Source organism: Moschus berezovskii, chromosome 9 (assembly GCF_049115385.1).
Source record: "Moschus berezovskii isolate FMDL1 chromosome 9, NW_MosBer_1.0, whole genome shotgun sequence".
Lineage (NCBI taxonomy): Eukaryota > Metazoa > Chordata > Mammalia > Artiodactyla > Moschidae > Moschus > Moschus berezovskii.
In genome coordinates, this window is record NC_142468.1 from 16705 (window position 1) to 239593 (window position 222889).

The 222889-nt window shown below is 46.8% G+C and overlaps 1 protein-coding gene and 2 long non-coding RNA genes across 7 annotated transcripts; 1 reads left to right on the plus strand and 2 right to left on the minus strand.

The window, feature by feature from the left end:
• Positions 1–56775: 56775 nt before the first annotated feature.
• Positions 56776–86677, minus strand: LOC129552323 (cilia- and flagella-associated protein 100-like). 4 transcript variants are annotated; one of them, XM_088839341.1, is made up of 17 exons: positions 86587–86677; positions 86375–86483; positions 80556–80630; positions 75834–75934; positions 73477–73663; positions 71401–71468; positions 71166–71329; positions 70908–70988; positions 70431–70609; positions 70118–70150; positions 69909–70035; positions 67834–67885; positions 67610–67761; positions 64601–64811; positions 63435–63640; positions 62573–62666; positions 56776–61758 (listed from the first exon to the last, which is right to left on the minus strand). In XM_088839341.1, the coding sequence occupies exons 2-17, from the start codon at positions 86460–86462 to the stop codon at positions 61645–61647; spliced, it is 1932 nt and encodes a 643-aa protein (XP_088695467.1). In that variant the 5' UTR covers positions 86463–86483; positions 86587–86677; the 3' UTR covers positions 56776–61644. The 4 variants fall into 4 exon arrangements, with proteins under 4 accessions (XP_088695467.1, XP_088695469.1, XP_088695471.1 ...); XM_088839343.1 differs by having other exon boundaries at positions 56778–61758; positions 64601–64736; XM_088839345.1 differs by lacking the exons at positions 56776–61758; positions 62573–62666 and having other exon boundaries at positions 63480–63723.
• A 952-nt stretch (positions 86678–87629) lies between these two features.
• Positions 87630–95261, plus strand: LOC148776386 (uncharacterized). Its single transcript, XR_016038145.1, has 3 exons — positions 87630–87840; positions 92336–92652; positions 95100–95261. It is a non-coding gene; the product is annotated as an uncharacterized LOC148776386 (long non-coding RNA).
• An 18325-nt stretch (positions 95262–113586) lies between these two features.
• Positions 113587–185839, minus strand: LOC129562993 (uncharacterized). 2 transcript variants are annotated; one of them, XR_016038144.1, is made up of 4 exons: positions 185040–185529; positions 184427–184544; positions 115602–116612; positions 113587–113849 (listed from the first exon to the last, which is right to left on the minus strand). It is a non-coding gene; the product is annotated as an uncharacterized LOC129562993 (long non-coding RNA). The 2 variants fall into 2 exon arrangements; XR_016038143.1 differs by lacking the exons at positions 113587–113849; positions 185040–185529 and adding an exon at positions 185662–185839 and having other exon boundaries at positions 115987–116612.
• Between the last annotated feature and the right edge of the window lie 37050 nt (positions 185840–222889).

The following is a 222889-nucleotide window of genomic DNA, read 5'->3' on the forward strand; positions in this document are numbered from 1 at the left end:
CCCCTCGCAAGACCTACTGTCTTATTTGGGTTTCTCTTACCTTGGTCGTGGGATATCTCTTCACAGCTGCTCCAGCAAAGTGCATACTTATATGCAGAGTACATCATGAGGAACACTGGGCTGGAGGAAGCACAAGCTGGAATCAAGATTGCTGGGAGAAATATCAATAACCTCAGATATGCAGATGACACCACCCTTATGGCAGAAAGTGAAAAGGAACTAAAAAGCCTCTTGATGAAAGTGAAAGAGGAGAGTGAAAAGGTTGGCTTGAAGCTCAACATTCAGAAAACTAAGATCATGGCATCTGGTCCCATCACTTCATGGGAAATGGATGGAGAAGCGGTGGAAACAGTGTCAGACTTTATTTTGGGGGGCTCCAAAATCACTGCGGATGTTGATTGCAGCCATGAAATTCAAAGACGCTTACTCCTTGGAAGGAAAGTTATGACCAATCTAGATAGCATATTAAAAAGCAGAGACAATACTTTGCCAACAAAGGTCCGTCTAGTGAAGGCTATAGTTTTTCCAGTGGTCATGTATGGATGTGAGAGTTGGATTGCGAAGAAAGCTGAGCACCGAAGAATTGATGCTTTTGAACTGTGGTGCTGGAGAAGACTCTTGAGAGTCCCTTGGACTGCAAAGAGATCCAACCAGTCCATTCTAAAGGAGATCAATTCTGGGTGTTCATTGGAAGGACTGATGCTAAAGCTGAAACCCCAATACTTTGGCCACCTCATGCGACGAGTTGACTCACTGGAAAAGACTCATGCTGAGAGGGATTGGGGGCGGGAGGAGAAGGGGACGACAGAGAATGAGATGGCTGGATGGCATCACTGACTCGATGGACATGAGTTTGAGTGAACTCCGGGAGTTGGTGATGGACAGGGAGGCTTGGCATGCTGTGATTCATGGGGTTGCAAAGAGTCGGACACGACTGAGCGACTGAACTGAACAGAACCACAGAGTGCATGCCAGCGAGTTATCACACACTGTCTGAGTTCTTGCAACACCCCACGTGCTACTTTCCTGGTTTCCCAGATTAATTCCTTGGAGTAGGACATTTGGAACAGTCCAGGCAGGATGAAGAGAGGATCTTCCTCAAGGCAGAGTTGGCCTTGGCAAAGGCTAGGCCAGTCCCTCTTCACTGTCTGCTCCTGCCCTGGAGTTCCAGTTGCCAGATGGGGTATGACTTGGTCTCAGCCTTTCCAGGCAAGAATTCCAGGTGATTTGCCCTCTCATGGCATTCTCCAACCCTCCACTCTCTTGAAAGAGGCTGGCATGGAGAAAATCTTGGAGCATCTGATCAAGTCAGAGGACCCACAGGGGCCAACCCCAAGTCAGCCCCACACTGAGCACAAAATCCGATCCCAAAACACCACCTCTGTACACCTGTGCTAAACCGAATTTCAGAGATAGAGTTTCAGGTGAAGTAGAAAAGCATAGCTTTACTGCTTTGCTAGCAAAGACGGACACACAAAACTCATGCCCTCAAAAACTGCCCCAAAGCAGGAGGATTTGTTTAGGAGTTTTATAGCTATGGGTTTCCCTGGTAGCTCAGCTGGTAAATAATCTGCATGTAATACAGGAGACCCTGGTTCAATTCTTGGGTTGGGAAGGCTCCATGGAGAAGGGATAGGCTACCCACTTTAGTATTCTTGGGCTTCCCTGGTGGCTCAGCTGGTACAGAATCCACTTGCAATAGGGAGACCTGGGTTTGATCTCTGGGCTAGGAAGATCCCCTGGAGAAGGGAATGGCTACCCACTCCAGTATTCTGGTCTGGAGAATTCCATGAACTGTACAGTCCATGGGATCACAAAGAGTCGGACTGAGCAACTTTCACTTTATAGCAATTGTTAAAGGGCAGAGTTGTTGTAAGGATTAGGGTGTGTACCGGGACTGAACTCCCTTCATCTGACCTCAGGTGGTCTCTTGGTGAGCTTCTTTGGAATGAAGAATGCTACAATTTTCCATTTTTCTGGAAAGGATGTTTAGTTGGGTAAAAAATTTAGAGATATTTTTATGTGTATCCCTTTGGACAGAAACAGGACCCTGACCCAAGACAAAATACTCTTCCTTGAGTGTTCTTTCCTTCTCTCTGCATCCCCTCCTTTCCCTGATTAGCACCGCTTCCAATCTGCCCTTTGGAGCTCAGGGTAGGTCATGGAGCCGGAAGTCTATTCCCAACAAAGAAACAGGGGACATGGGAAAGGCTTCTGGGCCCTGGAGCCTCACAGGGACCTGCTCGATTTCACTACCAGGCCCTGACCCTACACTAACTATGGCCCTGAGCTGTCCATGATGGCCTGAGCTTTCCCAGTCTGTCCTCTTAACTCTCTCCCTAACTAAGGCCCTGATGCTGGTTGTAACGAACACCCTGACAATACCCCTGGGATAAATTATCTAAAATGTTTTTTACTAAGATCTTCAAGTTTTCTCTGAGGCCCTGACACTCTCCCTAATTAAGCCCTTAACTCTGTATTTAAGTGATGGCCTGATGCACTCCCTCACTCAGGCACTGAAGATGCACTCCTGATGCACTCCCTCACTTCAAGGCACTATGGCCTTGAAGAAGTCTCTACCTGAGGGGCTGATACTCTCTGTAAACAATTTTCTGACTCTTTCCCTAACTAACATCCTCATTTTGCCTCTAAATAACACCCTTGGACTCATCCTAATAGCCCTCAATAGCCTTACTTTTGCCATGATCCTATCCATAACTAAGGCCCTGAATATGTACTGAAGTAGGTCTCTGACGTGGTACCTAACTAACACCCTGACACTGGTCACAACTATGAACCTGACGCTAGCCTTATTAAGGTCCTGAGATGCTGCTAAGTAACAGCCTGAACTTCTTTAAGGCCCTCGAGTTATCTCTAACTGAAGCCTTGAAACTGTCTTTAGCTAAGCCCCAGGCACTGTCCCTAGCTAAGGCCTGAACTATAGTTCAGGAAGGCCCTAAATCTGACACTGCCCCTAATTGAGGCCATGATACTGCCCCTTATAGCCTAAGCTGTCACAAAATAACACCCTGATCCTATTACTAAGGCCCTGACTATGTCCCTAAGAAAGTCACTGAAGTGCATCTAACTAAAAGCCTGAACTATCTCTTACTCAGGCCATGAAGTTATCTCTGAGTTTCTAACACTGTCCCTAAATAAGGCCCTGTTGTTGGCCTTAACTAATGTCCTGCTGCTGAATCTGAGTCCCTGATGCTCTTCCTGTTATCCTTTGCCCTGCCAACAGAGTTTTGCCAAAAGAACATACTGGTCATAGCAAACACCCTCTCCCAACAACACAAGAGAAGACTCTACATAGGGACATTACCAGACAGTCAACACCAAAATCAGATGGATTATATCCTTTGCAGCCAAAGATGGAGAAACTCTATACAGTCAGCAAAAACAAGAATGGGAGTTGACTGTGGTTCAGATCATAAACTCCTTATTGCCAAATTCAGACTTAAATTTAAGAAAGTAGGGAAAACCACTAGACCATTCAGGTATAACCTACATCAAATCCCTTATGATTATCCAGTGGAAGTGAGAAATAGATTCAAGGAATTAGATCTGATAGACAGAGTACCTGAAGAACTATGGGCAGGGGCTCATGACGTTACACAGAAGGCAGTGATCAAGACCATTCCCAAGAAAAAGAAATACAAAAAGGCAAAACGGTTGTCTGAGGAAGCCTTACAAGTAGCTGAGAAAAGAAGAGAAGCTAAAGGCAAAGGAGAAAGGAAAGATATACCCATTTAAGTGCAAAGAATAGCAAGAAGAGATAAGAAAGAATTCCTTGGTGATGAATGCAAAGAAGTAGAGGAAAACAAAACAATGGGAAAGACTAGAGATCTCTTTAAGAAAATTAGAGATATCAAAGGAATAAGTCATGTAAAAATGAGCACAATAAAGGGCAGAAATGGTATGGACCTAACAGAAGCAGAAGACATTAAGAAGAGGTGGCAAATGCCAAAGAATGTGAAGCTCAGTTCAATTCAGTCGCTCAGTCGTGTCCGACTCTTTGTGGTAGTTTGAGCATTCTTTGGCATTGCCTTTCTTTGGGACTGGAATGAAGACTGACCTTTTCCAGTCCTGTGGCCACTGCTGAGTTTTCCAAATTTGCTGGCATATTGAGTGAATCACTTTCACAGCATCATCTTTCAAGATTTGAAATATCTCAGCTGGAATTCCATCACAACTGCACTCATCTCACATGCTAGCAAAATAATGCTCAAAATTCTCGAAGCCAGGCTTCAACAGTACGTGAACCATGAATGTCTAGATGTTCAAGCTGAATTTGGAAAAGGTAGAGGAACCAGAGATCAAATTGCCAACATCTGTTGGATCATCAAAAAAGAGAGTTCCAGAAAAATATCTACTTCTGCTTTATTGACTACACCAAAGCCTTTGACTGTGTAGATCACAACAAACTGTGTAAAATTCTTAAACAGATGGGAATACCAGACCACCTGACCTGCCTCCTGAGAAATCTGTATGCAGGTCAAGAATCAACAGTTAGAACTGGACATGGAACAACAGACTGGTTCCAAATCAGGAAAGGAGTATGTCAAGGCTGTATATCATCACCTGGCTTATTTAACTTATATGCAGAGTACATCATGCAAAATGCTTGGCTGGATGAAGCACAAGCTGGAATCAAGATTGCTGGGAAAAATATCAATAACCTCAGATATACAATGACACCAGCCCTATGGCAGAAAGCAAAGAAGAACTAAAGAGCTTCTTGATGAATGTGAAAGAGGAGTGTGAAAAAGTTGGCTTAAAATTCAACATTCAGAAAAATAAGATCATGGCATCCGGTACCATCACTTCATGGCAAATAGATGGGGAAACAATGGAAACAGTGAGAGACTTTATATTGGGGGGTTCCAAAATTACTGCACATGGTGACTGCAGCCATGAAATTCAAAGACGTTTGTTCCTTGGAAGAAAAGCTATGACCAAACTAGACAGCATATTAAAAAGCAGAGACGTTACTTTGCTGACCAAGATCCATCTAGTCAAAGCTATGGTTTTTCCAGTAGTCATGTATGGATGTGAGAGTTGGACTATAAAGAAAACTGAGTGCCGAAGAATTGATGTTTTTGAACTGTGGTGTTGGAGAAGACTCTTGAGAGTCCCTTGGACTGCAAGGAGATCCAACCAGTCCATCCTAAAGGAAATCAGTCCTGAATAGTCGTTGGAAGGACAGGTGCTGAAGCTGAAGCTCCAATACTTTGGCCACCTGTTGCAAAAAAAAACTGACTCATTTGAAAAGACCCTGATGCTGGGAATGATTGAAGGCAGGAGGAGAAGGGATGAGATGGTTGGATGGCATCATTGACTCGATGGACATGAGTTTGAGCAAGCTCTGGGAGCTGGTGATGGACAGGGAAGCCTGGCCTGCTGCAGTCCATGGGGTCACAAACTGGTGGACACGACCGAGCGACTGAACTGACTGAAGCTCTTCCTAACTAAGGTCTTGATGATGACCCTACCTAAGGCCCAGACACTGTCATTCAGAACCTAATTCTTGCCCTATGTAACACCCTAATTGTGGCCCTAACTCTAACCTGAGAATGGTCCTATTTCTCTGATCCTATTCCTTCGTAAGGTCAAGAACCTCCTCCTCACAAAGGCCCTGACACTGTCAGTAACAATGACCTGACTTTTCCCCTAAGTAACACCCTGATTTTGTCACTAACTAATGCCCTGACACTGGTTCTAACCACAGCCCTGATGCTGGTCCTGTTGAAAGCCCTGAGATATCCCTAAGGAACAACCTTACCTGAAGCCTTGACACTGTCTCTAGCTTAGGTCCTGGTCCCTTATAGTCTATGCTGTCACCTAATATCCCTCTGATTCTGTCCATAACCAAGGCTGTGAATATGTCCCTGATAAAGTCTGTGAAGTGTCCCTAATAAACAGCCTTAACTGACTCTTGCTAAGGCCATCAAGTTATCTCTGACACGGTCTCTAAGGCCCTGACGCTGGCTCTAACTAATGGCCTGACGCGGACCCTTACTAAGTCCTTGCCCAGGAGTCGTCCCAGGCTGCTGGGCAGCTTTCTGTTTTCCTCATCTCTCGCCAGCTGCCTGCCATTGGCCAGTCTAAGATTCTGTGATGCAGTGGTCCCATATAGGATGCGCCTGAGGAGGCTTACCTACTGGAGGACGGTCATGGCCATTCCACCCTCCAAGGTACAGTGGCTCAGGGTGGGAATCTGTCAGCCAACGTCTGACCTCAGGTTCTGTGTCCTTATTTGTTGTAAAACCCTTGGAGTTACTTCAGTAACATTTTTTAATGGATCTCCCCCTTGGCATATTTATAAGATAAATTTTATTGAATTAAAGTTCAGGAAGAACATTATTAGAATGAGCAGGAAGACAAAGGATGCCCTCAATGATCTATTACTTGGAGGGTTTTACAGTTCTCATGAGAAAACACTCACTCTCGTCACCCTCGCGGCATCAGCACGAGGTAGGAATCATCTGCATTCTCTATTTATCCCTATGAATCTTTCAGAACCTGTCCTTCAGAAGAAATCTCTGGGCTCTTCAGAAACTGTGAGTGGCGATGTCAGGTAACTCTGAGACTGAAAAGCAAGAGGAAAACAGAAGGTGAGGAGTTGAGACTTCTTGATGGATAAGGAGGGGCGTCCACGTTCACAGTCAACCTGTGAGTCTGAGTTAGTATCCAGTGAAAGCAAGGACCACCGGGACCTGGCCCCACTGGCCTCGTCACCTGGTGCGGGGACTGGAGACACTCGACCTGCCCTGGCCACTTTCAGAGAGATGGAGAAGGTGGGAGAACACCATGGGGCCACACTGGAAAAGCTCACTGCTATGAAGTAAGATGTACTTTTCAAGAAAGTGAAGGATGATCCCTTGGTTCTCAAAGACTTGCAAAGATTCTGTGTTCTTCTGGAGACATGTTGAAGCCTCCAGTCTGAGGGCAGTGATGAGAAGGAGCTGAGAGGGTAACAGGCAGGAAGGCCAGGGGTCTCCAAACGGAGGAAATAGCCTGCAAATGTCAGATATTTTTATCTCTCTTAAGCGGCAGGAGGAAACAACTAGCGATATTTTTTTCTTCTCTATACAAATTTAAAAGGAAGTTTCTCTTAAAAATGCTGTGTTGCCATAATGACACCTGGTTTCACCTGAAGCTAACTTCTCAAATCTTGAGTCAACCAATGCATTTTTTCTTATGGAAGTGTTGGTCTTAAGCTATGTTAATGTACTACGCATTTACCCCAGACTCTGTCTTCAAGTCGGTTCCGCCAAATGGCTCAGAATCTACTTGACAAACCTCTATGTTATACTCAGATATTGTTCCCTTAATCTATGTAAAACGAAACTATTTATATGGTAATCTGTCCTTCTACAAGATTCAAGTTAATCATTTTATGGCCCGGGATGAATCGCAGGTGTCAAAATTATCCCAAAATGCATCTTGTGGGTGAAGGGCCTGGTGCCATTCTGAGCCTTAAGACATTCTTTCTTTCATTAACAGACTGCTAGTGACTATATAACACCCAGCTAAAGACTAGCAGGGGGGTACCCTTTCTGCCCCTTTCTGATGTCTATGTCAGTAGCTTTCTCTATCTCCTTTATACTTTAATAAAACTTTATTATACAAAAGCTCTGAGGAATCAAGCCTCATCTCTGGCCCTGGATTGAATTCTTCTCTTCCGGAAGCCAAGATCCCGGTGTCTTTGTGTCATTCTGCAACAACCTTTCATCTTGGGGGCTCGTCTGGGATCCTCAGGACAAGGTAAGGATGCTTGGAGCCCTAGATCTTTGCTCTCCTAGCGGACACGTTTTCTGCTGTATTGTACTAACTCTACGGTGTGCTTGCGTGAAGCAAGTGAGGAGCCCTGCTCTGCGGTTCCACGGTGATCTTATGGCAGAAACCTGTCGGGGGTTTATACCGACCTGCCCATGCCAAGAGGCACCCAATGTCTCCTTTGGGGAACCAACCAGAAATGGGCAAAGCATGTGGACTGAACTCTCCTTTCTCGGTCAAACTTTTCGGTCTCTTTGACCATTTCATAACTCCTTGGGAATTAGAAGTACTAACCTAATCTATTGAATGATGGACTTTCAAGGAACTTGTGATCTATGCTGTTACTCTGTACTGTGACCTAGGTCCCAAACTTGGATTGGTAGTCAGGAAAGCGCCTAGCCTCGCTAGGAATCAAAAGTTCAGAAGGTAGATGGAGCTCTAGCTACAAGAACATCTCTGAGGTTAAAGGTTACTCAGATTGGGACTGCAATGGGTTTTTTCCTTTGGTAGCTCTGGCTCTTTGCGGACCAGAGGAGGTTCTTATACTGGTGTGGTGACGCTTGGAAGGAATATCTCAATTTAATGTTCATATCAGTCTTATTGTGGTCAGGAATATACTCAGGGTCGTACACAGCACTCAGGTGACGAATGTTTCCCCCAGCGGTCTTAGCTCCGGAGGCATTCCGGAAGGTTACTCTGATTGCACCCCCGGTGGCATCAGAGGCAAAGAAGGTTAATGGTAAAGAGCTGGACGTCAGTCAGGGATGCCATCAGGTCTACCCCTGGTACATCCGCACCCCGTCTCGGTGGTAGAACCGGGAGGGACGAGTGCGGCACCTGCGTCGGTAAGGGACAGATTAAGTCCGACCAGGGAAGAAAAACTTTGGTGTAAAATCTGTCTACACCCCCATCTAGAGCAGGGAGGGACGCCTCCGGTAGAAAGAGGGCGCTGGTCGCTTTTTTTCTCTCTTACAGATGGGAGCTAACAATTCCAGCCTCACTCCTTTGAACTGTATCCTGAAAAACTGGGATAGATTTGATCCCCAGGGCTTAAAGAAGACACACCTGGTCTTCCTATGTGATACTGCGTGGCCACGGTATCCACTGGAGGATGGCGAACGGTGGCCAGTTGGAGGTTCTCTTAAGTATAATACTGTTTTACAATTAGACCGGTTCTGTAAAGCCCAAGGGAAAAGTGATCTTAAAGGACAGATTTCTCACTCAGTCAGCTCCAGAGATCCGCCATAAGCTATTAAAACGGGCGTATGGACCAAACCAGTCTTTAGATACTCTGTTACAACTGGCTCAGACAGTCTATTATGGTAGGGAATATGAGGAAAAGAAAGAAAGGCAGAAAAAGACAAAGGAAAAGGCGGAAGCCTTCGCAATGGCTATGAAAAACGTTCTTAAACAGCCTGAGAAAAACGCCCAGAGGGACCCAGGTGAGAAGGGGTGGACCTGCTATTACTGTGGAAAGGAGGGGCACCTCAAGCGGGATTGCCCTCAGGCATCTAAGCAGCCCCCGGCACCGTGTCCAGTCTGCAAAGGACCACACTGGAAGAGAGACTGCCCCCAGATGCATAGGTCTCCGGGGTCAGACTCTCAAGACAATCAGGACTGAAAGTGCCCGGGGAGGGGGGGGGGTCCCCACACAAGCTCCCGTCCTAATTACACCTGAGGAACCCCGGGTATTAATAACTGTGCGGGGACAATCCGTCGATTTCCTTTTAGACACTGGGGCAACTTGCTTCGAGCTTACTGAAGCCCCTGGCCCACTTTTTTCCCGATCCGCTTCCACAATGGGACTGTCTGGACGAGCCAGAAGGTATCGCTTCAGTGTTCCTGTCGGTTGTGACTGGGATTCGGTGCTATTTTCACACGAGTTTCTGATTGTGCCAGAGTCCCCCTCACCCCTTTTGGGGAGGGATATATTGAGCAAGGTCCATGCCTCTGTTTTCATGAATATGGAGCCTTCCCTTTCTCTCCCTTTAATTGAACAAAATGTAAATCCTAGGGTATGGGCTGATGGGAAATCTGTGGGTCGAGCACAAAATGCTATTCCTGTAGTTGTCAAGCTCAAAGACCGCACTTATTTCCACATAAAAAACAGCACCCACTGAAACCTGAGGTTCAGGAAGGGTTAAAACCCATCATTGAAAATTTAAAGGAGCAGGGACTATTAATTCCCTGTAACAGTCTATGCAACACTCCTATTCTGGGTATAAAGAAATCAATGGTAAATGGAGACTAGTTCAAGATTTACGAATAAATAATGAGGCTATAGTTCCTTTACACCCCGTGGTGCCTAATCCTTATACTCTATTGTCTGAAATTCCTGAACGAGCCAAATATTTCTCAGTAATTGATTTGAAAGATGCCTTCTATTCAGTGCCTTTGGCAGAGGAAAGTCAATTTCTATTTGCCTTTGAAGACCCTACGCAACCAGCTTCTCAGTTAACCTGGACAGTTTTGCCCCAGGGATTTCGTGACAGTCCGCACTTGTTTGGACAAAGTTTGTCATGGAATCTACAAAACTTTAATGGCTCTAAAGCGGTGGTGTTACAATACGTAGATGACATTTTGCTCTGTGCTGAGACAGAGGAAGCTTGTTCACGAGCCTCAGAAGATTTCTTAAACTTTCTGGCAGGCTGCAGCTACAAGGCATCAAGAGAAAAGGCTCAGCTTTGTCAACAATCTGTTAGCTATCTGGGCCTAATCATATCAGAAGGGACTAGGGCCACAGGCCCTGAGAGAATTAAACCTATACTAAATGATCCCCTACCTATGACTTTAAGACAATTGAGAGGATTTTTGGGAATCACAGGTTACTGTTGCATTTGGATTCCGGGTTATGGGGAACTTGCCTGGCCTTTATATAAACTTATAGCTGAAACTCAGCAGGCCCAAATCGACAAACTGGTTTGGTCTCCAGATACTCAAAAGGCTTTTAAGGTTCTTCAGACTGCTCTCCTGCAAGCTCCCTCTCTGAGCTTGCCCACAGGATCACACTTTAATTTGTCACTGAAAGAAACGGTGTGGCCTTGGGAGTTTTGACACAACCCCGAGGGCCTCACCAGCAACCTATTGCTGTTTTCCTTGTGGCTCAGCTGGTAAAGAATCTGCCTGTAATGCGGGAGACCTGGGTTCGATCCCTGGATTGGGAAGATCCCCTGGAGAAGGGAAAGGCTACCCACTCCAGTATTCTGGCCAGGAGAATTCCATGGACTGTATAGTCTATGGGGTCGCAAAGAGTTGGACACTGCCTAAGAGTAATTGCGGCAGCGGCTTTATTAGCACCTGAAGCTTTAAAAATAATTAATGGACGAAACCTTACTGTACTGACTTCTCATGATGTGAGTGGAATCTTAAATTCTAAAGCTAATATTTGGATGACAGACAGTAGGCTTCTTAAATATCAGTCATTGTTGTTAGAAGGACCAGTAACTAAGCTTAAAGTCTGTGGAACTTTAAATCCCGCCACTTTCCTTCCTGAGAAGGAAAATGAAACGCCTCATCATGATTGTTCCCAGTTCCTAACTTTGAACTATGCAGCTCGGGAGGATCTAACGGATCCCCCATTAGACAACCCTGACATGGAAATATTTACTGATGGCAGTTCTTTCGTTCGGGATGGAAAGCGTAAAGCAGGTTACGCAGTGGTAACTGCTGAACAGGTTTTAGAGGCAAAATCTCTCCCTCAGGGAACCAGTGCTCAGTTAGCAGAGCTTGTGGCTCTGACCCGAGCTCTAGAGTTAAGCAAAGGGCAGCGAGTAAATATCTACACTGATTCTAAGTATGCTTATTTGACTTTACATGCTCATGCTGCAATATGGAAAGAAAGACAGTTTAAAACAGCAACAGGAGAACCTATTAAGCATTTCAGAGAGATCGAGAGACTTTTAACTGCTATATATTGTCCTAAAGAAGTAGCTGTTATGCATTGCAAAGGGCACAGCAGGGATGGGAGTAACGTAGCTGAAGGTAATCAGTTGGCTGACTGTCAAGCCAGAAAAGCAGCACTTTACAGCCCCCTCACTACAGACGCCTTTGATCTGGACAGGACCTGTGGAACAGGAAAAACCACAATATACTGGGGAAGAATTAGAAAGATATGAGAAAAGAGGAGCAACGATTACTGATACAGGATGGTTACAGTCCGAGGATGGACGATTAATAATTCCTGAAAGTGCTCAATGGAAAATTCTTAAAGGTTTACACCAGAGTTTTCATTTGGGTGCAGAGAGTACTTACCAGATGGCTTCTCGTTTGTTTGAAGGAAAAAATGTAATGAAAACTTTAAAGAACATTATCAAAAGGTGTGAAGTTTGTCAGAAAAATAACCCAAAGCCTGAAAAGCTAGCAAAATCTGGATTACAACGAAGTGGGAAGTATCCTGGAGAGGACTGGGAAATAGATTTTACTCACATGCCAAAAGCTAATGGATATTCTTGCTTACAAGTCTGGGTGGATACTTTTACTGGATGGATTGAAGCTTTTCCATGTCGTAGTGAACAAGCTAAGGAGGTTATAAAGATTTTAATCCATGAAATTATTCCCAGATTTGGACTGCCACGGAGGCTTCAGAGTGACGATGGCTCTGCCTTTAAAGCTGCTGTAACTCAGGGGGTATCTAAAGCTCTGGGAATAGAATATCACTTACACTGTTCCTGGAGACCACAATTCTCAGGAAAGGTTGAAAAAGCTAATGACATTATCAAAAGGCATCTGTGCAAATTAACTCAAGAAACACAGGACAATTGGATTAAAATCCTACCCATAGCTTTAATGAGGGCTCGAATTGCCCCCAAAAAGGAGGGACTATCCCCCTTTGAATGTATTTATGGAAGGCATAGACATTGTTATAGACCCTGAAATCTTAGAATTAACTAATTATGTAACTCAGCTCTCAACTTTTCAACAGGCATTAACAGAACTCCAGGAGATGAACAGAAATCCAGGAGACGACTCCTGACACAGCCTCTGAGTCAAGCAAGCCTCTATTTGAGCCTGGAACCGAGGTCCTCATAAAAACATTGGGATCTGGGGGCCCATTCCTCGAGCCCCTCTGGGAAGGCCCTTATCAGGTTATTCTTTCTTCTCCCACAGCTGTCAAAGTGCCAGGAATTGATTCGTGGGTACATCACACTCGAGTTAAGAGGTGGCACCCTGACCAGAACTAAGTGATGTCATTTTATGTCTTTACTTTCTATGCTCTGACTTTGTACTTTTCAGGTGGGCCTGATAACCTATGTGAGCCTATTTCTGCTGACTCCAAAAATCCTGAGTCTGCCATTCGATCCTCAAGACAATGCGTTCCTTTCCTGGGCTCACTCCTACGCTGCACTCCACAGTTGGTCTAACTGCTGGGTCTGCGGAGGGCTCCCCTCTTCATCGGTGGAAGGCTTCCAGTGGTGAACATGTCCACTTCAAAGAAAAGAGTTTCTGGAGTCTGCGAATACCTTCGACAACAATCGTATGGGATGCCTCTTCTTCATCTGATGACATCTAACAACCCTAACATGGACTGGTGCAACTCTTTGTACTTTAACTATGGACATAATGTGACTTTTAATTTTGATTTTAACTAGTTTTAATGACTATTTTGCCTTGCATCTGTAACTGTGTAACTGGATTTGTTTCCAGTCGCATGAAAGCTTTTAAGTTACAAATGGTTGCTCAAACTCCTGCTCTGCTGCAGATTCCTCAATTACTATTTGGGGCCCCTGGATCAGACATCCTCAGTATGAGGATTAGGAGAATATGTTGCCTCACCGATTTAGGGACAACGCCCCTTGTCAGCTTGGAAGCAGATATGGAACGAAAACGACGCCCCTTTTCCCTAGGCAACATAATTCTCCTAAAAGAAAAGGGGGGAATGAGAGGGTAACAGGCAGGAAGGCCAGGGGTCTCCAAATGGAGGAAATAGCCTGCAAGTGTCAGACGTTTTTATCTCTTAAGCGGCAGGAGGAAACAAACTAGCGATATTTTTTTCTTCTCTATACAAATTTGATTTTTTTTAACATTTTATTGGAGGCAAATTACCTTACATTAATATATTGGTTGGTTTTGCCATACATTGACATGAATCCGCACCGGGTGTACATGTGTTCCCTTTCTTGAACCCCCCTCCCACCTCCCTCTTCCCCATATAAGTTTCTCTTAAAATACTGTGTTGCCATAATGACACCTGGTTTCACCTGAAGTTAACTATTCTCAAATCTTGAGTTAACCAATGCATTTTTTCTTATGGAAATGTTGGTCTTAAGCTATGTTAATGTACTACGCATTTACCCCAGACACTATCTTCAAGTTGGTTCCGCCAAATGGCTCAGAACCTACTTGACAAACCTGTATATTACACTCAGATATCGTTCCCTTAATCTATGTAAAATGAAACTATTTATATGGTAATCTCTCCTTCTACAAGATTCAAGTTAATCATTTTACAGCCCAGGATGAATCGTCTGGTGTCAAAATTATCCCAAAATGCATCTTATGGGTGAAAGGCCTGGTGCCATTCTGAGCCTTAAGACATTCCTTTCTTTCATTAACAGACTGCTAGTGACTGTATAACATCCAGCTGAAGACTAGCAGGGGGGTACCCTTTCTGCCCCCTTCTGATGTCTATGTCAGTAGCTTTCTCTATCTCCTTTATACTTTCATAAAACTTTATTACACAAAAGCTCTGAGCGATCAAGCCTCGTCTCTAGCCCTAGATTGAATTCTTCTCTTCTGGAGGCCAAGATCCCGGTGTCTTTGTGTCATTCCGCAACAACCTTTCACCCTGACACTGTCAATAATAATGACCTGACTTTTCCCCTAAGTAACACCCTGATTTTGTCACTAACTAATGCCCTGACACTGGTTCTAACTACAGCCCTGACGCTGGTCCTATTGAAAGCCCTGAGATATCCCTAAGGAACAACCTTACCTGAAGCCTTGACACTGTCCCTAGCTTAGGTCCTGGTCCCTTATAGTCTATGCTGTCACCAAATATCCCTCTGATTCTGTCCATAACCAGGGCCCTGAATATGTCCCTAATAAAGTCTGTGAAGTGTCCCTAATGAACAGCCTTAACTGACTCTTGCTAAGGCCATCAAGTTATCTCTGACACGGTCTCTAAGGCCCTGATGCTGGCTCTAACTAATGGCCTGACGCAGACCCTTACTAAGTCCTTGCCCAGGAATTGTCCCAGGCTGCTGGGCAGCTTTCTGTTTTCCTCATCTCTCGCCAGCTGCCTGCCATTGGCCAATCTAAGATTCTGTGATGCAGTGGTCCCACATAGGATGCGCCTGAGGAGGCTTACCTACCGGAGGATGCTCATGGCCATTCCACCCTCCAAGAGACAGTGGCTCAGAGTGGGAATCTCTCAGCCAGAGTCTGACCTCAGGTTCTGTGTCCCTATTTGTTGTAAAAACCTTGGAGTTACTTCAGTAACATTTTTATTTTATTTTATTTTTTATTTATACAAAGCACAATGCCAAAAACATTAACAGTTAAAATTTCACGAAATGAAAAAATACTATAGAATACACAGTTGTAAAAAGCTACATTAAGTTATTTTACAACTGCCTCAAGCTGCAAAAAGAAGAAAAACCCAATGCCATACCTAAGTTATCCCTCTCTCAAAATAATGCCATTTATGTTATAAACCATGAGCACCCCATCAAAAGACGGGAACTGCTTTTGTTAATTCATATATATATATATGACTATCACTTTGCTATAGACTGGAAACAAACATAACACTGTAAATAAAATATAGTACAATATAAAATAAAAATTATTAACAGACCTTTGGGGCTTTACACTGAGTTAGAGTTCCTATCAGAGGGATAACAGCACCACAGCCATACTGAATCCTCATGAAGGAGGCACACGAATCACTCGATTACAAGAGTTACAGGAATGAGAGCTGCTCACTTCCCAGAAACTACAGCTCAAAGAAAACCAACAAAGGCACGAGATACAGACCATTCACTTATGAATGTGTAAAATTCAAGAAAATCCACATCATTCCTACAACATGTTGAAAGTGCTTCAGAATTCACACAATACTAATTTTATTTTGGTTCTGGTTAAATTATATATACCAGTTTATAACAAATGGTAAAATCTGTAACCGTTCAAAGTTTTAAAAGATTACTTAAGAATAGTTTCTTGTATTTCTATGCCACCTTTATAGTTCTGGTTTCTCATTTCTTGATTAGTAAATTCAGCGTGCAGGTTCTATCCAGGCTAATTTATACACTTCCGGAAGGAACGGCCTCTTAAATCCACAGAGTGTTGAGATGGGGAACCCCCAACCACGTCAGATTCATTTCACATATGATAATATACATGTTTCAATCCATTCTCCCAAATTATCCAACCCTCGCCCTCTCCCACAGAGTCCGAAAAACTGCTCCATACATCCGAGTCTCTGCTGTTGTCTCATATACAGGGTTATCGTTATCCTCTTGCTATATTCCATATATATGTGTTAATATACTGTATTGGTGTTTTTCTTTCTGGCTTATTTCACTATGTAGAATAGGCTCCAGTTTCATCCCCCTCATTAGAACTAATTCAAATGTATTCTTTTTAATTGCTGAGTAGTACTCCATTGTGTATATGTACCACAGCTTTCTTATCCATTCGTCTGCAGATGGACATCTAGGTTGCTTCCATGTCCTGGCTATTATAAACAGTGCTGCGATGAACATTGGGGTACATATGTCTCTTTCAATTCTGGTTTCCTCAGTGTGTATGCCCAGCAGTGGGATTTCTGGGTCGTATGGCAGTTCTATGTCCAGTTTTTTAAGGAATCTCCACACTGTTCTCCATAGTGGCTGTACTAGTTTGCATATCCACCAACAGGGCAAGAGGGTTCCCTTTTCTCCACACCCTCTCCAACATTTATTGCTTGTAGACTTTTGGATAGCAGCCATTCTGACTGGCGTGAAATGGTACCTCATTGTGGTATTAATTTGCATTTCTCTGATTATGAGGGATGTTGAGCATCTTTTCATATGTTTGTTAGCCATCTGTATGTCTTTTTTGGAGAAATGTCTGTTTAGTTCTTTGGTCCATTTTTTGATTGGGTCGTTTATTTTTCTGGAATTTAGCTGCAGGAGTTGCTTGTATATTTTTGAGATTAATCCTTTATCAGTTGCTTCATTTGCTATAATTTTCTCCCATTCTGAAGGCTGTCTTTTCACCTTGCTTATAGTTTCCTCTGCTGTGCAGAAGCTTTTAATTTTAATTAGGTCCCATTTGTTTCTTTTTGCTTTTATTTCCAATATTCTGGGAGGTGGGTCATGGAGGATCCTGCTGTGATTTATGTCAGAGAGGGTTTTGCTTATGTTCTCCTCTAGGAGTTTTATAGTTTCTAGTCTTACATTTAGATCTTTAATCCATTTTGAGTTTATTTTTGTGTATGGTGTGAGGAAGTGTTCTAGTTTCATTCTTTTACAAGTGGTTGACCAGTTTTCCCAGCACCACTTGTTAAAGAGATTTTCTTTTCTCCATTGAATATTCTTGCTTCCCTTGTCAAAGATAAGGTGTCCACAGGTGCATGGATTTGTCTCTGGGCTTTCTATTTTGTTCCATTGATTTATATTTCTGTCTTTATGCCAGTACCATACTGTCTTGATGACTGTGGCTTTGTAGTAGAGCCTGAAGTCCGGCAGGTTGATTCCCCAAGTTCCATTCTACTTTCTCAAGATTGCTTTGGCTTTGCAAGGTTTTCTTGTATTTCCATACAAATTGTGAAATTATTTGTTCTAGCTCTGTGAAAAACACCGTTGGTAGCTTGATAGGGATTGCATTGAACTTATAAATTACTTTGGGTAATATATTCATTTTCACAATATGTATTCTTCCAGTCCATGAACATGGTATATTTCTCCATCTAATAGTGTCCTCTCTGATTTCTTTCACCAAAGTTTTATAGTTTCATATACATAGGTCTTTTGTTTCTTTAGGTAGATATATTCCTAAGTATTTTATTCTTTTCGTTGCAATGGTGAATGGAATTATTTCCTTAATTTCTCTATTTTCTCATTATTAGTGTATAGGAATGCAAGGGATTTCTGTGTGTTGATTTTATATCCTGCAACTTTACTGTATTCATTGATTAGCTCTAGTAATTTTCTAGTAGAGTTTTTAGGGTTTTCTGTGTAGAGGATCATGTCATCTGCAAAAAGTGAGAGTTTTACTTCTTTTCCAATTTGGATTCCTTTTATGTCTTTTTCTGCTCTGATTGCTATGGCCAAAACTTCCAAAACTATGTTGAATAGTAGTGGTGAGAGTGGGTACCCTTGTCTTGTTCCTGACTTTAGGGGAAACGCTTTCAATTTTTCACCATTGAGGATAGTGTTTGCTGTGGGTTTGTCATATATAGCTTTTATTACGTTGAGGAATGTTCCTTCTATTCCCACCTTCTGGAGGGTTTTGATCATAAATGGATGTTGAATTTTGTCAAAGGCTTTCTCTGCATCTATTTAAATAATCATATGGTTTTTATTTTTCAATTTGTTAATGTGGTGTATTACATTGATTGATTTGCAGATATTGAAGAATCCTTGCATCCCTGGGATAAAGCCCACTTGGTCATGATGTATGATCTTTTTAATGTGTTGTTGGATTCTGATTGCTAGAATTTTGTTAAGTATTTCTGCATCTATGTTCATCAGTGATATTGGCCTGAAGTTCTCTTTTTATTGGCATCTTTGTCAGGTTTTGGGATTAGGTTGATGGTGGCCTCATAGAATGACTTAGGAAGTTTACCTTCCTCTTCAATTTTCTGGAAGAGTTTGAGTAGGATAGGTGTTAGCTCTTCTCTAAATTTTTGGTAGAATTCAGCTGTGAAGCCATCTGGACCTGGGCTTTTGTTTGCTGGAAGATTTCTGATTACAGTTTCAATTTCCATGCTTGTGATGGGTCTCTAAGATTTTCTATATCTTCCTGGTTCAGTTTTGGAAAGTTATACTTTTCTAAAAATTTGTGCATTTCTTTCAAGTTGTCCATTTTATTGGCATGCAATTGCTGATAATAGTCTCTTATGATCCTTTGTATTTCTGTGTTGTCTGTTGTGATCTCTCCCTTTTCATTTCTAATTTTATTGATTTGGTTTTTCTCCCTTTGTTTCTTGATGAGTCTGGCTAGTGGTTTGTCAATTTTATTTACCCTCTCAAAGAATCAGCTTTTGGCTTTGTTGATTTTTGCTATGGTCTCTTTTGTTTCTTTTGTATTTATTTCTGCCCGAATTTTTAAGATCTCTTTCCTTCTACTGACCCTAGGGTTCTTCATTTCTTCTATTTCTAGTTGCTTTAGCTTTAGAGTTAGGTTATTTAGTTGGCTTTTTTCTTGTTTATTGAGATGTGCCTGTATTGCTATGAACCTTCCCCTTAGCACTGCTTTTACAGTGTCCCACAGGTTTTGGGTTGTTTTGTTTTCATTTTCATTCATTTCTATGCATATTTTGATTTCTTTTTTTATTTCTTCAATTGAAAATTGAAGGAACAACATTATTAGAATAAGCAGGAAGACAAAGGATGCTGCCAGTGATCTATTACTTGGAGGATTTTACAGTTCTCATGAGAAAAGACTCACTTTCATCACCCTCAAGGCATCAGCACGAGGTAGGAATCATCTGCATTCTTTATTTACCCCTATGAACCAATCACTTCATGGGAAATAGATGGGGAAACAGTGGAAACAGTGTCAGACTTTATTTTTGGGGCTCCAAAATCACTGCAGATGCTGATTGCAGCCAGGAAATTAAAAGACGTTTGCTCCTTGGAAGGAAAGTTATGACCAACCTAGATAGTATATTAAAAAGCAGAGACATTACTTTGCCAACCAAGGTCCGTCTAGTCAAGGCGATGGTTTTTCCCGTGGTCACGTATGGATGTGAGAGTTGGACTGTGAGGAAGACTGATCGCCGAAGAATCGATGCTTTTGAACTGTGGTGTTGGAGAAGACTCTTGAGAGTCCCTTATACTGCAAGGAGATCCAACCAGTCCATTCTAAAGGAGATCAATCCTGGATGTTCATTGGAGGGACTGATGCTAAAACTGAAGCTGCAATACTTTGGCCACCTCATGCGTCGAGTTGACTCACTGGAAAAGACTCTGATGCTGGGAAAGGTTGGGGGCGGGAGGAGAAGGGGACGACGGAGAATGAGATGGCGGGATGGCATCACCGACTCTGTGGACATGAGTTTGAGTGTACTCCGGGAGTTGGTGATGGACAGGGAGGCCTGGCGTGCTGTGATTCATGGGGTCGCGGAGAGTCGGACACGACTGAGCGACTGAACTGAACTGAACTGAACTATTCCTTGGAAGGAAAGTTATGACCAACCTAGATAGCATATTAAAAAGCAGAGACATTACTTTGCCAACCAAGGTCCGTCTAGTCAAAGCTATGGTTTTTCCCGTGGTCACGTATGGATGTGAGAGTTGGACTGTGAGGAAGGCTGATCGCCGAAGAATCGATGCTTTTGAACTGTGGTGTTGGAGAAGACTCTTGAGAGTCCCTTATACTGCAAGGAGATCCAACCAGTCCATTCTAAAGGAGATCAATCCTGGATGTTCATTGGAGGGACTGATGCTAAAGCTGAAACTGCAATACTTTGGCCACCTCATGCGTCGAGTTGACTCACTGGAAAAGACTCTGATGCTGGGAAAGGTTGGGGGTGGGAGGAGACGGGGAAGACAGAGTATGAGATGGCTGGATGGCATCACCGGCTCTGTGGACATGAGTTTGAGTGAACTCCGGGAATTGGTGATGGACAGGGAGGCCTGGCGTGCTGTGATTCATGGGGTCGCAAACAGTCGGACACGACTGAGTGACTGAACTGAAATGAACTGATGAATCTTTCAGAAACCTGTCCTTCAGGAGGAATCTCTGGGCTCTTCAGAAACTGTGAGTGGCGATGTCAGGTAACTCTGAGACTGAAAAGCAAGAGGAAAAGAGAGGGTGAGGAGATGAGACTTCTTGATGGATAAGGAGGGGCGTCCACGTTCATAGTCAACCTGCGAGTCTGAGTTAGTATCCAGTGAAAGCAAGGACCACCGGGACCTGGCCCCACTGGCCTCGTCACCTGGTGTGGGGACTGGAGACACTCGACCTGCCTTGGCCACTTTCAGAGAGATGAAGCAGGGGGGAGAACACCACAGGGGTCACATTGGAAAAGGTCACTGCTATGAAGTAAGATGCACTTTTCAAGAAAATGAAGGATGATCCCTTGGTTCTCAAAGATTTGCAAAGATTCTGTGTTCTTCTGGAGACATGTTGAAGCCTCCAGTCTTTGAGGGCAGTGATGAGAAGGAGCGGGGCTCAAAACCATCCAGCACTCACTCCTTGAGTGCTGAGGATGACCAGTGTCCAGCCCAAGGGTGCCGTGGGGCCTGAAACCCCCTTATCACCTGGGATGGGACGGGCCCCACGGGCACCCCACTGGGCCAGCAGGGTCTCGGCTTGTAAGCTACTGACCTTTATCAGGTACAATATATCTGCAAACATCTTGTGCCATTTTGGTGGCGGATCTTTTCCCTGACTGCTTTTGTGCACAACTTTTGTTGTGAAGAAGTCTGATTTGTCTCTTTTGTCTTCTGTTGCTTGTGGTTTTGGTAGCAGATCTAAGAAATCATGACCAAATCCAAAGTCAAGAAGTTTTTCTCATGTTTTCTTCCATGGGGTGTATAATTTTGGTTCTTACATCTAGGCCTTTGAGCCATTTTGAGTTGATTTAGTACAGTGAGGGAAGTAGGGGTCCAACTTTGTTCTTTTGCATGTGAGATCTTGAGTACACTCAAGATGCTGGTGGAATGCATGTCCAGTCAACTTTGGAAGACAGTTTGGCACTTTCCTCCAAATCTAAACAGTCTCACCTCAGGATCCAAGAAGTGTGTCTCTTGTATTTAGACAAGTGCTTAGTAAAACTGTGAAATAAAAACTAGCATCAAGTAATGTACAAGAGCTCTATTCATGATAGCCAAACACTTAAAGATATCAGGATGTCCGTCCACAGATGCATTCATAAGTAAATCAGGTCACAGACATGTCAAGGGGAGCACAGTACAGCACACCCAAAACACGCGCCTCTGACAAAAGGGTTATTCTGGACAGATTAGTTTAAAAACAGCAGCACCAGTAGAATCCTGGAAAACCAAGGAGAAGTGACGTTTTATGAAGCAGATTTCCATTTATTAAGGATATCTCCATCAGTAAGGGTGTGTCCCTCTCTGGGACAGGATTGGATGATGACATCTCCAGACAGTCAACACCAAAATCAGACTGATTATATTCTTTGCAGCCAAAGATGGAGAAGCTCTATACAGTCAGCACAAACAAGAATGGGAGCTGACTGGAGTCCAGATCATGAACTCCTTACTGCAAAATTCAGACTTAAATGGAAGAATGTAGGGAAATCACTAGACCATTCAGGTATGACCTACATCAAATTCCTTATGACTATCCAGTGGAAGTGACAAATAGATTTAAGGCATTAGATCTGATAGAGTGCCTGAAGAACTATGAATGGAGGTTCATGACATTGTACAGGAGGCAGTGATTAAGACCACCCCCAAGAAGAAGAAGTGGAAAAAGGCAACGTCGTTGTCTGAGGAGGTCTTAGAAATAGCTGAGGAAGGCAGAGAAGCTAAAGGCAATGGAGAAAGGAAAGATATACCCACTTGAATGCAGAGTTCCAAAGAATAGCAAGGAAAGATCAGTGATCAATGCAAAGAAATAGAGGAAAACAATAGAATGGGGAAGACTAGAGACCTCTTCAAGAAAATAAGAGATACCAGGGGAACATTTTGTGCACAGATGGGCATGATAAAGGACAGAAATGGTATGGACCTAACAGAAGCTGAAGATATTAAGAATACACAGAAGAACTATATAAAAAAAGATCTTCATGACCCAGATATCCACAATGGTGTGATCACTCACCTAGAGTCAAACATCCTGGAATACGAAGTCAAGGAGGCCTTAGTATGCATAAGTACAAACAAAGCTAGTGGAGGTGATGCAATTCCGATTGAGCTATTTCAAATCCTAAAAGATGGTGCTGTGAAAGTGCTACACTCTATATGCCAGCAAATTTGGAAGACTCAGCAGTGGCCACGGGACTAGAAAAGGTCAGTTTTCATTCCAATCCCAAAGAAGGGCAATGCCAAAAAATGTTCAAACTACCGTACAATTGCGCTTATCGCACACACTAGCAAAGTAATGCTCAAAATTTCTACTCCAGGCTTGAACAGTACGTGAATCATGAACATCCAGATGTTCAAGCTGGATTTAGAAAAGAAGAGGAACCAGAGATCTAATTGCCAACATCTGCTGGATCATAGAAAAAATAACAGAATTCCAGAAAAACATCTACTTCTGCTTTATTGATTATGCCAAAGCCTTTGACTGTGTAGATCACAACAAACCATGGAAAATTCTTAAACAGATGGAAATACCAGACCACATGACCTGCCTCCTGAGAAATATCTATGGAGGTCAAGAAGCAACAGGTAGAATCGGACAAGGAACAAGGGACTGGTTCCAAATCGGGAAAGGAGTATAGCAAGACTGTATATTGCTACCCTGTTTATTTAACTTATATGCAGAGTACATTATGTGAAATGCTAGGCTGGATGAAAGACAAGCCGGAATCAAGATCGCTGGGAGAAATATCAATAACCTCAGATACATAGATGACACCACCCTTGTGGCAGAAGGAACTGAAGAGCTTCTTGATGAAAGTGAAAGAGGAGAGTGAAAAAGTAGGTTTAAAACTCAACATTCAGAAAACTAAGATCATGTCATCTGGTCCCATCACTTCATGTCAAATATGAAACAGAAATCAGTCCTGTATATTCATTGGAAGTACAGATGCTAAAGCTGAAACTCCAACACATTGACCACCTGATGCGAACAATTGACTCATCTGAAAAAATCCTGATGCTGGGAATGATTGAAGGCAGGAAAAGGGGACAACAGGGGATCAGATGGTTGGATGGCATCACTGACACGATGGACATGAGTTTGAGCAAGCTCTGGCAGTTGGTGCTGGACAGGGAAGCCTGGCGTGCTGCAGTCCAGGGGGTTGTAAACAGTTGGTTTCGACTGAGTGAACTCAACTGAACTTGCACCATTTCAGGAAGTGACTCAGCTTTCCCAGGTATCTTTCAAGTCTACACGAATGCGTGGCATATATTAAACCTTCCATTGTTTTTCTCCTGTTCATCTCCCTTTCATTATGAGGATCTCAATGAAGAACATCGAATGGTAGAGAGAAAATCATCTTTCCTCTCATATAATGCAACACAATAGTATTCAGAGATACACAGGAATGAACCACCAACCCATTTATTTATAAAGCATGAATCTAACACATTACTAAGTGAAGGAATCCAGCCTCAAGTACTACACACTATACAAACTTATAAGACATTCTAGAAAAGGCAAACCAGACATGATAAACAGTTTATGGAATGCGTGGTTGAAATATTTCATATGGTATTGCAGTGATGAATACCTGCCACTATGCATTTGTCTAAGCACATATATTTTTCTTTTTAGAACTCAACAAGTAAATTATTACCTATTCACATTTATTTATTGATGGTATGGGAGTGTCAAAGACTGAAAGGCAGAATTTAACAAAGAATCTAACTGATTGAGAAATGTATGAAAAACTTCAGGACTTCCCTGGTGGTCCAGTGATTAAGACTCCCCGTTGCCAGTGCAGGAAAGGGGGTTCAATTCCTGGTCAGGGACCTAAAATCCCACATGCCATATAACACAGCCAAGAGATGTTTTTAAATAGAAGAAAAAGAAAAACCCACTCTTAGTGGTAGGATAAAATGAGCTGACCTAAGTTCATTGTGGCAATGAATGGAATCTGCAGGCCAAAGGCAAAATGTACCATGCGTAAACAATGGGTTCTGTAAGTTCTTTCCTATGGGAGGTTGTAGCTAACAGGACTGAAACTACTGTTTTTATCAGTCATCGAATGGAACAAGCACTGAATTTGATAAATGACAAGTAGTGGAAGCCAGGTTTCTTACCACTGGAGTGGGAAGTTTCAGGCAGACAAAGGGAGAAGGTTACAATACCTGTGTCATAAGAGATCAGGTTGGAGACATAAGTATAAACTGTCTTTAAACACATAGCTCCCTGTGAAAATCTTCATAACTGTGTGTGTGCATAGTCTGGGACAGATGCATATGTATTTTCATGCATTGTCTACTGAGAATAGTAAGTTCCCACATGCAAGTTTTTATTACCATTCTCTAATAAAGAGGAACAAGGGTTCTTTAAATATGTGGCTGATACTAGGACTGAGACAGTAAATATGGAAAGCAAGACAATCTTAAAATATGAGAAAGAAGTACCAAAAAACCCAACAAAAGCTGAATTATGTAAAATAAAAACAGGAGAACATGGAAAAAGCTCTCAATAGCCAAAGCAAGAATAAACTAAGCAGTCTAAAAACGTAGTGCTGGATTATAACCAAAAGTTTAAAATAATTGTCATGTGTCCAAACTGGTTTTTAAAGAAAGTCACATATGTTTTATGAGTAGTGTTGAATAAAAATCTCCATGCAGAAAGACTCTAAACAATTGATACAGACACTCAGCTGTCCATCAAGTATGTGAAGCTAACTTCCCTCTCCTCAAATGTGGGTCCTGCATTATGACTTCCTCCTTAATAAGGCACACAGGATGGACATGGGGAAAATCAATAATAAAGACAAATAACAAATGTTGGCAAAAATGTACAGAAATTGGAACTCAAACTTTACTTGTGGAGATGTAAAATGGTGCAATCAATGTGTGTAAAACTTCAGCATTTTCTCAAAAATATAGAAATGTGATTATCATATGTTTTGGAAGCTCCAAACCTAGACATACATACAAAGAATTTAAAACAAGTGTTCAAATACAAAGTTGTACACCAAGATTCATAGCAGCACTGTTCTCAACAGCCCAAGGTAAAAACAATGAAAATGTCCACCAACAGGTGAATGAGAAAGGCATATAGTAATATACGCCATATAGTAAAATAGAGTCACAGCTGCAGAAAACAGTAGGGGGCTCCTCAAAATCAAACACAGAGTTAACATAGAATCCATCAATTTCAGTCTAGGGAATACACCCAAAATATTTAAAACCAAGAACAGGAACAGATATTCGTATCCCATATTCAAAGCAGTATTATTCACAGTAGCCAAAAGGTGGAAGCAACGCAGCATTCAACAGATGAATGGATAAGCACAGCGTAGTATAAATGATTCAACCTTTAAAAACAAGATAACTCTCACACATGCTCTAATGTGAATGAACCTTCAAGTCATTATGTGAAGTGAAACAAGGCCGACACAAAAGGAAAAATGTTCCATGATTCCACTAGTACGAGATATCCATATAAGACAAACTCCAAGTAGAAGAAGGTAGTCAGGAATTGAGGGTGGTGAGTGTTTAATGGTTACTTGTCCCTTCAGGAAAAGGAAAAGATTCTGGAGATAAATGGTGAGGATACTTTTACAACATGAGTGCAGTTAATGCTATAGAAGTGCATACTTAAGATGACTCAAATGATAAATATTATATGTTTGTAATCACAATTTAAAAATGATACAGGTTACAACATGGAAAAGCACTGAAAACATCCTCAATGAAAGAAGCCACACAGAAAAAGCCATGCAGATCATAGTCATCTTGTCACTTTAAATCCACGAAAGTTTATGACATGAGGAAAAGCCCCAGTGGTGGTCCCAGAAAAAGAAAAGTGCATTAGAATGCAGAAAGACATTTGCACAAAGTTTGGGCAGCTGATGCAAGTTGAAGTGGTCCTATGGATAGGATTGTAATGTGGACACCATAACTATCCCCCATTTGGGGGTTATGGGCTGGTTCCCTGGGAAAGTGACCCTGTTTTAGGTAAAACACATTGTATTTTTCAGTGTGAATATAGAAAACTTTGTACCACTATTTAAACTTGAAGCTTTTGAAATTTTACTAGAAAGTAAATTACTTTTCACTGCAACCATATAAGTCACATGCCAGAAAATCAGAGATGGCATCAAACATTGCAACAGAGTCCAAGACTTAACCAGACCAAATTCAACTAAATTAGTGATGCTAATTGCCTTGTAGTAGTCCACATGGTATTAAAAGTCACCGTAGAAAGAGTAGCCACCATGCCTTGAGTGCTGTGGATAGCCCTGATGGAACTAAAACTATGAGATGTCTATATAACACTACACCAAAGCAACTGTCAGAACATAAAGTGAATTCAGGGACTTCCCTGGCAGTCCAGTGGTGAAGATTCTGCACATCCACTGCAGGGGGTCCAGGTTTGATCCTTGATCAGGGAACTAAGATCAAACATGCTCAGTTGCATGGCCAAAAAATAAATCAGTAGAACTGCAAGATCATGTGTGATTTTCTACACTAATAATGAACTATCAGAAAGAGAAATTAAGAAAATAATACCCTGTACAATTGCATCCCTCCAAAACTAGAAATTTAACCAAGGACTTGAAAGAGCTGCAAGCTAAAAACTGAAAGACACAGTGCTCAATTAAACTGAACAGATATGAAAAGATATCCCATGCTCATGGGTGACAATACCGTTAAAGCCTCCATTCTAACCAAAGTAAGATACACATTCATGCAATCACTACCAACATCTCACTGACATTTTTCACAGAAACAAAAACAATGTTAACATCCGTGTGGAACCACAAAGGACCCAGAAGAGCCAAAGTGACCCTGAGAAAGGAGAACAGGCTGGCAGCAGCTCCATCCCTGACTTCAATCTACATTATGCACCTAAAGGCACCACAAGACGTGTGGAACTGTATCAGAAACAGGCACAGATACCAGAGACCCAGAAATAAACCTGCAGGTTCATGGTAATCAATTTACAAGAAAGGAGCTAAGAACACACACCCAGGAAAGGTCAGTCCCCTCAATAAGCCATGCAGGGGAAAATGGACACCACACACCAAGGAACGACACTGGACACCATTCTATATCACAGACAAAAACTGACTAAAAACCCACAACTTTCCACATCAAGCCCTAACTGTCCTGGGTCCTCTGAAGACAGACACTCAGCAACAGCCACACACAGAAACTTTCTTCCCAATTTTCCTCACCTTTTCTTTCTGCGGCACCACCTCCCTGCAGGACCTGAGGAAACCAGACTCCTGTCAGACTCGACTGAACCCCACAAGTACCAAAGATGAAGCCCCAGCAGGTCCTGAGGAAACCAGGCTGTCAACCTGAACTGAATTCCACAATGTCCCAAAGCCAAAGCCCTAATGGGTCCTGAGGGGCCAGACACCCATCACCCTGGATTGAACCCCAAAATGTATCAAAGCTGAAAACCCAGTGGGTCCCGAGAAGACCAGACTCCCATCAGCTTAAGCTGAACCCCACAACATCCCAAAGCCGAAGCCCCAGTGGGTCCTCCTCAGTGGCCAGACTCCTGTCTCCCTGAACTGAACCCCACGATGTCCAAAAGGTGAAATCCCAGTGGGTCCTGAAAAGACCAGACTCCTGTCAGCCTCAACTGAATGCCACAAAGTCCCAGAGCTGAAGCACCAGCAGGTCCTGAAGAGACCAGACGCCCATCAGCCTGAACTAACCCCACAATATCCCAAGCCAAAGCCATAATGGGTCCGGAGGGACCAGACTCCCATCACCCTGGATTGAACCCTAAATGTATCAAAGCTGAAACCCCAGTGGGTTCTGAGGAGACCAGACTCCCGTCAGCTTGAACTGAACACCACAATGTCCCAAAGCCGAAGCCCCAATGGGTCCTCAGTGGCCAGACTCCCTTCAGCCTGAACTGAACCCCACAACGTCCCGAAGCTGAAGCCCCAATGGGTGCTGAGGAGACCAGACTCCAATCAGCAGCCACACGCAGCCAGGCGCTCGGTCAGAGCCGGAACTCCGCTTGGGGTGGGGGCGGGGCGGGGAGGCGGGCTCCTGCCAGCCAATGAGAACTGCAGATCTAGCCTCCCTCACTTGCGCAGGTGCAGCCAAGCGGAGACTCCGCCCCTCAGGGCAGTCTTTAATATCTTGCCACCTCTTAATATCTTCTGCTTCTGTTAGGTCCACACCATTTCTGTCCTTTATCAAGCCCATCTTTGCATGAAATATTCCCTTGGTATCTCTAATTATCTTGAAGAGATCTCTTGTATTTCCTATTCTGTTGTTTTCCTCTATTTCTTTGCATTGATCGCTGAGGAAGGCTTTCTTGTCTCTCCTTGCTATTCTTTCAGTTCAGTTCAGTTCAGTTGCTCAGTCGTGTCCGACTCTTTGCAACCCCATGAATCACACCACGCCAGGCCTCCCTGTCCATCACCAACTCCCGGAGTTCACTCAAACTCACCTCCATCGAGTCGGTGATGCCATCCAGCCATCTCATTCTCTGTCGTCCCCGTCTCCTCCTGCCCCCAATCCCTCCCAGCATCAGACTCTTCCAGTGAGTCAACTCGTCGCATGAGGTGGCCAAAGTATTGGAGTTTCAGCTTCAGCATCAGTCCTTCCAATGAACACCCAGGACTGATCTCCTCTAGAATGGACTGGTTGGATCTCCTTGCAGTCCAAGGGACTCCCAAGAGTCTTCTCCAGCACCACAGTTCAAAAGCATCAATTCTTCGGCGATCAGCTTTCTTCGCAATCCAACTCTCACATCCATACGTGACCACTAGAAAAACCATAGCTTTGACAAGACGGACCTTTGTTGGCAAAGTAATGTCTCTGCTTTTTAATATGCTATCTAGGTTGGTTATAACTTTCCTTCCAAGGAGTTCCATTCCGTCACTCAGTCGTGTCCGACTCTTTGGGACCCCGTGGACTGTAGCCTACCAGGCTTCTCCGTCCATGGGATTCTCCAGGCAAGAATACTGGAGTGGGTTACCGTTTCCTTCTCCAGGGGATCTTCCCGACCCAGGGAGTAAGCGTCGTTTAATTTCATGGCTGCAATCAGCATCTGCAGTGATTTTGGAGCCCAAAAAAATAAAGTCTGACACTGTTTCCCCATCTATTTCCCATGAAGTGATGGGACCAGATGCCATGATCTTTGTTTTCTGAATGTTGAGCTTCAAGCCAACCTTTTCACTCTCCTCTTTCACTTTCATCAAGAGGCTTTTGAGTTCCTCTTCACTTTCTGCCAAGAGGGTGGTGTCATCTGCATACCTGAGGTTATTATATTTCTCCCGGCAATCTTGATTCCAGCTTGTGTTTCTTCCAGCCCAGCGTTCCTCATGATGTACTCTGCCACTAGACCATTCAGATATGACCTAAATCAAATCCCTTATGATTCTACAGTGGAAGTAAGAAATAGATTTAAGGCACTAGATCTGATAGATAGAGTGCCTGATGAACTATGGACGGAGGTTCATGACATTGTACAGGAGACAGGGACCAAGACCATCCCCTTGGAAAAGAAATGCAAAAAAGCAAACCGGTGTCTGAGGAAGCCTTACAAATAGCTCTGAAAAGAAGAGAAGTGAAAAGCAAAGGAGAAAAGGAAAGATATAAGCATCTGAATGTAGAGTTCCAAAGAATAGCAAGGAGAGATAAGAAAGCCTTCCTCAGGGATCAATGCAAAGAAATAGAGGAAAACAACAGAATAGGAAAAACAAGAGATCTCTTCAAGAAAATTAGAGATATGGACTCGATAAAGGACAGAAATGGTATGGACCTAACAGAACCAGAAGATGTTAAGAAGAGGTGGCAAGAATACACAGAAGAACTGTACAAAAAAGATCTTCATGACCCAGATAACCACGATGGTGTGATCACTCACCTGGAGCCAGACATCTTGGAATGTAAAGTCAAGTGGGCCTTAGAGAGCATCATATGATCAAAGCTAGTGGAGGTGATGGAATTCCAGTTGAGCTTTTCAAATCCTGAAAGATGATGCTGTGAAAGTGCTGTATTCAATATGCCAGCAAATTTGGAGAACTCAGCAGTGGCCACAGGACTGGAAAAGGTCAGTTTTCATTCCAATCCCAAAGAAAGGCAATGCTAAAGAATGCTCAAATGACCACACAATTGCACTAATCTCACACGCTAGTAAAGTCATGCTCAAAATTCTCCAAGCCAGGCTTCAGCAATACGTGAACTGTGAACTTCCAGATGTTCAAGTTGGTTTTAGAAAAGTCAGAGGAACCAGAGTTCAAATTGCCAACATCTGCTGGATCATGGAGAAAGCAAGAGAGTTCCAGAAAAACATCTATTTCTGCTTCATCGGCTATGCCAAAGCCTTTGACTGTGTGGATCACAATAAACTGTGGGAAATTCTGAAAGAGATGGGAATACCAGACCACCTGACCTGCCTCTTGAGAAACCTGCATGCAGGTCAGGAAGTAACAGAACTGGACATGGAACAACAGACTGGTTCCAAATAGGAAAAGGAGTATGCCAAGGTTGTATATTGTCACCCTGCTTTTCTTTGGAACTCTGCATTTAGATGCTTATATCTTTCCTTTTCTCCTTTACACATATTATCCTTTGATTATCCTTACAACACTCCCTTCCCCTTGGAGTTACATATCAGAAAGGCCACAGAGTCACTGAACTGCTAGACTCAATACTGGGCTACAGACACCAGCCTAGGACTGTTTCTGACAAGACCCTAACACCTCTGTTCCTCATCACTAAGTCCTGACTACAAGCCCTCGTCTTATATAAGCCCCTGGACTCCTCGAGGGAGGGGGCACAGTTCCCAAGGCATCACCCTATTGGGTTCCCCTCTCCACTGGCTGGAAATTTCTGTTAGGAAGTTCTATTCTGTAACTTCAGAGTTAAATTATTATGCCTTCAAAGTTTGTATAAGGCATTCAGCACAGACCTTTTTCAATGCATAAAACGAGCCAAAGCAAAATTCCTATTTTTAAGTAAGAGGTTCTGGGATCACCAGAGTCGGGTAGAGCTGAGGAAGTCAGGCTCTTTTTGGCTCAGTTCAGTTCAGTTCAGTCACTCAGTCGTGTCCGACTTTTTGCGACCCCATGGACTGCAGCACACCAGGCCTCCCTGTCCATCACCAACTCCCGGAGTTTATTCAAACTCATGTCCATTGAGTCAGTGATGCCGTCCAACCGTCTCATCCACTGTCATCCCCTTCTCCTTCCTTCAATCTTTCCCAGCATCAGGGTCTTTTCCAGTGAGTCAGTATTTGCATCAGATGGCCAAAGTATCAGAGCTTCAACTTCAGCATCAGTCCTTCCAATGAATATTCAGGACTGATTTCCTTTAGGATGGACTGGTTGGATCTCCTTGCAGTCCAAGGGACTCTCAAGAGTCTTCTCCAACACCACAGTTCAAAAGCATCATTTCCACGGCTCTCAGATTTTTATGGTCCAACTCTCACATCCATATATGATTACTGGAAAAACCATAGCTTTGACTAGTGTTGAGAAACTGTGGAAGAGGTGCCTGAGGAGAAGGTCCTCACCAGAGGCTTTGGCGGAGGGCCGGCCTCGCTTAGCACGTCTCCAACGTTTTCACAAACATCTTGCCCTTTGAAGCTGTTTCATTCGGCCCTTAACAACCCTTGGCATGCAGCGCAAGAAACACTCCCTAGCCTAAGAAACACTTCCTTTGTTCTTCTTTATTTAGCTTTAGGAATACTCCCTACGCACGTAGTCCTTGAGTTAATTGAAAGCCATGACAGTAACCTTGATTGATAGCTGACTTGAAGCTTCAGTTCAGTTCAGTCGCTCAGTTGTGTCCGACTCTTTGCGACCCCATGAATCACAGCATGCCAGGCCTCCCTCCCAACTCCCGGAGTTCACTCAAACTCATGTCCAGCGAGTCGGTGATGCCATCCAGCCATCTCATTCTCTGTCGTCCCCTTCTCCTTCTGCCCCCAATCCTTCCCAGCATCACAGTCTTTTTCAGTGAGTCAATTCATCGCATGAGGTGGCCAAAGTATTGGAGTTTCAGCTTTAGCATCAGTCCTTCCAATGAACACCCAGGACTGATCTCCTTTAGAATGGACTGGTTGGATCTCCTTGCAGTCCAAGGGACTCTCAAGAGTCTTCTCCAGCACCACAGTTCAAAAGCATCAATTCTTCGGCGATCAGTTTTCTTCACAGTCCAACTCTCACATCCATACATGACCACTGGAAAAACCATAGCCTTGACTAGACGGACCTTTGTTGGCAAAGTAATGTCTCTGCATTTTAATATACTATCTAGGTTGGTCATAACTTTCCTTCCAATCCCAAAGAAACGCAATGCCAAAGAATGCTCAAACTACCGCACAATTGCACTCATCTCACACGCTAGTAAACTCATGCTTAAAATTCTCTAAGCCAGGCTTCAGCAATATGTGAACCGTGAACTCCCAGATGTTCAAGCTGGTTTTAGAAAAGGCAGAGGAACCAGAGATCAAATTGCCAACATCCGCTGCATCATGGAGAAAGCAAGAGAGTTCCAGGAAAACATCTATTTCTGCTTCATCGACTATGCCAAAGCCTTTGACTCTGTGGATCACAATAAACTGTGGAACATTCTGAAAGAGATGGGAATACCAGACCATCTGACCTGCCTCTTGAGAAACCTGTATGCAGGTCAGGAAGCAACAGTCAGAACTGTACATGGAACAACAGACTGGTTCCAAATAGGAAAAAGAGTACGTCAAGGTTGTATATTGTCACCTGGCTTATTTAACTTATATGCAGAGTACATCATGAGGAACGCTGGGCTGGAAGAAGCACAAGCTGGAATCAAGATTGCTGGGAAAAATATCAATAACCTCAGATATGCAGATAACACCACCCTTATGGCAGAAAGTGAAGAGGAACTCAAAAGCCTCTTGAGGAAAGTGAAAGAGGAGAGTGCAAAGATTGGCTTGAAGCTCAACATTCAGAAAACAAAGATCATGGCATATGGTCCCATCATGTGAAATAGATGGGAAAACAGTGGAAACAGTGTCAGATTTATTTTGGGGGGCGCCAAAATCACTGCGGATGTTGATTGCAGCCATGAAATTAAAATCTTGAAGCTTAGGAAACTGATTACGCTTAGAAGTGGAGCCAGCATGTCTGGTAAAGCTACGTAAATCTAAGTTTATCAACACTCCACAGGTGTCATGGTTTTTGTCATGCTGATATAGCTGTTAAAGTCTTACTTCCTTGTTAAACTATATAATAGCGCTTGTAAAATAAAACAAATTGTCAGTCTCTGAGAAGGCTCTCCATGTCCCTTTTTCAGAGGCATCTCCGCCGAGCTCTACAAACGGCGCCCAACGTGGGGCTCGAAGAACACGCATTTCGAAAACGGAGACGTGCTTCCTGCAGAAAGACGTAAGCAGAACATGGGACACCAAGCGAGTAAGATTCCTTTCGTTTCTCTAGTGCATCATTTTTTAAAACAGTTTGGAGCGAATGTTTCTACAGAACAGCTAATAGAATATTATAAACTTGTTGTTGATTCCAACCCATGGTTTCCCGAGGAAGGGACTTTAGATGAGCAGGTTTGGCACAGAGTGTGAACTAATGTCTTGATGGCATACAGACGAGGAGCCCAGATTCCTCCCCGTTGGTGGGTAACAGGGGCTCTGATTCTGCCGTCATTGAACAATTGGATGGGAAAGAGGTGGATGTTGCGGTAGAAACAGTGCAATCACTGCATGAATATGAATTGGAAGAAAAAGATATGCAAGGGGCTCTTCATCACAGAAATGTCCTTTTTGGACAAAGGGGTGTATCTCATTTGCTGCCGCCGCCTCAGCCAGCAAAAACGGACACAAAAACGGCTGAGCTGTTGGAGAGCCAGTTTCCCCCTCCTCCGAGAGAATTCCTATCTTTCCCTACTGCTCCAACTTTAACTCTCCATCACTGACAACTAACGTTCCCCCTGCTCCTTTTCTGACCCCCGCTACCAGCTCCTTGACTCCTCGGGACTTGGTCAAGCAGGCTTTTCCTATATTCTTTGACCATCCCCAACAGGGGCAAGTGACCTGGAACACTCCTGATTTCAACATCATTTCGACCTTTAAAAAAGCATGTACACTCTACGGGCCCACTGCTCCTTACTGTCTTGAATTCCTTCGGAACTGGGCAAAAAACTGGATACCAACGGATTTTACTGCCATTGCGAAAATGGTCCTTCAGTTCAGTTCAGTCGCTCAGTTGGGTCCGACTCTTTGCGACCCCATGAATCACAGCACGCCAGGCCTCGCTGTTCATCACCAACTCCCAGAGTTCACTCAAACTCATGTCCATCGAGTCGGTGATGCCATCCAGCCATCTCATTCTCTGTCGTCCCCGTCTCCTCCCACCCCCAATCCGTCCCAACATCAGACTCTTTTCCAGTGAGTCAACTCGTCACATGAGGTGGCCAAAGTATTGCAGTTTCAGCTTTAGCATCAGTCCTTCCAATGAACACCCCCCCCCAACAATTGCTCCAGTGGCAGATGTGGGTGAATGATGAAGCGAAAGGGATGCTTCAAGAACAGGAAAGTCGGGGAAACCCCGCACAGCTTACTTTTGATATTTTAACAGACACAGGGACAATGGCAGAGATGGCCGCTCAAATACAGGGCGTGACTCCACCCATGATGCATGGAATTAAACAAGTAGCCCTAAATGCATGGTCTAAAGTGGATAGCTCTCTGTCTGATGGGTCCTTTGTAAAAATATTTCAAGGACCAAATGAGAAATATGCTCAATTCCTCAGAAAGTTAAAAGATGCAATGAAAAAATCTATTAGGGATGCAAATGTGCAACAAATTATTTTGAAGCAATTAGCATTTGAAAATGCAAATGAGGACTGTCAAAATGTTATCAGACCCATCAGAGAAAGAGTCTCTATTATGGATTACGTAAAAGTATGTAGAAACAGTGGCTCCACACGTCATAGGGCGAAGGTCGCCGCTATGAAAACATATGCTATACAAAAAAGTATGAATGTAAAATGTTTTAACTGTGGCAAGCCAGGTCACATAAAAAAACAATGCTGTCTGCTTGCAAATCCGTCTTTGACTGCTCCTACAAATAAAAAAGGGAAACCTCCCGGGCCTTGACCACGATGCAAAAAGGACAATCTGGTTCAGTTCAGTTCAGTTCAGTCGCTCAGTCGTGTCCGACTCTCCACGACCCCATGAATCACAGCACGCCAGGCCTCCCTGTCCATCACCAACTCCTGGAGTTCACTCAAGGTTAAATGAATACACATCTAAATTTGACAAAGATGACAATCCATTGCCCTTAAAGCTAAAACACAATCAGGGAGGTTCAAGAAACTAAAAATGGGGCTTCCCTTCAGCCCCGCACCAAAAGAAGGGGATAATACAAAACCTAGTATTATGACTCTTTCCTCAGCTATGCAGCGCAGTTCCTGTGTAGATATTCCTAGCCCAAGGGACATAAAACTGTTAGTAATTAATTCTCCATATAAAATCCGTTCCGTTCAGTCGCTCAGTCGTGTCCGACTCTTTGTGACCCCGTGGACTGTAGCCTACCAGGCTTCTCCGTCCATGGGATTCTCCAGGCAAGAAAACTGGAGTGGGTTACCATTTCCTTCTGCAGGGGATCTTCCCGACCCAGGGATTGAACCCAGGTCTCCCGCATTGGAGGCAGACGCTTTAACCTCTGAGCCACCAGGGAAGCCCCCATATAAAATAGACCATATAAAATAGATACTGGTTCAGTTCAGTTCAGTTCAGTCGCTCAGTCGTGTCCAACTCTCCGCGACCCCATGAATCACAGCACGCCAGGCCTCCCTGTCCATCACCAACTCCCAGAGTTCACTCAAACTCATGTCCACAGAGTCAGTGATGCCATCCAACCATCTCATTTATTATGGGCCTATTCCTGCTAACACTGTGGGACTTATATTGGGCAAAAGTAGTTGTACTATAAAAGGGTTGAATGTTATGACTGGGGTTATTGATAAAGATTATGACAGAGAGATTTCAATAATGGTACAAGTCACTCAAAATATGTATCTGCAAAAAGGGGATCGCTTTGCCCAGATGCTCCTGTTACCCTATGAGAAACCACAAAAATCGTCCCAAGCTGTTCGTGCTGGGGGCTTTGGCAACACTAACTTATCTGCAGGATTAACTGCTCTCTTACATGAGTTAGAAAAGCCCATTTTGACTTTGAACATTAGGGGAAAAAATTTTTTTTAAATGTTAGATACTGGGGCCGATATTTCCATTATCCGCTTGTCAGAGTGGCCCCCTAAATGGCCTCTCCAAACACCCGCAAACCGTATTATCGGCTTGAGAGAGGCCAGCCTTAATAAGACTTTTGAAAGTGTCTCTTACCTGCAGGCTCGAGGGCCCAAGCAGATTGTAGCCCACATTAAACCTTACATTACAGAGGTCTCTATAAATCTGTGGGGCCAAGATTTTTTGCAACAGACTCAAGCCCATTTGGTATCAAATAAACCTTTTTGTTAGGGGCCATTGAGATACAACCTCTAAAATTACAATGGAAGTCTAATGATCCAGTATAGATGGCTCAGTGGCCCCTGCCTTTTAAAAAATTAGTGGCCTTAACAAAAATGACAAAACAGCAACTTGATCAAGGGCGAATCGAGCCCTCTTTCTCGCCACAGAATTCTCCTGTGTTTGCAATTTAAAAAAAAATCAAGAAAATAGCAAATGTTAATAGATTTTAAAAATGTTAATGAGACTATGGTCACCATGGGAGCCTTACAGCCAGGACTTCCAAGTCCGAATATAATACCCAAAAGATGGCCAGTAATTATTATAGACCTTCAAGATTGTTTTTTTACCCTTCGTCTTCATCCAGATGACAGACAACGGTTTGCTTTTTCTATTCCCACAACAAATAACGAGCAACCCATTCAAAGGTATCATTAAAAAGTGCTTCCTCAGGGAATGAAAAATTCCCCCACTATTTGCCAATTTTTAGTAAGACAGATCCTACTACCCATAAGGGAGAGATTCCCAGACGCATATATAATTCATTACATGGATGATATCTTACTTGCTGCGTCAACAACAGCAACTGTGGAAGCCTTGTTAGCGGCTACCACACAACAACTGCAAATAAGAAATCTAATAGTATCTGAAAAAAAAATACAATTCCAGGAACCTTTTAATTATTTGGGATATGTAATGACTAAACAGACTGTAAAACCTCAAAAAAATGTCTGTGAGATTGGACAAAACTCAAACCTTAAATGATTTTCAAAAACTTCTTGGCAATATTAATTGGCTCCGGCCTTCTCTAGGTATACCCAATTATGCATTAAAAAACCTTTCAAAACGTTAGAGGGACCCTCTGATCTAAATAGTTCCCGAACTTTAACCCCCTCAGCCAAATAAGAACTAAAACTAATAGAAGAAAAAAATTCTAAAGCCTTTGCCTTGCGGCTACAATTCGGTGTTCCGATTTCTCTTTACGTTTTTGCTACAATAGATTCCCCTACCGTCATAACAGCACAGGAAAAAATGCCTTTAGAATGGGTTTATTTGCATACCAAGCAGACAAAAAAGATTGTTGCTTATATTAAATTAATTGGCAAACTTGTTCATTCGAAAAGGCAACGCATTCAAGCCCTTACGGGTTATGACCCTGCGAAAATTTATCTCCCAATTTCCAAAAAAAAATTTACTGCTGCTTTACAAGTGAATCTCATGTTCCAGATAGCTTTTTCTGATTACCAGGGACAACTTATTCCTAACCTCCCAAAAGACAAACTGTGGGATTTTTTACAAACCACCCCGTTCATTATTAACAACATAGTATCTTCCCAACCACTTTCTGCAGTGCCTACTTATTTCGTTGATGGCAATAAAGCAGGCTATTCTGGGGTAATAGGCCCAAAATGCATAAAACGACTCAAAAGTCCTTTCTCCTCAGTGCAACGTGCTAAATTACATGCTCTTTTTCTTCTCTTGCAAATGGAACCAAATGCCTTTAATGTGCTCACTGACTCTTTATACATTGCTAATATGTTTCCACAATTTGTTACTGCTGGATTCTCCTCTTCTAATGATAAATTATTACAGTTATTCTCTTCTACACAAACCCTTATTCAAGCCCAAACTAAACCTTTTTTCAAAGCTCATATTCGGGCATACACGGGCCTCCCTGACCCGCTATCCGAAGGGAATGCTAAAGTTGATAAATTACTAAAAATGATTTTCTCCTCAGCACAAAAAGAGCATGACCTTTTTCATACAAACACAAATAGGTTACATGCTCATTATCACATTCCTTTAAAGAAAACAAGACAGCTTGTCTGTACATTTTCAATATGTGCCCCTTTACATCAACGTTCAGTTGCTTCTAGGTCTAATCCTAGAAGACTAATCCCAAATAAACTTTGACAAGCTGACTTCACACATTTCTCTCTCCCTCACACTACTCTTCTTTTTGTGGTTATAGATACTTATTCTAGATTCATATGGGCAACTACTGCCACTTCAAAATCTGCCAAAGCAGCCATTCATGGCCTCCTTGCTGCATTGTCGGTAATGGGACTCCCTCTTGCACTCAAAACAGACAATGGCCCGGCTTTTACTTCGACCACATTCTTCTCATTCTTAAATGATTGGGACATTTGCCATATCCATGGCATCCCTTACAATCCACAGAGACAAGCTATCATAAAACGAGCGCATCGCACTCTCAAGCTTGCAACAACAAAATTAAAAGGGGGGACATTAGGCATGAAGTATCGTATTAAAAATTATTTACCTTTGATCTTATTTACTATTAATTTTTTAAATAAAAATGACGATCATGTAACAAGAGGACAACATCATTTTGAACAATCTAAAACTCTCCCTTCATCCTCACTGAATATTACTGTATGGGCGAAGCGTTTTGATAACTGGCAGCCAGGGGTATTAAAACTCCTAGGCAAAGCATATGGTCTTATCATTACAGATGGAGGAGAAGAAACTTGGATTCCGCAGCGGAATATACGTCCCCGATCCGACCGATCCCTCGGGAATGCCAAAGTGGGCGACAAGCATCACCAAGCGGATGGCTACGGTCTCGCTGGAGGAAAATCGCCAGCATGGGGCCAAACGACACTGGGGAAGCCCAGTTACCCGACCTGGGCTCAGATAAAGAATCTGACGCGGAAAGCCAAGAATGTCATCAAAGAAACGGGAACCCCCGAGACACCAGATAAGCTCCTCCTGAGTATGTTGGCCGTGTTGTCCTGTGCCTCCATGGTAAGTGCCAATTACACACACTGGGCACACGTCCCGACCCCTCCACTGCTGCAATTCGCTGAATGGGATGAGGCAAGTCCCCTTGTCTTTACCGACGACAGTGAACACTTCCCCCTGCCTTGGTCTAAGCGCGGGCCAAGCCACCCACAAGAAGAGGCGAAGACGATAAAGATATCCTTGGGGTATGGAGTTCTGCCTACATGCTTTGGGAAGGGGCCACTGTGCATGACTATATACCCTCAGTGGTGGGGGTATTCTTACTCCAATGGAACTGGTTTTCGTTTGGGATTTTTTGCCGCTGCATATTTTCTGCTAAACGACACCGAGAAATACCATCATGGACAAACTGGCAACAAAACCAGCTCCTTATTTCTTCCTGATGAGCCACCATGTGAAGTGGTATCCTGGAGAAAGAAGCATCAAGGACCACCGTTGCTATGGACAGACTGCAGGAGAATTTTTGGGAAAATATCAATTCATTCGAACATTACCTTTGTTGACTGGGGGCCTCATGGTATGTTTGTTAATTGTCCAGACTGGGAAAATACGGAATGTGATCTTACTGAGAGGTTCAATTCAATCGTTCTGTAACGGGTTTCTGGCATCAATGAGACGATGTTTTAATCTGGTATAATGGTGGCCTCTCTCCCCCTTGGCCTCGTGTAGTAACCCCTCATTTAGGACCAGAACAATGGCGCATCTGGAAAATACCTGCTTCTCTACATCCCTTTGCCACCGCCATAGGCCATGCTCGCGTTTTGGGGGAACAAAATTATACTATAGAATATAATTCTACGGGCTGTGTACAAGCTTGTGTGAGCCCTCCCTTTTTGTTTGCTGTAGGAAAATTTATTCATGATGGAAAACTAATCAATTGTACTAATTGTCAGCTTTATACTTGTTTGAATCATACTATTGTTTTCAAGCAGACGGGCTTTTCCTCATGAAACAGCGACAGGATTTATGGATACCTGTTTCTCTGGATGAGCCCTGGACTGATTCCATGTTTCTGTCCTTTTTGGTAAAACGATTGTCTAAGCGTTACAAAACATTTGTAGGGTGGATTATAGCAGGGATTATTAGTCTAATTGGTGTAATCTCCTAGGGACTATCTCCGGCATGGCTTTGTATAATTCCATACAAAATCATGAATTCATTACTACCTGGCACAAAGATTCTCAGGAGCTACGGTCCCAACAGGATAAAATAGATCAACAGATTCAGGCACGCCTAGATGAGTTCCAGGACGCATTATTGTATGTAGGGGATCAGATAACAAGAATACAAGCACAATTGAAGTTAAAATGTCTTTGGAACTTTACTAACTTTTGTGTTACTAATTTACGTTATAATGACACTAAATATCCTTGGGAAGTTATTAAGGCCCATTTACAAATGATTCATAATAGCTCTAACATAGCTTTAGACATAGACAGGCTTAAGCAACAAATTAGCCGTTATTATGCTCAATTGCCCCCCGAGATGTATATTTCGGCTTTCTATGATGCTTTGTCTAACGTCTTCTCTTCTTTTCACCCTCATAAGTGGTTTTCTTTGCTGCATTGGCCGCCCTATGTATTGATTGCTGTTGTTATTATTTTTGGGCTTCTAGGATTCCGATGCCTCTGGACCAGGCTCTCCTACGCCCACACCACAGGAGTAAAAACAATCGCAGCCGTCTTGGCATTAAAAAAGAAAGGGAGGAGATGTTGAGAAACTGAGGAAGAGGTGCCTGAGGAGAAGGTCCTCACCAGAGGCCTTGGCAGAGGGCCGGCCTCGCTCGCACGTCTCCAATGTTCTCACAAACATCTTGCCCTTTGAAGCTGTTTCATTCGGCCCTTAACAACCCTTGGCATGCAGCGCAAGAAACACTCCCTAGCCTAAGAAACACTTTCTCTGTTCTTCTTTATTTAGCTTTAAGAATACTCCCTACGCACGTAGTCTTTGAGTTAACTGAAAGCCGCGCCGGTAATCTTGATTGATAGCTGACTTGAAGCTTCAGTTCAGTTCAGTTCAGTTCAGTCGCTCAGTCGTGTCCAATTCTTCACGACCCCATGAATCACAGCACGCCAGGCCTCCCTCCCAACTCCCGGAGTTCACTCAAACTCATGTCCACCGAGTCGGTGATGCCATCCAGCCATCTCATTCTCTGTCGTCCCCGTCTCCTCCTGCCCCCAATCCTTCAGGCCCTGTCTTCTTTGCTCAGGCACATCCCACTCATTTATTGCACAATCCAGGAGGCCAGCTGGCCCTAAGGGTCCGCTTGCCCCCAGGATGGGAAAGTGCTGCCTCCTTGTGGAAATTTCCTGTAACTACAACATGACCACAGGCACCTCAGTTCAATCCTCAAGGCCTGGGCTTCTGAACCAGTTGCCCCCAGGGAATGGCAGTGGCTGTTCAGGAAGCCAACTGCCTAAGGAAAATTGTCCTCCACCCTTAAAGGATAAGAAAGAAAGAAAAAACCAAAAAAGCACAGATGCACCCAACCTTCCCCACCAAACAAGGCGCTCAGCATCCCTGATTATTGCAGGAATGCCAATCGAAAGGACAATGGGAAGTCACATTGCGATAACTCACAAATGCCAACATGGCAAGGCTATAGGCAATCAACGTGGAAGAGAGTCTAGAGGAAGAAGAATCGCCCTAGGCTGTGGGTGGAACACCCATTGACAGCAGCCACTAGAATGCAGATGGACAGTCTCTGAATGCCTGAAAGAAACACTCTCAAGTCAGGCCTTATGTCATTCCCGCACCTTGGCCTGTTTCCTGAGAGCTCCATCGATCAAAAGGCACATGCACCCCAACAAACCTCGAGCACTTCTTCCTCAGGAGCCTAGACGCGCACCCCGCAAAACCCCCAATGAGAGACTGAAGCGTAAACAAAATGTTGTACATAGATCCAATAGATGGTTTCTCACTCAGAAAGAGTAACACAGAAAGTAGGGAACTCTAACCCTTGGAGACACGGATGGGTGGCCCATGAAGTGTAGGAGGCCAAGAGTAGTCAGTCAGGCAAAGAAAGATCCGAGTATATGAGGTCTAGTCTAGGCCAAGTGAGGACAGACATAGAAGGCAATAAATTGACATCCCAGAAAGAGATGCTGAGAGTTCAAAGTCAAAGAAAGGGTTTCAGAAAGAAAGAAAAGAGCACAGCCTGGAACAAATTAGTGAGCAAGTACCCAAAAGCTGATCGCCGAAGAATTGATGCTTTTGAACTGTGGTGTTAGAGAAGACTCTTGAGAGTCCCTTGTACTGCAAGGAGATCCAACCAGTCCATTCCAAAGGAGATCAAGCCTGGGTGTTCATTGGAAGGACTGATGCTAAAGCTGAAACTGCCATACTTTGGCCACCTCATGCGACGAGTTGACTCACTGGAAAAGACTCTGATGCTGGGAAAGGTTGAGGGCGGGAGGAGAAGGGGACGACCGAGAATGAGATGGCTGGATGGCATCACCGACTCTGTGGACATGAGTTTGAGTGAACTCCGGGAGTTGGTGATGGACAGGGAGGCCTGGCGTGCTGTGATTCATGGGGTCGCGGAGAGTTGGACACGACTGAGCGACTGAACTGAACTGAACCCAAAACGAAAGCAGATCTGTCCCTGTAATGAATCACCCACGTGGACTGTACCCTTTCCTCCTCCCTTCCACCCACATAGACGTACAACTCTGTAGCTCTAAGAGACGATCCAGACCAGTTATCTGTTAACTTCCTGCTTTCCATTGGCAATAAAAAGGGTATCTGAGGTAGAAAAGGCATGAAGACCTGATGCTCATCACTCTGCTCGAACTCCTAAGGCAAATAGTCCCCTGAACACCATAGAGAAAACCCATAGATGACTTTATATCGAATCAGTACAGTGACAATTGTCGCAGCAGGTCAACTGGACTATGCTGCGGGTAGTATTGGCAAGATGGTAAAGAAAAGGGAAGGAAAGCAGTGCCTACTGTATGATGTCTGAACTCCCTGGCATGGGACGCTATTCCATCCCTGGAGGCCGAGCAGGCTTGAGTCCCACTGCTGAACTGGGGTGAGGTGGAAACAGTCTGGCAGGGTGCCCTTCACTGAATAATTTTTAAAGGTTTAATGTGTACTATGTTGGGCTAGGACAAGATTGCATTGTGGGATCAAGGCTGCTAGGAATTTCAAGGCAAAATTAAGCCAGTCTTCACCTCTGCTGGTCCTGGGGAATCTCAGTTCAAGCCTCCTTACTGTCAATGCTGCCTCCTGGCATATAAGCACCCTCAGCAGTGTACTGTGGACCCTGAAAAGATTAGTCTGGATTGGGTGTTTGTGTGATGCTTTATGGGGAAATAGTAGTGAGACTCAAGCCCTTTTGTGTTTGTTCAGGTAGAATCCAGACAGGTAGTTCAGGTAGAATCCACAAACACAGAAAACTAATCAAACTGGTCACATGGACCACAGCCTTGTCTAACTCAATGAAACTGAGCCATGCTGTGTAGGGCCACCCAAGGCGGACGGGTCATGGTGGAGAGTTCTGACAAAACGTGGTCCACTGGAGAAGGGAATGGCATACCACTTTAGTATTCTTGCCTTGATAATCCCATGAACAGTATGAAAAGGCAAAAATATGTGATACTGAAAGATAAACTCCCCAGGTCGGTAGGTGCCCCATATGCTACTGGAGATCAGTGGAGAAATAACTACAGGAAGAATGAAGAGACAGAGCCAAAGTGAAAACAACGCCCAGTTGTGGATGTGATTGGTGATGGAAACAAGGTATGCTGTAAAGAGCAATATAGCATAGGAACCTGGAATGTCCATGGTCCATGAATCAAGGTAAATTAGAAGTGGTCAAACAGGGGATGGCAAGGGTGAACACTGACATTTTAGCAATCAGTTAACCAGAATGAACTGGAATGGGTGAATTTAACTCAGATGACCATTATATCTACTACTGTGGGCAAGAATCCCTTAGAGAAATGCCTCCATAATGAAAAATCATATTAAGTTTTGAAAATTGTTAAATTAAGTTTCTAGAGGAAATGGCAACCCACTCCAGTGTTCTTGCCTGGAGAATCCCAGGGACAGGGCAGCCTGGTGGGCTGCCATCTATGGGATCACACAGAGTCGGACAAGACTGAAGTGACTTAGCAGCAGCAGCAGCAGCAGTGTTTACTAAGACTCACTGCTGAGACAGTTCAGATAAAGGTCAGATGCTCCATAATGTACAACCAGGAGATTAACACCAGACTATAGTCATTTAAGGGCTTCCCTGGTGGCTCAGAGGTTAACGCTTCTGCCTCCAATGTGGGAGACCCGGGTTTGATCCCTGGGTCGGGAAGATCCCCTGGAGAAGGAAATGGTAACCCACTCCAGTATTCTTGCCTGGAGAATCCCATGGATGGAGAAGCCTGGTAGGCTACAGTCCACGGGGTCGCAAAGAGTCAGACGCGACTGAACAGAACAGATAGTCTTTTAACAAATGAAGTCAGGTGACTTGGGGTATACCAGGCTTTATCTAATAAATGTTCTTGACTTATAATTCTTACTTTACTAATAACTGCTCAGTTCAGTTCAGTCACTCAGTCGTGTCCGACTCTCCGTGACCCCATGAATCACAGCACGCCAGGCCTCCATGTCCATCACCAACTCCCGGAGCTCACTCAAACTCATGTCCACAGAGTCAGTGATGCCATCCAGCCATCTCATTTTCGGTCGTCCCCTTCTCCTCCCGCCCCCAACCTTTCCCAGCATCAGTCTTTTCCAGTGAGTCAACTCGTCGCATGAGGTGGCCAAAGTATTGCAGTTTCAGTTTCAGCATCAGTCCCTCCAATGAACACCCAGGATCTAGCTATGGCTATATTATTTTCTATGTCACTTGTTTCACTGAGCCTGTGATATAATGCTGATATGCAGTTCCATATGAGATCAATAATTGTAATAATGTGACTCTGGGTATGAGAAAAAGCAACAAGAGGGAATATTTTCCTGGACCAGGAGGCTAGTAAGACAGTGGTTCAGAGACTTTTGCTACTTGCAAGGCCTGGTCCAATTTTAGCACACTGAATGGCCCATCGCTTCCCTAGACCTGGGAATGAGCCTTTCCAACACCGCGGGACACAATGGCCATGAAATGGTGTCACATGGTCAGATGTGTGGCTATGAAGGGACCCTGCTGGCTGGAATTTGGTATTTGCCAGCTGCCTATACAAAGATTACCTCATGACCATTGCAAGCTGCTGACCTTCAACACCCCCTGAAAGAAGTTCAGGGTGAAAATCAGGAATGAGGCACTCTGTGCTCTGAAAAAAACTGGCAGAACAGGCCTTCAGATAGTCAAATCTTTTCAGAAAAAGGTTTTATGAGTTCCAATTCTTGCATCTTCTCATACCTAGAAAAACACTGATGTCATTAATGGTGACATCTGCTTCGGCTATTAAAAAAATTTTTTTTACAATTAAAAGTCAAAATAGAGTAGCTATGGTTCAGACATCCTGGGAAATAACTATTTCCCAGATATCCTGAAAAATTATATTATGGGTGTGATTTCAGATTAGACACTGTGACCTAATGTAGAACTTAATGCTCCTGTAACGCATTTTTGCTTCTGTACTTTGCTTGCTGCTCATAAAACTAAAGTTACTCCATTTTAAGATAAGGTTGTTTTTAAGTAAAGATTCCTAAAATTGTTTTTGAGTAAGGCTGTATAATGATCCCTGGATCAAACTCTACCCACGGAGGAAAATTCCTCCATTTGAACAACAGAAAAGGGGGGAATGTAAGAATGGGTTAGCATAAGAACGGCCACCTTAGAGGCAGGAAAAAACATTTTTACTGAGTATGTGACTTGAGGGAAGAAGAATTAGATAAAACCTGGGAGACAAGTTAATCTTAAGTACCAAGAATGTGGGCGGCTGCGACACTGAAAGTTAGGTAAACAGGTCTGATAAGCTTATCTCGTTAAGACACCAGGATAGAGATATGCACTACTGTGTGTGTGTGTGGAAAATTACTGTGAGTTAGGTAATTTAGAAATATCGTGATTTGAAAATGCTATATAACCCCTTGGCTCTGAGTGCTCGGGGTCCTTGTTGAAACCCGCTGCATCGGGCAGACACTTGGACCCCAGCTAGCTGGAAATAAAGCTCACTGTGTGTCTTGCAAAAAAAAAAAAAAAGAGAGAGAGAGAGAAATGGAGTAGCCATCATAGTCAATAAGAGTCAAAAATGCAGTACTTGGGTGCAATCTCAAAAATGACAGAATGATTTCTGTTCATTACCAAGGCGAGCCATTCAATATCACAGTGATCCAAGTCTATGCCTCGGCCAATAATACTGAAGAAGCTGAAACTGAAAGATTCTATGAAGACCTATAAGATGTTCTAGAACTAACACCCCAAAAAGATGTCCTTTTCATTATAGGGGCTGGAATGCAAAAGTAGGAAGTCAAGAAACACCTGGTAACAGACAAATTTGGCCTGGAAGTACAAAATGAAACAGGGCAAAGGCTAACAGAGTTTTGCTAAGAGAACACACTGGTCACAGCAAACACCCTCTTCCAACAACACAAGCGAAGACTCTACACATGGACAACCAGATGGTCAATACCAAAATTAGATTGACCATATTCTTTGCAGCCAAAGATGGAGAAGCACTATACAGTCAGCAAAAAACAAGACCAGGAGCTGACTGTGGCTCAGATCATGAACTCCTTATTGCCAAAGTCATACTTAAAAGGAAGAAAGTAGGGAAAACCACTAGATCATTCAGGAATGACCTAAATCAAATTCCTTACGATTGTACAGTGGAAATGACAAATAGATTCAAGGGATTAGATCTGATAGACAGAGTGCCTGAAGAACTATGGACAGAGGTTCATGACATTGTTCAGGAGGCAGTGATCAAGACCTTCCCCAAGAAAAAGAAATGCAGAAAGGCAAAACGGGATTGTCTGAGGAGGCCTTACAAATACTGAGAAAAGAAGAGAAGTGAAAGGCAAAGGAGAAAGGAAAGCTATACCCATTTGAATGCAGAGTTTCAAAGAAGAGCAAGAAGAGATAAGAAAGCCTTCCTCAGTGATCAGTGCAAAGAAATAGAAGAGAACAATAGAATGGGAAAGACTAGAGATTTCTTCAAGAAAATTAGAGATACCAAGGGTACATTTCATGCAAAGATGGTCACAATAAAGGACAGAAATAGTATGGACCTAACAGAAGCAGAAGATATTAAGAAGAGGTGGCAAGAATACACAAAAGAACTACACAAAAAAGATCTTCATGACCCAAATAACCATGATGGTGTGATCACTCACCTAAAACCAGACATCCTGGAATGTGAAGTCAAGTGGGCTTTAGAAAGCATCACTACAAACAAAGCTAGTGGAGGTGATGGAATTCCAGTGGAGCTATTTCAAATCCTAAAAGATGATGCTGTGAAAGTGCTGCACTCAATATGCCAGCAAATTTAGGAAACTCAGCAGTGGCCGCGGGACTGGAAAAGATTAGTTTTCATTCCAACCCAAAATAAGGGCAATGCCAAAGAATGTTTAAACTACCACACAACTGCACTCATCTCTAGCTAGCAAAGTAATGCTCAAAAGTCTCCAAGCCAGGCTTCAACAGTACATGAAGAATGAACTTCCAGATGTTCAAGCTGGATTTAGAAAAGGCAGAGGAACCAGAGATGAAATTGCCAGCATCCATTGGATCATAGAAAAAGCAAGAGAATTCGAAAAAAACAACTACTTCTGCTTTATTGACTACACCAAAGCCTTTGACTGTGATGACAACAAAGTATGGAAACTTGTTCAAGAGATGGAAATACCAGACCACCCGAACTGACTCCTGAGAAATTGTATGCAGGTTAAGAAGCAACAGTTAGAACCCGACATGGAACAATGGACTGGCTCCAAATTGGGAAAAGAGCATGTCAAGGCTGTATATTATCACCCTGCTTATTTACCATATATGCAGAGTACATCATAAGAAATGCAGGCTGGATGAAGTACAAGCTGGAATCAAGATTGCTGGGAGAAATATCAATAACCTCAGATATGCAGATGACACCACCCTTATGGCAGAAAGCAAAGAAGAACTAAAGAGCCTCTTGATGAAAGTGAAAGAGGGGAGTGAAAAAGTTGGCTTAAAGCTCAACATTCAGAAAACAAAGATCATGGCATCTGGTTCCATCACTTCAGGGCAAATAGATGGGGAAACAATGGAAAAAGTAAGAGTTTACTTTCTTGGGCTCCAAAATCACTGCAGATGGTGACTGCAGCCATGAAATTAAAAGATGCTTAATTCTTGAAAGAAAAGTTATGACCAACCTAGACAGCATATTAAAAAGCAGAGACAATACTTTGCCAACAAAGATCCGTCTAGTCAAATCTATGGTTTTTCCAGTAGTCATGTATGGATGTGAGAGTTGGACCATAAAGAAAGCTGAACACCAAAGAATTCACTCTTTTGAACTGTGGTCTTGGAGAAGACTCTTGAGAGTCCCTTGGAATGCAAGACCAAACCAGTCCCTCCTAAAGGAAATCAGTCCTGAATATCCTTTGGAAGGACTGATACTGAAGCTGAAACTCCATACTTTGGTAATCTGATGCAAAGAGCTGACTCATTGGAAAAGACCCTGATGCTGGGAAAGATTGAGGGCAGGAGGGAAAGGGCATGACAGAGGATGAGACGGTTGGATGGCATCACCGACTCCATGGATATGAGTTTGAGCGAGCTCTGGGCATTGGTGATGGACAGGGAGGCCTGGCGTGCCGCCGTCCATGGGGTCACAGAGTGGACATGACTGAGCGACTGATCAACAAGAAGGCGTGCTGCACTCACATGGTGGACGATTTCTCACTCACATAAAACTGCCGCTGAAGTCAGGGAATTGTGACCCTGGTTCTTGCCTGGAGAATCCCAGGGACGGGGGAGCCTGGTGGGCTTCCATCTATGGGGTCACAGAGTGGACACGACTGAGCGACTGATCAGCAAGAAGGCGTGCTGCACTCACATGGTGGACGATTTCTCACTCACATAAAACTGCCGCTGAAGTCAGGGAATTATGACCCTGGTGGTCACAGGGACAGACCTTGAAGGATCATACACTAAGGGAAGTCAGTCAGGCAGAGGTAGAACATGATGTATGAGGCATTGTCCAGATAAACTAAAAAACGGTGTACAAGTCAACAAATTTACATTCAGACAGAGATTCTGAGAATGCAAAATCAAGCAAATGGTTCCAGAAAAAAAAAAAAAAAATGAAGTGAAGGGATGGAACAAATTAGGAGGCCCGTACCTAAATTGACAAGAAATCAATATATCTAACAAGTAATCCATGAGGATAATCCTCTTTCTGCCTGCCTTCCTTCCTTCCTTTGACATATGCACAGAAATCTTTCTCTCTAAGAGATAATTCATAAAATTTATCTCCTACTGAAAGGTTGTTGCTGAACCACGAAAGCTGGGATTCTTGGCCTCCAGAGGAGAAGAATTCAACCCGGGGCCAGAGATGAGGCTTGAGAGTTTTTGTGTAATAAAATTTTATTAAAGTATAAAAGAGATAGAGAAAGCTTCTGACACAGACAGCAGAAGAGGATAGAAAGAGTGCCCCCTTCTCTAGTGTTAGCAAGGGAGTTATATACTTTTTAATTAGTTACTACAATGAATCAAAAGAATGTCTGGAGGTTGTAAAGATCTACTAGACCCACTCTCATAATTTACATTTTAAGATAACAGGATTAGCCAGGTTTTCAGGAAGGAGAAACTGTTCTCAAGCAGGATCCATTGCTGTTATATAATCCTTAGTACAGAGTTTAAACTGAGTTTTTTGTTGTGTAATCATCAGTTTGAGGCTAAGGAACGTAAGAGGGGAAAAAGTTCGTCCTTTCCTCCTCCTCGAGAACCCCAGACCCCTCTCTCCTTGGGGACCCCTGGATTTCTTATCAACCTGCCCAGGAATTGACTCTCTCACCATCTTCCTGTTTATATTCACAGAAAAGTGTATCTGATATAAGTAACTCACAAGGACCCTATGCTCACCACTCTGCTCAACCTTCTAAGGTAAAAAGTCCAAGGAAAAAAGTAGAGATTTCCCATAGATAACTTGCATTTCAGTCCCCTATGATGAAAAGGACATCTCTTTTTGGTCTCGGTTCTAGGAGGTCTTGTAGGTCTTCATAGAATTGGAACTTCAGCTTCTTCAGCATTAGACGTTAGGGCATAGACTTGGATTACTTTGATATTGAATGATTTGCCTTGGAAACGAACAGAGATCATTCTCTTTTGAGACTGCAGCCAAGTACTGCATTTCACACTCTTTTGTTGACTATCAGGGCTACTCTGTTTCTTCTAAGGGATTCCTGCCCACAGTAGTGAATATAATGGTCATCTGAGTTAAATTCACTCATTCCAGTCCATTTTAGTTTGCTGATTCCGCAAATGCCAATGTTCACTCTTGCAATCTCCTTGACCACTTCTAATTTACCTGGATTCATAGACCTAACATTCCAGGTTCCTATGCAATATTGCTCTTTACAGCATCGGACTTTACTTCCACCCACAACTGTTTCCCTTTTGGCTTAGCCTTTTCATTCCCTCTGGATTTATTTCTTCACTCTTCTCCAGTAGCATACTGGGCACCTGCCAAACAAGGGAGTTCATCTTTCAGTGTCACATCTTTTTGTCTTTTCATACTGTGCAGATGAACATTAAATGCCAGCTGAATTGTGAAGCAGTTAATATTCAGGAGGATCCAGGGTTTTGTAGTTGTCCAGTTGCTAAGTCATGTCTGACTCTTTGTAACCCCATGGACTACAGCATGCCAGGCTTCCCTGTCCCTCACTGTCTCTAGAAGTTTGCACAAACTCATGTCTGTTGAGTGGGTGATGCCATCCAACTGTCTCATCCTCTGCTGCCCACTTCTCCTCCTGACCTCAATCTTTCCCAGCATTAGGGTCTTTTCCAATGAGTCGACTCTTCGCATCAGGTGGCCGAAAGATTAGAGCTTCAGCTTCAGTCCTTCCAGTGAATATTCAGGGTTGACTCCACAAGGAGTTTCTCTCCAACACATACAGATCATTAGTACAGCTCAATTAAAACAACAACAACAACAACAAAACTCAAAAAAAAAAAATCAACCAAAGATCTAAATGAGTGTTTAGATGCATTTAAAGAGGTCATAGAGACGGTCACAAAGCACATGAAAAGATGCTCAGCATCACTAGTTCTTTGAGAAAGGCAAACCAAACGTACCATGAGGTATCACCTCATACTGGTCAGAATGGCCACGTCAAAAACCTACAACAATAAATTCTGCAGATTATGTGGAGAGAAAGGAACCCTCCTATACTGTTGGTGGGAATGTAAATTAATACACCCATTAGGGAGAACATTATGGAGGTTCTTTTAAAAACTAAGCATACAAGTACCCAGTGACCCAGAGATCCAATACCTAGAAGTAGATCCAGAATAAAAAGCAAACTTTTAAAAGACACCTGCACTCCAAAGATCATGGCAGCCCTAGGTACAATAGCCAAGACAGAGGAGCAACTAAAGTGTCCGAGGACAGAGGAACGGATAGGTAAAATACGATCATGCGCACATTGCAGTATCGCTCAGACATAAAGAGGGTGAAGCGATGCCATTTCCAGTCACAGCGGAGAGACCTGAGGCCCTCAGAGCAGTGACGGAACCGAGGAAGGGAGAGGCGGGCAGCAGGGGGCGTCGCTTCCGGTGGGATAGAAACGCGGCGCGAACGAGCCTCACTGCGGAAGACGAGCAGGTCACAGACTCAGAGACTTATGATTACAGAAATGGAACGGCGGCGGGGCGGGGGACAGTCAGCGGGCGCAGATCAATACTCACAGGTTAAAACTGGTGCAGTTGTTGCTGTTTGGTTGCGCTGTCATGTCTCTGCGACCCCACGGGCTGTAGCCTGCCAGGCTCCTTTGTCCATGGGATTCTCTAGGCAAGAATACTGGAGTGGTTTGCCATTTCCTTCTCCAGGCGATCTTCCCAACCCAGGGATTGAGCCCAGGTCTCCTGAAAGTCCCTGCATTGCTGGTGGATTCTTTTACCACTGAGCAAGCAGGGAAGCCATAAAACAGGTGCTGAAGGGCTCTAAATAGTCACAAGTTTGACAGGGCTTTAAATGACATCTGCCCTCAAGAAATGTCCTGGGGTATTTCATCAGAAAAGAATTCCAAACAGGGCTGAGGTTCAGGAAGCCACTTTCAAGAGGTAAACTGTACACACAAAGTATAAAATAATAAAAACACACGGAAAGATACTACACAACAATAATTATTAAATCAGTGCCAATCAAAACTACCATAAGTTATCACCTCACGCTGGCCACAATGGCCATCATCACAACGATCTACAAAGAATAAAGATAAAATAAATAAACAAAAAGATCTGCAAAAAATATACAGAAAATGAAATCCTCCTACAATCTTTTTGAGAATGTAAATGGTGAAGCCACTATGGAAAGCAGCATGGAGCTTCCAAGAAACACAAGACATAGAGGTACCACGTGACCCTGCAATCCCATTCACGGGCTTAGGTCCAGGGAAAGTGAAGTGAAATTCGCTCAGTCATGTCTGACCCTTTGCAACCCCGTGGATTATCCACTTCATGGAATTCACTAGGCCAGAACACTGGAGTGGGTAGTCTTTCCCTTCTCCAGGGGATCTTCCCAACCCAGGGATCAAACCCAAGTCTCCCTCATTGCAGGCAGACTCTTTACCAGCTGAGCCACAAGGGAAGTGCAGGTCCACAGAAAATCACCATTCAAAATGACACGTGCCCCTTGATTTTCAGGGCAACACTATTTCAATAGGCGAGACATGGGATCCACCAGAAGGTCCACTGACAGACAATGAAGACCAGGTGGTACATCCGTGCACCGGAATCCTGCTCAGCCGTGAAACAGAATGGAGTAAGGGTGCAGTCAGCAGCATGGGTGGACTAAGAAATCATCACAGTAAGTGACGGAACGTGGAGAGAAAAGGACAATATCATGAGATCTCACTCACGGGTGCAATCTGTAAACTCATACCGATGACCTAGTGTACAAAACGGACCTCACAGCCTGAGAAAATCAAATTATGATTATCAAGAGAAAGTTAGAAAGAAGGGATAATTAAGAGTTTAGGATTAATATACACACTAATATGTAACAAATTAATAATCAAATAGGACCTAGTGAATAGAACAGGGAAACCTACTGAACAGACTGTAATAATCTATAGAGGAAAAAAATGGAGAAAGAATAAATACGCTTCTATGTAAAATGAAATTAAGTTCTGATACCACTGAAACTAGCAAAACAATAGAAATTAACTTGACTCCAATAGAAAATAAAAATTAAATTACCTGAAATCCATCTAGGGAACCCCAGACAGTGGCGACCCTATGGATTAGATATGTGATACGCTATGACATTAATATGACACCACCAAAGCTTTTCACTCAGCAGAAAACAGAGCAGCAACCCATTCAAAGGTGCCTCACCTCATGTGAAGAAAAAGGACCACAGGTTAATTAGGGCAACACCCTCAACTCAGATGCTGGGAATCTCCAAGGGGCAAGACACACTGAGGTGAAAAGCAGACACAGGGTGTCCGGGTACAGGATCTGGGCCCACGTGGAGGGGTGAGACCCACACAATCCCAGACCCTGCATCTGGGGTCGCATGACTCTTGGTTAGGACACCAGGTCTCTGATGGCTGGGCCCCTAAGGCGGAAACGAGTGGGTTCCTGGAACCTCCTGGGATGGTAAAAAGAAGCGTAGGGTGGGTTTCCTCTCCCCACACTTGTCCCAGAGAAGTCCTCCTCTCCTGCCCTTTGGTTCTGTCTGATACTGTTTTTACAGCCATCACAATAATGTTGAACACACTACCTTGGTTCCAGCAGGCTCCATCTTTTGTTTTCCCACTGAGGTGTTGAGAAAACACACCAGGCATGGGGCGGGAAGCTAAGGGGTAGGTCTGGTCTCTGCTGAGCAGGGACGGCCGACCGGAAGGCGATCACACAGCAACCTCACCTGCTGCCCGTTGGTTTTTTGCCTGATCCCTGCACCCTGGAATCAATTTACCAGGTGAAGCTGCCTCCCTACTCAAACTGAATGAGCTGGAAAGCTGGAATAATTACCAGGTAGCCCACCTGAGGCGTCTCCATGAGCCCCAGGGCAGATGAGCCTGGCAGGAAGAAAGACTAGGAGCCCTACTGCAGCACTGACCCCTGGGAGGGCCATGGAACCCCACTCAGAGGAGGGCACGTTACCCAGAGAAGCCCACCTCAGCTCCAGACCCCAGACATCTGAGCACTGGCATTCAGACACAGGCAGGCTGTTTTCCAGGACAGAGGACAGGCCCAGCTGCACCCAGGTCTCCACATGCTGGTGCACACAGGACGTGGTCAGGTGGAAATATTCTCATCGTAGAAAGCACACAGTCTTGTCTAAACATAATCAGGGCAGACAGGATTGAAAAGTCAAAGTGTTCATCGTTCAGACATGTCTGACTGTGACCCCGTGGACTGTAGCCCTCCAGGCTCCTCTGTCCATGGGATTCTCCAGGTAAGAATACTGGAGTCAGTTGCCATTCCCTTCTCCAGGGGATCTTCCCGATCCAGAGATCGAACCCAGGTCTCCTGCACTGCATGCGGATTCTCTACCATCTAAGCCACCAGAGAAGCCCTTAGATAAGACAGAGAGGTCTAAATCTACCATGTAGACAGAACTCGGTCAGGTTTAAACTAGCTTAAAGTTGCTCTCCCTGGAGGTACAGGTTACACCCAGGCAGGGTCTCTCATCGTTGGACAGGGGGCTCATCCTCGTGTAGGAGCTGGCACATAAGTCTCTTAAAGAAGAAATCATCACTGGGTTCCACATGTCGCCCATATCAGGAAACTGAAAGAATCTTTGTCATTAAACAGTTCAATCGCCAGAACAAAACGTTACCAGTATCTTTTGGCAAGCGGTGGCCAGGATCCAGGGGAGATCCAGGGATTCCTTAGAGTTGAGCCCAGGGTCCTGTACAGACAGACAGGAAGTGCCCTGATTCCATCATCCAAGGCTTCTAGCAGGAGGCAGCCACACTGTGGAAACCTTCTAGAAAAGGATATTCTTTATCAGAATAAAAATTGTTAAAATTTAAAGCATACTAGTTATTATTTGCCAACCTAAAATATTCTTAAAAGCCTGGCCCCCCGATCTTTGCGGTTCCCACTAGTTCCTTTGTGTTCAGATTGTCAGGGTAGAAACAATCCATCATTTCAAATTAGTTTCTTCTAATTCTGTTATTTGCTATTATATGAAGGAAAGGTCACACTTGAAAAAATACATAAGAAAATTCTTGCAAAAAAATTGAGTCAAGGAGCCCATAAGCTGCATGAACTCTGCCTTCTAACAGTTTCAATTTCAAAGACTGAGGGCAGGAGAAGGCGACAACAGAGGATGAGCTGGTTGGACGGCATCACCGACTCAATGGACATGTGTTTGAGCAAGCTCCGGGAGACGGTGAAGGACAGGGAAGCCCAGAGTGCTGCAATTGATGGGGTCACAGAGTTGGACACGACTGAGTGACTGAACAACATCAAGCTTCAATTTCCTGCCTGGAGGAACCTGATAAAATGGGCACCCTGACTTTTTCAAACTGTTCAAACTCTGTTCAAACTCTGCTAAAATGAAATTGATATTCATATCAACACGTAGGAGTTTCTGAGTTTTGAGATGTCACAACAAGGTAAGAGGTTCTGGTGAAAATAGAACACTACTGGTAGGCAAAACATTCTTAAAATAAAGCTTTGTTTCAAACTGGATTTAAATACAACACTACATGGTTACGTGAAGCATGAACTAAGAGTCTGAATACAGCAGGCGACGTGTGAAAGCAAGTCTGAGATCCCACCCGTGAGAACGAAAGCTACCGGCTCTGCGGCGGTCGTGTGCGGATGCGACAGTAGGGCCAGTAAGGAGGCGGAGCACCAAAGAACCGATGCTTGTGAGCTGTGGTGCTGGAGAAGACTCCTGAGAGCCCCTTGGTCTGAAAGGAGATCCAACCAGTCCATCCTAAAGGAAATCAGTCCTGAGTAGTCACAGGAAGGACTGATGCTGAAACCAAAGCTCCAATCCCTTGGCCGCCTGACGTGAAGAGCCAGCCCCCCGGAAAAGACCCTGATGCTGGGAGAGACTGAAGGCAAGTGGAGCCAGGGACGCAGAGGAAGAGGCGGTTGGGCGGCGTCACCGGCTCAGCGGACAGCGGTCTGAGCGTCTCCAGGGGACGGTGAAGGACGGGGGTTCCCGGCGGGCTGCAGTCCACGGGTCACAGAGAGTCAGACACAGCTCAGCAACCGAACAGCAGCAACGGGAGAGTGAGCGTTTCTCGTCAGATCTGCAGCTGGCACGCACAAGTTGGTTTAGAACACTCTCCAACACAGATGGTCTGTAAGTCTGATTAAGTGTGTCACAAGTGCACGAACCAAAAGGTAATGTATTCATTCCAGGATGGAATAGAATGTTACTTTGAACAGTCTGTAAAACTTACACAGAGTCTGTAATCCACTCAAGATTCTAATAATAAAACCTTTACCTGAGATTTAAAGCCTCTTGGAAAGCTGTGCTCTGTCTGTGAAAACACTTCATAGGTTTCTTTTCATGATCATTTTTCACAGTGATAACACTTTTAACTCCTCAGTTGCTGATGTTATTGCCAAGATAAACTTGCCCTCACGGGTGTGGGAGATGAAGCTGACCCACTGTGACTGCTCTCTGGTCAAATGACTCCTGCAATTTCTAACTATGTTCTACATCCATAATATTTCTTTTTATATCCATCAAAATCTACTTCTCAGATCTTCATGTACACCAAATAATAGACACACCTGGTGAGTTCAGATTATATTAAACACTCTTTTGATAGCTTTCCCCATGTCAATTGAATCTGAACAAAGTGAAGCAGGGAGAAGAGTTGAAATTTTAAATGATTTTTAAGGCCTCTAAAAAAAAACATTAGACAGAAATCCTTGCCTTTACTGGTCTATAAAAAAGAACCGCAAGGTGCCTTTTTCATGAAATTGCAACAATTGCAACTCTAGTTAGAGTTGCAACAAGTTGGAGTTATGTTTGGAATGATTTGAGTTGAAACAGTTTGGATGTGGGCATATGAGGATAGATAGGATGATATATACTTAAGGAGGAGCAACAAGTATGAGTCCGTAAATTGCAAAGGTATACTTTGTAAACAAAGATGAAACATTTAACTTGTTTTCACTCTCTGACCCTTCCAGAATTTGCCATCATGTACTGACTCCCCTTGTAGACTTCGTTTATCACCACCAGATTAAAACTAGGTACGTGAATCGTGGTTAGATTTGTTCTCTTTATTTTGAAATTGTTTATGTTTCTCTCTCCTAGTATGATCTGATAAATGCCACTATCTGTATCACTTAATTTGTCTATAAGATTGTCTCTTGCATTTTCCACTGTGTAGCCATCTTCCACGTATATATTTATATGTCTATGTATATACATATTTATGTCTCTATATATCAAAGTATTTATATATCTGTGCATACAGACATTTATATATCTATGTACCTAGACATTTATAATTATGTACATTTATGTATACACAAATAGATGTTTTACCAGTGTAACAGGGCCTGGCGAAAAGAGAACGCTCCTACAAAAAGAATCAGACATGACTTGGAGATTGAACAACAACAACAAAATAGAAAATACATTCGGTTCACCTGCCACCAACAACACACAGTATATCAATGTTACTACAATAAAAAATAAAGATTAATTTTAAAAAATAATGCTCAGGGGGACCTCCCTGCAGTCCAGTGATTAAGATTCTGTGTTTCCAAAGCAGGGGGTGAGGGTTCGATCCTTGGTCAGGGAATTAAGATCCCACAGCTGCATGGCACGGCCAATAAATAAATAAAATTATAAGAATGTTCAGGAAGAACACACAAGCTTTTGGGTGTTTTTTCAAGTACATTCCGTATTAAATTACAGTCCTGAGTTAAAACTCAAAAGCTTTCATTTCCAAGGTAATCACAACTGGGCATGAAGAAAGCCTGCTGCCTTGTGGCCATATCCTGCAATAGCAACCTTAAGAGTTTTGCTTGTGAATACCTCTTTGCTGTTCAGTCCCCAGGTCGTGTCCCACACTCTGCGACCCCACGGACTGCAGTGCACCAGGCCTCCCCATCCATCACCATCTCCCAGAGTTTGCTCAGACTCATGTCCACTGAGTCGGTGATGCCATTCAACCAGCTCGTCCTCTGTCGTCCCCTTCTCCTCTTCCCTTCGGTTCAGTTCAGTCGCTCCGTCGTGTCCGACTCTTCGCTTACCACACCTCAGTCCACAGTGGGGCTGAGGCTGACCGCACAGCTCACCCCGCGATGAGGTTGACCCTGACCTCACCCCATGGTGGAGCTGGAGCTGATCCCACTACTAACCCCACGGTGGGGCTGACCCGACACCTCACCCCACGGTGGTCCTGGGGCTAACCCCAAACCTCTCCTTACAGCGGGGCTGACCCGACACCTCAACCCATGGTGGGGCTGGGCTTGACCCCACACCTTACCCCACAGTGGGGTTGAACCAACACCTCACCCCACGGTGGAGCTGCAACTGACCCCAAACATCACCCCTCAGTGGAGCGGAGGCTGTCCGCACACCTCACCCCACGGTGGAGCTGGGGCTGACTAACACTTCACCCCACGAAGGAGTTGGTGTCTAACACAACACCTCATTCCACAGAGGAGTTGGGGACTGACCCGACACCTCACCCCACGGTGGATTTGGGGCTGACCGAAAACCTCGCCCCACAGTGGAGCTGGGGCTGACATCACAATTCACCCCACGGAGGTGTTGGGGGCGGATCCCACACCTCACCCCACAGTGGGGTTGGGACTGACCTCACACCTCATCCCACAGTAGAGCTGGGGCTGAACCCACACCTCAACCCATGGAGGAACTGAGGTTGGACCCCACACCTCACCCCACAGTGGGGTTGAACCAACACCTCAGACCATGGTGGAGCTGGGGCTGACCCCACACCTCATCACATGGAGGAGCTGGAGCAGGCCCCACACCTCACCCCACGGTGGAGCTTGGGCTGAACCTGCACCTCATCCCATGGTGGGGCTTACCCCATAGCTCAGCCCTTGGTGCAGCTGGGGCTGACACCACAGCTCACCCCACGGAAGAAGTGCAGATTGACCCCATACCTCACATTACAGTGGATCTGGGGCTGACCCCACACTTCACTCCATGGTGGGAATGACCCGACACCTCACCCCATGGAGCTGCTAGGGCTGACCCCAACCTCAGACCACAGTGGAGCTGGGGCTGAACCCGCACCGCACCCCTCGGTGAATTTGGTTCAGACCTGGCACCTAAGTCCACGGTAGAGCTTGGGTTGACACCACACTGCGCCCCAGAATGGGGTTGGGACTGACTCCACACCTCACCCCACGGTGGAGTTGGGGGAGGAACCCACACCTCACAACACGGAAGGGTTTGGGGTGGACTTCACACCTCAAACCACAGTGGAGCTGGAGGCTGACCCCAGAACTCACCCCACGGTGGAGCTGGGGAGGACACCACACTTCACCCCATGGAGATCTGAAGCTGACCCCACACCTCACCCCACGGTGGAGTTGGGTGGACCCCAGGCCTCAGCCCACTGCAGAGCTGGGGTTACCCCACACCTCACCCTGTGGTGGAGACGAGCTGACCCCGCACCTCCACTGTTTCCACCTAGAGATGATCCTCTGCATCCCTCAGGTGGAAAATGGATGGACTTCACGACGAGTCTCAGAGAGCCCGGCTTTGAGCCCACATCTCACCCCACGGTGGAGCTGGGTGCACCCCAGGCCTCAGCCCACTGCAGAGCTGGGGCTACCCCACACCTCACCCTGTGGTGGAGACGAGCTGACCCCGCACCTCCACTGTTTCCACCTAGAGATGATCCTCTGCATCCCTCAGGTGGAAAATGGATGGACTTCACGACGAGTCTCAGACAGCCCGGCTCTGAGCCCACGTCTCACCTCAAGAGTAACCGTGCTTGTTCCCACACTTGTTCTTTGGCCGCTGAGAGTCATCCTGCAGCCCATCAGCACTGGGTGGAGCTGAAGAAGATCCCAGGGTGGATCTGGGGGGAACCCCACACATCACCTCAGTTTACACTGGAGTTTTCACCCCGTCACCTCAGGTTAACGTGCAGCGGATCTCCCTTCTCACCCTGTGCAGAGCGGCAACTGATCCCACCCCAGTCACGTCTGTCTCAGCAGCTGACTGACAGGAAGTCCAAACGGGCTCACCCCTTAGCATTGCTGTTCAGCCACGAAGTCACGTCTGACTCTTTGGGACCCCATGGATTGCAGCGCATCAGGCTTGCCTGTCCTCCACTATCTCCCTGAGTTTGCTTAAACTCAAGTCCACTCGGTTGGTGATGCCATCTAACCATCTCTTCCTCTCACCCTTATCACTTCCTGGTTTGAGTGACAATGAGCGGAGACTGAGTTTGTTACTGTGTCCGCCTCCCGAGACAGGCCTGGAGGCGCCTGAGCGACACAGCTTTTATTTCAGGTGAGTCTGAAGGCACAGCGTGGGGGGTGAGGGGCCCGTGCGGACGTGCAGGCTCCGCCTCTGCTCCCCACGCCTCCGTCTGCTTCTGCTCAGCCAGCGGGAGGCCCGCGCGCTACGTGAAGAAGAACAGCGGCTCCTCCCTGTTCTTGTCCATCAGCTCGTGCTCGGACTGCTCCTTGGTCTTCAGGGCGGGTGGCCGGGATCGGCACACTAGCCTCCTGCCCCGCTGCAGGGAGAGGACGCCGTGAGCCTGCACCCCGGCCTCACTGCACCCGGGCTGAGGCTGGACACCTGCCCCGAGCACACGGGAGCCTGGGGCCCAGGCCCAGCCCAGCCTTTCCGGTGGCTGAGGTCATGTGTGGTCTGCGGACAGGCCAGGGCCTCCAAGAGGGCCGGGGTAGGGAAATCTATGTGGCCTGCTCGCCAGGGTGCTGGCCCTGGGTGAGTGGGGGCGGGGGAGGAAGGAGGCACCCGGAAACTCGGGAGACGCCAGGCTAAAGGGACATCTCTCTCGCCACGAGGATCAGGAGAGACTCCGTGGGGTCCACACTGGTCCTCGGGTCAGGGTCATGATCGGGACTCTTCAGGGACCACAAGTCCAGCAGGCCAGTGGCTACTCCGGCCCGTACGCTGTGGGTGGGGGACGCAGTGGCTGGGGGACCCTCAGTGAGTGAGGGGTGATGGCCTTGGCCTGGGGTCTGGCTGGAAAGTAGGTGGGACCCCAGGGAGGCACTGAGCTGTGGGCACAAGTGCTTCTAGGGAGGATTGGGAGGTTGCCCGGAGGAAGTAGGTCCTCAGGGGCAAGTGTGGGGGGGCAGGCCTGAGATGGGGACCCTTGCTCCACCCTGACATTGCTCTGGTGACCCGTCTCCCCACAGGACCCCAGCAAGTGTGTCTACAAAAGTGGGCGAGACCTGGCGGGTCTGCAGCCACGAGCCCTCCTGGCTACGCCCCCTCGACACCGCCACGCCCCCTCGACACCACCACGCCCCCTCGACACCGCCACGCCCCGGGCTACGCCTCCTCGGGGCCTCGCTTACCTTCTTCTTGACGTCGGCCTGGGCTCGCGCCTGTGCGCGCAGCAGTCGCTCCTCCTGCAGCTGTTTCTGCAGCTTCGCCTTCTCTTCCCGGAGTCTGGGTGCAGGAAGGGCGAGGTTACCGACCAGAGGTCCGGAGAAGGCCATCAGCTCCTCCCCACGCAGTCTCAGGCCTCGGCGCCACTCTGCCCCACCTCCTTGCTGGCTCTGGCCCTGGTTGCTTGGGAGGGCCTGGCTCGAGGCTCATCTACCCCCCGGAAGGCCCAGGTTCCTGGCTTCCCCTCCCTGGTTACTGATGCATCGCCACCTTGAAAGCCCAGGCCCCAGCAAGGTCAGCAGTCGTGAGTCCTCCTGTCTGTACTTGAGGCCACCAAACCTTGTCCAGTGCCTGCCTGAGCAGGGTCTGGGGACCCAGGGGGAGAGCCCTTGTGTGTGGGAAAGACATGGCTGATCGCAGATGGCCGTACCTCAGGACTCTGCTGGGACCGAATGACCCAGGTGGCCGGGAACTGGCCTGCACCCCATCAGGCCCACAGGGCACACCCTTCGTTGACTGCCCTTCGGCAGCTCTCAGGCCGGCCCTTTCCCTCCCCGGGCTCGGGCAGTATAGCTCTTTGCCCGCAAAGTGCCTCTCACTGTCCCTTCTCCTCGGTGGCTGGGTGCGGGAGGTGGGGGTTTGCCCATCACTTTGCTCCTGGGGTCCCTAAGGCCACCACATGCCTCTCCCAATGGAGGGACCTTTCCCACTGGGCCGAGCCTGTGGGGTGTGAGCCAGACACCCCCTCCCAGCAGGGAGCCCCAGGGCGTGCCCATCCTCAGGGCCAGTCCAGAGCTGGTGGGGATGTGCAGGGCCCCCCCCACGCACCGGAGGCGCCTCTCCTTCTCCTTGGCTTTCTCGGCCTGCTCGATGCGGGCTGGGGGCACGCGCTCCAGGTTCTCAAGCAGTTCGTCCAGCTGGTGCTCAATGGTGGCCAGCATCTGCACGGTGCCCAGGCTGGACTCCTGCTGGCCACCGACGCAGTGCTGGTAGACGTCCAGCACCTTGCAGTTCAGACTCTCCAGCAGCTTGTCCTGTGAGGTGGGTAGGCCTCCCTCCAGCGGGGTCGCGCGGGCCCAGGCTGCCCCCAGGCCTCAGCCAGCTGACCTCCCAGGCTCTGCCAAGCCGGCAAGGGGTGCTCAGGAAGTCAGGGGGCACAGAGCTGGACACTCGGGCTTCTCTTGGGCAGAGGGCCACGCCCTGGGCCTCTGTGGTCAGCCAGATCCCGGGTCCCAGTGCCTACTGGGGATCCTGCCTGGACACGGGGTGCCCACTGAAGCCCCGTGAGCTACTCTGCCCCTGCCTTGCCCTCAGCTCCCCCCAGGACCACGTTCTGTGGCCTGCTTTCTGTAGTGCTGGGCTAGACGACCCCCCTCTCTCAGCCTGTTCTGATGTTCAGAAGACACAACACCCCTGTCCCCTGGGGTGGCCAAGAGGGAGGGGGAGGGGCAGGGGGCACAGGGCACAGCTGGTGCCTGGTAGTCTGGGGGTAGATGCCCGGCCCGCTCTCGGGGCTCCGGGTACTTGGCCCGGAAGGCAGGAGGCTCTCAACAGCAATCAAATGAACTAGGAAGCTGGGTGCAGGCCCTGGGCCCCTGGGCTCCATGCTCTGAGTCCTCTCACCCTCCCGGCCTGGCTGGGGACGTGCCTGCCTGCCTCCCTGCAGGGTCACTTCCAGACGCACTGAGTGTTTAAGAAGCAGATGAGTTCACGGAAGGAAGGAGGGATGGAGGAGGGGTGTTGCGGAGCTGCCCATTCATGGGGCGTGAACACACGGCTGGTTCTGATTTGGGGCCAAGGGCCATGTCCAGTGGTGCCTGTGGGTCAAGCCCAGAGGCCTGGCGAGTGGCAAGGACCACGGCAGCCCCGGAGAACCACGTGCCTCCGGGCTGGCTCTCCCATGGCCTAGGCCCCTCTGGCGAGGATGACTCCACCCTCCACTGGGGCTATGGACACGTGCCCACAGCCGCCATCTGCCCATCCGGGGTCCCTACCTCCTGATCACCCTTGAACTCGCCAAAATGGAATACACGGGCTTTGAGCTCCAGCTCCGCAGCCATCTCCTCCTCCTTGGCAATGGACGTCATCAGCGTGGTGATCCACTGCTTCAGCTGGTTCACCTCCCGGTCCCTGAAGGGCAGCAGCACCTCTGAGCCTGCTGGCCCTGCCGCAAGCTGAGGGCCAAGAGCCCCAGCCTCAGAGGCCCTGGTGAGACGCAGGGGAAATCTAACATCTTTAACAATCCACGCTAAAAAAGGTAAAGGGAAAACCCAAACCTGCCTTATTGAGGTATAGAATTCACCATAAAATTCTTTCAAAATGTCCAATTTTTTTCATGACCATCATAATCTAATTTCAGGACAGTGTCATTAACTGGAGAGAAGCCCCCAGTCACTCTCGCCCACCCCCTCCACTCCGTCTCTCCTGGACATAAACACGGAGCCCCGTGGCATCTGTCCCTTTGTGTCCGGCTCTTTCACCTGGCACTGTGTTTTCAGGTTTGTCTCTCCTGTAACCTGCCTGGTCAGAGCCTCGTTTCTTCTTACAACCACTGTGGTCCACCACGTGGGAGACCAGGCTTTGCCAGAGTCATTCTTCAGTGGACATTAGGCAGTTTCTACCTTTAATCTCTTGGGAACAATTCTGCTGTGGATGTTCACTGGATAGGGTTTTCCGAGCCCAAGTTTTTAATCCTCTTAGGGGCTTCCCTGGTGGCTAAGCTGGTAAAGAGTCCACCTGCAATGCGGGAGACCTGGGTTCGATCCCTGGGTTGGGAAGATCCCCTGGAGAAGGGAAAGGCTACCCACTCCAGTATTCTGGCCTAGAGAATTCCATGGACTGTATAGTCTATGGGGTTGCAAAGAGTCAGACACAACTGAGTGACTTTCACTTTCACTAGGAATAGGATTGCAACAATCACCTTTTATATGAAACATATTAATTTTTTCTTAAGTCTTTCATGTTCATGGCAGACATGCATTGTCTGCTGGGGTTTCTAGAGCAGAAACCCTGGCTCTTATAGTTGGCATGGGTCTGGCCAGTGTGGGCAGCGGCATGCCAGTCCTGACCAGAATGAGCAGGACCCTAGTCACTCAGCCAGCTGTGCCTGTGGGGTCTAGAGGTGCCCCTTTCCCTACGGTGGTTCTGAGGCTCCGCCCAGGTGAACAGAACCACCGACATTTTCCTGTGTTTAGACAAAGTGCCACGGGAGCAGCTCCTTTGCCCTCTGTCATGAGCACGGGTGCCGGGGTACAGGCCTCCACCCCCTGGCAGCCCTCCAGGATGCAGCCCCATGGCTGTGGGGCTGAGGCCAGGAGCCTGAGTGCGAGGGGGGCGGAAATGGTCCAGCCAGCCCTCCCAGGCTTTCAGAGGCGGGTGGACAGGTGGACCACCTGCAGCTCACACACACCCTCCCTCAAGGCCTGGGCCCTTATGGGGGGCAAGCAGGGCACCCAGGATAAGAACAGAGGCCAGACCTCCCCTCAACCCTGAGTGTCCACTGCAGAGTCAGCGGTGCATCTCCCAGTGCTGCATGACTGCCAAGAGTCCAGCCTGATGCTTAGAGATTCCTCTGCGTCCAGTGCCTGGACACGAGTGACCCTGCAGCCAGCGCCCCTTTTACATGGACCAAATGTGTGGGGGGGCGGGTAATTTTGTTCTTCTATTTCTTTCCCAGGTGTTTGGGATAAAAAGATGCCTTTTCCCCACTGTGTGCGTGCTCAGTCACATCTGACTCTTTTCGACCCCAGTCCAGTCTTTTGGACTGGAGCCTGCAAGGCTGCTCTGTCCATGGGACTCTCCAGGCAAGAATACTGGAATGGGTACCTGATCCCTTCTCCAAGGGCTCTTCCCACTCAGAAATTGAACCCGAGCCTGTTGTACCTCCTACACTGGCAGGAAAAACAGTCTTTCCTGAGAGCTCGTGTTTCAGCATTATTCTGGAGACTCTTGGTAGGAAATTATCCAAGGCAGGATGTTAGTCAACAGGACGTGAGCACACAAGTGGTCAGAGCTGTGGGCTGGCTCCACCTCAGGACCTTTGCACGCGGTTCCCTCTTCCCCCAAGATTCCCTGTGGTGTCCCATCACTCAGGAAGTCCATGGCTGAAAGGACACCCTCCCTGGGAGCCTCCCCTGCCCTCTCCCATCTGCCGCCAACCTCCACTTCAACCTCCTCCTCATAGGACCCTTTATCCCTAGCATGTGTTACTACCCACAAGGCAAATCTGCACACCTCGAAGTTGGCTCCCCTGGGCTGCCAGCTCATGGGGCAGGGTTTACCTTATTTATGAAGGGCCCAGACCCCGGCCTGATCCAGAATGGGTGCTTACTCAAGGTTCGGGAGTAAAGCGGTGATCCCCTGCTCCCCGCTGGCCTCACCTGGAGCCAGACGCTGCCCAAACAGGCTAATAAAACTGACACCTCTTTCTGTTCCAGAAGACTTACTCTGAGCCAGCGCTGGGCAGGAAACACTACATGACGAAGGCTGGAGAGTCAAGTAGCTTGGATCACATTACTACTATTAAATAACAAATAACAGTGCTAATCATTATAATCATTAGTAAAATAAATGCGCGTGTGCTCAGTCGCTTAAGTCATGTTGGACTCTACAACCCCATGGATTGTAGCCCACCAGGCTCCTCTGTCCATGGGATTCTCCAGGTAAGAATACTGGAGTGGGTTGCCATTTCCTCCTCCAGGGGATCTTCCCAACCCAGGGATGGAACCCGCAGCTCCTGCATTGCAGGCAGATTCTTTACTGCTGAGCCAGTAAAATAATCATTACAGAACCACCTTGGGCGGTGTCCATGGAGATGCCCCCTTCCGACCGCAGGCTGCTCCAGGGTGGGGAGAGGTCAGCCCCTCAGGGCTCCACCGCCTGGCCCACTCTGAACCTCAGCTCTGGGCCCAAGAGGACACGTCCTCTCCCCAGAGCTGGCAGGGCCAGCACCATAGACAGGGCAGGGTGGGCTACCCGGCCGCGGAGCCGTGCCTGAGACCTACATGCGGGTTTGGGTGTTCTTCAGGGTGAAGTTCAGCTCCTCCAGGGCCTCCTCCATCTCCTGGGTGTTCTGGACCAGGGACAGGTTCTGCTCCTCCAGCTTTGTGAAGATGTCAAGGAGCTGCTGCGGGTCTGTGAAGTATAGCTCCAGCTCCTGCGAGCAGAGCCGGGTGAGGACCCGGGTCAGCGGGCCCCGCCCCGCAGCCCCGCGGGAGCAGGCACTCACCTCCCCATCGTCGCTGTCGAGGTCGTCCTCCACAGGGAGGGTGGAGCTGGACCTGCGGGGACACGGGGTCGGGGCCTGGGGCACCTCCCCAACCAGCCCTCGTCCCATCCTCTGTCCCCCTGGCAGCCAAGGCCGTGGCCCCAGCCTCCTCTTGGCCCCTCCTGTGGCCCCGGCCACAACACGCCCGGTCAGTCCCTCTCACTCTGGTTAGAATAAAGCGCGGCTCCCGCCTCGAGGCTGCCAGCCCCAGCAGCTCCTTCCTGAGATCCAGGAGCCAACCCGACCTCAGACCCACGGCTCCCACTGCCAGGCCCCTCCCTGGTCCCCGCTCTTTCCCTCCCACCTGGGCCTTCCCTGCCCCGCTCCCTCCTTAGCACGTGTCATCGCTGGCCCCTCTCACAGCTGCTGTGCCACACCACACGTCAGGGACCTTGCTGGACACGCACGGCCCAGTGGCCACAGGGAAGGCTGTGAGGGCTGCAAGCACTGGGGGGACCTGGCCAACCTCAGTCCTGCATCCGTCACCCCTCCCAGCCTGCACCCTGTATGGACACGCAGGCTCTGCCGCCCCCGGAGCTGGTGAGGTCTGTGCCTCACCCTGTGTGCACACTGATTTTATTGTCCGACTCTGCGACCCCGAGGACGACAGCCCGCCAGACTCCTCTGTCCGTGGGATTTCTCAGGCAAGCATACTGCAGTGGGTCGCCGTTTCCTCCTCCAGGGGATCTTCCCAGAACAGGCACTGAACCTGCATCTCCTGCACTGGCGGGCGGATTTCCCGTCTGAGCCACCAGGGGGCCCCACGCACACAGATGCCACCGAATCGGCACACGAGAGCCCTGCCGTCAGAAAGCCAGTCACCTGCCCAAGGTCACTCTTGGCCTGGAAGGCGCCCTTCTGAGACTCCTCCTTCCAAGAGGACACAGCCTGGGGGCAGGCTGGACTCTAGCTCCGACTCGCCCTCCCGGTCAAGTGCCTTGTGCAGCCCGCGACCTGCCCAGATGTCATGGTAGCCATGGTTACAGGGCTGGCAGGCGGAGGTCCCAGACCTCTGCTTCCAGGGACTTTCCCTGCTGCTGGGAGCTCCAATGCTGAGGGCACCTCTCCAGAGGAGGCACGCACATCCGATCCCGGAGCTGGAGACCACAGCCCGGCGCGGAGGGGTTACAGGGACCAAAGCTAACCTCTGCACGTGCCTGGCCTCTGCGCTTGGTGATCCGCCACGTGCACCACAAAATCAGAGAAAACGGTACAAGACCCAGGTCTGATTGTGTCGGCACCCTGCCGAAACTTCCTGGCCTCTGCAGCCCCGGACCCCAGGGCAGGGACTTGAGGCAAGGCCAGGGTGCAGCCCTGCCTGGCTGCCAGGCGCCCCCGCCCCTCTGCACCTTGTGGGGAGCCCGCCCGGAGAGGCTGGGGTGCACAGTGACTGTGCTGGAGGAGCAGGGGGCCCCGGAGGCGGCGGTGGGGCAGGCGTGTCCTGCGGTCAGTCATCACGGCGTGTGTGTGTTGGGGTGTCAGGGAATCACAGGAAGACATTCAGGACATTCAGGGCAGCTCGGTGGTCCCCGAGGGGTTTTGCAGGGGCTACAGGGTGAATCACCAGAGCTGGATCTGGTCGGTTGGTTTGTCCCTTACTGTGTTTTGCATAAGACTTGAAAATAACTGTCATAATTAAAGTTTGGGATATTTTATATGAAAATCCAGACTTCCTGCTTCCCTTTCAAGGTTCAGGGGCTCTGCCAACCCCCCGGCCAGCACTCTGGACTCTGAGGGTTCGGGCAGCCGGGTCCTCTCCCAAGCATCCCCCCAGCTGCCTCTACCATGCACCTTTGACTGTCCCAGCAGCACCCACATAGGCCATCCCAAGCTCAACTTCACCAAATCACATGAACGTAAGTGTCTGCTCAGGAAACACATCGATTTTCAGGCTTATGTTTAACTCTAGACCCTCCAGGCTGGACACGGCCCTTCCTCAGCCTCTTCCCTGTTCCAGGCACTCTAAGCTGGCACCACTGGGGGCCGCTCCCCAGCAGGCCAGTCTCCTCCATCACCCCCTCCCCATGCCCACTCACCTTTTGGACTCCACCCCACTGGGCACGCTGGGCAGGGTGTCCTGCTGCTGGCTGACAGTCGTGGACAGTGCCTGGCACAGCCGCATCACTTGCAGGAGCTTGGCAGGCTTCTTGGGGCTCTGCCCCTCTGGTGGAAGCAGAGGGGTCTGTCCACCTGCCCATCCCCACAGCCCAGAGTGGGGTCCCTCCATCCGGGGGCTGCCACATACCTCTGGAGCTCAGCTTCCCCTTGGTCTCCAGTCCTGTGGGAAGCCAGGAGAGGCTCAGGGTCCCAGGCACTTGCCCGTGGTCTCCCCAAGTGGCAGGACTGCTTGGAGAGCTGGCTGACGACCTCCCAGAGTGTGTGGGCTGAGCAGTGGGGGTTGGGGGGGCTCTGGGGGATGGAGAGGCCTGACCTGGGGGTGGGTACTCTGGGGGATGGGGAGGCCTGGGGGGCTCTGAGGGATGGAGAGGCCTGGGGGGGTTCTGGGAGATGGAGAGGCCGGGCTAGTGGACACGGGTGTACCCGCCCCTTCCTGCTACCTTTGTCCCCCACTGAGGACAGCGGCAGGCTCTCGAAGGCCTCTACCACCTCCGTGGCCTGTTTCAGAGCCGAGCGCTTCTTCTCCTGCTCCTCCAGCCACTCCCTGGGTGACAGCTTGTACAGGAAGTCTTTGTAGACCTTGTACTGATGCAGTGTGTCCTCAAATTTGGAGATTTCGCTGCACCCAGGAGGGGACAGGCGAGGTCAGGCTCCATCCCTGGGCCCCTCAGAGGGGAGGCAAGCCGGACCCTGCACGCAGGCAAGAGGGCCGGCCTGCGGGGCAGCACAGCTCAGTCCCCAGGTCACTGCCACTCCCGGGGCAGAAAGGCCTTGGGGTGAGCCCTGCCCCGTGTCCTGGCCTTGGTCACCCGCAGGGCCTGGGCTCCCGGACATGATAGGGATGCAGAGCGGTGTGCTACATGGAGCTCCCTGGGCTCTGGGAGACATGGCAGGGCCAGTGCGCCCCCTGAACTCACCTCTTGATGTTCATGATCTGGGTGGTCAGCTCACGAATCTCTAGGATCTTCTCCATCTTGGCTTTGGACTCCTTGTCAGCCCTGGGGGAGGGGGGCGGAGGGGAAGGGGCTCAGGGGAGTGTCCACACTGCCTTCGGTCAGGGCTGCAAGCGGGGGAGCTGCCAAGCAGGGGCCTGAACTGAGGGCAGGGGTCCATCCACGGCTGCTGCAGGCGGGCTGGGGGAGTGGTGGGCATGCAGGCCTGGGCGGGGCGCTCACGTTCTCAGTGCCTGCACAGAGCTGCGGTCGTTCTCCCTAAGAAACTCGTCGAACAGGGCTGCGTCCTTCTCCAGGAACTTCTCTGCCCGCTCCAGCTCAGCTTCCTCCTGGGCCGCCAGCCTCTCCAGTCGCTGGATCTCGCTCCGCTTCATATCCAGGGCGTACTGAGGGCAGGAGTGGCATGATGCAGGCCCCACGGGGACAGGGCGTGGGGCCCACAGGGCAGCTAGCCTACCTGGATGATAAACATCTGCCGGTTCTGGTCCACGTAGCTGTTGATGTTGTTGGGCTCCAGCTTCTTTTCTGCAGTGAAAGGCATGAGGCATCTGGGGGTGGGCGGGCAGTGGGAGCAACCCCCCAGGCAGTGGCCGGGGACCCACAAGCCAGGCAGTCCTGAGGCCTGGGTCACAACAGGGACCATGACGGAGCGAACTCTGCCTCAAGGCTGTGCAGATACAGAGCAGTCTCCATGGCTGGAGTCTGGCCAGGTGGGAAGTCCTTCCTTGCATCTGACTTGAGTTGCTCTTGCTTGTAGCACCCTTCTCCCTAGAATGAGGCTCTGGACAGCCCACCCTGGAAGTTTCACCTGGCTGGATGTCATGATGAAAGGTCTATTGGCCAGGACAGTAACAGGAGGGGGTGGTGAGAGAGAAAACAAGGCAGCAATATCTCTAGTTGGGGCGCCCTAAGCCTCCAGCAAGGCTTCCCAGGTGGCGCTAGTGGTAAAGACTCCACCTGCCAAGGCAGGAGATGCAAGAGACACAGGTTCGATCCCTGGGTCGGGAAGATCCCTGAAGAAGGAAACAGCACCCCACTCCAGTGTTCTTGCTGGGAAATCCCATGAACAGAGGACCTGGTGGGCCAGTCCATGGGGTCACAAAGAGTCGGACACAACCGAGCATCTGAGCACACGCACAAGCCTCCAGAGGCTAAGTCCATCCTGGCAGGGTTCGGCCGGCTGGGAAGAAGCTGGGGTGGGCATCAGGGCCGCCTTCTGGAGCACAAGCAGCGAGGCATCACAGTTGGGGTCAAGGTCCACGGGGCCTCTTTCCCGGCCTTTCTGAGAGCACAGGCTGGGGCACCCCCACTGTGGATGCAACTGTGGGCTCTTGGCCTTGTCCTTCAAACCTGCTCCTTTCCAGATGGACGTGCTGTGGTCCAGGAGGCCTGTTTTAAGTCGAGACGCCTGGCCTGGCCGTCCTGAGCTCAAGGAAGTCAGACCGGCTGGGTCCAGTCTTGCCCACTTAGATGCCCCCTGTGGCTCCCGGGTCTTGGCAATAACAGGCGGTGGAGGCAGAGATAAGACACAGGCAGAGCTCCACACTTGACATAACAAGCCTCGGTGTCAGGGGCGGAGGTTGGGGTCTCTCCATGTTCACATTCAGGGCCCCTGTAGTCCAAGGGGTCCAGGACCCTGACCTCAACTGGTTCTTTAAGCTTATTGGTTTATAGTTCATCGGTAGAACACTGATGCATATGTTTAGTACTCTAGACTTCCTTGTTTTGTCCCTCAGTCATGTCCGACTGTTTGTGACCCCATGGACTGTAGCCCACCCACTAGGCTCGTCTGTCCACAGGATGCTCCAGGCAAGACTACCGGAATGGGTTGCATGCCTTCCTCCAGGGGATCTTTCCAACCCAGGAATCAAACCCGGGTCTCCTGTGTTGCAGGCAAATTCTATACCATCTGAGCCACCAGGGAAACCCTTCAGACTTCTTACCAGGTGATGAAAATAACAACAGCTCACACACACAGCTCCCTCTCACTACACGCAGTGAGTGAAGACCTGAATCCCAGGACCCACAAGGCTAGTGATCAGCAGAAGCGGCAGCAGCAGGACACGCTGACTTGCCCGGACAGACGAGCCGAGTGAGACGCCTCATCTGACAACAGTCAAGCCTGCGCTCACGGTGAGTGAAGACCTGAATCCCAGGACCCACATGGCTAGTGATCAGCAGAAGCGGCAGCAGCAGGACACGCTGACTTGCCCGGACAGACGAGCCAAGTGAGACGCCTCATCTGACAACAGTCAAGCCTGCGCTCACGGTGCAGGTCAGCACTCTGACTGCACGCAGCACCAGGGTTCAAAGGCTGCTGGTCGGCAGTCCACCTGGAACTGATCTTTGCGGCCTGGGAGGCAGAGGTCGGGCATGAAGAGGACCCGTTGCCCCACCACCACACACACACACACACCGTACCACAACCCCGCATGGCTCAAGCCCTCTAAAAGTGCTGCTCGTACAGGAAGGGCGAAGGCGGGCCTGGGGACCAGGGCTGGGGACCACGGGGCGGGGGGGGGACGGGGTGCACCTCGGGTCATGGCGAGCTTCCAGGCCACCTGCTCGTGGAAGCTGCGAAGCTGCTCAGCCCGCCCCTCCTGGTCCTCCGTCTCGTCCTCCAGCTGCAGCTCGCGGCGCAGGCTGGTGTGCTTGGCGGACACCTTGGACGAGTAGGTCATCTTCTCATGCACCCGCAGCTTCTTCTTCTGCTCCCGGTCCTGCGGGAGGCGGGCGGGAGGGCAGGGTCGGGTGGGGACGGACGGACCGGGCCCGGCCCCTCTCCGCTGCCTGTCCCGTCAGGCGACAGGCACAGGCAGAGGCGCACACCTGGAGGGGTGTAGGGGCCTGTGCGTGTGCCCTATGCAGGGGGAAGCGCCCGGGGTGACGGGCATCTCCCTGTGGAGAATGGGGTGCAGGCAGGCATGGCACCAGAGGAACTGGGGAACCCTGGTCAGATGCGATTCCAGTCCAGGGGTGCAGGGACACGCTCACTGCCTCATCTGTCCTAAGGTCACACTAAAACCGCGTGTCTTGGGCTGTGATTTCTAAATCTGACAAACCAAGGCTCAGAGAAGCAGGATCTTCAGAGTTTCCAAGTTTGATAAGGAAGCTTGCTACTTACTGGGGGTGACCTGGGGCTGGGGGTCACTGGGGATCTGCAGCGCCCCAGCCCTTCACTTGGGGGGGTCTCAGGTTGGGGGGGGGCTTTCTTCCCAGTGGCCTAGTGCCCACCCCTCCTGCCACCCAGGCCCTGAGGATGTTGCTGGCTCGAGCCTGCATGTGGCTTCCCCTGGTCAAATCCAACATCCCACTGGTCCTGCCAGTAACAACGCCTGTTCCCCTCTAATGTGTGGTGGGCCCTGATTTGTGTGTCCTGGTACAATAAAACTGGGAAAGTGTCACCTGCGAGGATTCCAGTGGGAAAAAGTCTGCAGTTTGAAGGCACTGACTGGGAGGCTCTTCAGTGTGAGCAGGCTGGGGCTGTGCTGGGGGGGCGGGGTGGGAAGGGCAGGCAGGGGGCCCTGAAGGAAGGCAGAGGGTCCCTGAGGCCGGTCCAGGCTGGGAGAAGGAAGTCCAGGCTGCGCCGCTGCTGGATGAAGGGGAAGTGTGTCAGTGGGGGGGGGTTAGTGTGTGCATATATGAGTGTGTCTGTGCGTGAATGTGCACGTGTACACGTGTGTGTGCATGTGCGTGGGTGTGCGTGTATGGGTGTGTGTGCATGAATGTGTGTGAGTGTACACGTCTGTGTGCAGTGTGAGCATATATGAGTGTGTGTGCATGAGCGTACACGTGTGTGTGCATGTGCGTGGGTATGCGTGTATGGGTGTGTGTGCATGAATGTGTGTGAGTGTACACGTGTGTGTGCATGTGTGGGGATGTGCATGCGTGAGTGTGTGCATGTGTGTGGGTGAGGATGTGTGAGTGTGTGTGTGTGCTCATGTGTGGGGGTGTGCACACGTGTCCGTGTGTTTAAGAGTGTGTGAGCGTGACAGTGTGTGTTTGCGCGTGTGTGTGCATGCGTCTGCGGATGCACTGCCTGAAGCACCTCTCAGACTGGCTCAGGGTCTGTCGCCCCTCCATCCAGGCGGGAGGTGGGAGCATGACTGGCACCCGTGGAATCCTGATCAGGTCTGGGGTAGAGCCGGAGGACCTACCTGTCCCCGAGTGTCCTTGGTCCTGGTCAGGGTGGCAGAGGGAGTCTCTGCCTGAGGAATCTCAGAGGCTGAGCCCTGAGCTGGGGGTACACAGGCAGCCCCCGAAGGAGCCCAGGACACTGGCCACGCCTGTGCCTCTGACCAAGTGTCCCAGAAACATGGCCCACTGGGTGGGTCCCCTCAGCCTGGAGGGGTAAGGTCCGTTATGCTGCAGGGCAGTGGAGGGGTGGACTAGCTGGGCACATGGGGGTGCAAGAGACTCTGCTAGCGTGCAGACACAGCATGTGCTGGGGGACAGGGCTGATCCTGGGACTCCTAAGCACTGCAGAGACACAGCTGTGTGTGTGCACACGTAGTGTGTGCACGTGTGTGTGCATGTGTCTGGCCCCCAAGAAGTCCAGTGAGAGGGACTGTGCAAGGTTAGAGCATTCGGGGGGTCTCCTAGGGCCTGGGGGTCAGAGAGGGTGTCGGGAGGGGATGGCGTCTATTCCAGGTTCCGCAGAAGATAAGACACGCTGGCTAAGGCTCTGGGACAGACACTCGCTGGGGGCCCCCGTGACAAAAGCCCAGGAATGGTGGTGGTGAAACTGGTACGAGAGTAGGATGAGAGACCTGGGGCCAGGCAGAGTCGAGGAGGCTTCCCAGGCAGTGTGAGCCATCGGCTGTCCTAGAGCCAGAGTGCCGGGGGACCAGCGCTCTGGCCGAGGCGGGCAGGCTCCCCCCAGATACTCACCAAGAAAGACTTGTTCCGCTCCTGTTCTCTGAGCAAGAAGAAGTCCACGTCCCCAGACATGTGGAAAGGATTCACTGGCTGGTCAGGAACATTCTTGGACGCTGGGGAGGGAGAGGTCCCGTTGGAGAACCAGGGGCGATCTGTGCCTCCAGGGTCCCGGCGTCCCCACCGCCCAGCGAGGGAGCGCCGTGAAAGCAGGCGCGAACGGCAGACGCTCTCTCGGATCCAGCTGTGCCTGAAGTCCGAGCCTGGACCTCCCAGCTCTCTAAACTTCCCTGCCTGGTTTAGCCTGTTTAGCTTCTGTCCCTGGCATCTGAGAGACCGTGTGAACACAGACCTCCCTGTGTCTCAGATATTGCTACACTCCTGGCCCTCTGTCCTCGCGTTTAGTCTCAGGAACCCCGAGGCCATAAGGAAGAGAAGTTCCGCCTGCCCTTTGTAAGCGATGCAACCGGCTGACCCTGGCGGGTGCGGCACCCGCCTGCAGGAGCCAGAGGCCAGCACAGCGGCTGTGTCCTCAGGAGCCTCCGGGAGCAGCGAGGGCAGAGCGCCTGGGTGCTGGGGAGGCTGGGGCTGCCAAGGACCCCAGTCCTGTTGCCCCCACCCAGGCATAAGGGAGATGTTCCCATAGCCCAGCTCACCAGGTGTCAGAGAAAATGGAACCCAGAGGGCTCCAACCTAACGGCTTAAAAATATGGTTGCTTTCCTACTACCCTCGATTTAGAAGAAACAGGGTTCATCATTTTAAAAAAATCTTCAAATTAAAAGGAAATTTGTATGTGCTCATGTCTGACTCTTTGCTACGCCATGGACTCTGTCCATGGGAATTCCCAGGCAAGAATACAGGAATAGATTGGCTGTTTCCTTCTTCAGGAGACCTTCCTGACCTAGGAATCGAATTCACGTCTCTTGCATTAGCAGGCAGATGGTTTACCATTGAGCAGCCAGGGAAGCCCAGGAATCATTAAACTAAGGAGACAGACAACCAAGTAGAAAAGTGGGCCGAAGGCAGGTGTTTCATAGCAAAGAATCATCAATGCCTGTAAACACAGCTCGTCCCCCTCGCTGGTCACGGGGAACACAGGATGCTAACGCATGCCCAGCGGCATGCCAGAAAGGTAACCCAGAAAGGATGGGCCGGTGCCCAGGGCTGGAGGGGTGCGAAGTGACCGGAGCCCTCACACCTGGTGGTGGGCCGTGAGCTGGTACAGTCGCTCTGGTAGATGTTCAGTGACAACTTCTAAAGTTTAACATCCCAGCAGCAGTTCCAGTCCTCCTGGTACGCGCGGGGGAAACAGCCTCAGAACAGCAGATGGTGGACGAGCAGGAGGACGCGGAGCCCATCTCTCCCCACAAACGCATCGGCGATGCACGCACACACAGAAGGGTTGTCACAGAGCACCCGCTGAACCAGCCAGGCCCTCAGACACCTCAAAGGGTCCCACGCGGCCAGCAGGACGAAAGAAGGAAGGGAGGGGATGGGCGACAGGACCTGTGCTCAGGGGACTGAAGGGAGGGGAGCTCCTGCCGCCGGTGAAGCCCCGTCTCCGGTGGGGAGATGAACAAGGACAGAAGGGGAGCGTCAGGGGCTCCGAGGGCGCTCGGCAGCCGGCCAGTGGCAGGCAGGCTGTGGTTTTTCCAGTGGTCACGTGTGGATGTGAGAGCTGGACTATGAAGGTGCCCGGCAGCCGGCCGGTGGCAGGCAGGCTGTGGTGTTTCCAGTCGTCATGTGTGGATGTGAGAGCTGGACTATAAAGGAATCTGAGCATGGAAGAATGGATGGTTCTGAACTGTGGTGTTGGAGAAGACTCTTGAGAGTCCCTTGGACTGCAAGGAGATCCAACCAGTCCATCCTTAAGGAAATTAGTCCTGAATATTTATTGGAAGGACTGATGCTGAAGCTGAAACTCTAATACTTCGGCCACCTGCTGCAAAGAACTGACTCATTTGAAAAGACCCTGACGCTGGGAAAGATTGAAGGTGGGAGGAGAAGGCAACAACAGAGGATGAGATGGTTGGATGGCATCACCAATTCGATGGACATAAGTTTAAGTAAACTCCAGGAGTTGGTGATGGACAGGGAGGCCTGGTGTGCTGCAGTCCATGGGGTTGCGAAGAGTCGGACACGACTGAGTGACTGAACTGAACTGAACTGATGGGGACAGCAGACCATCATCCATCCTCGGGAGAAAGGAGGGAAACGTTCTAGATGGCAAACGGGGTGGAGGCTGTACACAGAGTTGTACACATTCATCAAAATGGATCAAAGTGTAACCTGGAGGTTTGTCATTGCACTGCATAGGAATGGTACCTCAGTGAAGACAGACAGACAAGCCACAAAGCAGACCCCTGGCCCTTAATGTCATGCTCAGCTCAGTGCAAGCATCATGGGTAGAAGAAACTGGTGGGTGAACAGCTGGGATCGGCAATGCGGGATCAGGCTGAACCCAGGGCTCACAGGTGGCTCCCAGGGAGGCAGCTGAAGGCACACAGCCCACTGGGAAGGGGTGTGTGCACACGCAGGCAGACACAGGTTCTCTCAGGCACCCTGGTTAACGCTGAGCCAGAGGAAATGCAGGACCCACAGACACAGCCTCAGTGACACCACCAGGAATGGAGCAGATATGCTCACCACAGGGACATGCTGTAGGGTTAGTAAGACCACGTCCCCACCAGGCAAGCGCAGAGGGCAAAAGGGCGCGGAGGCCGCTCTGCTCATGCTCACCATAGGGACATGCTGTAGGGTTAGAAAGACCACGTCCCCACCAGGCAAGCACAGAGAGCGAAAGGGCGTGGAGGCCGCTCTGCTCGGTTAGACAAGACTGAAGGTGCTCAGATCTCAACTGACTTTGGATGAGAACAAGTCTTCTGTGGGAAGACGTTCCTGAGACAACTGGGAAAGTCTGATGATGGCCTGGTTATCTGCTTCTGGGCATGTGAGAAAGATCCTGATATTTGAAAAATGCATACTGGAGGAGTGAAATAACGTCTGGAGTTTATCCTGGCAGCATCTGTAGCAACGTGGATGCAACCAGCGATTATCACAGAAGTGAAGTCAGAGAGAAAAAGACAGACAACTCACGCCGTCCCTCAGACGTGGATGCAACCAGCGATGATCCCAGGAAGTGAAGTCAGAAAGAAAAAGACAGACACCTCACGCTCTCCCTCAGACGTGGCGCCTCACATGTGCCACAGGGGCCTCCCTGGTGGTCCAGGGGCTAAGTCTCTGTGCTGCCAGTGGAGGGGGCCCAGGTCTGACCCCTGGTCAGGGAACCAGATCCCACATGCCGCAACTGAGGGTTCACACGCTGCCAACTAGAGACCCCGCACGCCACAATGAAGACAAAGCTCTCGTGTGCCCAGCTAAAACCCAGTGCAGCCAAAACAGGGCTTTCCAGGCGGCACGAGTGGTAAAGAACCCACCTTACAATGCAGGAGATATAAGAGACGCAGGTTCAATCCCTGGGTCAGGAAAATCCCCTGGAGGAGGCAATGGCAACCTACTCCAGTATTGTTGCCTGGAGAATCCCATGGACAGAGGAGCCTGGCGGGCTATAGTCCATGGGGTCGCAGAGTCAGATATGACTGAGTAACACTTTCACTGTACAGCACAGATAGTCAATATCCTGGGATAAACCATAATAGAAAAGAATATAAAAAAGAATGTATATATGTGTATAGCTGAGTCACTTTGCTATATAGCACAACAGTGTAAATCAACTACACTTCAACAGCAAATTTTGAAACAGTAAAATATTCTGCCAAGGACAAAAATAGAAAAAAGAGAAGAAGGACAGGTGAAGCAAACATGGCTAAATCTCATCTGCTTCCGATCTGGTGATGAGCACACGAGTTCACTGACCTCCAGTCTCTACTTCTAGGCAGGTTTGGGTTTTGATAACTAACAGGAGGAGGAAGTGGGCGTGGGCAGGGTGGATGGGGAAGCCCAGCCCCAGGGCGGGAGCTTGGCCAGAGAAGGACAGGCTCAGGCAACATGCTCAGAGCTGCACATCTCTGCAGGAGCAGCATACTGGCTTGTGGGGCCAGGCTGGGGGTGCGGACAGCCAGGGAACCAGGAGGGAGTCCAGGAAGCCAAGGCATGGAGGACACAGCAGGGCCCAGAGGACAAGGCATGTGCTGCCAGATGCATCCCTTTCTATCTCCTAACAGGCGGTGACCTTGAAACTCACTGAAAAACTACATTTCTCAGCTTCCCTTGCAGATACTGATGGCTCCATAACAGATGGAGTGTGGCAAGAAACTGTTGGGTGGGGCTTCTGGGGAAAATCTTTTCCCACGGATGGCTGAGTTAGCCCTTCCGTTTCCTCCTTCTCCCTGTCTGGAAGCAGATGTGATGGCTGGAGCTGCCACAGCCATTTTTTGACCAGGCAACAACCTTGTGGTTGAAAGACCCGAAAGTAAAGATAGTGGAGCAGAACGACTTAGAACCTGGTCACCTGGAAGATTTTGTAGGACTGCTTCTGGTAGAGCTCCACAGAGCCTTGGCCTGCCTCCCACACTCCTCATTACTGGAGGAAAACTAAATCCTACTTTGTTGCTTACGTTCCTGTTATTTCAGGTTTCAGTAATCCAATTTCTAATGAAAACAGAACATTTTCTCACTGTCCTTCCCACCAGAAGCTACATCTGAGGACATCTGGGGCCTGAGGGTGAGCGTTTGCCTCCCACTGATGGGACATGCACTCCCAGGTCCAGAATTACCTTTGCCTTTTTTCGCATGCTGCTTCTTTTCTTCAGTGACTGAAGAACTATTGTCCATGGATTCTGGGCCATGCTCTGGGGAGACACAAAAGTGACAGCCACAGCAAAAGACTCAGCAGCTTGTGAGAGCTGTGCACATGGCATCAGGCCAGGGAGACTTCAGAGCCTCCAGCCCTGGGGTCTCACCTGCCAGATGACACTTAGCTCCCATACCTGCGATGATTATACTGACTTTGCCAGGAAGTTTTGAGGACTGAGCAAAAAACGGGCCACAAAAGTTCCAGCACACGTGTCTGACCCATGACGGCAGCTTGTGACTCCCGCTGGGCACCCCTCCCCTTTGCTCCTATGGACAGAGCAGGATGCTTTTTCACAGAGGCCATAGGCTCTGAGCCTCTGACACCCGCCCAGCCAACCCTTCTGCTAGGAGCCTCCTCAGGCTTCCGGGGGCTGCAGTGGAAGACGCGGAGACCCCTTCCCTGACGTTCCCCTGTCAGCCGACACCACGGCGCCTCCTAAGGCAGGCAGGCAACAAAGCGAGAGCAGGTGGGTGGCTGCCGTCACCCGCCGGTCACTGGGTCTGTGGAGATGACCCCGCATCAGCGCTGAATTCCCCCAACGCTCCACAACTCACCACACATCCCCCGGAGGCCCTATAGGAGCCTGGAGCTCAGCCAAATCGGTGCCTCGCGCGTCCCCAGACGCGCGGCCAGGCCGTCCTCCTCCGGGCAGAGCCTGTCCGCAGCAGCCCCCACGGCCCCCGGCCCTGAGCCCTGAGCCCATCCCGCTGTGCAGGCTCTGGGTCCCTCCTCGAGGTGCGTTTCTCGCCGCCATGGCGCTTGTCCACACGCCCTTCCTTCATCTGGGTTCGTCCCAGCATCTCCCCCATACCCGCCTGTCCAGGACGGCGGGAGCTCACCCCACCCCGGGCCTCCCTGGGTCAGCTCTGGAGCGGTCCCCACAAGACTCGGGGGACGCTGCTGCTTCTCGATAACCGAGGAAACCGAGACATGGGAGGTGGGCTCAGACAGCACAGGCGCGACGCCCCCCTGCCCCAAGCCCCTGGGCACTCCTGCCCTCCAGAAACTCCCATGGCACAGGTGCCACACGAGAAAGGCGTGGGTCTGTGCTCCTTGGTGGGGCTGCGATGGGGGTTGGGTTTTCTCCAAAAATAAATCAATAAATAAAATTTGTAAGAAAAGATTTCCTAAGACTCTGGCTCCAAAGCAAGAGAAGGGGTCCCATTTCTAAACTCCCACCAGCAGACGTGGCAGGGAAGTGGCTCCAGCCTCTGTGTGGCCCTTCAGCAATCAGACAGCCCAACTTGGAGACGATCCTTGCTGTCCACCCTGGTGTTTCCAAGTGCAACTAGCTCTGCTCGCCGCACGAGAGCCCAGTGAAACTGAGAACGAGAGACTTGAATCAGGGAGCTGGCAGATCGAGGAGACGGTAGCTAGCGCCTCAAAATAACCATCTCGTGGGCTCTCGAGAAGACCCTGATGCTGGGAAGGCAGGAGGAGAAGGGGATGACAGAGGTTGAGATTGTTGGATGGCATCACCGACTCGATGGACGTGAGTTTGAGCGAACTCTGGGAACCAGTGATGGACAGGGAGGCCTGGCGTGCTGCAGTCCATGGGGTTGCAGACAGTCGGACACAACTGAGTGAATGAACAACACAGTGGGGTCTGGACACCGGTTCTCTCATAGATCAGAGACGGCAGGAGACGAGGAAGCAACGTGAACAGCACAATGGGGTCTGGACGCCGGTTCTCTCATAGATCAGAGACGGCAGGAGAGGAGGAAGCAACGTGAACAGGCCATTAATCTTGCAAACATCTCCTAGAATGGCAAGCCTCAGGCAGGGGGATGTGTCAGTTTCTCCTTTGCCATTCATAGGTGGACAGAGTTCTGGACAAAGGCACTTAACAGTCAGGCAGAGGGGCAGGATTCTCTGAGGCAGGCCGTTCTGTATGATTTTGATAGCAAAAGTGACGGAAAGCAAGTCAAACAAACAATTCCAACATGGAGTCAGAACTGATTTCTTCCTGCTACACTGGCACCAGCAAGCTACGCCAGGAACTCAGGCCGCCCTCCCTACTGCTGCTGGACCGGAGGCTGGAGGCTGGTAGCCACACCACAAAATGCCAGAATCCCCCGAAATCCCCCCACCTAGGCATTAACTTCTCCTGGAAACTGGGGAGGTCCTGTCCCAGGTTCTGACAGCACCTGCCTGCTGGAGAGTCATTCTGGTGGAGAGATTGACTCCCGGGTCTTCTTGCTTGGTCGTCTCCCACGACGTCACTCCTTTCCTGGATATCCATTCTATTCAGTGCCGTCGTGAATGGAACTGCCCCTTAACTCCCAAGTTGGACTGTCCATGGCTGTATCCATTCTATTCAGTGCCGTCGTGAATGGAACTGCCCCTTAGCTCCCAAGTTGGACTGTCCATGGCTGGAATATGGAAACACAACTCCCGTTTGAGTATTGACCTTGTGTTCTCCTGTGCTGCTGCATTCATTTATGAGCACAGAGCTTCCTCAGGGCTTCTCCACATACAGGATCACGTCATCTGTGAGCAAAGTCTTGCTCCTTCCATCCCCATCTAAATGCTCTAGCTGAACTCAGCATGGCATTGGAAAGCAGTGGCGGAAGGTCCTGACCCTTGGGGAAAGCTTGCAGCCTAATAGAATTTCATTGCGGGCTTTCTGTGCACCGGGTTTTGGAAAAGACAGCAGTCTTAGAGGCAAACAGAGAGCCCCCAGCCCTCAGGGAGATGACAGTCTACCGGCGGGGGGAGGGGGCCAGGGCTACTAGAAGATAAAGCTGGGGAAGGAGGGTGGGGAAGGTGTGGGCGCCCCAGGAAAGCCCTGGATGGTGGGGTGGGAAGGTGGCTCACTGAGTAAGCTCGTGCGGGGGTGGGGGGCACTCTGTGCAGGGACTGCCTGGTCTGTCCGAGAAGCAGAGAGGAGAGCAGCAGGTCACGCTGCCCCAAACCCTCTGACAGCAGGCCTGCCTCTTTGCCCTTGACCTCTGCACTCCAGCACAGTGCCAGGCACAGAGCAGACACGCCCACACGCGGCCGCCAGCCCGGGCTTCGGACAGCCCGATTCTGCAGCTCCCCAGACTAAGGCTGGGTCACTGAAAACCATGTTCCCTAAATCACCAAATTAAAGGACTGCATCCAGCCCCACCCTACAGTCGGCAGTGGATAGGGGAAGGGATGCCTACACGTGGGGCGGGGTCGTCCCCAGCGCAGGAGGTGCAGACATGGGGGTGCTGGAGGAACCCCCACCCCGACCAGCCTGCTCAGGTTAGACCCTGGCAGTGAGCTTCCTTCACCAGGAATGACCCCTCGCCCCGCCCAATCTCGCCTTCGGGAGATACCACCATCCACTCAGTGATCACTCCCCCCCAATCCACCCCTGGACCCAAGAGGCTCAGGCGGGTTCTGGCCTGGATGTCAGGAGCCCCCAGAGACAGGGGGACCAGCACGCATCTCCCAGAAGCAGGGGTGCTGCAGCCCTGCCCCCACCAGCCCTGCCTGGGAAGCCTGGGTTCCACTCTGGTGTGGCCAGCCCCTCTGCCAGGCCAAGCTCCCCACCGAGTTTCTCTGCCCTCAATGCCAGGGCATGGACTAGCCATGTCTCAATGGAGCTGTGACCATTTCTACCCTCGACCTCCGCTCAGGGTGGGAGGAATGGTGCCCCAGTCACACACTCTAGACCTGGGCTGTCTCCACCATCCCAGCAGAGCCAAACGGCCCTCCCCTTGCCCACAGGGCCCCACACACTGGCCCACAGTGGCCTCTGTCTCTTCCTCCAGCACCTCACCTCCTCCCCAGCTCAAGGCCTAGAACACCCTCCCCTCTGAGAAAGGAGTATTTTCCGCAACATCAATAAACAAGGAAGTCACAGTCTCAAGTGACTCCTGCCCTCCAGGGCACCCAGGAAGGAGAACAATACCCAGGGCGCCAGTGCCAATGGAAAAGGAAGGACACTGGCCCCAGGGAGGTGACAGGCACATGCAAGGAATGATTTCAGCGAGCCCAGACTCTTGCATTTTCCCACACTTGGAGAAGCACTAACTTCCTTAACCTGGGCTCTCTGGTTTTCTTTCATTAACACTAATCTTTGGTTGTTAGGGCTCCCTAACTTGCGCCCAACCTGCAGAACTTCTGCAGCCCGCCTCCTCCCTCCCCTGCTTGTCGCAGTTCTGTTTCTCCCAGGCGTGAAGTCCTACAAATTCACACTGAACAAAACACAACTCAAATTTTGTGTGTGCTCAGTCAGGTCTGACTCTTTGCGTCCTTGTGGACCATAGCTTGCCAGGCTCCTCTGTCCATGAGATTCCCCAGGCGGGACTATTGGAGTGAGCCGCCATTTCCTGCTCCAGGAGATCTTCCGAACTCAGGGCCTGAACCCGCATCTCCTGAGTCTCCTGCGTTAGCAGGCTGTTCTCTACCACGAGCACTGCCTAGGAAGCCTAATTATCCCCAGGGAATGAAACATAATTCTGAACTTGTAGGTTGTGAATATTTTTTCCGTCAACAGCACCATTATGTTGCATTGTTTTGTGTGAGTGCATTTAGAGTTATTTTGTTATCTGTAAACATTTCAAAGCTATCTTTTTTCTGGGAACCCCAGTTCAACCTTTCTTCATTTTTCAGTTTACTCCGGAGCAGAGCGGATGAGAAAGAGGGAGGGCGTAGAGCACACAGTGTAAGAGGGACAGCCATGGACAGCAGCCGCCAACAGAGACTGGTGCCCGCACACGTGGAAGCGCCTTTGCTGGAAGCACTGGGTTTACAGGAGCTCAAGGTTTGATAGGCAGCAGTCTGCACAGCATCTGGGTTGATGGGGAAGAAGGCACAGGGAGCGTTTCTGTTGTGTGGCCATTGGTGTGAGAAAAGGACAAGCTGTGGGTGCATTTGTGTGGGTGTGTGCAAGGTGTGAGCACGGCAGGCGTCAAGCTTGGAGGGAGAGAGAACACAGCGGAGCCTCCAAGAAGGTGGAGTTTCACAAGGGGGCTCTCAGCACCCTTTGGAATCGGAAGCTCAGGACCAGTAAACCAAAGCAGAGGGTGTGTGGCCAGTTCTGCCCCTCAGCCCCGCAGCCACGCCCGGGGCCACTCAGCGGGAGCCCGGGGAGGAGGTGCGGGCCTCCAGCGCGGGGGGCTGGCCAGCAGCTGAGGCTGCAGGAAGGCTGAGCGAGCCCCACCTCCACGGCGGCATCCACTGCGGCCTGTCTTGGGGTGAGCTGTGTTCCCCACTCGAATGCTTTTGAAGATCTGAAGTCCCAACGCCCGGCGCCATAGCGTGCAGCCCTGCTTGAAAAGAGAATGGCTGCAGATGTAACTCTGGTGAGGTCACGCTGGGCGAGTGTGCACAGCCTTAACAAGAAGGGGAAATAACCGACACACACGTCGAACTTGAGGATGGAGTGAAGATGGAGGCAGAGACCAAGGCGACGCTTCTGCCGATCACCACCAGAGGGCGCCAGCACACCACCGGAAGCTGCGCGCGCACAGGGCGCAGGGTCCCCTCCTGCCTCAGAATGGAAGCATCCCTGCCCCGGACTCGAGGTCCCGCCAGCTGTGAAACAAACTCTGGGGGTTAAGCCCCAGGCTGGGGTGGGGCTTGGCTACAGCAGCCCTAGGGATTACAGCATGGGGTTTCTAGGGGAGTTGGCAAAGCCTGTGATTTCCGGTCCGTCGCCTGGCTTAGAATCGCTGTCGCCTAGATTCCACCTTGAACCCGCCGTCCCAGGCCCCCCAGGGCTGCCTCTGACGCTGCGCAAGCCCTCCCCAGCCCAGCACTTACTGTTGAAAGTGACGCTCTTGGAGACCATAGGAGGCAGGATCTCCGACATCGGCGCCGAGGAGGAAGCGTGCACTGAGAAACCTGACATCGGCTCGAGGAGACTCCCAGGCTGGGGAGAGACAGGGTCTGAGCCGGGTGGGTCCAGCCTGCAGCCCGCAGCCCACCCTCCGCCGACGGCTGCTGAGAACAGCGGGCACCTGCCCAAAGCTCACCAGGAGGGGGACACTTGCAGCTCCGACCCGCAGCGGCTCCCTCCTCTGCCCTGCTTGCTTCCAGCAGCCCAGGGCTGATCCTGCCCGCAGAGCCGCCCACCCACCGCCAGCCCGAGCCTCGGCCCCTCCCACCCTCGCCCAGCGCTCAGGCCCGCCCCTCCCCAGAAGCATCTTCCCACCACCCCACCCTCTTCCCTTTAACCAGTTTCCAAGAGCTGATGTATCCCTTTAACAACGGTCGAGTACCTAATTCCCCCAGAATGTAAGCTCCCTGAGGACCAGGGGAGGCACTCATTGGTGGCTCATCAAGCTTTTCGCCCCACCATGGCGCTTGTTTTCACTATTTGTGGAGCTAGTCTGCATTCTGCAGAGGAGGAAACAAAGTGGCAAACTGTCCAAAGTCACACAGCCAGGAAGGGCCGAGGCTGGGACTCCCGCCCTAGATTCCTTGACTCCAAAGCTTGCACCCTTCCAGCCGCATGCTTGCTGCAGCCTCCACGAAAGGAATCGGGGTACTCCGCTTCTAGCAGGGCCGGGCCTCCCCACACCCACGTCTGGCCCGTCCGGGCCTGTGGCGAGGGTGCATGGGCCTGGAAGGAAGAGGGATTGCTAGACGGCTGGCTATGCGATGAGAAGGAACAGGGAGCCTTGCGACAGGGGCTTGGAAGGGCGCGCGAAGTGTCCGCCCCGACCCCGCCCGTGGCTCCCGCCCAGGTCCCGAGAGCACCCACCGGCTCCGCACGCCGGCGCTCGGTCCGTAGCCTCTGAGTTGCTGCCCCGGGGTTCCGCGAGCCCAGGCCTTCGGTTTACGTCGCCATGGCAACCATTCTCCCGGTGGGCGGGGCTGTGACATCACAAAGGCTCCGGCCTTCCCGCCGCGCCCGCGCCGCAGGGGGGCTGCGCTGTAAGCGGACTCGCCCCGCCCAACATGCGCGCGCTTCCTTCCTGGTCTGCACCCCTCTTGCCGTTTCCGTCATTCTCCTGATTGATTTTTTCACGTGCACCACCTACCTTCCTCTTCCTGCCGAGCGAACCTTACAGTATAGAGGGGCGGCTCTGACAATCGTGGTCCCCGGCCGCAGCATCCCACTAGTTACAGAAGCAAACATTCTGCAGGACCCGGGCGGCGGACCGGCGATCTGGGCGCCGACAAGCCGACCCGGCGAAGGTGACTTCAGTGCTGACTCGGATGGAGATCTCCCGCTCCACGGGCTGCATATGACTCATGATGAAGGCAGGGCGGCACACCTGTCAGTAAGCAGGGAGGGGTCCGCGCTAGATCGCCGAGACTCACCACCCCCCCACCCCAACCCCCCACTCCCCGCCAGGTCCACTATCCCCCAAAACAGCAGGAGACCCCTCCTTGAGATTTGACCGTGGCCACCAGTTCTGACCACACATCTCATCTCGGGGATGTATAGATTGACAAAGGTGGCTCAGACGTAGAGTCCGCCTGCAATGCAGGTAGACCTGGGTTCTAGCCCCTCGTTGGCGAGATCCGCTGGAGAAGGGAGTGGCTACCCACTGCAGTATTCTTGCCTAGAGAATCCCATGGACAGGGGAGTCTGGCAAGCTACAGTCCATGGGGCCGCAAAGAATAGGACTCGACTGAGTGACTAACACACGTAAGGCATTTAGGGGCCACTGGGGGTGGTGTTGGAGAAGACTCTTGAGAGTCCCTTATACTGCAAGGAGATCCAACCAGTCCATTCTAGAGGAGATCAATCCTGGATGTTCATTGGAGGGACTGATGCTAAAGCTGAAACTGCAATACTTTGGCCACCTCATGCGACGAGTTGACTCACTGGAAAAGACTCTGATGCTGGGAAAGGTTGGGGGCGGGAGGAGAAGGGGACGACGGAGAATGAGATGGCTGGATGGCATCACCGACTCTGTGGACATGAGTTTGAGTGAACTCCGGGAGTTGGTGATGGACAGGGAGGCCTGGCGTGCTGTGATTCCTGGGGTCGCGGAGAGTCGGACACGACTGAGCGACTGAACTGAACTGAACTGGGGGCCTCTGTCGGAGAAGGCAATGGCAAGCCACTCCAGTACTCATGCCTAGAAAATGCCATGGATGGAGGAGCCTGGTGGGCTGCAGTCCATGGGGTCGCTAAGGGTCGGACACGACTGAGCGACTTCACTTTCACACATTGGAGAAGGAAATGGCAACCCACTCCAGTGTTCTTGCCTGGAGAATCCCAGGGACTGGTGAGCCTGGTGGGCTTCCGTCTATGGGGTCGCACAGAGTCGGACACGACTGAAGTGACTTAGCAGCAGCAGCAGCAGGGGGCCTCTGTACAGTCTGCAGGCCAGTACTGCGGAGCCAGTGAGTCCCAGCAACTCCCGGCTCTTCCCGAGGCAGGAGCAGTTCTTTGGTCTGTTCTGGGTCTGCCCGAAGTGGGGAGACTCTTACAGTCCCAATGATCCAGCTGCCAGCCTGAGCCTGTAGGCCTCCCTGGGGTCCACAGTCTATAGTCCAAGCTGTGTGACCAGTGACTGAGTAGGAAAGAACACGGTTCTGAGAGGGTTCTTCTCAAGCACCATGAGTTCTCTAACTAGACTTTAGGAGTCTGGAAAATGTCCATCTCAAAAGGAGAAAAGCCAACCCCTTATTAACAACGTGTGAGCTGATTTCCTCCTGAAAGAAGCTGTGACAGAGTTCTTGAGAATAGATACAGAAATCAACAGTAGCCAATTAAAAACGGAAAGGGCAGGGGGGCTCCCTGAGTCTGCAGTGGGTGGGAGCCAGCCAACCCCAGATGGTGGTGTCAGGAATGAGCCCAAAGCGGGCAGCAGGTGTGACCGTGGCCATGAGGGGGTCCTGATGTGTGTTTCTGAACTGCAGAACCTGGGTCACCTGCCTGCCTCCTTGTCTGAGGGTCCCCCTTCCACCCTGACTGCAAGAGAGGCAGGAAGGAAGTGGGGGCTCCTAAGAAGGGATCCCCAGCCCGGGGTGGGGGGCGGGCGTTGTCAGAGGCACAGGTGGTCCAGCAGGACAGGAGCTGGTATGTTTCCATGGCAGCAGGTCTCAGGTCACTCCTACAAAACCGACTCTGTGTCTGGGCTTCTATTCATCCCGTTTTTGGAATGACCTTTATTCTGATGTCAAACTCCTACTGTCAGCAAACTCAGGTTCAGCTGCAGGTTGATCAAGAAATCAATACTGAGAGACAAGTGTTAGGTAACAGGAAAGATGGTTTTATTGGGGAAACTGCAGTCTTGGGTAGAAGGTGGACTTATGTCCAAAAGACAACTCCTCACTCCCTGGGTTTTGCTTGGAGATCACGTAGGAGAGGGCTATGCCAGGGCAGAGGGTTGCAGGGGCCATGATCAGCGCACGGACATTCTTCCGATTGTGAGGCAACCAGGGGTCAGCATCACCAACCTTCTGGTTCCATCCGGTCTGGGGTCCACATCTTGTGGGCAGCACACAGTTAAGTTCTCCCATCGGGCAGGGGTTTCGGTGTCTGCAAAACAGCTCAAGGGGTGGGGCTCACAATATTGTCTACAGTTCCTGAGGAAGATCTAAAGGTCCCTGACTTTGTGCTGCGCTTAGTTTAATGACTTCCGTTCCGTTCCGTCGCTCAGTCGTGTCCGACTCTTTGCGACCCCGTGGACTGTAGCCTACCAGGCTTCTCCATCCATGGGATTCTCCAGGCAAGAATACTGGAGTGGGTTACCATTTCCTTCTCCAGGGGATCTTCCCGACCCAGGGATCGAACCCGGGTCTCCCGCATTGGAGGCAGACGCTTTAACCTCTGAGCCACTAGGGAAGCCCAACTAACCTGTTATTATTTTGTCTCACTTGACTGCTTTCCTTTCTCTCTGTGTTTTCTCATTTCTCTGATCACATTTATTCTTTGGCTAACGGTTTTCTACAGACAAGAGGCAGGTGGATGACACGAGTGGGGAGGTCTGTCCCAGGAAGGCCCCAGAGGGTCCTGCTTGGTTTCACTACATTTCTCAAGACTCAGTTCGGGGCTGACCTCTTGGGAGACACCCCTGGAAGAGGGCATCCTGCTGCTCTGTCCCGTCACGGCCCACATCCTCCAGGTCCTTCCGCCAACACTGCCTCGCCCTGGCTCCTCTGGATGCCCGAGGGGTCTGGTGGGGGAGAGGCTGGAGGGCGGGGACACACTGGAGCCAGAGCATCTGTCCCCTCCCTCTGCTTTCAAGGGCTCCTCAGTTGTGGCCTCCTAGGCAGGCCTGCATGGTTCCAGCCTGGCCAGGAGCCCTGGCTAATTTCCCATGGCCCCACCATTCATCCCCATTTCGGCATCTAGTTACTTCCCTCACATGTGTAACAAATTTCCTATATTCAACTTCCTCTCCTGGAAACTCCCAGGGCTTCTGTTTTCCAAATGAGAGCCTGACCCCCACCCACTGCTCAGAGACAGGAGACCTTGGTGGCTGTAAGTTTGCAAAAATGGGCATCTCAAGCTGTAAGGAAATAACCCAGACACCAAGGGAAAGTAACAGGCTTTATTGGCAGTGTGCTCCTGGGCAGAACCCACTGACCACAAGAATGGCCACCAGGAGTTCTGCCCCGAACAAAGGCATAGTGCGATTTTTATGTCTTCGGGGCAGGAAGTGACATCATATAACCTGGACAGGCCTAAATAAGCAAAGCTTGGGAACGCGAGATTGTGAATGGTCAGCTAGTTGAGGTGGCGAGACAGGGTTGGTCGCTCTGGAGGTCAGGAAGGAGGGTAGATCTCGGCAGAGGGTTATTCGTCAGAGATTCCTCAGCGGTTTGGCGGGACATTTTACCTCCGGCGGGGGATGGAGTGGGGAAGAAGGAGCCAAGATGGCCACCGGGAAGGGGAAGCCAAGAAGGCCACCAGGGTCCGACCTTACAGTGGCCAAGGGGACAGGCTGTGGCATCAGGCCGGGTTGGGTCCATGCTGACCCTCTCTGGCTGTGTGACATCGGACAATTTACTTTAGTGCTCTGGGTTTCAGTTTCTCCACCTAAAAAGTGGGACATAAGGACACCTGGGAGAGATGCTGTGTGATAGCACAGAACCCAGTACCTAGCTCAGGATGCCAGTCTGCCTCTGTCATAGTGTGGCTGGAGGGGGTATCCTGTGTCATAGCGTGGCTGGAGGGGTGTCCTGGGTCACAGTGTGGCCGGGGCGGTGTCCTGCGTCATAGTGTGGTCGGAGGGGTGTCCTGACTGGAGGTCTGCAGGTCACCCCAGCAGGGTGGTCGTCATCTCCACAAGAAAGCTGACAGACAGGAAGGTGTTTGCCCACGACCACAGACCATAAGAGGCAGAACTGGGACTCAAACCTGGGCAGTCTGACTGCACAGCCCAGCGCATGACCACCCCTGTGCCTCCTCCACCCCAACCACCGCCCCTGCCTGGGGAGACACGGTGCCCAGGCGGCTGGGGAAAGCCAGGTTAGGGGGTCTGCAGCTGGGGATGGATGCTGTGCGCTCTCAGCCAGGCAGGGTCCCTCGCTGTGCTTCTTGGCCTCAGGGGCCCTATGTCTGGGCCCGTGTGAGTTTAGAACCCCACCCCCGGGTGCCGATCCTCTCCTGCAGAACGGACGTGGACCACGTGGGACGCCTCCGTGGCTGCCCCGGGAGCCTGGAGGCTGACAGTGGACGCGGGAAGGAGCGGCCCCGCCGCCGGCAGGGGGCGCTCTCGGAAACTCCCAGTGGGGCTGGACGGGCGCCGCGGCGCTCAGATGCCTGCCTGCCCCGGCCACTTGCATCTGGCTTTCCCTTTCTCCTTCTTTCAGGTTCAGAGGTTGCAGGACGAGGAGAAAGTCTGCCTAGCGGTGAGCCAGGGCTCTCGTGGGCCATACGGACCCTGTGCACGGCTTCCACCTCACTGGCCTGCCACACGGGACCACCTGGCTCCAGTCCTGCTGTGGTCCACACTACTGTGGGCCCATCCAGGGAGGCCACCAGGCCCTGGAAGGGAGTATGAAGCATTCCACCTGCCCTTCAGTCTCCTCCCACCCCAGGGTCCTCACCTGTCCTGGCAGTGCTTGGGCCTGGCCTGCTCTTTCCCTCACTGTCATCGGATTGCTTGCCTGACAGCGCCAATGGGCAGGTAATTTGATTGGGCCTGGGGAGAAAACAGGGCGGCTTTTGGCATCCGCATTTGGCTGCAGGAGAATGTGTTCAGAGAGCTATAGGCAAAGTGTCAGAGCCCAGGGTAGGAGTCTGGGCCGGGTTCTAGGATGCCTAGGGTCTAAACAGGGTCCTGGGAGGGCCCTGGGGGAGCAGGGACGCTGCGGAGCCTAGGGAAAGGGAGTGACGCTGCGCGGCTGCGGTGCAGAGTGCGCGGTGGTGAAGGCAGTGGGGGGTGGGTGGAGGCCCACGGGTTGGGGGTGGGTTGGGGGGCAGGTGGGAACTGCCCGCCAGGTCAGGGAGGGTTGGCATGTCGTTCCCGCTGTGATGGGGTGGTCTGTCATCGCTCCCGGGATCAGATTTGTTCCCGGGACTAGAGGACGCTGGGGCAGGCAGGCAGAGCGGCGGCTGCGCGCGGTCCGATCGGCCACCTGGCGAAGCCCTAAGGCGGTGTGCGCGCCGCCCCCGAACGCCCTCTGTCCCGCGGGATTCACCAGGGAAGAAACTTTTGTCCCTGGCGGCGGCGGACGTTTCCCGGTGACGCAGGACGGTAAACATACTACCCGGAGGGCCCACGATGTCAGGCGCAAACGGCGACCTTGTGGCCGGGCGAGCACGCGGCAGAGTCCAGGTCGCTGTTCTGCGCGCCCCCGGACGAGGCCGCAGCCACCTCCGGGCACTGAGTCCTGCTGGGGACCCCAGGGCCCCTTCCTGGACTGCTGCAGACCGCCGCGAGGGGCGGGGGTAGGGGGATGGGGGTGTGGACATCAAAATCTATTCGGCCCCTGTGCCCACAGGCAATCCACCCCCCCCCCCCCACCAACCTGCCCGATGATTTACACCTGGTCGGGAAACCCCCAGCCCTGCCCCAGCCCCGGTTCCACCGGAATCCTCATTTATTCAGAATCCTCTTTCAGAAACACAGTTTAAATAAACCCTTTCCTCCCCAAACTCTAACCCAAGGTGTTTTACCCAAACTCTGCTGGGCCCTTTAGTGAAAAGTGAGTGAAGTCACTTAGTCGTGTCAAACTCTGCCACCCCATGGACTTTAGCCTACCAGGCTCCTCCGTCCATGAGATTTTCCAGGCAAGAGTACTGGAGTAGGTCGCCATTTCCTTCTCCAGAGGCTCTTTGTGACCCAGGGATCGAACCCAGGTCTGCCACATTGTGGGCAGACGCTTTACCGTGTGAGCACTTCTGAAACCAACAGCATCAAACATTGGGCTTCCCAGGTGGCTCAGTGGTGAAGAATCCATCTGCCAATGCAGGAGACTCGGTTTCTAACCCTGGGTGGGGAAGATCCCCTGGAGGAGGGCATGGCAACCCACTCCAGTATTCTTGCCTGGAAAATCCCATGAACAGAGAAGCCTGGTGGGCTACAGTCCATGGGGTCCCAAAGAGTGCAACACGACTTAGCAATTAAAACACCACACGATCATCGCTGGTCAGTTATGTGTATGACAAATATCTCCATTTTCTAAAGACTTTACAGACACGCCTTCCACGTTTTTGTCTTTAATCCTCCTGGAAACTATTTGTGTGTGTCTGTGGTATGTCAGAGGCTCAGCTTCACTCTTCCCCTGTTTGGCTAATGGATTCCTGCCAAACACTAAGGTCTATTATTCCTCTATCTGCACTTTGATCATGGCCACGTATGAAGTATCTGTACATACCCTGTGTCCCGGCTCCGTTTTATTCAATCAGTCCCCTTGTCACCTGTTTCATTCTGTGTGTGATCACTCATCACTACAGTGGTTCTAAATATCACTTCCTAGTGACAGAAATGGCAACCCACTCCAGTGTTCTTGCCTGGAGAATCCCAGGGACGGGGGAGCCTGGTGGGCTTCCGTCTATGGGGTCACACAGAGTCGGACACGACTGAAGTGACTTAGCAGCAGCAGCAGCAGTGACAGACACACAGGCTGCTCAAGTCAGCGCCTTCTGAGTGCACGTTTTCCTGCACAGATGCCCCGGGACACCACGCCCTCCTGCCCTTACGTCGTCTGGCTGATCTCGTGGCCTCCCGGTTAGTCGTCACCTCAGGACTTGCCTTCCTTCTTCCCCGCAGGACAGTGTCTTCTGCACCCTCTCTCTCCTCCCCTGTTTTGGTGGAGTGTTCTTTTAGAGGCTTTCTGAGACCGTCCCAGGAGTGAACTTTCGAGAGCTCGCACTTTCAATCACCTGACTGATAGGTTGGCAGGGTACAGAATTCTGCTGCTACTACTACTAAGTCGCTTCAGTTTTGTCCAGCTCTGTGCGACCCCACAGACGGCAGCCCACCAGGCTCCTCTGTCCCTGGGATTTTCCAGGCAAGAGTACTGGAGTGGGTTGCCATGTCCTTCTCCCACAGAATTCTAGGTAGGAGTAATTTTTCTCCTAGGACATTGAAGGCATTTGCAGCCCCTTATGACAGATAGTATTTTCCAGAAATGGCCAGAGCAGCACGTCCAGTCCTGAGTGGTCTTCCAGAACCCCGCTGCTCTCCACCAGGACACCCCTCGGACCTCGGCGGGTGTTCGGGATGCCCTGACAAACAGCAGGCGTGGGGGTCAGGTGGAGTGACTCTCCAGACTAGGTCACGACAGACAGAGGGCTTCCTCCTGGCTCTCTTTCCTGGACTCTCTGCCCTGGAACCAGTTTCCTCGTTCTGAGGAAGCCCTGGCCACGTGGGGAGGCTGCACGTGGGTGTCCTGGCTGGTAACCCCAGCTGAAGCCTCAGCCTGGAGGCAGCATCCTTCCCAGGAGTGAGTCACCAAACTTTCAGATAATTTCAGGCCCCAGGCTGCAAATCATCAGCGGATTCCAAGTGGTGCGGAAGTAGACTGCCCCTCCACACCTGCTCAAATGAAAGATTTGTGGGCAAAATAATTGCCGGGATTTGCGATGTAGCTTGTGTGACAGAACGGCCCTCCTCACGCCAGTTACTAGCAAAGCAGAGCTGAGGACACGGCAGTGAGCCCTGCACCTGTGGAGACGCGGGTCCAGCCAGTCACTTCACATAAATGTGCAATTCAGTTCAGTCGCTCAGTCATGTCCGACTCTCTGCGACCCCAGGGACTGCAGCACGCCAGGCCTCCCTGTCCGTCATCAACACCTGGAGCTTGCTCAAACTCATGTACATCGAGTCAGTGATGCCATCCAACCATCTCATCCTGTCGTCCCCTTCTCTTGCCTTCAATCTTTCCCAGCATCAGGGTTGTTTCAAATGAGTCAGTTCTTCGCATCAGGTGGCCAAAGTATTGGAGCTTGAGCTTCTTTAAAAAATTATTTATATATTTATTTCTTGCTGTGCTGGGTCTTTGTTGCTGCATACGGGCTTGCTCTGTCTCCGGAGAGCAGGGGCTCCTCTCGAGTTGGGGTGCACAGGCCTCTCATGGCAGTGGCTCCTCTGGTTGTGGAGTACAGGCTCAGTAGGGGTGCACGAGTCTAGTTGCCCCGCGGCATGCGGGATCTTCCTGGATCAGGTATGGAGCCCGTGTCCCCTCCATTGGCAGGCAGATTCTTAACCATTGAGCCACCAGGGAAGCCGTAAATAACTTTTAAAGTAATGTGAAAGAAGGTGAACTGTGAAATTCCAGATGTTCAAGCTGGATTTAGAAAAGGCAGAGGAACCAGAGATCAAATGGCCAACATCCCTTGGATCATCAAAAAAGCAAAAGAGTTCCAGAAAAACATCTACTTCTGCTTTATTGACTACACCATAGGCTTTGACTGTGTGGACCACAACAAACTCTGGAAAATTCTTAAAGAGACGGGAATACCAGATCACCTGACCTGCCTCTTGAGAAATCTGTGTGCAGGTCAAGAAGCAACAGTTAGAACTGGACATGGAACAACAGACTGGTTCTAAATCAGGAAAGGAGTACATCAAGGCTGTATACTGTCACCCTGCTTATTTAACTTATATGCAGAGTACATTATGAGAAATGCTGGGCTGGAGGAAGCACAAGCTGGAATCAAGATTGCTGGGAGAAATGTCAATAACCTCAGATATGCAGATAGCACCACCCTTATGGCAGAAAGCAAAGAAAAATTAAAGAGCCTCTTGATGAAAGTAAAAGAGGAGAGTAAAAAGTTGGCCTAAAACTCAACATTCAGAAAACTAAGATCACGGCAGCTGGTCCCATCACTTCCTGGCAAATAGATAGGGAAATAGTGGAAACAGTGACAGACTTTATATTTTTGTGCTCTAAAATCACTGCAGATTGTGACTGCAGCCGTGAAATTAAAAGATGTTTACCCCTTGAATGAAAAGTTATGACCAACCTAGGCAGCATATTAAAAATCAGAGACATTACTTTTCCAACAAAGGTCCGTCTGGTCAAGGCTATGGTTTTCCCAGTAGTCATATATGGATGTGAGAGTTGGACTATAAAGAAAGCTGATCGCCGAAGAATTGATGCTTTTGAACTGTGGCGTTGGAGAAGACTGTTGAGAGTCCCTTGGACTGCAAGGAAATCCAACCAGTCCATCCTAAAGGAGATCAGTCCTGAATATTGTTTGGAAGGACTGATGCTGAAGCTGAAATTCCAATACTTTGGCCACCTGGTGCGAAGAACTGACTCATTGGAAAAGTCCTTGATGCTGGGAAAGATTGAAGGCAGGAGAAGGGGATGACAGAGGATGAGACGGTTGGATGGCATCACCGACTCTATGGACATGAGTTTGAGTAAACTCCGGGAGTTGGCAATGGACAGGGAGGCCTGGCATGCTACAGTCCATGGGGTCTCAAAGAGTCGGACACAACTTGTAGAACCTAATGTAGAACTTAATGCTCCTGTAATGCATTTTTGCTTCTGTACTTTGCTTGCTGCTTGTAGAACCAAAGTTACTCCATTTTAGATAAGGTTGCTTAAAGATTCCTAGAATTGTTTTTTTGAGTCAGGCTGTGTAAAGATCCCTGGAATTGTTTGCTGAGTAAGGATGAGTGAGGATTCCTAGGAAGACAACAACCTGAAAAACAAGTTAATCTTAAACACCAGAATGTGGGCGGTTGTGACACAGAGATCAGGCAAATAAGTCAAAGGGCCAGGGTGGGCTTATCTCGTTAAACCACCAGGAGGTGACGCAAGCCAGAGATATACAGCTGTGTGTAGAGTGTGGAAAATTACTGTGTGTAAAAAGATTACTATGTGTGGATGCTTTGAAATTAATATGGTTTGAAAATGCTATATAAACCCTTGGCTTAGAGTGCTCGGGGTCCTTGTTGAAACCCGCTGTGTCGGGCAGACACTTGGACCCCAGTTAGCTGGAAATAAACCTCGCTGTGTGTCTTGCATTATCGTGAGTGTCCTCTGTTCCTTTGAGGGAAGGGCGACTCCGGACCCTAATAGTCTGAGCGACTGAACTGAGCTGAACTGAAAAGAAGGTGAGCATCTCACAAGTTCCCAGCACCCGGTGCCCATTGCTGTTTATGGCAGCACGCTTGAGCCTTCCCAAAGGATGGGGGACCAGTGGAGCATCTGCTTCTCTGCAAGTTTGGCTGAATTTGCTGGTGACCTGGAGGTGATGGGAAAACAGACGGCAAAGCCCCGTGAGGCCTGTGCTGGTCGCTGTCTGTGCTGAGGCCGCCCTTCTGCCCGCCCCTGGTCTGGCGCCCCGGGAGCTGCTCTCGAAGGCAGCCTCTTTCCTCCCGAGTGTAGGTGGGCCCAGAGCTCAGGCAGCTGTCACCCAGCCGAGCTGGAGGACCACCCCTCGGACCTCAGGAGACGAGACTCGGGGTCAGGAGCCCCGCGGGGCCCATCACAGCTTAGGGAGGACCGCAGGTGCAGCCGGCAGGAAGAGGAGGCCCCCCAGGGAGGGTGTGGGGAGCTGGCCTGGGGGTGCAGGAAGCTCTGGCCCAGCCAGTCCTCACCCACCCCAGCCCCAGGTCTGAGCCAGTGCCGGAGCTGGAACCAGCCACGGGGCCTTGGAATATCCCCCGGGGGTGGACCCCAGCCTGGGCAGGTGTGCAGGGCGAGTGACGCCTTCCATCTCTTAAGAAAGAGTCATTACTGAGTGTTTACCACCACTAGGCATGCTGGGAGTGCAGCAAAGAGCAAAAGAAGCAAAAGTCGCTCCCCTCAAAGAGCTAACCTTCTGGGGAGAGACAGTGCCTACAGTCCCGTGGGCGCAGGCCGGGAGACAGGCAGTGGGCTCAGCCAGCCTGAGGTGGCTGGGAGGGCAGCGGGGTGCGGGAGGCTCTCTGAACAGTGCTCAGTGAGGGGAGGGCTTCCCTGGTAGGTCAGAAGTTAAAGAATTCACCCACCAAGCCAGAGACGCATGTCCAATCCCTGATTTGGAAAGACCCCCTGCAGGAGGAAACGGCAACCCACTCCAGTATTATTGCCTGGAGAATCCCATGGACAGAGGAACCTGGCGGGCTACAGTCCATGGTGTCGCAAAGAGTCGGACAAAACTTAGTGACTAAACAACAGCAATGGCGAGAGGCAGGTGTCCCGGGGCAGAGGCAGAAGGGTGAGGGCACAGGCGGTCTCCTGGAGGGGGCGGGGACCAAAGGCAGCGGGGATCCAAGGGGGAGCAGAGCAGGGGGCTCTGGGTGGGCCTGGGGAGAGGAGCTTGGAAGAAAACTCAGGGAGCCAGGCAGGAAGGGGCCTCGTGCATTGGAAAACACCCGCAATGCACCAATGAACAAGGAAGGAAAGTCAGCAGATCTGCGCACCAGGCTTTGTGTTTCAAGATAAAACGCCAATCCCCTGAAGGCTTCCTGGGAATTAGAAATTACTTTTAAACGCAAGAGTCTCAAATTTACCCATAAGCCACAGCCTGGGAGTGACAGACACCACCTGGGGGAAAAAAACACAGGACCACAGGATCCCACAGTCAGCCCAGCGGGCCCATCTGTGCCCAAGGCAGCCGGCCATGGAGGGGCGTCCAGAGGCCACGCGGCTCCCTGGAGAACCAGCGTGTCCTCCCCTGTTTCTCAGATGAGGAGACCAAGACCTGAACAGGTCAAGGCGTGTGAAGGCCACGCGGCTCCCCTGGGCCTGCCCCCACACCCGCAGTGCCCCCAGCGCACCCTGCCCACTCCTCTCATCTCGCCCAGCCTGTCTCCCTCCTGACCCACCTCCCGCCTCCTGCCGGAGCCTGCCCACTGTCTGTGACATCTTCCGCGGCAGAAAGCAGGCTCCCAAGGACCGAGGTCTTCCCCTGTGTGCTTGCTGCTGCGGCCCGAACATCCAGGCGGCACCTGGCACACGGCGGTGCCTCTGAGCAGTCCTGACCTGTTAGGTAGTTAGAATAGGGAAAAGGAGTCCAGAATGGTGGTGGCCAAAAGACAAAGAAGGGAAAAGCCCACGAACATAGGTCAGCGGACCGGAGAGAGGACCTCAGGTAAAACATACAGCCCTCCTGGCTAGTGCAATTTACACAGGGCAGGTTCAGGGGAAGGAGACGAATGTATAAAATGAGGAAGCCTGGAAGACTGGGAGCTTCTGTTCTCTCCGCATCTTTTGAGTCAGCCCTCCCCACGCATAGAGGGTGGTGTATTTTCCTTTGTTTGCCAAATAAATCTGAGGTGTATCACAGAGCTGTAACACTGGTCCATCCGTTGCTTCAAATTTTTGCTGCAGGGAGAGAGAACCGAGGAAATTACAAACTTCCCCAACACAAACGGTGCCATGACTCGGATTTAACCCGGCTGAAACAACCTCAGCTCGGCTCCCGCGAGGCAGAGGCCAAACAGAGCAGAGGCCCAACTCGGCAAAAACTCCCAAGGTGGAAGTTTAACGCGAGGAAAACCCAGCACAGGGGAAGGGACAAGAAGCCCAGGGTGCTGGAAACGGGGACAGCAAAAATGAACGCGCAGAAGCTGAGGTGACTCCGTCTCAGAGTCCAGAAGACCTCTGGTGGGGGTAGGAAGTTCTCGCTCCTATGGCTGGAAGGACATATGGCTAACAAAACCTTAATTCCTTTACAATCTCTCATTCCTTGTTTCCTTGAACCCCCGGCAAATGGGTGAGCGGCATTAGGTGCCCCAGGGTGTCCCGAGGGCTCTGCTATCTGCTGTGCCTTGGTAGCGGTTGCCCAAGTGGGTGGAGGTTCTTCTCTCCTTAACCTCCTTTATGCCAAGGATCAGGCCAATGAAAACTGTGAGCACAGGTCAGGCATTTAGCAGATTTTCCAGCAAGTTATGAAGGGGATTCCTAGGCACCTTTTTCCCATCTCTTCTTCCTCCCGTCCTTCAGCTCCTCTCTGCATTTATGCCACTGTTTACAAAGTATTGGGCAGGTCATCATCTTTCCATTTCCAAAAATTGTGTTTGAAACTGTTTACCTAAGATTGGCACTCAAACTCACATGTCAGGGACTCTGTGCTATGCTTAGTCACTCATTCGTGTCCGACCGGGACTTAAGCCAGGCCAAAATCCATGGTGCTTGGTTTCAGGACCTACTGAAGCTCAGGTTCTTGATGTCTCATTTCAAAAAAAATTCCATGAGAGACCCAGCAATAGGTAAGAGGTAAATTTGTTCAGATTCAGAGATAAACACACTCCAAGAGTGTGGGCCATCACATATGGTTAGTTTTAGTGAGTTGGGTGATTTCATATGTTAATGAGCGGAAGGATCATTCCAACAACAGGGGAACCACCCACTCGGTCTTTTCACAGTGCCTTGGAACTGTCCTGGCACCTCTGGGTGTGTCATTTAGCTTACAGATTGAGGATCAAGATTTAGCTGAAATTGATTTGTCTGTCATCTTAGACCCATTTGATTTTAATCCGTTTATGTTGTGCCCTTCAGTTCAATTCAGTTGCTCAGTCATGTCCGACTCTCTGCAACCCCATGGACTGCAGCACGCCAGGCCTCCCTGTCCATCACCAACTCCTGAAGTTTACTCAAACTCATATCCACTGAGTCAGTGATGCCATCCAACCATCTCATCCTCTGTCGTCCCCTTCTCCTCCCACTTTCAATCTTTCCAAGCATCAGGGTCTTTTCCAATGAGTTAGTTCTTCGCATCAGGAGGCCAAAGTATTGGAGTTTCAGCTTCAACATCAGTCCTTCCAATGAATATTCAGGACTGATTTCCTTTAGGATGGACTGGTTGGATCTCCTTGCAGTCCAAGGGACTCTCAAGAGTTTTCTCCAACACCACAGTTCAAAAGCATCCGTTTTTCAGCACTCAGTTTTCTTTATAGTCCAACTCTCACATCCATACATGACCACTGGAAAAACCATAGCCTTGACTAGATGGACCTTTGTTGGCAAAGTAAACATCTCTGCTTTTTAATATGCTGTCTAGGTTGGTCATAACTTTCCTTCCAAGGAGTAAGCGTCTTTTAATTTCATGGCTGCAATCACCATCTGCAGTGATTTTGGAGCCCAGAGCCCAGTCTGTCACTGTTTCCCCATCTATCTGACATGAAGTGATGGGACCGGATGCCATGATGTTCGTTTTTTGAATGCTGAGCTTTAAACCAACTTTTTCACTCTCCTCTTTCATCAAGAGCTCTTTAGTTTTTCTTTGCTTTCTGCTATAAGGGTAGTGTTATCTGTGTATCTGAAGTTATTGATATTTGAAATTTCTCCTGGCAATCTTGATTCCAGCTTGTGCTTCCTCCAGCCCAGCGTTCCTCATGATGTACCCTGCACATAGGTTAAATAAGCAGGGTGACAATATGCAGCCTTGACGTGCTCCTTTTCCTATTTGGAACCAGTCTGCTGTTCCGTGTCCTTTGTCATTACTTCTGTTATTACCTACAGTGGGTCTATGACAATGAAATGTTTACCATTGGAGACACCCTAAGCTATTCTTATGGAGGACTAGGGGAGGAAATCAGTAACTTACAATCCCTCAGAACAATAACAGGATAAGGCTGATGGCTGTTTCACCAAGTTCCCAACCAAGGGCACAGGCTTGGATTGCTTTACATCATGGTATCTATTCCCATCCATGGTGGACAAACCAGCAATGAGTTAAGGTTACAACCCCTTAATCCTACCCAGCACTGGTCACGCTGGAGACCTTGGGGACACTCAACTCCAGTCCAGGGGTCCCAGGAAGTCAACATGATTCGAACTGTCCTGGGACCCAATTTTCAGGAGGCCAACCTCCCTCGACCTGCCCGGGGATTCAGTCTCCAGGAGGCTGTCACACCTCAGCCTGCCTGGGGATCTGCACCCTGACCCAGGGACACCTGGCTCTCAGGTTGCAACAGTACTGTGTAGGATAAGCTTTAAAAAGACTCACCCCTAAGAAAGTCCACCCATGGAAATAGAAGTAAGCCTATTGGCTGTGGGACTGTGCCCAGTCTCAGCAATAACTCAGGAATCCAATGAGAACCCCATTGCCTTTCTGGAAAGTCTAAAAGAGTCTCTCCAAAAGTTTACCAATCTGGACTTAGACTCTTATGAGAGACAGGTGATTTTAAAGGACAAATTCTTGTCCTAATGTGCATCAGACATCAGGATAAAGTTCTAACTCTACCCATCAGTACTTCCATCTGGAGGCCTAGTGGGCCCGGCCAACTGGTCGACCCACCGATCACTGCACTGGGAGGCCGTCTGGCCCGGCTGGCTGGTCGAACCACCAGTCCCTCCACCCGGAGTCAGAGTGGGGCCTGGATGACTGGTCAAGCTGCCAGTCACTGCACTGGGAGGCTGTCTGGCCCGGCTGGCTGGTTGGCCCGCCATTCCCTGTACCTGGAGGCAGAGTGCAGCCAGGGCGGCTGGTCGACCCGCTGGTCCCTCCACCTGGAGGCCGAGTTGGGCCCGGGAGCACGAGCCGGTGGCCACGGGACGGACGTGGCTGGGGCGGCGGGCGGAGTCGGGTGCAGGGGGAGGATGGGGCTCGCACAGGCGCCCTGATCCTGATCCTGACCCTGACCCTAACCCTAACCCCATGAACAGTATGTAAAGGCAAAATAATAGGGTACTGAATGAGGAACTCCCCAGGTTGTTGGGTTCCCAATATGCTATTGGAGTTCAGTGGAGAAATAAATCCATAAAGAATGATGGGATGGAACCGAAGCAAAAATAATGCCCAGTTGTGGATGTGACGTGACAGAAGCAAGGTCCAATGTTGTAAAGAACAATATTGCATAGGAACCTGGAATGTTAGGTCCAAGAATCAAGGCAAATTGGAAGTGGTCAAACAGGAAATGCCAAGAGTAAACGTCGACATTATAGGAATCAGTGAACGAAAATGGACTGGAATGGGTGAATTTAACTCAGATGACCATTATATCTACTACTGTGGGCAGGAATCCCTTAGAAGAAATGGAGTAGCCATCATGGTCAACAAAAGAATCCGAAATGCAGTCCTTGGATGCAATCTCAAAAACGACAGAATGATCTCTGTTCGTTTCCAAGGCAAACCATTCACTATTACAGTAATCCAAGCCTATGCCCCAACCAGTAATACTGAAGAAGCCAAAGTTGAACGGTTCTATGAAGACCTACAAGACCTTTTAGAACTAACATCCAAAAAAGATGTCCTTTTCATTATAGGGGACTGGAATGCAAAAGTAGGAAGTCAAGAAACACCTGGAGTAACAGGCAAATTTGGCCTTGGAGCACGGAATGAAGCAGGGCAAAGGCTAATAGAGTTTTGCCAAGAGAACGCACTGGTCATAGCAAACACCCTCTTCCAACAACACAAGAGAAGACTCTACACATGGACATCACCAGATGGTCAACACCGAAATCAGATTGATTATATTCTTTACAGCCAAAGATGGGGAAGCTCTATACAGATATCAAAAAAACAGGCCAGAAGCTGACTGTGGCTCAGATCATGAACTCCTTATTGCCAAATTCAGACTTAAATTGAAGAAAGTAGGGAAAACCACTAGACCATTCAGATATGACCTAAATCAAATCCCTTATGAGAGTACAGTGGAAGTGAGAAATAGATTTAAGGGACTAGATCTGATAGATAGAATGCCTGATGAACTCTGGACAGAGGTTCGTGACATTGTAAAGGAGACAGGGACCAAGACCATCCCCATGGAAAAGAAATGCAAAAAAGCAAAATGGCTGTCTGAGGAGGCCTTACAAATAGCTGTGAAAAGAAGAGAAGTGAAAAGCAAAGGAGAAAAGCAAAGCTATAAGCATCTGAATGCAGAGTTCCAAAGAATAGCAAGGAGAGATAAGAAAGCCTTCCTCAGCAATCAATGCAAAGAAATAGAGGAAAATAATAGAATGCGAAAGACTAGAGATACCTTCAAGAAAATTGGAGATACCAAGGGAACGTTTCTTGCAAAGATGGGCTCGATAAAGGACAGAAATGCTACGGACCTAACAGAAGAAGATATTAAGAAGAGGTGGCAAGAATACACAGAAGAACTACACAGAAAAGATCTTCAGGACCAAGATAATAACGATGGTGTGATCACTCACCTAGAGCCAGACATCCTGGAATGTGAAGTCAAGTGGGCCTTAGAAAGCATCACTATGAACAAAGCTAGTGGACGTGACGGAATTCCAGTGGAGCTATTTCAAATCCTGAAAGATGATGCTGTGAAAGTGCTGGACTCAATATGCCAGCAAATTTGGAAAATTCAGCAGTGTCCATGGGACTGGAAAAGGTCAGTTTTCATTCCAATCCCAAAGAAAGGCAATGCCAAAGAATGTTCAAACTACCGCACAATTGCACTCATCTCACACACTAGTAAACTCATGTTCAAAATTCTCCAAGCCAGGCTTCGGCAATACGTGAACCGAGAACTTCCAGATGTTCAAGCTGGTTTTAGAAAAGGCAGGGGAACCAGAGATCAAATTGCTAATATCCGCTGGATCACAGAAAAAGCAAGAGAGCTCCAGAAAAACATCTATTTCTGCTTTATTGACTATGCCAAAGCCTTTGACTGTGTGGATCACAAGAAACAGTGGAAAATTCTGAAAGAGATGGGAATGCCAGACCACCTGACCTGCCTCTTGAGAAACCTGTATGCAGGTCAGGAAGCAACAGTTAGAACTGGACATGGAAGAACAGACTGGTTCCAAATAGGAAAAAGAGTATGTCAAGGCTGTATATTTTCACCCTGCTTATTTACCTTATATGCAGAGTACATCATGAGGAACCCTTGGCTGGAAGAAGCACAAGCTGGAATCAAGATTGCTGGGAGAAATATCAATAACCTCAGATATGCAGATGACACCATACTTATGGCAGAAAGTGAAGAGGAACTCAAAAGCCTCTTGATGAAAGTGAAAGAGGAGAGTGAAAATGTTGGCTTAAAGCTCAACATTCAGAAAACTAAGATCAAGGCATCTGGTCCCATCACTTCATGGGAAATAGATGGAAAAACAGTGGAAACTGTGTCAGACTTTATTTTTGGGGGCTCCAAAATCACTGGGGATGTGATTGCAGCCAGGAAATTAAAAGACGCTTACTCCTTGGAAGAAAAGTTATGACCAATCTAGATAGCATATTAAAAAGCGGAGACATTACTTTGCCAACAAAGACGTCTAGTCAAGGCTATGGTTTTTCCAGTGGTCATGTATGGATGTGAGAGTTGGACTGTGAAGAAAGCTGAACGCCGAAGAATTGATGCTTTTGAACTGTGGTGCTGGAGAAGATTGTTGAGAGTCCCTTGGACTGCAAGGAGATCCAACCAGTCCATCCAAAGGAGATCAATCCTGGGTGTTCATTGGAAGAACTGATGCTAAAGCTGAAGCTCCAATACTTTGGCCACCTCATGTGACGAGTTGACTCACTGGAAAAGACTGATGCTGGGAGGGATTGGGGGCGGGAGGAGAAGGGGACGACAAAGAATGAGATGGCTGAATGGCATCACCGACTCGACGGACATGAGTTTGAGTGAACTCCGGGAGTTGGTGATGGACAGGGAGTCCTGACATGCTGTGATTCATGGGGTCGCAAAGAGTCAGACACGAATGAGCGACTGAACTGAACTGAGTGCGCAGCCAGTGTTTAGCTCCTCAGACGCCAGATCTCCAGGCCTGGCCCCAGGGACTCAATTCTCGAGTCAGGGCCGGGAGTCGGCCTGCACTCTGCCAGCCAGGTGGGCATTCACGGTGTTCTGCCCGCAGGAGCCAAGCACCGTGCAGACAGGCCTAGGCTCGCGAGCTCTCTCCTGCAGAGCAAACGTGATGGAACAGCCATGTGGAGGTTGCCTGGACGTCCCCTGGGAGTGTGGCAGCCCTGCCTGGGCACGGGACCCTAGGGGCAATTGCCACTGCAAAATAACTTCCCAGCCAGCGCTCCAAGCCTGGGGTGACTCTCAACCACCAGGAGGCTGGGGCCGCTATCGTCCTAGTGTGTGGCTCCTCAGGCACCAGACTGGCAAGGCCTGCTCCAAGGAACTCATTTCCCGAGTCGGGGCTGGATGTCGGCATGCACTCTGCGAGACTTACACATTCTTAGATCAGCACAGTCCTGCCCACGGGTGAGGGGGCTGCGGGAGTGCGTCTGAGGGGGCTGGGTTCCATGTCGGGAACCCTAACCATAACTCATCTAACCCTAACCCATCTAAAGCTAACCATAACCCTAACTCATCTAACCCTATCCGTAACCCTAACCCCTAACCCTAACCCTAAAACCCTAACCCTAACACGGTTCCCAGCTGTCTTTCCTCTCTAGGTTCTGAGGCGGCCTCTCACTGCTCCCTGAGGTCTTTCCTCTCTAGGACCTGACAGGGCCTTGCACTCTCCCGACACTCCTCTCTGTGAGCACTGACACGGCCTCTCACCATGTCCTGACACCTTTCTTCTCCACCCACCTACTCCACTTTTCACTGCTCCCTGACATCTTTCCTCTCTAGGCCTGACGCTGCCTGTGGCCGGTCCTCACTTCTTTCCTCTCTCTGTGCCCTGAGATGGCTCCCTTCAGATCCTCTCCATAGACCCCGGGCGCTGCCACTCGTCCACTTACGACTCCCCACCCCAGGTCCGCTTGACCGCTCCGCTCAGGGTCCTCTCCGCGGACCGCCACCCCCCCGCCAGGTTCTCTCCGTGGTACCCCCACCCAGGTCCTCTCATCGAACAGATCGGGTCCCAGGTCCCCTCATCGGCCACATCGGGTCCCCAGGTCCCCTCACCGGCCCGCCGCTGCTCCTCACTCCATCCCGACCCGGGCTCACTACTCCCTGACTCCGGTCCTCACTGTGGCGCGTCTCTCGACCTCACTACCGCCTGACGCTGGTCCTCGCTGTGCCCTTACTCTGGACCTGACCACACTTCGATCCTGGTTCTATGTCCTGACACTTCTCCATGCAATTCCTGACACTGCTTCTCACTTTGTGCTGACACTGGTCTCACTATATCCTTACTTAGTTTCCTCTCCATCCAGATTTGGGCCCCACTGCGGCCCTAACTCGGCCTCACTTGGACGTGACTCTGATCCTCAGTCCACCCTGTCTCTGGTCCTCACTTGGGCCTGACTCTAAAAGAACTGTTAAATATGCCATACAATACCTACACAGACAGAGTGACGTTATTTCAAACACAAATACAGATCACGTCAAAGCAGTTCAGAAGCACCTTCTAGATGAGATTTCCTGGAATGAACAACCACCAAAGTGGGAACCAAGATTACCCTAAGTCTGCAGAACCACAGAGTGCATGCCAGCGAGTTATCACACACTGTCTGAGTTCTTGCAACACCCCACGTGCTACTTTCCTGGTTTCCCAGATTAATTCCTTGGAGTAGGACATTTGAAACAGTCCAGGCAGGATGAAGAGAGGGTCGTCCTCAAGGCAGAGTTGGCCTTGGCAGTGGCTAGGGCAGTCCCTCTTCACTGTCTGCTCCTGCCCTGGAGATCCAATTGCCAGATGGGGTATGACTCGGTCTCAGCCTTTCCAGGCAAGAATGCCAGGTGATCTGCCCTCTCATGGCATTCTCCAACCCTCCACTCTCTTGAAAGAGGCTGGCATGGAGAAAATCTTGGAGCATCTGATCAAGTCAGAGGACCCACAGGGGCCATCCCCAAGTCAGCCCCACACTGAGCACAAAATCCGATCACAAAACACCACCTCTGTACACCTGTGCTAAACCAAATTTCAGAGATAGAGTTTCAGGCGAAGTAGAAAAGCATAGCTTTACTGCTTTGCTAGCAAAGATGGACATAGAAAACTCATGTCCTCAAAAACTGCCCCAAAGCAGGAGGATTTGTTTAGGAGTTATATAGCTATGGGCTCCCTGTTAGCTCAACTGGTAAATAATCTGCCTGTAATGCAGGAGACCCTAGTTCAATTCTTGGGTTGGGAAGACTCCCTGGAGAAGGGATAGGCTACCCACTTTAGTATTCTTGGGCCTCCCTGGTGACTCAGCTGGTACAGAATCCACCTGCATTGCGGGAGACCTGGGTTTGATCTTTGGGTTAGGAGGATCCCCTGGAGAAGGGAATAGCTACCCACTCCAGTATTCTGGTCTGGAGAATTCCATGGACTGTACAGTTCATGGGATCACAAAGAGTCGGACTGAGTGAATTTCACTTTATAGCAACGGTTAAAGGGCAGAGTTGTTGTAAGGATTAAGGTGTGTACAGGGCCTGAACTCCCTTCATCTGAGCTCAGATGGTCTCTTGGTGAGCTTCTCTGGAATGAAGAATGCTACAATTTTCCATATTGCTGGAGCGGATGTATAATTGGGTAAAAAGTTTAGAGATATTTCTATGTGTATCCCTTTGGACAGAAACAGGACCCTGACCCAAGACAAAATACTCTTTCTTGAGTGTTCTTTCCTTCTCTCTGCATCCTCTCCCTTCCCTGATTAGCACCTCTTCCAATCTGCCCTTTGAAGCTCAGGGTAGGTCATGGAGCCAGGAGTCTATTCCCGACAAAGAAACAGGGGACATGGGAAAGGCTTCTGGGCCCTGGAGCCTCACAGAGTCCTGCTCGATTTCACTACCAGGCCATGACCCTACACTAACTATGGCCCTTAGCTGTCCATGACGACCTGAGCTTTCCCAGTCTGTCCTCTTAACTCTCTGCCTAACTAAGGCCCTGATGCTGGTTGTAACGAACACCCTGACAATGTCCCTGGGACAAATATTCTGAAGTGTCTTTTACTAAGGTCTGCAAGTTTTCTCTGAGGTCCTGACACTCTCCTTAATTAAGCCCTTAACTCTGTATTTAAGTGACAGCCTGATGCACTCCTGACGCACTCCCTCACTTCAAGGCACTAAGGCCTTGAAGAAGTCTCTACCTGAGGGGCTGATACTGTCTGTAACCAATTTTCTGACTCTTTCTCTAACATCCTCATTTTGCCTCTAAATAACACCCTGAGACTCATCCTAATGCCCTGATGGTGTCCCTAATAGCCCTCAATATCCCTACTTTTGCCATGATCCTATCCATAACTAAGGCCCTGAATATGTACTGAAGTAGGTCTCTAACGCTGTCCCTAACTGACACCCTGACACTAGTCACAACTGTGAACCCGACACTAGCCCTATTAAGGTCCTGAGATGCTGCTAAGTAACAGCCTGAACTTCTTTAAGGCCCTCAAATTATCTCTAACTGAAGCCTTGAAACTGTCTTTAGCTAAGCCCTAGACATGTCCCTAGCTAAGGCCTGAACTATAGTTCAGGAAGGCCCTAAGCCTGTCCCTAACTCTGACACTGCCCCTAATTGAGGCCATGATACTGCCCCTTATAGCCTAAGCTGTCACAAAATAACACCCTGATCCTATTAGTAAGGCCCTGACTATGTCCCTCAGAAAGTCACTGAAGTGCATCTAACTAACAGCCTGAACATCTCTTACTCAGGCCATGAAGTTATCTCTGAGTTTCTAACACTGTCCCTAATTAAGGCCCTGTTGCTGGCCCTAACTAATGTCCTGCTGCTGAATCTGAGTCCCTGATGCTCTTCCTGTTATCCTTTCCCCTGCAAACAGAGTTTTGCCAAGAGAACACAGTGGTCATAGCAAATACTCTCTTCCAACAACACAAGAGAAGAGTCTACATAGGGACATTACCAGACGGTCAACACCGAAATCAGATTGATTATATCCTTTGCAGCCAAAGATGGAGAAGCTCTATACAGTCAGCAAAAACAATGGGAGTTGACTGTGGCTCAGATCATGAACTCTTTATTGCCAAATTCAGACTTAAATTTAAGAACGTAGGGAAAACCACTAGACCATTCAGGTATGACCTACATCAAATCCCTTATGATTATCCAGTGGAAGTGAGAAATAGATTCAAGGGATTAGATCTGATAGACAGAGTGCCTGAAGAACTATGGACGGGGGTTCATGACTTTATACAGAAGGCAGTGATCAAGACCATTCCCAAGAAAAAGAAATGCAAAAAGGCAAAATGGTTGTCTGAGGAGGCCTTACAAATAGCTGAGAAAAGAAGAGAAGCTAAAGGTAAAGGAGAAAGGAAAGATATACCCATTTAATGCAAAGAATAGCAAGAAGAGATAAGAAAGACTTCCTTGGTGATGAATGCAAAGAAATAGAGGAAAACAAAACAATGGGAAAGACTAGAGATCTCTTCAAGAAAATTAGAGATACCAAAGGAATATTTCATGTAAAGATGGGCACAATAAACGACAGAAATGGTATGGACCTAACAGAAGCAGAAGACATTAAGAAGAGGTGGCAAATGCCAAAGAATGTTCAAGTTCAATTCAGTTCAGTTCAGTTCAGTTGGTCAGTCGTGTCCGACTCTTTGCGCTAGTTGGACCACTCTTTGGCATTGCCTTTCTTTGGGACTAGGATGAAAACTGACCTTTTCCAGTCCTGTGGCCACTGCTGAGTTTTCCGAATTTGCTGACCTATTGAGTGCAGCTCTTTCACAGCATCATCTTTTAGGATTTGAAATAGCTCAGCTGGAATTCCACCACAATTGCACTCAACTCACATGCTAGCAAAGTAATGCTCAAAATTCTCTAAGCCAGGCTTCAAAAGTACATGAACCATGAATGTCTAGATGTTCAAGCTGAATTTGGAAAAGGTAGAGGAACCAGAGATCAAATTGCCAACATATGTTGGATCATCAAAAAGTTAGTTCCAGAAAAATATCTACTTCTGCTTTATTGACTACACCAAAGCCTTTGACTCTGTGGATCACAACAAACTGTGGAAAATTCTTAAACAGATGGGAATACCAGACCATCTGACCTGCCTCTTGAGAAATCTGTATGCAGGTCAAGAATCAACAGTTAGAACTGGTCATGGAACAACAGACTGGTTCCAAATCAGAGAACTGGTCATGGAACAACAGACTGGTTCCAAATCAGGAAAGGAGTATGTCAAGGTTGTATATCGTCACCCGGTTTATTTAACTTCTATGCAGAGTACATCATGCAAAATGCTAGGCTGGATGAAGTACAAGCTGGAATCAAGATTGCTGGGAGAAATAACAACAACCTTGGATACACAACGACACCAGCCTTATGGCAGAAAGCAAAGAAGAACTAAACAGCCTCTTGATGAATGTGAAAGAGGAGTGTGAAAAAGTTGGCTTAAAACTCAACATTCAGAAAAATAAGATCATGGCATCTGGTACCATCACGTCATGGCAAATAGATGGGAAAATGATGGAAATAGTGAGTGACTTTATTTTCTTGGGCTCCAAAATCACTGCACATGGTGACTGCAGCCATGAAATTCAAAGACACTTGCTCCTTGGAAGAAAAGCTATGACCAAACTAGACAGAATATTAAAAAGCAGAGACATTACTTTGCTGACCAAGGACCACCTAGTCAAAGCTATGGCTTTTCCAGTAGTCATGTATGGATGTGAGAATTGGACTATAAAGAAAACTGAGCTCTGAAAAATTGATGCTTTTGAACTGTGGTGTTGGAGAAGACTCTTGAGAGTCCCTTGGACTGCAAGAAGAGCCAACCAGTCCATCCTAAAGGAAATCAGTCCTGAATAGTCACTGGAAGGGCAGATGCTGAAGCTGAAACTCCAATACTTTGGCCACCTGTTGCAAAGAACTGACTCATTTGAAAAGACCCTGATGCTGGGAAAGATTGAAGGCAGGAGGAGAAGGGGATGATAGAGGATGAGATGGTTGGATGGCATCACTGACTCGATGGACATGAGTTTGAGCAAGCTCTGGGAGTTGGTGATGAACAGGGAAGCCTGGCCTGCTGCAGTCCATGGGGTCACAAAGTGGTGGAAACGACTGAGCGACTGAACTGAACTAAACTCTTCCTAACTAAGGTCTTGATGAAGACTCTACCTAAGGCCCAGACACTGTCATTAATAACCTAATTCTTTCCCTATATAACACCCTAATTGTAACCCTAACTCATGACCCAATAATGGTCCTATTTCTCTGATCCTATTCCTTTGTAAGGTCAAGAACCTTCTGCTCACAAAGGCCCTGACACTGTCAATAATAATGACCTGACTTTTCCCCTAAGTAACACCCTGATTTTGTCACTAACTAATGCCCTGACACTGGTTCTAACTACAGCCCTGATGCTGGTCCTATTGAAAGCCCTGAGATATCCCTAAGGAACAACCTTACCTGAACACTTGACACTGTCCCTAGCTTAGGTCTTTTTCCCTTATAGTGTATGCTGTCACTAAATAGTCCTGAATATGTCCCTAATAAAGTCTCCGAAGTGTCCCTAATGAACAGCCTTAACTGACTCTTGCTAAGGCCATAAAGTTATCTCTGAGATTCTGACACTCTCTAAGACCCTGATGCTGGCTCTAACTAATGGCCTGACGCTGACCCTTACTAAGTCCTTGCCCAGGAGTTTTCCCAGGCTGCTGGACAGCTTTCTGTTTTCCTCATCTCTCACCAGCTGCCTGCCATTGGCCAGTCTAAGATTCTGTGATGCAGTGGTCCCACATAGGATGTACCTGAGGAGGCTTACCCACCGGAGGACGGTCATGCCATTCCACCCTCCAAGAGACAGTGGCTCAGGGTGGGAATCTCTCAGCCAGTGTCTGACCTCAGGTTCTGTGTCCCTATTGGTTGTAAAACCCTTGAAGTTACTTCAGTAACATCTTTTTAATGGATCGCCCCCTTGGCATATTTATAAGATAAATTTTTTTGAATTAAAATTCAGGAACAACATTATTAGAATGAGCAGGAAGACAAAGGATGCCCCCAGTGATCTATTACTTGGAGGATTTTACAGTTCTCATGAGAAAACACTCACTCTTGTCACCCTCGCGGCATCAGCACAAGGTAGGAATCATCTGCATTCTTTATTTATCCCTATGAATCTTTCAGAACCTGTCCTTCAGGAGAAATCTCTGGGCTCTTCAGGAACTGTGAGTGGTGACCTCAGGTAACTCTGAGACAGAAAAGGAAGAGGAAAAGAAAAGGTGAGGAGATGAGAATTCTTGATGGATAAGCAGGGGCGTCCACGTTCAAAGTCAACCTGCGAGTCTGAGTTAGTATCCAGTGAAAGCAAGGACCACCAGGACCTCCCCCACTGGCCTCGTCACCTGGTGCGGGGACTGGAGACACTTGAACTGCCCTGGCCACTTTCAGAGAGAGGAAGAAGGTGGGAGAACACCAGGGGGGCCACACTGGAAAAGGTCACTGCTACGAAGTAAGATGCACTTTTCAAGAAAGTGAAGGATAATCCCTTGGTTCTCAAAGACTTGCAAAGATTCTGTGTTCTTCTGGAGACATGTTGAAGCCTCCAGTCTTTGAGGGCAGTGATGAGAAGGAGCGGGGCTCAAAACCATCCAGCACTCCTGAGGGTGCTGAGGATGACCAGTGTCCAGCCCAAGGGTGCTGTGGGGCCTGAAACCTCCTTGTCACTTGGGACAGGAGGAGCCCCACGGGCACCCCACTGGGCCAGCGGGGTCTCGGCTTGTAGGCTACAGACCTTTATCAGGTACGTGATCTGCAAACATCTTGTGCCATTTTGGTGGCGGATCTTTTCCCTGACTCGTTTTGTGCACAACTTCTATTGTGAAGAAGTCTGATTCATCTCTTTTGTCTTCTGTTGTTTGTGGTTTTGGTAGCAGATCTAAGAAATCATGGCCAAATCCAAAGTCATGAAGTTTTTCACATGTTTTCTTCCATGGGGTGTGTAATTCTGGTTCTTACATCCATCTTGATATTTCCATCTTTGATCCATCCATCTTTGATCCATTTTGAGTTGATTTTGTATAGCGAGGGAAGTATGGGTCCAACTTTGTTCTTTTGCATGTGGGATCTGGTTGCCCCAGCACCTGTACTAATTGTTGGTGAAAGATATTTGCAAATAATGCCATCAAAAAGGTCTGATTTCCAAAATACACAAACAACACATGCATCTCAAAAAAAAATTTTTTAAAGGGCAGGTCTAAATAGGCATTTCTCCAAAGAAGACATATAGATGATCAACAGGCACATAAAAAGACACTTCACACTGCTAATCATTAAAGCAATGCAAATCAAAACCACAATGAGGTCCTCATTGTCATCAGAATGGCATCGATAAAATATCTACAAATAACAAATGCTGGTGAGCGGGTGGAGAAAACGAAATCTCCTACACTGTGGGTGGGAACTGATGCAGCCACTGTGAAAAACAGTATGGAGGATCCTCAAAAAACTAAAAAGTTGCCATATGAATTAGCAATCCCACTCCTGGGCATATATCCAGACAAAGCTATAATTCAAAAAGACACATTCAACCCTATGTTCACAGCAGCACTATTCACAATAGCAAAGATGTGAAATCAAGCTACCTGTCCAACAACTGATGAATGGATAAAGGTGTGTGTGTGGCTGTGGTGTGTGTGTGTGTGTATATACACACACACACAGTCCCTGGGGTCGCAAAGAGTCGGACACGACTGAGCGACTCCACTTCACTTCATATATATATTTAAGTATCTCCCATGGACTCACGAGGTACACACATTATTTAACTTGTTTGTGCAACTACGTGAAAGTAATTAATATCACAAAACTGCATACTTAAAATGAATTAAATGGTTAATGCCACGTTTTGTATTTTTAATGACAATGAGAAAAAAAGTGCAGTGGTCATAATTGTTACAACATAAATGAGTATTAAAAACATCCTTAGTGAGAAAAGCCATACCATAAAAAGCCACCTAGATCCCATACTCATCTTGTCTGTTTAAATCCATCAAGGCTGTCCAAATGAGGGGAAAACTCAATACTGGTTCCAGGAAAAGAAAACTGGATCAGGATGGATAAAGGTTTCTTCACACAGTTGGGGCAGCAGGTGAAAGTGGAAGTGGGCCTGTGTATTCAACTATGACGCAGAGTCATGATTTCCTCATGGGGGCTAGGTGTTGGTTCCTCAGGAGAGTGTCACTGTTTTGGGTAAAACACACTGAACATTTTGTGTGAATTTGCAAATATGAGTACTTTTTGCCATTATTAAAAGCTTTCTGTACATTTTAAAATTAGTGTAAAGTGAGTTACTTTTCAAAACAACCATGACAACACCATTCAAGAAATCAGGTAAGACAGGCATCAGACTTTGTTATAGAGGCCAAGACTTACAAGACCAAGTTCAACCAAAGTTGTGACACTTACTTCCCTTATAGGAGCTCATATGGTTTTAGTATTAAGAGGCATCGTGGGAAAAGGGCGTTCAGTTCAGTTCAGTTCAGTTGTTCAGTCATGTCTGACTCTTTGCGACCCCATGAATCACAGCACGTCAGGACTCCCCGTCCATCACCAACTCCCGGAGTTCACTCAAACTCATGTCCATCGAGTCGGTGATGCCATCCAGCCATCTCATCCTCTGTCATTCCCTTCTCCTCCCGCCCCCAATCCCTCCCAGCATCAGAGTCTTTTCCAGTGAGTCAACTCGTCGCATGAGGTGGCCAAAGTATTGGAGTTTCAGCTTTAGCATCAGTCCTTCCAATGAACACCCAGGATTGATCTCCTTTAGAATGGGCTGGTTGGATCTCCTTGCAGTCCAAGGGACTCTCAAGAGTCTTCTCCAGTACCACAGTTCAAAAGCATCACTCTTCGGCGCTCAGCTTTCTTCACAGTTCAACTCTCACATCCATGCATGACCACTGGAAAAACCATAGCCTTGACTAGTAGCCACTAAGTCGTGGGTCCTGTGGATGATCTGGATTGTAGGAGAAACAGTGAGATTTTAGTTTCACTATCTTTTACATTATTTAAAAAGTTTTTTTTTTAACATTATTAAAAAAGTTTCACAATCTTTTACATTATTTAAAAGATAAATTCAGGGGAAAAAAATGGAATACACACAAATAAATTTTGTTTCTATACATGAATAACAAACTATCAAAAAGAATACGAAAACAATCCCACTCACAATTCAAAAAAAAAAAAAACTATCTAGGAATAAATTTAACTAAAGGCATAAAAGACCTATAATCAGAAAACTCTAAGGCATTGATAAAGAAATTGAAAACAGAAAAGAAAAATATCCTATGCTCATGCATCAGGAAAAATATTTTAAAAATATTTTCTACTGAGTCCAAGAAGTCAGGTTTCTTACCACTGGAGTGGGAAGTTACAAGCAGATAAAGGGAGGTTACAATAGCTGTGTCTTAACAGATCAGGTTGGAGACATAATTATAAACTATCTTTAGCTTAATACAGAAACACATAGCTCTCTGTGAAAATCTTCATAACTGTGTGTGTGCATAGCCTGGGATACATGCATATGTATTTTCATGCATTGTCTACTGAGAATAGTAAGTTCACACATGCAAGTTTTTATTACCATTCTCTAATAAAAAGGAACAAGGGCTCTTTAAATATGTGACTGATACTAGGACTGAGACAGTAAATATGGAAAGCAAGATAATCTTAAAATATGAGAAAGAAGTACCAAAAAACCCCACAAAAGCTGAATTATGTAAAATAAAAACAGGAGAACATAGAAAAAGCTCTCAATAGCCAAAGGAAGAATAAACTAAGCAGTCAAATAAGGTAGTGTTGGACTATAACCAAAAGTTTAAAATAATTTTCATGTGTCCAAACTTGTTTCAAAAAAAAGTTACATAGGTTTTATGAGTAGTGTTGAATAAAAATCTCCATGCAGAAAGAGTCTAAAGAATTTATTCAGACACTAAGCTGTCCATCAAATATGTGAAGCTAACTTCCCTCTCCTCAAGTGTGGGTCCTGCATCATGACTTCCTCCTTAATAACGCACACAGGATGGACATGGGGAAAATCAACAATAAAGACAAATAACAAATGTTGGCAAAATGTACAGAAATTGGAACTCAAACTTTACTTGTGGAGGTGTAAAATGGTGCAATCAATGTGTGTAAAATTTCAGCATTTTCTCAAAAATATAGAAATGTAATTATCATATGTTTTGGAAACTCTACTCCTAGACATATATACAAAGAATTTAAAACAGGTGTTCAAACATAAAGTTGTACACCAATATTCATAGCAGCACTGTTCTCAACAGCCCAAGGTAAAAACAATGAAAATGTCCACCAACAGGTGAATGAATAAGCAAAATAAGGTAGATCCATCCATAAGATGCATTACTCTGCCATATAAAGGCATATAGTAATATACGCCATATAGTAAAATAGAGCCACAACTGCAGAAAACAGTAGGGGGCTCCTCAAAATCAAACACAGAGTTAACATAGAATCCATCAATTTCGGTCTAGGGAATACACCCAAAATATTTAAAACCAAGAACTGGAACAGATATTCGTATCCCATATTCATAGCAGCATTATTCACAGTAGCCAAAAGGTGGAAGCAACACAGTATTCAACAGATGAATGGATAAGCCCAGTGTAGTATATACACAATGGAATATGATTCAACTTTCAAAAACAAGATAACTCTCACACATGCTCTAATGTGAATGAACCTTCAGGTCATTATGTGAAGTGAAACAAGGCCGACACAAAAGGAAAAATGTCCCATGATTCCACTAGCACGAGATATCCGTATAAGACAAACTTCAAGTAGAATAAGGTAGCCAGGGATTCAGGGTGGTGAGTGTTTAATGGTTACAGTGTCACTTCGGGAAAAGGAAAAGATTCTGGAGCTAAGTGGTGAGGATATTTTTACAACGTGAGTGCAGTTAATGCTATAGAAGTGCATACTTAAAATGACTCAAATGATAAATATTATATGTTTGTAATCACAATTTTAAAATGATACAGGTTACAACATGGAAAACCACTGAAAACATCCTCAGTGAAAGAAGAAATACAGAAAAAGCCATGCAGATCATAGTCATCTTGTCACTTTAAATCCACGCAAGTTTCTGACCTGAGGGAAAGCCCCAGTGGTGGTCCCAGAAAAAGAAAAGTGCATTAGAATGCAGAAAGACATCTGCACAAACTTTGGGCAGCTGATGCAAGTTGAAGTGGTCCTGTGGATAGGACTGTGAGAGGGTAACAGGCAGGAAGGCCAGGGGTATCCAAACAGAGGAAATAGCCTGCAAGCCTCAGACATTTTTATCTCTCTTAAGCGGCAGGAGGAAACAAACTAGGGATATTTTTTTCTTCTCTATACAAATTTAAAAGGAAGTTTCTACTGTGTTGCCATAATGGCACCTGGTTTCACCTGAAGCTAACTATGGAAAGGTTGGGGGCGGGAGGAGAAGGGGACGACGGAGAATGAGATGGCTGGATGGCATCACCGACTCTGTGGACATGAGTTTGAGTGTACTCCGGGAGTTGGTGATGGACAGGGAGGCCTGGCGTGCTGTGATTCATGGGGTCGCGGAGAGTCGGACACGACTGAGCGACTGAACTGAACTGAACTGAACTATTCTCAAATCTTGAGTTAACCAATGCAGTTTTCTTATGGAAATGTTGGTCTTAAGCTATGTTAATGTACTACGCATTTGCCCCAGACTCTATCTTCAAGTCGGTTCCGCCAAATGGCTCAGAACCCTCTTGACAAACCTGTATGTTATACTCAGATATTGTTCCCTTCAGTTCAGTTCAGTCGTTCAGTCGTGTCCAACTCTTAGCGACCCCATGAACCACAGCACGCCAGGCCTCCCTGTCCATCACCAACTCCCGGAGTACACTCAAACTCATGTCCATCGAGTTGGTGATGCCATCCAGCCATCTCATTCTCTGTCGTCCCCTTCTCCTCCCACCCCCAATCCCTCCTAGCATCACACTCTTTTCCAGTGAGTAAACTCGTCGCATGAGGTGGCCAAAGTATTGGAGCTTCAGCTTTAGCATCAGTCCTTCCAATGAACACCCAGGATTGATCTCCTCCAGAATGGGCTGGCTGGATCTCCTTGCAGTCCAAGGGACTCTCAAGAGTCTTCTCCAACACCACAGTTCAAAAGCATCAATTCTTCGGCGATCAGCTTTCTTCACAGTCCAACTCTCACATCCATACATGACCACAGGAAAAACCATAGCCTTGACTATACGGACCTTGGTTGGAAAAGTAATGTCTCTGCTTTTTAATATGCTATCTAGGCTGGTCATAACTTTCCTTCCAAAGAGTAAACGTCTTTTAATTTCATGGCTGCAATCAGCATCTGCAGTGATTTTGGAGCCCAAAAAAATAAAGTCTGACACTGTTTCCACAGTTTCCCATGAAGTGTTGGGACCAGATGCCATGATCTTCGTTTTCTGAATGTTGAGCTTCAAGTCAAACTTTTCACTCTCCTCTTTCACTTTCATCAAGAAGCTTTTGAGTTCCTCTTCACTTTCTGCCATAAGGGTGGTGTCATCTGCATATCTGAGGTTATTGATATTTCTCCCGGCAATCTTGATTCCAGCTTGTGCTTCTTCCAGCCCAGCGTTCCTCATGATGTACTCTGCATAGAAGTTAAATAAGCAGGGTGACAATATACAACCTTGACGTACTCCTTTTCCTATTTGGAACCAGTCTGTTGTTCCATGTCCAGTTCTAACTGTTGCTTCCTGAGCTGAATACAGGTTTCTCAAGAGGAAGGTCAGGTGGTCTGATATTCCCATCTCTTTCAGAATGTTCCACAGTTTATTGTGATCCACACAGTCAAAGGCTTTGGCATAGTCAATGAAGCAGAAATAGATGTTTTTCTGGAACTCTCTTGCTTTCTCCATGATCCAGCAGATGTTGGCAATTTGATCTCTGGTGCCTCTGCCTTTTCTAAAACCTGCTTGAACATCTGGGAGTTCACGGTTCACATATTGCTGAAGCATGGCTTGGAGAATTTTGAGCATGACTTTACTAGCGTGTGAGATGAGTGCAATTGTGCAGTAGTTTGAGCATTCTTTGGCATTGCCTTTCTTTGGGATTGGAATGAAGACTGACTTTTTCCAGTCCTGTGGCCACTGCTGAGTTTTCCAAATTTGCTGGCATATTGAGTGCAGCACTTTCACAGCATCATCTTTCAGGATTTGAAATAGCTCAATTGGAATTCCATCACCTCCACTAGTTTTGTTCCTAGTGATGCTCTCTAAGGCCCACTTGACTTCACATTCCAGGATGTCTGGCTCCAGGTGAGTGATCACGCCATCATGGTTATCTTCATCGTGAAGATCTTTTTTGTACCGTTTTTCTGTGTATTCTTGCCACCTCTTCTTAATATCTTCTGCTTCTGTTAGGTCCATACCATTTCTGTCCTTTATCGAGCCCATCTTTGCATGAAATGTTCCTTTGGTATTTCTAATTTTCTTGAAGAGATCTCTAGTCTTTCGCATTCTATTGCTTTCCTCTATTTCTTTGCATTGATTGCTGAGGAAGGCTTTCTTAATGCTCCTTGCTATTCTTTGGAACTCTGCCTTCAGATGCTTATATCTTTCCTTTTCTCCTTTGCTTTTCGCTTCTCTTCTTTTCACAGCTATTTGTAAGGCCTCCTCAGACAGCCATTTTGCTTTTTTGCATTTCTTTTCCATGGGGATGGTCTTGGTCCCTGTCTCCTGTACAATGTCACGAACCTCCGTCCAGAGTTCATCAGGCACTCAATCAGATCTAGACCCTTAAATCTATTTCTTACTTACACTGTACAATCATAAGGGATTTGATTTAGGTCATATCTGAATAGTCTAGTGGTATGCCCTGCTTTCTTCTATGTAAGTCTGAATTTGGCAATAAGGAGTTCATGATCTGAGCCACAGTCAGCTCCTTAATCTATGTAAAATGAAACTATTTGTATGGTAATCTGCCCTTCCATAGGATTTCAGGTTAGTCATTTTATGGCCCAAGATGAATCGTCCAGTGTTAAAATTATCCCAAAATGCATCTTATGGGTGAGGGGCCTGGTGCCATTCTGAGCCTTAAGACATTCCTTTCTTTCACTAACAAACTGCTAGTGACTATATAACATCCAGCTGAAGACTAGCAGGGGGGTACTGTTTCTGCCCCCTTCTGATGTCTATGTCAGAAGCTTTCTCTATCTCCTTTACACTTAGTAAAACTTTATTATACAAAAGCTCTGAGACATCAAGCCTTGTCTCTGGCCCCAGATTGAATTCTTCTCCTCCGGAGGCCAAGATCCCAGTGTCTTTGTGTCATTCCGCAACAACCTTTCATCTTGGGGGCTCGTCCGGGATCCTCAGGACAAGGTAAGGATGCTTGGAGCTCTAGTTCTTTGTTCTCCTAGCGGACACGTTTTCTGCTGTACTGCACTAACTCTACGGTGTGCTTGCGTGAATGAAGGACATGCCCTGCATGAAGCAAATGAGGAGCCCTGCTCTGCGGTTCCACGGCGACCTCATACGGCTTACGGCAGAAACCTGTCGGGGGTTTATACCGACCTGCCCATGCCAAGAGGCACCCGATGTCTCCTTTGGGGAACTGACCAGAAATGGGCAAAGCACGTGGACCGAACTCTCCTTTCTCGGTCAAACTTTTCGGTCTCTTTGACCATTTCATAACTCCTTGGGAATTAGAAGTACTAACCTAATCTATTGAATGATGGACTTTCAAGGGACTTGTGATCTATGCTGTTACTATGTACTGTGACTTAGGTCCTAAACTTGGATTGGTAGTCAGGAAAGCGCCTAGCCTCGCTAGGAATCAAAAGTTCAGAAGGTAGATGGAGCTCTAGCTACAAGAACATCTCTGAGGTTAAAGGTTACTCAGATTGGGACTGCAATGGGTTTTTTCCTTTGGTAGTGCTGGCTCTTAGCAGACCAGAGGAGGCTCTTATACTGGTGTGGTGACGCTTGGAAGGAACATCTCAATTTAATTTTCGTATCAGTCTTATTATAGTCAGGAATATACTCAGGGTCGTACACAGCACTCAGGTGACGAATGTTTCCCCCAGCGGTCTTAGCTCCGGAGGCATTCCGGAAGGTTACTCTGATTGCACCCCCGGTGGCATCAGAGGCAAAGAAGGTTAATGGTGAAGAGCTGGACGTCAGTCAGGGATGCCATCAGGTCTACCCCTGGTACATCCCCACCCCGTCTCGGTGGTAGAACCGGGAGGGACGAGTACGGCGCCTGCGTCGGTAAGGGACAGATTAAGTCCAACCAGGAAACAAAAGCTTTGGTGTAAAATCTGTCTACACCCCCATCTAGAGCAGGGAGGGGCGCCTCCGGTAGAAAGAGGGCGCTGGTCGCTTTTTTTCTCTCTTACAGATGGGAGCTAACAATTCCAGCCTCACTCCTTTGAACTGTATCCTGAAAAACTGGGATAGATTTGATCCCCAGGGCTTAAAGAAGACACATCTGGTCTTCCTATGTGATACTGCGTGGCCACGGCATCCATTGGAGGACAGCAAACGGTGGCCAGTTGGAGGTTCTCTTAAATATAATACTGTTTTGCAATTAGACCAGTTCTGTAAAGCCCAAAGGAAATGGCTAGAAGTAGCGTATGTGTTGCCCTTTTTCTCTCTGCAACGTATGCTAGACTTATGTCCTAAGGGTATAGATTTGGGCGTGAAACCTTCAGCTCCCTCCTGTCCTCCTACTTTCCCAGATGAGATGGAGGACAGGAGACAGAGAGAAAAAGAAAAGCAGGTTTCTCCAATCTATCCCTGGGATCATATGCGCAGAGCAGCCAGAGAGACTGAGGAACAGCCACACAAGCTGTTGCCTCTTCATGAGGCACCCACCTGGAGAAATAATCAGTCTATGAGAGTTAATAAGCCTTTTTCTTATCAAGAAATACAAAGGATCAAGGAAGATCTGGGAAACTATTTAGAAGACCCAGAAAAATATATTTGAGCTTTTAAAGATGTTATTCTGTTTTACGACCTTACTTGGAAAGATGTGACGTATATCTTGGGACAAACGCTGACTCCCGACTCAAAAAGTCGAGTTTTGGGAAAAGCGGTTGCTTTTGGAGATGAATGGCTTGGTAATGAATCAGTAGGGAAGAGGGAGGATGAGATAGCAGCCCTCCCCACTGGGAATCAGGCAGTGCCAGTTACAGAACCAGACTGGGACTGCAACACAGCTAAGGGAAGATGGGATCAGAGTCATTTTGTCAGATGTGTTCTTAAGGACTCAGGCAGGCGCGTGCTAAGCCTTTAAACTATGGCAAATTGGCAGACATAGAACAGGAGAAGAAAGCTCCTGGTAAATTCCTAGAAAAACTGAGAGAAGCCCTTCTCCGATTCACGGAGATTGATCCTGAAAGTGAAGAGGGAAAAGTGATCTTAAAGGATAGGTTTCTCACTCAGTCGGCTCCAGAGATCCGCTGTAAGCTATTAAAACAGGCGTATGGACCAAACCAGTCTTTAGATACTCTGTTACAACTGGCTCAGACTGTCTATTATGGTAGGGAATATGAGGAAAAGAAAGAAAGGCAGAAAAAGACAAAGGGAAAGGCGGAAGCCTTCGTAACGGCTATGAAAAACATTCTTAAACAGCCTGAGAAAAATGCCCAGAGGGACCCAGGTGAAAAGGGATGGACTTGCTATTACTGTGAAGAGGAGGGGTACCTCAAGCGGGATTGCCCTCAGGCATCTAAGCCGCCCCCAGCACCATGTCCTGTCTGCAAAGGACCACACTGGAAGAGAGACTGCCCCCAGAGGCGTAGGTCTCCGGGGTCAGACTCTGAAGACAATCAGGACTGAAGGTGCCCGGGGTCCCCACACAAGCTTCCATCCTAATTACACCTGAGGAACCCCGGGTATTCATAACTGTGGGAGGCCAATCCGTCGATTTTCTTTTAGACACTGGGGCAACTTGCTCCGTGCTTACTGAAGCCCCTGGCCCACTTTCTTCCCGATCCGCTTCCGTAACGGGACTGTCTGGATGAGCCAGAACATATCGCTTCAGTGTTCCTGTCAGTTGTGACTGGGATTCGGTGCTATTTTCACACGAGTTTCTGATTGTGCCAGAGTCCCCCTCACCCCTTTTGGGAAGGGATATACTGAGCAAGGTCCATGCCTCTGTTTTCATATGTGGAGCCTTCCCTTTCTCTCCCTTTAATTGAATAAAATGTAAATCCTAGGGTACGGGCTGATGGAAAAATCTGTGGGTCGCGCACAAAATGCTATTCCTGTAGTTGTCAAGCTCAAAGACCCGCACTTATTTCCTCTTAAAAAACAGTACCCACTGAAACCTGAGGTTAAGGAAGGGTTAAAACCCATCATTGAAAATTTAAAGAAGCAGGGACTATTAATTCCCTGTAACAGTCCATGCAACACTCCTTGGTATAAAGAAATCAAATGGCAAATGGAGACTAGTTCAAGATTTACGAATAATAAATGAGGCTGTAGTTCCTTTACACTACCTGGTGCCTAATCCTTATACTCTATTGTCTGAAATTCCTGAACGAGCCAAATATTTCTCAGTAATTGATTTGAAAGATGCCTTCTATTCAGTGCCTTTGGCAGAGGAAAGTCAATTTCTATTTGCCTTTGAAGACCCTACGCAGCCAGCTTCTCAGTTAACCTGGACAGTTTTGCCCCAGGGATTTCGTGACAGTCCACACTTGTTTGGACAAAGTTTGTCACGGGATCTACGAAACTTTAATAGCTCTGAAGCGGTGGTGTTACAATGTGTAGATGATATTTTGCTCTGTGCTGAGACAGAGGAAGCTTGTTCACAAGCCTCAGAAGATTTCTTAAACTTTCTGGTAGGCTGCGGTTACAAGGCATCAAGAGAAAAGGCTCAGCTTTGTCAACAATCTGTTAGATATCTGGGCCTAATCATATCAGAAGGGACTAGGGCCATAGGCCCTGAGAGAATTAAATCTATACTAAATCATCCCCTACCTATGACTTTAAGACAACTGAGAGGATTTTTGGGAATCACAGGTTACTGTCGAATTTGGATTCTGGGTTATGGGGAACTTGCCCGGCCTTTATATAAACTTACATCTGAAACTCGGCAGGCCCAAACCAACAAACGGATTTGGTCTCCAGATACTCAAAAGGCTTTTAAGGTTCTTCAGACTGCTCTCCTGCAAGCTCCCGCTCTGAGCTTGCCCACAGGGTCAGAATTTGTTTGTCACTGAAAGAAAAGGTGTGGCCTAGGGAGATTTGACACAACCCCAAGGGCCTCACCAGCAACCTATTGCTTATCCAAGTAGAGAATTAGATGTAATTTCATGTGGGTGGCCTCACTGCCTAAGAGTAATTGTGGCAGCAGCTTTACTGGCACCTGAAGCTTTAAAAATAATTAATGGATGAAACCTTACTGTACTGACTTATGATGTGAATGGAATCTTAAATTCTAAAGTTAATATTTGGATGACAGACAGTAGGCTTCTTAAATATCAGTCATTGTTAGAAGGACCAGTAACTAAGCTTAAAGTTTGTGGAAATTTAAATCCTGCCACTTTCCTTCCTAAGATGGAAAATGAAACACCTGATCACGATTGTTCCCAATTCCTAACTTTGAACTATGCAGCTCAGGAGGATCTAATGGATACCCCATTAGACAACCCTGACATGGAAATATTTACTGATGGCAGTTCTTTTGTTCGGGATGGAAAAGGTAAAGCAGGTTACACAGTGGTAACTGCTGAACAGGTTTTAGAGGCAAAATCTCTCCCTCAGGGAACCAGTGCTCATTTAGCAGAGCTTGTGGCTCTGACCCGAGCTCTAGAGTTAAGCAAAGGGCAGCGAGTAAATATCTACACTGATTCTAAGTATGCTTATTTGACTTTACATGCTCATGCTGCAATATGGAAAGAAAGATAGTTTAAAACAGCAACAGGAGAACCTATTAAACATTTCAGAGAGATTGAGAGGCTTTTAACTGCTATATATTGTCCTAAAGAAGTAGCTGTTATGCATTGCAAAGGGCACAGCAGGGATGGGAGTAAAGTAGCCGAAGGTCATCAGTTGGCTGACTGCTAAGCCAGAAAAGCAGCACTTTAGGAAACCCCTTCACTACAGACGCCTTTGATCTGGACAGGTCCTGTGGAACAGGAAAAACCACAATATACTGGAGGAGAATTAGAAAGATATGAGAAAAGAGGAGCAAAGATTACTGATAAAGGATGGTTACAGTCCGAGGATGGACGATTAATAATTCCTGAAAGTGCTCAATGGAAAATTCTTAAAGGTTTACACCAGAGTTTTCATTTGGGTGCAGAGAGTATTTACCAGATGGCTTCTCGTTTGTTTGAAGGAAAAAATGTAATGAAAACTTTAAAGAACATTATCAAAAGGTGTGAAGTTTGTCAGAAAAATAACCCAAAGACTGAAAAGCTAGCAAAATCTGGATTACAACGAAGTCGGAAGTATCCTGGAGAGGACTGGGAAATAGATTTTACTCATAGGCCAAAAGCTAATGGATATTCTTGCTTATAAGTTTGGGTAGATACTTTTACTGGATGGATTGAAGATTTCCATGTAGTAGTGAACAGCTAAGGAGGTTATAAAGATTTTAATCCATGAAATTATTCCCAGGTTTGGACTGCCACGGAGCCTTCAGAGTGACAATGGCTCTGACTTTAAAGCTGCCATAACTCAGGGGGTATCTGAAGCTCTAGGAATAGAATATCACTAACACTGTTCCTGGAGACCCCAATCCTCAGGAAAGGTTGAAAAAGCTAATGACATTATCAAAAGGCATCTGCGCAAATTAACTCAAGAGACGAAGGACAATCGGATTGAAGTCCTACCATAGCTTTAATGAGGGCTCGAACTGCCCCCAAAGAGGAGGGACTATCCCCCTTTGAATGTATTTATGAAACGCCTTTCTTATGCACAGACATTGTTATAGACCCTGAAGCCTTAGAATTAACTAATTATGTAAATCAGCTCTCAGCTTTTCAACAGTTTTCAACAGAACTCTGGGAGACGACTCCTGACCCAGCCTCTGAGTCAAGCAAGCCTCTATTTGAGCCGGGAACTGAGATCCTCATAAAAACACTGGAATCTGGGGGCCCATCCCTCAAGCCCCTCTGGGAAGGCCCTTATCAGGTTATTCTTTCTTCTCCCACAGCTGTCAAAGTGCCAGGAATTGATTCGTGGGTACATCACACTCGAGTTAAGAGGTGGCACCCTGACCAGAACTAAGTGATGTCATTTTATGTCTTTACTTTCTATGCTCTGACTTTGTACTTTTCAGATGGGCCTGATAACCTATGTGAGCCTATTTCTGCTGACTCCAAAAATCCTGAGTCTGCCATTTGATCCCCAAGACAATGCGTTCCTGTCCTGGCCTCACTCCTAGGCTGCATTCCACATATCTAACTGCTGGGTCTGCGGAGGGCTCCCCTCTTCATCAGTGGAAGGCTTCCCATGGTGGACATCTCCACTTCAATGAAAAGACTTTCTCCAAGTCTGCGAATACCTTTGACAACAATCATATGGGATGCCTCTTCTTCATCTGATGACATCTAACAACCCTAACATGGACTGGTGCAACACTTTGTACTTTAACTATGGACATAACGTGACTTTTAATTTTGATTATACATTGTCTTGGTTTAATGACTATTTCGCTACACATAAAACAAATAGGTCTAGATCTAATGGTTTTTTACCTGATGTTTACCAAATATGGGATGAGGTTATATGCCTAACTCCTGAAAAAGGACGTCTAATATCTACCGCCCCTATATGCTGGGAACAAACAGAGCCATCCCCCAAATTTAGCCATCAACTTAATTACAATGATTGGAAACAGTTGGGAGTTTTGCCTCAAGAAATATGCAATGTAATCATTCCAGTGTTTTCCAACCCTAGTTCAGGTCCTCCCTTTGTCTGGCCAGGCACGAATTGGGACTGGATATCTCAGTCACGCTGGTTTGCTCAATGGGACTTATTGGATACATGGCTCTTACCTATGGGCATGGCTTCCCCCTGGTTGGATAGGGAGATGCACCCTGGGTCTAGCTTTTACACACAGCTTTATATTTTCAGAGCTTCCAGGGAAGCCTGCTAATTTACCCCACCTTAAAACTCGGTGGGCAAGGTCTGTATTTCACTGGTATGATTATTTGGCTACAGTGTTTGTTCCCTCTTTGGGAACTACAGATGTTATTCTACGAGTAGATGCTTTGACTAATTTTACTCAACAGGCATTACAAGATTCTCAAAAAGCTATTTCAGCTCTTAATGCTGAACAAGCACAAATTAGAAAGGTGGTTTTACAAAACAGATTGGCTTTAGATATTCTGACAGCTACTCGAGGGGGAACTTGTGCAATTATTCATACCCAATGCTGTACATATATACCTGATATGAGCACCAATGTTACTCACTTTGCTAAACACATGAACAAGATGATCGGGGCCACGGATACTCCTGAAGCCTCAACTGCCTCACTTTGGGAGACATTAACTAGTTCTCCATGGTGGAAAACTATCTTAATTACAATAATTCTTTTGTTTTTGCTGTTTGCTCCCTGCATCCGTAACTGTGTAACTGGATTTGTTTCCAGTCGCATGAAAGCTTTTAAGTTACAAATGGTTGCTCAAACTCCTGCTCTGCTGCAGATTCCTCAACTACTATTTGGGGCCCCTGGATCAGACATCCTCAGTATGAGGATTAGGAGAATATGTTGCCTCACCGATTTAGGGACAACGCCCCTTGTCAGCTTGGAAGCAGATATGGAACGAAAACGACGCCCCTTTTCCCTAGGCAACATAATTCTAAAAGAAAAGGGGGGAATGAGAGGGTAACAGGCAGGAAGGCCAGGGGTCTCCAAACAGAGGAAATAGCTTACAAGTTTCAGACATTTTTATCTCTCTTAAGCGGCAGGAAGAAACAAACTAGCGATATTTTTTCCTTCTCTATATAAATTTAAAAGGAAGTTTCTACTGTGTTGCCATAATGGCACCTGGTTTCACCTGAAGCTAACTATTCTCAAATCTTGAGTTAACCAATGCATTTTTCTTATGGAAATGTTGGTCTTAAGCTATGCTAATGTGCTACGCATTTGACCCAGACTCTATTTTCAAGTCGGTTCCACCAAATGGCTCAGAACCTACTTGACAAACCTGTACGTTATACTCAGATATTGTTCCCTTAATCTATGTAAAATGAAACTATTTGTATGGCAATCTGCCCTTCTATAGGATTTCAAGTTAGTCATTTTATGGCCCAAGATGAATTGTCCTGTGTCAAAATTATCCCAAAATGCATCTTATGGGTGAGGGGCCTGGTGCCATTCTGAGCCTTAAGACATTCCTTTCTTTCACTAACAGACTGCTAGTGACTATACAACATCCAGCTGAAGACTAGCACGGGGGTAAACTTTCTGCCCCCTTCTGATGTTTATGTCAGAAGCTTTCTCTATCTCCTTTGTACTTTAATAAAATTTTATTATACAAAAGCTCTGAGCGATCAAGCCTTGTCTCTGGCCCCGGATTGAATTCTTCTCCTCCAGAGGCCAAGATCCCAGGGTCTTTGTGTCATTCCCCAACAACCTTTCAATTGTAATGTGGACACCATTACTAGCCCCATTTGGGGGTTATGGGCTGGTTCCCTGGGAAAGTGACCCTGTTTAGGTAAAACACATTGCATTTTTCGGTGTGAATATAGAAAACTTTGTACCACTATTTAAACTTGAAGCTTTTGAAATTTTACTAGAAAGTAAATTACTTTTCACTACAACCATATAAGTCACATGCCAGAAAATCAGAGATGGCATCAAACATTGCAATAGAGTCCAAGACTTAACCAGACCAAATTCAACTAAAGTAGTGATGCTAATTGCCTTGTAGTAGTCCACATGGTATTAAAAGTCACCGTAGGAAGAGTAGCCACCATGCCTTGAGTGCTGTGGATGGCCCTGATGGAACTGAAACTATGAGATATCTGATTTCTAGTTTTCCATGTAACACCACACCAAAGCAACTGTCAGAACATAAAGTGAATTCAGGGACTTCCCTGGCAGTCCAGTGGTGAAGATTCTACACATCCACTGCAGGGGGTCCAGGTTTGATCCTTGATCAGGGAACTAAGATCCAACATGCTGAGTTGCATGGCCAAAAAACAAATCAGTAGAACTTCAATATCATGTGTGATTTTCTACAGTAATAATGAACTATCAGAAAGAGAAATTAATAAAATAATACCCTGTACAATTGCATCCCCCCAAAACTAGAAATTTAACCAAGGACTTGAAAGAGCTGCAAGCTAAAAACTGCAAGACACAGTGCTCAATTAAACTGAACAGATATGAAAAGATATCCCATGCTCATGGGTGACAGTACCATTAAAACCTCCATTCTAACCAAAGTAACATACACATTCATGCAATCACTACCAACATCTCATTGACATTTTTCACAGAAACAAAAACAATGTTAACATCCGTGTAGAACCACAAAGGACCCAGAAGAGCCAAAGTGACCCTGAGAAAGGAGAACAGGCGGGCCAGCATCTCCATCCCTGACTTCAATCTACGTTACATACCTAAAGGTACCACAAGACGTGTGGAACTGTATCAGAACAGGCACAGATACCAGAGACCCAGAAATAAATCTGCAGGTTCATGGTAATCAATTTACAAGAAAGGAGCTAAGAACATACACCCAGGAAAGGACAGTCCCCTCAATAAGCCATGCTGGGGAAAATGGACACCACACACCAAGGAACAACACTGGACACCATTCTATACCACAGACAAAAACTGACTAAAAACCCACAACTTTCCACATCAAGCTCTAACTGTCCTGGCTCCTCTGAAGACAGACACTCAGCAACAGCCACACACAGAAAGTTTCTCCCCAACTTTCCTCACCTCTTCCTTCAGCGGCACCACCTCCCTGCAGGTCCTGAGGAAACCAGACTCCTGTCAGACTCGACTGAACCCCACAAGTACCAAAGATGAAGTCCCAGCAGGTCCTGAGGAAACCAGACTCCTGTCAGACTCCACTGAACCCCACAAGTACCAAAGATGAAGCCCCCGCAGGTCCTGAGGAAACCAGGCTGTCAACCTGAACTGAAGCCCACAATGTCCCAAAGCCAAAGCACTAATGGGTCCTGAAGGCCAGAGTCCCATCATCCTGGATTGAACCCCACAATGTATCAAAGCTGAAAACCCAGTGGGTCCTGAGGAGACCAGACTCCTGTCAGCTTAAGCTGAACCCCACAACATCCCAAAGCCGAAGCCCCAGTCGGTCCTCAGTGGCCAGACTCCCGTCTCCCTGAACTGAACCCCACAGTGTCCCAAAGCTGAAATCCCAGTGGGTCCTGAAAAGACCAGACTCCTGTCAGCCTGAACTGAACCCCACAATGTCCCGCAGCTGAAGCCCCAGTGGGTCCTGAGGCGACCAGACTACCGTCAGCCTGAACTGAACCCCACAACGTCCCTAAGCTGAAGCCCCAATGGGTCCTGAGGAGACCAGACTCCCGTCAGAAGCCACACGTAGCCAGGCGCTCGGTCAGAGCGGGAACTCCGCTTGGGGCGGGGACGGGGAGGCGGGCTCCGCGCTCCGCCCTCACTCGCGCAGGCGCAGCCAAGCGGAGACTCCGCCCCTCAGGGCAGTTCTGCTAGGTTCACTAAACTAGGGAAATTCAAACTGAAACAGTGCCGATATCCAAAACTTCTCCAGAATAGATAAGGAATTATCTTGAAACTCTATAGAATGAAATGTAGTCACCAAATTCACTCAAAATTATTAACAGACATTTAAATTTTGAAACTATCAAAATTGTGGACATAAACATAGAATATCTACATGACCCTGGGTTTGGCCCGTATATCATGAGCTTTGAGTTTTAAAACACAAGCTGTCAGTCCACAAAGGAAAAATATTGTGGACTTTATAGAAATAAAGATGTCTATTCTGAAAAACCTCATTCAGAAAGCCAAAACGCAAGCCACAAACGGAGAAAAATATTTGCAAAATTCATGTCTGGTACAGGATTTGGACACAAAATAGACAAAGACCTCTTGAACAACCCTATAAACAATAAGTGAAGATCTGAACAGACACCCAGCCAAAAAAAAGTTATACAGATAGTACAAGACCGAAACACGCTCAACATCATACACCATTTAGTTTAGTTCAGTTGCTCAGTCGTGTCCGACTCTTTGCGACCCCATGAATCACAGCACGCCAGGCCTCCCTGTCCACCACCAACTCCCAGAGTTCACTCAAACTCATGTCCATCGAGTTGGTGATGCCATCCAGCCATCTCATTCTCTGTCGTCCCTGTCTCCTCCCACCCCCAATCCCTCCCAGCATCAGACTCTTTTCCAGTGAGTCAATTTGTCGCATGAGGTGGCCAAAGTATTGGAGTTTCAGCCCTAGCATCAGTCCTTCCAATGAACACCCAGGATTGATCTCCTTTAGAATGGACTGGTTGCAGGTCAGGAAGCAACAGTTAGAACTGGACATGGAACAACAGACTGGTTCCAGATAGGATAAGGTGTACGTCAAAGTTGTATATTGTCACCCTGCTTATTTAACTTATATGCAAGGTACATCATGAGGAACGCTGGGCTGGAAGAAGCACAAGCTGGAATCAAGACTGCTGGGAGAAATATCAATAACCTCAGATATGCAGATGACACCACCCTTATGGCAGAAAGTGAAGAGGAACTCAAAAGCCTCTTGATGAAAGTGAAAGAGGAGAATGAAAAGTTTGGCTTGAAGCTAAACATTCAGAAAACGAAGATCATTGCATCTGGTCCCATCACTTCATGGGAAATAGATGGGGAAACAGTGAAAACAGTGTCAGACTTTATTTTTGGGCTCCAAAATCACTGCAGATGCTGATTGCAGCCAGGAAATTAAAAGACGCTTACTCCTTGGAAGGAAAGTTATGACCAACCTAGATAGCATATTAAAAAGCAGAGACATTACTTTGCCAAACAAGGTCCATCTAGTCAAGGCTATGGTTTATCCCGTGGTAATGTATGGATGAGAGAGTTGGACTGTGAAGAAAGCTGATCGCTGAAGAATTGATGCTTTTGAACTGTGGTGCTGGAGAAGACTCTTGAGAGTCCCTTGGACTGCAAGGAGATCCAACCAGTCCATTCTAAAGGAGATCATACACCATTAGGGAATTACAAATTAAAGTCACAGGTTATCACACTACACATATTAGGCTGCTAAACTCTAAATATATGATAATACCAATTGCTGGAAGCTGAGGAATAGCAGGAACGCTCCCTCACTGGTGGTGGGATGCATGCACAGCCACCTTGTAACACAGTTGGGAAGTTTTCTCTAAAGCTAAACAAACTTCACCTTGGGATCCAACAATAGTACCTCCAGTATTTAGGAAACTGCTTTGAAAAATCCATGCCCAAATGCAAACAAAGATAAATTTAGGCACAGCAGCACTATCCATAATAGTTAAAAGCTAGAAGTAATCGGGTATCCTTCAATAGATGAATGCATAATCAAATTGGGGAATTTCCATGTCAAAGCAAGTAGAATATGCCACCCCAAAATATGCCTCTCTGCTGTGAGGATTGCTTAAGTCCACTTCCACTGGGGGGGGGGGGCGGGGAAAGAGGACTCTCAGTAAACTAAGTAGCAATTGCTATTTTGTGATGGACATTTACAATAGAGAAATCTCTGCATTTAAGTGTTGTCCTGTTTGCACCAGAAATAAAAGGATAATTAAAACTCAAGTAACTTATCAATGGAGAGGTCCCGAGTTAAATCTATAAACAATCATACCCTTCTTTACTGTGTTTTGTGTAATTATCTTCCATAACGGGCTTCTCCCACTCTTCAGGGTCTTGTTTTTAGCTGAAGATGGCATGTAAGGTGATGACTTTGGGCATTTCAGGGAGTGACTCAGGTTTCTTTGGTAGCTCCCCTGTATACAGAAGCTATTTGTTGTTTTAGTCACTAAGTCGTGTTCACCTCTTTGCGACCCCGTGGACTGTAGCCCACCAGGCTCCTCTGTCCACGGGATTCCCCAGGCAAGAATACTGGAGTGGGTTGCCATTTCCTTCTCCAGGGGATCTTCCCAACCCAGGGATTGAGCCCAGGTCTCCTGTATTACAGGCAGATTCTTTCTTTACCACAAAGCCACCAGGGAAGCATAGCTTCTGTTTTTTCTCCTGGTAATTTGTCTTTTATTATGGAAGAGCAGAGTGAAAACTGCTTTTCCTCCCATGCACATGCAATGGAGTATTACTCATCAGTAGCGAGGAATGAACCACCAAACCTTGAAAAGCAGGGTTACCTCTCACGTGCATGTCACTCAGTGAAAGGATACAGTCTGGAGAGACAGCGCACAGTGTGACCTCATTCATGACGTTCCAGGAAAAGCAGAGCTGCACACAGTGTGACCTCATCCATGACCTTCCAGGAAAAGCAGAGCTGCACACAGTGTGACCTCATTCATGACCTTCCAGGAAAAGCAGAGCTGCACACAGTGTGACCTCATTCATGACCTTCCAGGAAAAGCAGAGCTACACAGATGACAAGCAGATCGTCTGCTGAAGGGGGTTGAAGTATTCTGTGATGCTTTAGGATGGACACCTGTAACTATGCATTTGTCTACTCTCATCTATTTGTATAGCCCAAGGGATCAAACAATCTATTCAAGTATACTTATTTAGAGAATAGAATACACAATGTAACAAAACCTAACCACATTAGAAATGCACGAAGAAGACATCTCACTGTAAGAGATGGAGCAAAATGTGTTGACTTTGGAAATGAATGAACTGATACACAAAAGGCAAAATGGCTTGCACATAAACACTGGGCTTCATTTTATAGAGATCTTTCCAGAGTGCAGCAGCTAGCAATTCTGAGACCACTGTACATGTAATCTGAAAAGGAGAAAAGAGCTGACAAATGCAAATGGTGGAGGCCAGGCTCCTCGCTGCAGGAATGGGAAGTTACAGATAAGCAAAGAACAAGAGGATGAAGCTAAGCCCCTGACCACCACTCCTTATGGCTCTGAGTTGTGTCCAACAGGACCACCACCACCTGCATGTAGGTGCTATAACCCTCCTGCCCCCTCCTGGCCTTTCCCCTTCCTCCCTGCGATGAGTCCAGTGACATTTCCGGCCTGCACCCCTCTCCCAGGCCAGGTACATCTGTCCATCCACGGCCTCCCCATCTCATCCTGGAGGCTAATAGGCCCCTCAAGGACTGTGATCCTCCTGTTGCCCAGGAGGCAGCCCCAACTTCTCCAGCTGCTGAGCCCAGACACCTGGTGTAACCAAGCAGGAGCCTATGGGGCCCTCCCAGGACAGATGCTGTCCCGTATCCTCTGCTGTAGCTCCTCTCTGAAGTATGGAGATAACAGTATCTGAGGCACACTCAGGGAGTTGTTTTACAGCTGCTAAAAGCACCACTGAGTGGCAGAAGTTAACTACTTGATGAGCATGAACACATCACCCCCAGGGTGTCCAGTGCCTGAGGATTTGTGAGGTTAGCCACCTGTTACCTCACCAACCAGAGAACCGTGCACCAGAGAATCACATACCCGGTGACCCCCTCCCTCATGTGGCCTGTAAAACTGCTTTCCTGAAATCCTGAGGGATTTCAGGGTTTAGAGCACGAGTTACCCGTCTCCACGTATCGGTGCCTTACAATTAATGCCGCACTTTCCTTTACTGCAACTGGCGTCAGGCGACAGCTTCACTGCACTCAGGTGTGTGGACTCAAGTTTCCCAGGTTCCCAGTTCTTTGTGCCCCAGGGACTGTCAGCTCCTTCTCCAGGACATATGGCCAACCCCCACACTAATTTCCCGCTACACCCACGGCCTTGGCCCAAGCCTAATCCCTCCATCAGGCCCTACAAAGCTCCCTGCCCTCACGGTGCGTCTCACATCCCACCCATCATGGTCTTTCTGAAGCCTGAACAGGACCATGCCCCGCTCCTCCCTGTGATTCCCCTCACCTGATGAAGCGAGGCCTTGATCCGTTCTAGGTGACTCCAGCATCCTCATTCTCTCCAGACTCCACATGTGTGGCCGCTGTCTGTGCCCTTCTATATTGGTCTGTGTTGATCTCCTAAAAAGGGTTATTTTATATACAGATAATGGGGTGAATGGTGGCCCAAAATTGTGTCCCCCCAGAACACAGCAACAGGGCCATATCTGGGGAAAGGGTCTTTGTAGATGGAGTTAAGGATATCAAGGTAAGGTCATCTAGGGTTAGGCTGAGCTCCAATCCATGACAGAGTCCTTATAAGAGATGAAAGAGGACAGAGACGAGAAGCCTCGTGAAGATGGAGGCAGAGGTGGGAGGGAGGGGCCACAAGCCCCAGGACCCCTGGAGCCCCAAAGCTGCAGAAGGCAGGAAGAACCCTATCCTGGAGCCTCTAGAGGGACTTCAGCCCTGTGCCATCTTGATCTCAGGTTTCCGGTCTCCAGGACTGGGGGAGGATGAACTCCTGTTGTTTTAAATCACCCAACATGTGGTCGTTTGTTAGAGAAGCCACAGAGAACTCACGCAGGCCCTGCTCTGTAGGATCCTAGAAGTGTGGGTCTTGCTAAAGGAAGATGGAGGCTGGATTACAGAACCCTTAGAGTCAGCACTGGGCCCTCAGAAATGCTAAAGCAGTGGCTGGAACCCAAAATGTTGAGGGGTCAAGTCTAAACCCTGGGCCTAGGGGTACTGGCTGCTCATGCATCCCCAGGTTCTTACACCTGTATGTGGCGTAGTAAGTATCTAGTCCTGACTGAGGACATTCAATGTCACTGTTCACATTGCTCATTAAGAACCCACCTGTTACAGAGGTGAGAACCCAATTAGGATGCTTGCTACACCAATGAGCAATTCTGCAGATGGTCGGGGGTGGGGACTTACGTGCAGACAGCAGCCCTTTCACCCTCCCAACTCTCCACCCCCATTCCCACAAGGAGGCTCCTCAGTGGGAACCTGGGGGACCATGCAGTGGCATCTTGAAGTAAATGCTGCCTGATCCCTAGGCTAGCTGCTCCTGAACATTCTCCTCCCATCCCAGTTAAAATACTCGAATATGTGCACAAAAAAATTAGAGATACCAAAGGAATATTTCATGCAAAGATGAGCTCAATAAAGGACAGAAATGGTATACCTAACGGAAGCAGAAGATATTAAGGAGAGGCAACAAGAATAGACAAAACTCTACAAAAAAGATCTTAATGACCCAGATGATTTGATCACTCACCTAGAGCCAGACATCCTAGACTGTGGAGTCAACTGGACCTTAGGAAGCATCGCTATGAACAAAGTTAGTGAAGGTGATGGAATTCCAGGTGAGCTATTTGAAATCCTGAAAGATGATGCTGTGAAAGTGCTGCACTCAATATGCCAGCAAATTTGGAAAACTCAGCAATGTCCACAGGACTGGAAAAGGTCAGTTTTCATTCCAATCCCAAAGAAGGGCAATGCCAAAGAATGTTCAAACTACCACACAGCCGCACTGATTTCACATGCTAGCAAAATAATGCTCAAAATTCTCCAAGCAAGGCTTCAACAGTCCATGAAACAAGAACACCCAGATGTTCAAGCTGGATTTAGAAAAGGCAGAGGTACCAGAGATCAAATTGCCAACAGCTGCTGGAGAAAAAAAAAAAAGAGAGAGAGAGAGAATTCCAGGAAAAGATCTACTTCTACTTCACTGACCATGCTAAAGCCTTTGACTGTGTGAATCACAACAAACTATGGGAAATTCTTAAGCAGATGGGAATACGAGACCGCCTTATCTGCCTCCTGCAAAACTTTATCCTGGTCGAGAAGCAACAGTTAGAACCGGACATGGATCACTGGTTGATCCCAAATTGGGAAAGAAATATGTCAAGACAGTATATTGCCACCCTGCTTATTTAACTTACATACAGAGTACATCACGAGAAATGACAGACTGGATGAAGCACAAGCTGGAATCAAGATTGCCTGGAGAAATAACAATAAACTCAGAGATGCAGATTACACCACCCTTATGGCAGAAAGTGAAGAGGAACTAAAGAGCTTCTTAATGAAAGTGAAAGAGGAGAGTGCAAAAGTAGGCTTAAAAGCCAACATTCAAAAAACTAAGATCATGGCATCCAGTCCCATCACTTCTTGGCAAATAGATGGGGAAACAATGGAAACAGTGAGAAACTTTGTTTTCTTGGGCTCCAAAATCACTGCACATGGTGACTGCAGCCATGAAATTAAAAGATGCTTGTTCCTTGGAAGAAAAGCTATGCCCAACCTAGACAACGTATTAAAAAGCAGAGATATTACTTTGCTGACCAAGGTCCATCTAGTCAAAGCAATGGTTTTTCCAGTAGTATGGATGTGAGAGTTGGGTCATAAAGAAAGCTGACTGCCAAAGAATTGACGCTTTTGAACTGTGGTGATGGAGAAGACTCCTGAAAGTCCCTTGGACTGCAAGGAAATCAAACCAGTCATTCCTAAAGGAAATCAGTCCTGAATAGTCATTGGAAGGATTGATGCTGAAGCTGAAGCTCCAAATCTTTGGCCTCCTGATGCGAAGAACTGACTCATTTGCAAAGACCCTGATGCTGGGAAAGATTGAAGGTGGGAGGAGAAGGGGACAACAGAGGATGAGATGGTTGGATGGCATCACTGACTCGATGGACATGAGTTGAGCAAGCTCTGGGAGTTGGTGATGGACAGGGAGGCCTGGCGTTCTGCAGTCCATGGGGTTGCAAAGAGTCAGACACGACTGAGCACTGAAATGAACTAAGGAACATTGAGTTAAAAGCATGAGGTATCACACCACACTTATCAGGACTACTAAACTCCATATACATGACAATATCCACAGCTGGAGGATGAGGAACAAGAAGTCTCCCTCACTGCTGGTGGGATGTGTGTACGGCCACTTTATAACACAGCTGGGCAGTGTTCTCCAAAGCCAAAACACTGGATCCAACAATCTTGTGTTCAGTGTTGTCAACTGCTTTGAAAACTTATCCCAAATTCAAACAAGGATACATTTATGCATAGCAGCACTATTCATAATAGCTAAAAAACTGAAAAAAAAAATCAGGATATCCTTCAATTGATGAAAGCATAAGCAAAGTGGGTTACATCCATGATAAGATGAGTAGAATATGCCACCCCAAAATATGCCTCTCTGGCATAAGGATTATTTCAGTCTAACTTTTAAAAAAAGAAAAACAAAAAACCAGAAATCTCAGGAAACTAAGCAGCAATTGCCCTTTTGTGAAGGACATTTACAACAGAGAACTCTACATATTTAAGAGCTATGCCTCTTTGCACCGGAAGTAGATGACGAGTAACTCTCAAGTAATTCTTATCAGTGGAGAGGTCCTGACTTAATATGCAACAATCATACATTTCTTTACTATGTTTTCATGATAACCAGTCATAACAGGCTTCCCCCTTTCACCAAGGTCTTTCTTTTATTTTTCTCTAAAGATCACGCTTGAGGTGATGGCTTTGGACATTTTGAAGAAGGAATTCATAGGGCCTGGACTCCATCATAGGCCTATTCATGCTGATCATGCTCGGCCATCTTTCCAATGGACTCTGAACTCTGTGTTTAGTGCCAATGAAAACGACAACAGAAGGATAAGATCCCCTCCAGATAGGGAAACCTTGAAGATCGTATCTAGGTTACTCATCGCCTAAGAGAATACACACACTAATCACCCCTTCCTCCAGACAGGCCGTAAATTTTTCTGTATCTATTGGAGTGTAACCTCGGGTTTATTGATTATTGGCTAATTGTTTGACTGTTTGAGCACATGAGGACATAGCACGTGAATGATAGGGTTATTGGGGTCGTATTTTCCCTGGTTTATGTAAGTCTCAAGGAATTTGGAGTGGTGAGTTCAGACACGTACACATGGGGTATAAAAGATTTTCACAAATGCTGGTCGGGGTCCTTGGCTAAGAGACTCTGCCTTGGGCCCGCTGGTGTAATAAACTGCACTCCACTATCTGCATTGTCCTTCTGAGTGAGTTTGTTTCCCGGAATGCATGGCTATAACAATTTCACGGAGTGACTCAGGTTTCCTGGATTGTTCCCCTATATACAGGAGGTAGACAAGTTATTAAATGTCTGCTTTTCTCCTGGTGATGTCTCAAACTCACTGCTTTTATACAGCAACTGGAGAACGAGGCTGGGCTCCTGAAGGCCACTCCTTCTCATCTAAGTTGCTTCTATCAGCGTTGCAGTTGACAGGTTGTTGCTGAATGAAAAGACGCTGGGATTCTTGGCATCCTGAGGAGAAGAATTCAATCCGGGGCCAGAGACAAGGCTTGATCCCTCAGAGCTTTTGTGTAATAAAATTTTATTAAAGTATAAAGGAGATAGAGAAAGCGTCTGACATAGGCATCAGAAGGGGACAGAAAGAGTACCCCCTGCTAGTCTTCAGCTGGATGTTATATAGTCACTGGCAGTCTGTTAATGAAAGAAAGGACTGTCTTAAAACTCAGAATGGCAAACAGGCTCCTCATCCATAAGATGCATTTTGGGGTAATCTTGGCACCAGATGATTCATCCCGGGCCATAAAATGATTGACTTGAATCTTGTAGAAGGGCAGATTACGATACAAATAGCTTCGTTTACATAGACTAGGAGAACAATATCTGAGTATAACATACTGGTTTATCAAGTAGGTTCTGAGCCGTTAGGTGGAACCAACTTGAAGACAGAGTCTGGGGTAAATGCATAGTCCATTCAGTTCAGTTCAGTCGCTCAGTCGTGTCCAACTCTTTGCGACCCCAAGAATCACAGCACGCCAGGCCTCTCTGTCCATCACCAACTCCCGGAGTTCACTCAAACTCACGTCCATCGAGTCGGTGATGCCATCCAGCCATCTCATTCTCTGTCGTCCCCTTCTCCTCCTGCCCCCAATCCCTCCCAGCATCAGAGTCTTTTCCAGTGAGTCAACTGATGCTAAAGCTGAAACTCCAATACTTTGGCCACCTCATGCATAGTACATTAACATAGCTTAAGACCAACATTTCCATAAGAAAAATGCATTGGTTAACTCAAGGTTTGAGAATAGTTAACTTCAGGTGAAACCAGGTGTCATTATGGCAACACAGTATTTTAAGAGAAACCTCCTTTTAAATTTGTAAAGAGAAGAAAACAGTATCGCTAGTTTGTTTCCTTCTGCTGCTTAAGAGAGATAAAAATGTCTGATACTTGCAGGCTATTTCTTCCTTTTGGAGACCCATGGCCTTCCTCCCCGTTACCCTCTCACAGTGAAAAGAAAAGAGAGAAATGATTTTCTTTTCTTTCCTGAGAACAAAGAAGATAAAGAGAACAGCGAGCAGGCCCGATCCCTCCCAGATTTTCCTTCACTGCTCCTAATCTGCACTCGGTAGCTAAGTCTGCTTTTCTGCTCCCTAAGTCTGCTTGAGCTACATCGTGCACCTAGTCTCCTCTAACCCCATGCTACTTACACAATGGTGCTTGCCTTTCGCACAGACCACCCTTTGTAGTTTTCCTTCCTTTTGCATTTCAGAAAGAAAGCAGCAATGCAATGAACTAGAGACAAATGGACCTAATGACCGGGCTACCTGATACCAGCTCTGATTTTTGTGGGGGTTATTGCTGCTGTTATTTTATAATTTTATTCGTTTATTGTCTATTTTTGTCTGCGCTGGGTCTTTGCGCTGCGTGGACTCTCCTCCAGTTGAGGAACGTGAACTAGAGACAAATGGACCTAATGACCGGGCTACCTGGTATCAGCTCTGATTTTTGTGGGTTATTGCTGCTGTTATTTTATAATTTTATTTATTCATTTACTGTCTATTTTGGCTGCGCCGGGTCTCTGCGCTGCGTGGACTCTCCTCCAGTTGAGAAGCGTGTGGGCTTCTCCTGGTTGCAGTGTGAGGGCTTCTCAGTCAGCTACTGAGCCTGTGCACGAAAGCCTGGGAGCCACAGCTGCTGAGCCCACGTGCTGCAGCCACAGCAGCCCGCACACCCTGGAGCCTGGGCTCCACAACAAGAGAAGACCCTGCAATGAGGAGCCCTCACATCCAAGGAAGAGGAGCCCCCACTCACTGAGACTAGAGAAAACCCATGCGCAGCAACAAAGACAGTGCAGTCAAAAATAGATGAAATAAACAAGTAAAGTCAACATTTAAAAAACTAAAGCAAAATAGATAATCAGCAAGGACCTACTGTATAGCACAGGCAACTGCACTCAACATTTTGTAATACCTTAAAAGGGGAATGATGGCAGAGTGGAAGGACGTGTGGTCACCTTCTCCTGCGAGAACTCCAAAATGAAACTCACTGCAAAACAACAACAGCAATGACAGGAGCATGCTGGATCCACCGAAAAAAAGATTCCCCACGTCCACAGGCAACGGAGAAGCCCAAACAAGATGGCAGGAGGGCGAAATCGCACTTAGAATCAAACCCCGTGCCCGGCAGAGAGGCGCGGAGGCTCAAACACAACCTCACGCACCAGGACCCAGGGGCCCGCAGAGACCACGCAGACCCGCCTCTGAGCGCGCGCTTGTCTCCTGTGGGGGCACAGGCAACTGCACTCAACATTTTGTAATAACTTAAAAGAGGAAAGATGGCGGAGTGGAAGGACGTGTGGTCACCTTCTCCTGCAAGAACCCCAAAATGAAACTCACTGTGAAACAACAACAGCAATGACAGGAGCATACTGGATCCCACCGAAAAAAGACACCCCACGTCCACGGGCAAAGGAGAAGCCCAAACAAGATGGCAGGGGGGTGAAATCGCGCTTAGAATCAAACCCTGTGCCCGGCGGAGACGCGCGGCGGCTCAAACAGAACCTCGTACACCAGGACCCAGGGGCCCACAGAGACTGCGCAGACCCACCTCTGATCATGCGCAGGTCTCCTGCGGGGCGCGAGCCAGCAGCGCCTGCCGGGGGGCAGGGGCTCTGGCTGCAGCAGACTTGGGTCGGGCAGCACGTGGCATAAGGACCCAGAGACCCGCAGAGACTGAGCAGACCTGCCTCTGAGCATGTGAGGGTCTCCTGCGGGGGTTCAGGACAGCAGCGGCCTGCTGCTGGGACAGGGGCTCGGGCTGCAGCAGACCTGGGTCAGGCAGCACGTGGCACAAGCCCTCCTGGAGGAGGTCACCATTAGCCCCACCACAGAGCCACCAAGCAGATGACCCACAAACTGCACAACAATTACACCAAAGAAATTCTTGCACTGTTAAGAAAGTTCCAGGACCCACAACAGATTTCCCAACCTGGGGATCTGGCAAAGGGACTGAGAACCCCCAGGGAATTAGACATTGGAGGCCAGTGGGATTTGATTACAGAACCTCCACAGGACTGGGGAAACAGACTCTCGGAGGGCACAAACAAAACCTTGTGTGCACCAGGAGCCAGGAGAAAGGAGCAGTGTCCCCACAAGTGACTGAGCTGGACCTCCCTGTGAGAGTCCAGGAGTCTCTGGTGGACGCTGGGTCAATACTTTGGCCTCAGGCAAAACAACAGGGAGGGAACGCAGCCTTCCCATCAACAGAAAATTACATTAAAGATTACTGAGCATGGCCCCACCCTCCAGAACAAGACCCAGTTTCCCCCACAGTCATTGTCTCCCATCAGGAAGCTTCCATAACTCTCTTATCCTTATTCATGAGAGGGCAGACAGAACAAAAACCACAATCACAGAAAACTAACCAAACTGATCACATGGACGACAGCCTTGTCTAACTCAATGAAACTATGAGCCACGCTGTGTAGGGCCACCCAAGACGAACAGGTCATGGCAGAGAGTTCTGACAAAACATGGTCCACTGGAGAAGAGACTGGCAAACCACTTCAGTGTTCTTATCTTGAGAACCCCATGGACAGCATGAAAAGATAAAAAGATATGACACTGAGAGATGAACTCCCCAGGTTGTAGGTGCCCAACATGCTACTGGAGAAGAGTGGAGAAAGAACTCCAGAAAGAATGAAGACATGGAGCAAAAGTGAAAAGAGTGCTCAGTTGTGAATGTGACTGGTGATGGAAGTAAATAAAGTCCAACGCCAGAAAGAACAATACTGCATAGGAACCTGGAATGTTAGGTCCGTGATCACGGTAAATTGGATGTGGTCAAATAGGAAATGGCAAGAGTTCTGAAAGAGATGGGAATACCAGACCACCTGACCTGCCTCGTGAGAAACCTGTATGCAGGTCAGGAAGCAACAGTCAGAACTGTACATGGAACAACAGACTGGTTCCAAATAGGAAAAGGAGTACGTCAAGGCTGTATATTGTCACCTTGCTTATTTAACTTATATGCAGAATACATCATGAGGAACGCTGGGCTGGAAGAAGCACAAGCTGGAATCAAGATTGCTGGGAGAAATATCAATAATCTCAGATATGCAGATGATACTACCCTTATGGCAGAAAGTGAAGAGGAACTCAAAAGCCGCTTGATGAAAGTGAAAGAGGAGAGTGAAAAGGTTGGCTTGAAGCTCAACATTCAGAAAACAAAGATCATGGCATCTGGTCCCATCACTTCATGGGAAATAGATGGAAAAACAGTGAAAACAGTGTCAGACTTTATTTTTTTTGGCTCCAACGATTGCAGCCATGAAATTAAAAGACGCTTACTCCTTGGAAGGAAAGTTATGACCAACCTTGATAATATATTAAAAAGCAGAGACATTACTTTTCCAACAAAGGTCCGTCTAGTCAAGGCTATGGTTTTTCCCGTGGTCATGTATGGATGTGAGAGTTGGACTGTGAAGAAAGCTGATCGCCGAAGAATTGATGCTTTTGAACTGTGGTTCTGGAGAAGACTCTTGAGAGTCCCTTGTACCGCAAGGAGATCCAACCAGTCCATTCTAAGGGAGATTGATCCTGGGTGTTCATTGGAAGGATTGATGCTAAAGCTGAAACTGCAATACTTTGGCTACCTCATGCGGCGAGTTGACTCACTGGAAAAGACTCTGATGCTGGGAAAGGTTGGGGGCGGGAGGAGAAGGGGACGACCGAGAATGAGATGGCTGGATGGCATCACCGACTCTGTGGACATGAGTTTGAGTGAACTCCGGGAGTTGGTGATGGACAGGGAGGCCTGGCGTGCTGTGATTCATGGGGTCGCAGAGAGTCAGACACGACTGAGCGACTGAACTGAACTGAAGAGTGAACACTGACATTTTAGGAATCAGTGAACTAAAATGGACTGGAATGGGTGAATTTAATTCAGATGATCATTACATCTACTAATGTGGGCAAGAATCCCTTAGAAGAAATGGAGTAGCCATCATAGTCAACAAAAGAGCCCAAAATGTAGTACTTGGGGGCAATCTCAAAAATGACAGAATGATCTCTGTTCATCTCCAAGGCAAACCATTCAATATCACAGTAATCCAAGTCTATGACCCAACCACTAATTCCAAAGTAGCTGAAGTTGAATGTTCTATGAGGACCTACAAGACCTTCTAGAACTAATACCAAAAAAAAAAAAAAGATGTCCTTTTCGTCATAGGGGACTGGAATGCAAAAGTAGGAAGTCAACTGGACTATACTACAAAGCTACAGTCATCAAGACAGTATGGTACTGGCACAAAGACAGAAATATAGATCAATGGGACAAAACAGAAAGCCCAGAGATTAATCCACACACCTATGGACACCTTATCTTTGACAAAGGAGGCAAAAATATACAATGGAGAAAAGACAATCTCTTTAACAAGTGGTATTGGGAAAACTGGTCAAATACCTCTAAAAGAATGAAACTGGAACACTTTCTAACACCATACACAAACATAAACTCAAAATGGATTAAACATCTAAATTTAAGACTAGAAACTATAAAACTCCTAGAGGAAAACATAGGCAGAACACTCTCTGACATAAATCACAGCAAGATCCTCTATGACCCACCTCCCAGAGTAATGGAAATAAAAGCAAAAACAAACAAACAGGACCTAATTAAACTTAAAACCTTTTGCACAATGAAGGAAACTTAAGCAAGGTGAAAAGACAGCCTTTAGAATGGGAGAAAATAATAGCAAATGAAACAATTGACAAAGAATTAATCTCAAAAATATACAAGCAGCTCATGCACCTCAGTACCAGAAAAATAAATGACCCAATCAAAAACTGGGCCAAAGAAATGAACAGACTTTTCTCCAAAGAAGACATACAGATGGCTAACAAACACATGAAAAGATGCTCAATATCAATCATTATCAGAGAAATGCAAATCAAAACCACAATGAGGTACCATCTCACACCAGTCAGAATGGCTGCCATCAAAAAGTCTACAAACAATAAATGCTGGAGACGGTGTGGAGAAAGGGTACCCTCTTACACTGTTGGTGGGAATGCAAATTAGTATAGCCACTATGGAGAATATTGTGGCGATTCCTTAAAAAACTGGAAACAGAACTGCCATATGACCCAGCAATCCCACTACTGAGCATACACACCGAGGAAACGAGAACTGAAAGAGACACCCACACCCCAGTGTTCATCGCAGCCCTGTTTATAACAGCCAGGACATGGCGGCAACCTAGATGTCCATCGGTAGACGAATGCATAAGAAAGCTGTGGTACATTCACACAATGGAGTATTACTCAGCCATTAAAAAGAACACATTTGAGTCACTTTTAATGAGGTGGATGAAACTGGAGCCTGTAATTCAGAGTGAAGTAAGTCAGAAAGAAAAACACCAATACAGTATATTAACACATATATATTTGACTCACTGGAAAAGACTCTGATGCTGGGAAGGGTTGGGGGCGGGAGGAGAAGGGGACGACCGAGAATGAGATGGCTGGATGGCATCACCGACTCTGTGGACATGAGTTTGAGTGTACTCCGGAAGTTGGTGATGGACAGGGAGGCCTGGCGTGCTGTGATTCATGGGGTCGCTGAGAGTCGGACACGACTGAGCGACTGAACTGAACTGAACTGATGGAATTTAGAAAGATGGTAACAACGGCCCTATACAGAAGAGCAAAAGAGACACAGGTGTAAAGAACAGACTTTTGGATTCTGTGGGAGAAGGCAAAGGTGGGATGATGTGACAGAATAGCATTGAAACATCTATATTACCACGGATGCAGTGTGGGCCAGTGTGTGGTGTGCATGTCAGGCCAGCAAGGTGAGTGGAGGGTCCCATCCCAGAGCTCGTCTCAGTTTCTCAGCAAGGTCCAAGGGAGGGGACCACCAGAGGTGGACTCATCTGAGGAGCCCACCCAGTTGCGGTGGATCTTCCCTCCCGGGTTAGGGCGCCAGAATGTAAGGCGAGTGCAGAGAAAAAGAGAGCGAGCCGGGCAGTCAGGCAAGAAAAGGAAATGTATTAGAGGGAAACCAGAGGGTGACTGGCCCTTAAGGAGAACCAGCAATCCCTTTCTGACGGAGTCCTTCTTATACCCCACCAATGAGAAATCCTCTCATGGGATGGTCATGTATCCGGAGGTCTGGAATCTGGTGTCTTGCAGCATTGAGAAGACAGGCGCCAGTGAGAAAACAGCATGCTATTTGGGCAATTTGGTCAGTCTCACGGATCACTGTGATTCTATTCTTTGTTTGCGAGGTCGACATATGGAGCCATCTTATCAATGAGAACCCACGTGGGCCCTATGACTACCCATGTCACAATGATCAGATTGGAGATCTCACCATAAATTATCTTCAGCTGAATATGTTCAAAGATAAGCTGGATTACATGTATATATTTCCATGCATTTTCAGCTGAGCATATTAGCTCCTAAATGTATACTTTTAATATCACTCTCTAATAAAAGGGGAACAGGACACTTCTCTGGTGGTCTTGTGGTAAAGAATCTGCCTACAAATGCAGGGGACACAGGTTGAATTCCTGGTCCTAGAAGATTTCACATGCACAGGGGCAACTGAGCCCCTGTGCAGCTACGGAAGCCTGCACACTCCAGAGGACAAGTTCTGCAATAAGAGAAACTGTTACAATGAGAAGCCCAAGCACAGAACCTAGAGAGTAGCCTCTGCTCACTGCAACTAGAGAAACCCAGCGTGCAACAACAAAGACCCAGTATAGCCAAAAATAATCTAATGTAAAAAAATAAATGACAGAAGCTCTTTGAAGAAATGACTGAGACTAGAATTGAGACAGTAAATATATGAGCCAGGATAATCTTCAAGTATGAGAAAGTAAAGAAAGACAAAGCAAAAAACCCACAAAGAGAAATGTTAAATGAAAACAAGAGCCAATGGAAGTAGCTCTCAATAGTCAAAGCAAGAACAAACTAAGCAACCTAATAATGTGGTGCTGGCTTATAACCAAAAGTTTAAATGAATTATCAAGCTGTCCAAACTGATAAAAATAAATGATTACATAGTTTTATCTGTACACACAAGAAATTAGTAATCTGAAAAGGAATTTAATTTGCTTTCAATAATGTCAACATTAATAAAATACTTTGGGATTGATTTCATGAGGAGGAAAAGATGTCACACTGGAAATTATACACCATTGCTGGAAAAAACCCTAAATAAATGTAAAGATATTCAATACTGATGAAAAGACTTAAGATGGCAATGCTATGCAATGCATCTTCAATCTGAAATGAAGATTCAATATGAATTATAAAAGTCCTTTAGGAAGAAATACTCAAGCTGACCCTAACATACACATGTGAATGACAAGGGACTTCAAAGAGCCAAAACAATCACTTGAGTCTGCAGTGCAAAGGTCCTCTGGTACGCTGCGCTAAATCGCTTCAGTCATGTCTGACTGTTTGCAACCCTGTGGACCATAGCCCGCCAGGTTCCTCTGTCCATGGGATTCTCCAGGCAAGAATACTGGAGTGAGTCACTGTGCCCTACTCCAGGGGATCTTCCTGACCCAGGGATCGAACTCCTGCATTGTCAGGTTTGTTCTTTACCACTAGGGCCACCTGGGGCAAAGGTGTCTCAATGGAGATCAGGGAAACCCAGTTAAGAGAAGGAACTTAGGATCAGCAAAGGTAGTAAGGAAAGGAGGCTCAAGGTCACACTCAGAGAAGCCCAGCAGGTAGTTCTGCAGGTGGAAGAGGAGGAGGAAGCAGGCTGGAGCTGTGTAAAGAGGGAACTAAAGCAGGGGCTCCCAACCTCTAGGATCTAATTTCTGATGATCTGAGGTGGAGCTGATGTAATGTATTAGAAATAAGTGTTTGGTCATTCAGCCGTGTCCAACCCTTTGTGACCCTATGGACTATAATCCACCACAGTCCTCTGTCCATGGGATTCTCCAGGCAAGAATACTGGAGTAGGTTGCCATGTCCTTCTCCAGGGGATCCTCCCGACCCAGGGGTTGAACCCGGGTCTCCCGCATAGCAGGCAGACGCTTTACTGACTGTGCCATCAGGGAAGGCCATGGAGATAGAAATAGAGCGCACAGTAAGGGGACGCGCCTGAGACACCCTGAAACCTCCCCCACTCCTGTCCATCAAAAATAGAGCGCACAGTAAGGGGACTGCGCCTGAGACACCCTGAAACCTTCCCCACTCCTGCCCATCAAAATAGAGCGCACAGTAAGGGGACGCGCCTGAGAGGTCCTGAAACCTCCCCCACTCCTGTCCATCAAAATAGAGTGCACAGTAAGGGGACTGCTCCTGAGACGCCCTGAAACCTCCCCCACTCCTGCCCATCAAAATAGAGCGCACAGTAAGGGGACTGCGCCTGAGACGCCCTGAAACCTCCCCACTCCTGTCCATCAAAAATAGAGCGCACAGTAAGGGGACACGCCTGAGACACCCTGAAACCTCCCGCACTCCTGTCCGTCAAAAATTAGAGCGCACAGTAAGGGGACTGTGCCTGACACGTCCTGAAACCTCCCCCACTCCTGTCCGTCAAAATAGAGCACACAGTAAGGGGACTGCTCCTGAGACGCCCTGAAACCTCCCCCACTCCTGTCCATCAAAAATAGAGTGCACAATAAGGGGACTTCGCCTGAGACGCCCTGAAACCTTCCCCACTCCTTTCCATCAAAAATAGAGCTCACAGTAAGGGGACGGCCCCTGAGACACTCTGAAACCTCCCCACTCCTGTCCGTCAAAATAGAGCACACAGTAAGGGGACTGTGCTTGAGACGCCCTGAAACCTCCCCCACTCCTGTCCGTCAAAAATAGAGCGCACAGTAAGGGGACTGCGCCTGAGACGTCCTGAAACCTTCCCCACTCCTGTCCATCAAAAATAGAGCGCACAGTAAGGGGACTGCGCCTGACACACCCTGAGACCTCCCCCACTTCTTTCCATCAAAAATAGAGCGCACAGTAAGGGGACTGCGCCTGAGACGTCCTGAAACCTTCCCCACTCCTGTCCATCAAAAACTGTCTCCACAAAAGCCCCCAAAGGCAAGGCAGGAACTTCAAGTGTACTCAGCCGTTCCAGGTTGCTGGCCTAGGGAGATGCTGAAGTAGGGGTGTCCCAAGAGGTAGACCCTCCCTTGCATGGGGTCCTCAACAGACCTCCAATAGTCTTGGAGATGATGGGAAAGATTTGTTTCATTTTCTTAAAATATCCTTGTGAGATAAATTTAAAACTTGGCAGTTCTCTTACAGTCTTTCTAATAAAAACAGTTCTCTTTCTTTACTGATCCATGAAGTATCAACTGTGAAGACCACTGTTCTAATATATCTCATAGTGTTGCTGACACTATGGATATAATTATGTGAAACTGAACTTATTCAATAAAAACTATGTATCTGCTCTGTGCCCAGAACTTTCCCAGGGTTGGGAATATGGTGAAAATACTCCGTAGGAGCAGAGCTGGTAGGCACATTCTTTAAAAAAGGCTTAGAGACGACAGCTCTGGTGGCGCAGACGCAGGCTTGGCGCAACCGACCACGTGCAGAAGCGTGGCGGAGAGGAGCTACCTCATGTCCAAGGTAAGGTACAGCGGCTGCGCTTTGCTGGAGCAGCTGTGAAGAGATATTCCACGACCAAGGTAAGAGAAACCCAAATAAGACGGTAGGTATTGCGAGGGGGCATTTGAGGGCAGACACACTGAAATCATAATCCCATAAAACTGATCTGATCAGTTGATCTGATCATATGGACCACAGCCCTGTCTAACTCAATGAAACTAAGCCATGCTGTGTGGGGACACCCAAGACGGACGGGTCATGGTGGAGAGGTCTGACAGGATGTGGTCCACTGGAGAAGGGAACGGCAAACCACTTCAGTATACTTGCCTTGAGAACCCCATGAACAGTATCAAAAGACAAAATGATAGGATACTGAATGAGGAATTCCCCAGGTCGGTAGGTGCCTAGTATGTTACTGGAGATCAATGGAGAAATAACTCCAGAAAGAATGAAGGCATGGAACCAAAGCGAAATAACTACCCAGTTGTTGATGTGACTGGTGATAGAAGCAAATTCCGATGTTGTAAAGAGCAATATTGCATAGGAACCTGGAATGTCAGGTCCATGAATCAAGGCAAATTGGAAGTGGTCAAAAAGGAGATGACAAGAGTGAACATCGACATTCTAGGAATCAGTGAACTAAAATGGACTGGAATGGGTGAATTTAACTCAGATGACCATTATATCAACTACTGTGGGCAGGAATCCCTTAGAAGAAATGGAGTAGCCATCATGGTCAACAAAAGAGTCCGAAATACAGTACTTGGATGCAATCTTAAAAACGACAGAATGATTTCTGTTTGTTTCCAAGGCAAACCATTCAATATTACGCTAATCCAAATATATGCCCCAAGCAGTAAAGCTGAAGAAGCCAAAGCTGATGGTTCTATGAAGACCTACAAGACCTTTTAGAACTAACACCCAAAAAAGATGTCCTTTTCATTATAGGGGATCGGAATACAAAAGTAGGAAGTCAAGAAACACCTGGAGTAACAGGCAAATTTGGCCTTGGAGCACGGAATGAAGCAGGGCAAAGGCTAATAGAGTTTTGTCAAGAGAACTCACTGGTCATAGCAAACACCCTCTTCCAACAACACAAGAGAAGTCTCTACACATGGACATCACCAGATGGTCAACACCGAAATCAGATTGATTATATTCTTTGCAGCCAAAGATGGAGAAGCTCTATACAGTTAGCAAAAACAAGACCAGGAGCTGACTGTGGCTCAGATCATGAACTCCTTATTGCCAAATTCAGACTTAAATTGAAGAAAGTAGGGAAAACCACTAAACCATTCAGATATGACCTAAATCAAATCCCTTATGATTATACAGTGGAAGTAAGAAATAGATTTAAGGGACTAGATCTGATAGATTGAGTGCCTGATGAACTCTGGACGGAGGTTCGTGACATTGTACAGGAGACAGGGACCAAGACCATCCCCATGGAAAAGAAATGCAAAAAAGCAAAATGGGTGTCTGAGGAGGCCTTACAAATAGCTGTGAAAAGAAGAGAAGCGAAAAGCAAAGGAGGAAAGGAAAGATATAAGCATCTGAATGCAGAGTTCCAAAGAAAAGCAAGGAGAGATAAGAAAGCCTTCCTCAGAGATCAATGCAAAGAAATAGAGGAAAACAATAGAATAGGAAAAACAAGAGATCTTTTCAAGAAAATTAGAGATACCAAGGCAACATTTCATGCAAAGATGGGCTCGATAAAGGACAGAAATGCTACGGACCTAACAGAAGCAGAAGATAATAAGAAGAGGTGGCAAGAATACACAGAAGAACTGTACAAAAAAGATCTTCAGGACCAAGATAATCACGATGGTGTGATCACTCACCTGGAGCCAGACATCTTGGAATGTGAAGTCAAGTGGACCTTAGAAAGCATCACTACGAACAAAGCTGGTGGACGTGACGGAATTCCAGTGGAGCTATTTCAAATCCTGAAAGATGATGCTGTGAAAGTGCTGCACTCAATATGCCAGCAAATTTGGAAAACTCAGCAGTGGCCACAGGACTGGAAAAGGTCCGTCTTCATTCCAATCCCAAAGAAAGGCAATGCCAAAGAATGCTCAAACTATCGCACGATTGCACTCATCTCACAAGCTAGTAAAGTCATGCTCAAAATTCTCCAAGCCAGGCTTCAGCAATATGTGAACCGTGAAATTCCAGATGTTCAAGCTGGTTTTAGAAAAGGCAGCGGAGAAGGCAATGGCAAGCCATTCCAGTACTCTTGCCTGGAAAATCCCATGGATGGAGGAGCCTGGTGGGCTGCAGTCCGTGGGGTGGCTAGGGGTCGGACACGACTGAGCGACTTCACTTTCACTTTTCACTTTCACACATTGGAGAAGGAAATGGCAACCCACTCCAGTGTTCTTGCCTGGAGAATCCCAGGGACGGGGGAGCCTGATGGACTGTCGTCTATGGGGTCGCACAGAGTCGGACACGACTAAAGTGACTTAGCAGCAGCAGCAGCAGAAAAGGCAGAGGCACCAGAGATCAAATTGCCAACATCTGCTGGATCATGGAGAAAGCTAGAGAGTTCCAGAAAAACATCTATTTCTGCTTCATTGACTATGCAGAAGTCTTAGACTGTGTGGATCACAACAAACTGTGGAACACTCTGAAAGAGATGGGAATACCAGACCACCTGACCTGCCCCTTGAGAAACCTGTATGCAGGTCAGGAAGCAACAGTTAGAACTGGACATGGAACAACAGACTGGTTCCAAATAGGAAAAGGAGTACATCAAGGTTGTATATTGTCACCCTGCTTATTTAACTTCTATGCAGAGTACATCATGAAGAATGCTGGGCTGGAAGATACACAAGCTGGAATAGCAAACACCCTCTTTCAACAACACAAGAGAAGACTACACATGGACATCATCAGATGGTCAACACCAAAATCAAATTGATTATATTCTTTGCAGCCAAGGAGGGAGAAGCTCTATACAGTTAGCAAAATCAAGACCAGGAACTGACTGTGGCTCAGATAATGAACTCCTTATTGCCAAATTCAGACTTAAATTGAAGAAAGTAGGGAAAACCACTAGACCATTCAGATATGACCTAAATCAAATCCCTAACAATTATACAGTGGAAGTAAGAAATAGATTTAAGGGACTAGATCTGATAGGTAGAGTGCCTGATGAACTCTGGACGGAGGTTCGTGACATTGTACAGGAGACAGGGACCAAGACCATCCCTATGGAAACAAAATACAAAAAAGCAAAATGGCTGTCTGAGGAGGCCTTACAAATAGCTGTGAAAAGAAGAGAAGCAAAAAGCAAAGGAGAAAAAGAAAGCTATAAGCATCTGAATGCAAAGTTCCAAAGAATAGCAAGGAGAGATAAGAAAGCCTTCCTCAGCAATAAATGCAAAGAAATAGAGGAAAGCAATAGAATGCGAAAGACTAGAGATCTCTTCAAGAAAATTAGAGATACCAAGGGAATATTTCATGCAAAGATGGGCTCAATAAAGGACAGAAATGCTATGGACCTAACAGAAGCAGAAGATATTAAGAAGAGGTGGCAAGAATACACAGAAGAACGGTACAGAAAAGATCTTCAGGACCAAGATAATCACGATGATGTGATCACTCACCTAGAGCCAGACATCCTGGAATGTGAAGTCAAGTGGGCCTTAGAAAGCATCACTACGAGCAAAGCTAGTGGAGGTGATGGAATTTCAGTTGAACTATTTCAAATCCTGAAAGATGATGCTGTGAAAGTGCTGCACTCAATATGCCAGCAAATTTGGAAAACTCAGCAATGGCCACAGGACTGGAAAAGGTCAGTGTTCATTCCAATCCCAAAGAAAGGGAATGCCAAAGAATGCTCAAACTACCTTGCAATTGCACTCATCTCACATGCTAGTAAAACAATGCTCAAAATTCTCCAATCCAGTCTTCAGCAATACGTGAACCATGAACTTCCAGATGTTCAAGCTGGTTTTAGAAAAGGCAGGGAAACCAGAGATCAAATTGCCAATATCCGCTGGATCATGGAAAAAGCAAGAGAGCTCCAGAAAAACATCTATTTCTGCTTTATTGACTATGCCAAAGCCTTTGACTGTGTGGATCACAATAAACTGTGGAACATTCTGAAAGAGATGGGAATACCAGACCACCTGACCTGCCTCTTGAGAAACCTGTATGCAGGTCAAGAAGCAACAGTTAGAACTGGACATTGAAAAACAGACTGGTTCCAAATAGCAAAAGGAGTACGTCAAGGCTCTATATTTTCACCCTGCTTATTTACCTCATATGCGGAGTACATCATGAGGAACGCTGGGCTGGAAGAAACACAAGCTGGAACCAAGATTGCTGTGAGAAATATCAATAACCTCAGATATGCAGATGACACCACCCTTACGGCAGAAAGTGCAGAGGAACTCAAAAGCCTCTTGATGAAAGTGTAAGAGGAGAGTGAAAAAGTTGGCTTAAAGCTCAACATTCAGAAAACAAAGATCATGGCATCTGGTCCCATCACTTCATGGGAAATAGATGGAAAAACAGTGGAAACAGTTTCAGACTTTATTTTTTTGGGCTCCAAAATCACTGCAGATGCTGCTTGCAGCCATGAAATTAAAAGATGCTTACTTCTTGGAAGGAAAATTATGACCAGTCTAGATAGCATATAAACAGCAGAGACATTACTTTGCCAACAAAGGTCCATCTAGTCAAGGCTATGGTTTTTCCAGTGGTCATGTGTGGATGTGAGAGTTGGACTATAAAGAACGCTAACCGCCAAAGAATTGATGCTTTTGAACTGTGGTGCTGGAGAAGACTCCTGAGAGTTCCTTGGACTGCAAGGAGATCCAACCAGTCCATTCTAAAGGAGATCAGTCCTCGGTGTTCGTTGGAAGGACTGATGCTTAAGCTGAAACTCCAATACTTTGGCCACCTCATGTGACGAGTTGACTCACTGGAAAAGACTCGGATGCTGGGAGGGATTGGGGGCGGGAGGAGAAGGGCACGACAGAGAATGAGGTGGCTGGATGGCATCACCGACTCTATGGACATGAGTTTGAGTGAACTCCAGGCGTTGGTGATGGACAGGGAGGCCTGGCATGCTGTGATTCATGGGGTCGCAAAGAGTTGGACACGACTGAGCGACTGAACTGGACTGAGCGTGCAGCCAGTGTTTAGCTCCTCAGACGCCAGACCTCCGGGCCTGGCCCCAGGGCCTCAATTTCCGATCAGGACCGGGAGTCGGCCTGCACTCTGCAAGCCTTGCAAACACATTCCTAGGTCGGCGAGCTCCTGACCATGGGTGACGTGGCTGCGGGAGTGCCTCTGAGGGAGCTGGATGCCATGCCGGGGTCACCTGGCCGAGGACACCTTGCACCTCCCATGTGACCCCGGTGACAGTGACGGGCCGGAACCTGGCATGCCCAATGCCAGAGAGGGGAGCAAAGCTAGCTCTGGCAGAAGGAAGCAAACAGCCACGGGAAGCCTTTGCAAGCAGTTGCTGGGCCGCCCCGCGTTAGGGCTCCCCAGGCGAAAAATGTCAGCTGGGGCCTCTAGGCCCGGACTACAAGTGGGCGCTCAGGGTGTTCTTCCCGCAGGAGCCAAGCACCATGCAGACAGGCCTAGGCTTACGACCTCTCTCCTGCAGAGCAAACATAATGGAACAGCCGTGCGGAGGTTTCCTGGATGTTCCCTGGGAGTGTGAGAGACCTGCCTGGGCACGGAGCCGTAGGGGCCATTGAAACTGCAAAATAACCTCCCAGTCAGTGCTCCCAGTCATCCTGGGGTGACTCTCAGCCCCCAGAAGGCTGGGGCCGCTATCGTCCTAGTGTGTGGCTCCTCAGGCACCAGACCGGCGAGGCCTGCTCCAAGGAACAGATTACCCGAGTCAGGGTTGGGTGTCAGCCTGCATTCTGCGAGCCTTGCAAACAAATTCCTAGGACAGCGCAGTACTGCCCATGGGTGAGGGGCTGTGGGAGTGGGTCTCAGTGGGGCGGGTGCCATGTCGGGAACCCGAAACCTCATCTAACCCTAACTCATCTAACCCTATCCGTAACCCTAACCCTAACCCGGTTCCCAGCTCTTTCCTCTCTAGGACTGCCGCCGCCTCTCGCTGCTCCCTGAGGTCGTCCTCTCTAGGACCTGAGGCGGCCTCTCACGGCTCCCTGACGTCTTTCCTCTCTAGGACTGATGCTGCCTCTCACTGCTCCGTGAGCTCGTCCTATCTAGGACCTGACGCTGCCGGTGGCCGGTCCTGGCTTCTTTCCTCTCTCTGTGCCCTGAGACGGCCCCCTTCAGGTCCTCTCCATAGACCCCGGGCACTGCCACTCGTCCACTTACGACTCCCCACCCCAGGTCCGCTTGACCGCTCGCCTCAGGGTCCTCTCCGCTGACCGCCACCCCCCGCCAGGTTCTCTCCGTGGTACCCCCACCCAGGTCCTCTCATCAGCCAGATCGGGTCCCCGGGTCCCCTCATCGAACAGATCGGGTCCCGGGTCCCCTCATCGTCCCGCCGCTGCTCCTCACTACATCCTGACCCGGGCTCACTACTCCCTGACGTCGGGCCTCACTGTGGCGCGTCTCTGGACGTCAAACCGCCTGACGCTGGTCCTCGCTGTGCCCTTACTCTGGACCTGACCACACTTCGATCCTGGTTCTATGTCCTGACACTTCTCCATGCAATTCCTGACACTGCTTCTCACTTTGTGCTGACACTGGTCTCACTATATCCTTACTTAGTTTCCTCTCCATCCAGATTTGGGCCCCACTGCGGCCCTGACTCGGCCTCACTTGGACGTGACTCTGATCCTCAGTCCACCCTGTCTCTGGTCCTCACTTGGGCCTGACTCTAAAAGAACTGTTAAATATGCCATACAATACCTACACAGACAGAGTGACGTTATTTCAAACACAAATACAGATCACGTCAAAGCAGTTCAGAAGCACCTTCTAGATGAGATTTCCTGGAATGAACAACCACCAAAGTGGGAACCAAGATTACCCTAAGTCTGCAGAACCACAGAGTGCATGCCAGCGAGTTATCACACACTGTCTGAGTTCTTGCAACACCCCACGTGCTACTTTCCTGGTTTCCCAGATTAATTCCTTGGAGTAGGACATTGGAACAGTCCAGGCAGGATGAAGAGAGGGTCGTCCTCAAGGCAGAGTTGGCTTTGGCAGTGGCTAGGGCAGTCCCTCTTCGCTGTCTGCTCCTGCCCTGGAGATCCAATTGCCAGATGGGGTATGACTCGGTCTCAGCCTTTCCAGGCAAGAATGCCAGGTGATCTGCCCTCTCATGGCATTCTCCAACCCTCCACTCTCTTGAAAGAGGCTGGCATGGAGAAAATCTTGGAGTATCTGATCAAGTCAGAGGACCCACAGGGGCCATCCCCAAGTCAGCCCCACACTGAGCACAAAATCCGATCACAAAACACCACCTCTGTACACCTGTGCTAACCCGAATCTCAGAGATAGTTTTTCAGATGAAGTAGAAAAGCATAGCTTTACTGCTTTGCTAGCAAAGACGGACACAGAAAACTCGTGCCCTCAAAAACTGCCCCAAAGCAGGAGGATTTGCTTAGGAGTTGTATAGCTATGGGCTCCCTGTTAGCTCAGCTGGTAAATAATATGCATGTAATGCAGGAGACCCTGGTTCAATTCTTGGTTTGGGAAGATTCCCTGGAGAAGGGATAGGCTACCCACTTTAGTATTCTTGGGCTTCCCTGGTGGCTCAGCTGGTACAGAATCCACCTGCAATGCGGGAGACCTGGTTTGATCTCTGGGTTAGGAAGATCCCCTGGAGAAGGGAATGGCTACCCACTCCAGTATTCTGGTCTGGAGAATTCCATGGACTGTATAATCCATGGGATCGCAAAGAGTGGGACTAAGCAACTTTCACTTTATAGCGATGGTTAAAGGGCAGAGTTGTTAAAGGGCCTGAACTCCCTTCATCTGACCTCAGGTGGTCTCTTGATGAGCTTCTCTGGAATGAAGAATGCTACACTTTTCCATTTTGCTGGAGCGGATGTTTAGTTGGTTAAAAAATTTAGATATATTTTTATGTGTATCCCTTTGGACAGAAATAGGAACCTGCCCCAAGACAAAATACTCTTTCTTGAGTGCTCTTTCCTTCTCTCTGCATCCCCTCCCTTCCCTGATTAGCACCTCCTCCAATCTGCCCTTTGGAGCTCAGGGTAGGTCATGGAACCGGGAGTCTATTCCCAACAAAGAAACAGGGGACATGGGAAAGGCTTCTGGGCCCAGGAGCCCCACAGGGTCCTGCTCAATTTCACTACCAGGCCCTGACAACTACACTAACTATGGCCCTGAGCTGTTCATGATGACCTGTGCTTTCCAAAACTGTCCTCTTAACTCTCTCCCTAACTAAGGCCCTGAAGCTGGTTGTAACGAACACCCTGACAATGTCCCTGGGACAAATGGTCTAAAGTGTCTTTTAGACACTGATAGTCTCCCTAGTTAAGCCCTTAACTCTGTATTTAAGTGACGGCCTGATGCACTCCCTCTCTCAGGCACTGAAGATGCACTCCTGATGCACTCCCTCACTTCAAGGCACTAAGGCCTTGAAGAAGTCTCTACCTGAGGGGCTGATACTGCCTGTAACCGATTTTCTGACTCTTTCCCTAACTAACATCCTCATTTTGCCTCGAAACAACACCCTGAGGTTCATCCTAATGCCCTGACGGTGTCCCGAATAGCCCTCAATATCCCTACTTTTGCATGAGCCTATCCATAACTAAGGCCCTGAATATGTACTGAAGTAGGTCTCTGATGTGGTCCCTAACAAACACCCTGACACTGGTCACAACTATGAACCCGACGCTAGCCCTATTAAGGTCCTGCTCCTGCTGCTGCTAAGTCTCTTCAGTCGTGTCCGACTCTGTGTGACCCCATAGTCGGCAGCCCACCAGGCTCCCCCGTCCCTGGGATTCTCCAGGCAAGAACATTGGAGTGGGTTACCATTTCCTTCTCCAATGCATGAAAGTGAAAAGTGAAAGTGAAGTCGCTCAGTCGTGTCCTACTCTTCACGACCCCATGGACTGCAGCCCACCAGGCTCCTCCGTCCATGGGATTTTCCAGGCAAGAGTACTGGAGTGGGGTGCCATTGCCTTCTCCCATTAAGGTCCTGAGATGCTGCTAAGTAACAGCCTGAACTTAAGGCCCTCAAATTATCTCTAACTGAAGCCTTGAAACTGTCTTTAGCTAAGCCCTAGACATGTCCCTAGCTAAGGTCTGAACTATAGTTCAGGAAGGCCCTAAGCCTGTCCTTAAATCTGACACTGCTCCTCACTGAGGCCATGATACCGCCCTTTATAGCCTAAGTTGTCAGAAAATAACACCCTGATCCTATTAGTAAGGCCCTGACTATGTCCCTAAGAAAGTCACTGAAGTGCATCTAACTAACAGCCTGAACTATCTCTTATTCAGGCCATGAACTTATCTCTGAGGTCCTAACACTGTCCCTAAGTAAGGCCCCGACGCTGGCCCTAACTAATGTCCTGATGCTGAATCTGAGTCCCTGATGCTCTTCCTGTTATCCTTTGCCCTGCAAACAGAGTTTTGCCAAGAGAACACACTGGTCATAGCAAACACCCTCTTCCAACAACACAAGAGAAGACTCTACCTAGGGTCATTACCAGACGGTCAATACTGACATCAGATTGATTATATCCTTTGCAGCCAAAGATGGAGAAGCTCTATACAGTCAGCAAAAACAAGACCGGGAGCTGACTGTGGCTCAGATCATAAACTCTTTATCACCAAATTCAGACTTAAATTTAAAACCACTAGACCATTCAGGTATGACCTACATCAAATCCCTTATGATTATCCAGTGGAAGTGAGAAATAGATTCAAGGGATTAGATCTGATAGACAGAGTGCCTGAAGTACTATGGACAGGGTTCATGACTTTATACAGAAGGCAGTGATCAAGACCATTCCCAAGAAAAAGAAATGCAAAAAGGCAAAATGGTTGTCTGAGGAGGCCTTACAAATAGCTGAGAAAAGAAGAGAAGCTAAAGGCAAAGGAGAAAGGAAAGATATACCCATTTAAATGCAAAGAATAGCAAGAAGAGATAAGAAAGACTTCCTTGGTGATGAATGCAAAGAAATAGAGGAAAACAAAACAATGGGAAAGACTAGAGATCCCTTCAAGAAAATTAGAGATACCAAAGGAATATTTCATGCAAAGATGGGCACAATAAACGACAGAAATGGTATGGACCTAACAGAAGCAGAAGACATTAAGAAGAGGTGGCAAATGCCAAAGAATGTTCAAGTTCAATTCAGTTCAGTCGCTCAGTCATGTCAGACTGTTTGCGGTAGTTTGAGCATTCTTTGGCATTGCCTTTCTTTGGGACTAGGATGAAAACTGACCTTTTCCAGTCCTTGGCCACTGCTGAGTTTGCCAAATTTGCTGACATATTGAGTGCAGCACTTTCACAGCATCATCTTTTAGGATTTGAAATAGCTCAACTAGAATTCCATCACAATTGCACTCAACTCACATGCTAGCAAAGTAATGCTCAAAATTCTCTAAGCCAGGCTTCAATAGTACGTGAAGCATGAATGTCTAGATGTTCAAGCTGACTCTGGGAAAGGTTCAGTTCAGTTCAGTTCAGTCGCTCAGCTGTGTCCGACTCTCCGCGACCCCATGAATCACGGCACGCCAGGCCTCCCTGTCCATCACCAACTCCCGGAGTTCACTCAAACTCATGTCCACAGAGTCGGTGATGCCATCCAGCCATCTCATTCTCCGTCGTCCCCTTCTCCTCCCGCCCCCAACCCTTCCCAGCATCAGAGACTTTTCCAGTGAATCAACTCGTCGCATGAGGTGGCCAAAGTATTGGAGTTTCAGCTTCAGCATCAGTCCCTCCAATGAGGGACTCCCATCCAGGATTGATCTCCTTTAGAATGGACTGGTTGGATCTCCTTGTAGTATAAGGGACTCTCAAGAGTCTTCTCCAACACCACAGTTCAAAAGCATCGATTCTTCGGCGATCAGCTTTCTTCACAGTCCAACTCTCACATCCATACATGACCACGGGAAAAACCATTGCCTTGACTAGACGGACCTTGGTTGGCAAAGTAATGTCTCTGCTTTTTAATATACTATCAAGGTTGGTCATAACTTTCCTTCCAAGGAGCAAGCGTCTTTTAATTTCATGACTGCAATCAGCATCTGCAGTGATTTTGGAGCCCAAAAAAACAAAGTCTGACACTGTTTCCACTGTTTTTCCATCTATTTCCCATGAAGTGATGGGACCAGATGCCATGATCTTTGTTTTCTGAATGTTGAGCTTCAAGCCAACCTTTTCACTCTCCTCTTTCACTTTCATCAAGAGGCTTTTGAGTTCCTCTTCACTTTCTGCCATAAGGGTAGTGTCATCTGCATATCTGAGGTTATTGATATTTCTCCCAGCAATCTTGATTCCAGCTTGTGCTTCTTCCAGCCCAGCGTTCCTCATGATGTACTCTGCATATAAGTTAAATAAGCAAGGTGACAATATACAACCTTGACGTACACCTTTTCCTATTTGGAACCAGTCTGTTGTTCCATGTCCAGTTCTAACTGTTGCTTCCTGACCTGCATACAGGTTTCTCAAGAGGCAGGTCAGGTGGTCTGGGATTCCCATCTCTTTCAGAATGTTCCACAGTTTATTGTGATCCACACAGTCAAAGGCTTTGGCATAGTCAATGAAGCAGAAATAGATGTTTTTCTGAAACTCTCTTGCTTTCTCCATGATCCAGCAGATGTTGGCAATTTGATCTCTGGTGCCTCTGCCTTTTCTAAAACCTGCTTGAACATCTGGGAGTTCACGGTTCACATACTGCTGAAGCCTGGCTTGGAGAATTTTGAGCATGACTTTACTAGCGTTTGAGATGAGTGCAATTGTGCGGTAGTTTGAGCATTCTTTGGCATTGCCTTTCTTTGGGATTGGAATGAAGACTGACCTCTTCCAGTCCTGTGGCCACTGCTGAGTTTTCCAAATCTGCTGGCATATTGAGTGCAGCACTTTCACAGCATCATCTTTCAAGATTTGAAATAGCTCAACTGGAATTCCATCACCTCCACTAGCTTTGTTCGTAGTGATGCTTTCTAAGGCCCACTTGACTTCACATTCCAAGATGTCTGGCTCTAGGTCAGTGATCACATTATCGTGACTATCTTGGTCGTGAAGGTCTTTTTTGTACAGTTCTTCTGTGTATTCCTGCCACCTCTTCTTAATATGTTCTGCTTCTGTTAGGTCCATACCATTTCTGTCCTTTATCGAGCCCATCTTTGCATGAAATGTTCCCTTGGAATCTCTAATTTTCTTGAAGAGGTCTCTTGTTTTTCCTATTCTGTTGTTTTCCTCTATTTCTTTGCATTGATCACTGAGGAAGGCTTTCTTATCTCTCCTTGCTATTCTTTGGAACTCTGCATTCAGATGCTTATATCTTTCCTTTTCTCCTTTGCTTTTCGCCTCTCTTCTTTTTACAGCTATTTGTAAGGCCTCCTCAGACAGCCATTTCGCTCTTTTGCATTTCTTTTCCATGGGGATGGTCTTGGTCCCTGTCTCCTGTACAATGTCACGAACCTCCGTCCAGAGTTCATCAGGCACTCTATCAATCAGATCTAGTCCCTTAAATCTATTTCTCACTTCCACTGCATAATCATTAGGGATTTGATTGAGGTCATATCTGAATGGTCTAGTGGTTTTCCCTACTTTCTTCAATTTAAGTCTGAACTTCGCAATAAGGAGTTCATGATCTGAGCCACAGTCAGCTCCTGGTCTTGTTTTCGCTAACTGTATAGAGCTTCTCCATCTTTGGTTGCAAAGAATATAATCAATCTGATTTCGGTGTTGACCATCTGGGGAGGAACCAGAGATCTAGTTGCCAACATCTGCTGGATCATAGAAAAATAACAGAATTCCAGAAAAACATCTACTTCTGTTTTATTGATTATGCCAAAGCCTTTGACTGTGTAGATCACAACAAACTGTGGAAAATTCTTAAACAGATGGAAATACCAGACCACCTGACCTGCCTCCTGAGAAATATGTATGGAGGTCAAGAAGCAACAGTTAGAATCGGACAAGGAACAAGGGACTGGTTCCAAATCAGGAAAGGAGTACATCAAGACTGTATATTGCTACCCTGTTTATTTAACTTATATGCAGAGTACATTATGTGAAAAGCTAGGCTGGATGAAAGACAAATGGGAATCAAGATTGCTGGGAGAAATATCAATATCCTCAGATACACAGATGACACCACCCTTCTGGCAGAAAGCGAAGAGGAACTGAAGAGCCTCTTGATGAAAGTGAAAGAGGAGAGTGAAAAAGTAGGCTTAAAACTCAACATTCAGAAAACTAAGATCATGTCATCTGGTCCCATCATTTCATGGCAAATAGATGGGGAAACAATGGAAACAGTGGGAGACTTTATTTTTCTGGGCTCCAAAATCACTGCACATGGTGACTGCAGCCATGAAATTCAAAGACACTTGCTCCTTGGAAGAAAAGTTATGATCAACCTAGACAGCATATTAAAAAGCAGAGACATTACTTTGATAACAAAGGTCTGTCTAGTCAAAGCTATGGTTTTTCCAGTAGTCATGTATGGATGTGAGAGTTGGACTATAAAGAAAGCTGAGTGCTGAGTGTAAGGTCAGACCCTGGTGGCCTTCTTGGCTTCCCCTTCCTGGTGGCTATCTTGGCTCCTTCCCGTCTCATCCCCCGCCGGAGGGAAAAAGTCCCGCCAAACCCCTGAGGAATTTCTGATGTAATAACCCTCTGCCGAGATAACCCCTTCCTGACCTCCAGAGTGACCAACCCGGTCTAGCTGACCACTCACAATCTCGCATTCCCGAGCTTTACCTTATTTTAGGCCTGTCCAGGTTATATGATGCCACTTCCTGCCCCGAAGGCATAAAAATCACACCCTGCCTTTGTTCGGGGCAGAACTCCTCGTGGCCATTCTTGCGGTCAGTGGGTTCTGCCCGGGAGCGCACTGCTAATAAAGCCTGTTACTTTCCCTTGGTGTCTCGGTTATTTCCTTACATTTCCATGACCTTACACTGAGAAATGGATGCTTTTGAACTGCAGTGTTGGAGAGGACTTTTGAGAGTCCCTTGGACTGCAAGGAGATCCAACCAGTCCATCCTAAAAGAAATCAGTCCTGTGTATTCATTGGGAGGACAGATGCTAAAGCTGAAACTCCAACACATTGGCCAGCTGATGCGAAGAATTGACTCATCTGAAAAAATCCTGATGCTGGGAATGATTGAAGGCAGGAAAAGGGGACAACAGGGGATCAGATGGTTGGATGGCCTCACTGACTCGATGGACATTAAGTTTGAGCCATCTCTGGGAGTTGGTGATGGACAGGGAAGCCTGGTGTGCTGCAGTCCATGGGGTTTAAACAGTTGTTCTCCACTGAGTGATTGAACTGAACTGAACTTGCACCATTTCAGGAAGTGACTCAGCTTTCCCAGGTATCTTTCAAGTATACACGAATGCGTGGCATACATTAAACCTTCGATTGTTTTTCTCCAGTTCATCTCCCTTTCATTATGAGGATCTCAATGAAGAACATCGAATGGTAGAGAGAATATTATCTTTCCTCTCATATAATGCAACACAACAGTATTCAGAGATACACAGGAATGAACCACCAACCCATTTATTAAAAAAGCATGAATCTAACACATTACTAAGTGAAGGAATCCAGCCTCAAGTGCTACACACTGTACAACCTTATAAGACATTCTAGGAAAGGCTAAACAGACATGATAAACAGTTTATGGAATATGTGGTTGAAATATTTCATATGGTATTGCAGTGATGAATACCTTGTATTATGCATTTGTCTAAGCACATATATGTTTGTTTTTAGATCCAAACAAGTAAATTATTACCTATTCAAATTTATTTATTTATGGTATGGGAGTGTCAAAGACTGGAATGCAGAATGTAACAAAGAATCTAACTGATTGAGAAATGTATGAAAAACTTCAGGACTTACCTAGTGGTCCAGTGATTAAGACTTCACGTTTCCAATGCAGGAAAAGTGGGTTCAATTCCTGGTCAGGGACCTAAAATCCCACATGCCATATAGCACAGCCAAGAGATTTTTTTTAATAGAAGAAAAAGAAAAAACCCACTCTTAGTGGTAGGACAAAATGAGCTAACCTTAGTTCACTGTGGCAATGAATGGAATCTGCAGGACAAAGGCAAAATGTACCATGCATAAACAATGGACTCCGTAAGTTCTCTCTTATGGGAGGTTGTAGCTAACAGGACTGAAACTACTGTTTTTATCAGTCATCGAATGGAACAAGCACTGAATTTGATAAATGACAAGTAGCGGAAGCCAGGTTTCTTACCACTGGAGTGAGAAGTTACAAGCAGACAAAGGGAGAAGGTTACAATACCTGTGTCATAATAGATCAGGTTGGAGACATAAGTATAAACTGTATTTAGACTAATACAGAAACACATACCTCTGTGTATGCATAGTCTTGGATACCTGCATATGTGTTTTCATGCATTGTCTACTGAGAATAGTAAGTTCCCACATGCAAGTTTTTATTACCATTCTCTAATAAAAAGAAACAAGGGCACTTTAAATATGTGACTGATACTAGGACTGAGACAGTAAATATGTAAAGCAAGATAATCTTAAAATATGAGAAAGAAGTACCAAAAAACCCCACAAAAGCTGAATTATGTAAAATAAAAACAGGAAAGCATGGAAAAAACTCTCAATAGCCAAAGCAAGAATAAACTAAGTAGTCTAATAATGTAGTGCTGGATTATAATCAAAAGTTTAAAATAATTGTCATGTGTCCAAACTGGTTTTAAAAAAAAAGTTACATAGGTTTTATGAGTAGTGTTGAATAAAAACCTCTATGCAGAAAGAGTCTAAACAATTGATACAGACACTCAGCTGCCATCAAGTATGTGAAGCTAACTTCCCTCTCCTCAAGTATGGGTCCTGCATTATGACTTCCTCCTAAATAAGGTACACAGGATGGACATGGGGAAAATCAACAATAAAGACAAATAACAAATGTTGACAAAAATGTACAGAAATTGGAACTCAAACTTTACTTGTGGAGATGTAAAACGGTGCAATCGATGTGTGTAAAACTTCAGCATTTTCTCAAAAATATAGAAATGTAATTATCATATGTTTTGGAAGCTCCACTCCTAGACATACATACAAAGAATTTAAAACAGGTGTTCAAACATAAAGTTGTACACCAATATTCATAGCAGCACTGTTCTCAACAGCCCAAGGTAAAAACAATGAAAATGTCCATCAACAGGTGAATGAATAAGCAAAATAAGGTAGATCCATCCATAAGATGCATTACTCTGCCATATAAAGGCATATAGTAATATACGCCATATAGTAAAATAGAGCCACAACTGCAGAAAACAGTAGGGGGCTCCTCAAAAACAAACACAGAGTTAACATAGAATCCATCAATTTTGGTCTAGGGAATACACCCAAAATAATTAAAACCAAGAACTGGAACAGATATTTGTATCCCATATTCATAGCAGCATTATTCACAGTAGCCAAAAGGTGGAAGCAACACAAGCATTCAACAGATGAATGGATAAGCACAGTGTAGTATATACACAATGGAAAATGATTCAACCTTTAAAAACAAGATAACTCACACACATGCTCTAATGTGAATGAACCTTCAAGTCATTATGTGAAGTGAAACAAGGCCGACACAAAAGGAAAAATGTCCCATGATTCCACTAGTACAAGATATCCATATAAGACAAACTCCAAGTAGAATAAGGTAGCCAGGGATTGAGGGTGGTGAGTGTTTTTTGGTTACAGTGTCACTTCAGGAAAAGGAAAAGATTCTGGAGATAAATGGTGAGGATATTTTTACAACATGAGTACAGTTAATGCTATAGAAGTGCATACTTAAAATGACTCAAACAATAAATATTATATGTTTGTAATCACAATTTAAAAATGATACAGGTTACAACATGGAAAAGCACTGAAAACATCCTCAGTGAAGATGCCACACAGAAAAAGCCATGTAGATCATAGTCATCTCATCACTTTAAATCCACGAAAGTTTTTGACACAAGGGAAAGCCCCAGTGGTGGTCCCAGAAAAAGAAAAGTGCATTAGAATGGAGAAAGACATTTGCACAAAGTTTGAGCAGCTGATGAAAGTTGAAGTGGTCCTATGGATAGGATTGTAATGTGGACATCATAACTATCCCCTATTTGGGAGTTATGGGCTGGTTCCCTGGGAAAGTGACCCTGTTTCGGTAAAACACATTGCATTTTTCGGTGTGAATATAGAAAAGTTTGTACCACTATAAACTTGAAGCTTTTGAAATTTTACTAGAAAGTAAATTACTTTTCACTACAACCATATAAGTCACATGCCAGAAAATCAGAGATGGCATCAAACATTGCAATAGAGTCCAAGACTTAACCAGACCAAATTCAACTAAAGTAGTGATGCTAATTGCCTTGTAGTAGTCCACATGGTATTAAAAGTCACCGTAGGAAGAGTAGCCACCATGCCTTGAGTGCTGTGGATGGCCCTGATGGAACTGAAACTATGAGATGTCTGAATTCTAGTTTTCCATGTAACACCACACCAAAGCAACTGTCAGAACATAAAGTGAATTCAGGGACTTCCCTGGCAGTCCAGTGGTGAAGATTCTACACAACCACTGCAGGGGGTCCGGGTTTGATCCTTGATCAGGGAACTAAGATCCAACATGCTGAGTTGCATGGCCAAAAAACAAATCAGTAGAACTTCAATATCATGTGTGATTTTCTACAGTAATAATGAACTATCAGAAAGAGAAATTAATAAAATAATACCCTGTACAATTGCATCCCCCCAAAACTAGAAATTTAACCAAGGACTTGAAAGAGCTGCAAGCTAAAAACTGCAAGACACAGTGCTCAATTATACTGAACAGATATGAAAAGACATCCCATGCTCATGTGTGACAATACCATTAAAATCTCCAATCTAACCAAAGTAACATACACATTCATGCAATCACTACCAACATCTCATTGACATTTTTCACAGAAATAAAAACAATGTTAACATCCATGTGGAACCACAAAGGACCCAGAAGAGCCAAAGTGACCCTGAGAAAGGAGAACAGGCAGGCAGCATCTCCATCCCTGACTTCAATCTACATTACACACCTAAAGGTACCACAAGACGTGTGGAACTGTATCAGAAACAGGCACAGATACCAGAGAGCCCAGAAATAAATCTGCAGGTTCATGGTAATCAATTTACAAGAAAGGAGCTAAGAACATACACCCAGGAAAGGACAGTCCCCTCAATAAGCCATGCTGGGGAAAATGGACACCACACACCAAGGAACAACACTGGACACCATTCTATACCACAGACAAAAACTGACTAAAAACCCACAACTTTCCACATCAAGCTCTAACTGTCCTGGCTCCTCTGAAGACAGACACTCAGCAACAGCCACACACAGAAAGTTTCTTCCCAACTTTCCTCACCTCTTCCTTCAGCGGCACCACCTCCCTGCAGGTCCTGAGGAAACCAGACTCCTGTCAGACTCGACTGAACCCCACAAGTACCAAAGATGAAGCCCCAGCAGGTCCTGAGGAAACCAGGCTCCTGTCAACCTGAACTGAACCCCACAATGTCCCAAAGCCAAAGCACTAATGGGTCCTGAGGGCCAGACTCCCATCACCCTGGATTGAACCCCAAAATGTTTCAAAATTGAAAACCCAGTGGGTCCCGAGAAGACCAGACTCCTGTCAGCTTAAGCTGAACCCCACAACATCCCAAAGCCGAAGCCCCAGTGGGTCCTCAGTGGCCAGACTCCCGTCTCCCTGAACTGAACCCCACAATGTCCCAAAGCTGAAATCCCAGTGGGTCATGAAAAGACCAGACTGCTGTCAGCCTGAACTGAACCCCACAACGTCCCGAAGCTGAAACCCCAATGAGTCCTGAGGCGACCAGACTCCCGTCGGCAGCCACACCAGGCAGGCGCTGACCGAGTTCGGTCAGCGCGGGAACTTCGCTTGGTGTGGGGGCGGGGCGGGAGGCGGGCTCCGCGCTCCTGCCAGCCAATGAGAACTGCAGATCAAGCCTCCCTCACTCGCGCAGGCGCAGGCAAGCGGATACTCCACTCCTCAGGTCAGTTCTGCTAGGTCCATTAAGCTATGGAAACTCACACTGAAACATTGCCAATATCCAAAACTTCTCCAAAATAGTTAAGGAATTAACTTGAAACTCGATAGACTGAAATGTAGTCACCAAATTCACTCAAATTTATTAACAGACATTTAAAATTTGAAACTATCAAAATTGTGGACATAAACATAGAAAATCTATATGACTCCGGGTTTGGCCTATATATCATGAGCTTTGAGTGTTAACACACAAGCTGTCAGTCCACAAAAGAAAAATATTGTGGACTTTATAGAAATAAAGATGTCTATTCTGAAAGACCTCATTCAGAAAATAAAAATACAAGCAACAAACTGGGAGAAAAATATTTGCAAAATTCATATCTGATACAGGATTTGGACGCAAAACAGACAAAGACCTCTTATAAGATCTGAACAAACACCCAGCCAAAAAAAAGTTGTACAGATAGTACAAGACAGAAACACGCTCAACACCATACACCATTCAGTTCAGTTCAGTTCAGTCGCTCAGTCGTGTCCGACTCTCCGTGACCCCATGAATCACAGCACGCCTGGCCTCCCTGTCCATCACCAACTCCATTAGGGAATTACAAATTAAAGTCACGAGCTATCACACTACACACATTAGGCTGCTAAACTCTAAATATATGACAATACCAATTGCTGGAGGCTGAGGAATAGCAGGAACGCTCCCGCACTGCTGGTGGGATGCATGCACAGCCACCTTGTTGGGCAGTTTTCTCCAAAGCAAAACAAACCTCACCTTGGGATCCAACAATAGTACTTCCAGTATTTAGGAAACTGCTTTGAAAAATCCATGCCCAAATGCAAACAAAGATGAACTTAGGCACAGCAGCACTATCCATAATAGTTAAAAGCTTGAAGTAATCAGGGTATCCTTCAATAGATGAATGCATAATCAAGTTGGGGTATATCCATGTCAAAGCAAGTAAAACATGCCACCCCAAAATATGCCTCTGCCGTGAGGATTCGGAGAAGGCAATGACAAGCCACTCCAGTACTCTTGCCTAGAAAATCCCATCGATGGAGGAGCCTGGTAGGCTGCAGTCCATGGGGTCGCTAAGGGCCGGACACGACTCAGCGACTCTACTTTCAGTTTTCACTTTCACACATTGGAGAAGGAAATGGCAACCCACTCCAGTGTTCTTGCCTGGAGAATCCCAGGGACGGGGGAGACTGGTGGGCTGCCGTCAGTGGGGTCGCACAGAGTCGGACACGACTGAAGTGACTTAGCAGCAGCAGCTGTGAGGATTGCTTAAGTCCGTTCCATTCCATTCCATTCTATCACTCAGTCGTGTCTGACTCTATGCGACCCCGTGGACTGTAGCCACTTCCACGAAAAAAAAAGGACTCTCAGTAAACTAAGTAGCAATTGCCATTTTGTGATGGACATTTACAACAGAGAAATCTCTGCATTTAAGGGTTGTCCCTGTTGCAGAAATAAAAGGATAATTAAAACTCAAATAACTTATCGATGGAGAGGTCCCGAGTTAAATCTATAAACATCATACCCTTCTTTACTGTGTTTTGTGTAATTATCTTCCATAACGGGCTTCTCCCATTCTTCAGGGTCTTGCTTTTAGCTGAAGATGGCATGTAAGGTGATGACTTTGGGTATTTCAGGGAGTGACTCAGGTTTCTTTGGTAGCTCCCCTGTATACAGAAGCCATTTTTTGTTTTAATCAGTAAGTCATTTTCACCTCTTTGTGACCGCACGGACTGTAGCCCGCCAGGCTCCTCTGTCCATGGGATTCCCCAGGCAAGAATACTGGAGTGGGTTGCCATTTCCTTCTCCAGGAGATCTTCCCAACCCAGGGATTGAGCCCAGGTCTCCAGTATTACAGGCAGATTCTTTACCACAAAACCATCAGGGAAGCATATAGGAGGTATGCTTCTGTTTTTTCTCCTGGTAATTTGTCTTTTATTATGGAAGGTCAGAGTGAAAATTGGTTTTCCTCCCATACACAAGCAATGGAGTATTACTCATCAGTAGTAAGGAATGAACCACCAAACCTTGAAAAGCAGGGTTAACTCTCACATGCAAGTCTCTCACTGAAAGGATACAGTCTGGAGAGACAGCGCACAGTGTGACCTCATTCATGACCTTCTAGGAAAAGCAGAGCCACACAATGTGACCTCAGTCATGACCTTCTAGGAAAAGCAGAGCTGCACAGATGATAAGCAGATCATCTGCTGAAGGGGGTTCTAGTATTCCCTGTGATTCTTTAGGATGGACACCTGTCACTATGCATTTGTCTACGCTCATAGATTTGTATAGCCCAAGGGATCAAACAATCTATTCAAGTATAGTTATACAGAGTGTAGGAGGGTCGCAGGACAGAATACACAATGCAACAAAACCTAACCACATTAGAAATGCACGAAAAAGATATCTCACTGTAGGAGATGGGGGGAAATGTGTTGACTTTGGAAATGAATGAACTGATACACAAAAGGCAAAATGGCTTGCACATAAACACTGGGCTTCATTTTATAGAGATCTTTCCAGAGTGCAGTAGCTAGCAATTCTGAGACCACTGTACATGTAATCTGAAAAGGAGAAAGAGCTGACAAATGCAAATGGTGGGGGCCAGGCTCCTCGCTGCAGGAGTGGGAAGTTACAGATAAGCAAAGAAGAAGAGAATGAAGCTGAGCCCCTGACCACCACTTCTTGTGGCTCTGGGTTGTGTCCAACAGGACCACCATCACCTGCACGTAGGTGCTATAACCCTCCTGCCCCCTCCTGGCCTTTCCCCTTCCTCCCTGCGATGAGTCCAGTGACATTTCCAGCCTGCACCGCTCTTCCAGGCGAGGTGCATCTGTCCATCCACGGGCTCCCCATCTCATCCTGGGAACAAATAGGCCCCTCAAGGACTGCGATCCTGTTGCTCCCCACGCCCAGGAGGCAGCTCCAACTTCTCCAGCTGCTGAGTCAGACATCTCATGTAACCGAGCAGGAGTCTATGGGGCCCTCCCAGGACAGACGCTGTCCCGTATCCTCTGCTGTAGCTCCTCTCTGAAGTATGGAGATAACAGTATCTGAGGCACACTCAGGGAGTTGTTTTACAGCTGCTAAAAGCACCACTGAGTGGCAGAAGTTAACTATTTGATGAGCATGAACACATCACCCCCAGGGTGTCCAGTGCCTGAGGATTTGTGAGGTTAGCCGCCTGTTACCTCACCAACCAGAGAACCGTGCACCAGAGAATCACATACTCGGTGACCCCCTCCCTCATGTGGCCTGTAAAACTGCTTTCCTGAAATCCTGAGAGATTTCAGGGTTTAGAGCACGAGTTACCTGTCTCCACGTATCGGTGCCTTTACATTTAATGCCGCACTTTCTTTTACTGCAACTGGCGTCAGGCGACTGGCTTCACTGCACTCAGGTGTGTGGACTCAAGTTTCCCAGGTTCCCAGTTCTTTGTGCCCCAGGGACTGTCAGCTCCTTCTCCAGGACATATGGCCAACCCCCACACTAATTCCCCGCTACACCCACGGCCTTGGCCCAAGCCTAATCCCTCCATCAGGCCCTACAATGCTCCCTGCCCTCACGGTGTGTCTCACGTCCCACCCATCATGGTCTTTCTGAAGCCTGAACAGGACCATGCCCCGCTCCTCCCTGTGATTCCCCTCACCTGATGTAGCGAGGCCTTGATCCGTTCCAGGTGACTCCAGCATCCTCATTCTCTCCAGACTCCACATGTGTGGCCGCTGTCTGTGCCCTTTTATATTGGTCTGTGGTGATCTCCTAAAATAAGGGTTATTTTACATACAGATAATGGGGTGAATGGTGGCCACAAAAGATGTGTCCCCCCAGAACACAGCAACAGGGCCATATCTGGGAAAAGGGTCTTTGTAGATGTTGTTAAGAATATCAAGGTAAGGTCATCTAGGGTTAGGCTGACCTTCAATCCAACTGACAGAGTCCTTATAAGAGATGAAAGAGGAAACAGACTAGAAGCCTCATGAAGATGGAGGCAGAGGTGGGAGGGAGGGGCCACAAGCCCCGGGACCCCTGGAGCCCCAAAGCTGGAGAATGCAGGAAGGACCCTATCCTAGAGCCTCTGGAGGGACCCTAGCCCTGTGCCACCTTGATCTCAGGTGTCCAGTCTCCAGGACTGGAGGAGGATGAACTCCTGTTGCTTTAAATCACCCAACATGTGGTCGTTTGTTAGAGAAGCCACCGAGAACTCACACAGGCCCTGCTCTGTAGGATCCTAGAAGTGTGCGTCTTGCTAAAGGAAGATGGAGGCTGGATTACAGAACCCTTAGGGTCAGCACTGGGCCCTCAGAAATGCTAAAGCAGTGGCTGGAACCCAAAATGTTGAGGGGTCAAGTCTGAACCCTGGGCCTAGGGGTACTGGCTGCTCATGCATCCCCAGGTTCTTATACCTGTATGTGGCATAGTAAGTATCTAGTCCTGACTGAGGACATTCAATGTCACTGTTCACATTGCTCATTAAGAACCCACCAGTTACACAGGTGAGAACCCAATTAGGATGCTTGCTACACCAATGAGCAATTCTGCAGATGGTCGGGGGTGGGGACTTACGTGCAGACAGCAGCCCATCCACACCCTGACCCTGAACCTGACCCCTGATCCATACCCACCCTGACCCTAACCCTAACCGCTAACCCCTAACTCTACCCTAACCCTAATGCTAACCCTAACATTAACCCTAACCCCTAACCCATCTAACCCTAACCCTCACGCTCACCCTTACCCTAACCCTACTGTAATCAGTCAACTTTGTATGTTTTCTTTTAAACTAACTTTCATATTTGGTCTACTTGAACCTCTTCTGTATTCACTTTATGCTATACTTATTGCTAACAGTATAATTACCATAGGAGCTCTAATTAATTTTTTTTTTACTTACAATGCTAGTGATAGGACCAAAGGCCGATATCTACATCAAACAGAAGAAACGTAATGGAAACTAAACAATTTTATGTAATAACATTGCCGTGCTCCTATACAGTTAAATGGACATTGAAAAAGACATGATTTTTCTGAATGTTTATTTCAGAAAGTTAGAATTGGATGGCTGCAAACAAGAAAACTAATAATATATTAATCAGTTCAGTTCAGTTCAGTCGCTCAGTCGTGTCCGACTCTTAGCGACCCCATGAACCACAGGACTCCAGGCCTCCCTGTCCATCACCAACTCCCGGAGTTCACTCAAACTCATGTCCATCGAGTCGGTGATGCCATCCAGCCACCTCATTCTCTGTCGTCCCCGTCTCCTCCTACCCCCAATCGCTCCCAGCATCAGAGTCTTTTCCAGTGAGTCAACTCGTTGCATGAGGTGGCCAAAGTATTGGAGTTTCAGCTTTAGCATAAGTCCTTCCAATGAACACCCAGGATTGATCTCCTCTAGAATGGACTGGTTGGATCTCCTTGCAGTCCAAGGGACTCTCAAGAGTCTTCTCCAGCAGCACAGTTCAAAAGCATCAATTCTTCGGCAATCAACTTTCTTCACAGTCCAACTCTCACATCCATACATGACCACAGGAAAAACCACAGCCTTGACTAGACGGACTTTGGTTGGTAAAGTAATGTCTCTGCTTTTTAATATGCTATCTAGGCTGGTCATAACTTTCCTTCCAAGGAGTAAGCGTCTCTTAACTTCATGGCTGCAATCAGCATCCGCAGTGATTTTGGAGCCCAAAAATATAAAGTCTGACACGGTTTCCACTGTTTCCCCATCTATTTCCCATGAAGTGATGGGACCAGATGCCATGATCTTCGTTTTCTGAATGTTGAGCTTCAAGCCAACCTTTCACTCTCCTCTTTTGTTTTTTTTTTGTTTTTTTTTTTACAGTTCATAACTTTTATAAATAAAATAAATGTACAGTGAATAAGTTCTCTGAAATATTTCAATATTTCTGCAGGTTTAGTAACATCGTAAACTACATTTCAACTAAAATTCACAAATCTAAAAACCTGTTAGGCATTTTTAGGCGTTTTAAGTTGGAAATGAAGACCAATGTTACATCGTAATATGTCAATTACAAATAGTACTTCAAATAGCAAATACTACAGTTTGTCCCAAACTTTAAAAACTATTCATGAACTCAACACTGAACTATTGATGGCTATGAGAATTGTTTCCTAGCCTTTTTGAAAATTTCAACCCATTTACGTTAAAGGTAATTATTGATAAGTACGATCCCGTAGCCATTTTCTTTATTGCTTTGGGTTCAAGTTTATACACTTTTTCTGTGTTTGCTGACTATAGAAGATCCTTTAGCATTTGTTGGAGAGCTGGTTTGGTGATGCTGAATTCCCTCAGCTTTTGCTTGTCTGTAAAGCTTTTGATTTCTCCTTCATATTTGAATGAGATCCTTGCTGGGTATAGTAATCTGGGCTGTAGGGTATTTTCTTTCATCACTTTAAGTATGTCTTGCCACTCCCTTCTGGCCTGAAGAGTTTCTGTTGAAAGATCAGCTGTTATCCTTATGGGAATCCCCTTATGTGTTATTTGCTGCTTTTCCCTTGCTGCTTTTAATATTTGTTCTTTGTGTTTGATCTTTGTTAATTTGATTAATATGTGTCTTGGAGTATTTCGCCTTGGGTTTATCCTGTTGGGGACTCTCTGGGTTTCTTGGACTTGGGTGATTATTTCTTTCCCCATTTTAGGGAAGTTTTCAACTATTATCTCCTCAAGTATTCTCTCATGATCTTTCTTTTTGTCCTCTTCTTCTGGGACTCCTATGATTCGAATGTTGGAGCATTTAACATTGTCCCAGAGGTCTCTAATATTGTCCTCATTTCTTTTAATTCGTTTTTCTTTTTTCCTCTCTGTTTCATTTATTTCTACAATTCTATCTTCTAGTTCGCTTATCCTGTCTTCTGCCTCTGTTATTCTACTATTTGTTCCCTCCAGAGTGTTTCTGATCTCATCTATTGCATTATTCATTGTATACTGACTCTTTTTTATTTCTTCTAAGTCCTTATTAAATCTTTCTTCCATCTTCTCAATCCTTTTCTCCAGGTTATTTATCTGTAACTCCATTTTGCTTTCAAGATTTTGAATCATTTTCACCATCAAAATTTGAAATTCTTTATCAGGTAAATTCCCTATATCTTCCTCTTTTGTTTGTGTTGGTGGGCAATTATCTTGTTCCTTTACTTGCTGGGTATTTCTCTGCCTCTTCATCTTGCTTATATTGCTTTGCTTGGGGTGGCCTTTCCCTCTTCTTGCAGTTTGTGGAGTTCTCTTTATTATGTAGTTTCTTCGCTGTGTGTGGGGTTGGACGGGTGATTGTCTGGGTTCCCTGGTTAGGAAAGCATGTGTCGGTGTTCTGGTGGGTGGAGCTGGATTTCTTCTCTCTCCTTTAGAAGACAATGGGCTGCTTTTCTGGGAGCCTGATGTCCTCTGCCAGTATTCAGAAGTTGTTTTGTGGACTTTACTCCGCGTTCAAATGTTCTTTTGATGAATTTGTGGGGGAAAAAGTGGTCTTGCCATCTTATCCCTCCGCCATCTTGTTCCTTCTTCCCCAGAACACTGGATTCTTATATTCCACTTGGTTGTGGAGTATCTCTTCCCAGCTGCTCCAGCAAGGTGCAGCCGCTGTACCTTACCTTGGACGAGGGGTATCTCCTCAAGGCCGCCCCTCCTGCTTTGAATGTGGATCAGCTCCTCTTGGCCCTCTGGTGCCCAAGCAGCCACCGCCTCCTGGACGTGGTACAGCTCCTCTCGGCCACCGCCCTAACCCTGGGCGCGGGGTAGCTCATCTCGGCCACGATTCTGCCCTCTTTTGTTAATAATATACAGTTGGTCATTCTTTTTCCTATTCTACCACAGCTAAATGACTGGATGTCAGTGATGGCTGGATGGCATCACCGACTCTGTGGACATGAGTTTGAGTGAACTCCGGGAGTTGGTGATGGACAGGGAGGCCTGGCGTGCTGTGATTCATGGGGTCGCGGAGAGTCGGACACGACTGAGCGACTGAACTGAACTGAACTAACATAAGATCTTCACCAATAAGTGAAGATATATAGGAAAATCCATAATACATCTAAAAGCCATCAAAGATAAAATGATGATAAAAAAGAATACAGTGACAGTTGGTATAAGAAACAGGATGATTATGAAAGCAAAGCCCACGATCATGTACAAGCCATGGAAGCCTGTGGCTGTCACGACCGTTGACTTTTATCCTTCATCTGAGGTTGTAAAAAGTGCTTTGTAAAATCCTGAGGTTTGCAGCAGTTGTAACCTCCTGAAGAGACTGCAATAAAAAGGGTTTCCAGAATATACTGACGATTTCCATCTACTAGGCTGGGGTGAGCTTAAGCAATACATATTCCAGAGGACAGAAGACAGACAGGTTGGGAAGACTTCTACTGCGCTTAGGGAGACAGGGCATGTTGCTACACAGCTTAGTGCAAGTGGAGAAGCAACACCTCAGTGATTAAACCTTTAAAGACTCGATAAATATGAGAACAACTGGTATGAATAAACCTTCAGTAGTGCCTTCTTAGACCTCCCGTCATAAGCACAAGCATAATAAAAACACTGAGTTTTCATGGTCTCACACAAACTTAGACTCACTTATGACTTTGCTTTGAGAGGAGTTGAACTATTCATTATTAAAGAGAAATGATCCTTTCTTCTCTGAAGATTTGTTAATCATTCAGTTGGGTGAGGTGAATAAAATACTTAAGGATCTAATACATAAAAATGCAATAGGCAAAGCACATAGATATTTTGCTCCCTTTCTCAAAGGATGGAATATTTTGTATTTGCACTGATTTTATATCTTGACTTCATGTACAATTATATATTGCTATTTTTAGTTGAAATACAATAGGACTAAAAATATTGATATAATACTAATAAATCACGTTGGTATGTGTGGTTGTCACATAGGATTCACAGAAGATTTAAATTCACAGTCGTCAATGTAAAGGATTAATGCTATTTAGCTTCTTCATGAATCTATACCATGAATGAAGAGCTTTTCTCAACATATTTCAGGAACTACAAGGATGATAGGTACACTTCAGTTTAGTTGCTCAGTCGTATCCGACTCTTTGCGACCCCATGAATCACAGCACGCCAGGCCTCCCTGTCCATCACCAACTCCCGGAGTTCACTCAAACTCATGTCCATCGACTTGGTGATGCCATCCAGCCATCTCATTCTCTGTTGTCCCCTTCTCCTCCTGCCTCCAATCCCTCCCAGCATCAGAGTCTTTTCCAGTGAGTCAACTCTTCGCATGAGGTGGCCAAAGTATTGGAGTTTCAGCTTTAGCATCAGTCCTTCCAATGCGGATAGACATAGTACTATGTTTCAACTCATGGATTTCTAAGCATTGCTCACAATACTGATTTGATTTTCATCATTAGGGTTCTTTCAGTGTCCTTGACCAGCATTTGTTTTTCTGTATACATTTCAAGAACCACTGCCATCAGCTTCTACTGTTCATGACCAAAGTAGGAGACAGAACATTGAAAGAAGTATTCATAAGTGTACTCAAAAGAAGTACTCATAAGTCAAGGAACTGTTATACTGGGTACTCCAGTTATTACTGGGACAAGTCAGTTCCTCCAATGATGATGGGTATAACTGAAAAATTATTACAAATGCATGGGATGCAATGTCTACATGATAAATGTGTTGCTCTTATGCTACTGCTTCAGGTATGCCTACTTCAGCATGAAGGACTGCGCTTCAAGGGATGCCTGCTATTCCAGCTCAAGCAACAGATAGTGAAGTGCAGATCATTGTCCTTTGTTGAAAATGATCAGCAGTTTGTCAACATATGTAATATGCCAGAGCAACCCTTGGGATGGAACTCTAAAAACAGGTTGCTGCTGCTGCTGCTGCTAAGTCACTTCAGTCGTGTCCGACTCTGTGTGACCCCATAGACGGAAGCCCACCAGGCTCACCCGTCCCTGGGATTCTCCAGGAAGAACACTGGAGTGGGCTTCCATTTCCTTCTCCAATGTGTGAAAGTGAAAAGTGAAGTCGCTCAGTCGTGTCCGACCCTTAGCGACCCCACGGACTGCAGCCTACCAGGCTCCTCCATCCATGGAATTTTCTAGGCAATAGTACTGGAGTGGCTTGCCATTGCCTTCTCTGAAAAACAGGTTAGGCCCTCTTTTTGCCAAGCCCTGTGATAAAATACAAATCAAAAAAAGAAGAATAGCATCGATTCTGTCAGGACTGCCTCACCTTTTCTTTCTGCATGGTAGGAAGCAGACACTGAGACCAGATGACTGCAGGATTTAATTGTGAGCTAACATTGGGTGGGGTGGAAGCTCATCACTCTAGTAAGAATGTGGCTCAATTAAACTGTTTGACTTTCATTCACTTCATGTACATAAAGTTCTATAATCCTTCGTTAAGGAATTAAATAAGTTATATTTCTTTACACACTCATAACCTCTTGGCTTACACTAATGTAAATTCCTGGTCCAGCACTTATACAATGAGTGTTACAGGTAGTAACAGTGCATGAACGATGATGAGCAATGACAGGAAGTTTATTTATTCTTGTTTGAATTCTCGATATTTTACAATTTTTTTATAATATACTTACAGATGTGAATATTTTAGTGGCATGTATAAATACATGTTGAGTAGTGCTATGATAACTCATAGTGTTGGCACAATAATTGTCATGGCTATTACCTTTTTCATATATTCCTTTTGAGATTCTGTCCCATTATACATTATCATAAGATATTCAATACAGTTTCCTAAACTGTACAGTAGGTCCTTGTGGTTTCTTTCATATGTCGTACTATGTATTTGTTAATAATTCAAACAAAAACTGGTACACAAATATTCATAGCGACATTATTCACAATAGCCCAAAGATAGAACCCATTCAAGTGTCCATCGGTGGGTGAAAGAACATGCAACACAGGGTATATTCAAGAGCTTGAACAGTATTCTACCATACAAAAAAAAATAAACTAAAATGGTGCTGCCACTGTGCAAGACATTACAGAAATTACTCCAAAACTAACACATGGAATAAATATATATTTCAATTCTAATTCGTGCTATGTACCCAAAAGGTTTGGGAAAAGGGGCTGAAAAAATGCATATTTCTGCAGTCATACTCACAACAGCATGATTCACACTGGCCAACAAACAGAAGCAATCTAAGTGTCCGTGGCAGCCATTTCTATAAACAAATTGTGGTATACACACAATGGAATATGATTCGGCCCTTCAAAGTCGGTAATTCTGACAATGCTACAATGTGGACGAACCTTATGGTCATTATATCAAGTGAAATAAACCAGACCAAAAAAGGACAAATGTTCTGTGATTCCACTAATATGAGATATCCAAACAAGTCAAACTCAAAGCCAGAAAAAGCAGAAAGTGATTCCCAGGGATCGAAGAGAGTTCATGTTTCATGGACCCCCGTTTCCCCTGGGGAAACTGACTTCCCATGATATCTCCAAAACCAATGATACAAATAATTGGAAGCCATATCCAATCAAATGAATGCAGACATAATTTTACAATTTACACCAGCCTCACTCAAACTTCTCAACAGACAAAAGGCAAAACTGTATCTATGTTACCTCAGCTTTGCTTAAAACTGTATCTACAGTACCTCTGTTTTGCTTATGAAATTTAACACACACAAAAAAAAAAATCACTAAAGTATATCCAAAAAAGGATATAAAACATATATAACATGAACTTTAAAAAATTAGAAATTTAAACTGTGAAAAACCTTATCCGCAAAACTTAAACACAAGCCACAGAAAAATATATTCACAAAATACATATCTGATAAAGGATTGTACTCCAACTATACCCAAAAATCTGGAACAAACAACTTCATTAAAAATGTATAAATCTGAACACCTGGCCAAAGAAAATATACAGATAGTAAATAAGCATATTAAAAACAATCAAAACCATGTATCATTAGGAAATTACAAACGAAAACAACAGTGAGGTAGCACTGCACACCTATTAGATCCAGGAAACTCAAAAAAGGGGAGGGCAGGGCTTCTCTGGTGGCTCAGTGGTAAAGAATCTGCCTGACATTGCAAGACACTCAAATTCGATGCTTTACCCAGGAAGATCCCACATGCCAGAGAAACTTAGCTGGATTTTTCCACAGCTAAACAAGGCTCACCTGTGACCTGAACACTACATGTCTAGTACTTAGTAAACAGCTTTGAAAAAGTGTCCAGACAAAAAGTATCACCCAGTTATACACAGAAGCTCTACTTGGAACAGCTAAAAACTTTCAAATAGCAGGATGTCTTCGGTAGATGACTGTGTAAACACATTGGGATACATCCAAAGTGAAGGGGAGCAAATGCTACCCCAAAATATACCTCTTCAGCATGAGAATTAGTTGGACCTAATTAACTTTTTTATTTTAAGAGGACACATGATCCTCTCTGAAACCCAAGTTCAAGACGGCTCTTCTGTGAGTCACATTTACCAGAGAAATCTCATTTCAAAGGAATCCTCTGTATATACCAGATAGAAGGATGACAGTCTTGTGAAACTCTTTTTTTTTTTATCAATAGGGAAAGCTAAGACGTAAATCTGTACAACAACCATACCTTTCCTTTGGGTTAAATTTTTTTAGTATTTATTTGTTTTTTTATTTGGCTGCGCCAGGTCTACCTTCATTGAGGCAAGCCAGATATTTAGCTACAGCATGCAAACTCTTCATCGTGGCATGGGAGATCCAGTTCTCTGATCAGGGATTAAACCTGGGTCTCCTTCTTTGGGAGTGTCCAGTCTTAGCCACTGGACCGCCAGGAAGCCCCTGTTTTGTTTTCAGATGAAGATGGTATCTAAGGTGATATCCTGGGCCATTTCAGTCACTGACTCGGTTTCCTGAGTTTCTCCAAAGCACGCACAAGGTACACATTATTGAACTGGTTTGCAAAACAAGTAAAGGTTGTTTGCTACAACATTGTATGCTTCCGTTCCGTTCAGTCGCTCAGTCATGTCTGACTCTTTGCGACCCCGTGGACTGTAGCCTACCAGGCTTCTCCATCCATGGGATTCTCCAGGCAAGAATACTGGAGTGGGTTACCATTTCCTTCTCCAGGGGATCTTCCTGACCCAGGGATCGAACCCGGGTTTCCCGCACTGGAGGCAGACGCTTTAACCTCTGAGCCACCAGGGAAGCCCAACATTGTATGCTTACAAATATCTAAATGGTAAATGGCATGTTATTTATTTTTAATTACTATGGGGGGGGGAAAGAATGCAGGATTCATACATGTTACAACATGAATAAACATTAAAACCATCTTTAGGGAAAAATATCCATATAGAAAAGGCCACCCATATCCCATAGTCACCATGTCTGCTTTAAATCCATCAAGTTTGCCCAAATAACTGAAAATCTCAGTAACACTCTAAAAAAAGAAAAAAGAATGAGGAAAAGGAAGGGAAGAAAAGATAAATTCATACAATTGAACAATTGTTGAAAGTGGAAGTGGGGTTGTGGATTACATTATAATGTAGAAACCATATGATTTCCTTATTTTGGAGGTTATGTGCTGGTTCTGCAGGAGAAACCACCCATTTTGGATAAAACACAAAGTATTTTAGATGATGTGGCAAATGTGAGTACTTTTTCCCGTTGCTAGGAGTTTTCTGTACATTTTAAATTACTGGAAAGTAAACTATGTTTCAAAACAACCATATCAATACCACAAAAGAAATTCAGATTAGACAGGCATGAAACTTTCTTATACAGGCCAAGACTTACCCAGACGAAGTTCAAGGGAAGCTGTGATGCTCACTGCCGTTGTAGGAGTCCACATGGAATGAAGAAGTACTGTGGGAAGTCTATTAGGAACCACCAGGCCTTGGGTCCTCTGGATGACCTATTGCAGGAGAAACAGATTTTACAAATAAAAATTTCCACATAACTTCACAAAAAGTTGTTAAGACTACATTCAGTAAAGCTGAATCATTTCGGATCAATTTGCAATCATATAAAATACTACAATTTACAATCCCAATCAGTATACAAAAATCAGTTGTGTTTCTATACACTAATAACAATCAGAAACAAAAATTAAGAAAATCTCACTTACAATTGCATCAAAAAGAATAAAACATCTAGAAACAAACTTAATCAAGGACATAAAAGACCAGTAGTCAGAAAACTAGAAAGCATTGATAAAGAAACCAAAGAAAATGCAAATAAACAGAAAACTATTCCTGGCTCATGCACTGGAACAATGAGGAAATAAAATGTCCATTCCAACCAAAGCCATCAACAAAGACACTGACTGCAGTTACAAAATAATATTCAAAGGCATTTTTCACCGAAATAGAAATATTCCTAATATTAGGCTGCTAATATTGAACAGGACCTTAAACAGCCAAAAGGACTCTGAGAAAGAAGAACACAGCTGGAGGCATCTTCCTCTCCGACTTCAAACTTCATCACGGAGCTGGAGTAACCACAGCAGTGAGGAACTGGCACGAACACAGACACATGGACTCGAGGAAAGAACAGAGAGCCCAGGAACGAACCCACAGGAACGTGGTCAGTTCATGAAAATCAAACCAGGAACGAGCGAAGAGGAAAGAACAGAGAGCCCAGGAACGAACCCACAGGAACGTGGTCAGTTCATGAAAATCAAACCAGGAACGAGCGAAGAGGAAAGAACAGAGAGCCCAGGAATGCACCCACAGGAACGTGGTCAGTTCATGAAAATCAAACCAGGAACGAGCGAAGATGAAAGAACAGAGAGCCCAGGAATGCACCCACAGGTACGTGGCCAGTTCATGAAAATCAAACCAGGAACAAGAGAAGAGGAAAGGACAGGCCTCTCAAGAAACAGTGGCAGGAAAACTGGCCACCTACACTGAAGAACATCACTCAAGGTCATCCTCTAGATCATCCAACGGAAATCGAACTGAAAATCCGCCACTGTGCACAGGAAGCTCTCCCCCCACCCCCCCCACCCCCCCCAGTCCTCCAAGATGGACCTCAGGGCAGCGCTCAGCTGGACACAGGAAACGCCGACTTCGTCCTCATTTCTCCCTCTTGCAGCGCCTCCCTGCTGGCGGGCACTGAGGCAAGCCCGCTCCTCTCAGCCTGGACGCAGCCCCGTTTTCCAGAAGCCGAGTCCTGACGCCCTGAGGAGACAAAGCTCCCCCAGCGGGTCCCGGAGCCCAGCGTGAAGCAAAGCGTCCTGCGCCCGCGAGTCAGAGGGGGTGTGGCGCCCCCTGCCGGCCGCCAGAGAGGAGCGGGCAGCCCCGCGCTCAGAGCCCAGAGGGCTCACCCAGAAGCAGCTCTGCTGGGAGCACTCAGACTGCGAGCCCACGCTGAAATGGAGCAGAATAGCTCCACGACCCTCCTCAAAACATGGCTAAGGAACAATCAGCCTGTATGGTATGCAGCCATAAAAAGGAACACATTTGAGTCCATTCTAATGAACTGGATGAACCTAGAGCATATTAATGGCAACCCACTCCATTGTTCTTGCCTGGAGAGTCCCAGGGACGGGGGAGCCTGGTGGGCTTCCGTCTATGGGGTCACAAAGAGTCAGATACGACTGAAGTGACTTAGCAGCAGCAGCAACAGAGCGTATTAAACAGGGAAGTCAGTCAGAAAGAGAAAAACGTGGAATCTGGCAGGATGGTACTGACGAATCTGTTCACACAGCAGCGATGGAGATGCAGACGTAGAGAAGAGACTTACGGACAAGGGCGGAAAACAAGAGGCAGCGGGGGAGATGACTGGAGAGGGCAGCCTGGACGCATGCGCACCAACATCTGTAAAGAGACAACCAGAGGGAATCTGCTGTGTGACTCAGGGACTCAAACCGGGGCTCTGTAATAACCTAGAGAGGTGGGATGGGTGGGACGTGGGAGGGAGATTCGAGAGCGAGGGGACATACGTACACCTATGGTTAATTCATGTTGACGTATGACAAATCAAACCAATATTGTAAAGCGATGATCAATCAACTAAAAATAAATGTTAAAAATAACAAAAGGAATGAAATGAACATAAACACAAACTTTGCAACACCTTAATTCCATTTAAAAACTATAAAAATTTTAGAAAACAACAAAAGATCTACATGACCTTTGGTCTGGTGATGAGTTCTAACACACAACCAAAAAGCCAACTTACCAAATTATTAATATAAATTATTTAAAACATTGACTTTTATAATTTTATACATTTATTCTGTGGAGGACCTTACTCGAGAGAACCAAAAGCAAACTGTTAAGTGAACCACTAACCACCCACCCTTGCCCAGCAACAGAGAAGAGAAAACACTTGCAGGAGTCATCTTACAACAGGAGGTCCTGGTAAGGAACAAGGAACTCACAAGCTACCACAAACCAGGATTCTGGAGAGGTCAAAAGGAGATGGGAGACTCCAGTCCAGAGGTCCTACCAACCTCCCAGGATCCTCCTCGCTGGAATCCATCTCTGCTGAGTGATGCGTGTGCCCCCAGGAAGGATCCCAATTCAGAATGACTGGCAAGAGACAAACCAGAAACTAACCCAATGACCATAAAACCTGAGAGTGTGAGCCACGTGGCAGAGCAGTTCTCTCCATTTCCCTCACCGTCCTACCCTCCACCCCAGCAGCCCTTCCCAATAGTCTCTCGCTTGGACAGCACTCCTCTCCTCGGACAACTCATTTCCAAGTGTCAGACAAGAACCCATTCTCAAGCCCTGGAAGGGATCCCCCTTCCTCCATCAAAACCAATATCCAGGAGAAAATATCTTCAAAATGCTATCTTGTAGAGAAGGAAATCGGAGAAGGCAATGGCAACCCACTCCAGTACTATTGTATGGAGAATCCCATGGACAGAGGAGCCTGGTAGGATGCAGTCCCTGGGGTCGCTAAAAGTCGGACACAACTTCACTGAGCGACTTCACTTTCATGCATTGGAGAAGGACATGGCAACCCACTTCAGTGTTCTTGCCTGGAGAATCCCAGGGACAGAGGAGCCTGGTAGGCCACCGCCTATGGGGTCGCACAGAGTCGGACACAACCGAAGCGACTTAGCGGCAGCAGCAGAGAAGGAAATGGCACCCCCTCCAGTATTCTGGCCTCAGAAATCCCAGGGACAGAGGAGCTTGGTGGGCTACAATCCAACAGCAGGGCATTTCTGAGGGGAGGAAACAGTTCCCAGGAAAGTTGAGGCGCTCGCCAAAAGCCCAGAGCTTTTGATAGCACAACCAGAACTGTGGCTGAGGATTCCCAGCTGCCAGGCCTCTTGATCCTGGCCTTTTTCACCAGATACATGTGTGGAAAACTAGAATCAAAAATATGCCCTGGTGGCTCCGTGGTAAAGAATCCACCTGCCAGTGCTGGAGATGCAGGTGTGAGCCCCGGTATGGGAAGATCCCACATGCTGTGGAGCAACTAAGCCCGTGTGCCACAACTGCTGAGCCTGTGCTCTAGATCCTGGAAGCCACAATGCCGAGCTCACATACTGCGACTACGGAAGCCCGTGAGCCTGTGCCCCACAACAAGAGGAGCCACTGCAGTGAGAAGCCCGCACACCACTAGTTATGGCCCATGCTCACCAAAACTAGAGAAAAGCCCACACACGAAGACCAACACAGTCAAAAATAAATAAAACAATTTTCCTAAAAAATGCATATCTGACAAAGAATCTGTACTCAAATTGTCCAAGAACGCTAGAGCAAACAAGCCCATTCATAATTGGTAATGACTAAAATAGACACCTGGCCACTGAGGGTATGATAGTAAACTATCATACAGAAACATACTCAAGATGCTGGTAGAATGCATGCACAGCCCCCTCTGGAAGACAGTCTGACAGTTTTTTCAGTAACCACATGGGACAAGCACTGAATTCTATTCATGATAAGTGGTGGAAGCCAGGTATCTTACCATTGGAATGGGAAGTTACAGATAAACAAAAGGAAAGGTTACAATATCCATGTCATGGTGGATCAGGTTGGAGACATCATCACAAATTACCTTTAACTGAATATGTTCAAAGGTAAGCTGGAATACATGTATATATTTCCATGTATTGTCAGCTGAGCATATTTAGCTCCTACATGTATGTTTTAAATATCATTCTCTAATAAAAGGGAACAGGAAACATCCCTGATGGCCCAGTGGTAAAGAATCTGCCTACCAACGCAGGGAACAGGGGTTCAATCCCTGGTCCTAGAAGATTCCACATGCCCAGGGACAACTAAGCCCCCGAACAACTATTGAAGCTTGAATGCTCCAGAGCCCAAGTTCTACAACCAGAGAAAGCGCTGCAATGAGAAGCCATGGCACAGCAACTAGAGGGTAGCCTCTGCTCACTACAACTGGACATCTAGCAACAAAGACCCAGCATAGTCAAAAATAATTTAATGTTAAAAAAAAAAAAAAAAAGGACAGAGGTTCTTTGAAGAAATGACTGAGACTAGGGGTGAGAGAGTACACATATGAGCTGGGGTTGTAGAACCTAATATAGAACTTAATGCTCCTGCAATGCATTTTTCCTTCTGTACTTTGCTTGCTGCTTGTAGAACCAAAGTTAAGGTTGTTTTAAGTAAAGATCCCTAGAATTGTTTGTTGAGTAAGGATGAGTGAGGATTCCTAGGAAGACAGCAACCTGAAAAACAAGTTAATCTTAAACACCAGAATGTGGGCAGTTGTGACACAGAGATCAGGCAAATAGGTCAAAGGGCCAGGGTGGGCTTATCTCGTTAAACCACCAGGAGGTGAGATATACAGCTGTGTGTAGAGTGTGGAATATTACTGTGTGTAAAAAGATTACTATGTGTGGATGTTTTGAAACTAATATGGTTTGAAAATGCTATATAAACCCTTGGCTCAGAGTGCTCGGGGTCCTTGTTGAAACCCGCTCCGTCGGGCAGACACTTGGACCCCAGCTAGCTGGAAATAAACCTCGCTGTGTGTCTTGCATTATCGTGAGTGTCCTCTGTTCCTCTGAGGGAAGGGCAACTCCGGACCCTAACAGGGTGACCTTAGAGTATGAGAGAATAGAGACTATTGTCAAGCTGTAAACATATGAGCCAGGGTGACCTTAGAGTATGAGAAAGTAGAGACGACTGTCAAGCTGTCCAAGCTGATAGAAATGATGATTACACAGTTTTATCTGCATACACTAGCAAATAACAACCTGAAAAGGAATTAAAAAAAAAAAAAACAATTCCCTTTCAATGATGTCAGCATTAATAAAATACTTTGCCATGGATGTAATGAGGGTGACAAGACTGGCACACTGGAAATTATACATGATTGCTGAAAAATATCCTGACTACAGGTACAGATATTCCATAGCGATGGAAAGACTTAAGATGGGAATACCATGGAATGTATCCTCAATCTGAAATGAAGATTCAATATGAATTACAAAAGGATGAAAGGTTGTTGCTAAACCACAAAAGATGCCACTATTCTTGGCCTCCAGAGGAGAAGAATTCAATCCAGGGCCACTGACGAAGCTTGAGCATTCAGAGGTTTTGTGTCATAAAGTTTTATTAAAGTATAAAAGAGATAGAGAAAGCTGCTGACATAGACATCAGAAGGGGGCAGAAAGAGTACCCCCTGCTAGTTTTTAGCCAGATGTTATACAGCCACTGTTCTGTTCTGTTCCGTCGCTCAGTCGTGTCCGACTCTATGCGACCCCGTGGACTGTAGCCTACCAGGCTTCTCCATTCATGGGATTCTCCAGGCAAGAATACTGGAGTGGGTTACCGTTTCCTTCTCCAGGGGATCTTCCCGACCCAGGGATCGAACCCGGGTCTCCCACATTGGAGGCAGAAGCTTTAACCTCTGAGCCACCAGGGAAGAACCCATACAGCCACTAGCAGTCTGCTAATGAAAGAAAGGCAGTGTCTCAGACAATGGCACCAGGCCCCTCACCCACAACGTGAGTTGAGTAACACTGGCAGCAGATGAGTCATCCCGGGCCATAAAATGATTGACATGAATCCTAAAAAAAGGCGGATTTCCAAGCAAATATATCGTTTCATTAACACAGATTAGGAGAACAAGGTATGAGCAAAACATACTGGTTTGTCAAGTCGGTTCTGAGCCTTAAGGGGGAACCGACCCGAAGACAGAGTTTAGGGTAAATACAGAGTACATTAACATAGCTTAAGAGAAAGATTTCCATAAGAAAAATGCATTGCTTAGCTCAAGGTTTGAGAAAAGTTAAATTCAGGTGGAGCCAGGAGTCATCATGGCAACACAGAATTTTAAGAGAAACCTCCTTTTAAATTTGTATTGAGAAGTAGAAAGAATGTAACACTAGTTTGTTTCCTCCTGCCTCTTAAGACAGAGAGAAAAAAACGTCTGACACTTGCAGCCTATTTTCTCTGTCCGGAGACCCCTGGCCTTCCTGCCTGTTACCCTCTCCAGGCCTTTAGGAAGCAATACACAAGCTGACCCTAACATACATGTGGAATGACATGGGACTCCAAAGAGCCAAAACAATCACGTGAGTCTGCAGTTCAAAGGTCCTCTGGTGTGTTAAGTCACTTCAGTCACGTCTGAGTGTCAGAGCCCATCAGGCTCCTCTGTCCATGGGAATTTTCCAGGCACGAATACTGGAGTGGGTTACCGTGCCCTCCTCCAGGGGATCTTCCCAATCAAGGGATCGAATTCCTGCATTGGCAGGTAGGTTATTTACCACTAGCACCACCTGGGGCAAAAGTGCCTAAATGGAGATCAGGGAAACCCACTTAGGAGAAGGGACTCAGAGGAAAGGACGTGAGGGCAGGAGACTCTTAGCCACACTCAGAGAAGCCCGGCAGGTAGTTCTGCAGGTGGAAGAGGAGGAAGCAGGCTGGAGCTGTGTAGAAGATGAAAGAGGGAACTAAAGCAGGGACCCCCAACCTCTAGGATAGAGTGCCTGATGATCTGAGGTGGAGCTGATGAAATAATAGAAATCAGGGTTCGGTCATGAAAGGTTGTTGCGGAGTGACACAGACACCGGGACCTTGGCCTCCGGAGAAGAATTCAATCTGGGGCCAGAGACGCGAGGCTTGATCCCTCAGAGCTTTTGTGTAATAAAGTTTCATTAAAGTATAAAGGAGATAGAGAAAGCTTCTGACATAGACATCAGAAGGGGGCAGAAAGAGTACACCCCTGCTAGTCTTCAGCTGGATGTTATATAGTCACTAGCAGTCTGTTCATGAAAGAAAGGCATGTCTTAAGGCTCAGAATGGCACCAGGCCCCTCACCCATAAGATGCATTTCGGGATAATCTTGACACCTGACGATTCATCTTGGACCATAAAAATGATTAACTTGAATCTTGTAGAAGGGCAGATTACCATACAAATAATTTCACTTTACATAGATTAGGGGAAAAATACCTGAGTATAACATACTGGTTTGTCAAGTAGGTTCTGAGCCATTTGGCGGCACCTACTTGAGTCGTGACATTGTACAGGAGACAAGGACCAAGACCATCCCCATGGAAAAGAAATGCAAAAAAGCAAAATGGCTGTCTGAGGAGGCCTTACAAATAGCTGTGAAAAGAAGAGAAGTGAAAAGCAAAGGAGGAAAGGAAAGATATAAGCATCTGAATGCAGAGTTCCAAAGACTAGTGAGGAGAAATAAGAAAGCCTTCCTCAGTGATCAATGCAAGGAAATAGAGGAAAACAACAGACTAGGAAAAACAAGAGATCTCTTCAAGAAAATTAGAGATTCCAAGGGAACATTTCATGCAAAGATGGGCTCGATAAAGGACAGAAATGCTATGGACCTAACAGAAACAGAAGATATTAAGAAGAGGTGGCAAGAATACACAGAAGAACTGTACAAAAAGGATCTTCATGACCAAGATAGTCATGATAACGTGATCACTGACCTAGAGCCAGACACCTTGGAATGTGAAGTCAAGTGGGCCTTAGAAAGCATCACTACAAACAAAGCTAGTGGAGGTGATGGAATTCCAGTTGAGCTACTTCAAATCTTGAAAGATGATGCTGTGAAAGTGCTGCACTCAATATGCCAGCAAATTTGGAAAACTCAGCAGTGTCCATGGGACTGGAAAAGATCAGTGTTCATTCCAATCCCAAAGAAAGGCAATGCCAAAGAATGCTCAGACTACCGCACAATTGCACTGATCTCACACGCGAATAAAGTCATGCTCAAAATTCTCCAAGCCAGGCTTCAGCAATATGTGAACCGTGAACTCCCAGATGTTCAAACAGGTTTTAGAAAAGGCAGAGGCACCAGAGATCAAATTGCCAACATCCGCTGGATCATGGAGAAAGCAAGAGAGTTCCGGAAAAACAACTATTTCTGTTTTATTGACTATGACAAAGCCTTTGACTGTGTGTATCACAATAAACTGTGCAAAATTCTGAAAGAGATGGGAATACCAGACCACCTGACCTGCCTCTTGAGAAACCTGTATGCAGGTCAGGAAGCAACAGTTAGTACTGGACATGGAAGAACAGACTGGTTCCAAATAGGAAAAGGAGTACGTCAAGGCTGTATATTGTCACCCTGCTTATTTAACTTCTATGCAGAGTACATCATGAGGAACACTGGGCTGGAAGAAGCACAAGGTGGAATCAAGACTGCCGGGAGAAATATCAATAACCTCAGATATGCAGATGACACCACCCTTATGGCAGAAAGTGAAGAGGAACTAAAAAGCCTCTTGATGAAAGTGAAAGAGGAGAGTGAAAAGGTTGGCTTGAAGCTGAACATTCAGAAAACAAAGATCATGATATCTGGTCCCATCACTTCATGGGAAATAGATGGAAAAACAGTGGAAACAGTGTCAGACTTTATTTTTTGGGGGCTTCAAAATCACTGCAGATGCTGATTGCAACCATGAAATTAAAAGACGCTTACTCCTTGGAAGGAAAGTTATGACCAACCTAGATAGTATATTAAAAAGCAGAGACATTACTTTACCAACCAAGGTCCGTCTAGTCAAGGCTATGGTTTTTCCCGTGGTCATGTATGGATGTGAGAGTTGGACTGTGAAGAAAGCTGATTGCCAAAGAATTGATGTTTTTGAATTGTGGTGCTGGAGAAGACTCTTGAGAGTCCCTTGGACTGCAAGGAGATCCAACCAGTCCATTGTAAAGGAGATCAATCCTCGGTGTTCATTGGAAGGATTGATGCTAAAGCTGAAACTGCAATACTTTGGCCACCTCATGTGACGAGTTGACTCACTGGAAAAGACTCTGATGCTGGGAAAGGTTGGGGGCAGGAGGAGAAGGGGACAACCGAGAATGAGATGGCTGGATGGCATCACCGATTCTACGGACATGAATTTGAGTGAACTCCAGGAGTTGGTGATGGACGGGGAGATCTGGCATGCTGTGATTCATGGGGTTGCAGAGAGTCGGACACGACTGAGCGACTGAACTGAACTGAACTGAATTTGAAGATAGAGTCTGGGGTAAATTCGTAGTACATTAACATAGCTTAAGACCAACATTTCCATAAGAAAAATGCATCGGTTAACTCAAGATTTGAGAATAGTTAACTTCAGGTGAAACCAGGTGTCATCAGGGCAACACAGTATTTTAAGAGAAACTTCCTTTAAAATTTGTATAGAGAAGGAAAAAATATCGCGTTTGTTTCCTCCTGCCGCTTCAGTTCAGTTCAGTTCAGTTCAGTCGCTCAGTCGTGTCCGACTCTCCGCGACCCCATGAATCACAGCACGCCAGGCCTCCCTGTCCATCACCAACTCCCGGAGTACACTCAAACTCATGTCCACAGAGTCGGTGATGCCATCCAGCCATCTCATTCTCCGTCGTCCCCTTCTCCTCCCACCCCCAACCTTTCCTAGCATCAGAGTCTTTTCCAGTGAGTCAACTCGTCGCATGAGGTGGCCAAAGTATTGCAGTTTCAGCTTTAGCATCAGTCCCTCCAATGAACATCCAGGATTGATCTCCTTTAGAATGGACTGGTTGGATCTCCTTGCAGTATAAGGGACTCTCAAGAGTCTTCTCCAACACCACAGTTCAAAAGCATCGACTCTTCGGCGATCAGCTTTCTTCACAGTCCAACTCTCACATCCATACATGACCACGGGAAAAACCATTGCCTTGACTAGACGGACCTTGGTTGGCAAAGTAATGTCTCTGCTTTTTAATATACTATCAAGGTTGGTCATAACTTTCCTTCCAAGGAGCAAGCGTCTTTTAATTTCCTGGCTGCAATCAGCATCTGCAGTGATTTTGGAGCCCAAAAAAACAAAGTCTGACACTGTTTCCACTGTTTTTCCATCTATTTCCCATGAAGTGATGGGACCAGATGCCATGATCTTTGTTTTCTGAATGTTGAGCTTCAAACCAACCTTTTCACTCTCCTCTTTCACTTTCATCAAGAGGCTTTTGAGTTCCTCTTCACTTTCTGCCATAAGGGTAGTGTCATCTGCATATCTGAGGTTATTGATATTTCTCCCAGCAATCTTGATTCCAGCTTGTGCTTCTTCCAGCCCAGCGTTCCTCATGATGTACTCTGCATATAAGTTAAATAAGCAAGGTGACAATATACAGCCTTGACGTACTCCTTTTCCTATTTGGAACCAGTCTGTTGTTCCATGTCCAGTTCTAACTGTTGCTTCCTGACCTGCATACAGGTTTCTCAAGAGGCAGGTCAGGTGGTCTGGGATTCCCATCTCTTTCAGAATGTTCCACAGTTTATTGTGATCCACACAGTCAAAGGCTTTGGCATAGTCAATGAAGCAGAAATAGATGTTTTTCTGAAACTCTCTTGCTTTCTCCAAGATCCAGCGGATGTTGGCAATTTGATCTCTGGTGCCTCTGCCTTTTCTAAAACCTGCTTGAACTTCTGGGAGTTCACGGTTTACATATTGCTGAAGCCTGGCTTGGAGAATTTTGAGCATGACTTTGCTAGCGTGTGAGATGAGGGCAATTGTCCGGTAGTTTGAGCATTCTTTGGCATTGCCTTTCTTTGGGATTGGAATGAAGACTGACCTCTTCCAGTCCTGTGGCCACTGCTGAGTTTTCCAAATCTGCTGGCATATTGAGTGCAGCACTTTCACAGCATCATCTTTCAAGACTTGTAATATCTCAACTGGAATTCCATCACCTCCACTAGCTTTGTTAGTAGTGATGCTTTCTAAGAGAGATAAAAATGTCTGGCACTTGCAGGCTACTTCCTCCGCTTGGAGAACGCTGGCCTTCCTGCGTGTTACCTGCTCAGTCACTCAGCGTGTCCAACCCTCTGTGACCCTGTGGACTGTACCCCACAAGACTCCTCAGTCCATTGAATTCTTCAGGCAAGAATACTGGAGTGGGCTGTCATTTCCTTCTCCAGGAGATCTTCCCAACCCCGGGATTGAACCCGGGTCTCCCGCATTGCGGGCAGACTCTTTGCCAACTGAGCCACCAGGGAACAGAAACAGAAAGAGTGCACAATAAATGGACTGCACTTGAAACATCCCAAACCTTCCCCCACCCCGTCTGTCAAAAAATTGTCTTCCATAAAAACTCCCAAGGTCAAGGAAGGAACTTCAAGTGTACTCAGCTGTCCCAGGTTGCTAGCTTAGGGAGATGCTGAAGCAGGGGTGTCCCAAGAGGTAGACCCTCCCTTGCGTGGGGTCCTCAACAGACGTCCAATAGCCTTGGAGATGATCGGAGAGATTTGTTTCATTTTTTTTTTTAACATCCTTGTGGGATAAACTTAAAACTTAGCAATTCTGTTACAGTCTTCCTAAGAAAAAGTTTTATTTCTTTACTGATCCGTGAAGTACCAACTGTGATGATCACTGTTCTAATATACCTCATAGTGTTGCTGACACTATAGATATAATTGTGTGAAATTGAACTTATTCAATCAAAATGATGAAGCACCTGCCCTGTGCCCAGCACTTTCCAAGGGTTTAAGTACAATGAAAATACTCCACAAGATGCACAGCTGGTAGGCACATTCTTTAAAAAAGCCTTTTACAATTCCACCAATAGTTTATTCTCAACGTCAACACTTGCCAATGAATGACCATGCTGGGTAGGAAGCCCATTAAAAACCCAGGAGCCAGAGTTCCTGGAACGATATCCCATTCTCCCTTGGACAGTCCTCCACCCTCTCTGGCTCTCAGTTTCCTCATCTGTAAAATCATGGACAACTGACTACAGTTCATCCCTGGAACCCAAGCCTATTGAGGGGGAGGGGAAATATTACTCCAAGGCCTGGATGAGAGACCAGATTGAAAGAAAAATATGTCATTGCTGCTTCTCAAACAGACAAATACAATGAAGGAAGGAGTCCCTGGCCCTAAGGGATTTGCCTAGGGGTCTAGTCTGGGAAGTTCTTACACATCAGGAGATAGCTCCGAGCTGGATTTCCACAAACAAGAACATCCATGCAAAGGACAAGACTGCAGAGCTCTGTGTCCATCAGCCACAGAAAGACTGCCTCCCAGAGCCAGCAGCATTTACAAGTGACCTCCTCAGGCCTTCGCCAAACTACAGGGGCACCTCTGGGTTTTCTGTTTCTCACTTTTCTGACTCTTTTCTTTAAAAACACCCGCACATTTCTTCATAGAATGCCACAGTGGAAGGAAAGATAGGTCTTCAATTTTTAGACCTCAATTTGCAAATAAACTTGGGGCCTTTTTTTTTTTTTTAATTAAAGCACCACATAGTTTAAAAATTTTACACGTTCTAATTATTCAGTTCCCAAACACCACACTGCACAGGGTCCCCATGGAAAGGCCTGCTCTCAGCAGGACGGCCACAGAGTCCACCATGAAAGGGCAGCAAGGCGCCCTCCTCCCTTCTTTTCTGCCTAGGTGGCAGCCAGGTTTTTAAATCCATGCATCCTACCAAGTTTCTAGGGAGCAATTCGTGGACAGAGTACGGGCTGTGGAGTCCCAGGAGGCGAAATCACCAGGCAGGATAAATCCCCTGGACTTAGGGCAGGCACTAGACTGCTTGGGAAAACCGCGCGGCTCTGAGCTTTATGCGAAGGGGTAAAGCGGTAAAGGCCTTGACCCCAAAGGCGAGGCCTTTCTGCGAACGCCAGGTGAGGGGGCTCCAAGACTGTGCCAACAGAGGAGGCGGAATATGTTGTTCCCTGTTCCACCCTGAGCCACCGAGCCCCAGTTCCCTTACCTGTGGTCCGCACCCCTCCGCTCCGCTCGCTCACTGGATGCGGATCGATGGGGACCCAGGAACCCACGAAATGAGCGTTCCCAGCAGCAGTGGAGACCCCTGAGGCCTGGGACCCACTGCCTCTGAGCTTGGAGGAGGCGCGCTCCGCCCCCGACGCGGGCCAGGTGTCCTCCGCAAATACACCCACTTCCAGGAGAGGACCGCGGGCCTCGCTACGGCCGCAGGTGAAATCCATCCAGGAGCAAATCCACCCCACCGAGACAACCCAAGTTTTTTCTCAGCTGTGAAGTGAAGTCGCTCAGTCGTGTCCGACTCTTTGTGACCCCATGGACTGTAGCCTACCATGCTCCTCCGTCCATGGAATTTTCCAGGCAAGAGTACTGGAGTGGGTTGCCATTTCCTTCTCCAGGGGAATCTTCCCAACCCAGTGATCAAACCCGGGTCTCCCGCACTGCAGCCAGACGCTTTACCCTCTGAGCCACCAGGGAAGCCCCGCGTGCTAGGTACCTGGAAAGAGGGAGGCCTGCGAGGGGCACCGCCCGGACGTCGACCACCACAGGGCCCGACCGCCCACCCGGGGCGTGCCGCCTTCCAGACGGTTTTCCCTCCCTTCCTTCCCGTCCCGCGCGAACGGGTGGAGGAGAGGCTCACGAGCCGGGCGGGGCGAAGCGAGGCCACCGCGCCGCTCTCTGAACCGACCACGTTAATGACCCTTCTGCAGGTTCACCTACGGAAACCTTGTCAGCTGATCTGTCCATAATTCAGGGGTAAAACTATGACTACAGAAAGGAAAGATGACCTGACCTGGGATGGCCGTTATATTCTATATAACCAGAGAAAATTGGTTAAAAGTTTTTTTTTCTTAGAAACTGTAAAGCTGGTTCTTTTGCATATGCAATTAAAAACAATTAGCGTTGAAAAGGTCTGCCTAAGGCAAAGCTTGAAGTTAACCTTTTCCTTGAAAAACACTCCCACTTTGCCCGAGACCTCAGCCTTGGGCAAATGAGGACTTCAAGACCCCCCAAAATAAGGAGGTCAAAGAGATATTTTAAATCTTAGGCGGAAAACTAGAAGATCTCTGTCTGTGTGGATTTATGTATGTCTCAGTGTGAGTCTTCTGGTTTTTTATATTATTGCTGAAGTTGTAAGTGAGTTACTATTTAAATAATCTAAAGAAAAGGAAGCCCTTACAAATCAAACAGTTCTAAATACAAGAAAAGTTGACCTAAATGAATTTTGGATTCACGTGAACTGGGAAATAGTCAATATTAAATACCTAGTTGGTTGGTTGTTTTTTTTTTTTTTCTGCTACTCTAATATAGACATGTCTAAAGTGTGTGGATCACACTAAACTGTGGAAAATACTGAAAGAGGTGGGAATACCAGACCACCTGACCTGCCTCTCGAGAAACGTATATGCAGGTCTGGAAGCAACAGTTAGAACTGGACATGGAACAACAGACTGGTTCCAAATAGGAAAAGGAGAATGTCAAGGCTGTATATTGTCACCCTGCTTATTTAGCTTCTATGCAGAGTACATCATGAGGAACGCTGGGCTGGAAGAAGCACAAGCTGGAATCAAGACTGCCGGGAGAAATATCAATAACCTCAGATATGCAGATGACACCACGCTTATGCAGAAAGTGAAAAGGAACTCAAAAGTCTCTTTAAGAAAATTCAGTTCAATTCAGTTCAGTCACTCAGTCGTGTCCGACTCTTTGCGACCTCATGAATATCAGCACGCCAGGCCTCCCTGTCCATCACCAACTCCCGGAGTTCACTCAAACTCATGTCCATCGAGTCGGTGATGCCATCCAGCCATCTCATTCTCGGTCGTCCCCTTCTCCTCCCACCCCCAATCCCTCCCAGCATCAGAGTCTTTTCCAGTGAGTCAACTCGTCACATGAGGTGGCCAAAGTATTGCAGTTTCAGCTTTAGCATCAGTCTTTCCAATGAACACCGAGGATTGATCTCCTTTACAATGGACTGGTTGGATCTCCTAGCAGTCCAAGGGACTCTCAAGAGTCTTCTCCAGCACCACAGTTCAAAAACATCAATTCGTCGGCAATCAGCTTTCTTCACAGTCCAACTCTCACATCCATACATGACCACGGGAAAAACCATAGCCTTGACTAGACGGACCTTGGTTGGCAAAGTAATGTCTCTGCTTTTAATATACTATCTACATTGGTCATAACTTTCCTTCCAAGGAGCAAGTGTCTTTTAATTTCATGGCTGCAATCAGCATCTGCAGTGATTTTGGAGCCCCCAAAAAATAAAGTCTGACACTGTTTTCACTGTTTCCCCATCTATTTCCCATGAAGTGATGGGACCAGATGCCATGATCTTTGTTTTCTGAATGTTGAGCTTCAAGCCAACCTTTCACTCTCCTCTTTCACTTTCGTCAAGAGGCTTTTTAGTTCCTCTTCACTTTCTGCCATAAGGGTGGTGTCATCTGCATATCTGAGGTTATTGATATTTCTCCCGGCAGTCTTGATTCCACCTTGTGCTTCTTCCAGCCCAGTGTTCCTCATGATGTACTCTGCATAGAAGTTAAATAAGCAGGGTGACAATATACAGCCTTGACGTACTCCTTTTCCTATTTGGAACCAGTCTGTTCTTCCATGTCCAGTACTAACTGTTGCTTCCTGACCTGCATACAGGTTTCTCAAGAGGCAGGTCAGGTGGTCTGGTATTCCCATCTCTTTCAGAATTTTGCACAGTTTATTGTGATACACACAGTCAAAGGCTTTGGCATAGTCGATGAAGCAGAAATAGATGTTTTTCCGGAACTCTCTTGCTTTCTCCATGATCCAGCGGATGTTGGCAATTTGATCTCTGGTGCCTCTGCCTTTTCTAAAACCTGTTTGAACATCTGGGAGTTCACGGTTCACATATTGCTGAAGCCTGGCTTGGAGAATTTTGAGCATGACTTTATTCGCGTGTGAGATGAGTGCAATTGTGCGGTAGTTTGAGCATTCTTTGGGATTGGAATGAAGACTGACCTTTTCCAGTCCTGTGGCCACTGCTGAGTTTTCCAAATTTGCTGGCATATTGAGTGCAGCACTTTCACAGCATCATCTTTCAAGATTTGAAGTACCTCCACTGGAATTCTATCACCCCCACTAGCTTTGTTCATAGTGATGCTTTCTAAGGCCCACTTGACAGTTAAAGAGGAGAGTGAAAAAGTTGGCTTAAAGCTCAACATTCAGAAAACTAAGATCATGGCATCCAGTCCCATCACTTCATGGGAAATAGATGGGGAAACAGTATTAGACTTTATTTTGGGGGGCTCCAAAATCACTGCGGATGCTGATTGCAGCCATGAAATTAAAAGACGCTTACTCCTTGGAAGGAAAGTTATGACCAATCTAGATAGCATATTAAAAAGCAGAGACATTACTTTGCCAACAAAGGTCCGTCTAGGCAAGGCTATGGTTTTTCCAGTGGTCATGTATGGATGTGAGAGTTGGACTGTGAAGAAAGCTGATCGCCGAAAAATTGATGCTTTTGAACTGTGGTGTTGCAGAAGACTCTTGAGAGTCCCTCAGACTGCAAGGAGATCCAACCAGTCCATTCTAAAGGAGTCATCCTGGGTGTTCATTGGAAGGACTGATGTTAAAGCTGAAGCTCCAATACTTTGGCCATCTCATGGTGTTATGCCCTGAGTCCGGTCCCCCTATACTGGTAGAATAAGACACTCGCAGCAATGCAAAAGCAAGAATGGGGTTTATTTCTAGCTCGAGCTAGGGCTCATGCCTCCTCCAGCGCAGTGGAGTGGGACAAGAGCCCCGAGCCCAGGTCACAGCGGTTTTTATAGTCTTAGATTACATAAGCACCTATTTTTGTTCAAAAGATCAAGCTGGCAGAAGCTCATTGGCCAGTTCATGTGCGCGCAGAAGCTCATTGGCCAGTTCAAGCGCGTGTGGGGTTTTTCTGGGGGATTTCCCTTTTTCCTCTGATTGGCCCGATTTTTGGCGCCGGCGGGATCTTCTTAGGGAGGAGTTTCTGTGAACTTAGCCTCCACCCTGTCTCCAGGAAACTGAAATTAGGCCTAAGCAAGGTCTCAGGCCTATCCTGGCTACTCAGATGTTAGGGCTCCTAACAATGGAAGAGTTGACTCACTGGAAAAGGCTCTGATTCTGGGAGGGATTGGGGGCAGGAGGAGAAGGGGACGACGGAGAATGAGATGGCTGGGTGGCATCACCGACTCGATGGACATGAGTTGAGTGAACTCCGGGAGTTGGTGATGGACAGGGAGGCCTGGCTTGCTGTGATTCATGGGGTCGCAAAGAGTCGGACACGACTGAGTTACTGAACTGAACTGAAGAGGCATTAACGTTAAGCATAAAATTTTCATGTTGCTACTGCTGCTAAGTCACTTCAGTCGTGTCCGGCTCTGTGTGACCCCACAGACGGCAGCCCACCAGGCTGCCCCATCCCTGGGATTCTCCAGGCAAGAACACTGGAGTGGGTTGCCATTTCCTTCTCCAATGTGTGAAAGTGAAAATTGAAAGTGAAGTCGCTCAGTCATGTTGGACTCTTAGCGACCCCGTGAACTGCAGCCTATCAGGCTCCTCCGTCCATGGGATTTTCCAGGCAAGAGTACTGGAGTGGGGTGCCAGTGCCTTATAGTGCCTAGGTTTATTATAAGTTAAATATTGCTATATTATTGTATCTGTCACAAGCTTGTCAACAAAGAAAGTACCTCTGAAACAAAACAAAAAATCCTTAAAAATGTAAATACAATATGAGCTTTTAGATAAACTATTATAATTATACTTTAAAATATCTGTCTATAATAGTCTCGACTGAAGGCAGAAGAGAAGGGGACAACAGGGGATAAGATGGTTGGATGGCATCACTGACTCGATGGACATGAGTCTGAGCAAGCCCCAGGAGTTGGTGATGGACAGGGAAGCCTGGCATCCTGCAGTCCATGGGGTCGCAAAGAGTCACACACAACTGAGCAACTGAACTGAACTTACCATAGTTTCTCCAGATTTTGATTACCTGAATTTCTATCGTTGTGCTAAACTAAGTGATGACAGTGTATTGAATAGCTAGGTCATTTCCAAATAAATTAAGGTTCTGAAACATTCACTACTTGACAGGACCTTCCTCTTACACAGAAACTAAAGAGATTTTGACTATCCATGAATAGTGTCTGGTGCCATCCTAAGATCTTCATTATAAGAAAGCAAAATTTTTTTTAGATATTATCACTGATATATACGTTCACCAATCTATAGAATGCCAATATAAAAGTCAGTTCTTGGTTGCTTAAGGAAAATGTATGTCTTGTTATTAAAGAAGGCATGAGGAATGAAATCGCATTTTATGAAGGAAAAAGAAGTAGTTCTGACTTACAGGTGGCAGTTTCAAGATGGGAGAAGCAAAGGAATGGGTACAGAAAGGGATAAGGAGCTTTTATGGAAAGTGGACCCCCCAGAAAAGAGTTTTGTGCCTAACACAAGCTTTCTTGAGATGTTGAACTGCCTTTGCTAATGGATTTTAAGTTTCTTTACCTCTTAAGTGATCTGTTCTAGGTTTACCTTTGAAATCTTTTGTTAATTTTGGCTAAGTGGATAAGTATTGTTTAACAGTAACTTATGTGATCCTACCTGAATGTTATAAACCCTTTTGATATTTATGAACAAACCTTCCTAAATAATTGACTTCTAGCTAACTTTGGGATGCTTCAGAGGGCCCCTGAGACCTCCCAAAGAGAGATAGTAAACAACCTGAGTTCATTTGGCATGTTAAACTTCATGGGAAGTGTTATCAGAAGGAGTGATGAATTTTCTCAAGTTATATTGTATGGTTGATGATACTAATAGAGATATCCTAGAAATTATGTGACATTCATGAAAATCTGATATGTTCTGATAAAATGCTGTCAGTTATAATTCTAGTTATCATATTAAAGTGTTTCAATCACAGCAATGACCAGATTACTTTGTCAGTTTCAACTTAATCAGGTTTTAAACATGCCTTCTATGGTTTCACACTGATGCCATTGCAAAAATACTGCTACTTCAAGATATACGGAAAAGACTTTTCTAAGCTTACCCATAAACAATTTTTTGCTTGTTCGTTATCTGGTAAGCTGGTACCAGACTGGAATTTAGTCTCCTCTCTAGGTTAAGAGAACACAGTTTTCTTAGAATGCTGCTTTCGATCACAGATGATGAATTTCTTTACCTTTCAGTGATTTATATTTTTTTTTATAATCTTTTTTTTTTTTTTACTTCAGTAAAGTAAATAAGCATTATTTAAGATTATGGTACATGTAGGATGGATCAAGCTTTCCCCACTCCTGCAAATTCCCTTAACCCCTCAGATTCTTCTGATGGGACCAAGGTCTCACTTCCCTCCAGAGGGACAATCCAAGTTTTTTATCAGCTGATCCGCCCCTGATATCAGAGTCAATTTGAGCACTATTTGGTCTATAATTTAGGCATGGAACTATGACTACATAAAGGAAAGATAACTTTTTGATGCAGGATGGCCATGATATTCCTTGGACTTCAGAGAAAATTGGTTAAAATGAAACTTTTTTTTTTCTTGGAAACTGCAAAGCTGGTTCTTTTAGCATATGCAATTGAAAACGTCTAGGTTGTTAGGTCAGTTTTCCTTCCAGTCTCAAAGAAATGCAATGACAAAGAATGTTCAAACTGCCGCACATTTGCACTCATCTCACACACTAGTAAAGTCATGCTCAAAATTCTCCAAGCCAGGCTTCAGCAATATGTGAACCGTGAACTTCCAGATGTTCAAGCTGGATTTAGAAAAGGCAGAGGAACCAGAGATCAAATTGCCAACATCCACTGGATCAAGGAAAAAGCAAGAGAGTTCCACAGAAATATCTATTTCTACTTTATTGACTATGCCAAAGCCTTTGACTGTGTGGATCACAATAAACTGTGCAAAATTCTGAAAGAGATGGGAATACCAGACCACCTGACCTGCCTCTTGAGAAACCTGTATGCAGGTCAGGAAGCAACAGTTAGAACTGTACGTGGAACAACAGACTGGTTCCAAATAGGAAAAGGAATCTGTCAAGGCTGTATACTGTCACCCTGCTTATTTAACTTATACGAAGAGTACATCGTGAGAAATGCTGGGCTGGATGAAGCACAAACTGGAATCAAGACTGCCGGGAGAAATATCAATAACCTCAGATATGCAGATGACACCACCCTTATGGCAGAAAAGGAAGAAGAACTAAAGAGCCTCTTGATGAAAGTGAAAGAGGAGAGAGAAAAAGCTGACTTAAGACTCAACATTCAGAAAACAAATACCATGGCATCTGGTCTCATCACTTCATGGCAAATAGATGGGAAAACAGTGGAAACAGTGTCAGATTTTATTTTTGGGGGCTCGGAAATCACTGCAGATGGCGACTGCAGCCATGAAATTAAAAGACGCTTGCTACTGCTGCTGCTAAGTCACTTCAGTCGTGTCTGACTCTGTATGACCCCATAGACGGCAGCCCACCAGACTCCCCCGTCCCTGGGATTCTCCAGGCAAGAACACTGGAGTGGGTTGCCATTTCCTTCTCCAATGCATGAAAGTGAAAAGTGAAAGTGAAGTCGCTCAGTCGTGTCCGACTCTTAGCGACCCCATGGACTGCAGCCTACCAGGCTAGTCCATCCATGGGATTTTCCAGGCAAGAGTACTGGAGTGGGTTGGCATTGCCTTCTCTGAGAAGACGCTTACGACTTGGAAAGAAAGTGATGACCAAACTAGACAGCATATTAAAAAGCAAAGACGTTACTTTGCCAACAAAGATCTGTCTAGTCAAGGCTATGGTTTATCCATGTGTCATGTATGGATGTGAAAGTTGGCTTATAAAGAAAGCTGACCGCCGAAGATTTGATGCTTTTGAACTGTGGTGTTTGAGAACACACTCGAAGGTCACTTGGACTACAAGGAGACCCAACCACTCCATCCTAAAGGAAATCAGGCCTGAATATATATTGGAAGGACTAATGTGAACCTGAAACTCCAATACTTTGGCTACTTGATGCAAAGAGCTGACTCATTTGGAGGTCACTTTGATTTGCCTGTAAGTGTGGGAGCCCAACCTAGGCGCAGGGCCTCAGGGGCAACTGCCACTGAATAATGACATTAAAGCAAGCGCTTTCCAGCCCTGTGTGACTCTCAGCACGCAAGAGACTGGGAAAGCTATCTATCTTTGAGGAAGGAAAGGCAGGAGAGAGAATATGTGTTTAGGGCTCTCCTTGCAGGAGAGGTTTGGATCATCAGAGGTCAGACCTCCAAGCCTGCTCCAAGGGCCTCAATTCCCAAGTCAGGGCCATGTGTTACCCTTCACTTTCTGAGCCTTGCAAACACATTTCTAGGTCAGCGTAGTGCTCCCCATGGGGAAGGAGGCTGCGGGAGTGTGCTTGAGGGGGCCAGGTGCCATGCTGGGGTCACCTAGCTGAGGGCACCTGGCACCTCCCATGGGCCCCCGGCGAAGAGTAGTGGGCCAGACCCTGGCTTGCAAAAAACCGAAGCGGGGAGCACAGCTACCTCTGGCAGAGGAAGCAAACAGCCATGGGAGGCCTTTGCAAGCAGTTGCTGGGCCGCCCCGCGTTAGGGCTCCCCGGGCGAAAAACGCCAGTTGGGGCCCCTAGGCCCGGGCTCCAGGTGGGCGCCAAGGGTATTCTGGTCGCGGAAGTCGAGCACGGTGCAGACAGGCCTAGGCTCTCGAGCTCTCTCCTGCAGAGCAAACGTGATGGAACAGCCGTGTGGAGGTTGCCTCGATGTGCCCTGGGAGTGTGGGAACCCTTCCTGGGTGTGGGGCCCCAGGGGCCATTGCCTCTGCAAAATGACCTCGCAGCCCGCACTTCCCAGTCAGGGATGACTCTCAGCTCGCAGGCGGCTGGGGACGCTCTCCTCCTTGGAGGCAAGAAAGGCAGCCCCAGAGAGTGGGTTTTCAGGCCTCTATTGCGCAGCCAGTGTGTGGCTCCTCAGACGTCAGCTCTCTGGGCCGGCTCCCAGGGCCTCAATTCCCGAGTCAGGGCCTGGTGTCGGCCTGCAGGCTGGGAGACTTGCAAACAAATTCCTAGGTCAGCGCGGTCCTGTCCATGGGTGAGGAGGCTGCGGGAGGGCGTCTGAGGGGGCCGAGTGCACCTGGCACCTCACTTGGGACCCGGTGAGGGGTGGCGGGCCGGCCCCTGGCACGCCCAATGCCAGAGCTGGGAGCAAAGCTAGCTCTGGCAGAAGGAAGCAAAAAGCCATGGGAAGCCTTTGCAAGAAGTTCCTGGGCTGCCCCACGTTAGGGCGCCCCAGGCAAAAAATGCCAATGGGGAACCGTAGGCCATGACTCCAGGTGGGCGCCCAGGATGTTCTGTCGGCAGGAGCCAAGCACCATGCAGACAGACCTAGGTTCGGGAGCTCTCTCCTGCAGAGCAAACGTGATGAAACAGCCGTGTGGAGGTTGCCTGGATGTTCCCTGGGAGTGTGGAAGCCCTGCCTGGGCACGGGACCCAAAGGGCCATTGCCACTGCAAAATAACCTCTGAACTAGCACTCCTAGCCTGGGGTAACTCTCAGTCCCCAGGCGGCTGGGGCCGCCATCGTCCTAGTGTGTGGCTTCTCAGCCACCAGACCGGCGAGGCCTGCTCCAAGGAACTCATTTCCCTAGTCAGGGCTGGGTGTCGGCCTGCACTTTGCAAGCCTTGCAAACACACTCCTAGGTCAGCGCAGTCCTGCCCATGGGTGAGGAGGCTGCGGGAGTCCGTCCGAGGCGGCCGGGTGCCATGTCGGGAACCCTAACCTAACCGTAACTCATCTAACCCTATTGGTAACCCTAACCCCTAACCCCTAAACCTAACCCTAACACGGTTCCCTGACGTCCTAGGACCTGAGACGGCCTCTCTCAGTGCTCCCTGACGTCTTTCCTCTCTAGGCCTGATGCTGCCTGTGGCTGGTCCTGACTTCTTTCCTCTCTCTGTGCCCTGAGATGGCCCCCTTCAGGTCCTGTTCACAGACCCCGTGCGCTGCCACTCGTCCACTTGTGACTCCACACCCCAGGTCCACTTCACCGCTCCCCTCGGGGTCCTCTCCGCGGACCACCACCCCCCCGCCAGGTTCTCTCCGTGGTACCCCCACCCAGGTCCTCTCATCAGCCAGATCAGGTCCCCGGGTCCCCTCATTGAACAGATCGGGTCCCCAGGTCCCCTCATCGGCCACATCGGGTCCCCAGGTCCCCTCACCGTCCCGCCGCTGCTCCTCACTCCATCCCGACCCGGGCTCACTACTCCCTGACTCCGGTCCTCACTGTGGCGCGTCTCTGGACCTCACTACCGCCTGACGCTGGTCCTCGCTGTGCCCTTACTCTGGACCTGACCACACTTCGATCCTGGTTCTATGTCCTGACACTTCTCCATGCAATTCCTGACACTGCTTCTCACTTTGTGCTGACACTGGTCTCACTATATCCTTACTTAGTTTCCTCTCCATCCAGATTTGGGCCCCACTGCGGCCCTGACTCGGCCTCACTTGGACGTGACTCTGATCCTCAGTCCACCCTGTCTCTGGTCCTCACTTGGGCCTGACTCTAAAAGAACTGTTAAATATGCCATACAATACCTACACAGACAGAGTGACGTTATTTCAAACACAAATACAGATCACGTCAAAGCAGTTCAGAAGCACCTTCTAGATGAGATTTCCTGGAATGAACAACCACCAAAGTGGGAACCAAGATTACCCTAAGTCTGCAGAACCACAGAGTGCATGCCAGCGAGTTATCACACACTGTCTGAGTTCTTGCAACACCCCACGTGCTACTTTCCTGGTTTCCCAGATTAATTCCTTGGAGTAGGACATTGGAACAGTCCAGGCAGGATGAAGAGAGGGTCATCCTCAAGGCAGAGTTGGCTTTGGCAGTGGCTAGGGCAGTCCCTCTTCGCTGTCTGCTCCTGCCCTGGAGTTCCAGTTGCCAGATGGGGTATGACTCAGTCTCAGCCTTTCCGGGCAAGAATGCCAGGTGATCTGCCCTCTCATGGCATTCTCCAACCCTCCACTCTCTTGAAAGAGGCTGGCATGGAGAAAATCTTGGAGCATCTGATCAAGTCAGAGGACCCACAGGGGCCATCCCCAAGTCAGCCCCACACTGAGCACAAAATCCGATCACAAAACACCACCTCTGTACACCTGTGCTAACCCGAATCTCAGAGATAGTTTTTCAGATGAAGTAGAAAAGCATAGCTTTACTGCTTTGCTAGCAAAGATGGACGCAGAAAACTCGTGCCCTCAAAAACTGCCCCAAAGCAGGAGGATTTGCTTAGGAGTTTTATAGCTATGGGCTTCCCTGGTAGCTCAGCTGGTAAATAATCTGTGTGTAACGCAGGAGACCCTGGTTCAATTCTTGGTCTGGGAAGACTCCCTGGAGAAGGGATAGGCTACCCACTTTAGTATTCTTGGGCTTCCCTGGTGGCTTAGCTGGTACAGAATCCACCTGCAATGCGGGAGACCTGGGTTTGATCTCTGGGTTAGGAAGATCCCCTGGAGAAGGGAATGGCTACCCACTCCAGTATTCTGGTCTGGAGAATTCCATGGACTGTATAGTTCATGGGATCACAAAGAGTCAGACTGAGAGACTTTCACTTTATAGCAATGGCTAAAGGGCAGAGTTGTAAGGATTAGGGTGTGTATAGGGCCTGAAGTCCCTTCATCTGACCTCAGGTGGTCTCTTGGTGAGCTTCTCTGAAATGAAGAATGCTACAATTTCCATTTTGCTGGAGAGGATGTTTATTGGGTAAAAATTTAGAGATATTTTTATGTGTATCCCTTTGGACAGAAACAGGACCCTGACCCAAGACAAAATACTCTTTCTTGAGTGCTCTTTCCTTCTCTCTACATTCCCTCCCTTCCCTGATTAGCACCTCTTCCAAACTGCCCTTTGGAGCTCAGGGTAGGTCATGGAGCCGGGAGTCTATTCCCAACAAAGAAACAGGGGACATGGGAAAGGCTTCTGGACCCAGGAGCCTCACAGGGTCCTGCTCGATTTCACTACCAGGCCCTGACCCTGCACTAACTATGGCCCTGAGCTGTCCATGATGGCCTGAGGTTTCCCAGTCTGTCCTCTTAACTCTCTCCCTAACTAAGGCCCTGATGCTGGTTGTAACAAACACCCTGACAATGTCCCAGGACAAATGGTCTAAAGTGTCTTTTACTAAGATCTTCAAGTTTTCTCTGAGGCCCTGACAGTCTCCCTAGTTAAGCCCTTAACTCTATTTAAGTGACGGCCTGATGCACTCCCTCTCTCAGGCGCTGAAGATGCACTCCCTCACTTCAAGGCACTAAGGCCTTGAAGAAGTCTCTCCCTGAGGGGCTGATACCGTCTGTAACCAGTTTTCTGACTCTTTCCCTAACTAACATCCTCATTTTACCTCTAAATAACACCCTGAGACTCATCCTAATGCCCTGAGGGTGTCCCTAATAGCCCTCAATATCCCTACTTTTGCCATGATCCTATCCATAACTAAGGCCCTGAATATGTACTGAAGTTGGTCTCTGACGCTGTCCCTAACTGACACCCTGACACTGGTCATAGCTATGAACCCAACGCTAGCCCTATTAAGGTCCTGAGATGCTGCTAATTAACAGCCTCAACTTCTTTAAGGCTTTCAAATTATCTCTAACTGAAGCCTTGAAACTGTCTTTAGCTAAGCCCCAGACACGTCCCTAGCTAAGGCCTGAACTATAGTTCAGGAAGGCCCTAAGCCTCTCCCTAACTCTGACACTGCCCCTAATTGAGGCCATGATACTGCCCCTTATAGCCTAAGCTGTCACAAAATAACACCCTGATCCTATTAGTAAGGCCCTGACTATGTCCCTCAGAAAGTCACTGAAGTGCATCTAACAGCCTGAACTATCTCTTACTCAGGCCATGAAGTTGTCTCTGAGGTCCTAACACTGTCCCTAATTAAGGCCCTATTGCTGGCCCTAATTAATGTCCTGCTGCTGAATCTGAGTCTCTGAGGCTCTTCCTGTTATCCTTTGCCCTGCCAACAGAGTTTTGCCAAGAGAACACACTGGTCATAGCAAACACCCTCTTCCAACAACACAAGAGAAGACTCTATATATGGACATTACCAGACGGTCAGTACTGACATCACATTGATTATATCCTTTGCAGCCAAAGATGGAGAAGCTCTACACAGTCAGCAAAAACAAGACCGGGAGCTGACTGTGACTCAGATCATAAACTCCTTATTGCAAAATTCAGACTTAAATTTAAGAACGTAGGGAAAACCACTAGACCATTCAGGTATGACCTACATCAAATCCCTTATGATTATCCAGTGGAAGTGAGAAATAGATTCAAGGGATTAGATCTGATAGACAGAGTGCCTGAAGAACTATGGACGGGGGTTCATGACTTTATACAGAAGGCAGTGATCAAGACCATTCCCAAGAAAAAGAAATGCAAAAAGGCAAAATGGTTGTCTGAGGAGGCCTTACAAATAGCTGAGAAAAGAAGAGAAGCTAAAGGTAAAGGAGAAAAGAAAGATATACCCATTTAAATGCAAAGAATAGCAAGAAGAGATAAGAAAGACTTCCTTGGTGATGAATGCAAAGAAATGGAGGAAAACAAAACAATGGGAAAGACTAGAGATCTCTTCAAGAAAATTAGAAATACCAAAGGAATATTTCATGCAAAAATAGGCACAATAAACGACAGAAATGGCATGGACCTAACAGAAGCAGAAGACATTAAGAAGAGGTGGCAAATCCCAAAGAATGTTCAAGTTCAATTCAGTTCAGCCGCTTAGTCATGTCCGACTCTGCAGTAGTATGAGCATTCTTTGGCATTGCCTTTCTTTGGGATTGGAATGAAAACTGACTTTTTCCAGTCCTATGGCCACTGCTGAGTTTGCCAAATTTGCTGACATATTGAGTGCAGCACTTTCACAGCATCATCTTTTAGGATTTGAAATAGCTCAACTAGAATTCCATCATAATTGCACTCATCTCACATGCTAGTGAAGTAATGCTCAAAATTCTCTAAGCCAGGCTTCAACAGTTCGTGAACCATGAATGTCTAGATGTTCAAGCTGAATTTGGAAAAGGTAGAGGAACCAGAGATCAACTTGCCAACATCTGTTGGATCATCAAAAAAGAGAGTTCCAGAAAAATATCTACTTCTGCTTTATTGACTACACCAAAGCCTTTGACTGTGTGGATCACAACAAACTGTGGAAAATTCTTAAACAGATGGGAATACCAGACCACTTGACCTGCCTCCTGAGAAATGTGTATGCAGGTCAAGAATCAACAGTTAGAACTGGACATGGAACAACAGACTGGTTCCAAATCAGGAAAGGAGTATGTCAAGGCTATATATCATCACCCAGCTTATTTAACTTCTATGCAGAGTACATCATGCAAAATGCCAGGCTGGATGAAGCACAAGTTGGAATCAAGATTGCCGGGAGAAATATCAATAACTTCAGATACGTAGATGACACCAGCCTTATGGCAGAAAGCAAAGAAGAACTAAAGAGCCTCTTGATGAAAGTGAAAGAGGAGAGTAAAACAACATTCTGAAAAATAAGATCATGGCATCCGGTACCATCACTTCATGGCAAATAGATGGGGAAACAATGGAAACAGTGGCTGATTTTATTTTGGGTAGGGGGGGGGGCTCCAGAATCACTGCAGATGCTGATTGCAGCCATGAAATTAAAAGACACTTACTCCTTGGAAGGAAAGTTATGACCAACCTAGACAGCATATTCAAAAGCAGAGACATTACTTAGCCAACAAAGTCCGTTTAGTCAAGGCTATGATTTTTCCAGTAGTCATGTATGGATGTGAGAGTTGGACTATAAAGAAAGCTGAGTGCAGAAGAATTAATGCTTTTTAACTGTGGAGAAGTTCACAGTTGATGCTTTTGTTGGAGAAGACTCTTGAGAGTCCCTTGGACTGCAAGGAGGTCCAATCAGTCCATCCTAAAGGAGATCAGTCCTGGGTCTTCATTGGAAGGACTGATGTTGAAGCTGAAACTCCAATACTTGGGCCACCTGATGTGAAGAACTGACTCAACTGAAAAGACCTTGATGCTGGGAAAGATTGAGGACAGGAGGAGATTGGGACGATGGAGGATGAGATAGTTGGATGGCATAACCGACTCAATGGACATGGGTTTGGGTGAACTCTGGGAGTTAGTGATGGACAGGGAGACCTGGCATGCTGCAGTCCATGGGGTTGCAAAGAGTCTGACACGACTGAGCGACTGAACTGAACTGAACTGAACTGATGGTTATAGAAGGATCTGTATACTAGAGAAAGTGTGTATCATCTCCTAAGATGGTTTCACATTCATGAGACAGTCAACATCTCATTCTCGGGCTGCCACTGAACTCCTGGGCATTTCTAATGCTTTTCTTCATTTGACAATATTCTCACTCAGTCATGTCTGACTCTTTGCCCCTCCATGGACTGTAGCCTGCCAGGCTCCTCTATCCATGTGATTCTCTAGGTAAGAATACTAGAGTGGGTGGCCATACCATTTTCCAGGGGATCTTCCCAACCCAGGAATCAAACCCGTGTCTCTTGCATCTCCTGCACTGATAAGTGGATTCTTTACCACTGCACCATCTAAGAAGCCCTTATATTATGTTAGAAACTTTAAAACAAATCCCCTGTATGACAGAATTGTAGGCTAAATGTAAATCTAACAGCTGTTCACACTAAGTCGACAAAGCCTCTCTTTACCACCCCCTCCAAAGCCATCCTGTCACTTGGAGCAGGAGCCACAGTCATCACAATAAAGACCCTGTGAGCGCTGCATCTCCTCGGTCCTCCTCCGTCTCCCTGGCCCCAGACAGACAGGCCTCCTCACTGTGCCCCTGCCTTGGGGTCTTTGCAGGTTCTGTTCCCTCTCCTGAGAACACACTTCCACAAGTATCCCCTCGTCTCTGGCACACACGGAGCTCCTGCACTCTCAGGCTGTTGTTCAAATGCTACCTTCTTAGAGAGATAACCTTAGCCATCTTTACAAACACTGTTATCATCACCAGAAATTCCCTAAATCACTTCCCTGCTTGTTTTGTTCACAGCACTTAACAACATATATCTCTGCGGTTTCCTTTGTTTATGGATTTATTAATCCCCCATCTTCTCTTCTTTTTCTTCCCACCAGACCTTGAGCTCCATGAGGACAGGTTTTGATTGCTTATCCAATGCTTGCAACCCTAGAGCCTACACAAGTGCCTCGTATGCAATCAGGTTTTTACTTAATGGGGTATAGACACTTTACAATGTTGTGTTCATTTCTACCATACAGCAAAGTGAATCAGCTATACATATACATAAATCCGCTCACTTCTGGTTTTCCTTCTCATCTAAATCACCACAGAGCACGGAGTAGCTCCCTGTGCTGTACAGTAGGTTCTCATTAGTTATCCATTTTACACATAGTAATGAGGGCTGAGGGCTAATTTCATATCACAGCTAAATTTTTTTTTTTTTTTTACCATTCAATAATATCTGCCTCTGAAGTCGCATCTTAGAATGTGAGTTATCACCAGCATATCCTCTAAGAGAGGCCATGCTCATCCTAACCCCATTCTGCCTGAGGCCCTGACTGTCTACCACATTCTCCTGTGGTCCACACTGAAAGGGGGTGGCAAAAAGCCTTACTAGTAAAATTTCACCACCCGATTCTAGTGACTCAGCCATGACATTACACTGAAAGCCAGCATCAGTGCTGTGGATGGAACTGTTTGCAACTGGCTGTTTGGAACTGATGGAACTGGCTGAATGCAGTAATCAGACCCAATATTCAGTCAATACACTATTTAAACAAAAAATGGGTACTCTCATCTCCTCACAAAAATGTTTTTATTGATTATCTTTCTGAAATTTTTTTCCTTTTTATTTCAGTACTACAAAATGGACATTAAGCCATTTATTTGGAAGGCAGTTTTCTTTTTCATGTCATTTTTAAATTGTCTTATGAAACAATATCATGTTTATTCATGCAAACCAAATGCCATAGTCAAACAATTTAAACTGATGTTTATTTTAAAACAGTTTCTGCTCTGTTCTTCAGCTGATTCACCTGACTGCTTCTTACCCATCAACACCACTGACCTTTTGGACAAATTTAATTGTCGTTCTGGATTTCCAGTGAAACATTTTATGTAAATATACAAACCCAGAATTATTCAAACTATGGAGATGATATCATTATAGTGCATACATAATGTGACTTTCAGATATCTTCCACTTCTATTCAGCATTAAGATGTCTGTCTAGATAAAAAGAAGTATCTTTAAACAATGCAATCTGTATTTCACCCTGAAAGTGCACTATTAATTTATTTGAGGACAGACATTGGATTATCCACAATTTATGTTTACTTCAACTTCATTGTTTGATTCTTCTGTGACTCCCAATCTTATTTTTATTATATTACCATTTTCTTGTTCTACAACACTTGTTTATTTCTTTGTGGAGAACAGCGTTCAGGTGTTACAGTTTCAGATTTGTTCTAGGTGCGTTCTGTTCTTCTGTTCACACAAGGCCAAACATTTCTGAGAGTTTTCAAAGAAGAGATTGGAATTCATTGAAAAGCAGCATTTTCTGTGATAAAACTCAGCACATATTAAAGGTGTGAAGAAAAAGTCATTAAGGGAAAGCTAAACTCAGGTCATGGGAAAAATGAGAAATCGCTGCCAGTTCACAAGTACACACAGAGAAAAGAACGTAATTACTCATTTGGTAGGCTTTCTTCTTCCTTAGGCTTTTCTGGCTTCAAAAAATACCAGAAATGTATGTGGATCCAAAGGTAGATGACAATGAGGTGAAAGGCTCATGTTTGGATGTACTAAAATCAAGGATGATGTTAATGGTTAAGATAAGTACATAAAAGAAAGGATTTCTTTCCCATGATTCCATACTGATTAATGGTTGAAACTGTGCACACTTGAAAATCAATTCTGGACAGGGTAAAGACATGCATTTCTGAAAGGCACTGCAACTTCAGGAAGGGAAGATATACCTAGATGCACAGTTAAAACTTTTTCCTCTCTTCTGAGACAGTTTGTGCAAACACTTCGTGGTTTTAATACTTTAATCAATGTCAGATCACCACTTCTGGGACTTCTTGTGTGGAAAGTTAATTTAATTAGATATTTCTTCTCTGATACACGGTTTCAGAGATGATTTTACCCTTATTTCATCACGTTAACTATTGTTTCATTAATAGAAAAATAACAAAATTTGATTGTATTACCTTGTTCAGCTCAAAAATGCACAGTAATTGCAGTCATTTATTATTGAAAATGGACTTTCCTGGTGGCTCAATGGTAAAGAATCTGCCTGCCAATACAGGAGATACAGGTTCAATCCCTGGGTCAGGAAGATCCCCTGGAGGAGGGCATGGCAACCCAGTCCAATATTCTTGCCTGGAGAATCCCATGGACAGAGAAGCCTGGTGGTCTATAATCCATGTAGTCACAAGAGTTGGACATGACTTAGCAACTAAACAACCACCACCAATATTAAATACTCCCTAGAGCAAAAGGTGTTAATGTATTCATTTGCTATTGACTTTAAGTGAAAGTTTTAATGAATACGCAAACACTTGCATATGTATTTACTTGCCTTTCTGAATTTTGATACAATAATTAAAAATAGCCAGGCTCCGTGTGAGTTACCAATGACAGCATCTTGAGTCGTTTAGAAAGTGTTTATGAGAGAAAAAGCAAAAATTCATAAAGTGGTTTAGTTATTGAATCTGCACAAACCAATAAATATTTGTAAATGTGATCCAATTCTTCTCAAATACTTGTCTTTCTCAAATATATTCTGTTTCAGTGCATGAGAATTCCACCCCCAACCACTGGGAAGGGAAAGGGCTAATGTATAAGCCAGAAAGATAAGCAGAGTTCATGACTTTTAAATTTCTTTCTCATTTAAATTTATATATTTTTTTCAGATAATTGAATTTTGACCCATATACCTTCATTACATATTCCAGTGATATTTTGGGGGGGCCTGATATTAATTTAAAAATTTTTTTTTCATTTGGAGAATAATTACTTTACAATCTTTTGTTAGTTTCTGCCGGACAACAATGTGAATCAGCCATAAGTACACAAATGTATCAGCCTAGAGAGATGGGATGTGGTGGGGTGCAGGAGCAGGGAAACATTTTTATTTTTCCTGTGCTGGGTCTTCCTTGCAGCACACGGCTCTTCTTGGGTTGTGGCTCATGGGCTTAGTTGCCTGGCGGCATATGTGATCTTAATTCCCCGACCAGGGATAAAACCTGAGCCCCCTGCAGTGGAAGCATGGAGCCTTAACCACTGGACCACCAGAGAATTCATTTCTCCCTTTCTTTACCTAAAAATAATAGAAAATACTTTATATGCCATGATGTGATTTTTTTAACAAATCAAGTTAAGTTGTAAGAAACAGATAAAAATCACAGATAGCTAGGAAAGGATAAAGTAATGATCAGAAGAAAACTTTGCATAAAAAAATAAATAAAAACAGGATTACAAATTTTTTTAAAGAATTAATTCATGCCAAATTATCACCCATAATTTAAGATACAATTATGGAATTCACAAATAATATGTTGACGTCATGAGATATACTTAAGTAGAAATGGACTAATTTCAGTAAGAAACACCACCAGTAGACATAACACAAAAATATTAAAAGTGAATGATAAAAGAATACATTAGAAGAAAATCCTCAACTATAATCTGCTGAGATGTGTGTCTTGCAAGCCTTCCATAGCAGGATTAAGACAGAGAAGCTGAGCTCATGGAAACAGAGAGAGTATTTATTAACAGATGGTGGTGAGTGCACTTTACTTGACAATGACACATTAAACATCAATATCCAACATATCTTTGGTACAATTACACAACAAATTGGAAAATGTATTTAAAGTGCGTGGTACACAACAAGCACTCAACAAATACCAGCAACTATTATTAAAGAGATGAGTGCAAGGAAGATGGCCATCGTCATCCAGGAGGCTCAGATACTTCTTCTTGTGGCCCACTTATTAAAAGACTAACTCCAAGGCTTCCCTGGTGGCTCGGGGTAAAGAATCCACCTGCCAGTGCAGGGAACACACGTTCCATCCCTGGTCCAGGAAAATCCCACATGCTGTTGGGCAACTAAGCCCCGGGCTACAACTACTGGGCACACACACCAAAGAGTCCGGGAGCTGAAACTTCCGAGCCCACGTGCCGCAAGTACAGAAACCTGCACACCACACCAAGAGAAGCCACTGCAATGGGAAGCCCATGCACGGCAGCTGGAGAGCAGCCCCTCTTCTCTTCAACTAGAGAAAAGCCCACACAGCAGCAAAGACCCAGCACAGCCATAAATAAATAAATAAACATTCTTTAAAAGTCTAACTCCAATGATCCATGCATGATTTTGACCCTGTTTGGTTCTACCTCATCACAGAACTGTTACTATTTAATGGAATCAACAGTTCAGTTCAGTCACTCAGTCATGTCTGACTCTTTGCGACCCCATGGACTGCAGCTTGCCAGGCTTCCTTGTCCATCACCAACTCCCAGAGCTTGCTCAGACTCATGTCCATTGAGTCGGTGATACCATCCAACCATCTCATCCTCTGTCGTCCCCTTCTCCTCCGGCCTTCCATCTTTCCCAGTATCAGGGTCTTTTCCAATGAGTCAGTTCTTTGCATCAGGTGGCCAAAGTACTGGAATTTCAATGGAAGCAACATGAGTGAAATTTGTTCACTAAAACCTGTTTGTAAGGCCTTCCTCATAACCTGCAGAACATCAGAACTAGAGCATTTCTGACTCACCAGATTCTGCTGCTTCACACAACAATTCAAACAGATCCAACCACACTCTCTAGTGAAAACACATCAAGGGCATGCTTGGAGTTCAGAAAATGGGGTGTCCCGTCGCGGAGAGTCGGACACGACTGAGCGACTGAACTGAACTGAACTGAATCTGCCTACTAGAATGTACCGTTCACAGGATGGGAAACTGCCTGGTCCATCACACAATATTTCCTCAATAAATACTGGAGTGGCCTTTTTCACCATGTTTCTTGTTTTTGAACTTGCACTTATCTCACATTTAAAGCAAAGTGTTACTTGTGCTTTTCCCTGTTTTGCTTTATTTACCACAACAAAACTCCTAAGACTTCTATTCTGAAATTGTTCATCATATCCAGACCTAGTCTTCTTATATAGAACCTTAGTTGCCATATATAGAGCTAACAACTAAATAAAAATTAGGGGAAAAAATATTTTTTCTCCCAATGCAAGGGGCCCAGTTTCAATCCCTGGTCAGGGAAATAGATCCCACATGTCACAAACAAGACCAGGTGCAGAAAAACAAATAAATATTTTAAAAATAAATAACAGTTTCAATTTCTTATGAGATTGTTTCAGAAAAATTTCAGACCCATGATACTGCATTTTCATATGTATATAAAACAGGATTTACAATAATCAATGCTGTAGCTTCACAGAGCACGACATTGAGAATAATCCTCACCAAAGACCAGATAGATCTTAAGTGATATGACATTGCTGAATATACCACAGTCCAGTACTGGTCTTCCATTTTGTCTGTATTACAGTAGAAAAAAATACAAATAAAAGCATAAAGATATCACAGTAAAAATAAATTAAGTACTGTGGTCAAGAAACCATGGTCAAAGTCCCTCCATAGTTTCTCTGGACCTGGAACTCCTCCAGGCTCCACCTGTGCCTGGCCCCAACTCCAGCTCCTTGGGACACCCCCAGTCCTCACCCTCCCACACCAGCTTTTCAGATGATTTCAGGAACCCTCCTGCAGCCCCTCCTAACAGTCATGGGCAACAGTGCAAGTGAGGTGAGTATCTGATGCATTTACATTTTTAAAGATAAAATTATAAATGCCAATAAACTATCAAATAATATGTGAATCTTCAAGACAAAACTTTAAAATGTGTGAAATTATGAGTGCCATGAGACTGAAATTTAATAAAATATCCAAGAATGCTATCACTGCACAGCTTTTGTGTTCTGTTGAAGGGAAGGGATATTTATATAAATAATTGAAAACAGTGATTTTGCTAAAATGAAGGCAATAAAAGCTTACAAAATATGCCTCAATTTTTTTCCATCTAAACATTACTTTCCCTTCAACAGATCACCTCTATTTGTTCAATGAAAATTATATTACTTCAACATTATCTTTAAAATTAAAAGATAAGTTAGAATGAAAAATAAAATCAAAATGACTTAAATCAAACTGAATGTAAATGCTTTTGATGATGCAATTAAGTCTTATTTATTTTTATAAAGATAAGACTAATGCTTATCTAGTTTAATATTATTTACCTGTCAAAATAGATTACGGACATAACACTCCACTCATATTTCATCTAAAGCTACCAATTTGAGAATGGTGCTAATTGTTTAACGTGGTAAAATGTTTGTAAAGTATAGTGGTCCTTTAAGATTCTATGAATTCCATGATAAATTGGGAGAAATTGATACATTAATTTCTCTCGCAGTTTTCCATTTTGTTGGCATTTTTCATTACTTCTTTCAGAATGACTCGACTGCTTTATTTATACAGATCCTGTGCCTTTCTTGTGGACGTTGTTTCTAAGCATTTTATTATTGATCTACATATCTTGGAAGGATTGCTTCCCAATTCTATTTCTAGGCATGCCTTGCTATACTAAGGATAAACTATTGATTTTTTGTGTTTATAGCTTCTGTCAACTTTCAGTTCAGTTCAGTTCAGTTGCTCAGTTGTGTCCGACTCTTTGCAACCCCATGAATCACAGCACACCAGGCCTCCCTGTCCATCACCAATTCCCTGAGTTCACTCAAACTCATGTCCATCGAGTCAGTGATGCCATACAGCCATCTCATTCTCTGTCGTCCCCTTCTCCTCCTGCCCCCAATCCCTCCCAGCATCAGAGTCTTTTCCAACGAGTCAACTCCTCGCATGAGGTGGCCAAAGTATTGGAGTCTCAGCTTTAGCATCACTCCTTCCAGTGAACACCCAGGACTGATCTCCTTTAGAATGGACTGGTTGGATCTCCTTGCAGTCCAAGGGACTCTCAAGGGTCTTCTCAAACACCACAGCTCAAAAGCATCAATTCTTCGGTGCTCAGCTTTCTTCACAGTCCAACTCTCACATCCATACATGGCCACTGGAAAAACCATAGCCTTGACTAGACGGACCTTGGTTGGCAAAGTAATATCCCTGCTTTTTAACATGCTATCTAGGTTGGTCATAACTTTCCTTCTAAGGAGTACGCATCTTTTAATTTCATGGCTGCAATCAGCATCTGCAGTGATTTTGGAGCCCCAAAAAATAAAGTCTGACACTGTTTTCACTGTTTCCCCATCTATTTCCCATGAAGTGATGGGACCAGATGCCATGATCTTAGTTTTCTGAATGTTGAGCTTTAAGCCAACTTTTTCACTCTCCTCTTTCACTTTCATCAAGAGGCTTTTTAGTTCCTCTTCACTTTCTGCCATAAGGGTGGTGTCATCTGCATATCTGAGGTTTAGGCTTTAGCAAAACACCGACAAAATCCCCACTGAGCAGACAAGGCTTACTTCGCTGGATTTGCTGAAATAAGAAAGGAACACACCCTGGCTGGGTGACAGGTTCTCAGATAAGTCTTGTGAGGTTGGGAACTCCTTGGGATCCGACAGTGTGTGAGACACAATAGCTTTATACACATGTGGATACAAGACGAAGTTCTGAGCCAAGTCTTGATAATTCAGGTGTGTTTGTTGATTTACAGTTGATATTCAGGGCTAAGTATCTCCCAGAGTCAGACTTACCCTTCTAGGATTAGGGGTAAGCATCATCGTAAAAGATGATGCTGATAAAGTGCTGTAGTCAATACGCCAGCAAATTTGGAAAACTCAGCAGTGACCATAGGACTGGAAAAGGTCAGTTTTCATTCCAATCCCAAAGAAAGGCAGTGCCAAAGAATGTTCACAATTGCCCTCATCTCACACACTAGCAACATAATGCTCAAAATTCTCCAGGCGAGGCTTCAGTAGTACGTGAACCGTGAACTTCCAGATGTTCAAGCTGGTTTTAGAAAAGGCAGAGGAACCAGAGATCAGATTGCCAACATCCACTGGATCATCAAAAAACCAAGAAAGTTCTAGAAAAACATCTACTTTTGCTTTACTGACTATGCCAAAGCCTTTGCCTGTGTGGATCACAACAAACTGGAAAATTCTTTAAAAGATGGCAATACCAGACCACCTGACCTGCCTCCTGAGGAATCTGTATGCAGGTCAAGAAGCAACAGTTAGAACTGGACATGGAAAAACAGACTGGTTGCAAATAGGAAAAGGAGTATGTCAAGCCTGTATATTGTCACCCTATTTATTTAACTTATATGCAGAGTACATCATGAGAAATGCCAGGCTGGATGAAGCACAAGCTGGAATCAAGATTGCTGGGAGAAATACCAATAACCTCAGATATGCAGATGACACCACCCTTATGGCAGAAAGCAAAAAACTAAAGAGACTCCTGAAGAAAGCGAAAGAGGAGAGTGAAAAGTTGACTTAAAACTCAACATTCAGAAAAGTAAGATCATGGCATTCAGTCTCATCACTTCATGGCAAATAGATGGGGAAACAGTGGCAGACTTTATTTTTGGGGGGGCTCCAAAATCACTGCAGGTGGTGGCTGCAGCCATGAAATTAAAAAATGCTTGCTCCTTGGAAGAAAAGCTATGACAAAACTAGACAGCATATTCAAAAGCAGAGACAGTACTTTGCTGACAAAGGTCCATCTAGTGAAAGCTATGGTTTTTCCAGTAGTCATGTATGGATGTGAGAGTTGGACTGTGAAGAAAGCTGAGCGCCGAACAATTGATGCTTTTGAACTGTGGTGTTGGAGAAGACTCTTGAGAGTCCCTTGGACTGCAAGGAGATCCAACCAGTCCATCCTAAGGGAGATCAGTCCTGAATGTTCATTGGAAGGACTGATGTTGAAGCTGAAAGTCCAATAACTTTGGCCACCTCATGCAAAGAGCTGACTCACTTGAAAAGACCCTGATGCTGGGAAAGAGTGAAGGCAGGAGGAGAAGGGGACGACAGAGGATGAGATGGTTGGATGGCA

Excerpts from the sequence above, each read along its gene's own strand:
- LOC129552323 (XM_088839341.1), bottom strand. The coding sequence starts at position 86,462 with ATGTCAGGTTTCTCAGTGCACGCTTCCTCCTCGGCGCCGATGTCGGAG. Across the intron at positions 70,151-70,430 it reads GTCCTCAGTGGGGGACAAAG|GACTGGAGACCAAGGGGAAG; the intron begins GTAGCAGGAAGG and ends GGCTTCCCACAG. Across the intron at positions 62,667-63,434 it reads GAGAAGGAGAGGCGCCTCCG|ACTCCGGGAAGAGAAGGCGA; the intron begins GTGCGTGGGGGG and ends TCCTGCACCCAG.